The sequence below is a fragment of the Chiloscyllium punctatum genome, chromosome 26 (assembly GCF_047496795.1).
Source record: "Chiloscyllium punctatum isolate Juve2018m chromosome 26, sChiPun1.3, whole genome shotgun sequence".
Classification (NCBI taxonomy): Eukaryota; Metazoa; Chordata; class Chondrichthyes; order Orectolobiformes; family Hemiscylliidae; genus Chiloscyllium; species Chiloscyllium punctatum.
In genome coordinates this window covers 40,379,226-40,667,583 of record NC_092764.1, presented here as the reverse complement: position 1 = coordinate 40,667,583, position 288,358 = coordinate 40,379,226, and the positions used below count along the sequence as shown (strand labels likewise).

The following is a 288,358-nucleotide window of genomic DNA, read 5'->3' as shown; positions in this document are numbered from 1 at the left end:
TTCACCCAAATGATGTGAATCTGTGGAATTCCCTCCCCAATAAAGCAGCTGAATCTACCTCATTGAATGTTTTTAAGGCAAATAGACAAATTTTTGAACAGTAAAGGAATTAAGGGTTATGTTGAGCAGGCAGGTAAATGAAGGTGTGATCTTATGGATTGGCAGATCTGCTCGAAGGGCCACACGGCCCTCCCTTATTCCTATTTCTTATGTTCTTGCCTGGTCAGTAATAATGAGTTTAATATTACATGCCCTGCCAGGTTAATTTTGGTGAAGAGGGCATGTACAGTAGGGAGGGTGCCCAACCCACAGCTTTCCCATCCACTCTCAAGATCAATCCCATAGTAAAGATGGCAAATGTGTTCCAAAATTTGGCAATCTGCCCACCACACATCAGTAAATAATTAAGGGCTAATTGAGCTTGTTAAAAGCTTAGCTAAGCCCAAAATAAAATCCTCACAGTGCAGCAAGAGGTATTTCAGCCCAACAAATCTGTACCTACCCGACAAAGAGCATCCCACCCAAACCACCCCCTTATCCACCATCGCTAATTCACTGAGCCTGCACATCATGAGGTAATTTAGCACGTCAATCCTACCTAGGCTCCACATGTCTGGACTGTGGGAGGAAACCAGAGCACCCAGAAGAAACCCACTCAGACACAGGGAGAACGTGCAAACTTCACACAGACAGTCGCCCAGGGCTGGTATTGAATCTGGGTCCCTGATACTGTGCAAGAGCAGAAGTAGCCATTGTGCCATCATGCCACATATTATACTGCGAAGGTCATGACACTGTCAGGGTGAACAAGCAACCAAGAAGATAATGTATACTTGGAGGATTTTTTTTTTAAATTGCAGGAACGAGGAGTGACTTTTTCACAGGGCGTCCTTTACACATGAAGAACACTCTCCCAGAAAATACCAAAACCCTACTCCCACTTCTCCAAACCCCTCATCTCTTTCCCTAAAATCCCCAAATGCTCCCCCGACATTGTCCTTTACTTACTTATGTCCGGGGATTCATTACGGGATTATTTACAGTCCCAGCAATGCTTACCACAGAGGTCTGGTACTACCAGGATTGGAGATTAACTATTTCAGATGGTGGAAAATGTTTCTCCCACTGAGGGGTGGAAGCCCCACTTACCATTCAATGAGCGAGTCCAGAGTGGGTGTTGGCTGTGGGCCAGGTTGCTCAGTCTGTCAGGGTGAGGAGTAAGCCATCCAGCTGCCTTAATTTTCTGTATTCATAATAGAATTGGCGTTGGGGTCGGCTGGAGTGATAAGACCCTCCAATTATAGTCAATGAGGCAGAGAGTTTGTTCAATTGTTAACAGCAGCCTCAAGTCATTTGATTCTCTCTGTCCTGGCACCAAATTGATCACATCGCCACAAAGAATCAACATGTTTCCATTCTTTTATGTAAAACAAGATAATTTGGAAACAATGCAAGGAATTTTAAACTACTCTACAAGGAAACTAAAACCAAAAGGAGATTTTATTCGAACCTAATAAAATTGTTGAATTCAACCTCAGTTTTCCTGAAGAATACAGATGAATAAACCATGAGGTGACTGTCTCATGACTTAGCAGATAGTGTTCTATTCTCAGCTAGAAGCTACGTACTCAGGTCTGATTCCAAGACTTATCAGCCAGAAAAAGAGGGTTCACGATGCAGTCAAGCAGCCTGATAATCAAACCACTAATTCTTCCAATAAGCCCATAGTCAGTCATTACTGACAATGTTCAGACATCCTTCACAAAACAAATAGGAAGCGCTACATGCTACAATGGATGAATCAAACTCAACAAGAAGATAGGAAGAGGTTGTATGAGAAAAGCATGAGGTGCTCATCCTAAGAAGTGGCAAGAAGACAGGCTTCTGCCTGACCGAGGAAGTCTGGATGAAGGCAGCTGTGGAAGGCAGCTGCTGTGGGTCCCTGTAAACAGCTGTGCAGTGCCAAAGTAGGTCAATAGCCTTCTCTGCTCAGCCAGTGTGAATCCTACTAACTGCTTAGTACATTGTAGCTTGAATTTGGCAAATCACGATGGCTTCCTTAGTGAGAAGCATTCACTGACTGACACCAATTCTGGATTTCTGTAGCTAACTGAGCATGTGTGGATTTCAGATGTTGATTTGAGGTGCAGTACAGTAATGATAGTGAACACTGACAGCTTTGTCATCATTACAATTGCATAGTCTCAGCCTTTGTTACATTGAAATCTGAGTCCAGAAATATGCAAAGTATCTTATTGGATTTCATGCAAGCTGACAGTCTGATCAATTAGGGAAACAGACTATACAGATAATCTGAAGATGTACAGTCATGCAAAAAGGAAAACCAGAAATCAGGAAAGAAGAACCACTGATATTACTGGAAAGGACAACAGACCACATCAAATATTGCTTCAGATTTATTCCTATGGCATAATACCTTTCTGTTATCTATAGACCATTAGAGTAGGATACATTCTGGACATAAAAATAGTCATCAGTGAGAAGTTATGATTCAGAGACAATGCATCACAATATACATCCTTCATGCTTAGAAATTTTGCAGGCCAGTGACAATTCACCTTAATTAAATCATACCACAGGTTACTGGCCTTGCAAACAGTATGTACAAATTGAAAAGAAAATGACAAAGCAGGGCTGGTTTAAATTGATTTCTACTTAGGCCTGTTAACTTACTGATCAATACAAACTGATAATTTATACAACTCAAGGCAATGACTGAAATAAAACCAATTATTCTGAATATTCCAAAAAACTAAACTCCAGGCAATGTGACCAACCTCCATTGGTACTCAAGTTCCTCCATAATACCTAGCTCATGCAATAAACATTCCTGTTCTTTAGCAGGAATATCTTTGAATGAAAGTAATGCAATAAGATTTCAGAAATATTGGATTTATGGAAATCTATAATTATTAATGGAAAAAAAACAGATAAATGAAGATCTTATTATACCAGCACTGATGAAGATTTTATAACACCAGGGTTGATGGCAGCTATATCATCATAACCAGAAATATATTCCCAAATCTAATTTGGACATACAGGACCATAGATTGCTTGTGGCCTGATTATTAAGATGCCAATCTCTGTGCTAACAACAGATGGTTCTCAAACACCTAGAAGAAATAGGAAACCAGAATATTCACAAGCGATGGGTTTTGGAGCATATAGTACGAGATGATGGAAATAAGATTCCAACAACAGTAATGCTGACACACAAAACAATCAAAAAGTCAAGTCAGAATCAAAGAAGATGAGAAGAGTAAGACATAAAAAATATGAGCATATGCTAAACTGCAAAGACAGACTTGACTGACACAAATTGAATATTGTACCATGAAAACAAGCCAACTCAAATAGCAACCAAGAGGATGACCCTGTGAAATTTAATTTGGTCAATATGATGGTGTATAAGATTATCAAATAGACAAGTTTCCACTAAATTAGATGTTCTGTTAGTCCTATTGGTGCTAGCAACTTACTCAAAAATGCCTTTGGACATCAGCGACTAATTTTAGCCAAAATTTGCTGCACAGTTGCTTTGTACGCAATTAGAAGAAAAGGCTGCAGGCATATTTCAAACACGGGCCACTCATTTTATTTCCAATGCGGTTTCATGAGCCTTATTCTTTTAGGATTGTTTGCCTGCATTCCACTTATTGTAATTCCTTTCAGGGATAGGTCAGTACAGATATACATTTCAGTGAGCAAGAAAGGCTTGAAGGGAAATTAAAGATGGTATCAAATTGAATGAAAAGGAATACAATCTTATAAATATTAGCAGCAGCTCAGAAGATTAAAAAGATTAAAGAAACAAAGAGGAAGTAGGAGATTAGGTATGAGGGAAAGCTGGCTAGAAATATAAAAATTGATAGTAAGTCTTTTTCAAGCATTAACAAAGGAAAGGAACAATTAAGGAAAGCATTGGACCTCTGGAGAGAGAGTTTGAGGAACTAATGATGGAAAATGAGGATAATCCAATGAATTAAACAAGTATTTTGCATCTGTCTTCAGTGTAGAGGATACAAATAACATCAGAAATAACAGCGAATCAAGAAGTGAAAGGTAAGAAGGAAATTAAAACAATTACACTAACTAGGGAATGGGTCATTTCCAAGTTGACAAAATATAATAAGTTGCGTGCCATAGGGATCAGTGATGGGGCCTCAACTATTTACAATTTATTTCAATGTGTAAGGACCTAATGTATGATCATCAAATTTGCTGATGGAATAATAATAGGTAATAAAGTAAGTTGTGAAGAGGATATATCAAGTCTGGTGAAGGATATAGCTAGATTAAGTGAATGAGCAAAATCAAATTGGCACGTGGAGAATAATGTGGGATAGTGTGATTTTGTCCACTTTGACAGGAAGAATAGAAAAGCATATAATTTAAATGGAGAGAGTTTGCAGAACTCTGAGATAAAGAACAATCTGTGACCTGGTACATGCATCACAAAAGATTACAGCAAATGATTAGGATAGAAAATAATTTGGTGTCATTTATTGCACAGAAAATTAAATATCAAAGTAGTGATGTTTTCCTATTGTTGTACATCCAGAACATTGTGTACAGTTTTGGTTTCCTTATTTGAGAAAGGATATAATTAATCAGCAACAGTTTAAAGATGGATCACTCAACACATTCCTCAGATGAGGGCATTACCTTATGAGGACAGGTTGGCCCTGTATCCATTGCATTTTAAAAGAATGAGAGGCAAACACTTTTAATATTATAAGGTCAAGAGGATGGGTGTTGAAAGGATGTTTTCCTTTGTGGGGGAGAGTCAAACTAGGGACACTGTTTAAAAATAAGAGTTTAAGTAAGATGGATATGAGGAGAATTTTTTTTCTCAGACAGTTGTAAGTTTGTGGAATTCACTTCCTCAGACAACAGTAAGTCATGTGACTGAATATGTTTTTAAGGCAAAGAAACACAGACTCTCAACTGAAAGGAGTCCAAGGATATGGTGGAGCAGATTCAAGAAGGCAAACTGTCTACTCCTGTTTCTAATTTGTATGTTTGCACACACAAATCATATGAACCTTCTTACATTTATCCTATAACTTTAGGAGAATCCCCTGAATCCCTTTTGGTTTGAAAAGATTTTAAGTTAAGTACCTGGACATTCGAGTTTGTTGAATTCAATCGAAGTAGGGAAAACACTTTAATTTAACATACATTTGAAGATCAGGGGCTGAATCTTATAATGCCCTGAATGACACGGGCTGTTAAGAGAAATCAAGTAGAATCATCAGAGAACTCAGTGAGGCCTTCTTCCATAACGGAGCAACTCATTGTATTATTTAACTAACTTCCAGGAGTTGAGAAATAATTGCTGATAGGTAGAGGAGAAGTGCCTATTAAGGATTATTGCTTGTTAACAATTTCATTAACTACACACCTTGCCTCTGCTTTATGTTCTACCATCCATCAGAAGCAAACATCAACAATTCACGACATGGAACTCAAAGAAACTCCAATCCACCATTTGCTCCAAAGGACCACCACATTGGACACAACACAGCAACATCTCAGGGCTCCTTCCATGGGCACTGGCTACATGTAGCCCATATTCACAGACATTGCTATCAGACATATGCCAGCCTCTAATAAATCTCATGGTACATTTCCAATCCATTTACAGAATGCGTCTGCACTTTCATGTTGCACTTGGGGAGCAAAAACAACTATGATTGACTTGCAGCTCAAGCTCGTGGATGGTTCCAGGCTGCATCACTGGGGTTTTTGCTTACTCCCTTAGTGCTCATGTTTAGCTTACCTAGATGCTCACAGCATAACTGCTTTATCTTGCCTTTATGTGGCATGGTCTTCGGCTAGAGGTTCCCAGATCACAGTATTACTATATGGCCATGCTATTTAGCCCAGAGACAAAGCAATGACATTTGTCATGGTTGTCATGAGTCCTCATTCAAGTCAACGGAGAAAACCTTCAGTGAGAGGGTCTCATCACGTTAACTCAAGGGCATAATCCAATTGCAGTTGAGTGACTTGGATGCAGTCAGTCATCCGCTCAGAGTAGTCATTGTCAAGATGCTCTCCTCTGTGCAATGAGGAGCTGAATATCAGGCAGAACACCACCAACATTCCCCCAATTATCTTTTCTGCTGCACTGAACTGGTGAGGTCAGTAAGCAACATTGGTTTTGATTAGATTAGATTAAATTAGATTAGATTCCATAAAGTATGGAAACAGGCCTGTCAGCCCAACAAGTCCACACTGACCCTCCAAAGAGCAACCCACTCAGACCCAATCCCACACATTTACCCCTGATTCAGACACCTTATACTATGGGCAATTTAGCATGGCCAATTCACCTGACCTGCATATCTTTGGACTGTGGGAAGAAACCGGAGCACCGGAGGAAACCCAGGCAGACACGGGAGAATGTGCAAACTCCACACAGACGGTTACCCAAGGCGGGAATCAAACCCTGGTCCCTGGCACTGTGAGGCAGCAGTGCTAACCACTGAGCCACCATGCCACCCCAAGCCTCAGCAGAAGCCAATGTGTTAACACAGTAATTAGAATGCATACAACCTCCCAGGAGTTGCAAAAGAGCATTTGCCAACATCCATTCTCAATCTGTCTACATTATTGTGGGCTATATTCCTTTTGAAAGAAGCAAAAGGCAGGTATTAGAGAGATGAACATAGGTGGCACAGATTTGATTGCTGGTGCAGATGGAAAGATTTCCTGAATGTGAGAGTGGTGTCAAGGTGTGCACGTGGGTCGAGAAGTGGTTGCAGTGGGTGACATGAGTAAACAAAGATGTCGTGATCGTCAGAATTGCAAAGCATGAGTTTTGGTGGGAAGTGGGACCACTATCCGAGATAGAGTAAGTGTGATTTACCGGAGAGAGAATGGTGGCCCATATGGTTGTCAGGGGAAGAGGGGTATTGACCTTCTTCCTGCAATGCTGGACTGGGTTTCCAGTGACCAGGCTGACATTGTCTGGTATTGGGGCTTCCTTTACTGGACCTGGGGGAAGAAGTTGCTCCATCTCTGCACCATCCCATCCACACGAGCCTCCATACCTACAAGATGAGATGTTATTTTTTTCTTCCTCTGGCATGTCAAGTGTAACTGCCAGAAATCATGCAGGACATTTCCAGACTAATATTGCTTCTCTTGGTGCCTTTTAAAGGTGGTATTAGCTCCAGGAATACTCATCCATTCAGGACATCCCAGCAGTGGCAAATTGTTCAGGTATAGCAAAGTGGCGGAACTGCACCAGAATTGGACACTAAGGGCATGATAGCAGTGGGATAGGTAGTTAATGAGGAGGGTTTGGTAAAGAACAGTGAGAAAATTTGCTGAGCCTCCATGAAACTGACACTTAGCCAAAAAAAAAGGATTCAGTCCCATGTCTGCTATGTGGAACTCTGTGCGTAAATGGGCATATATCAGATAGCTACGATTATATTGGAAGGATTTGTTTCAGACTTAAACAAAGCTTGCACAAGAGCAATGTTACAGCATACATTTATGTTTGAATTTGTCATGATTTCATCCTGAGATATGGATTTTGCGTACAAAAATTATGTACGAGATAAATGCTTTCTTTTGGCTTTTCCAATGTTACACAGTGTACTACAAGCGATCATCCATCATATCATTATACTTTTGGGAAGTCAGGAGGTTTTACAGGCAAATGCCCTCCTGCCCCTTACATTCTCTCTATTTGGGCTTGCAACTGGGATTGATATACTCTGGCTTAGCTGTTCAGTGGATGAATTATTACATGCAAAGTAACCATGTTGGAGTAAATATTATAAGGCATGGAACACCATCCATCAGAGGTCAGGAGCCTTTAGAATGAATATAGTCTTGCATTCAGCAATTCAGATGTTGCTTTATCTTAAATCACTTTAGTTCAATATTCACACCTACAGCATATATGTTTGCAATAAAGGATGGAGTTTAAGCCAGAGGCCCAAAAGGGAAATTTGTTAAATGATTTAGATAAATCAAACAAGTATTTAAAACACTGAGCAATGAAATTCTTTTGACTCAATCCAAGTTTGTTTCTTATTCATTCAATGGCAAAATGGATGAAGTTAAGAAATTTCCCCCCTATTAATTGTCCTTGAGCAGGTGGTAGGTGATGCTGAGTCACATTCTTGGAACGTTGCAGTAGATGTGACTGGGGGAAGGGGGGAATACTCTTGTAGTGTTTTGAGAGAGGCAATTCTCTATTCAGATTCTACAATGATGATGATATGATCATTTTGTTTCAAGTCAGAGTGGTGTGTAGCTTGGAGAAGAATATTCATGTTGTTTTCCCATAAATCTGCTGCCCTTGTTCTTTGAAATGATTGAGGTCATGGATTTGGGAGGTGTAGTTGAAGAAACTTTGCAGTGTCCCTTTAAGATGATACACACTGGTGAGAGGCAGTGGGTGCTTACTGTGGTTGAGGATGGGATGCTGATCAGATGGGCTGCTTTGTCATGGACAAAGTTGAGCTCTTGAGAGTTGTTGGAGCTGTAATCATCTGGAATCTGGACAAGTGCATGATTTTCCATCACATTTCTGACATGGGAAGGTTACTGGTCAGAAAATGCGAGGAGGTGGGTTACTCACTGCAGAATAGCCAGAATGTGACCTGGTCATGTGACAATTGTATTTAATTTGCTGATTAATGGTCACCCTAGAGTAGGCTTAATTGGTGATATCTGAACATTACTTAGTATTTATCAGTTCAAGCCTATATTTTGACCAGGTCATGCTGTCTGCAGGCATGGACTGCTTTATTACCTAAGGTTTTGCAATTCAAACTTAACACTATTTATTCTGAATTGCTTACCCATGCATATTTTGAGACTGTCATGCTGTGTATAGCTTGGAGTCTCAAAGGTCTGTCTGTTACTTACAGTAAACAATTGAAGCAGATGGAATAACACCATAATTCCCAAGAGATTCATTGCCTCAATGACCTTTAGAGACAATCTATTCAAAAGTTCCAGCAGAACATTTACTATATATGAGCATATTGTTGTCTTCTGGACAATTGTTGACATTGACTGGACATACTTCTCATAGATTTAACATTCAAGGTCACTCTTGTGTGATGTTGATACATTCAGTTACAACAGAGCCTGGTTTCAAACAAGCAACTTGAAACCAGTAATGCGATGAGGAAGAACTGCCACCTACAGAGATAGACATCATCTGTGTTATTTCTTCTGAATATTAATTTACATTATCTAGTGTGCTGCTTACAATAAGTGCCTCGGTTTGCTGATGTATGCCATGTAAAATGGACACATGGGAAATTTGAGCACTGTGAAGACATTTTCCCAGTTCTTTCTGAGATTTTTATTTCATGTTTTGATTGACAACCTTAAGTCATACTTTAATACTGATTTCTTGAAGGTTAAAATAACATCTTTTTTCTTGGCATTAACTGGTAACCATGCTTGATTTAATATATGCATTCCACAAATCAAATAGCCGCATATTTTACAATAATAAAAGTTACCTCCTGTAAAATAGGATTACAGACTCTCTGAACGCGCTTAAAATTAGATCAGAGTATAGAAGCAAGGTTAGAAGCTTCGTTAAAACTAGGTGCAATTATTTTTTTTGGAAATTATATTTAGAAAGAGGTTAATTCATTGCTCATTACACAGAGGCGAAGAGGAATGCTTAGCACAAATCCTTCTGTCTCAATCTAAATGTACATCATATACACAGAATAGATATGCAATGGAAATGAATTGGTGAAACAGAAGGTGAGAGCAAAATAGAATAATTCTACATCATCTTTTACTGGAGTATTCAAAGTTGCAAACAAAAGGATGAAAAAGTGTCTTCATTTTTCATTAATAATCATTTCATTAATTAGCGAAGTTTACAATTTCAAATATTTGTATAAGTAGGGAAATTATTAGCTAAAAAAGTATTATCCTTGTATTTTCCATTATGGTAAAATTTAGGACTACATTAAAGCATTATATGATGTTTGTAAGCCAGAAGATTAGTACGATGCACCAATCACTCACTCATCACTGCTGAATTATTTTGTCTTTTGAGCTGAAGTTTCGGGAAGAAAAGAATCATTTATATGTTGTCCTGAGGTAAAATCAGATGACTCTGTCAATTCTTGACTTCAGGATTTTACACATACTGTAAATTAAGTGCAACTGACGTTGTTGCTGTCTAGTTGCTTTTGACAGGAGCTCTTAGTTGATAGACATCAATATGCCGCTGGGAAATGAAAGCATTAATTGAAGCTGTGGTGACTAATCCATTACCTTGCCCTGCTTCATAGATCCTGACATAACAGTTGTTCCTCCAATCAGAAATTCATTCATGCAGATGTGGATGAAGCTCCCATCAAGATCTAATAATTGATTATATTCTTTGACCTATTGCTATGCCTTTCAGGCCCTGGATTAGAGCAAAACAATACACATCTGATTGAACTAGCAATATGGGTTGCTTTGTTGGCAAAATTCTTGCTTTTCTGAGAACTGCAGCCAGTTTTTTTCTTAATCCAGCTGCATATTTCTGAATCTGATAAAGATACCAAATGTAGTATTTAAGTTATGAGATGCCAGTTGATGAAAGGCTTTTATTTTTTAAAAAAATGCATGTTAATAAAAATTGAATAACAAGATGAATAAATGACTCCAATGCTAAGAGGTGCAGGATGGCATTCATTTTGGGACAAAAGTTAAAGCATTCCAAAATCTGCCAAAGATCTTCCTGGTTTGTGAACAATAAAAAATACCCCTCAGATGTAGTTAGAGAAGCACATGCTTTCTGAATTGCACAACTAAGCAATGCCAATTTTCAGATGAGATGATCTTCTAACGTTCCTGTAAAAATGATTGCTTGCACTGCGTCAACATAAATACAGTACTGGTTAGCAACTCCCAGCATTTTGTTAATTATAAACTTTCATTCCTTTCAGGACCAAGCTCGTGTATGATTACAAGTACACATTTTTTATATTAATACCAAGAATGGAGGGAGCTCTCATTACTTACATATCATAAAGACGCCTGCAATCTGCTATCTTTCAGAACGGGACTGAGTGAGCACTGCATTGTTGGAGATGCTATCTTTTGGATAAGATGTTAATGAGTGTGCTGTGGAAATTATTTTTATTTTACTTTCACATACAAGAGCGAGAAAGAGGATTGTAATTTAATGACAAAAATTACTTTGCTCAGAGGTACGTACATGGAAGAAGGAGAGACAGAATTAAGTTAGAGGCAGAAACACTAGAGACAGAAGAAATATTAGTCAGCTTCAAGTAAGAAGCTGTGAAGCATATTTAGTCCAGATACCTTCATCAATATGTGATCTGTCTTTTAAAATTCCACCTTAATTAACATTATAGTGATCGTAATTCTATTTCCATGACTGTTTCCTAATACTTCAACTTACATTATTTTCTAAATCAGTATTAGCAATTACACTTCCAATTTCTATTGATGATGCAAACCAAACATATTCTTAAAGTAGAAGTTAATGGAAATACTCAGCAAGTCATGCAACATTTTTGGAGATGATCTTTCATCAAAACTAAGAAAAGTTAGAGATATACAAGTTTTAAGAGAGGAAAAAGGGAATACTCAGGCAAAGAACAAAAGGAAAGGTCTGTGATAGGAGAAGGCAAAAGATTTGCTGATAGCTTAACACAAGCAATCTCAACCTTTTCTCTTCCCTTCCTCAACCTCTTTATCTCCATATTAATCCATCAATCAATATTCACTATATAACATTGGCTCCCATAGCCAGTTTGATTTCATTTCCTCCCACCCTGCTTCTTGGAAGAACACTATCCCATTCACTCAGTTTTCTCACTCTGTTTCACCTGTTTGGATGGCGCAACTTTTGCTTGATTTTCTTCTTCATCAAATTAGAATTATAGCATCATGCTTGAAAGTGCTCTTGACCATATCTGTCCCACATCATTCACACTTTTGCTCTCACCCATTTCTAGTTCTCCTACAGCATCTTGGCATTTGCTTTGTCCTTACCTTCCACCCCACCAGCCTCCATTAGGATCATCCTCTGCCATTGCTGACAATTCTTGTGTGAGACCACTTTAAATTGTATCTTTTCTGACTCTCCTCTAAAGCAGGTGGGACTTGAACCAAACCCTCCTGGTCCATGGACAAGGACACTACCACTGCACACAAGAGAGTCCCATCAATAGGGACTGTTTCCACTGCCAACTCTCATTCCACTGCCCAATCACGTAGCACACTCTCGTCTTCCCACACTCTCGTCTTTGGAAGTGCAAGAAATGTAAACATGCCTTTTTACAACTCATTTCACAACATTTAAGGCTCCAAATTCTCCTTCCAGGTGAGGTAACACTTAAAATGAAACAAATATGAAAGATGACTGATGAAGAGTCACTGCACTCGAAATGTAAACTCTGCTTTCTCCTCACAAATGCCATCAGACCTGCTGAGTTTTGCCAGCAATTTCTGTTATTGTTTCAGATCTCCAGCATGTGTGGTTCTATTTATTTTAGTGTTTAATTCACTATCATGTCTTCCAGCTTTACCTTGAAGATATTCTGCTCCTCTTTCCACCAGACTTTCCTTTCTAACCATGCTTCCTGTTCACCATTGTTACTCTCATTTTCTTTTCTAGTTGTTGACAAAGAATTTTCCAAAACTCACGTTCTCAACAACATCTCTTTCCTGCTTCCAGTTCAGACTCCCCATCCAGGGATTCTGACTGAAACTTCATTTTTTGTGTTTCAAATCCACCCAGGATCACAAGTATTATATTACAGGCTGTTCTCACCACATCCTGAGATGCGCACTCATTGCTAAATACCGTCATATCACCCTCTCGACATCTATCTCCATCACCACCGCTTCCCTTGGTTTCAGGGCAGTCTTGTCCCCAGTTCTGTTTCATTCCACAGTCTGTTCAATGTTAATCTGATGAAAAGTCACCAGACTCAAAACACTAACTTTGCCTTGTCCCCAGAGATGCTGCCATAGCTGCTGAGTTTTGCCAGCAATTTCTGTTTTTGAAGCAATGATTAGCTTGTGAAATATTACAAATGACTCTGGAAGTCCATGTTTCTGCGACAAGTATTGTTACATTTTGTAATGTGGATTGTGATGAATTTTCAACTTTCTCTCCATTGTATGGCTGACCATAATTCCCTCTCAATCTTGCCATCAATGTAATCAACTTCTTTATAATCATTCCTGTCATCCTCCTAATGCAGGGATAGTCTTATTTGTTTTTGTACCAACATTTGGCCCAAATCGTATCATCTCTCATCAAATGCGACACAATCTACTTAAGTCAATTGAATTATTGCTGATATCTAATCATATTTAGATTTTAGATTACGTACAGTGTGGAAACAGGCCCTTCAGCCCAACAACTCCACACCGACCCACCGAAGCGCAATCCACCCAGACCCATTCCCCTACATTTACTCCTTCACCTAACACTACGGGCAATTTAGCATGGCCAATTCACCTAACCTGCACATTTTTGGACTGTTGGAGGAAACCAGAGCACTCGGAGAAACCCAAGCAGACATGGGGAGAATGTGCAAACTCCACACAGTCAGTTGCCTGAGGCAGGAATTGAACCCAGGTCTGTGGCGCTGTGAGGCAGCAGTGCTAACCACTGTGCCACCGTGCCACCCACAAATCATGGACTTGTGTTTTTTTTTTAATTTCCAGGATCCAGCATATTATATCATTATATTAGGGTTTTCAAAAATGCAGAAATATTAACTTGGTATTGCCATTCTGCTTATCCCAGAGAATTTTTCATTCCACCTTTGGCCTAGTTTTTCAAATTTCTTCTAAGTATGACTTTGAAAGCTTGTAGCTTGTGATGTTAGACTCTCATGATGAAAGGAATTCCAGATAAAGCCAACCCTCCATTCAGGGCCACTGAGAACAAAGATGAATCCACAGTGGACTGCATCATCTGACTTAACTCTTTAACTCGCTGTTGCTTCAGACATGCCCCAAGCAGAAGAAATATGAGTAACTTATTCAGTGACATTGCTGCCCAGAAGGTGCTTACAATGTTTTTGATTGATTTAACTTGAAATGGTTGTCACCCATCTTCAGCAGTACAGATCTACTGATTCACTGAAATCCCAAAGTACAATTGCACCAAGGCTGCAAGCCATCAGTAAATACTAGGAATTGAAAGCACTCATTAGCTGTGATCAGTTACTCCTGGATCCACACTTAATGTTGTTAGGTAAAATAGAAGTACATGGAGCTGAAAACAAATTATTGACCTGGTTAGGAGATTGTTCAGTGGTTCAGGAGATGGGAGTAGGGTTAAATGAGTATGTACTAAATTGGAGAAAAATGAATAGCACTGAATGATAAAAGAGCTGCTCTTGGGCCTCAGCTATTCACTGGGCCCACAATTTTTCAGTCAGTGACAGATAATGGTATCCACTGCTGATCTTGAAAGAAGCTACCCAAAAGGATATAGCAGTCTTCAATGCATGGATTTCATCTTTCCTAACATTAATTTAATTTTTGACACAAAACTAGATCCAGTAACAGTGATGTCATTAAATAGGTGAACCAACCAATAGTACTGAAGAACTGTCATAGGCCAGAAGCCAAGAAGTTTTGTTTGTATCAAACCCTTGCACAATTCTTTTCTCTTGGTGTCAGAAAGGAAATTTTGGGGAACTTATTGGTTGACTGTCAAACCTGATGGATCATGGATGAGGGATCATTTCAAATGTCATTTCAAATGTATTACGTTTTTAAAAACGTATACATGTATAGAACCTTTGTCATAGTGCAGGAATGTGAATGATCCACAAATACAATTTTTTACCAAGGAAGAGAGAAATTGTTCAGCAAAAATTATGAATTTGCACATCATTAAAACCAAGTTATACCCCATTCATCCATGTGCTTATAGTTAGACCAATGGTTTAAAATGTGAAAGCATGGCACACAGGAATAATTTCTGGATGACTTCTGTCTGTGAGGAAATAACTAATGCATGCTGTGGAATAATAAAGAATCACTGACAGAAGTTTCTGGATTTTGTCATTTAACTGGCAATATACCGATACCAGTAATTGCTGTCATTTTCATACAGGAATGAGAGAAAACACTGGCAGTTGTACCTTATTGAAACTACAAAATCTAGTCTTACACATAGTAATGATTTAGATAACACAGTAAGAGCCATGTTTCCAAATTTGGCAATGACATATATATTGGTGGCAGAGTTAGTACCTGTAATGTGGACTGTGGCATAAAGTTACAGAGGTATTAATAGAATATTTGAGTGAACAATACCATGGCAGACAAGTTTCAATGTAAATAAGTGTAGTGAAATAACTCCACAGAGGCCACTATCCCATCACCAAGTTATCCCTTATTTACACGTGGAAAGTCCTTGACTCTGATCCAGCTTCCTCAGAGCTAGCTCTCAGAGTGTTAGGATGCCTGTTTATATCTGTCAGCCAGAGCTCCCTAACTGCACCAGACTATCAGCCCCAATCAGGGAACACATAATCTATGACGTCCATCTGGCTGACATTGTTACAATCACTACATGAAAGGCCATCTATTTGGTTTCCAAACATTTTTGAGAGAACGATTACTTAAATGGTAGACATCTAGGAACAGTGGAGGGTCATTGATACTTTGTGAACCATGAACACTGATCATAAAAGAAAGGAATGAGGTTTAAGCATTTATAACCAGGGAGCAAAAATATAAAAGGGAGGAAGTTTTGCTGCAACTATACAATGTCTGAAATGTATGGAGTTTGCAGAACAGTGCTTGTTTCATCAGAGAGCTAGGGAGCTGGATGAGTATACATGGCTGCAGCTCCAAGGCTGCCTGTGGCTCAGGCCATTTTGAGAGAGGAACCATGTTGGTTGTATTCCTCATCCAGTGGCACATTTATTTACCAAGGTGATCATGCTTCTAGATGCACATGTTACAAGTACCTGACCCCAGGAGGTGCAGATTGAAAACTGGGGCAAGCCTTCTTTAGAGGGAATAGCACTGTCAAAAATGAAAAATACAAAGACTAGATACAGCAACTGACAATAGACAAATATTGAAACTGGTCATACAATGCACAGGATTATCCCTGAGAGATCAGATAAAGGTAATCCTGGTGAATCCCTGCCAACAAGACCATTGCATGCAGGGCTGAGATGGTTCTGCAGATGTGCATCATTTTGGTTAAGGTCATAACCATGGAATTCAAGGAGGAGTGTTACTGTTTACTGCTGAAGGTTGGAAGCCACATCCTTTAAAACTGTTGGAAATCTAACAGAGTACATGTAGAACTTTGAAAGACTTAGAGGCTGAAATTAGTACTATATACATTTAATAGACTGCTGGTAAACCTGTGAAACTAAATTTAGCTCAGTTGGCTGGATGGCTGTTTATAATACAGCATAACACCAACAATGTGGGTTCAATGCCTGCACTGGCTGGGGTTGGAAGGACTCTCTTTCTCAACCATTCCCCTTATCTGAGGTATGGTCACCCTCATGTTAAACCACCATTAGCATATTTCTCAAACAGAAGAGCCGCCCTATGGTCTGGTAGGACTACTGCAAATTACCTCAATATGTAAATTAAATTCCATATTGACTGTCATTTATCTGTTAATGCATGCTAAATTTAAGTTGATTTTGCTTTGAGTGCTAAAGCAAAAGTCATAAAAAGTGAAATATTGTCTATTGATTTTCTCATTTGGTTTACTGGCCTCATTACACTGATCGAACCATATCTGGAATATTTTGTGCGAGGGTGGGTAATGTACTCAGAAATGATATACAGTATCAGCCCTGAAAAGTGTGGGCCATAGATTCATCAGAATGTCCCAAACATCCAAAGGTTAGATTTTGACAAGAGATTGCACAAACCAGAATTGTAATCCCAACAATATCAACATTTAAGAAGTGATTTCATTGGGACTGTTTAGAATCTTGAAAATCATTGGAAGTGTAGAGAGAAACATCTGTACTGCTATTGAACTCAGTAAGGAAGAAGCTTAAAAACTGTTAAACCTGCCCCTTAGTAAGTTGTTGAAATGGACCTTGATATGTGCCATAAAGTGAATGGGAAAATTGACAGCCTATTTATATCTGTCCTGATTTTCATATCCATAGATTACTTGTTCTTGTAATAAGATAAAATATACATGAGAAAAGGCGCTAACAACAATTCAATGTGTGCAGGTGCACCTCACAATCAAAGTTAAATAATTAATGTTGAACAGAAATTACATTATTTGTGTACATCCAAAACACTTCTCACATATCACTATCTAGTGATGCCCAGCTAAAACACAAGAGGTATTTCACAAAATATCACAATTCCTGTGAGCTCATTTACCATTCAAAAATCTCATCTTTTTATTGTAGAACAAAACAATGGATCTACTCAATAAAGTACTTCACTTCCTATTGCAAAATATGATTTCTATCACTGACAACTTATTAACATCTCATTCTGATGTTCTGTTTTGCATGAAGAACCATGCATCTTTTGGATGAAATAAAACATTCTTTTCTGGCTCCTAGCTCAAATGTTATTTGCTTTTTGTGCTAGTAGTCATTTGCATCATTGGTTAATTTGCTGCATTGGATTTTTGATTCTACCTTCTCTTACCACAGCAATCTAACCAATAAGACATTTAACTCTCCTAGACCAGTTTCTTTTTGCAAATTATAACTTTTGTGAAGTACATCCATTTCAAGCCATTTATCTTAAAAGCTCAAGTCACACATTTTGCAGAGATACATTACAGAGTTATAGAGAGTTATACAGCACAGAAACAGCCCTTTGGCCCACCTTGTCTATGCTAACCAACAAATAGTAATCGGCAGTATTAGCATTTACCTGCACTTGGCAATAGCCTCCTCTGCCTTATCATTTTAAGTACTCATCCAAATGCTTCTTAAATGTTGTGAGAGTATTCATCTCCACAACCCCCTCAGGCAACCTGGGCCTATTTTTACCAGCCTTTGGATGAAAAAAGTGCTTGCTCAAATTTCCTGCAAACCACTTGCTCTTCACCTTAAGTTTATAAGCTCTGGCGATGGACACATCTTCCATGGGGAAAAGGTTCTCACAATCCACTCTTGTTTATGCCTCTCATAATTTTGTATACCTCAATCAGTTCCCCCCTCAGCCTGCTTGGTTCAAAGGAAAATAAACCCAGCCTATCTAGTGTCCCCTTATAATTGAGACATTCTATCCCAGGCAACATCCTGGTGAATCTCTTCTGCGCACTCTCCAGTGCAATAACATCCTTCCAATAGTGTGGTGACTAGAACTGCACACTATATTCCATCTATGGCCTAACCAATGTCTATTCAAGTTGTAATGAGATGTCTTTGCTGTTGTCTTCTACATCCTGACTAATGAAGACAAGCATCCCATCTGTCTTCTTCACCACTCTGTCAACATGTGCTGACACCTTCAGGATCTATGGATTTCTACACCAAGGTCCTACCTTTCACTGCATATGTGCTCCCTTTACTGGCATCACTTCACAATGATCAGGATTAAATTCCATCTGCCACTGCTCTGCTCAATTTACCAACTGATTAATATCATACTGTAGCCTGAGAGTATCTTTCTCAAAATCAACAACCAATGTTCATACCATCTGCGATCTTACTAATTATACCTTCCACATTCACATCCAAGTCACTAATGTACATAACAAACAGCACCAAACCCTGAATGTCAGACTAATTAGTCGTAACTATCTGGCCATCCTGGCTGCCCTTCTTGAACAAAGGAACAACATTAGCTATTCTCCAGTCACCTGGCACTTCACCTCTGGCCAGCAAGGTATTAAATATCTTCACCAGGATCCAAGCAATCTCTTCCCTTGCCTTTGATTGCAGCTTGAAGTACATCTCATCAGGCCCTAGGGATTTGTGCACCTGCATTCCTGTTAAAACATCTAATACCTCCTCTTTATTAATCTTAATATTATCTATAACCTCATCATCCCAACCTGAAATCCCCATCTGCACTATGTTTCTTCTTTGTGAATACAGATCAGAGATATTCATTTAAGACCTCACCCATGTGCACTGGTTCCATGCACAGGTATCTCTTTGATCTCTAATAACCCTACTCTTTTCCTGATAAGCCCCTTACTGTTGATGTATTGGGGTTTTTCTTGATCCTATCTGCTGAAGATACTTTGTGGCACCTATTTGTTTCCTGATTTCCTTTTTAAGCAATCTCCAACAGTCTCTAAACTTTTGAAGGGCCTTCCCTGTTTTTAATGCACTGTATCTGATATATACATCTGATATATACAAAACTCTCAATCCCTTGATAGCCAGGGTTCCTTGAAAATGCTGCCCTTCTCCTCCACTCTTAGAAGGGCAGCATTTTCTAATGGCTGGCCCTGAATTTTCACTGTACTTCTTTTAAAATATGCCCACTTTCCAAACAAAAAGATAAATTGCTGGAAAAGCTCAGCCAGTCTGGCAATATCTGTGGAGAGAAATGGAGTGTGGAATGACTCTTCCTCAAAACTTTCCAAATGTAGACTTATCTGCAAGTAGTTGCTCCAAGTCTATGTTTGCCAGATCATGTCTACTTATATTGAAATTTGACTTCACCCAATTCAGACATTTCATTTCTGCACTACCCTTATCTCTTTCCAGAATGACTGTAAAGCTTACAGAGTTCTGGTCACTCCCAAAGACTTGACTGGTTTCATCGCCTGCGATTAGATCTAGCACTGCTTCATCTTTAGGAGGACTACGTACTGGCACAAAACACTCTTCTAGACAGACTTCAAAAACTCTAATTCATTTGATCCTTTCCCAGTAAGGTGTTCCCAGTTAATGTTAAGAAAGTTGAAGTCCCCAACAACTCACACCATTCCTCACACCTTTCTGTGATTTACTTATATATCTGCCCCTCCATCTCCCTCTGACTCTTGGGAGGGATGTAGTATAATTCCAGCAAACTTGCTGCCTTTTTCCAACTCTAACCAGGTGGCTTCATTGAAGGCCCTCCTATGACATCCTCTCTCATTACTGCAGAGATGGTCTTCATTATCAATAATACAATGGCACCAAATCTCCTACTTGCCCCCATCCTACCTGAAGCTTCTATACCTGGAGTGTTGAGATATCAGAGCCGTCCTTCCTTCAACCATGTCTCAGTGATTGCAACAATATCATATTCCCATATGCTGATCAATTCTTAAAGTTCATGCATCTTATTGGTACGATCTATCTAATTGTAATGAACTAAATACTGTGTTTTAAATGTACTAAAGTAAGTCAGAAATAAGCTTGTGACCAATCCCAACAGAAAAAAAGAAATGATTTGATCATTTGGCCTTGGAGTGAGTTGATCTTTGTCTGTTATAGCATTCTAATTTCACATCATGTTTAAAGACATTTTATGCAGTTTCCAAGCATTCAGTGCAAACAGTTACTATTGCTTCATAAATATTGCATATTCTATTTGAAGGTTACTTGTTGAAAGAACAAACAGAAAAATAGCACTCATGGAAATAATTCTGACAATAACATTCAGGGATTGACCACACACAGTTTCTGTCTCTATTTTATTTGTTGAAATAAATAAATTATAATTGACTGTTGGAAAACTCATGTTTAAAAACTTGCATGTTGTTCAGTTGGCTCATCAAACCTTTCTTTAATAACCTCTCAGATGGTTTTTCATATTTAAATCTTATCTGGGCAGTGTCATCAACCTTGGTTCCCAATGGGAAACCAGCAGATGAAGACTGGATGATCCTCCAGCAGCTTGTAGTGCTGTCCGTGTTTTGCGGAGAAGTCCTGCGACACACCTATTGAATTCCAATGGCTGGATCTGCAAATGTGGGTATTTGAAAGACTGAGAGTATAAGTAAGCACTTTTACTGGCTTCACAGCTCATCCAATGTGGCCCGATATTGCAAAGCCTGCCATCCCTGCTAGATGGTGGAAAACCCATATGCCAAAATTAAATCTGTCCCTCCCTTTGCCACATGACGATATATTGTGTAGGGCTGCTACCCAAAACCAAAACAGCTATCAATACATTCTCACCCTAATGCAGATGGCAATCTGGTTCCCTGAGATCATTCTTCTGAAGATGATCAGGTGCCAAATAGAAAGTCTAACCCTGTTCTCCACTCAGTACATTTTCACATTCCAGGAATAACTTGGCCTGTTCATGGCAAAAGAGCATTTAAAAGCCTCCCATAAAACTCTTCAAAAAGAAAACAAGCTGACAGATGGACCAAAGCCTGAACTGTTCAACGGTGAGTCCAGGTTCTTATTGCAACTGTCTCCAACATTGATTCACTCACTGCTGGGTATATTGGTCCAAACCAAGTGGCAAAGAATATCAGCAATGTTAGTTACCTGATTCACAGCCCTGATAAGAGGAAACGCATTGACTATGCTACATGTGGAAGAAATACTGCAGCCAAGATCCTATGCAACTGGTAAATGGTTGCCAAAAGGTAGAGAAACAGAAGGGCAGCAGGTGGAGTGTGGTGGGGCATTCTTCAGTCAAACCTCAGCTGTCAGGCTGGCAATCTGTGAACTGTTAAAGGTTTAGATGCTCAATTAATCCATCCTGTTCAAAACATGTAAATAATCCATCACAAAGCCAGATCCAGATGCTAAACAAGGCTATCAAGGGCCACATCCCATAGTGTGATAAAGAAAAATCAGGCAAACTGCACAACCTGTTCTCCTCAGCCTATCTGTGAAAGAAACTTCCAAACCCACAACTGCAGAAACCATCACAATGTGCTGAATTCTACCATAAAGTTTCAACCTCTTCACTTCAAAAACAAGATCTTCCATCCAATTACAGGCTTGCAATAATATTGAACTGAAGGAACTTCAAACTTTAGAAGCATCTTTTATTCAGATTTACCTTTAACCTATGTATCTATGTTATTAGTAATGATTATGCTTTAACTTAGCAACTTTAAGTAATGATTGTGCAATAAACTAACCTTTGATTTTTTTAAAAAATATAAAACTTTGCTGCTAGAAACTCTTAAATTTGAATATAGAAATTAGAAGGGAGCTACATTAATTCACAGTTCACTAATTATGCTATGGACTTGACTGGTGATTGTGACATTCCCTTTTTGGTTTTACAGTGGACGCATATTTTATTCAAGTTGATAACTATGATTGCTTTTTTTGGCTTCTGAAAACTGTTCCATTGGTACAACAGGACTAAATCGAAATGGCAGGTAGTCTGCAGTCTTTGTCAGTACAAGTAGGACAGTGAAAGCAAAGCCAATTACAACACTGTTGTAATACTGCTCCTTTCTCTTTTTGAAAGCAGCTAACTTGCAATTTAACAAATATAACTGATGAAAATGTCTGTACTCCAAGCTATGGACTGTGAAATGATTTCATGTTAAATTAACTTGTTAAATTTAATTGATTGCATGTTCTGTTAAATTGTAGAAATTGGCAGCTTATCCAGTCACTGTATAAAATAAAATACTTTAAAGAACTGTTAACCCTCAGGTTGTGGGGACACACTTGATTTCTCAAATGGTCCAGAGATACAAATTTTGATATTGTTGTTTAGTAACTTCAAATCTATGCAGCTGATTTCATAGCAATTGAAAACCCAGTTGTTCTGGCAGATTCCAGCTGAATTTAGGCATCAGCCCCAGTTTCCAGAATAATGTTATGGGATGAAGCCTCCAAGGGCAGCAGAGCTGAGAGAGAGGGTCAAACATTTTTGCTTGTAGCTCCATAAGCAGGAACCAGTTTTGTTAGCTGATACAGAGGAATATAAAGGTAACTTTGGGGTGTAGGTCAAGTGAGATAACTCCACAGAGGCCAGTATCTCACCACCAAGTCACCCTTTATTTACACACGGAGAGTCCTTGACACTTATCCAGCTCTCTCACAGCCAGCTCTCAGAGTGAACAGAACCTCTGACATGCGTTTATGTCTGTCAGCCAGGGCTCACTGATTGGACCAGATTAACAACCCCAATCAGGGAACTCATTCTATGATGTCTACCTGGCTGACCTTGTTGCAATCATTACATCAAGGTAAAGTATTAGATCACGAAGATTAGAAAGAACAATATTTTGAAGTTTTAACATTCATGTCATATTCAATATCCTCTAAGGGAGCAGGTGATTGACCACAAATCCATCAGTGATACCGGAACTGGGGATATATTCCAGGAATGTGTAACTTCTTGTTTTGGGAAGACTGCTTCTGTGGCTGAGTTCCAGGATTTCTCCCATTGTTCTCAGCAACTGCTAGAAAGCATTTCAGAATAGGGGAACTTGCTTGAAGCTTATTGTCCTCATTGCTGCTTCTCAACAGTTTACAGACAAACCACAGAAAAGAGAAAGTTATCTCGCTTTACAACATGAGGTTACAATTGTCTTGGAAACCTGTTTGTCAGATTAAATGATTACCAAAAGTGAATAAACATAATCCTAAAAGTTCCTTTTAGGAAAGACAATTCAAATTCACCTCCTTTCCTCCCACCATTTTCTTAACTGTGTTCCTTTCCATAGTGGCCAAGAATTCTTCAAGTTCAAAATAACCCCAAGATTTTAAACATTTTTCAACTTGCTTTGATCCCAGCTGATGGCAATACTGGACAAGTCAGATCCCAAAATGAAATTTGCCTTGTCATATCCAAAGTTTTGAATGTTATAACTTTGCTTACTGCCATGATCAATCATTGAATATACTTGCCAATGGCTGCTAATTTTAACAAGGGAAAGTCAAAATTCATCACTCAAAAGTAGAAATAAAAAACTATATTGTATGATACAAAAACTAGTTAAAATAATTTTATTATAAATATGAGAAATAAAGATTCAACTCTTTTACCCTCAGCAACATCCTAACAGATACTTAAGCCTCAGTGAAAGGTCACTTTGTTTTCATTTTAAAGCTCCTTGTTCAGCTGGAAGAGTTGTCATTTTTTTTGGCAATGTTCTATGTTTATTTGATGCAATTTCTTTATTTCTTGTCTCTTACCTGAAAGACTGAAACAAATTGATATTACTGCTTGCGTATTTCTTAATGTGGGTTACTTAGTCCTCCCCCATGCCTTCTGCTTCTCATGCTTTTCTCTCACTAATATTACTCAATACTGAACTTTTTAAAAAATCTGTTTTGGAGAATACTAAACTCGATAATTGATGTCACCTGGATTTTTCTCTAAAACAAAACCCACACATTCCTTAATCTTTTGGGTGGTTTTGACTTATTCAAAAAAATGTTTTTCTATCTTTCTCTCCCTCCTTCAGCCATAGAAGACCTTGTTGCTAGGCAACAGCCTAATCTTTCTCTCTTCTCTAATTTTCTCTCTAAACACTGATCTATCCACCTCCAGGGTTTTAAAAGCACCACTTAAGTGCATGCAAATAAATTTTATCAAAAAATACTCAAACTAAATAGGCATAAAGAAACCCTCATAATTTATTCGGTTTTAGACCTATATGTTGAGTTTCACATATCATTATGTTACCTATAATTACCAAGCATGGAAACAATAAAATCAGACATTAGAATCACAAAACAGCTATATTTCAGAGAACTGCTTTTGTCAGAGCAGGAGAGTTGGATTTCTGACTGGAATGAACTGGAGAAAGCTCTCTCTCTTCCTCATCGCCTTTCAAAAAGGAAAAGTAATTGGTGACAGACCTAATTAATAAGAAACATGAGAACACCTAGAACTAAAAGCACAATTGAAATATTTGCTACCACTAATGACACAAGACAGGAGAAAGTGAGGACTGCTGATGCTGGAGAGTCAGAGTTGAAAAGTGTAGCATTGGAAAAACACAGCAGGTCAGGCATCTGAGGAGCAGGAGAGTCAATGTTTCAGACATAACTCTGATGAAGGGCTTATGCCTGAAATGGCGACTCTCCTGCTCTTCAGATGCTGCCTGAGTGGCTGTGCTTTTCCAGACCTACACTTTTAGATTCAGCATTTAAACAGGATTGGTTTCAAGTTAATAGCATACACCTCAAAAGACAGCATTTGGATAAAATATTCTTTTATCTTCCTTTTATAATAGGCCCTATCTCTCTGTAAATTTGTACTTTGGCATATGTATCTTTCTTATTGTTCTCAGGGTTCACAAATAATAAAATAATAAAATGAATAATAACATAACTGTATTTTTTATTAAGGAGAGGTATAGCCTCAGGCTGAAAAGAACAGAAATCTTTGTTGTGGCCAGTCAAGCAACATGAAGTGAGGTGGGCTGATTCACCAGTCCATACCTGGTCATAGCAATATTACATCCAAACATAATTTAATTACAGTAAAAAAAGTGTTACTTTTGATCTGTTATTCTTAGAAAGCTTATTAAATCCTTGTTATCTACTCATGCTTTTCTTAACCATCTGGTGAAGAGAAGAAAATTAGAAACCTTTGGCTCAATTTCTTTTTAATTTTGCTTTGTTAACATTACCAATAAATATGTTTTAATGTTTGAATATATTTTGTTTGGCAAACCAAGCTGAACTACCAAAATGACTCATTCCTACAAAGTAAAAATTAAATTCTCTATGATTTAGCGCATGAAAGTTCATGTATAAGGGCACTAAATAGTCAGCTCCTATTTAGTTTTTCTTATGACAAGTGCTGGTTTCATGATATATCTGGTATTTTGTCTTTCCTTCTTTTACTTAACACAAAGGTGTATTTGATTTCATCACTCATTTTTATTTCTGATTCCTGCTGCACAGTTCCAATAGAATTTCTCAATTATTGACCTATAATAATCTTATCCATTTTTCATCATTGACTAAGTAGCAGCTGAAAAGTAGGAAATTCGGCTATTGCTCTTGTTCCCTTTTTAAGCGATTTAGACAATGAACCCACAGCAGAAAATATGTCCCTTACTGTTTGACTAAAATTCTTGTCAATAAAACAGTAATGAGTTCAAGAGAGATTACAGGAATCAATGCCAATAAGAATAAGAAAGTTTACTTTGATCATCTGTATATTGACTTGCTGCTGTCATTTGTCATGATGCAAGGTGTCAATTCCTGTCAATGATGCACCTTTGGTGCCTATACATCTAATTCATACAAGTAAGCTTGAAACCTGACCCACATGTACATTTGATCTTCGCTAACTGACTGAGACATCTTAATGAAAAAAAAACTTTACATCAACAAAGGCCTTTGGGAGGGAATGTTCATTTCATTCTACTCTATTTTTAACTATTTGGTGTGACTCTGTAATGATAAATAAATATTTCAAATATGATTACACTTCATGTTAGCCCGTCAGTCTAGTCATGCATATTGTATCCTATGGTAAATGTTTATTGGCAGTTGTATAATTTCATTATATCATTACAAAATAAAACAGACATTTGTTGAAAGCTAGATTGATAGTCAAAACTGTGTTACCAATATAACAATGATGTGATATTTATTGCTAAGAAAGTCATCTGCTATTGTTGGAGAACCTAGCAGCATCATGACTGCCTTGCCACAAAGGGAGCAGCATTGCAATATTGTCAGTATTGTAAAATCTCCAAACTGATCATAAAATAAAATCTCATTTTTCTTCTTTTTGTCCCATAAGAATATGAAATAAGTACTTAACTACAGAACTCATCTTCTTCATCTATGTTGAACTCTAGAAGTTAGAATGCAGTAACAAACAGCAGTCCTTGAAACATGACTCAGCAGTTAATTAACATTTTAAATTCATTTTGATATGGTTTTGACTATTCGGTGTTTTGGCATGGACTATGAAATGTTTCAGGTCTCTTCAGGTAAACCGTAAGACTGAAACATTGGTGTAAGACATGAATGATTCATTGTGCTGAAAGAGATAAGATGCTGTATGGATCTGAATTTCATGCTGGAGACAGGGTCCCCATAACATAATGTAAATGTCAGGATTGATCACGCTTCTATTTGGCTGGCTTTTCCCAGGGCCATTAAAAACTGACAGTCTTTCTTTAACTTGAGGTAGAAATCCCACACCTCCCCAACAGCAAGTTCCACTCCAGAAATCAAGCAGCCAGTAAGGGGTTGTCAGCTTTTATGTTCTGGCTGTGCCATTGGGAGAATTGGAGTGACCGCTAAAGCCAAAATATGAGGTAGGTTCAAGTGGCGCTAGACTCACAGGTCCCAGTGAATGTGGGTGGGGGGTGCAGGTAAGGACCTCTGGTGAGCCTTGGGATATGAGGTGACCAGTACACTGCAGGTTTTAAGAGGTGGCCTGACAAGCACCTCCCACCACGTGATTCCCCAGCAGTGGTGGGAGGAGGTTCATAAGTTTTCATTAGTTGGTCATTTATGGGTTTCAATTAGCTCATGAGAGAATGGACGTGTCTTGCACCTCCCTGATCAAAAGGGATAGGAGCACAAGGAAGGGTAGGTAGGCACCAAAGACTGGAACATTGACCATTGCAATCGATCCTATAGCCCTTCAGTTCTGATGAAGCAAGACTTATCCAAATTGCTGGCCCATCAGCCTACTCTCAATCATTGACTAGGTGATGGAAGATATAATTTATTCACTAATAACCTGCTAACTGATGGTCAGTTTGGCTTATGCCGGGACCACTCAGATTCAGATCTCATTTCAGCCTTGGCCCAAATGTGGAGAAGACAGCTGAATTCCAAAGCTGAGGTGACAGTGACTGCCCTCTAGCTCAAAGCTATATTTGACTGAGTGTGATATCAATGAACATTATTAAAATGAACTCAGTTAAATCGTAGTGAATAGTTCCATTGACACAAAATGGTTATTGGGGGCCAATAATCTAAGCCCAGAATGTCACTGTTGGAGTTCTACAGTACATTTTCATAAGTCCAACTGTCTTCAGCTGCCACATCACTGAAATTCCCTCAATCACTAGGTCAACTATGTGGATGATAGATGTGTTCAGTAACATTTGCTACTGTTCATTTAATGAATAGAACATACCCATAAGCAGAAAGATCTAGGTACCATTCAGGCTTGTGCTAAAAGATCATATTTATATAATGTAAGTGCTAATAATGACCATCTCTAACAAGAGACAATATTGTCCAGCTATTTGGTGGCATTAGCAGTTTTTAATCTCCCATCATCAATATTTTGGATGTTTCCATTGACCAGAAACTTAATTGTATGAACCACACAACCATTATAACTACAAGACCAGATCAGACACCAAGTATTCTGCAGTGTGTGACTTGCCTCCTGATTCTGAAAGCCTTTTCACTACCTGCAAAAATATAATTCTATAATCTCCACTTCCCTGGATAAGTGAAAGTCTAACAACACTCAAGAAGCCTGACATCATCCAATATGCATTGCAATAATTTGTCAAGGCATCATTGGAAGTGCCTTCCCAACATGGGATCTCTAACATCTAAAAGGTAAGGGGACCACAAGAGCATGGGATCAGTCCCACTTGCAGGTTCCCCTTCATCTTACATAAAGAATTGAAAATATATTGCCATTCATTTACTGCTGCTGGCTCAAAATTATGGAACTCCCCAACAACATTATGGGTGCACTTACGCTACATGGACAGCAGAGATTCAAGAGACAACTCAATATTGCCTTTAGAAAGGAAAGTGAGTTTAAGTAAAATTATTAGACTTGTTAGCAATGCCTCTGTCCCGTGAATGAATATATAAAAAATTAACATGCTATAACCTAATAAAGTATAGAAACATTACTGAATACAACAATAGTCTTCTGTATTAAAACATAAAAGATTTTGACCCTCCAAATTCCATGATACTTGCTTCTTGAAATCTACCTTTCATTGACATGTTTTATTATCTCTTGCAAGTGAAACAGTAGACAGAGTATAATATCACATGCTATTCTCTCATCTCAACAAAACAAATTATAGGCTTGGTGATGCATATGTGACACTGCGGATTTTCTTTACAGAGGCTTCATCCATGCTGTGATGGTTTTCTTTTCAATCTTAGCTCTTGTATTCCAACACAGTGGTTGAGTAGCAGAGGTCAAAATGTGATGAGTTGGTTTATTATTTCTCCTTTTCAATCACACTTCTATCACCTTTTGTGACCTAAAGAGAAACAACATGAAAAAAACATGCACACATTATATAGAAAAATATCATGAAAATTTAAAGAAAATATTATGAAACAGATTTATATTAAGCAGTTCTTTTATAGTAGAAAAAGCACTTGAATGTAGTGTGATCATTTCACAAGCTATGAAAAAATTTGCATGAATGTAAAGACTAGTTAAAACAGAAAATTTTAAATATGTTTTAATATGTTTTGCTGTAACTATAGCCTGTAGTGATGGAAGAATAAATTGATAATGGTAAGCATTATAGTGCAGAGTTGATTGGAATATGCAAATATAAAACATACAGTAAATTATACTAGAATGTTTATTCACAGTTTTAAGAAATATAAATGTGATGAAATGTATAATTCATGCATATTGTACCAGAGGGCATAGTATGCATAAATTAGGTTTAAAGCCTGCAGCGAGTATATTCTTTAAGATTGTAATGAGATATTTTTTCATAGTTGTGTTCAATAAATTCAAGCCTTCATTTTAAAATAGTATATAATGCATGCTGGCAAAATGAGTAGATTGTGAATGTATTGCCAGGGTGAAATTCATCCATTGCAGTATACTGGGTAGAGCTGCATTTTTTAATGTGCTGCCTTTTTGATGAAACATGACATTAAGGCCCCTCTACCCTCTCAGGTTGAGGTAGAAGAGCCTATCATGGCATTATTTCAAACAGCTGTGAAGTTGTCTCTGCTTCTTTGGCAAGTATTCATACTGCAACCAATTTCGCTTTATCGATTGTCATTTGTGAAATTTAGTGGTCATTCTTGGGATGTGCGCATTACTGACTGGGTCAACCTTTATTGCCCATCCCTACTTACCCTTGAAAAGATAGCGGTGAGCTGCCTTATTGTACCACTGCAGTCCATGTGCTGTAGGTAGACCCACAATAATATTAGGGAGGAAGTTCAAGGATTTTGACCGATCGCACTGTATGAGCAGTAGTATATTTCTAAGTCAGGATGGTGAGTGACATGAAGGGAGGTTTTCCCATGTATCTGCTGCCATTGACCAGCAAAGGGACTGAGGGTGATTTAGCAGCTTGGATCAGAAATTGGCTAGCTGAAAGAAGACACAGGGTAGTGGTTGATGGGAAATGTTCATCCTGGAGTTCAATTACTAGTGGTGTACTGCAAGGATCTGTTTTGGGACAACTGCTGTTTGTCATTTTTATAAATGACCTGGAAGAGGGCATAGAAGGATGGGTTAGTAAATTTGCGGATGATACTAAAGTTGGTGGAGTTGTTATAGTGTGGAAAGATGTTGCAGGTTACAGAGGGACATAGACAAGCTGCAGAACTGGGCTGAGAGGTGGCAAATGGAGTTTAATGCGGAAAAGTGTGAGGTGATTCACTTTGGAAGGAGTAACAGGAATACAGAGTGCTTGGTTAATGGTAAGATTCTTGATAGTGTGGATGAGCAGAGCGAGATCCCTGTGTCCATGTGCATTGATCCCTGAAAGTTGCCACCCAGGTTGATAGGGTTGTTAAGAAGGCGTATGGTGTGTTAGCTTTTATTGATAGAGAGATTGAGTTTCAGAGCCATGAGTTCATGTTGCAGCTGTACAAAACTCTGGTGTGACCGCTGCATACAGTTCTGGTCGCCGCATTGTAGGAGGGACAAGGAAGCATTGGAAAGAGTGCAAAGAAGATTTACCAGAATGTTGTCTGGTATGGAGGCAAGGTCTTATGAGGAAAGGCTGAGGGACTTGAGGTTGTTTTCATTAAAGAGAAGAAGGTTAAGAGGTGACTTAATAGACATACAAGATGGTCAGAGGATTTGATAGGGTGGACAGTGAGAGCCTTTTTCCTCGGATGGGGACAGCCAGCATAGCAGAATGTAGCTTTAAACTGAGGGTGATAGATATAGGAAAGATGTCAAGGGTAGGTTCTTTACTCAGAGAGTAGTAAGGGTGTGGAATGCCCTGCCTGCAACAGTAGTAGACTCACTCACTAACTTTAAGGACATTTATATGGTCATTGGATAAATATATGGATGATAATAGAATAGTGTCAGTTAGAGGGGCTTCAGATTGGTTTTACAGGTTGGCACAACATTGAGGGCCAAAGGGCCCATACTGCGCTATAATGTTCTGTGTTCCATGGCATATTCCTGTGCACAATTTGATAACACCACAGTGATATCTTCAATGGTACATCATTGAATGCAAAGCATGTTGGGATATACTTAGAACATGGAAAATGCAAGATTAATGCATTCATCTCCCAGAAAATGTCCACAACCCTTGCCTCCCCTCCCAAAAGTGTTCTTAAAGCTTACTAACCAGACCCCAGAGCACTCCTGCCTATCTCAGCAGTGCCTGCCTTTCCCAGGGTTTGCCATCTGATTGGGCTTGTAGCTTCAGGAGTCTGTCTTTAAGCCAGTGACAAATCTGCAAACAGCCTGTTGGGAGGTCACTTGAGACCTGCTGAACAGGTCCAACTGTCTACAAGTGTTGGCTCATGAAAGACTTGTTCTTTGCCATGATGTCATGGTTGAAAAATGTGTTGTTGGAAAAGCGCAGCAGGTCAGGCAGCATCCAAGGAGCAGGAGAATCGAAGTTTCGGGCAAGAGCCCTTCATGCCCGAAACGTCGATTCTCCTGCTCCTTTGATGCTGCCTGACCTGCCGCGCTTTTCCAGCAACACATTTTTCAGCTCTGATCTCCAGCATCTGCAGTCCTCACTTTCTCCTACGTGATGTCATGGTCCCAATTTCAAGGCATTGATTCAACAAGTAGATTCAAACGAATTTTTAAAGCAAACTGTTCAATATTCATTTTTAATGTCATCCGACTTATTTGAGAGTTCAAAACTAAGCTATCATTATTTAAGATGGGATTGATAAACAACCCACGAATCTTGATCAGAGAACAGTCTATAGCTCAAAAATCTTTATTAATTTTATGTCAATTCAATTAGAATCAACTGACTATAAATGTTAATCTGCAAAGGATTTATAAAGAACATTTTGAACTGTAATTTATTCCTGAATTTTATTCAGTTGAATCCATATGATTCCAATTCTTATTCGCAACAAGCATTGATTGTGGATTCACACTGTGGAGTCCTTCTTCAATAAGTGAGGTAAACATTTTCAGAAAAGGACATTGACTGAGGTTTTGCAGAAATACTGATGTCGAAACTGTCAGTTCACTCTATCATTACTCCTCTGAAACTGACTACAACGTTTCAGGAACAGAAGCAGAGATTTCTGAAAAAGATCTGCAGTTCTAGCAGCACTTGTGAAGAAAAGTGACACCTATTTGGGTCAATAGCCCCAAAACATTAACTAATTTCTCTTTGCAGTTGCTGCCAGACCTACTGAGTTTTTCCAGCAATCCCTGTTTACATTTCTGATTTCGAGTATCCACACCGCAAAAGGAAGTTATTTGAGCCACCATGTCTGTGCTGGCCCTCTGCAGATTTCCTACTCTCCTTGTGGCCCCGAGCATTTATCTTTTCAGATAACATTTCCGATTCCACTTGGAATTCCTTGATTGAATCCATCACCACCATCCCAGGCAGTGTATTTCAGACCCTAACCACTTGCTATGTAAAAAAAAGTCATTTCACCATTGCCTAAATTTTCTTATCAGATAAAATCTATGCCCTCTGGTTCTCAATATTTTCACTAATGCGAAGAGTTTCTCCCCATCTGTTTAATCAGAACCCCTCATCATTTTGAACACTTCTATCAAGTTTGCTCTTAATGTTCTCCACACTAAGAAAAACAACTCTAAACTTCTCCAATCTATCTGTGTTAACCGAAATCTCTCAACCCTGCAACTATTCACATGGATGCCTCCTGCACTATTTCAAATGCCTTCACATCACTCCTAAAGTGTGTATAACTGTGAACTGAATATAATACTTCAGTTGAGGTAAGACCATTGTTTCATACAGGTTTAACATAAGTTCCTTGCTTTTGTATTCTGTATCCCTGTTTCTGAAGTCTAGAATGTCACATGCCTTACTAATCATGCTCTTAACTTGTCCTGCCACCTTCAAGCACTTATGCACATCTCTATGCAGTAATTAGAATTTTGCAAAAAAAGCATGCTCTTTTACACAGCCTCATTGTAAAAACCTTCAACAACCTGACTCATTGTTGAAAGCTGTGTAACTGTTTTTTAACAGCATATTAATTTCATAATAACTGTCACATTGTCTTGTAACATTAACTTTATATTTGTGGAATGTTATATTTTCCATTAAAATAAAAAAGAAACCTTTTTTCAAATATTTTAATACCCAATCAGCTTTTACTTTATTCCAATGTGTAAATCTCACAATTATTGATGATGAGATTACTTACAGTGTGGAAACAGGCCCTTCAGCCCAACAAGTCCACACCGACCTTCCAAAGAGCAACCCACCCAGACCCATTCCCCTACATTTACCCCTTCACCTAACACTATGGGCAATTTAGCATGGCCAATTCACCTAACCTGCACATCTTTGGACTGTAGGAAGATACCGGACACCCGGAGGATACCCACGTAGACACGAGGAGAATGTGCAAACTCCACACAGACAGTGGCCCAAAGCAGGAATTGAACTTGGGTCTCTGGTGCTGTGAGGCAGCAGTGCTTGCCACTGTGCTACTGTGCTGCCCTGTTTTGCTGTTTATAATATTTTAATTTTTAAAATCTTAAAAATGTTCCAGTACCTTTAACTTCTTAACTTGCTGGCTGTAAGAGTACTTTAAAGTGATTGGGTGCTCCCTTTACTGATGACATCACTGTTGCTGGATACATGGGAATCCCCCTTGAGCACAGGCAAAGTTCATACACACATTAGCAAAAGGGAATTCATATCAGAGAGATCACTGGATTTTTTTTTGCGGTCAGTTTTCTTCAACATTGACCACAAAATCCAAAATATAAAATGGGTATTTCATCGTGTGTGAAATAAAGTGTCACTTGATCAAAGCCGTTAACAGAAAGAAATCTAATTTTATGCAAGGAGTTGTTGCAAAACTGGCTTGGCATGAAAAAAAAAGGCATAAATTCAAATCCTATGAATACAAGCTTTGAGAGCAAACAAGGCTTTTGAAAATGTGCCGAAGATTTTTTTCCCCTGAAATGCACACTAACGTATGAAAAGGACTTGCCAAACAAATAACAATTTACCCAAGAGTGGCTGCAAGATCATTTTTTTTTATTTATGTGCATTTTCCAAATTCCTCATATGATGGACACGGGGGCATTGAGCTTTAATCGTGCATTTTGGAGACTGTTTCACGCAATAGTTTATAAATACAAAGAAATATTTCAGTGCAATGTAATCACTAACACGGGAACCTAGTCACAGTAATAAGATAAAAATCATTGATTTATGGAAAAAAACATAGATTGAAAAGAGGTATGTAGATGAGCTCTCCTGGGACAAGATCCTGTCACTGTGCAAAATGTTTTCTGTTGGTTGGGAGTGGTAATGCTGACAGCTCAGTTCTCCAGAGTACTTGTTATGGTTGAGTAGACTTGTTTATCTCATATTTAAAGCCCCTTGGTATCTCTCTTTTCACTGACTGAAAATAAAAAGAAGTGCATCTTAAATTTACCAACATAATTTTAAAATAAAAAGCATCAAACTAGTTAAAATAATTTACACATTTTTTTGAAAAACACTTCTTTTTGCATTATGATGACAGTGAAAGAATAAAATCAGGTCATCAATTTTTACTTGAAAGCTGTTTGCAAATGCATTAATTGTACGACCTCTAGCACATCCTTAGCAGGTAAACATAAGCTGAACAATGTGAGAAATCATTGGCATAGTACAGCCATCATAAAGGCATTGAAATTATACATTTGTTAGCATTTTGGATCTTCTAAGAAGATTGCAAACCTTTCTAAAATGCCCAGGACTGAAATTTAATCTCTTTGCTCACATTACAATTTAATTAATTTCCAAAAGTAATAACAGATTCTCATTGAAAAATCTGCCCAAGTGATGCACTATCTCTGAAGTAGGATATCTGCTTCTTTTCAGCTTTATTCTATGGTTTCATATTTTGTCAAGTCACCTGAGTGTTTCAAAAACAAATTAGCATTCCTTAGGTGTAATAGTTCAATCTGTACACGATAACCTCGACAAAAGTTTTGACATTATCCAGTTGAAAATAATTGTTTTTGCCTTCAATCAGTTGGCCTGCTGTTCAACCATAAATGCCATTGCTCACAGTGGCTAATGCTCAGGCTGCAGCTTAGGCAACAGTGCCCTCAATACTAAGATGCCCTTGAGAATTGGTGGCTCTTATTGATATGCCAGGGTTCGACAGGCATGATGAGGTGTGGCAAAGAGGGTGGGACTGTCATGGTGTACTGGTGGCAAGTTAAGCATGGAGGCAGTCATCAAAAACTCACATTTTGTCACATTAAAAAGGCCATACTACTATTAAACAAGTTATTATTTTTAGCACTTAAACTAGCTATCACCATCTGGTCACTGTTATTTTAGGTTGTGTATTCTTCATAGCAGACAATTCACATGGGTAATAGATGCAAAATCTATTAAAGCATTAAAACTGGTATTGTCTAGTTCCAGTATAAAACTAACTTAGTTTTGTACAAATTAATAAGGGGGATTATCTTTTTGCTTGCACATTGACATAAATTTCAAAAGAGAATTGCTAGATTCAGCGATCCTCCACTATACATTAAAAAATGTAGTTAACGTATTTCATTTCAAATTTAGTGTGCAGGTTAAAGTTCGCAGAAATGACGCATTGATTTTAAGTATGTCAAAACTGACATGGCTCAACAAAGAATTATGATATTTACTCTCAATACTATCACTGTCAATATAGAGATGTGGCTGACTTATTGCTTTTTATATGAACATGTGATATCTAGAATGGACTGATGTCTGACCTAAAGTTTGAAATAAAGAACATTTGTCTTTGGCTGGAAGGTATTGTGAAGTCATTCATTCTTAATGGTGAACTCACAGATATTACTTCCTGATTTGTTTTTGCAGAACTCTATAAATTAATAATCAATATACTTTGTTGTAATGGTAGAAAGAATTGTTCCAAATATTGCCTTCCTAGAACCAGAGATTGAAATATAAAGTACACAAAACTCTGTTTTTCATTTTAAAGCAACTAAAGCAATAAGAAAATGTATCAACATGAAAGTAAAAACTTTGTGAAACAAAAGTGATATTGTATCATCATCAAATTTCAGTCCTTTGAAACAAAAAATGAAGTATGCAATGTCATGTCAAGCCTTTTGCCGGACAGATTCCCGGGGTAGCAGGACTGGCATTTGAAGATAGGCTGGATTGACTGGGCTTGAACTCACTGGAATTTAGATAATGGGGGGTTGCAGATCTCATAGAAATGTATAAAATTTTGATGGGACTGGACAGGCTAGATGCGTGAAGAATGTTCCCGATGTTGGGGAAGTCCAGAACTAGGGGTCAATGTCTAAAAATAAGGGGTTAGTCATTCAGGATTGAGATGAGGAAGAATTTCTTCACTCAGAGAGTTGTGAACCTGTGGAATTCTCTCCCACAGGAAGCTGGTGGAGCCAATTTGTTAGATATATTCAAGATAGAGCTGGATGTGGCCCTTGTGGCTAAAGGGATCAAGGGGTATGGGGAGAGGGCTAAAATGGGCTACTGAGATTGCATGATCAGCCATGATCACATTGAATGGTGGGGCAGGTGTGAAGGGCTGAATGGCCTACTCCAGTTCCTACTTTCTACATTTCTATGTTTGTCCTTCTGTGCAGATTCAACAATTATATGTATTTTCATTAGATAGTTAAGTCCTCCTATGATAGGTAATACCAGATGTGCATAATTCATTAACTACAAGTCCTTCACACTCACTCACAAATGTGGTTATCAGATCCCTACACAGACACAAGCTTGTTGGGGCTCTGTGTAGGACCTGGTTCACACATTTACAATTCTCAACATTTTTCTCAGAACCATCAAAATCCTTGAAAAATATGAAGCTTCATAAAATATTTAATCATTAAGGCCCAAAATAACACTGACCCTGAGTTTCAATTCATATGCTTCTTGGGTTAATCAGATATAACTTTAGGAATACGCCCACATTGTGATCACTTTAAGTCTTTCCAATTACATTGGAAGCATGAAGAATCAGACTGTTTGGTGAATTAAGACTGTACAAACACAAATATGAAGTGTATAGAGAGATGGAAAGAATAAAGGGGAACCTGAGTGTTTAAGGCAGGAATTACTGGATGAAGAAACACATGATGGACAAAGAATGATGGGAAATGAGACAAGGGATAAAAGTTGATAACAGATGGCATATACAGAGGAATCTTGATTATCCAAGTATCAATTATCCAAATTTTGGATTATCCAAAGAAGATCTCAAGATCCCGCAAAGACATTACGTCAAAGAGGTAAGTGAATTTGATTTACCTGTACTAAAGAACATCTGAAAATACTAGCAAAAACAAAGAAACACAAGCATCAGTGACTGGACTTTTTTTAGGTAAGGGTTAGTTACACAGTCCTTTGCAATGTTTTACAGTATTCCCGTCGCTTTGTCAGGCTGATAAACACATGCATAAGGCAGTGCTTCTGCCTTTCTATTGCAACATTGAGTTCCCGGACACTGACAAATGCTCTTGTGATCATAGAAGCTGTTTGGGTCCTTGTTTAATGTTGGGATTGCATATACAGTATTTATGATGGTTCTTCTCAGTTTAACCTGTAATTTGCAGAATGCAAAGACTAGATTGTTTAAATAGCAGAATCATTAAAATTATAGATTGAAACAAACTCTCTGGTAGAGCACAGTGTTAGATCAGTATGGCTTCCATTGTTTAAGGTCAAGTCGATTATTCAAATGATCAATTATCCAAATGAAACAGTGTCCACCCATCTCATTCGAATAATCAAGGTTCCTCTGTAAATGATCGCAGCAAGGAGGAAGAAAACAGAAAATATCATGTCAAAAAGGAAAAACCTCTTATGGCTTAGCAGCATGGTGTTAAAATGATACATAGATCTGAGGGGTGTAGACTAATCCTACCATTTGTGTACCATTACAAGGACTAATCCATTGGATTGACAATAGTGTGGTGGATTAGTATCCAATAGGAGGGATGAAACTTTCCACTCCTTAATACTGATATCCGTTAATTGTTCTAACCATCAATTGGGGATAGAGACCATTGGAATCTTGGGGCAATGACAAAAATGAGGAAAAAATAACAAAATACTGCTGCTGATCGATACCTGTGACAATGGAAGAAAATCACAGGAATTACACATCAGGTCAAGTAGCCCCCCGTGAAGCGAGGAAGGAAAGAATATTCCAGACCATCGACATTTTTTTAGCACTGTTAAAGGTTAAAAATTGAATAAATTTTAAGCAAGAAAAGGGTAGGGGAAGTGGCGAAAGAGAATGGCATTGTACGATGGAATTTACCCAAAGAAACTACTTGGCACGCTGCTCCACATGATCACATGGAAGACTGTGGATCCCATTTCCATCAATGGGTACACTGGCTCCATTAAGTCAATTGGGAATGGGGTTTAATTAAGTTCACAAGTGAATCTACCAGGAATCTGGGCAGGGGTTGGGGTGGGCAGGGATATGGGTGGCATTAAAAGGTGGAGATTGTCTGGGGATTCTCTCGAATTTGACAGGTTTCCAGTGCTTTCTGAAGGCTACCCATTAATTCTTGATGGATTTGTCAGAAGATCCCTCTTTCAGGCACTGAGGGCAGATCTGAGTGAAACAGGCTTTGGTGAGATTTGGGGCGGAATCGGATAAGACATCCAGTGAGGTCTACCTCAAACAGAAGGGCGGATTGCTGCACCTTGTACACATTTGCCAAATGAATGAGGTAGGTTTCTTGCTAGCCAGCAGTGAGTTGTCAATGAAAAGAGATTATTGCTTGCTAAATGTCTACTAAAGGCCACAACTTGCCTCATTAACATTCAACTTGTTTCACATCAACCAGCCTTCATTCCCGTTACCCCTTCCACTTCACCTCCAACCATTCCCACCCATCTCTCTGCCTGGATTCCACAATGATCACTAGTGAGGAGCTCAGTGTATGATTGGCAGCAGACAGCGCTCCCAGTGGCTCTGCCGGCAATCAAAAGCAGCCCATTGGCTATAAATGTAACAATGACACCTTATTGTACATCGGCTTCACAGTCTAGTCATTGGAAGAGCACAAAACAATCTCAAATGTCATGTCTTTTTTCAGCTGACATTTACAAGCACATCTCAGTCTGCAAAGTTCCCTTGTGAAATAACCATTAAATGCTGATTGATCTGAAAAGTTCATTGCTGGTGAAAACTCTGCATTAAAATAAAGAACTTGCAAAACTCTTCTTATTAAACCCAAGTAGTAAATTCAACATATGCAAAGAGTTTTATTTCTTTACATGCTTGGTTCCACATCGAATGAGGAAAATTCTGAGAGGAACAACAACCAGCCCAGAAGGAAATAGGAAATCTGCAGCTAAATAAATGTTAACTGGGAGGGGGACAGGGAGAAAGTATGGTGATGTTCGAGGAAGCTTCTGGGTCTTGGAGAGCTTTCCAATCTTACTGTGAGCCTGGGAGAAGGAGGGGATCAACAGTTCTGGAGAAGGGAAGCAAGTAGGCTTGATCAGCTGCAAGGAACTGTTCCTCCTTATTCACAAGCCATTCACCTATTGGACACAGCTTCCTCCCTGCCTTTTAATTTGAAGGTTTCCCAAGGCCCTGTGTTTAAAAAAAGTTAAAATCTGAGGCACACAGCCTCAACGTTCATTTACATGACCAGTGTGCCATATGAGATTGGGTTAGTTGGGTCCTCCATCCTCATTTATTAAATCAGACGGTCGACACTATTAAGGTGTTGAGTTTGAGATTCTTACAAGAGTGTGTTTCTCACACTTGACAGAAACCTATCCATTTTTGGGATTAGAATTCCCTTCAATAAGACTGAAACAGTAAGTGTAAATTAGAAGATTGAATTGAATGCAAAGTGTTCTGCAAAATAAGGACTGGGAAGGTTGGATGGAACCAAGATGATTAGCTTATTTCCCTGTGAATGTGTGTATGTTAGAAGTTGCTGTTCTGTTTCTCCATAATATGGTGAACAATGACAGCCTCCACTGTTATTCCTTCACAAGGTCATGGTCTTTGGGAATGCAGTGCAGAGAAGTTAAAACATTCCTATAAACAGAAGAAATGTTGGGTTGAATCTCTGTGTTTTATTTAAGTCCAAGTTTGGTCAGATTGTTTGAAGGGTTTTTTTTCTGCCACGAGACTGAGGTATGTCTCATGAAGGTAGAGAATCGTAGAGATTTTACAGCAACAGTCCTTTCAGCCCATCATGTTCATGCCAGCCGTTAAGCATTTATCTATTCTTCATTTGAATAGGTTTAAATAAAATGCTTGGTTTCTTGACTCATGTGACTAGTGACATCACTATAATAGGAAGCAAGTGCATTCAATGTTCTCAGCATACTTGGATGGTAATCCAAGATGGCGGTGGGGACAGCAGCATTCGGCCCCTGCGTGCAGAGTTCAGCCACTCATAGGTTAATGTGGCGGGCCCAGCTGCATCCACACAGCTTCATCGTTGGTAGCTCAGTCACATTTTCTTTGTTTTGATTGCCCTGGGGCCTCTGCCTGTGGGACACTGGGGTCCCTGTGTATCTCCATACCTGCTCCATCTTGTGTGGTGGCATCGGAAGATGAGCCAGGACCCCAACAGTCAACCTGGAGTGAGGATTCATCAGTCAATGTTTAGCATTGGAGGAAGTGCAGGACCTACACAGCATGGCCGTCTCCAGCTCAGAGGTGGCAGACATGGAAGCCAGCAACAGCAGAAAAGGAGCACATTACCAGGTCTCCAGGGATGACATTGGATAGTGGTGAATGGAGGCGCAGAGAGAGTGAAGTCTATGGAGAAGGAAAGATTAACTTTTGAAGCTGTTTCAGTTCTGGTAATATCAATTTAATATTAATTTATTTAGTATGTTACCATTTATACAATGTATTCAGTAATTTATTCTGTAATCCAAGATGACGTCAGAACGTGACGACATTATACACTTTTCACCGTAACTAGGTACAAGTGACAGTATTAAATCAATCTGAATCCAGCTTGGAGCATTTTCATGATCTGGATACAATCATGGCTGGAGTTCAAAAGGTACCCAGTTTTCCAATGGAATGACAGTTGTGGCATAAATTCAACTTTATCTTCCTCAGAATACAATTGCGAAGTGACATCTAAGGTATGCTATCATTTGAATTGAATTTATTGTCACGTGAAAAGCTTTGTCTTGCAAACATTTTCACATTGATGTACAAAGAAACCTTCTTTGTATTGATCAAATGCAGTATCATAACGGCCCAGGTATGTTTGGGCTCTCTGTATTTAAAGACAACAAACTTTAGCTTTGAGTACAGATGTAAAAAAGAAAAAGAAATTGTGTTGACTTGAAGCACCCCGGTTCCTGTTCCTAGCAAGAAATTCACAGTCAGTACACTTCGTTATATCTGTGAAGAGAAGGAGCATTTTATTGGTTTCCCGGTCTCAAGCATGCTGAAGCATGCTGAAGTTGTTATCATGCTCAGGAAGCAATATGTTATATATTAGATGAGATCAGAGTTTACCTGTGAAGTATTTTCCATTACTGTTATTACAAGCCTCTACCTCCTGCTACGTGCTCATCTAAAAAAGTAAAGTTATGACCAACCATGCTGAATTTCCCACCTGTGTGTATTTATTGAAGAACTCGAAGAACTTATCAAAGCTCTTCCTTGCAAAGGAGCAAGATGTTTATATTTTTGAATACTAGATCTGTTCAATTTTAGGAATCTCAGTTCTTTCCCTCAGGGTCAAAGGGATGGAATTTCCGTGTCATAATCTATGGCTTTGGATAACCAATGAAAGTAAATTGTTTGCATTTCATTCTAGAAGATATGAAAAAAGTACTGAAAATTTACAAATTGCTGTGCATACACTCTTTCCAAACAGTAAATTTTTTTAGCAGGCTGAATAGTTTCCATGATTTCATGCTAAGAACACAGGAATAGGAGGAGGCCATCCTGCGATTGAGCCTATTTTGCCATTTTTCTTAAGATTTTGGCTGATGGAACACTTTAATGCCTTTTAACTAATTATTCCCATAACTTTGCACACGCCTGGTAATCCAAAATGTACTAACCTCTATCTTAAACATACACATGTTCCACCACTCTCAGGAATACAGAATTCCAAAGATTCATAACCCTCTGAGGAAAATAAATTCCTTTCATCTCAGTCCTAGGTGCTATCCCTCCTTAGTTTTAAATCATGCTCCCTGGTTCTAGGCTTCACATTCAGGGGAAACATCATACCTGCATTCAATCTGTCTATTCGTTGAGTACTGTTTAGGTATCAATAAGATCTGCCACTCCTTCGTTGAAACCTTTGAGAATACAGGCCCAATTTGTCTAATCTTTCTTCATAGGACATTCCTGACATCCAAGGAACCAACCCAGTGAACCTTTGTTGCACTTACTCTATGGTAATAGTCTCCTTCCTATTGTGTAGAGACAAGAGCTGAGTGTAGCACTCCACAAGCTTTTACACAATGAAAGCAAGGGTTCATTATTTTTGTACTCAGCTCCTTTTACAGTAAAGACTAATATTCTAATAGCATGCTGCACGTTAGCCTTCAGTATCTTATTGACAAGGATACATTGTTCCCTTTGTACAGCGACACTTTCCAATCTCTTTCCATCTGAGAAACTCTCTGCACCTCTACTCCTTCTACAAAAGTGGATGTGTTCACATTTTTCCACATTACATTCCATCTCTCATATAGTTGACCCATCGCTAAGGCTGTCCAAATCCTCCTGAGGATACTTTATTATCTTCCTCATGACACATATTCCCACTTATCTTTGCATCATCCACAAATTTGGAAATAATGCATTTAGTCCCAATACCCAAATCTTTGATAAATATTGTGAATACTTGAAGCCTAAGAACTAATTGTTGTGGTACCTCCCCTGCCACCAACGCCCCCCCCCCCCCCCCCCCCCACCCCACCCCCCACCCAGCCACAGCCTGACAGCACAAGAATGATATATTTACTCTTTCTCTCTGTTTTTGGTCTGTTAAGCCAATCCTTAATCCATGCCCATTCATTACTGCCTATCCTGCAAGCTTGGATTTTTTTCAATAAACTCCGGTCTAAAGACATCCATCAACTCCTCGTTATCAATTTTGTTAAAAACATTCTCAAAATTCTTATCAAACATGGTTTCCCATTCACAAGTCCATGCTGACTATGCCCAGACAGACCATTACTATTCAAGAGGTTAATTATCACATCCATTACAACATACACGAGCATTTTTTGTACTTTTGATGTAAGGCTAACAGATCCGTAGTTCCCTATTTCCTTTCTCACTACCTTCTTAAGTATTTGGATGAAACTTGTTCGATTTCAATCTGCAGGAATAATTCCAGACTTTATTCATCAAGTATGCAACAACTAGGCAGGAACTGAGAATGTAGATTGGAGGCGGCTGTTTGAAGATAAATCCACATCTGTCGTGGGAAGCTTTTAAAGGCCAGTTGACTAGAATTCAGGACCAGAGTCGAGAGTGTAGCGCTGGAAAAGCACAGCAAGTCAGGCAGCAGCTGAGGAGCAGAGAATCGGCTAATCCCCGGAACTTCGATTCTCCTGCTCCTCGACTGCGGCCTGACCCGCTGTGCTTTTCCAGCATTACACTCTCGAGTCTGACCTCCAGCAACTGCAGTCCCCACTTTCTCCTAGAATTCAGGACCAGCATGTTGCAATGAAATGAAAGATAATGATAGCACAGCTCAGGAACCTTGGGTGACAAGAGAAACTGAGATTTTAGTCAAAAAGAAAAAGAGGAGTGATTCGTAACATTTAGAAAACAGAAGACAGACAGAGCCACCAGAGAATGCAAAGATAGCAGAAAAGAATCGAACAAGGAATTAGGAGGGCTTAAAGGGGCCATGAAATATCTTTGGCAAACATGATTAAGGAAAATCCCAAGGTGCTTTATATCTATATAAGGAGAAACAGGATAGCTAGAGAAACTGTAGGTCCAGTCAAGGACAAAGGAGCAAATGTTTTAAGGAATACGTTGTATCAATATTCACAACGGAGAAGGCTATGGTGAATCTAGGAAAGGTTACAGGTCATTCTGCTTGCCTTCTTCGATTGGGGCATAGAGTATAATGATTGACAAGTCATGCTGGAGCTGTTTAGAACTTTAGTTCGGCCACATTTGCAATATTATGCACAGTTTTGGCCACCATGATACCAGGAGGATATGGAGGCTTTGGAAAGGGTACAGAAACGGTTTACCACAATGTTACCTTGTTTGGAGGGTATTAGTTATGAGGAGAGATTGGGCTTATTTTCACTTGAACTTCAAAGGATGAGGGGGCAACCTGATAGAAGTTTACAAAATTGCGAGAGGCATGAATAGAATGGATAGTCAGAGTTGTTTTTGGGGGTTGGAAATGTCAATTACTAGGAAACAGAGGTTTAAGGTAAAAGGGGGTAAGTTTAAAGGAGATGTGAGACAAGTTCTTTTCCACAGAGGGTGGTAAGTTCCTTGAATGCATTGCCAGAGGAGGTAGTAGACGCTATTACTGCAGCAATGTTTAAGAGGCATCTTGACGGATACATGAATAGGCAGGGAATAGAATGATATAGATTGTGTAGTGGCAGGGTTTTCATTTCTGAAAGGCATAATGTATTGGTGCAGTTGTGGTGGCTGAAGGGCCTGTTCCTGTGTTGTACTGTTATTTGTTATGGCTCTTCATCTTTGTTATTACTTTAGCCATTGCCTCGACACTCTTGGGTTAGAATACCAGTTGTTGGGTACTTATCAACTTTCAGTCCATTAATTCCTCACATTCTTAAACCCACGAACACATGACACTTGAAATATTCTTGAGATTGGGAGAAAGCGAGGACTGCAGATGCTGGAGAATCAGAGTAGAAATATCCTAAGATTACTGATTGAGGTCTTGCTTTTTAATCTCCTTCAAAGTTCTCTGAAATCTGTTTTGAGAGGTAGGTTCGAAATTCCAGGTCAATGGATAGATCCATCCCCCGGAGGGGCCAGGGACAAGGGAAAAATCATACTATGTGGTGACTCCCTCCCTGGAGCAAATCACACTGTGTGGCTCTTCCCTTCCCCTGAGGCTCTCTTGCTTTGCCTTCCATTCTGGAATATAGATCTCTGAGTCTGCACATTAATCTTTACTGTGATTACCATTCACTCCTGCCTCCGATATATTCCCTTTTACTTCTTATGTATCGTCACAATGGAGCTAAATATAAAACTCAACAATGATGAACAGGAGCATGCCATGTGCATTCTGAAATCTGTCTTCCTGAAATTTGTCTGTCCTCTGGAGTTGGAGTTATTTGTTGGGGTTTGCAGTGGACTGGAATCCAAAGTAGACAAGCAGGAGGTTGAAAGAACACAGCAAACCAGGCAGCACCAGGAGGTGAAAAAATCAATGTTTTGGATATAACTCTTCTTTAGGAATGGAGATGGGAGTAGGGGCAGCTGCAGATAAAGAGAGATGGGGAACGGTTTTGGGTGGGGAGAGGGGCTGAATGGTGAGGTAGTGATAGGTGAACACAGGTGGCGGGTACTACCTGGTTGGTCAATGAAGGAATGAATCTGATTGGTAGCTGGAAGGAAGGGTCAGAAGGTGGAAGGGTGGCAGAGCGTGAATGGAGAAGGAGTCAGGGAATGGGTGGTAAGGTTATTTGAAATTGGAGAACTCCGTGTTGAGTCCATCAGTTTGTAGGCAGTCCAGATGGAAAATAAGGTATTGTTTCTCCACTGTGGTCTGATTCACTGAGGTAATGGGAGAAGCTGAAGTTGGACATGTCAGAGAAGGAATGGGAAGGGGAATAGAAATGGGCGGTAACTGGAAGGTCAGGCTTACCCTTACGGGCCCGGCTGAGATGTATGTCGGGGAGGGAGTAGTTCGCGCCCCCTACCCCTCCAACCCAAGTCCCCACTCCCGACCACCCCGGTACCTTCCCCTGCAATCGTAAAAGATGCAAACCCTGCCAGCACACCACCCCTCTCACATCCATCCAGGACCCCAAACAGTCCTTCCATGTGAAACAGAGGTTCACCTGTCTCTCCTCCAACCTTTATTGCATCCAGCGCTCACGATTTGATCTTCTCTGACATTGATAAGACCAAAAAAAAGTGTAGGGAATGTTTCAGGCCCATAAGGGCAAGCCTGACCACCCGGTCACCACACATTTCAATTCCCCTTCCTATTCTCTCTCCGACATGCCCATTCTTGGGTTCCTCCATCACCACAATCAATCAGAACGCAAATTTGAGGAACAACACCTTATCTTCTGCCTGGGCAGCCTACAGCCTCAACACTGGGCAGACTCAACACTGAGTTCTCCAATTTCAACTAAACTTCCCACCCATCTCCTGACTCCCTTTCAAGCCCCCGACTTCCTTCCATTCCACCCACTGACCCTTTCTTCCAGCGACCAACTGGATTCATTCATTCCTTCCATTGATGAACCAAATCTTTCCCACCACCTGTGTTCACCTATCACTACCTCACATTCTGCCCCTCTCACCCAAAACCTTCCCCAATCCCCCATCTCTCTTTAACTGCAGCTCCCCTTACCCCTTCTCCAGTCCTGAAGGAGGGTTATGCCTGAGAAGCTGACTTCTCCACCTCTTGATGCTGCCTGGCTTGCTGTGTTCTTCCAGCCATCTCCAGTAAGCACAATTCTTCATGTCACCTTTGCCTATGTGATGACAGCATTTAGGTTGTCTCTATCCCTTTCATCTGCTTTGGTCTCCGTGGTTTTACAGATTTTGTATGTGATTTTTCCGACTTTTACTAATGCTTTTCCCCCTCCATTTCTTACTAGAAAATGTCTCCTCCTTACAAAGTACAGTTCTTGTGAATTAAGACAATTTGTAAAAGAAAAATCTATTAATCCAAAGAGTTGAATGTGACTGACCTTTTAAATGGTTGTGCAACTTGATAAGTTAGATTTTTAGTAATTTCAAATGTTAGACTATTTCAAAGAAGTGATTATTTAAAGACAAACTCAGCTACATATTTATATAGCTTAGCAACAATGTACATCAAAGCAAGATTAGGAACTGATAGGACTACATGCTTATTCCATGTTGTCAAATTTCTCTGGTTCAGGTGAGAGGGGAGAGATTTTCAAAAGACATCAAGGGCAATTATTTTATATGGTTCATATGCAGAATGAACTTCCTGAGGAAGTGCTGGATGTGGGTACAATTACAATGTTTAAAAGAAATTTGGATAAGTACATGGATGGGAAAGGTTTGGAGGGATATGGGCCAGGGGCAGGCAGGTCGGACTAGTTTAGTTTGGGATTATGTTCAGCATGGACCAACAGGTCTGTTTTTGTGCTATATGACTTTATAAATCTATGAAAGCATACTGTCCTCTTACTATTTAATTTCAAGCATCGAATTACCTTGATTATTTTAAATTTTTTATGATATGACGTATGTTTTCATTCAGGTGGCAGTTTCAATAATTTCAAACTTTTTCTGCAATTATGGAATTAACATATATTTACATATAATTCTGATGTCAAAGTACTGAAAAACATTTGCACTTTCTGATAAGCATTTTCCTTGAATTTTGGTATTGAAGATATATTCTGGATTTTAAAAATATGGTTAGGAAAGAACACAAATCCATAAAAGGCATTTAAGCTGCTTATTAGAAACTTAAACAGTGATTTTTTTTTCTAACCACATGCGTTTAAGTGTTCAAAGTGCAGACAAGACAGGGATGGATGAAGGGCTTTTGCCCGAAACATCAATTTTGCTGCTCCTCAGATGCTGCCTGAACTGCTGTGCTCTTCCAGCACCACTAATCCAGAATCTGGTTTTCAGCATCTGCAGTCATTGTTTTTACCAACTTGTTAAGGCAGTTATTGATTAAATAAAAGCAACAAAAGGTAACAAAAATGATTCATTCCCTTCAAAGGAAATCAACTCTTTGAACAAATACTTTCCATTGCAGTTTATTGTTCTGAAGAAATTATCTTGGATGACACTGGACAATACAAATTGCTTATGAGGATTGGTTAAAATATCTTAACATAGCATTATAACAATGCCTTTGCCACTAAACTTGTTCGAAATGGCTGTAGAAATATGGGACTGAAGACTCTTAGTACAGCAAACTATAGATGAATGTTTAAGAAGATGCATTCCCTAGCAATTACCAAATAAATGATTGGAATATTTAAGTAGCTGCCACTTAACCATCATCATTAGTTGGGTGCCACTCATCAGTAAGATTTTGACCATCTGATTTCAGAACCATTCAGGGTGACAGGACTATTGTTACTGTCCTGTTGTGGAGGTTGGGTTCAACACCCTCCTGCCCAATCTCTTACAGATCAAACTTCAGCAGCTTGTCACAATACAAAACTCTTTTAAGAGTTGGCAAATTCAAAGGGATCCACTTTGATAGCTCATTTCAAACTGGGTTATTTGGTAGTACTAAATAAAATCTTGAGTTTCAGCAATTAGTTCTGAAAACCATCCAGATTAGATTAGGATTAGGGCTTCTCCACCCACAGGATACTCGTTTCTCCAATGAGCTTCCTCTTCGAGGTTTTGATGTTCACCAAAATAATAATTCAGGATTTTTCTCTATTTCATTCGAAAATATTTATGTGAATCTTCTGTGGATTTTTTTTAAGAATAAAATGCTTCATTTCAGATAATTTACTCTCTTTATGTAAAAGAGATTGCAGATGTTGGAAATCAGACTCAAAAAGTGTGGGACACTTTCCTGATGAAGGATTTATGCCCAAAACATCAACTGTCCTGCTTCTCAGATGCTGCCTGACCTGCTGTGCTTTTCTAGCACCACACTTTCCAACTCTTTCAATGCAAGCACAAGATTAGCATTTCACTTTACAGAACCATTTGCACCATGATGACCTTCAATATCAGATGCTCTTTCCAGGTATATTGTTACTATTATAGGTCATTCAGGAAGTAATTAAAATCTGGCTGAGTATCCCACTTGTATAACAAGTGGCCTGACTTGCTCTCACAATCTGTCATAAATGCAGTAATGTGTTTTTAATTTCAGCAAGTTATTTGTACCTCATAAGGCAATATATGTGTTAGCTCCAACAAAATAAGAACTAGATATGGCCAATCTAGTACTGAAATACTTAATTGACATTTAGTACAGTTTCTATATCTACATATGTTGCAAACATAGGCACAGCCATGCCTTGGTTGGTACTGCGTAATTTGATTACAAACTATTGTACGTTTCTTCAGCATGTCATGCTACAAGTGGAGTCAAGAGTGCGGTGCTGGAAAAGCACAGCCAGTCAGGCAACATCCAAGGAGCAGTTGAATCGACATTGCAGGCATAAGCCCTTCATCAGGAATGAGGCTTGCGGTCTGGGGGCTGAGTGATAAATGGGAGGGGGTTGGGGCTGGGGGGAAGATAGCTGAGGAAGTGATCGGTAGATGAAGGTCAGGGAGAAGGTGATAGGTCAGAGAAGGTGATAAAAAGATGACGTACAAGTCAAGAGGGCAGTGCCAAGTTAGAGGCTTGGAACTTGGATAAGGCAGAGGGAGTGTAAATGAGGAATCTGGTGAAATTCACATCTGGTGGAGTTGCAGGGTCCCAAAGCAGAGGAAGAAGGCCTCTTCTTCTACCTTGGGACCCTATACATCATCTTTCTCATCCATACACTCCACCGTCCTCTCTGACCTCTCACTTTCTCCCCCACCTTCACTTTCTCCTATGCTACAAGTGGAGCCAGCAGGTTGGAGGCTGAGATCTTCATACCGACAGGTCACATATCGTGAAGCAGGAATGATATCATAAGCATACCTCATCAATGCATATTCCATACTATACGTGAGACAGAGCACAAGGACAAACGTAAATTGTACTTTCGAGGTGGATCCTGCTAAGAATATAAGCTCCTCGGCACAAAAAAAAATTGAAATCTTCACATTCTCTGCTTCTTACTAACTCTTCCAGGCCTCTGTTAAGTGATCTCATCAACTCTTGCAAGTTTTCTATCTTTGCCTCCTTTCACTTCTGCCCATATCAATTTCTGCTTTCTGGAATGATTCTCTACTAATTAGAAACTAATATTCCCCATACCATTTCAAATTGTGAATCATTATGAGAATAAGCTCCCATCACATTCTTTTTGAAACTTGCATTGGAGTATGATGCTGACTGCTTTTATTTGCTATATTATTCAGTTTCTGGGCCTTACTGACTTTGGCTGGAACCACATTGAGATATCAAGAGTCTTCCTTTTGTTTGGAGAGCTGGTGACAACCCATACTGCGTCTTCCAGAGAAGGTCCACTCGGCCACATTTCACCAGGCAGTGGTGACATCTCCATGGGCCTTCTCCTAGAGTCAGTACCCTGACCCAGAGACTTGCCCAGTGAGCACTGCCACCTGATCCACCAGCATCTGTTGTCTCAGCAGTGCCACAGAAGGAACAGTGGATATTGCCTAAAGAACACCACTACTACATCAGATTCCTAGGTGCACGGACAGCCCAGAACAAGTCCAGGGGAAGTGGAGGAAGGGTTATTTCCTGGGCTGGGGTTGTAGGGTCACAGGGTGTCGTGGGGCAGATTTGCAGAAACCTCATGTCTGATTTCAGTCCTTTGATCAGGCACTGATTACTTCTGATCTAAGTGTTCCTTGAGGTAACAAGCTGCCTGTAAGTTAGAAACTATCATGAAGGCCCAAAGGCAACAGGTCCACCTACAGCTAGATTAATCCAAATGGCAATGGGTCCTCCCTCAGTCATTAATTGTTAAGACCTTCAATTAGCCACAAGAATAGAAAGCTGATCATGTACCTTCCCAACCAGAACTTAATTTTGATGGTGAAGGGAAGGCCCTGGGTCTGAAATAGCAGGATCCTGCATAATTCAATACCCTTCCTACCTCCAGTAGCGGAACATTCTGCCCCTTGTTGCCTTCAATAATAGAATTCAAATATACCAATAAATTTATTCTTTTAATAAAATGAAAATAAGTGTTAAACTGCTCATGCATCCTTAGACACTTGAACAGCAAACATCTGTGCAATCTCCTCCACCATCATCATGGTCAATCATCACAAGATATGGGAATTTAACCAAATGTGTACAAAATGTAGGACAAATGCACATAAATATTGTATTGTCCCTATCTGGAACACACATTTTCAGCAGTAGATTTCTATTCTGCAGCTCACAACAGCTTTGTAAAAAAGCTGAGATCATAAGCATTAATCAACTGAATCAAACAGAATTCTAAGATGAGCAAAACAAAGCATATGATACCACTGACTGTACTCCAGATCAAAAATCTAAAATGTGTAAACACAGTTACTGTGCCATATCCTACAGAATGTTTCGAATCAGATAAAATGCTTTGTCAGTAACTTGAACAGCATATTTAGGCTCATGATTGCATCTGTGATGTTCAATCCCATAATCTACAGAGTTACTACATGAATAGGAACAACTCTGCACAGGAACATTTCCTAGTTTTTTCTGTGCAGTGTACTAGTATTCAGTGAATGACATTTCTAGTTTTACCAGACATTGAGAAAGGGCAATAGTTGGATACAACTGGACAGAGACAATGAAAAATTGTTTATGACTTAGTACATTAATTGGACAGATTCCCAGTTTCACTCTCCATGAATGCCACCCAGGCAATTCAGAAGGGGAAATCCCTCAGAACAGATGAACGAATGTAAAGCATTTTCAGTTTGAACCTTTAATCCCACTCCTAAACCCTCTCTGATTTCTTCTTTCTCCATTCCTTTGGGGCCCTGGTGGTGAAAGCATGAGCCAAACACGATGGTTTTGGCACCACAGGGGCTTTCTGTTAGGCCCAGAATGGAAGCCATCACATTTAACTCTGTTTCTGATGTTTGACAGGGAAATTATGATGTCAGAGTATAAACATGATCAAACAAGCGTGCCGCCATTTCGGCTTCTACAAATAATTTGCTCTTTCAACTAGCCATGCAGTTAGTGCAGGAAAGACCTCACCCATTTACGCTATTTAAAGGGATCCCCAACCACTTTCATGTTAGTTCCTGACTGATTTCTATTGGCTGTTGTTGAGTTAGTAAATGTGATTGGAGGTTTGTACTGTTAATTAAAGTTGATGAGTCTACAGATGTGACATACGATCAAAGTCTAATTTCAACAGTTGTCTCATACTACTTCCTGCATTTTTCCCCAATAACAAATGTTAGATTAGCTGGCCTATAGGTTTCTGCTTTCTGTCTCCAGATGTAGTTTTCCAATCTCAGATTGATTGACAGGGGATGGTGGGTGGAGTTTATTATCATTTTATCTCATTGGGTCTTTGCTCAAAGTTATGAAGTATCTGCTTAAATCTCTGTCACTGCTTTTATACATCTTACCTTTATATTACATTTTCAATCCAGTTTTTCAATGTTGTAATTCTCTTTATTTAAGTTTAAGGCTTTAGTGTTGAGCCCATATCTCTCAATTACAAACTGTGAATGTGAATGTGAAATCCTATCATGTTATGATCACTCTTCCCAGTAGGATCTTTTATTATGAGGCACATAGTTAGATAATTCAGTCTCATTACACATTAACATATCTAAAATAGCTTGTTCCCTGGTTATTCCTAAATTGTTTTTTTCTAATAATCTATCCTAACTACTCTCTAAGAATTTAACCTCTGGTCTACTTCTGTTAATTCGATTAATTCAATCTAAGTGAAGGTTAAAGTCTCCCATGAGTGTTGCAGTACCTCTCTTACAAAGCTCAATTATTTCTGAATATTAACTCTGTGCCACAGTGTCATTACTGCAAGGGGGATAATAAACTATTTCAAAGTCACTTCTTCTTTTTGCCATTTCTTATGCCCACCCAAACTGATTCCACATTCTGCCCCTCCAAACCAAGATCATTCTCATTATTATGCTGATCTACTCTTTTATTAAAAGAGCTACCTCATCTCCTTGTCCTTTCTTCCCATCCTGCTATTCATCATTCAGGTCAAAGTTTCACTATCCTGTGGTAGTCATGGTACATTTATTCTGCACCTATGCACTACACAATCAGCATTTAAGCCAGCATGAAAAAGAAGAGGGTGACTATTGGGCAACCAGAGATATCTGCTGACTGTGAACACATGTCCTGTACGCATATAATGCAACATGAAATGTTAGAGATGAGACAATTGAAGTTTCATGTTTGAGCAATGCTTCCACTGCCTGAATTACTGTAGATGAGCCCTATAGTACATGAAAAGTTGTGCATCCTGATTCACCACAGTCAACTACATTCTATACAACCTTACCTTTTATGAGCCACAGTTCTTGTTACTAGCCTGGTGGTAGGCAGCTGAAGAGGAAGAGGAGGAAGGGATAAGATAACAACCACATTGTCTTTCTTGCACAAGCAACATGATTCAATGGTTGACAGTGAGATCTGGGTGGGAGACTTGTAGCAATGCTAAGTGTGCCAGTGTGAGAATAAACTATGACTGTGAAGTATGAGTTGTGATAAAAGATTGGTTGAGAAGTGAGTAAACTGGTGATGATAAATTGAATAGAACAGAATGCCCACAGTGTGGAAACAGGCCCTGTGGCCCAACAAGTCCACACCAACCCTCCAAAGATCATCCCAATCAGACCCATCCCCCTAGCTTTATCTGTAATTCGCATGGCTAACATACCTAACAACACATCCCTGAACACTATCAGTAATTTAGCACATCCAGTTGACCCGACCTGCACATCTTTGGACTATGGGAGGAAACTGGAGCACCTGGCAGAAATCCACACAGGCAGGAGGAGAATATGCAAACTCCACATAGACAGTCACCATTGGGTAGAATCAAGGCTGGGTCCCTAGCGCAGTGTGGTAGCAGTGCTGACCACTGAGCCACCTAGCCACATCAAATTGAGTGCTGTACTAGATTACCTACAGATAGTGTGCTCCTTTCCCATCGCCTCCTGTGTCAAGGCCTCCAATTCTGCTTTGAAAAACATTGGAGCATGCTCTCTGCTTTGTTACACCATTTTTCCATCTTCTCTCAACTCTCCCTCAGAAACTTCCAGTACCTACTTCTGTTAAATTTGACCTTGCTTTTAAATAGTGTATAGTAGCCTTAAGAGGTGCTTGCCTCTCACAGCTCTAAGCTTGTTGCTCAGGCATGAAACATTCAGCAGCAGGCTTAGCACAGGCTGCATATATACAATCATTATTATGAGTAGGCAACACAGAGTTAATCGAGTTAATCATGCCTTACGATCCCCGTGCCCATTTTCAGGCCTGATCACATTTTGTGGCAATTATTTGCTCCATTTATTTTGCAATTATAACTGTTTACTTCAAGAAAACTGTAAAGGCCTGCTTGAAAATGATTCTCTCTATTGTCCTTTTTTTAAAAAAAAAGTCATTAACCTCACCAATCCAAATCTCTTAACACTGCTGAAATTTAACAGAACAATTTCTGTCACAGATAAAAGATTGTTTCAATAATTGACTTTTATGTAACCATAATTTAATGAAGATCATGTTAGGCAGTGTAATAAAGAGAAAAATGATGCCTAGAAATGCATAAATGCAATATAAATGTTGTCACGTAAATAGCTAAAAGAACAATTTATTTAATACTGCTTTGTGACATAAATCAGTCAGATGTTTCAAAGACAATAACTTGTATTTATATAGCCTCATTAATGTAGAAATATATATATATAAACGCACTTCAGAAATAATTAATCATTGCTAATGAGGTGAGTTTATAAAAGCTCTGATTGAGGGTGAAAGAGCAAAGAGATGTACAGAGGGTGTTGTAGAGCAGGGTGACTGAAGGCACTGCACCAAGAATGGAGTGAAGTGAGCAAGCTAATGCAGTTAGTCAGATGTATGCAGGTGGAACCAGAGGAGATTACAGAGTTACAGAGATAACAGAGGTAGGACATGTGAGGCCATTGCAGAGAATTAAAGCACCAAGACCAGAATTTCAAATTGGATCTAATATAGGTCAACACGGAGTAAGGGTGATATGCAAGGGGATTATGACGAATAAGGGTGGGTCGAAGTTTGTAGATGATTAAAGCAGTAACCCCACCATCGAAAGCATTGACATAGTCAAGTCTAAAGATAACAAAGGTATGGCTAAGAGTTTTTAGATAATGAAATGAGAAGGAAGTGATAGGATATAAAGTTGGCATTTCATGTAATAAATTTGATATGAGACTAGAGCTAAGTTTGGACTGTTATAGAACACCAAGATTTGGAACAGTCTAGTTCATTGTAAGGAAACAACTAAGACGGGGGTCACAATAATGACATGGGTGCAAAGCCACTGGTGGGGACAGAAGATGATTACTAGAGTTTTCCAGTTTTTAACATATTAAAGACTTGTTGGAAAAGCAAGCTGACAACAAACATAGGGTACAAAAATGTAAATAACCGATTAAATTTAAACTAGAGTCAGAGTTGAGAGTTGGGGTGACATAGTGGCTCAGTGGTTAGCACTGCTGCCTCACAGCACCAGGGTCCCAGGTTCGATTCCAGCCTTGGGTGACTGCCTGTGTGGAGTTTGCGCATTCTCCCCATGTCTGCGTGGGTTTCCACCGGGTGCTCCGATTTCCTCCCACAATCCAAAGATGTGCAAGTTAGGTGAATTGGCCATGCTAAATTGCTCATAGTGTTAAGTGCATTAGTCAAAGGGAAATGGGTCTGCGTGGGTTACTCTTCGGAAGGTCGGTGTGGACTGGTTGGGTCGAAGGGCCTGTTTCCACACTGTAGGGAATCTAATCAAAAAAAGTAGTGTAAAGAGTTAATGTTGAATATTTAAATACTCAGTATACATTATCACCAATGTAAGATTGCATGACAGAAGACCCCAATGAGAGATAGCTCTGTGTTCCTTGTCTTGTATATATTAAACAGACAATGCTTAATAGAAAGATAAAAGTTTTCTAATAGGCTAGCCTCTACTGATCCTAATAAAGTATTCAAAGATCCACAGCTATGGTAACAGATATGGCACAAATGATGATTTGCATTACTTTCATTTGAATGTGCACCTAACAGAGTTTAAAGATAACACTGTCCACAATATTGAGAATTCACTCCACTGTTAAGCTTTTGAGCCCTTAAGCAGTATTGCTGCAGCAAGCAGGGTGCTGAACAGATTGATAGAAAGTGCACAACCTTGTTTAAGACCATTATAGCTGCAAATGTTCATGTCATGATACCTTTATCTATAACCCTGTCAAGAGACAAACATGCAAAAGCCAGACAATGCTCATAAATCTGCTCATGCATCTAAAATATAGAATGTTTCCAACAGTCAGTATTGATTCACAGGATCAATTATACTTGTCAAATTATTAAAACCACAGAGAATCTCTACTGCTCTTCTCTACACCTTTCATGGATTTAGCAAACTGAGAAAAACATGTCATTATTACCACCATCCTAACCTTAGGACATAATGATCACTATCCCCTGAATAACCTACATTGTCACTTGATGTAATTGGTCCATCTCATTCCCAAGAATTATATCTAGCAGTGTGTCCTTTATTGTTGGATTAGACACATTTTGCTGTAAGAAATTCTCATGAGCATAATTTAGAAATGTCTGCTGTTTGTTCCACCTTAAAGTATTGATACCCTAATTATTACTAGGCAATTCCCCTGTTATAACTATTCTATGGTTACATCCTCTATGACTTTCTCTATTTCTCCAGATTTTTTGTTCTATATTCTTCTCACTACTTGATGGTTTATATATATCCCAAGTAAGATAACTGCACACTTTTTGTTCCTTAACTTCAGGAGTAAGTTTGGTCACTAAGCTGGAAGGTTCATTTTCAGACATTGCGTCACCATGCTCGGTAACATCATCAATGAAGTGCTGGTGTTATGTCCTGCTTTCTATTTATGTGCTTAGGTTTCTTTGGGTGGGTGATGTCATTTCCAATTCTTTTTCTCAGAGCATGGTAGATGAGATCCAAATCAATGTTTTTATTGATATAGTTCTCATTGAAATGTCATGCTTCCAGGATTTAGAGGTGCCAGTGTTGGACTGGGGTGTACAAAGTTAAAAATCACACAACACCAGGTTATAGTCCAACTGGTTTATTTGGAAGCACTAGCTTTCGGAACACTGCTCCTTTATCAGGTCTTTCTGGAGTATAAGATTATAAGACCAGAATTTATAGCAAAAGTTTACAGTGTGATGCAACTGAAATTATATATTGAAAAAGACCTGGATTGTTTGAAAAGTCTCTCATCTTTTAGAATGACCATGTTGTTTTCAGTTCTTTCATATGTAAATCCCAGAACTTGATTTTAAAATTACATTCTCAAGTGAACTTTAAAAGTAGGTGCCATGTTGTCTCAGATAATGCATTGAATAATACAATGTGAGGTGCCCTGTGTGAGGCTGTCTGTGTCCTAGTGTTTAGACTGATTCTATTTCTAAAAAAGAGATTTACTTTCTAAAATTCCAAGGTTTTCTAAAGTCTGCACATTAATCCCAATTCTAATTGGCCATTCAGATAGATCCAAGAGCATTAATGATACTTCCAATTCTTTTTTATAAAATCAGATTGTATTCTATATGTTTTATGAACATTGTAATTTTTTTAACTAGCTCCCTAAATTCCAATTGCAGGACCACAAGGAGGAGCAGAAAAGTTGAGGGTTCAACCTGGAAAGATGAGAAGTCATGTGGAAAGAGTTCAGGGTTCTATGTGACTGGAAGGGACTCAGTTGTATACTTATGCAGGAGTTACAGCAGGATTCAAAGCTTGTGACATTTTTGGAGTGTTCTAAGGAGCATGAAATTTGCCTATTTTAAATTCAAACATCCCGAGTAATTCTTGAGTCAGTGAGCCTATGTTTCATAGAGTCTTGGTGTGGATTTTGGTACGTGCAAATAATTTTTGATTATCTAGACACCGGGAGCTTTGAATGTCATGAGTGTCACTGTGGTGCATAAGAACATAATCAATGTGATGCTACAAGCAGAGTGATGATCCTTTCTCCTGAGGGAAGCAAAGAGCTCTCAGATCGTGAAGCAGCCAGTCAGCTTCTTGGTTTTCATCACGAAGAAACAAGCATCTGCCCCCATGGGGAAATTCTCCCACTACACCTAACTCGCTAATATTCTGGTATGCTACATGACATGAGAGGCACATCAAGATCTAAGAAGAGTGTACTCTAGAGTAACATGGATGATCTGGATGTCAACAGCCAAACCTTCAAGTAAGGATAAAGATTTTAAATATTAACATCTTATTAATGTACCTTGCAAATATATTCTATTAGATTTTTCTTTCTACTTCATCCATTACTTTTTGTTTCATCCTCTGAAAAATGCCCTTGGATATTTTCCTATATTAATGGTGATTTATAAACAAAAGAAATTTTCTTTGATGGAAAGCTCATAAAATTAATAGAATACAATTTGTGACTTCATTAAAAAGTATTGGAATTATAAATAATGCTCTTGGATTCAACTAAATGGGCAGCTAGATTTGAAATCAGTGTGCAGATTTTGTCATGAAGGATTAAGTGACTTCAAATTTGCACACTCCGTATAGACTGCAGACATGTGTTATTCTAGGAATTTAGAAAAATTGTGATGTACTTAAACCATGTAAGTAAGCTGGAGGTGAATTTGCCTGGAGGTGAATTATTTACATACAAAATGGCATCCTGCATCCTTCTACCTCATTCATAATTGGCTATTATCAATATCTCAACAATATCAAGTTCACATGAAAATGTCAGAATGTGTATCTGAGAAAACTGAGCTTCCCAACAATTTCATTGCAGATCTGTACAAATAAATAGCATAGATACTTGTGCTCAGCACCAATGGCAAGGCAACAGGAGTTCAACACACGTTAACCTCACTCCAGGTACCCCTTTCTCACAAGAAGGCAGGGTGGTGCCAGTAGGCACCCAGCAGGAGAAGAAGCAACAAACAGTTCTCCCCAGAAATCTCCTCACAGGACATTGTAGAGGTTCCTGGCCCCTCCAGCTCCACTCTGTCTGCAATCGACTAGGAGAAAGTGAGGACTGCAGATAGTAGAGATCAGAGTCAAAATGTGTAGTGCTGGAAAGCACAGCCAGTCAGACAGCATACCTGATGAAGAGCTTATGCTCGAAACATCAACTCCTCAGATGCTGCCTGACCAGCTGTGCTTTTCCAGCATCACACTTTTTGACTCTGTCTGCAATCCCCAAACCTGTGGGAGTTCAAACCAAGGATTGTGAATCTGCATCTGGTCAGGATACTGTCAGCATGTCTGAGTCCTCTAGCAATAAACACCTCTCCAGGGCTGCCCATCAAAACTTTAAGGTCAATCAGTTTCAGTGTAGGACAGACTCCCTTCACCCTAGCTATGGATCCCAGGACTGCACCTAGGTAGAGTGGAAGGAAAAGAAAAAGAAAACCTCTGAGGGCACAATGTGAATATATTCTCACATTTGTAAATATGTGTTCGATTTTCCTTATCAACTGTGTGAACAAGTGTCATTTAGCTGCAACAAGAAGGTAACTAGAGGGTATAGCCATCCTTAGTACCATACACTGTCCTAACTTAGAAGTATAATCTGATACTAAGATATACCATTTTTGATTGTGAAGAACTAAAGTCTCATAGGATTTCATAAGTTGAATAGTATGTGAGGAGCTATGATCATCTCTTTCTGTGATGTATTTCTATGTTTTTGATATGTCAATGCCATTCTTCTGATAATTTTGTAGATGCTGATGTACACAGCTATTCTGGCTCTGAGCTTGCGTTTCTCCATCCCCTCATGGTCTTTATATATCTTCTGAAGAAGTTTCCTCAGTATTGTCTTAGATGATTCTGAATCCATCCAGCGAAGCTCTGTCATCTAGTAAGATTATATTTGATAGACCAATACCGCCATGCTGCTGGTTGTATTGGTTGTATCTTAACAGTCCATTCTTGGATCAACCTATGTAATTTTTTAACTTATTGATCTTAACTCTAATTGGACTCAGTTTCAGTAGTTTTCCATAAATTAGTTGTCAGATCTTAACTCCCAGATTTTATATTTCATGCTTCTTCCTTGACAACAGATGAGATATGAAATTTGCAAGCATAATTTCTCTTTCTGACTTCTATTTCAAAGTGAAATTGTAACTCTTAAGTTCCCTAACAGAAATATTTGACATCCTTTGCCCCACTTGTTTTCAAAAGCTTTGATTTGAACTCAAAAACTATCATTTAGGCTTCACTTGATATCATTTTATTCAGATACAATCATTTTTCATTTGACATCAGCTCCAATCAAGAACAGTCTCATAGCTAGAATTTGATATTCCAAGTGTGTATCAATGGGCATCATTGTCATCAGTAGACATCAAATAAAATGTCATGACACTCTAGTGTTGCTAGTTAGCATTACTTAATTCCTTTCACTGCTCAGAACAAAACCAAATTAACATGGAGTAATGTTCATGAGGAAGTCAGCAATCATGAATTACCAAGATAAAATTGGCATCAAAAATATTGTGCCATGGATTTTTCTTAGTCCTACTGTTATGTTATGTACTGTGCAGTCTGTTTAACAGTGTGAACACATTCACCACCAATTCATTTTTTTAGTTCCTGCATATGGGTTTGCATATATACTTTACCTTATAAAACATTATAAAACCTTATAAAAGCATATACTACCTACTCCAGTCCAACACCAGCACCTCCACATTATAAAATCTCATTCTCTTAATAGTTTGACTATCTTTACTCCTCTCCTAGTCCCTAAGAAAATTTTATTTCATCAAATATATTGCTAACCTAATCCTCAGCAAGGAGATATTTGAATCATCATTACAAAGTATACTTATGATTTGGGGATGCCAGTGTTGGACTGGGTGTACAAAGTTAAAAATCACACAACACCAGATTATAGTCCAACAGGTTGAATTGGAAGCACTAGCTTTCGGAGCACTGCTCCTTCATCAGATGGTTGTCACAACCACCTGATGAAGGAGCTGCACTCCTAAAGCTAGTGCTTCCAATTGAACCTGCTAAAGTATACTTAGTTCTAAAATTAAATGTCCTCTGTCCTGGATTGAACTCAATCTCCAGCTTCCCACCACTCGGCCTGAGTTGTCCCGTTACCTCTAAGTTCCCATCACCCAGATTGAACTTCCCACTATCCCTACATTTCCCGGATGTAGTGGCTCCACTGCTGCCAATTTGCCCCCATCTGGATGGAGGTCCCTCACCTCTCCCTAATTTCCCACCACCTGGATGCAGTTCCCCCAACATTTTCCCATCACCCAATTGACATCCATTTCCTGCCTGCCAGTTTGCTAATTCGTGGAAGGAATGTCCCCATCTCCGATCTCCCAGGGTGGATTATTTTAGGGCACAAAATGATGTGGGCTGTGGCAAAATGTGTGGCACAATTGGCAATAAGTGCATAAGGCCAGCCTCAATGTCGGGAGCAAATTGCACCATGTTTTATGCTTTTCACAAACTATGTGGAGAGATTCTCACTAGGCAGCTGAGAGATGCTGATTGACAGTCATTATTGATTGTTAAACATCTTGTTAACAGCCCAACTCACCTCATTAACATTTAGACTCCTATTGTATGAAACTTGTCAAAGAAACAATGTCAGAAAAACACAATAGGAGAATGAGAGCAAACAGTTAGCAGGTTAAGTTCACAGCTTCCTCCAAACAGCCTCCACACTAGAAATACTGATACCTCAGGACAAGCTCCAGAGCACTGGACACAGGCATACTCTATATCCATGGACGTTGGCATCTGCTAGCCTCTAACAACCCTCATCATGTATCTCTGATCCACTTACAGAATGCTTCTGCATTCAATGTTGTGCTTTGGGCTGCACTGGCAACGATCACTTTAATGCTGCTGCAAGGATACGGGGCACTCAAGGACATGCACCCAGCTCATGGACTGGACCTGGCTGCATTTCCATGCTCTTCACTAGTTGTAACTCACTCTGAGCTGATCTGTATGCTCCCTGCATCCTTGTCTTTTTGCATTTTGTCCCTCAACCAAAGATATCAGACTCATTTTCCTGCTGTCTTGCCTTGCTGTTTAGCACAGACACCAAGCCAAGAAGCTTGACAATCAATAATGACTGTCAATCAGCATCTCTCAGCTGCCTAGTAAGAATCTCTCCACATGGTTTGTGAAAAGCATAAAACATGGTGCAATCATGGAGGCTGGCCTTATTGTACTTATTGCCAATTGTGCCACACATTTTGCCACAGCCCACATCATTTTGTCAGTAGGCCTTAGTCAAGTCAAGGGACATAGCTTTTTCTCAGGAGTTTCCCATACAGTAAGTCAAGGATAGTACCTGATTCCAGTCCAGACCCTGTTCAGGGGGTGAAGACCCTAATGACAGGTAGCACACCACCTGTTGTGGCTCTATGTGCCCTACAGGAGCCTGTTTTCCTCCTGGAATGAGAGAGAAACAGAAAGACAGGAGATGAAAGTGGGTGGCACTGCTATTACTATTGATGCAGGCTGGGACATGTCCTGAGCAAGTGAGTAGGCAGTACAGGATTAGTGAATGAGGAAGATTTTGCAGGTAAAATTGAAATGGTGGAGCATGAGTCTTGTTGGGAGGTGGGGCACAGTAGTGGAGGTAGAGTCAATGTGAGTTAACAGAGAGAACATGATGGCGCTTATTCTTCAGATTAGAGAAGTATACCCCCAATGCTGTGCAGTCTGACAGATGGCTGAGACAAAGTGGACACACTTGGCTACCTGGGACCAGGCTGACATGGTCTGATGTCAAGGTCCCTACAGGTCCTGGGTGTGGTCTGCTGTCAAGGCCCATATCGTTCCTGGAAGAAGAGGAAGTCCAGCCTGTGCAACACCTCTTTGGCAGGAACTCCAAAGTTTGGGAGAAGATTTGTAGTTTGAACACCAACTAACCATGAAACGACACGACCAGCTATCCTTAGGAGCCACACACGCAGATGACAAGCAACATGAATTCGACTGGGACAACACTCCTATTATAGGGCAAGCCAAACAGAGAACAGTCAGGGAATTCCTAGAGGCATGGCACTCATCCACAGATTCTATCAACAAACACATCAACCTGGACCCAATATACCGGCCACTGCAGCGGACAGCTGGAACTGACAACCGGAAGCGGCAGAGACAGGCCACTATAAATGCCGGAGGAAACATCACAGAAGCGCTTCACAGGAGGCTGCCAAGCACTGAGGATGTCACCTAGACAGGGGACGAAACGTTTGCAACACAAATTCCTAGCTCGGCGAACAGAACCACAAGGAACTCCAAGCCACTGCCCACACATGTGTACCAATTTCCCCCCAACTGCTTTCAACAGGGTAAATGTCAGGAACTTTGTAGGGCTGCAGCAGACTGACATCACTTGTTCAGCCACACACTGGGCTTTAAAGATGGCACAAGCCCAATGGATGCTGGTAAAGTCCATGATAGCCACTGAATTGTTCTGGGAACAGCATGTGCGAAGATGGGATGGAAATCAGTCACAATGAATGCTATGGGGCGGGGGTGGGGGGGGGGGTGGGGGGTGGGGGGAGCCCGTGGTAATTACTGAGGCGATTTTGGTAAGATATGGTGAGAGAATCCACTATACCTCATCAAGAGAAACCCTCCAAAATACTCTACACAACTCAGCCTTAACCAAAAAGAATAAGATACAGCCCCTAGAGTGAGTTCCCCTGACCTCCTACCACCTGAAATGAACTCTTCTTGATCTCTTGCTCTAGAATTCAGCTAATCCCCATATCTCCTTCCCCAGCATTGTGCTCCCACTCCCAGCCAAGCAAGAAGTCCCTCGGACATTTCCCTTTATGTCTCTCCTCCTTCAGATTGTCTCCCCAGAACTCTTTTCCTCCCTTCCTCTGGTCTCCATCTCTTTTCCCCTATCTCAGTCTCTCCTTCTCTCTCCACTGAGTTTTTTCCTGTCAATTTCTCTTCACATATGTCTACCTGCAATTTTCCCAACATTGTCCTCCCCAACAATTCTGCCCTTGCTGCTCCCAAAATATGGCTCCAATTTGCTTTCAGATTCACTATGGAAACATTCTGTCTTGCACTAATTGAAAAGACTAACAAATTCAGTATTATTGGCCTTAAATTTCCTTTAGTTTTTTTTTAAATGTGTGTGTGACGGATTATGTTTAATAACAATTTGAAAGCTTTGTCACAATGCCTTTGAGAGCTTGATTCGATGAATTAATCTTTGACATTCATTGAAGAGCTCCATTTTGATACCTCAAAATGCCTTCCAGCACATTGATATCTTCAAAAACATCATTCATCCCAAACAAGAATTCATTGATGGACTGAATAGCCTCCTTCTGCACTTCTTTGATTCCATGAGAACATTTGATGTTCTTTGAAACAGTGCACTGTTTCTAAGAGAATCGAAGGGAAAGATAACATCAAAATGTTCTGGTAGGGAAGTCTCAAGAACAACCTTAGTCATCTTACCAGTGATCTGCTCAATATTTTCTTGAATAATAATCAATCTCCATGAAGAGCTTTCTCCCACAGAGATGTGCATGGACATTTTCACCTTACTGCCAAAAGCTCTCTTTCTGTGTGGTAACTTTAGGTGTGGATGTTTTTGGTTTCGTATCAGGGCCACTCCCAGTCTTCTTGCAGAAGAGTAAGTCTACTTTGACAGTATCAGCTTTATTGCTGTTCGTGTTTAATAGACTTTACTGGTTGCATGTTCCTCTTTTGAATTTGCTGGAACTCTTCACATGTGATTCTGACCATTGGTACTCAACATTCTCTCTCATTAGCTCTCGTAGATTTGTTATCTATTCTGGCACATAAGGTATGAGAGAATTCATGTACTAAATCAATTCAAGAAAACTTCTCAGCTATTTCCTGTCTCTTGGAGGTTCATCTCTGAGATAGTTGTAACATTTTCAGAATTCCGCTGAAAGCTATGTACACTTTCTAACAAAATGGAATTTTGTCACGTTCACAATGTATTTGCAATCCATAGTTCCTGGTTCTCCCTATGACTTCATACACATAGTAGTGGTGACAGTATCCATCTATACCATAGATCTGGATATCATCAGCTATGTCCATTCATTCTTTGCATTCACTGTATGTCTCATCAGCTTCCTTTTGGAACACATCCGGCTCACTTTAAGGTCAAGAGGTAGATGTAAGAACTAGATGGCACTTTTCAAAGGGTGTACTACAATCAACCATCTGTGACACCAAAATTGAACATCTAGTGGATAGCGAAGAAGGTTACCTCAGATTACAACGGGATCTTGGTCAGATGGGCCAATGGGCTGAGGAGTGGCAGATGGAGTTTAATTTAGATAAATGCGAGGTGTTGCATTTTGGGAAAGCAAATCTAAGCAGGACTTATACGCTTAATGGTAAGGTCCTGGGTAGTGTTGCTGAACAAAACGACCTTGGAGTGCAAGTTCATAGCTCCTTGAAAGTAGAGTCACAGGCAGATAGGATAGTGAAGAAGGTGTTTGATATCGCTTACCTTTATTGGTCAGAGCATTGAGTACAGGATTTGGGAGTCATATTGCAGCTTTACAGGACATTGGTTAGGCCACTTTTGGAATATTGCGTGCAATTCTGGTCTCCTTCCTATCAGAAGGATATTGTGAAACTTGAAAGGATTCAGAAAACATTTACAAGATGTTGCCAGAGTTGGAGGATTTGAGCTATAGGGAGAGGCTGAATAGATTTGGGCTGTTTTCCCTGGAGTGTCAGAGGCTGAGGGGTGACTTTGTAGAAGTTTATAAAATCATGAGAGATATGGATAAGGTGAATAGACAAGGTCTTTTCCCTGGGCTGGGGGAGTCCAGAACTAGACAGCATAGGTATAGCATGAGAGGGGAAAGATATAAAAGAGACCTAAGGGGCAACTTTTTCACGGAGAGTGTGCTGCATTTATGCGATGAGCTGCCAGAGGAAGTGGTGGAGGCATCTGGATGGATATATGAATAAGAAGGGTTTGGAGGGACATCGGCCGGGTGCTGGCAGGTGGGACTAGATTAGGTTAGGATATCTGCTTGGCATGGACGAAAGATCTGTTTCCGTGCTGTACATCTCTATGACTCTATTAGGTACAATAACTGTTGAATCCCAGGATAGTAGGATCTTCTGTTTCAATGATGTACAACATATGTTTACTATCTTTTCATTTTTGTGTTCCACTTATTTGGGTTGCTCGTGGTTTTCAAATTTCAGTTGCACCATATGCCATCAACATAAGGTTGCTCAGTTTCAGAGAATCTTTCTTTGCGTAACTGTGCTCGTTCACATTTTTTGGAAAAAAAGGTTTTTGGCATAGATTCAAGTGGAGTTTATGATTCTCTGTGCTACAGTATCAAGCTTCTGGTTCAGATTTATAGTTGTGGGCTGGTTTCTCTCTTTTTTCCTGATCTAAATGGTTTGTGTGAATTTATTTTCTCTGGGAGGTGTCACATCCAGCGATTTCATGTTTGTCTGTTATGTTCTGAAACACATCAACATTTTTAGGATACAGATATTTTGTTTTTCTTTCTTCTTATTCATCCTGTTATTCACTTCAGTTGATCTCATTTCTGTCTTTTCTCACTATTCTGCTTATCTTTTCCCAGGGCTTGGGCTTTCCACAAATCCTGCAGCTTGTTCTATATGTGGGAAACTTCCTTCTGTGTGTGAACTCATGAAGTCATCCACACGTTTTGTTGGCTGAATATTGTTATTTCACTGTAGTAATTATCCTGCCTTTCCTTGACTTAACTTAGCCTTTTGGGTATCCACCATTTCCATCTGACTGCTCGTGCTGTAGCTATCAAAAATCTGCAATTTCATGGGATTATCCTATCTACATTTTTTTGTATATTAGGGCATGTAACCACAAGGTTGTTGGTGACATAATGGCATTGTCACTGGCAACCAGACACCCAAGTTAATGTTCGGGGTATGGGTTCATAACCACTTACTGCAGAAAGTAAATTTTGAACTCAATTAATAATTCTGGAATTAGTTCTCATTGTGATCATGAGGCAATTGTCAATTGTTGTGAAGACCCATCTAGTTCACTAATGTCAATGACCATCCTTACCTGGTCTGGTCTACGTATATACAGCATGTGGTTTATTCTTAAAGAAGCAAGCTACTCTGTGACATTTGACATTCCTGTCAAGCTTGCAAAAACCTTCTTACTAACATATTTGGGGTTGTGCCAAAGTTGATATTGTTGTCCGAAGCAACAGCCTGACATAATCATCCTCATACCTTACAGACAATATCTCAGAGACAACAATCAGCATTCATGTTCAGTTACAGGGGAGCTGTCCTGGGTATCCTCAACATTGATTCTGGACCCCAAAAAAGTCTTGTGAAATCAAGTCAACATGGCCAAGGAAACTTCCCATTGATTATCGCCCACTGATCCCTTCAGTTGGTGAATCAGTAAACCTCCAGTTTAAACACCACTTGGAGGAAGCACTGTCAATGGCAGAAGGTTCTTTTTTTCACTTCACTCACGGGATGGCATTGTGTCACTGGCTAGGTCAGGATGGGTAACTTAAGTGCATATCAGCACCATTACTGGCTCAGCTGGCCAAATTAAAAGAGTATAGCTCCTTCACTGCAGACATTGAAAGGATCAACAAGAGGAAAAGCTATTTGAACTCATCCCATTAGTCTCTCTCTTTCCAACATAATTGCCCATAATAGCATTACAGTGAGGGAGAAATGCATGGTCCTGGTGGAGATGAAATCACAGCTTCAATTTGAGGACAGTCTCTAATGTGTTACATGGCACTAGCACTGTGCTGAATGGGATAGACTTGAATAGGTCTAGCAACTCAGGTGTTTGCATCAATGAGGTGCTATAGGCCATCAACTGCAATTGAATCATATTCAACTGCCATCTGTAACCTTATGGCCTGGAATATCTACCACGCTACCTTTATCACCAAGCCAGGCAATCACTCCTGGTTCAATGAAGATTGTAGGAGGGCATGCCAACTGTAGAATCAGGAATACTTAAACATGAGATGTTAACTTGGTGAAGCTGCAACATGGTTATATCCATGCCATGCAATGTAAGCAGAAATCAAGAGGCAGAGCTAAGTAATCTCATAAGCAACGGACAATTTAAGCTTTGTAGTTCTGCCACATCATGAATGAACAATTAAACAATTCACTGGAGGAGGAAGTTCCACGACTATCCTCATTTTCATTGCTGAAGGAGTCCAGTACATCAACTAGGGCTGAAACAGTGATAAACATCTTCTACTAGACGTACAAGTGGATATTCAATCATGTCTTCCTCATGAGATACAGATACCAATCTTCAGCCAATTCAATTCACTGCACATGACATCAAGAAACTGCTAAAATCACTGGGTATTGCAAATTCTATTCGCACTGGCAACAATCTGCCATTGTCTTAATGATTTGTGCTCCTGAAATAGCTACATGCCTAACCAAGCTGCTTCAGTGCAATTAGATCACAAGCAATTACCTAGCAACCTGGAAAATTGCCCACCTATCTGCTGTCCACAAAAAATACAGGACAAACCCAACACTGTAAATTATATCCATGAGTCTATTCTGAACCGTCAGCAAAATGATATCAAGTTTCAATACCTTTCTTACTGACGTTATGTTTGGGTTGTGCCAAGTTCAACCAGCTCCTGGCCTTATTTCAGCATTAGCCCTTATTATTATTGACCTTATTACAGCTGAATTCAAGAGAGAAGTGAAAATGACTGCCTTTAACATCAGTGCACTATTGACCAAGTGTGGCATCAAGCAAACCCAGCAGAATTGGAGTCCATGGAAATCGGGGGAATAATGAAGGTTAGAGTCAAACTGAGGACAAGGAAAATGGTCATGATTTTGATTAGATTAGATTCCCTACAGTGTGGAAACAGGCCCTTCGGCCTAACCAGTCCACACTGACCCTCCGAAGAGTAACTCACCCAGACCCGTTTCCCTCTGAGTAATGCACCTAACACTATGGGCAATTTAGCAGATCCAATTCACCTGATCTGCACATCTTTGGACTGTGGGTGGAAACCGGAGCATCCAGAGGAAAGCCACGCAGACACGGGGAGAATGTGCAAACTCCACACAGACAGTCACCCGAGACTGGAATCAAACAATAGACAATAGACAATAGACAATAGACAATAGATGCAGGAGTAGGCCATTCAGCCCTTCGAGCCTGCACCGCCATTCAATATGATCATGGCTGATCATTCCCAATCAGTATCCTGTTCCAGCCTTATCTCCATAACCCTTGACTCCACTATCTTTAAGAGCTCTATCCAATTCTTTCTTCAATGAATCCAGAGACTGAGCCTCCACTGCCCTCTGGGGCAGAGCATTCCACACAGCCACCACTCTCTGGGTGAAGTAGTTTCTCCTCATCTCTGTCCTAAATGGTCTACTCCGTATTTTTAAGTTGTGTCCTCTGGTTCGGCACTCCCCCATCAGCGGAAATATGTTCCCTCCTGCCAGAGTGTCCAATCCTTTCATAATCCTATACGTTTCAATCAGATCCCCTCTCAGTCTTCTAAACTCAAGGGTATACAAGCCCAGTCGCTTCAGTCTTCCCGTGTAAGGCAATCCTGCCATTCCAGGAATTGACCTCGTGAACCTACGCTGCACTCCCTCAATAGCCAGAATGTCTTTCCTCAAATTTGGAGACCAGAACTGTACACAGTACTCCAGGTGTGGTCTCACCAGGGCCCTGTACAGCTGCAGAAGCACCTCTTTGCTTCTATACTCAATCCCTCTTGTTATGAAGGCCAGCATGCTATTAGCCTTCTTCACGACCTGCTGTACCTGCATGCTTGCCTTCATTGACTGGTGGACAAGAACACTCAGATCTCTCTGAACAGCCCCTTTACCTAATTTGATACCATTGAGGTAGTAATCTGCCTTCCTGTTCTTGCCACCAAAGTGGATAACCAGACATTTATCCACATTAAACTGCATCTGCCATGCATCTGCCCACTCACCTAACTTGTCCGGGTCACCCTGTAATCTCCTAACATCCTCATCACATTTCACCCTACCACCCAGCTTTGTATCATCAGCAAATTTGCGAATGTTATTGCTGATACCATCTTCTATATCATTTACATATATTGTAAAAAGCTGCGGTCCCAGCACGGATCCCTGCGGTACCCCACTGGTCACTGCCTGCCATTCCGAAATGGAGCCGTTAATCACTACCCTTTGTTTCCTATTAGCCAACCAATTCTCTATCCAATCTAGTACTTTGCCCCCAATACCATGCGCCCTAATTTTACTCACTAACCTCTTGTGTGGGACTTTATCAAAAGCTTTCTGGAAGTCCAGGTACACTACATCCACTGGATCTCCCTCGTCCATCTTCCGAGTTACATCCTCAAAAAATTCAAGAAGATTAGTCAAGCATGATTTCCCCTTCATAAATCCATGCTGACTCTGTCCTATCCTGTTACTATTATCCAGATGTGCCGTAATTTCATCCTTTATAATAGACTCCAGCATCTTTCCCACCACTGAGGTCAGACTAACTGGTCTATAATTTCCTGCTTTCTCCCGCCCACCCTTCTTAAAAAGTGGCACAACATTAGCTGCCCTCCAATCCTCAGGAACCAACCCCGATTCTATTGAACTCTGGAAAATAATCACCAGCGCATCCACGATTTCCCGAGCCACCTCCTTCAGTACCCTGGGATGCAGGCCATCAGGTCCCGGAGACTTATCAACCTTCAGACCTAACAGTCTCTCCAACACCAAATCCTGGCAAATATAAATTCCCTTAAGTTCAGGTCCTTCAGCCACTGTTACCTCAGGGACCCTGGGACCCTGGTGCTGTGAGGCAACAGTGCTAACCACTGAGCCACTGTGCCACCCATCTCAATCATCGAACATAAGTCTTAGAGTTCCTCATGGTGATGTCTTCACCCCAAACATCTGCATTCACCTCATCAAAGACTTTACATCCATCATAAGTTCAGAAATGGGGATAATAAAAGTAAAAAACTGAATAAGCTGGAGATCTGAAGTTAAATGAGAACCCATTGAAGAAGCTCAACAGATCTGGCAGTTTCTGTGGAGAGAGGAACAGAATTAATATTGCAAATCCAATTACACTTCTTCAAAGCTGAGATGGGCATGTTCACAGAGGATTGCACATTGTTCAGCACATCATTCCAGTCTCCTTAGGGAGTGAAATATTGTGTATTAAAATACAGCAGGGCTTGGACAATATCCAGATTTTGGGCTGACAAGTGGCGAGTAGCAATTATGGAACGAGGCAATGCTCATCTCCCAAAAAGAGAATGTAACCATTATCCCTTGACATTAAATGATTTTGTCATCCCTGAATACCCCATTATAAATATCCTGGGGATTACCATTGACCAGAAACAGGAATGGACCAGCCATATAAGTATTGTGGCGGCAAGAGCAGATCAGAATCTAAGAATCCAATGACAATTAACTCATATTATGACTCCTGAAAGCCTGTCGAAGGTACAAGTCAAAAGTGTGATGAAACATTCTCCATTTGTCTGGGTGATTGTCGTTACAACAAGCAGCTCAACACTTTCCAGAACAAAGGAGCCCAGTTGGCTTGCACCCCATCGAACATCTTGAATATCCACTCCCACCATCACTAATGTACAGTGGCAGCAGTGTATGCCATTTTCAAATGGCAACTCATCAAGATCTTTTAGACAAAACTTTCCAAAGTTTTGATCCATACCAACTAGAAGTATAAGGACAACAGACACATGGAAACTCTAACACTTACAAATTCCCTGCACACAATTCCGATTTGGAATCATATCACATTCCCTTCAATCCTAGAAATCTCTCCCAAATAGCACTACACTACACTGACTGCAACTGTTTAAGGTGGAAGGTTAGCACCATCTTCTTCAAGGCTATTGGAAATGAGAGATAATGATGTGTGAGTTTGTGACAATCACATCCTATGAATAAATTTTAAAAAGCGGGCAGAGCTCCAAATAAATGGTCTACCAGGCTTTTATTTTCTCTTCCTTTGAAGTTACAATAGATGGCTATATTTCTCAACTTGGTTAAGATATTGTCATATGGCTCAGATGGTTCCTGCCTCAAAGGCTGGAGTTCATTTTGGTGGATCTAATCCTTTGTGTATAGCTGAAAATGACAATTTTGTTTTTCTCTCGTTCTGTCCGTAATTCAGGTTGATTTTTTTCACATTAATTCAGAATTTAATTTGTTTATTATGCTTGGGTTCTACGGAGAGACATCTGTTCCTACCACGTTATGTCTTGTAGTTCCAGAATTTTGAGAAGATTTATAGCTCAGATTGAGGTTTTGGATGTAGGTTTGCTCGCTGAGCTGGAAGGTTCATTTCCAGATGTTTTGTCACCCTACTTGGTAACATCTGCAGTGGGCCTCAGGCGAAGCACTGCTGATAATTCCTGCTTTCTATTTATATGTTTGGGTTCCAGAAGTTTGAAATAATCATACTTTCAGACTCAAATACTGGATCCTCACCACATGTATTTCTTTGATGACACCAAGTGGTGAGGACTGAAACATTGTGAGTCTGTGAGGCAGTAGTGAAGATGAGGAACTCTAGAAATGTATGTACACCTGCACATGAACATCGAGGGCTGAAACCTAGGATGGGTGCAGGGCCATCCTGGAGTGTGCCCTGAGATATTGATGCCATTTGTCCAAGATGGTGGCTCTGGGGAATGAGCAATGAGCTAGAATCATCAGATACCTATTCAGATTTTCATGTTGGGAATTCTCAGTGTCTAGTTTTCTTGAGGCAATAGTATGATAAGAAGCTGTATATTTTTGAGAGCGATAATAAGCAATAGCCCCTCTTAATAACTATCTGACCAGCGTTCAGTGAAAATTTCAACTCAGTGCCCAAAACATTTTTGGAAGATGCAGCTTGTTCCTCCCAAAATCCAAATAAGCCTCACACAACTTCTCATGCAATTCCTCGAGATTTCTTACCACATCTCACATCATTCAGGGAATGATAAGATTCCACTCATAATTTCCAAATCATTTTGAAATAATACAGCAATGCTGCAGAAATGGAAACAGACTGTCTTCATAATGACAGAAATGCAACAATAGGTCAATTAATGATTGGAGAGCAAAGAAGAGGCATTGAAACAAAATGGTGTAGTGGTCATATTAAAAATCATTGAAGAGCTAAGTAGGACGATGCCCTTTGGTCATATTTATAGGGAAGAAAGAAATTATTGATTCGGACCTGTTCTCATAGTAGGACAAAACTGAATTCTAATCCAGAAGATATACATTCTTCTATTGTCGAGTCCTTTTGCTCTTCTTTTTGTTACTGCTGTTGTGGTTCTGTTTGCCGAGCTGGGAATTTGTCTTGCAAACGTTTCGTCCCCTGTCTAGGTGACATCCTCAGTGCTTGGGAGCCTCCTGTGAAGCGCTTCTGTGCTGTTTCCTCCGGCATTTATAGTGGCCTGTCTCTGCCGCTTCCAGTTGTCAGTTCGAGCTGTCTGCTGTAGTGGCCGGTATATTGGGTCCAGGTCGATGTGTTTGTTGATAGAGTCTGTGGATGAGTGCCATGCCTCTAGGAATTCCCTGGCTGTTCTCTGTTTGGCTTGCCCTATAATGGTAGTGTTATCCCAGTTGAATTCATGTTGCTTGTCGTAACATGAAATATGAATTCGACTGGGACAACACTACCATTATAGGGCAAGCCAAACAGAGAACAGCCAGGGAATTCCTAGAGGCATGGCACTCATCCACAGACTCTATCAACAAACACATCGACCTGGACCCAATATACCGGCCACTACTGCAGACAGCTCGAACTGACAACTGGAAGCGGCAGAGACAGGCCACTATAAATGCCGGAGGAAACAGCACAGAAGCGCTTCACAGGAGGCTCCCAAGCACTGAGGATGTCACCTAGACAGGGGACGAAACGTTTGCAAGACAAATTCCCAGCTCGGCAAACAGAAACACAACAACGAGCACCCGAGCTACAAATCTTCTCCCAAACTTTGTTACTGCTATTACCACCATTGTTCACATTTGTAAGTTAGGTATTTTTGAAGGAGAGAATACGCATGACATTGACTGCTTAAACTTTTTGCACAGTTTTCTTTGAGGTCATTACTGAGTAGAAAAGGCCCTTAAAGAATTTCTCTTGAGATGTTCCACCCAATTTGCTCTGCAGAAGATGTTAATATTGACAGCTAGTTAGTCAATCCATTTAAAACCACATCTGCAATTAGCTGTGTTTTTAACTGGTTCTGGCCAGTTATTGATTCCCTATCCTTAGGTTTCTCTTTCGTAATTAAAAAGAATCACATTTTTAGATGCTATTTAATTTTTTCCATGTTTTACAGTTCACAATCTAAATATATTCATTGTTTACATTTACTTTCTTAGCACAAGTTATGAGACTATTTAATATGAGAAAAAGCTTGGACTACTTTGCTCCGTTTTCATCAAGTTTGTACATAAGAAATACCATCAAGTCATCATTATAATAATACAATTAACTCTAACAAATTTCAGTAAAGCTTTTAAAGAAATTAATCATATGATGACCAGCTGATTATTGCCTCCTTTGAATGTTTATGTACATGTGCTGATGATGGTGTTTCATGATTACAGATATGAACTATTTTTGGAACTGGCCACCAATTAATCTTTCAATTCAAGTCAAGAGAGTTAATCAAATGTTTTGAAAGATATGTGATATTCATGCCTGTTAATACATCACTTGCAATAATTATTGTACAACTTCTTTCTGAACATGTTCTGAATTTGAATTATTTTGATTGACTCGTTTGTAAATTATCCTGTTCTCACTAGCATCAATAAGATATTCCCTTGACTGATTTAATTTTCACCTTAATCACCCAAATTTCACAGTCAGTAGTAAACAATGGCCTTTGTCACTGACCTCAAAGAAATCTGCCCACAAATATTGAATAATCTGTGTAAGCATTTATTTTCTCCCCATTTCAATTTGCATTGAGCATGAAGCCAAAAGGATTTCCAACAAGCCAGAAACTTGATTTTCTCAAGCAGGGTAGATAGCCATCACATCGAAGCATTCCCACAGACAGCAGATCAGGAATTAAAAAACATTGAATCTCTTTGATACTAATTTGTATTTTATAAGGAGTAAAATAAACGATTGGGACAAAGTGCATCAGGGTAGCAGAACAGAGTGTTGAATAGTATTACAGCCATAGAAAGAGAGATCAACATTAACATTTGAGAGGTCTGTTCAAAAGTATCATACCAGAGGGCCAGAAGCTATTTCTTGAATCTATTCATATGTATATTCAACCTTTTGTATCTTCTACCTGACTAAAGAGGGTGGAAGAGAGTATATCCAGGGTAGGAGATATCTTTGATTACATTGGTTGCTTTCCCAAGGCAGCAGGAAGTATAGATTGAGTCAATGGATGAAAGGTTGGTTTGCATGTTGGACTGGGCTGTGTTCATGACTCTCCGTAGTTTTGTGCGGTCTTGGGAAGAGCAGTTGGCATACAATGCTGTTATGTATCCGGATGGAATGCTTTCTGCAGTGTATCTATAAAGAGTCTTTGTGGACATGCTGAATTTCCTTAGCCACCTGAGGAAAATAAGACTGTAAGAAATAGGAACACGAGTCGGCTTTCAGCCCCTCGCACCTGCTCTGCCATTCAATAGGATCATGGTTGATCTGACACTCCCCACGTATACTTTCCCCATGACCCTTGATTTCTCTACTGATAAGGAATCTATCTATTTATTTCAACCTTAAAAAGACCCAAGGATTCTGCCTCCCACTGCTTTCTGTAGCCGGGGGTTCCAAAGACTCATAACCAATTAAGAGAAGAAATTCCTTCTCATCCCAGACTTAAATCTGTGCCCCTTAATTCTGAGACTATGCCCTATTTGGCTTTCCCATCAGACATATTCTCTCAGCATTTACCCTGTCAAATCCCTTATGTTTCTAATAATCTACATCTTTTTAAAACTGAATAGTGATTTATCCTGTACCATTGCTAATTACACTGGCCATTAGATTTAGCACAGAGCAGTTGGATATTAAGCAGTCTGAGGCCTGGTTAGTACTTGGATGGGAGAAAGTGAGGACTGTGATGCTGGAGATCCGAGATGAAGAGTGAAGTGCTGGAAAAGCACAGCCGGTCAGGCAGCAGCCGAGGAGCAAGAGAATCGACGTTCGGGCATAAGCCCTTCGTCCCTTTGTGGGAGACCACCTCAGAAAACCTGGTGCAGCAGGCTTAAAAGCACTGTGTGGTGCCATGGTAATGCCCCTTCCTCTGAACAAGAAGGCCTGGTTTAAGTGGCAAGTGCTCCAGACGTGTGTTATAACACACCTGAGAATGAATGGTGGGCAGCATTCTATCCCAACCATGAGCCATCAGTACTGTGAAATTTGACCACTGACTTACCTCAGTGACTGATGGAGGGCCTGCTGAGTTTACTAGCATTTAGCCAGCAGTCCAAACATGGGAAGAGTCTGCCAGCCAAACCCTGATGACTTCCTGACAAGCTCCAGGGCTGGTGGAGCCTACATGTCAGATCCTCCCAAGCAGCAATAACCACCCCGGCTGCACTTTTTGTCCTCACACGCATCATTCTTTCACTGGGTTCTTCCTAACTAGCCCTGATGTACACAAATCCCGTATTCCAGTTCATCAGAATGCAGCTTCATCCCTACATGCTCCTTCTCCAGGTGCATCTCCAGAAGTAGCCACTACTCCTGTTGACACTGCTGGGCTACTAGTACTGCAGTTGACTAGCAGCCCTTCCTATTAGAGATGGCATTCCCACAGGCAGCTTATTAGCTACCTTCTATTGACAACATGTAAATGGACAGATGAATGTGGGACTAAATACAGTGCAGTGAAAAACAAGGGGAGGTTTTCTTTAAAACTATGGGGATGATTTTCAACATTAATCACCTGATGGAAAGCAAGCAGATGAGCACTTAAAAGCACACATAACTTACTTACTTGCATAGTATCTGGCAAACACTGAGTGTTCCTAAATTTAACAAGCTCTACTTAGTCGATAGCAACCACTCAAAGCCAACAGGATCCAAAGCCTTGAAGATGTGTGCTGGGTTTCAATGACAATATTTTGAATAAAGTTGCAATGTCTTTTCTGAGAAGTAAAGACAGTGGAGTTGGCAATCAGAGTCAAAGTAATCCAAATAAGTATTGGACACCACAATAAAACTTGAGCTTTCTCCATAATTCACTTCCTCCTGTTATGAGTAGTCAGAACGCACTTTACTAAAAAACAGAAATATGATTTACCGATGCAGTTATGGACCAGAAATCTAGAGGCAATTAAAATAAAGGATTTTTTTGTGGATAAGGGAACCATATAGTTTCCCAAATCAAAATTGATAAAAAGTTAGGTGATAAAAAAGACCCAAGTAATTAAACATTAAAGTTTGTGGGGAAATTATCACATTAATATTTTATTTGAACATTTGGCCAAGGAAGTCCTCATCAAATTAACATTAATTGAATCAGAAATAAAGCACCTTATTGATTGGAGTTATTTCTTTTACAAAACAAAGTGCTGAAAGTCAATCCGCTCAACCACAAACCATCCCTGCAGGAGTTTTTTAGATGCTTCCTCAATAAACTTGTCCATTTTAAGGTCAGAGGTGGGATGTTTGTTGATGACAGTATAGTGTTCAGTTCCATTTGTAATTCTTCAGATAATTAAACAATTTGTATCCAAATGCAGCATGACCTGAACTGCACTTCGGTTTGCCTGAGGAGTAGGAAGTGACATCTGCAATGCACAAGTGGTGCCATACAATGACCATCTCAAAAATTGTTGTTATTTAACCTAATTTTCTAATCAACTTATTCAGAGATATTTTTTGCCGTTGATTCTTGACAGGATGTCTGACCCTCCTGTTTTTTTTCATACCCCCACACTACCACCTAACTGCAGGAGAGCTTATATTTAACCCAGCACCCATGTTTTTTGTGTGCCAGTGTGAGACACAGTGAATGACACAAGGTCTACAAATCTTTATTCAATGTCAGAGATGTTATTATGCACCTCTGGAGCAGGTGGATGACCATCTCAAACAAAAGAAAAACTAAACATTTTCACCTGACATTCAACAGCATTATCATCACTTAATTATTCATTAAAATCCTGAGGTTCCCATTGACCAGAAACCTAATTGAATCAGCCACATGAATACTGCAGCTACATGAATGCTGGGAAGAAATAAACACTACTGCTGTTTAGTTGTTTAAAATTTTATAGATAATTATTGCAGCTAAAAAAAAGAGAAAAAAGTATAGGAGATGAGAATCTCCTCAGTCTAGGGGACCGACTCTAAGCTGGCTGGCTACAGCCAGTGTACTGTGGGGAAGAATTCCCTGGACTGGAAGATATTATCTTTCTTATTTATAAAAAAGCACTGTAGCTACAAGGAGGTGTCAGAGACTGGGTTTTTTTTAGTATTGAGTGAGACTAATGCCTTCAAGCTTATTCAGCATCTACAAAGCATAGTTCAGAAGTGTGATGGAATGTTTTCCATTTGCTTGGAATGGGTGTAGCTCCAACAACCCTCAAGAGGCTTCACAGAAATTGTGGTAAATCAGCCTATTCATTTGTTACCCTATCCACTACATTTAACACCATTTCCTCCAATACTACTTCGTGTACAATGGCAATAGTGCATACCATCTACAGCATGCACTGTAGCAGTATACCAAGGTTTCTTTAACAACATCTTCCAAACTTGCAACCTCTATCTAGAAGAGCAAAGTAAACATGCGTGGAAATGCTGAATTTATGTATCACCTTGACTTGAAATTTACTGTCATTCCCTCACTGTTGCTTGATCATAATCATTGCATTACCCCTTTAAGTAGCACTATATATTGACAGCCCAAGGCCTGAAGCAGTTCAAGAAGGCAGTTCTCTATCATCATCTTCCCAAAAGACAACAGGGGATGGTGATAAATGGCCTTGTCAGCAATGTCTATTTCCTAAACATTAATTTTAAAAATTGAATCAATAACAACAGTGTAGAGGCAGATATGAAGTATAGTTGGGGATGATTTAAGCCACTATTGATGAGAAAGGTGATGAGGTGAACACGTGTTTACAGAATGCTGCTATTATGAGGTCTTTATACCTCTTTCTAGTTTTAAGGCCAGGTGCTGGAATTCAGGCTCTTGGTTTTGGTCCTTTGAACCACCTCTGTCCGACATCACTTGACAGCAGAATAGAAGATTACCTTTGGATAGGGTGGGGGAGCAGTGAGGAAGCATTCCCGGTCTTAATTTCTTCATTTACACATCCATTGAGATATGGTAATATCAGCAATTACCAATGTCCCTGCCAGCTATATGTCTTCTAAGTTGTTCAGTGTGAAATGGAAGCGAAAGATGAAACTTTATTTTAAAATCAGCCTTAGATATCTCTTAAGAAGATATATGTTGCAAATACCATACACAAGGCAAGTGGACAATTAGTTCTTCAGGCAATTGATGGGACATCCATGTGTTTTGAAGCTCAGGAGTTAAAATGGTTTAGAATTCCCACCAACAACCGGGCTTGCTGGCTGTCCCTCATTCAAGTCAAAAATTCCCATACCCAAATCAAGCAGCTCAACTCCTTGAATATCCACAAAAGAATAATCGAGGGATCTGTGGACTTGACTATCTCATTCACATTCAAAGACAATAATTGACTGTCATACATTTAATAAAAATGTCACAAAGTCTACCCTCAGATTCCAATTTCTATCTCTAAAGTTACTTCATTGTTTTGTTTTGATAATTTACTTTGCTTATTACAGCCTCGGAAAATATTGCAGGAAACATTTGAAGCATTTCTAGCTTCTGGACTGCAGACTGAAAGAATTGGCTGCAACGTTAAGTCGTTACATGTACTTAAACATTGAATGAACTTTTTTGCAAATCAAAGATTGTACAATTTCTTGCTATTTAGTTGTGCTGCAAACAGTGCATGCAGCCTGGGTAAAGTGAGTTCTCACACACCCTGTAAGTGTTAATGGGAAATCTAAAAAAAAATATGAACCTGTATGAACTCTAGTTACCCTGCATGATGACTGCATTATTTCAGTGGTGATATTAGCATGAATGTTATAGTTACACGCAATGTGCAGTGACAAACCGTGTTCACAACAACGATCTTTAAATTCATCGAAATAATTTGCATCCTTCATTATACCATGCATTATCTTAAACTATGATGCCACAGCTTTCAGCACTTTCAATATTTCTATCCCTCCATTTGCATGCAAAATAGTATTCAATGATTGAAATCAGACATAAATATGATACCCTAAAACAATTCCAATATTGAATACTTTTGTGGAGCATTTCATGGTGTGGACGGGTTGGACCATGCCGTATGTATTCATGAGAGAAGCAGGTATTGTGATTGTAGCATTAAAGGATGAAGCAGTGGTAATATCATATTGGATAAAAACAGATATAGGGGAAGCACTTAACAGAGCAGCAGTAATGAAAGGAAAAAAAAGCCACCCAGTTCAAAAAGGATTTATCCTAATGTACTGAGGGTGGAAATTGCAGATTCCAGACATAATTTTGAAACCCTGCTTAGATATGGGGAGCTTGCCCAGAACACAAGGGATAGTAAATTTTTTGCTGTTATTTAAAAGATTTGAGAGGGCAAACACGGCAACAAAAGGGCAATCAAACCTAATGTAAAAGTGGGAATTTTTTAATGAACATAATCCAAGACTAAATTAATTACTCATTTGGAAATGTGTGGGCAAATAAATGAGAAGCATTGTGTTTGCTAAAGGCAAATCATTAGCTTGATTAAATTCTTTGATCAAGTAACTGAAAGTGATGACTTAAATTCTTCAGACCAGGATCTGTTTAAAGAAGCTCCAACTTTAATTGTGTTTATTCACTGTGAAATAGTTTTAGTATAAATGCACATGTTTGAAAGTGCATGCATGTTTAGGGTATCAAATACAGCCCAATATTAGGGGACATGCTTATTTGGTTGATTTTTTTTGTTTGAGAATAGTAATTTAATACCTTTCAAATACTTCAAACATAAAAAGTTAAAAATCACACAACACCAGGTTATAGTCCAACAGGTTTAATTGGAGGTACTAGCTTTCAGAGCGCTGGTCCTTCATCAGGTGGAATTCAGGTTGAATAGAAATCTTCTCAAGACAATTACATAACGAATCTACTTTATTGTTATATTATCATGTTGACCATTAATCTAAATTTTTACCATTTTGCAATGTGGCAGGAATCTCCAAAGAAAGCTATATCAACAGAGGGCTTGTTCATCACTGAAAATGTGATTTTAATTTGTACTTACCCTCTTGTGTCATACAGAGAGGTGAAACCATAATTGAGAGTACATCCTGGTAACATCATCCATATATTTACATACATTTCTGTAAATAACTGACAAGGTAAAAGTGAGGCATACAATCAGTTTTCCACTTTCTGCAAGATTATGGCAAATCTCTTGCAGTTAGCAAGTTGCTTTTTGCTTTTGTGATTTACCATAAATAGTGCATTGGAAGCTGGATTCTGAAGGAATCTGAATTTGCATGTTGTAAGAAATGTTGTAAGACAGCTGTGAACTTGCCACACAATATTGACTATTGAACTATGTGATGATGCTGCTCCTTTAACAGATTATGTTGCCCTTAGCTTTTATTTTCTCAAGAGTCTGTCAAAACACAGGTTCCAAAAAGTCTGAGCTTGAATAGGTTTTAGGGCCAAGTTGATTCCAGCTAACAGCTAAAAGCCTTTTGCCTGAGGCAGTATTTTTTTTTAAAAAAGCACTTATACAATGAAAGGGAAGTTGCCAGTTCTCCCAGCTCAGCTTTTCTCTAGTTTGATCTGGCTATTCACTGAAAGCAGACTTAACTCAAAGTCTCTCTCTCCTGTAAAACCCTGTGTAAACAAATTTCTGTTTGTTTAATACAGCTGCATCCCTTCTGGAATAGTCATGTTACACCTGCTTAAAACAAGTAGCAATGTTAGTGTCTGGGCTACTTCCTTGAAATGTTTTGAGGGGGTCTGGCCTGGTCCATAACAACTAGGTCACAATGTAATTTGATAATTGCAGTTTTCAACAAGTTTAGAACTCTTACAGACAAAAATCAAATCAAACTATTTAAATCTCTACTTTGCTGGTGTTTTTGTATTTATTTATAGTACAGGGAATAATGGAGGAGGATTTATATTCAATATATGACTTCAGTCCAAAGGCCTATATTATTGGAATCTCTTCTGATATGCATATCAGTTAATTGTGATTAGATAAAACCCCAACAACAACTACACTGAGCTCACCTTCATTTCCCCATCAGCATGATGTACACGAAATGAATGGGCGCTATAGCCATTAAGAATAGTTCTCAATGGGAGCTCACCAATTAGCAGGTGGGAAATCGCAATGCACTGAAGGGCCATTGCTGTTCTCAATTATAAACAAAGAACAAAATAGGCATCAAGGTTTAAAAATAATCATGTTAGCAGCAGTTGGCTCAGGTACATCAGAGATGGGATTGGTTTTTGAATTGCCACTCTGTAAACAACACATACACACTCACACTCTCTCATTCTCACTCTCACTCTCACTCACTCTCTCTCTGTAAGCCAATTACTATGCGCTGCATTTGTCATGGTGGTGAGATGGACATAAAAGAAGAACTGCACCACACATATGACAACAAGATGGGAAGATCCACAGATTTTTGCCAAATGTTCAAAGTAATTTGAAAAACTGTGCTGGAGCTCTAAGAAATCTGTGCCTTATTGTTTCTGTGACCATAAAGAAAGAGGAGTTAGAAGCAACTGCCCAGACAGCTGCTTGTGTTTTTTCAAAAATAGCCTTGAAGACAGGCCAAAGAGTATATATTGGAGATGGCTTCAAACAGGACAATGATATAATTGAAAACCAAATAAATGGGCCAAAAAAAAGGTCTTACCTTATATGACACATTCATATCAAGAGAAGGGATTTAACAAAAAAAGGACATTGTAAATAATGTGATGCTGCAGCTAGAGAGAACATTTTGAAATGCACCAGGAGCTCTGATGATGGATTGACCACCTGAGACAAATATTGGGACTTCTAAGCATTGTGTTATTTGTGAGTATGTGTTATTGTTTATTAATGTAATAAAGATATACAAATAAAGTAGAAGTCTACTTAACTTGTCTGCCGTTGACATCTGGGCCTGTACCTTTACTCCAAAAAAAGAGTTTATACAACCTATACATTCTAACTCTGCATTGGAAATAACTCAATCAGCCCCTTCAAATTGCTTGACCACTAAATTTCATAACTATTCACTCTGCAGGAAAAGAACCTTAATAATCAACGTTAATATCAATGTAGAAATAATATAGCCTCAACAGAAATTTAATGATCATCAAATCTGCTGAAGTGCTATCATACAACTAAAGATTCATGGAAACTTCTAATGAAATAGGAGGCAATTTTACTCACTTGCCTGCACTGACTCTTTGAAAGAGCAATGATGCATGCCCTTGTATTCATTCCACAATCCTACAAGTTTGTCATCCTCAGACAGTTGTCCAATATCTTTTTTAGAATTGTTTGTGGAGCAAATTTCCACTACCTTTTCATGCAAAATACCCCAAACCTTGACAACTCATTGAGTGAAAAAAACCTCACTTTTCCTCTTTTGTCAATGATACAAAATCTATAACTTACCTAATCATCAAAAGAAGCTTTTTTGTTGTTACCTACTGTTTCAAAACCTCTCATCAGTTTGAAAAATTGTTTTTATTAAGCACATATGATATACAATTACCTCCAACCCACACAAGTATTTTGAAGCTTGCTTTAAAGACAGATTATGTAAGAAGGTACACTTCAGGTTAAGATGTTCCTTCCCTGTATTCTCCCCTGCTAAGACTTCCATTTACTATCCCTGTGAGATATAAGGTCATTAATTCACTGTAACATTACTCTTGGCCATTTCAAATGTTCAGCTACTGTACCACATTTACAGGAATAGAAGCTCTTTGAAGAATTACTGTTAAATTTGCCCATTCTGCAAATGTCGTATGGAGAGTATTTGGTTCATTATGATATATATGCTTTTTGTATATTCCATTTCTTGGCAACAATAAAACAATGATTCCCACATTTGTGCCCTAACACAACTTATCCAGACCCAGTCTAGCAATGCTATATCACCAATATGTCCCCCATGGAGGAAATGAAGAATCAGTTTATATTTGTCATGAAGGCCATTAAATACTAATAATGTGTTAATGGTCTTACTTGAGCCACATTAATACATTGAAATAGTGTTCCTCCTTGTGTCAGAAGCCAGGTGTTTGCAACAGGTGTGCATAACTGTCAAGAAATATGTGTCATATATTGTAGATGGACATTCAATATACATGAACCCTGTCTAAATTTCTGGTCAGTTTTGGGTTAATTATGTAAGTGTATATCTGATCTAAACAGCACCATAATAAATCAAAAATAAAGCAGTTGTGAATTAATTATGGTTTTCTGCTACAAGCTTGTTACATACTGTATGCATACCTCAAATTATCCCGTTTGCCAATATTAATTTTAAACATGAGTTATGATCAAGCTGAACTGCTGACTGGTTCCAGTGTTGTCACTGTGAATTATAGATGCGGTAATTTTTATTTGTGACTTCCTCGCTATGAAGTATATTGAGTCTTTGTTGCAAGTGAGGGTATTGCACATGCAAGAAATATACTGTACCTGTTTAGACCTTGAGAATTTAATACAGAGGGTATTTTCAACATTCTATTGCTTTTTACAGACAATGATTTCTTTGCTGGTCATAAAATTCTTGGGATGCCAGTCTGTTTGTTGCACCTCCTTTAAGGTGGCAAAAAGAAACTTTACTTTTACACAGGGAATTCTGAAACCTGTCTCCAGAAATGGCAGTGGAAGCAGATCTCATAATAACTTACAAAAAATCAAATAAACATCCAAAAGGAAAATATCTGAAGGAAAGAGCCAAGAATTGGGAATGAAGGAACATACAATTAACAAGTCAGCAAAGCCAATTAGTGTTTTTTGCTATGAGTCTGTACATTAAAATATTGATGCCTCTATTATCATAGAAGAAAATGCAAAATATAAATCATCAAAAATGACTATGAAGGTTTTTGTGAAGATTTGTAGCTGAGGTTATGGATGCCGTTGTTAGTTTGCTAGCTGAGCTGGTGGGTTGTCATGCAAACATTTCATCACCATGCTAGATAACATCATCAGTGCGACTTCTGTCAAGTGTTGTTGTTGTACTCCACTTGGTATTGATATGATCCGGCCTGTTAACGTGGGGGGTGTCATTTCAGGTTTTGCTCTGCAGTGGTTTGAATATCGGGTCTATTTCTACGTGCTTTTTGGCATTCCGGGTTAAAAGCCAGGCCTCCAAGGAATTCCTGTAGATGTCTCTGGTCAGCTTCTTCTCGCATGGTTACATTGTCTGAGGGAAATTGATGGGTCCTCCTTGTCCGCATGTATTGAGATGAGGGAGAATTGGTTGTGCCGTTTTGCTAGTGGTTGGTGTTTGTGTATCTGGATTGCTAGTTATCTTCTGCTCTGTCCAGTGTAGTGTTTATGGCAGTCATTACATGAGATTTTGTATATTATGTTGGTCCTGCATGTTATGGATATGGGGCCTTTTTTCCTTGTGAGTAGTTGGCGTAGTGCGGCTGTGGGTTGGTATGCTACCATGATTTCCAGTGGTCATAGGAGTCTGGTTGTCATTTCTGATATCTCTTAATATAGACTAGGGTCACCAGTGTATTAGGGTGCACAGTGTCCTTTTGGCATTGTCTGTCCAACGGTGGTCGAAGCTGTTAGCATATCTGTTGTTTGTTTGTTAAAACTTTGTGTAGTTGTTCTTCCTCATTTTTGCGCAGTACGTTATAGCTCATTTAAGTAGTGTCCTGACACGGCTCTTTTTGTGAACATTGGGAGGATTTGCTGCTGTAATTAAGCATTTGATCAATGTGGGTTACCTTCCTATATCCTTTAGGAATTCGCCATTGGTCACTCTTTCCACTATGACATCTCTGGTAAATTTGATGCCAATGAATATTTGTTGACAAGGTGGTGTGTTTCCTCTAACTTTGTGTGTTTGATGACAAATGTGTCGTCCACGTATTGGATCCATAGCTTTTGTTGGATCAGGGAAGGACTCTGCATTCCAGTCTTTGCTTCCACTATAAATTTTGAGATGGTAATCCCATGGGTGTGCCATTAATTTGAGAAAATATTATTATACTTGTGCCCTTAGAAGATCAAATGTTGTAACTTCTAACTGATGTCTAAACTAACCAAACATCTTTCAATGTGCTACAGCTGAAGATTACAGAGATTTTTCTTAAGAAATGTAATGATACAGAAATACAAGAATGAAATATTTATTTCTAAGTACACTTGAATAGAGTTACATTCACATTATGACCAAAAGGCATATAGGAAGCTGTCACTGTCAGAATCAATTGTCAGCATTTCTCTAGTCCAATAAAACAACTGAGTATTTTTGTATTAAAAGCTTTACTCTATACAATACAAAAGGTATATTCCTCAGAATGTTTTTCTCAACAGTGCACACAGAAGAACACATTCAAACCAAGAATATAATTATCAACACTTTTTACTACAGCCAGGATTTTATGATGTTGTTATTAAAATGTAATTTATAAATGGGCCTAAAATAATTCAACAGATCTGAAAAGATGACATGCGCAGCATATGGAAGCATAATGGAAGGTTTGTTACACATCAATACCCATTTCAGACCAATTCCTTTGAAAGGGCCTGATGAGTAAGAGGAGAGAATGATATTGTGATTATAGCAATACATCATAAATCATGTCTGTTATTGAGAGAATTTTAGTTTATTATTTAGACATTAACATGAAAACAATATGAAAGTGAAAACTGTCTTACAGAATCTCATGTTGGTAATGGATGCAACATACTAGACAGTAAGTTGAAGCAGAGGAGTGAATTTGAACCTAGTGGAGAATGTGTATTTAAGTATACCTTGGGGTCAAAAATATTGAAATTGACAACACGTTGGAAAGCTGGCTCTAAACTGTCAGGTTTCACTGGAGCATTTGCAACCTCTTTTGGCATAGGTGAGTTACTAAATAACAAATATTAATCACTCAATTAGGCTAATACTGATATGTGCTTTTGACTTTAACATTGGATCCATGGTTTTTCAGACATCCTGAAATTCGCCAGTGAAATCAAAACTAGTCCCGTGTGCCAATGTTGAGTACGAATGCAATTTCAGACAGCAATACCAATAAATGCTTTCTATTCACAGTTGTTTTCATACCTACTTTTGGTAAAGAGCTATTTTTAACAATATATTTTCTGTGAGCTCACTTACCACATTTTGGCAGTTTTGTCAATAATTCAGCTGCGTGTTCGAATAGGTTCCATCAGAATAGGTTCCACTTACACAGCCTTATATTGAACTTTAGATGAGAAGCAACTTGATTTCAATACCAGAACCCTGATTGCAGTAGGCCTAAGCTGACATTTTTTTATAATTTTCTACTTTGGAAATAGACCAATCTAACTCAAGGTTGGAATACAGACAGACTCTAATCTCACACCCAAAATGCATTGTCTGAACTAAGATGTCACCTTTTTTTTATGAAACCTTAAGTTACCTTGAAAATGTCACTTAAAAGCATTTCTGGGATTTACATATTAACGAATCAAAATCTGCAACCCATTCAAAGTGATTAAAGACTTAACAGCAATCTAGGTTTGTTCAATATATCATATCAGTTGTATGATACTTTGATCTTACTATAAATTCTGTGTCCTATGATCCTGCCCCACTACCTACCCGATGAAGGAACAGCACTCTGAAAGCTTGTTCTTCCAAATACACTTGTTAGACTATAACCTGGTGTTGTGTGATTTTTAGCTTGAGGGATAGAAAGCAGGCCCACAATCCTGTGACCTGAAAAGTTGATGGTGAGCAGGAGAAGATCTGAGTTGGACTAAAGCAAAGAATGTTTCACATAACCCAAACATAGCTAAGACCCATTAGGATATGCAAAGCAAGGCTAAAGACAGAAATCCCAGGCTCTAGTGTTCTTCACCTGAGCCCCAGGCCCTGCCTCTTAGTTGAATACTTCTAAAGTGGCTCCTTCATTATAACTCTGCACATAATTTAAATAATCGTCTAACACCCTCTCAAATGTTTTGATTGAATCTGCTTCCATCATGCTTCTATGTAATGGTATTTAGGATCTGAACCACTTACTTTGAGAAGAATGTTTTTAAAAATTTCATTTATGTCCTTTATAAATCACTTTAAAATCTGTGCCCTTGTGTCCTTAATTATTTTAGGTCTTGTCTGCTCTGACCAGACCCCTCATGATTTTGAAAACTTCCATCAAATCTTCACTGAACCTTCTCATCTCCGAGGAAAACAGCCCTAGCATTTCCCCTCCACCTTAATAACTGAAGTTTCTCATCCCTGGAACCACTCTTATAAACCTCTTCTCCAATCTCTTTATGTTCTTCCTAAAGTGTGGCATCCAGATTGTGACAACGTTGCTCCTTTGATAAGGTCCTTGGCTTTTTTTTTCAAGGGGTTGTAAAATCAGTGATTCTGAAAAGTTCGGGTTTAATTACTTGAGAATGCTGTTCAAATTTTCTTAAGAAAAAACACTTGTACAATAAAAGGGGTGTAGCCAGTTCTCCCAGCTCAGCTTTTCTCTGGTTTGGTTTGGTTTTAGCAGTCCGGCTGTTCACTGAAAACAGGAAGCTGCTGGACCCAGAGAGGCAGGTCCACGCTGACCCTCCCAGTCTCTGACATCTCTCCTGTAAGAACACATGTGTTGGATTTTTCATTTTTTTTGCAAAGGGGTTTTTATGGGGATTGTTGAAACAGCATCATTAAGTTGGGATAACCTGTTTGGTTTTCTGACAGGCTAAGTTATTCTTTATGCTGTTCTCAAATGTTTGTGTTTCATTTAGTAATCTTGCAAATAAATTCTGTTTTATTTAAAACTAAGTGGTTGGGCCAGCTGCATCCCTCCTGGAATATAATTTATACCTGCTTAAAATAGCTATCAAATTTAGGGTCCAGGCTACTTCCGTAAAATGTTTTGAGGGGGTCTGGCGTGGTCCATAACAGAATTGTAACCAATACTCCAGCTGAGATCTAATTTGGATTTTATACAGGTTCAGCATAACTCTATGTCCCTATTAACAAAGCTGACAATTCTATGTGCTTGATGAACAATGGTTCCCACTTGTCCTGTCACCTTTAATGACTTATGCACATATAAAGCCAGGTATCTGTGCTCCTGCTCACCCTTTCATATGTTTCCATGTTCTTATAATCAATTTGCGTAATTTCACATCTCCCCACATTGGACTTCAATTGCTACCTATCTGCCTATTCTACCAACTGGTCAATATCTTTTTGAAGTTCTACACTGGCCTCTTGACAGTTTACCATGCTTCAAACTGTAGTGCCAGTTTCTTGCACGCATAAAAGGGTGATATTGATAGCTGCATCAGTGTCAATCTTTGCATACAGTGCATTTTGTCCATACTAATTAGTATATGCCACATAGACAGAGGTAAATGGTTCAAGTTTTATGATGGCATACATGTGGTTTGTTTATCAATCTAACCATAAAGTCATAGAGTTGTAGAGGTATGCAGCACAAATAAAGGCCCTTTAGCCAATCAAGTCTGTGCCAGTCAAAAATAAGTGTCTAACTATTCTCATTCCATTTTTTAGGACTTGGTCTGTAGCTTTGTGTGCCTTGGCATTGCAAGTGTACATCTAAATATTTAAATGTTATGAGGGTTTCAGGCTCTACCATCATGAAAGCAGTGAAGTCCAGATTCACACCACTCTGAGCAAAAGCATTTTTCCTCACATTCCTTCTAAACGTCTTGCCCCGGTCATTGATATATCTGTAAGAGTAAAGTTCCTCCATGTCTACCTTATCAATGCCCCACACAATTTAATACCTCCCAATCATGTCCCCTTTCAGTCCCCTCTGCTCCAAGGAAAACAACACCAGTCTGTCCAACCTCTTCACCCGCTCCAATGCAATCACATCCCTCCTCTAATAAGAATTCCAGAACTGCACGAACTATTCTAGCTGTGGAAAATCTTGGCTGGATCTTTTGCAGTCATCACTCAAAATGCTGAAGGATTTAATCCTTCTCATTGATTTACTCCCCAAATTGATAAGAATTTTGCCTCCTGTCACTCTTTGTCCATGATCTGTTGATCTATAAAGTAAAGATTCATCCTTCTTCTTTGAAAAATTGGAATTTGGACAGAATACAAAATAATGTTTAGACATTTGTTTTCCAATCTTGTTGTAACTATTTGTACTTTTAAATTGTCAAAAGGAAAAAGAATGAGCTCTGTAATGTAAAGCTTCTCTATTCTTTGTTTCTTCTGGCTTCCCCCTTTTTGTTTCCTTTACATATTGCTGCTTTGGAAGTTGTTGTGGTATTTCCTTTTCTTAATTATTTACAATAAATCAGAAAGCAGGGTCTGTATGTGTTGTTCATGCCTTTATAATATATTAAAACAATGTCACATATGCATTTGTTCTGGTTTTGTGCCATTTCAAAAGCAAATAAATTGACAGAATCAGTTGATGACTGGACAGATACATTGTTAGCAATATTGAAAGCTTTTTTACAAATGTATTAAGGGAATCTTTGTTTCAAATCAAACTTGTAAAGAGCTTGACTGCAATGACAATGAACTGTTTGCAATTGCCACTCTCACCATCATTTCTCAATCTTTAGTAGAGGTGTGCTGAGACTAGCTTTCAGTATGAATGTACTGCCATCTGGTCTTCCAATGCTACTTACTGCCTTTATGATGTAATATCCACTTAGTGTAATAATAGTGTACTTTGTGGATTTCTCTATTTTAATTTGCATGATAAATGCTACAGCGCGTGTCTGCTTCTTGTTGAGTCAGATATCTTGAAGTTTATTAGCAACTAACCATGTACACTAATATAACATCTCAGACATATATATAGCCTTGTGTATGCTGACTGTATGACTACTGTATATACACATGTAATGACTGACTAGCTGTCTAGGAAGACTGAGTCATACAGACAGGTTAACTGACAAGCTGTTGACTGCCTGCTGAACAGTTGTGTTGACTACACAGAGTAAAATGGAGATCTCTCAGCTGACAGCATCAAAGGTCATGATGCTATCTAGCTGATTTAAAGATCAAATGTCTTTCTGACATTTATACTATAGTATGACGGTAGGAAACCTAATTTGAGGTAGAGCAAAGAATGTTCTACATATCCCACAAAGGTGTATACATAGCTAGGACACATGTGGGAACACAACGCAAGGGCCAAGGACAGAAACAACAAGATCCAATGCTCCACATTCACGTCCCAAGCACAGCAGCCCCATTCTTGACCTGACCACAGTTGGCCTCCACTCCCATCCCCAACTCAATGGGCAATGCATCCAATACATCTCCTTCCTCTATCTTTCACTTGCTCAATACACATTACATTTGAACTTTCTGCAATTCTGATAAGGGGTAACAGACTTGAAACATTTTCTATTTCTCCTTCCTCAGATGGTATCAGACTTGCTGAGTACTTCCAGCTTTTACTGTTTTTATTTCAGGTTTCCAGTGTCTGCTGTATTTTGCATGTATGTTAAGATTTATTTAAAAAGCCCGATTTAAGTGTACATTGTTGAAAGGATTAGAAAGTACCAGACATTGCACATGCTGGTTCAGGGGGGCAGGGCTGTTAAAAACATTCCATGATCGATGTATTTTTCATCTAAATGCTAATTTTTAACCCACTGGTCTGCAACAACAAGTACAGTGCAAACAAAGCTGTTTTGCCGTTTCACATATAGAATTGCTTAGGATGCTTAGGTTTGCAGCAACAATGATGTTCGTCAGTCAGCAATAACACTGCAACACAGAGCTCCTGGTTCCTAACACAAGCTTGTCAGCGTCTTTTCTTAACTTCTTTGTCTTATTTAGCTCCTTCAGGCCCTTACCATGACAACAGCAGATAGGAATAAAAAGGAAATTATGCTTTATGTCAGGTTAATGTGGAAGGCCAGGTAATGTGAAACAAAAAAATAAGAGGCTCACCATCAGGAAGAGTTAAGGAGAAATTGTGTCTAATAGTCATGCTCTAGATGTTCACCACTGGTCATGTTTTGGATGTGACATACTGGGTCTAATTTTAAAAGATAATTAACGAGGCCTCCAGATTACATATATAATTAGTATGGCTACCACTTTCAGCAGTAAGATATAACAGTTTGTAATCCATCTCTTTGCCTTTCCAAAACTTTTTTATATTGTTTTGTTTTTCATGTACTTATCAAGATACTTCTTCAAAGCATTCTGCTTCTACTACTATTTCTGGTGTAACATGCTAATAATTATCCCATTAAAAATGTCTGATCTTGTATTTCATTCTTGACAAGATTACCTTCAATTTCAGTTTCTAGTCACTAACATTGAGCATTACTGTAATCACAATTCTCCTCATTAAATTCCCTCATGATTTTGACCAACTAGAACAAATTTCCTTTCAATCACCTTTTGCCGTGAGAAGAGTCACTTTCTCTTCTGTCTTTTGGCAAATAAAGTACCTCACTTGATAAACGTTTACAGCACAGGAAGCTATTCAGGCCATTGTCCACACCAGTCAACAGAGGTTTTTTTACACTAATCTCATTTTCCAGTATGGAAGTATAAATTAATATCTACATATTGCTCAAATGTAATGAGGGTTTCTGAGTCAACCACTTTCAAACAGTTCATTCCAGGCTCCCACCACCCTCTGGGTGAAAAGCTTTCTCCTCAAATTTCCTCTTATCCTTCTATGTCTTACCATAAATCAATGTCCCTGGTTATTGATCCCTGTACTCATGGAAAAAGTCTCTTCCGATCAATCCTGTCTATGCACTTTATAATCTTGTACACCTCTATCAGAGCTCCTGTCAACTTCGCTGTTTCAAGGAAAACAACCACAGCTTACCCAATCATCCCTCATTGCTCCGATCCTCCAGCCCAAACAGCAACCAGAGATTGCTGGAAAAGATCAGCAGGTCTGGCAGCATCTGTAGAGAGAAATCAGTGTTAACATTTCAGGTCCAGTGACTCTTCCCCAGAACAAACTGGTAGATCTTAGCTGCTGCAATCCCTCAAATGCAGTTACATCCTTCCTGTAATATGATGACAAGGTTTGCAGGTAGTACTCCAGTTGTGGGCTGACCAGTGTTATATGCAGTTCCAGAATAAAATTCCTGCTCTTGTACTCTATGCCTTGGCTAATTGAGGCAGGTATTTTCTAAGCCTAATTAACCACCTTTTATACCTGCCTTGCGACCCTCAAGAATCTGTGGAAATGCACATACAGGTGCACCTGATCTTCAGTACTTCCCAGGGTCCTGCTATTCATAGTGTAATCTCTTGCTTTGTTAACCTTCACAAATGCATTATCTCACTTGTTTCTGATTGAATTCACTTTTTGACTGCTCTGCCCAACTGACGAGTTTTTTCTTTTATTTCAAAAACATACTTTATTCATAAAATATTTTGATGATCTGTACAATTGGTCATGCCATACACACGTAAACATTCCATTTCTTTGCATACAGAGACAGAGTAATCATTCATATATACAGGTCTGTATGTTTACTATCCATATATTTAGTTGAGGCGTCAGTGGAACCCACTTAATGCGTGGGCTCACTGTTCTTTGTCAGGGAGACATTACACGGTGGCCTTGCCCCACCGCGCCTTGACGGCAGCTGCCCCAAGCTTCAGCGCATCCCTCAACACGTAGTCGTGGACCTTGGAATGTGCCAGTCTGCAACACTCAGTCAGGATCAGCTCCTTCAGCTGGAAGACCAACAGGTTTCGGATACACCAAAGAGCGTCTTTCACCAAGTTGATGATCCTCCAGGTACAGTTGATGTTCGCCTTGGTGTGTGCATCCCGGGAAACAGGCCGTAGGCATGGAGTCCCGCGTCACGAAGCTGCTCGGGACGAACTTTGGCAAATACCACTGCATTTGTCTCCAGACTTACTTTGTGCAGGCACAGTCCGGAAGGAGGTGTGTGACCATCTCATCCCCTCCACAGCCACTTCGAGGGCAGCGTGCAGTGCGGCAGAGAGTCCGGGCGTGCATAAAGGATCTCACAGGCAGAGCCCTTCTCACCTCCAGCCAAGCCATGTCTTGGTGCTTGTTGGAAAGTTCTGGTGATGAGGCATTCTGCCAAATGACTTTGAGGTCTGCTCAGGGAACCGCTCGACAGGATCCACCCTCTCCTTTTCCCGAAGGGTCTCAAGGACACTATGTGCTGACCACTTCCTGATGGACTTGTGGTCAAAGGTGTTTTTCTTCATAAATTTCTCCACGAAGGACACGTGATACGGAACGGTCCAATGACTTGAAGCGTTCCAAGGCAGCGAGGCCAGGCCCATCCTTCGCAACACCAAGGACAGTTAGAACCTTAGTACGGGGTACTATATTAGAGTGGTGCTGGAAAAACACAGCAGTTCAGGCAGCATCCTGTGAGGCTCCTGAACTGCTGTGCTTTTCCAGCACCACTCTAATTTAGAATCTGGTTCCTAGCATCTGCAGTCCTTGTTTTTAACTAGAGCCTCAGTACGTAGTGACACTTTGTGTTTGCGTACAGGGGATCCACGCGCAGTTTGATGCAGCCACACACAAAGGTGGCCATCAGGGTGAGGGTGACATTTGGTGTGTTTTATCGCCCATTGCCCAGAGCTTTGTACATCGAGTCCTTTTGGATCCTGGCCATCTTTGATCTCCATATAAAATGGAAGATGGCCCAGGTGACTGTGATGGCACAGGCTCTGGGAATAGGCCAGATCTGTGCCACATATAACACTGACAGTGGATTGCTTTTCCTCCTGCACTTTACAGCTACTATGTACTACCCTAACGATTTTCATCCTCAAATCCCTCGTTCATACCACCCACATTTAAGTCCAAATCATTTATGTACACCATAAATAGTAAGGGTCCCAGCACTGAGCTCTGTGGAACCCCTACCTATTGGAAACTGACATCCAATCACAAAACATCCTTTGACATTACCCTCCGCTTCCTGCCTCTCAGGATTTGCTGTGTCACTCTGCCTTGGATTTCATTGTATCTTATTTTCTTAACTAGTCTGCTGTCAATGACCTTATCCAAAGGCCATATAGACTACATCCGAGACATTACTTCATAAATATACCTGGTTACCATCTTGACAAATTCTCAGATTTGTCAAGCACAAGCTTCCCTTGCTGATTATCCCTGATTAATCCAAGTTTCTGATATATAAGTGCACATATACAAATATTCTAATTATTTCCCTGCCACTCAGACTCAACTGACTTGTCTGCTTTTCCTGGTCTACCTCTTCCCTTTTTTTAATAATAGGATCACATTAACCCCCTTTCGAGTCCTTCAGCATCTCAACTGTGGAGAGGAATTGAAAGTTACTACCAGGACCCTGATATTGGCTCCTTTTGTCTCTCATGTAAATGGCCATCATCAGCTTCTCAACACAATTAGGGAAGTTATAAATGCAGTCTACTCAGTGTTGACCTCGTCTCATAAACATTTAAAAAAAATAAAAGCTCTTTGTCTCCACTGTCCAATATTTCCTGAAACAATTATTCAATTTTTCAGGCAGGACACGTCTTTCAGGAATCAATGTTAGTCTCCTTAATTAACTCATGTTTTCTATGTGCATATTAATCTTATCACACATTATCATTCCAAAAACCTTAATCACAATTAATGTTTGACTAATCTGGCTTCTGGTGGACATAAGTAAAATGCAGAATTAATGATTCATTCTTCCACAGAACTTTATTTCTTGAGCAATTATTGAAGAGAGTAGGAGAATTAGTTCTTTTTTTTTGAGTTACTAAATGAAAACTAAAAATGTTGTCCAAATAACTCAGTAACAAATGGATGTGCAGGATTACATTAGTTTAAACTTAGCTAGTCTGTTCTGCATCAATAAAAGTAGAAAGAGCATCTTTGAAAATCAATCTCCATTTCCTGTGCAATAATAATACATTAATTTAAACTATCATAATCTCTATGCCAAATCAAAAGACTCACCTAGAACAAAAACATATTTGAAGTGATGTTTTACATTTACATGTCTGACAAGATTTTTAAGAATTCCATTAAGATTACACACCCTTGTTCATTAATAGTTAGCTTTTGGTGGAAAAATTGTTGAATCCAAATGAATTTTGTACTGAGAAAATCACATCTGTTTCCCAATGCATTCCCAGCTCCGAGTAATTTTGGCATCTTCTTGGAGATCCTGGCAACCACTCAAAAGTGATAGACAGTCAATTCAACTTGTTAATAAGAAACCTGAGAGCGCATTACAGGACTTATTGAAAGTTTTGAGAAGATGCATGGGAAACATGCTGGATCTGCAGAAATTGCAAGGAAATTAGACAAGTGCATAGCAGGGAGTTTTCAAAGAAGCAGGGGCGGGGGGAGGGGGAGGGGGGGGAGGTTGGGGCCGGATGTGTTATGCCTGATGCAGAATAATTGTTGCGTAAAGCAAAGAGGAGTTTGTGCATTTATATATAATAAACATTGATGGGTATTCACTGTTGAGTGATATTCCTTTTAAGAACTCAACATATAGGTGAGCCAGTCAATAAAAATGTGTATCAGGAACACAGGCTTTAGATTCTCAGAACTGTAGCACTCACGGCACAGGCTATGTCTGGAGATTACTCTATACTGCACAGAGTAGTACAGCTGTAAATAAACACCAGTGATCTTCAAGTCAACAGAGACCACATACCTCACCTGTATTACATTCAAGAACACAAGAATAATGCACACAGTGTGTACTTCAGAATAAGTGTCATACTTGACTCAAATTATTACATTCAAATATGCTGCCAGATCTGCAAAGAGCTAAGACAGCCTAAAGTAGAAAAGGAAATTATAAAAAAAAGACAATGGAACTTCAAGTATTTCATTTTGATTAAAAAAAAACACAAGAAATACAATTTCAGTTCAGAATTCTGGAAGTTGCATTGGAAACCCATGCAAATTATTCAGGTTTATAAGAGCCAAGTAGAGAAAGAAACTCACAAAACATCATCATGAATCAAATTGTAGCATGACAACTGAGAGACCAAAGATAAACACTGCTATGAGTGTAAGATAGGCGAGTTAGGTGGACGAGAGATATAAAGGATTTTTGTCAAATGATACTCATAACCTTAAAACTATATTGAGCAACAGAGGAGCTACTTAAACACAAGAGAAAATCATAAATTTTCCTCGAGAGTGCATTGGAAACCAAAGTGTTAATAAATGAGATAAGTGGAGAGTTTATACCTATTCTATGTACAAAGTGCACTTAGGACGTAATTTAATGTCTAGAACAGTAGTTGTAGGAGTTGTTCAGAAAGTGCTGATCAGAGGAGCTGAACTTATTCTGGGGTGATAACTTGCCCAAAGTGGATGTTATGGATTTGTCTGTAATCCAGTTGAGGCTAAAGAAATGGAACAGTTACGGATTTATTTCTTCATTGGTTAAGTCAGAATTTAATACTGTACCCATCACTAGTTGCTGTTGAGAACATGTTAGTGAGTCCTCTTCTTGAACCACTGTGTCTGTTTGATGTCGGTGTACAAATGGTGATGTATGTGCTGATATGTTTGTGTTCCAAAATCAATATTCATATCGAACCCAATAACCTTTTATTCCATTGCCTAAGAAGAAGCTAACTCTGCCTTAAAAGTGATCTCAACTTAACTGCTATCTGCGGCAGAGTCCCAAAGTCACACCTTAATCTGAGTGAAAAAAATCCTCCTAATCTCAGTGGCCCCAAATTTTTAAACTGACCCTCCAGGTTCTGGACTCATCCACAAGAGGAAATATCAGTTTCATATTGTGAAGACTGTTCAAGATTTTATACACTTTTTAAAAATCAAATCACCCTTACTCTTCGAAGGTCCAATATCTTCAATTTAGCCTGTCCAATCTTTCCTCATTAGGCAAGCCATTTCTTCTAGATATCAATCTAGTCAAGGTCAGAAAAAGGTCAGTTGAGTAAGGTCTGAGACTAAAGTCTGAAAGCAGCTCATCTCCTGTCTCCTCAGTACCTGTCCACCATTTTCAAAGCACAAATCAGGAGTGTGATGAAATATCTCCATTGATAATTACAGGTCAAACAACACTCCTTGCCAGAAGCTTGCCATCATTCAGGTCAAACCAGTCAACTTGATTGTCACTCCATTCACTAACTTGATCATCCGCACTCTCTATCCCAAACACAGGCAAGCGCAGACAATGCAAATTACACTCTACCTTTCATTGGACCAATGTCATTGTTTCTTCATGTAGCTGGGTCGAAATCCTGGAATTCCTATCTTAACAGCACTATGGAGCCAAGGCAATGCACCACCACCTTCTTCAGGGTAATTATGGATAGGCAATCAATGTTGATCTAGCTAGACATGCCCATATCCATTGAACAAATAAAATAAATCCACTGAACTGCCTCCTTTGCATTTACATCCTTCTTTAAATATGGAGACCAAATCAAAAGATTGTTCAGTGCAGATGACAGAGGTAATTCTAAATAAACAGCAAAACTATAGTACCATGACTGAGGATGTGAAAATGTTAAACTCACCAGGAAGGAGTCTACAGGGGGTAAATGAAAACATCTCACCAACTCGTCAGTTGAATTAAAGATGTTACATACCTTAACTCAGAATGTAAGAGCAAACTGAGAATAAAGATTTGCTTGAATAAAATGGAAAGGAGCTGCCTGTGACTCCATGGAAGCCAGATCAACATCTTGAAAATCTAGGTGAAAGCATTTGTTTAAACAGAGCAGCCATTTTCCATGACAAATATTCAGGACATCATTAAAGGTCCCACAGATGATGACAAAGGGCATTGTATGAGCTTGCATGGGAAGTTTCCTCTGCGCAGACAATTCAGCAGCATAAGAGGCATCCAAGTAAGGTAATGCCAGAACAACATTCACCAAGGATGATCTTCAAGAGTTTAAAAAATGACCCTCCTTTGGAGGAACAAATTACAATTGATCGGAATCAATGTCAACAATGCTCAAGCCAAAGACCTAACCAACCTTCCAATTCCAGAGAGAATGCAAACTACAAGAATTGTGATTTCCAGACTCTTGGAATTTGTGAAGTCAGAGACTCAGGAAGATGTGGAAGTGGTAAAAGCAAAAGTAGATAAATGTTAACTATGGACAACATGCTTGGGAGTAAATGTTGTAAAGGTTTGAAAGGGTTAATACTGGATACTGATGATATCATATAGTCTTAGCTGAATAATCAAGGAATCTCTGAATCATGTTGATTAAGAAGTAGCACTAAATGAAGATTTAGTTGCTTTGAACAAAATAAATGTGCACAGCTTTTTAAAAAGCCAGTCACTGCAGGCATTGAAATATGTATGTTTCTTCTCAGAAAAATGACAGATAACATTAAAAGTGTTGTCATATTGCCAAGCTGCAAATTTCAACTACTGTACAAAAAATGCACAAAGCAACAATATTTCTGACCTAAAATCAAATGTCGGGGTCCTGCACAAGATGGTCTGTGGTTGGAATGTTGGAAGTTCAGATCCCACACTCGTCACTCCCAAAGCCTATTTTGTCATGATCAACTTGCAAATGCTTCATGTTAAGAGAAAGAATTGAACTGATTATTCTTTACCAACTCTCTGTCATAGTCTCTGTATTTTTTAATGTCCTCCATGATATCTCCTGTTAGCTTTCTTTGTTCCTGAACAAATTGTCCCTGGGGCTCAAGTCATGTTTTATCGCCATGTTTTCACAGAAAGAGATTGTCAGAACAGATGCAGAATGGCCTCATCTTCTTCCGATGAAGAGTCATTTATTTATTTTCCATAAAGCAGAAAGAACGTGTCTGATTATTGATTGAAATGTGGATATAAAAAAAAGGGATTCGTGTGAAGTAAAAATTGCTTCAATTGATTAGAAATGGGCAGCATAGACAATACAAGAGCAAAATAGCTAAGGAGTTGTTCAGATGTGTAAGCAGTGAAGTTTGGAACATGTAATTTGTTTTTTCTAAGAGAATAACATTTAATTATTTATTTTGCATTCAGATAGCCAGATGCATTAAGGTCAATCTAAGTTGCAGACATTGGTTGTACATGAAATAAGTTAGGAGGAGATACCTGTAGCTTTGGTCTCTAGGGATTGAACTGGGAAAGGAAACAGCCAACCTCTGGGAGATCGTAGCAATGGAGAGAGAAAATGCAATAGTACCACTAATGGAGCAATTACATACAGTAGATAATATTATTGAAAGCGCAAATTAATGCAAACAGGAGGGAATGAATTACCACAAGCCACTACATTTAAAATTTTTTACAAAGATTGCAAATTGAATTCATATGCACATTTGAATATTAAAATTTACCTGCTTAATGCACCATTATTTGTTGCAATGCAAGGCTTCAAAATGAGTATTATTGTTAACTGAAAGAAAAGTGATCCTGAGTGTGAGGTATTTGAATTGTAAACTGTGAAGTTTTACAGGAAGCCAATCAGGATTGTTTACCATACCTCTGGGAAACGTTTTCTAATCTTTACCCCACAACTCACTCATTACAAATCTGAAAAATAAATCTTCCACCACTTGCCTCAGTGATTTAAATTATTCACATAAGATTATGACTAAGAATGTAGAATATGTGTTTTATAATAACATGATTGAACTTATCTAATGACCTTGCTTTTGTGTATTTTAATAGCTTAATTAAAGTTTTGTCTAGATAGTCTCCAAACCATGGTCATGGAATGAATATCATTACCCAAAACTGGACTCTGTGTTAGTTGGATGGATATTGCACAACGTGAATAAGTGCAGGGTATTCAATTTCCAGGATGTATCAGTCCCTGTTAGATAGGTAAAATTTGGGATTGTTTGGTTTGACAGCAGCATCCTTTTAGTAGTGAACACCATGTATGTCACTGCAGCATAGCAGTAGCGTGAGTCAAAAAGTGCAGCGCTGGAAAGTCAAGGAGAAGTCCAGTTATAGAGGATGGCAGGTGTAAAAGATCTTGACTCATGTAATGTGCATTGAAATCATTGAATCGTTTTGAAAGTGGGGATGAGAATTCTAACATTAATTCACAAAAGTAAAGAACAAACAGATGTTTGAGAGTTTTAAGAAAACACTGATTATATTTTCAAAGTTATTAATTGGTTGCAAAGTGCTTAGTGACATTGAGGCTTTCATAAAGTACTACTGTGATAAATGTGATGTATTTTTATCCATGTTTTATCCAATTTGTCGACTGGAAATTGATACTAACTCCCATACACATGCTGCAGGTTAGGCAGCATTCAAGGAGCAGGAGAGTCGATGTTTCGGCCAGGCTCACTTTCTCCTAGTAGTAGTGTGAAACAGCTAGCTTCACATTTTGCTCAAAACTTTGAATGAAAATATTCCTCTGCCTAGCCCTGAAGTGAATAACGTGGTTTATGAACTTCAACGCTGCTAGGTATGTAGAGCGTGCATCCCAAAAGCTGGTCGATTGTATCACACATGTCCTTATGGTTGTCTGTAACAAGCGCGGTCCTGACTGTAACTAACCAGGTCAAGTTTGCAAAACTCACAAAATAGTGTCCATCATTAAATGTGATTCAGTGAATGGACAACATTGACAACATAATACTGACAATGTGCAAAAAATCATGCGGGTAACCCATTTAGAATTGACAGTCAAAATCGTACTATGGCATACCTGAATTTACTGGAAGGATGTATATTAATGCACAGGTATTTTGGGTGTTTTTTGCAGACGGAAGAATATTTACATGCACTGCATCTGTGTCAATGTGACAAAATTGATGACAGCCATTCTATGGTTCATTTCTCAGGGCAATGTTTTTACTAATTGGATTCAACCCATCTGGTTTAAAACTTAAACAAAGTATGGGAGTTGACTGTCGGTTGGCATTAATTGATGCATCCTCAATCTTCTAACAGAGTCCACTTGCCAGCAGTTAGTATTTGCCTCTCATTAATGTTGTTTTCCCTTTACTTTGGTATTTCTTACAAGTTATCTTGCTGAGTGCAAGATAAAAAGCTTCAACAAAATGCGGATTTATCTTTTTCAGCAATACACAAATATAAGACTTTTATTTGAATATATCACTGAGGATAAGCCACAATCAAATGAGCAGATGGTGTACTTCAGTCTGGAATGAGTGTGTGCACATCCTCTTGGATGTTTTAAAGAGGCCAACGAAGAGAATAGGAGTTGAAGGACAGAGACAGAAAAAGAAATATGATGACAGCCGGAAAGTGAAAGAGAGAAGGATCATATTTTCCAGATTACTGTATACGGAGGAACCTCAATTGTCTGGCAGGCAGTATTTCATTTGGTTAATCAAATTCCAGATAATCGAATGCCAGATAGCATTGTTTAGCCAAGCGTCAGGACCTTGTGGTTTGCCAGATAATAAAGATTCAGATAATCGATTGCCAGATAATCAATGTTCCTTGATACACTGCAAGAGATGAACTAATAATAGATATAAAGAGTATCTAATCTCATGCTAGCAACCATGAGGTGCAGGATATAATAGGACTGGGGAGTGGAAGGAAATATTGAGGTTATGCAGTAAGGACACGAAGAACTCAAGGTATTGTTTACAAGTCAGATGTGAAGGGTAGGCGTGGAAATTTTCCAACTATGAGATGAGAGAAGTTCTTGGAAGCCAAGCAAAGCTAGAATGACTGAAAGTTTTAAGATATGGCAGCAGCACTGAGTAGAGGGAAAATTGTGGAGTTTAGAAACCACGTGGAACAATTAATAATTTGGTAACAGTGGCAAGTGGTAAGATATTACAGTCTGAGATTGTGAAATTATAAGCAAAAATTCAGAATTAAAACTTTATGGAATCATTTTTTAGAATTGTAAATGTAAACAATGAAATCATGAACTCAGTTGTCTCCCTCTAAGATGAAATCAATAATGACAAACAAGAAGTCAAAAAATAGTTTGACAAACATTTTTCAAAAAAAGCTTTTCAAATTTGTATGGAAGTTAGTATCAATTTCCAGTTGACAAATTGATAGCCTTTAAATTAAAACATGGATAAGAATACATCGCATTCATCACATGAGTACTTTATCAAAGCCTCAATGTCACTAAACACTTTGCAACCAATTAATTACTTTGAAAATGTAATCACTGTCCTCTTAACTTTCAAACCTCTGTTTGTTTTTACCCTCGTGAATTAACATTAGAATTCTCATGCCCACTTTCAAAACAATTCAATGATTTCAACCCACATTCCATGAGTTGAGCCCTTTTACGCCTACCATCCTCTATAACTGGACTTCTCCTTGCCTCCGTCTTTTCATATTATAATCAGTCCATATTCACATCCTTGTATGTAAAATCGCATATATGACCTGTTTACATCTTGGTTATATTGTGTTATTTCACTGAACAATTTTTATTAACTCCTTATTCACCAGATAACACTGTTAACATGAGCTAAAGAGGAAAATTAAAACTGAAGATAAAGGAATGACATGATCTTAAATGAGTATTTTTCTTGATTTACATGACAGAGGTAATGAAAGGATAAAATAAGAGGCATCAAGGCAATTAGATGTAATACCTGTAATTAGATAAGGAAACAATACTGAGAAAGCAATGCAATTTCACGTTGGGGAAGAAAGCATTGACATCTCATAGATATCAGACAGGAAATATGAGCTGTTGATTGTATTCTTTTAAACACCCTCGGAGAACGAGTTTAAGGTAGCTTATTGAAAGAGTACTTCTGTTGGAAAGAGAGAAAAAAGTTCAACTGGCAAATATAGTCTGCTCAGCCTAATATTGGTCAAAGGAAAGTATCTCAAGAACATTATACTGGATAATAAGCAGCAAGGTGGCTCAGTGGTTAGCATGCTGCCTCAGCATCAGGGACACAGGTTTGATACCACCTTAAGGATACTGTCTGTGAGGTTTGCACATTGTCCCAGTGTCTGCATGGGTTTCCTCAGAGTGGTCTGCTTTCCTCCCACAGTCCAAAATGTGCAGGTTAGGGTGGATTAGCCATGAGAAGTGCAGGGTTACAGGGATAGAGTGGGGGAGGGAAGGTGTGGTCGGTGTGGAATGCTCTTTGGGGGGTCAGTGTGGACTTGATGGGCCGAATGACCTGTTGCTACACTGTGGGATGTCTATGATTCTAATACCCACCTATAAAAATATCAAAGATAAATTTAACATGATAAAACACAAGTAATTTCTAACATTCCATAGACATGTTTAAGAAAATAATTGAATTCATCAGTAAAGGATACATGATGAATGTTGTCGAAGTAAATTTTCACAAAGCTTTCGATAAAATGCAGCATAAGACTTTTGTTCCTGCGACCAAAATTAGATAAAGTCTGTTTTCAGGCACAGAGATCATGATGTATTATTAGCCCTTTCCTGAACAAGTGATGTGAGCAACACACAAACTTGATGCGCCAATCATCTCCGTTACAGGTGTGTGAAGGGCAGCAAGTTTATGCTCATACCAAACTAACAAAAGTTAAAACTAGTCTGGACATCACAACTTGCACCTGTTAAAAGGTTATACTGTGGCAGCTATTGGAACTGTTTCTGAAAGAGCTTTACACAACTAGGAAAGAGAAACAATGGAGCAACAGGCCAGAGAGAGAGTGCCCTGATTTTCTGGTGCAGTACTGGAGGCCTCAATAATGGAGGTGGAGAGGACGGCTGAGACCATGTTGCTGCAGGGGGCAGGAAGCCCTCCAACATATATTTTGAAAAGAATGGTGACAAATAGCATTTCAGCTCAATGAAGTGTCTGACCCTTTGAACTTGGCTTTAACGCTGGACAAAGTTCATTAACATCATTGGAATGTTCCAGATCAGTGTTTCAAATGCCACATTCTTCACACTGTGCCACCATTGTCACTCAATGCTCAATACACCACACCATTATCACTCATTCATCGGTGTCGTGAATGTATCTGAAAGAGCTTGGAAGGGTTAATACTGAGAAGTGTCATAAGCATATTCCACTGTGTTCATGTCATGTTGGCTTGAGGGGAGACTAACTTCACATTTCGAGAGGTCAGACTAACATAATTTTTAATCATGTCAGTACAAACTGTAATTAGTTGTTAAAATACTGTTACATGTTCAATATAAGACATCAGACCAGCAAATGGTTTTTACTATGGTAGGCCATGTAAATCCCCGCCATAAAAGATGATGGTGGCAACATGGTGAGGCTCGATAAGCTCAAGTTGTTTTGTTTGGAGCAGAGAATATTGAGGAGGGAACTGATAGAGGTGTATAAGATTGACAGGCATGGACAGGGTGAACAGAAAGTAGCTGTTTCCCTTACTCAATAACAAAAGGTCATAATTTTAAAGTGAAAGGCAGAAGGTTTAGAGTGGATTTAAGGAATAGCCTTTTTTCCCCAAAGGGTGTTGGGAGTCTGGAATGTCTGGGAGGATAATTGAGGTGGGAAACCTCACAACTTTTAAACGTACTTGGATGAGCTCTTGGAGTGGCATACGTTCAAGGGGCCAGTGTAAGCAGTTGGATATTTTTGGTGTTACAGATTTGATGGACCGAAGAGCTTCTTCTGTATTGCATGATTCTATAATGCAGACTTGCTGCATGTACAACATGCAGGCAGCAGTGGAAGTTGAAGATTTTTCAGCAACTTCGGTCTTAATTTTAAGTCATCTTCTCATGACGACAAGAGGAGAAGCAAACAGCTGATCATTAAAGAACTTTACAGAAGAAGCCTATTGTGGCAGGATTCAACAAAGAAGAATCTACGATCAATGAAAAGATCATTTCAGCCTTTTTAACAGGCATGCTGCAGCCCAAGAGTTAGAAACTCTATTGAGAAGAATAATTAGTTACTCCAAGACTGTAACACTTATCAGCGGTCCATAGGTGCAGTACCAAGAAGTTCAGCCAGTGAATAAAGTTAAAAATCACACAACACCAGGTTATAGTCCAACAGGTTTATTTGGAAGCATTAGCTTTCGGAGAACAACTCCTCACAACCACCTGATGAAGGAGCAGTGCTCTGAAAGCTAGTGCTTCCAAATAAACCTGTTGGACTATAACCTGATGTGTGATTTTTAACTTTGTCCACCTCAGTTCAACACCGGCACCTCCAAATCATGACAGCCAGAGAATAAACAGACATATTAGGAACCTTGAGTAAAGTTATACATTAATAATGGTGGGCAAGGGCAAGCTTTGAAAAAGAATCCAGTATTACAGCTGACAATGTGAAAAATAAGGAAAGAGTTTACAAGTCAGATTAAACATCGTCCCAGTAGTGTGCGAGCACTATGAAGCACAGCTATAGTAAAGGAAATCTAGGACCATAAAAGTAATTTAAAAGAGCTGGGAAGTTGTAAAGCCAGAATTAAAGCAACAAAGGTGCTGTTATAAACCTAAGAAATCTTCTAATGGAAGAAGAAAGTTAAGAGGCTTTATTATGACCACAAAAGTCAGGAGTTCCACCCTTGGAATCGTATTAAAGGTATTAAATTTAGTTAAATTGCAGAGACCAGAAATTATTCAGGAAAATTTGGAGATAATAATGAGAGCTGAGGTAGGAGTCATGCAGAAAGATCCCTTCAGAAAATGGAATACACTTTCTAAAATTTTAAAAAGCATTTTGTAAAACCATGATAAAAGCAAAACTGTTTATTAAAGGTGCAGGCAGCAGAATTCATTCAGAAAAAGCCACTAAAGAAATGGGAATAATTTATTCAGGCCACAAACAGTGTCATTCATCCAGTGAACCCATGAGAAAGGTGGGAGTCATTCAATTCGACTCAATATGAGGGAGAGCCCTTCAGTATAGCAGCACAAAGCAGTAACACAGCTAGTACACAAAATAAAAGCCCTTTTAAGTGAGGAAAATAAGCAATCATAATGAGAAGATTTGTCATCAGAAATAATAGTAACATCATGACATAAAATAATAAATAATATTTCCAGGCCGAGTTAAGTTTAGAGATAAGCCAATTAAAAAAAACAGAATTGGACAGCGTGAAAAAATGTTTCTGAAGATACAGAATAATTTCCGAAGTAGATAATAAAGCAGAAGCTGAACAGGTTAATATACAATAAGTAATTGTAGAGGTTGTTATTGCTCACCAGTAGTAGAAAAACCTAAATATATTTCAGAATTAGGAATAATCACTCTTGAGTAGGAGTACATAATGTTGCCTCCATATTCTTCACTACGATGACATCATATGGATCTGTGGGGAGAGCAGCTTAGAATCATGAATGAGTAAGACCTAACATCCATTATTCCACACTGTCTCTGTAACAAGGTTTATCCTATCAATGCAAACTTTAGCTTGTGGCTAACATGCAATAAACTACATTTTGTTCAATAGAAGAGCCATTTCTAGTTTGAGAGCTACACGCGCACTGACACTCTTGTCTCTCATGTAAGATAAGATGATGCATTACAGAAGGAAGCAGCATAGATCCTGTGATAGACAGCTACTGCTGTATCTCCTGAGCTCATTGGAGGGAATAGTTCTTCATGATTAGTGCTTTTATCACTCGAGACCTATGCAATCAACATTGCGGAAACCATGCTGACTGACAAATGCCCCCACCTTTTGCATCTTTTCAAATGCACTCTTAGCCTATATTTTGAGATGCAGTACGAGAAGCAGATGATACAGCCATTAACTTCTTGCTGCTCTTTCACTCTTTCCCTCAAACCAATCCACTCCTTTGTCATGCTTGCTTTCAGATAGTTGTCAACCTCCAACTTACCATCCAATGAATACTCAGAAGAGCATGAGCAAGATTATTCAATAGATGAAGAAATACCAGATCTACGCTTACAGACACCAACTCAAATATTAGTGCTTTATATATTGTAGAGCTACTATAGAGGTGAGATCAGCAAATGGTGAGTTACCAGGGGTGAGTAAGGGGAAAAGCAGAGGGCACATACATGCATGTATCAGCTGTCCAGAGTGCAAGATCACAGAGGAGTTCCGCTGTAGAGGGTGAAGAATGCAGACTTCCGTTGGATGATTTACCAAATAGAGAAAAAGACCATGTAGCGTTATTCATGACTTCAGGATAACCTAAACACCTCTACAATCAGTAAAGTACAGAGAAAGAAAGACTTCCACAAAGAATTGCTTGGTGCATTGGTAGATATGCAGTTAGTCTGAAAGTAGTTGATTAACCCTTCAAATAGCACAGTTCTAGTCCTTAATGCTGCAAAATGTATGCTCATCTCTCCATAGTTAAAGATTCTGTTTTCATGGTTAAACAAAAGCATTAGGTCGAGTTTTTTGATACTGCTGGTGTCAATCACAACTTTACCATCTACCGACTCTGCAATTCTCTGACAGAAGTTCCCAGTGCCTAAACGTTTCACCTATCCAAAATTGCAACAATCACGGCTCACACTCAAGGTGTACATATGTGGCACAGCTCTCAATTTGGAGCAAGATGATTCCTGTACAGGTGAAAGTTAGGACACCAAATGAACACATTTCAATGCAGTAAACATTTGTATCCACCAGGAAACAGTACTGCAATAATTGTTTCTTCCAGTAAATATATTTATTTTGGACTTAGCTATCAGGAGTACAAAATCAAAACATATAGAAGATCTGGCAAATGGTTAACTGTAAAGACAGTGTTCATTTCTTTTGAAGAATAAAGATAAATTGGATATATATATGTCAGGTGAAATTTTAAAGTCTAACAGCTAGTGTAACAGGTGGTTGAATGAGTCATTTACAATAAGTGATAAATCTTTTAAAAAGAATCAAAGGCCAGAGACACGTAGTGTTCAGATACACAAATATACAAAAATAAGTCAGTGGAATCGTTGCTTCTTTGAATATTTATGCCAAGTACAAATGATGCATTGTCAAACCTGCACAAATTATTGGTTTAACAGCAAATAGAATATTAATTCCAGTTTTGGATGGTTTATTTTAGAAAAAAATGTTGAATCCCTGTAGAGATTGCAGAAGAGTTGAACAACATAATTATCAGTTATAAGAGGGTCTATTTATGAGGAGAAATTATAGAAACATTGGTCTGTTTATTAGAATAAAGGAAACATAGGAGATTTCATAGTGGAATTTAACTTTATATATGATTATGGTAAGAAAAATTGGGCACACATTTCACTAGTTGGGAAATTGCCCATGAAAGTTCATTGAATGCAAGATTATCACAAGATAATCAGAAGAGAGTTTATTTATCATGCACAGAGGGTTGTTAGCACATTGAATGCATTAATAGTAGTGAAAACAGACTACATATCAGTATTTTTAAAAGCATGGCGGCATGGTGGCACAGTGGTTAGCACTGCTGCCTCACAGCGCCAGAGATCCGGGTTCAATTCCCGCCTCAGGCGACTAACTGTGTGGAGTTTGCACGTTCTCCCCGTGTCTGCGTGGGTTTCCTCCGGGTGCTCCGGTTTCCTCCCACAGTCCAAAGATGTGCAGGTCAGGTGAATTGGCCATGCTAAATTGCCCGTAGTGTTAGGAAGGGGTAAATGTAGGGGTATGGGTGGGTTGCGCTTCGGCGGGGCGGTGTGGACTTGTTGGGCCGAAGGGCCTGTTTCCACACTGTAAGTAATCTAATCTAATCTAAAAATTACAGAATAGTGGAGTTTGACTAAGTGGATAGCATTCAGAGAAAGCACAAGAATGCTGATCCAAAATGACCTACCTTTGTAGCATGAGTACCTGGATATCTACCCAATCATGACTTTGTCTCTCCCCCAGTTCTCTCCGTTTTCTCTTAACTGTACTACCATAGCATTCACTGCTTAATCCTCCTTAATATAAAGTACTTTGAGGTAACTTTCTGCAAATGAGAACTGTGGAAATATCAGTGGCTGTCACTGTTAGTGCTGTCAATGCTAGTTTCTATGGTGATTGCTACCATCTTTTAAAGCAGCCATATTAGGCATTAGCCTCAGAATCCTTTTTGATCACAATAGGCTTTGCATATCATACCTACCAAAGAGAATTCACGAGTTTGCTTCAATACATTATGTGTTACATTGTGCAATGGCTTGTGTTATATTGATCGCTTCGCTGTAAGAAATACCAAAGAAGATTCATTGGTAGTTAAAGTTAGAAATGTGTAAACAAAGAATGCACACACAACTTTCTCTCTCCCATATAAATAATTCAAAGTCTATGTTGTAGCTTTGTAACAAATATAATAATAACATATACAAAAGTGTTTCTTTAATTATAAATTTCCTGGGCTGGGGAAAATTTGTGGATTTTGTTTAAAGTAATTAACTCATTGATATAAAGCCATTACACTAAAATTACACCGTAATTTCTGCTACATGTTTGGAGGGGTGCTGGTAATTTCTCTTACCCAGCTGCTGTTGAGTTTCCAAGTAACTACTGAAATGGCAAAATTGCACTCTGCACTGCAAATGCATTTTTGAACCTTTTGCATGTAAATTTACAGAAATAATTCATAATATAAAGGCAGCAAAACAATAATTTTGTATGCAATTAATTTTGATGTTTCTGCTCACCTCATATGAATGCAGCCTCTTCTAAAGATGAAATGGAGATGACAAATGATGCAGAGAAAATTAACAGAATGTTTCATCATGGAACCACATACCAAAAGTAGCAAGTCTCAACTGTTATTCTACCAGCCTGAAGAGATTGTCAAAGTTATTGTGATTAGAATATATTGTGCCACTGTTAATCTTTGAGACAAGTTTAAATATTTTCAGCAATGCATCAAAATATTCAGAGGAATGTCTTCATGCTGCTAGAACATGGCATATACACCAACTCTGTGATATTTTTGCATTCATCGCAATGATAGGCTGCATTAACACTGTTTCTATGCTGTACACATTACATAGCCTGCTTTAATTCTAAATAGAAAAGGAAATAAATAAGTCTTTTTAAAGGACAGTGTGGATACTATCTTTAAAAATGTTGAATTGAAGTAGTTTACTTACAGATACAACTATCTACCTTTTAGTGTGCTGTATTTCATGTAGAAATTTAGTTAGGAACTGGATAGTTCCTATTAAATCTCACAGATAGCAGGACAGACCTCAGAATATTGTTTAAATCTACAATTCTTCATGAAATGCTTGCCAGTGAAGAATTCTTAAGTGAGGAACACTGTATAAGTTTCCTCAAGGTCACTGTTGAAATGTGGAAATATCTATCAAATACTTAAAAGAAAGACTTCCATTTATAGACTACCTTGCACAATCTCTGGATATCACAATGCACTTTATGTACAATCACATGGGCTTTCTTTTAAATGTAATCATTGTTCCATTATCAGAAACATAGTTGTCAATTTACACAAGATCCCATCAAGTAATATGATGTGCTCCAGGGTAATCTGTTGTGGTGATATCAGGACATTATGACAATTTTCCTGCTCTTTTTCATGCAGTGTCATGGATCCTTGCATCTACCTGAGAGATCATTTTGGGTTTTGTTTTAAGATCACATCTCAAAGATGTGTCAATGAAATACTGCCTCAGCACTGAACAGGTGAATCAGGCTAGATTTTATGCTAAAGTCTCTGGAGTGGGATTTGAGTTTTTTTCACTCAGTACTACTGACTGAAAAATAGCTAATAGGTACAAACACAAAAATCAGAAATTCTGCTGTGGCGCACTAGTGTACAAAACTTTAATGTATTCCTTAAAGGTCTTCTTTACTATCACATTGGTTCTGTTTATCTTACCTTCTGTGATATAATTTCAGGGACATCTATTTCTCTAGGGTTCAAACCAATGGGAAACTAATTTATTTTTTTCCTTGTGTTTCTGGCAGAATCCATATCTTTGGAGAATTTATCACATTTTCTGCAAGACAGAATGAAGCAGATGGGAAAATAGGCAAAAACATATTGGTGGCGGTATATTGAAATGGAAATTAAAACTTATAAACTAACATGTGGAATGAGACAAAGAGAATCGACCATCAAGTGACTTCCATGAACATTTTCTAATAAGGAGTGTGAGAAGAGGAGCACAACACGCTCTTGATGGAAGAGCAACTTTGTTTATTCTGTCCTATTTGGTTCTAGATCTGTTCATAATTTCTAATGGTAAAGAAGACAATACTGGTAGCACTATGTAACATGAATTTAAATTGTAAAAAGCAGACACAGTTGAATTATGTTTCATTCGTGTTTTTGTTATTAATCTAAGAATTTTTCCATAGAATCACTACAGTGTGGAAACAGGCCATTCAGCCCAATAAGTCCACACCAACTCTCTGAAGACCATTCCACCCAGACTCACCCCCCGACAACATCCCTGTAACCCTGCATTTCCCATAACTAATCCAGATATCACTGGACAGTAGGCAATTTAGTGTGGCCAAATGACTTACCCTGCACATCTTTGAGCTATGGGAGGAAACCCAAGCAAACACAAGGAGAATGTGCAAATTCCACACAGTTGCCTGAGTCCAGAATTGAATCCAGGTCCCTCGTGCTGTGAGGCAGCAGTGCTAACCACCAAGTCACCATGCATTTCTCTTCAAATTAAATTTTGAGACGTCACTGAAGGGCCAGCTTAGCTCAGTTGGCTGGACTGCTGGTTTGCAATGCAATATGAATTCAACCCCTACACCAGCTGAGATTGCAATGAAAGATTTTCCTTCTCAAACTCTCCCTTGCATGAAGTGTGGTGACCCTCAGGTCAAACTGCTACCATTTACCGACTCTAATGAGATAAGAGCCCTTTGGTCTAGTAAGACTATGGAGACTTTATACTAGCATGTAGATTTTCTCAGGTATTGAGATTTATGAAGGATCTCAAATTAAGCTTTTGATCAATTTATTATCCTTTTATAATGATAAATATCTACAGTATAAATTATGGCTTTAAGTACGTTGTATTCAAAATTGAACAAGGTCAAAGCTACTTCTATTGATTTACGAAAGTTGAAGTCACATTGCTTAAAATAGGATTGAACAGCTACATGATTTGACAACTAAAGATTACTTTGTAAATGAGAGCTGACAAGGGTAATTAAATGGACACACGGGTCTGTGTTTCCTTCTGAATGATTGCCTGTTTGAAGGAGGAAATTAAGTTTAGTGCTTGATGCTTCCTCAAACTCCCAACAAAAATAACTAAACTTTAACTGGGAGGTGTAACAGCCAATGGCATGGCTCAATGGTAAGCCATTTATTAAGGTTTAATAGAGATCAATGAATGTTTGATTCATTTTTCCCACTGTCATCTTCAACAACGGCGACCCCAAACCCTGTCCAAATTATTGCAATAAAATGTAAGTGGCAATACAAGTTGGGTGTGGTGGGCAATAGATGAATATAACTCTGAAGAAGCTATTTCCTTGTTGAAGATTTGCTTGTACATTTCTTTTCATTATTCACTGCTCAATAGAATCAATCAAATCATTTGCAGACAGTGGAACATTGCACAATGACAGTAGATTTTTCACTTTGACTTCCTTTGTCCCTTTTCTTAAATAAAAAACAAGAATAGGGAGGTGAAAGGCTGTTAGCATAATGCATCATAATTGGTATCTCTTCCCTATGTACAAATCCATACCAAAATCTTTCAATTTTTTAGAACATTTCAACCTCAAACCTAAATGAGTTGTTCTCTATGACACCTCACCACACCTGACATAATCATAGAAATGTGGCAATTGCTGGATGAAGGTCTGCAGTCCACTTCCACCTTGAAAACAGAATTGTTGGTACCAGTCAGAGTTACCATGACTACAAGTTTATTTACATCTGGATTATTCTAGGCACAACTGCCACACTCAGCAATTCAAAACTAAATTAAGATAATAACTAAAGCTCCATTCTGGGATGAACATATTTAACATCCTTTCCAACTAAACTAGAAACACACACATGCACATATACAAATGACAGAATATACATTCCATATAAAAGCAGCCTTGACGTTATAACTTTATGTAGTGAGTGTAATGCCTTTAAACAACTGCCAAACCTCGAACAGATCATTGTTCGTAGCAAGCTGCCTGGCTTTCAGGGCAACTCCATACAACCCTGTCATGGTGGGCGCTGCAAGACCTGTCAGAGTGTGGACATGGCGACACCTCCTACCATGTACATGGCAGGTACTCACGTGACTCAGCCAATGTTGTCTATCTTATACGTTGCAGGCAAGGATGCCCTGAGGCATGGTACATTGGCGAAACTGAGCAAAGACTATGGATGAATGGGCACTGCACAATAATCAACAGACAGGAGTGTTCCCTCCCAGTTGGGGAACACTTCAGCGGTACAGGACATTCAACCTCGATTGACCATCCTCCAAGGCAAACTTCACGACAGGCAGTGCTCCCGCGAGGAGGTTGAGAGCCACCTCGTGCTCCCGCGAGGAGGTTGAGCAATTCATCAACTTTACCAACACATACCACCCTGAACTTAAATTTACCTGGACCATCTCTGACACCTCCCTCCCCTTCCTGGACCTCTCCATCTCCATTAATGACGACCGACTTGACACTGACATTTTTTACAAACCCACCGACTCCCACAGCTACCTGGATTACACCTTTTCCCACCCTACCCCTTGCAAAAATGCCATCCCGTATTCCCAATTCCTCCGCCTCCGCCATATCTGCTCCCAGGAGGACCAGTTCCACCACAGAATACACCAGATGGCCTCCTTCTTTAGAGACCGCAATTTCCCTTCCACGTGGTTAAAGATGCCCTCCAACGCATCTCGTCCACATCACGCACCTCCGCCCTCAGACCCCACCCCTCCAACCGTAACAAGGACAGAACGCCCCTGGTGCTCACCTTCCACCCTACCAACCTTCACATAAACCAAATCATCCGTCGACATTTCCACCACTTCCAAACAGACCCCCACCACCAGGAATATATTTCCCTCCCCACCCTTTTCTGCCTTCTGCAAAGACCGTTCCCTCCGTGACTACCTGGTCAGGTCCACACCCCCCTACAACCCACCCTCCCATCCTGGCACTTTCCCCTGCCACCGCAGGAACTGTAAAACCTGTGCCCACACCTCCTCCCTCACCTCTATCCAAGGCCCTAAAGGAGCCTTCCACATCCATCAAAGTTTTACTTACACATCCACTAATATCATTTATTGTATCCGTTGCTCCTGATGTGGTCTCCTCTACATTAGGGAGACTGGACGCCTCCTAGCAGAGCGCTTTAGGGTACATCTCTGGGACACCCGCACCAATCAACCAAACTGCCCTGTGGCCCAACATTTCAACTCCCCCTCCCACTCTGCCGAGGACGTGAAGGTCCTGGGCCTCCTTCACCGCCGCTCCCTCACCACCAGACGCCTGGAGGAAGAATGCCTCATCTTCTGCCTTGGAACAGTTCAACCCCAGGGCATCAATGTGGACTTCAACAGTTTCCTCATTTCCCCTTCCGCCACCTCACCCTAGTTCCAAACTTCCAGCTCAGCACTGTCCCCATGACTTGTCCGGACTTGTCCTACCTGCCTATCTCCTTTTCAGCCTATCCACTCTACCCTCTCCTCCCTGACCTATCACCTTCATCTCCTCCCCCACTCACCCATTGTACTCTATGCTACTTTCTCCCCACCCCCACCCTCCTCTAGGCTTATCTCTCCACGCTTCAGCCTCACTGTCTTTATTCCTGGTGAAGGGCTTTTGCCCGAAATGTCGATTTTGCTGCTCCTTGAATGCTGCCTGAACTGCTGTGCTCTTCCAGCACCACTAATCCAGAAGCAGCAAAAAGTGGCCGAGCAGAGGCTGATAGATAAGTTCCGTACCCATAGGGAAGGTCCCGACTGGGACCTTGGGTTCATGTCACATTACAGGTGACCACCATTGCACTACACACACACACACACACACACACACACACACACACACACACACACACACACTCCTATACACACACATACACACGGACGCACGTCTACACAGACATGTACACGGGCACTCACACATGCATCCTCTCACAGATTTAGACCACTCTACACTCACACACACATATATACACTCTCTCTCACAGACACTCTCCACCCCCCCCACCCCAGACACACGCACACACATTCCTACAGACACACACACTCCCACACTCTCACATGCACCCCCTCACAGACGTAGACACTCCATGCTGACATACACATACATATACACTCTCTCTCACACTCACAACACCCCCCCCCCCACCCCAGACAGACAGACAGACACACACACGCCCACATGCACACATATTTGTGGGGTGAATTTGTACTTGCAGAGTTACATTGTACTTTGCTCAAAAACTGCATGAATTCATGTAAGACTCTGTTAACTCACTTTTTAGATTAGAATCAGTCTAAACGTTATGGCACAGACAGGGAACACATGGGGCTAATATCTTCAACGTATTACCTGGCTAATACCAGCTGTTACAGTTAACCTAAGAATGCAACTTTTAAAAACAAGTTTTGTGATTTACACATGAAAGAAGCAAAACTATCATGGTATTCGAACAGATAGATGAAAGACTCAACAAACAATCAAGGTATTTTTCAATGTATAATTTCAGTCACATCACACTGTAAACTTTTGCTATAAATTCTGTGTCTTACAATTGTGTCCTCCGCTGATGTGCTGAGGAAGCTGATGTGCTGAAGATTTTGTCAAATATTAAGATTGACAAGTCGCCAGGCCCAGACCAGATTTGTCCTCGGCTGCTTTGGGAAACGAGAAATGCAATTGCTTCGCCACTTGCAAAGATCTTTGCATCATCGCTCTCCACTGGAGACGTACCTGAGGACATGAGAGAGGCAAATGTAATTCCTCTCTTCAAGAAAGGAAATAGGGAAATCCCCAACAATTACAGACCAGCAAGTTTAACATCTGTCATCTGCAAGGTGTTAGAAAGGATTCTGAGGGATAGGATTTATGACCATCTCGAAGAGCATGGCTTGATTAAATGCAGTCAACATGCCTTTGTGAGGGGCAGGTCATGCCTCACAAACATTATTGAGTTCTTTGAGGATGTGACTAGAAAAGTTGATGAGGGTCAGGCTGTGGATGTGGTGTATATGGACTTCAGCGAGGCATTTGATAAGGTTCCCCATGGTAGGCTCATTCAGAAGGTCAGGAGGAATGGGATACAGGGGAACTTAGCTGTCTAGATACAGAATTGGCTGGCCAACAGAAGACAACAAGTGGTAGTAGAAGGAAAATATACTGCCTGGAAGTCTGTGGTGAGTGGTGTTCCACAGGGCTCTATCCTTGGGCCTCTACTGTTTGTAATTTTTATTAATGACTTGGATGAGAGGATTGAAGGGTGGGTCAGCAAGTTTGCAGATGACACAAAGTTTGGAGGTGTCGTTGGCAGTATAGAGGGCTGTTGTAGGCTGCAGCAGGACATTGACAGGATGCAGAGATGGGCTGAGAGGTGGAAGATGGAGTTCAACCTGGATAAATGCGAGGTGATGCATTTTGGAAGGTCAAATTTGAAAGATGAGTACAGGATTAAGGATAGGATTGTTGGCAGTGTGGAGAAACAGAGGGATCTTGGTGTGCAGGTACATAGATCCCTTAAAATGGCCACCCAAGTGGACAGGGTTGTGAAGAAAGCATATGGTGTTTTGGCTTTCATTAACTTGGGGATTGAGTTTAAGAGTCGTGAGATCTTGTTGCAGCTCTATAAAGCTTTGGTTAGACCGCACTTGGAATACTGCGTCCAATTCTGGTTGCCCTATTATAGGAAAGATGTGGATGCTTTGGAGAGGGTTCAGAGGAGGTTTACTAGGGTGCTGCCTGGACTGGAGGGCTTATCTTATGAAGAGAGGTTGACTGAGCTCGGACTTTCTTAATTGGAGAAAAGGAGGAGGAGAGGGGGCCTAATTGAGGTATACAAAATAATGAGAGGCATAGATAGAGTCGATAGCCAGAGACTATTTCCCAGGGCAGAAATGACTAACACGAGGGGCCATAGTTTTAAACTGGTTGGAGGAAAGTATAGAGAGGATGTCAGAGGCGGGTTCTTTACACAGAGAGTTGTGAGAGCATGGAATGCGTTGCCAGCAGCAGTTGTGGAAGCAAGGTCATTGGGGACATTTAAGAGACGACTGGACATGCATATGGTCACAGAAATATGAGGGTGCATACATGAGGATCAATGGTCGGCACAACATCGTGGGCTGAAGGGCCTGTTCAGTGCTGTGCTGTTCTATGTTCTATGTTCTACGTAACCACCTGATGAAGGAGTGGTGCTCCGAAAGCTAGTGCTTCCAATTAAACCTGTTGGACTATAACCTGGTGTTGTGTGCTTTTTATCTTTCTCAAATACTGCTCTATGAGGCAGACTGCAAATCAGGTATACCCTAATTTTATTACATACTAATCCAGGGCTGCATAAAATCCACACAACACTCAAACTACCCTACTGCAGGCAAGGAGATTGAATTATTAATATAATAGACTAAATCAATGAACCCTGCAGTGAATGTGCAGTGATCTCTGGTAACATTACAATAGCAAGTCTGATGTCAAACCATACACTAGTTGAAAAAATCACACGTTACCAGATTCTGGGTTCAGTCATTGCAATGATATACTTGGCGATGTTTCACTGTGATTCAATGTGTGAATCGAAGACTGAGTTGCAATTTTGCTGATTCATGGTACTGAATGTTAAAGATTTACCTTTGGCATTGTTACTTCTGACTCTATCTATTATCAGTTTAACACAGCTCTGCACTGCGAGCTATGTTTACATATATCAAGATGGGATTAAAATATTACAGGTGCAATCTTCAGCATCACTGATTATGATTTATGATTTCAAGACGGAGCCATATTTTGGGGCTTCTGAGAGGATAACCATGTGTTATAGCCCCATGCACAAACTGGGTGGATGGAGAGGAAAAAGCCAATCTAGTCTAACTTTAGTTGTTTGTTTTCTATAAGCTTGTTATTTCATTTGATAAAGTAACATTTGAGACTATTTGTGGTCAGATGTACAAACTGTACGCAGATAGATCTCATGATTTGATCCTGGACAAAATTTATTGCAGAAAAAAAGTTGGAGCTTTTTTTTGACGCAAGACTGTAAGTTGATCTTCTGCACAAAAAAGCAGGGCATGATTATAAAACACATGGCAAGAGATATTTATCTGAATAAAATTGCACATTTTTTTTTAGAAAGATACTAACAAACAGTCAGATTGCATTGGTTTCTTTAAAGGCATCTTTTCAGAATTGGTATATACTTTGAATGTTTTCAGTTCTTGAACTTTTGTTATTGTAAGTTACATTTATACATAAAATTGTGAATAAAACAACATGAGTAGATTGTACATCTGAGTTTTGATTCCATTTCCTTCCATTAATATAGGTTCAATACCTTGTACCTTCTGAGGGATTTTGTTTTTTTGACAGATTCTAGGACAAGGATGATTCCTGAAAATGTTATTTATTTTACAATTAAAAATAAGATCATGGAGAAGTAGTTTTAGGATTTCATAAGAAGACACTTGAAGCTTTCTCTCAGCATATATGATGGCACATGAAATATTAAGTTCAAGGACCATCAACAATCTTTCCAGTGGTCCATTAGAATGAAAACTAGGAGAGGAGTTTATTGAACACTGAAACCAGTACTATCCATTTCATGATATTGTCCAAGTTCAAAATAATCATATTTAAGTGTTTTCAGGAGAAGGATCAATGTATTTTTCAATTTTATTTTCTGTAACTGATGAAGTTGAAATTAAAAGGTACAAGTAAAAGGTACAAGTTGTGGGCGGCACGGTGGCACAGTGGTTAGCACTGCTGCCTCACAGCGCCAGAGACCTGGGTTCAATTCCCGTCTCAGGCGACTGACTGTGTAGAGTTTGCACGTTCTCCCCGTGTCTGCGTGGGTTTCCTCCGGGTGCTCCGGTTTCCTCCCACAGTCCAAAAATGTGCAGGTCAGGTAAATTGGCCATGCTAAATTGCCCCTAGTGTTAGGTAAGGGGTAAATGTAGGGGTATGGGTGGGTTGCGCTTCGGCGGGGCGGTGTGGACTTGTTGGACTGAAGGGCCTGTTTCCACACTGTAAGTAATCTAATCTAATCTAATCTAAAATCAAACGAGATTGAAGGGAATAAAAACTGGCAACTCTAACCTATCAACAAATTTTTCACGATAAAAATACTTTATAAAGAAATCATCAAAAGAGACTAAGTGAATGTGTCTATTTATTTAACTTTTCGAAGAAACAGTTACATATAATACAGAAATAATCCTTCTGCTTCACACCGAGAACCAGTCAGACAATGCCACAACTTGATAACACTTGCATTCTTCCACATGTTGCCAGACTATCCTCTGACTGTGCTATAAATAAATGCCTGCAAAGTAACAACATCAGTGTGAATACATTGGGAATGCCAGTGGGAACATAAAATGTCCTACTTTGTGAAAGATACTAGCAATGTCAAATTCAAGGTATGAATTATAGGGCTGCTTCCATTAATGATACTTGGGTGTAACTTGATTACTTTTCGAAAAAGTGTGATTTTTTTTTAAAGTTCTTAAGTAATAAGACTATTAACTAACCTTTAAAAAAAATGTTTTTCATGTGTACAACACTTTTTTTCATGATGGCATAGAGTCAGAGAGATGTACAGCATGGAAACAGACCCTTCCGTTCAACCCGTCCATGCTGACCAGTATCCCAACACAATCTAGTCCCACGTGCCAGCACCCTGCCCATATCCCTCCAAACCCTTCCTATTTATATATCCATCCAGAGGCCTTTTAAATGTTGCAATTTTACTAGCCTCCACCACGTCCTCTGGCAGTTCATTCCATACACATACCATCCTCTGAGTGAAAATGTTGCCTTTTATATCTTTTTATGTATTTTTATCTTTATAAAAGTCTCTTTTATATCTTTTCCCTCTCACCCTAAACTTATGCCCTCTAGTTCTGGACTCCCCCACCCGAGGGATAAGACTTTGTCAATTGATCCTATCCATGCCCTCATAATTTTGCAAACCTCTATAAGGTCACCCCTCGGCGCTCCAGGGAAAACAGCCCCAGCCTATTCAACCTCACCTTATAGCTCAAATCCTTCAACCCTGGCAACATCCTTGTAAATCTTTTCTGAACCCTTTCAAGTTTCACAATATCTTTCCGATAGGAAGGAGACCAGAATTGAACGCAATATTCCAACAGTGGCCTAACCAATGTCCTGTACAGCCGCAACACGACTTCCCAACTCCTGTACTCAGTACTCTGACCAATAAAGGAAGTGCATACTTTCAGCACTACACAGAAGAGGTTATTGTGTAAAATCAATGTGCATGGGATTGGTGTTAATATGCTTTTTTAAAAATTCATTCATGGGATGTGGGCATCACTGGCTGGCCAGCATTTCTTGCCTGTTCCTAGTTACCCTTCTAAGCTACCTTCTTGAACCGCCGCATTCCGTGTGCCATAGGTTGACTGACATGTTCTTTAGGGATATGATTCTAGGATTTTAACACAGCAACAGTGAAGGAATGGCAATGCATTTCCAAATTAAGATTGTAAGTGGATTAGAGGTGAACTTACTCGTGGTGATGCTTCCATGTATCTACTGTCCTTGTCTTTCCATATGAAGGTGGTTATGGATTTAGAAGTTTGTCTAAGGACCTTTGCTGAATTTCTGCATCGTTTTTCATAGATAGTATACATTGCTGCTACTAAGCATTGGCAGTGGTGGGAATGGATGCTTGTGGACGTGGTGCCTATCAAGTAGTTAAGGTTTTGGCCTGGATTGTGTCTAGTTTCTTGTGTTGTTACAGATGCACCTGTCCAGGCAAATGGGGAGAAATCTATCAAATTCCTGACTTGTGCCTTGTAGATGGTAGACAGGCTTTGAGGAGTCAGGAGGTGAGTTACTTGCTGCAGTATTCCTAGTCTCTGACTTGCTCTTATAGCCATCATATTAATACGGAGAGTCCACATTTCTAGTCAATGGTAACCCTTGGATGTTGATTGTGGGGGATTAGGTGATGAAAGTCAAGGGGCAGTGGTTAAATTATATCCAATTAGAAACAATCATTGTCTACTATTTGTATGGTACCCTTTTATTTGCCACATGTGAGGTCAAGCCTGGAAAATTTCCAGGTGTTGCTGTATTCGAAGATAGACTGCTTCCAGTATCTGAGCAGTCACAAATTGTGCTGAACATTGTGCAAACATTGGCGAACATCCCTTTTCATTATGATGGAGGGAAGGTCATCGATGTAGCAGCTGAAGATGGTTGGGTCCAGGACACTACGCTAAGGAACTCCTGCAGAGATATCCTGACACTGAGATGACTGACGTCCAAACACAGCGTGCATCTTCCTATGTGCTAGGTATGACTTCAACCAGTGGAGAGTTTTCCCTCATTCCTATTGATTCCAAATTTTGCTTGGGCTTCTTGTTGTTACAACTGGTTAAATGTAGCCTTGATGTCAAGGGTTGTGAGTCTCACTTCACTCTAACATTCAACATTTTGTCAAAGTTTGAACCAAGGCTGTAATGGGTTCAGGAGCTGAGCCCTAGTGGAACTCAAACTGGGTGTCACTGAGCAGGTTATGGCTAAGCAGATGGTGCTTAATTGCACTGTTGATGACACCTTCCATTACTGAGTAGATTCATGGGTGGTAATTGGCCGGATTGGATTTGTCTTGCTTTTCTGTACAGGACATACTTAGGAAACTTTCCACATCATCAGGTAGAAACTAGCATTGCAGTTGTACTGGAACAGTTTCACTAGGGGAGCAGCACGTTATGGTGAACAAGTCTTCAGTACTGTTGGCAGAATGTTGTCAGGATCCATAGCTTTTGCATGAATTGAGTTTTGGTTAGCAGACAGGAAACAGAACAGTAATAAGTGGGTCTTTTTCAGAGTGGAAGACAGTAATATTTGGGCTACCGTAAAGATCAGAGCTGGACTTCAGTTATTTACAATGTCGATCATTGATTTGGATGAGGGAATGAAACGTAATATTTCCAAATTTGTTGATGACACAAGACTAAGTGAATTGTGAGCAATAAGGAGAAAGTAAAGTAGTTGGAATGTGATTTAGATATGTTGAATGATGGGTAAATGTAATATAATGTGAATAAGAGTGAAGTTATCCACTTTGGTAGGAAAAATAGAATGGCAGAGTATTACTTTAATGGTGATAGCTTGGGAAATGTCGATATACAAAGGGACTTTATGTTATAAAAAGTTGGATTTGATGTCCTTGGGTGTCCTTGAAATCTAGTCATTGAAAGCAGGCATGCAAATACAGCAAGCTGTTAAGAAGGCAAATGATATTTTGGCATTCATTGCAAAAGGAGCAAGAATATCTTATTTCAATTGTACAGAGCCTTGTGATCAAACCTGGAGTACTTTGTGCAGTCTTTGTCTCTTTTATTAAGAAAAGTATTTTTGCCATATACAGAGTGTGGTGAAGGTATACCAGACTGACTCCTGGGATAGCAGTTTGTCATAGGATGAAAGATCAGCTAGACTAGACCTGTGTTAATTGGGGTTTTGGAGAAATGAAGGGAATCCCATTGAAACAAATAAAATTCTGACAGGGCTGAACAGACTGGTTATAAAGTTGATCTCTCCACAGGCTAGGGGATCCCGAACGAGGGATCACAATGTCAGGATGCAAGGTGGATCATATCAGACCGAGGTAAGAAATTTCTCCCTTCAATAGATGGTGACTTTAGAGAGAAGGCTACTAGTGTTGCAATTGGTGTTGGGCCTGGCTCTTCTAGAGCTATCATTTTTTCAGCGTTTTGTGTTACTGCTTCTCTTTGTCCTCATTGCTGATATGAGGAAAAGCTGCAGAAAATTATCCAATTCTTCAGTGAAACCTGACAACACAGAAGTGCAGATTAAGCATCGTAAGATCCAGTTGCTACAGCTTGTAGCTACTCCTAGTCAAAGACCTGATCTCATGGTGTGTTGAATTTGATCATTGTAGGCCTCTTTAATCTTCACGCCATTGGCAAGAATGCTCTCCAGGCTGAGTTTGTAGAATGGTTTTATGTCAGTTTCTTGGAGCAATATGTTGTGGCGCTGACTAAGAATTAAGCTAGCTTAAATTTAGTATTTTGAATGAAGCCAAGTTAATTCGTAATGTTGCAGTAAATGATACTCTGGGAATTAGTGATCACAACACTACTGAATTCAATGTTAAGATTGAAAGTGACATTCTCCAAACACTGACAAGCAGCTTAAACAAAAATAGCTTTTAGAGGAGGACTGATAAGTTCATTTTTCAGTAAATGGACTAAAAGGTGATTGAACAGTTGGAAACATTTTAAGAAACAAAACAAAACACGTAACAAATGCACACTCCATTCACGGCTCCAAGGGACTGTGGAACCTCTATTGGTGATTCCATGTAAGCCTGGGATAGACAGGTTTGTGGTTTTTCAGGGAGTCATGGGATATGGAAAGCAGGCAGCAAAGAGGAGTAGAGGTGCAAAATCAGCCATAAGCCATGTTGAACTGCCTTGATGGACATATATTCTACTCCTGCTCTTTATTCTTGTGTTCTTGTGTTTTGACTCAACATGGCATTTTAGGGCTTTAACCTTAGGCTGAATCAAAACCTGAATCTGACTTTGCAGTTCAGACTCTGCCCAATGTTTTCAAAAACATTTCAACAGAATTTTTGAGCACCAGAAATATAGGCACTAAGATATTTCCTCTGTTTGGAAGAGTGTGTGTGTGGAGGATTATGCTAAGTGTGAATTAGCTGCACTATGACCTTCACTATTATCAGTCAACTGCCGTATATGCATCGGAGTGAAAGAATCTCACCTCTGGAAGCAGCAATTGCTGTTGAACAGCACTGCTGCATATATATCATTCTAATTTTCTTCTGATGTTCCTAGGTGCATATTTAACAGCATTTAATGATTTACTGACAGAGGAACATGCATATTAAAAATTTCAATGGTAATTTGCTGACATGAATATAATTGTATGTTTAGCTACATTTGTGCATGGAAGAATTTCCAGGATCAATGGAGGATTTATCAACTACAATTTGAGACTATAATCATTGTTGTCATAATCCAATCTTGAAGTCTTTCAACTGTCAAAAACGTTTTGGTCACAGATGATTGAACTATAAAAAGAGCTTATGCATGACACCAGGATAATTGGTCTAAGTATATGTCCTTAGTGTTTTGCCGTTATTCACTAATTATGTAATTACACAATAAAGATCCTTCTAATTTAAGAACTGGTTCCGAGGAAGGGCCACTCGACCTGAATTGTTAATTCTGATTCCCCTCCGCAGGTGCTGCCCCTCCTGCTGAGCTTTTCCAGCAATTTCTATTTTTCTGTCTAATTTACAGTATCCGCAGTTCTTTCAGTTTTTATTTAAGACTTTTGCAGAATTTTTTGAAATACACTTTGCTTTATTAAAGAACATTGGGCATATTCAATATGACTTGGATTATTGATATCAGAGTAAATGTGATGGACCAGGGAAAATGGGAACAAAAGCGTCCACCTCATTTTGTTACAAATCACACAACACCAGGTTGTAGTCCAACAGGTTTAATTGGAAGCACTAGCTTTCGGAGCGACGCTCCTTCATCAGGTGGTTGAAGGACCGGTGCTCCGAAAGCTAGTGCTTCCAATTAAACTTGTTGGACTATAACATGTTGTTGTGTGATTTGTAACTGTGTACACCCCAGTCCAACACTAGCATCTCCAAATCATGACCTCATTTTGTCTTACTCATTTATGTATGATTTGCAGATTTCAGAAAAGCTGACATAGCTGATATAAAATGCAACATGATTGAAACATTAATTCCTTCAAATTCGCAGAAAGTGTATTGGGAAGACCCAATGGCATAAACATTGACATCTGTTATGATCATTTTGGCTATGAAATTACAAAGAAAGTTAGAGAATGAGAGGAAAAAGATACAGTTAAGTCAATTCATTTCTGCTTTTTATGCAATGATTTTCTGAAGTACCCAGATAATATTGTCAACTGGGAATTTCTGAAATGAAAGAAAATTCTCCTCCTAATATTTTTGAGTTGTTTTTGTTTTTGCATTCTCGTTTCTGCCTTCCACAATTTTGTTGCTGGTATTCCTATGGGCACTGCTTCAAGGACAGCATTAGCTGTGCTTTACAGAATGAACTGTGAGCTTGCCAGTATTAAACATACCTCGAAATTAAGGTTTAATGCGCAGGTGAAAAATGCAATGTTGTTTCACCCATTGTTTGAACAAGCAGTTACAAAAGCATTCCAAGTTTCAGATTACAAATTTCCACATCCAATGTACCCTGGAAGTATGCTGGGTGGCAAATTGAAAGCGACTGTTTTCGAAGTGCACAATGCATTGAGGCCATCTGCTTGAAATAGGTATCGCCCATGTATAAATCACAATTCCAATCACATTGATTGCAATTGGTCAACAAATTGGCCCTCTTCCTCCCATCCTTGGGAAACATCAACTCATTTTAGTCGCTCAGATCCCACAGAAGAATCACTGGGGGTTAATTTTCCCATGGCTTCTTTCCTGGGAAGTCTCAGTAATCAACATATTGATCAGTTATACTTACCTCTACTAGGATTCCTTTAATTGAAATCATGAGGGGCTTGAAAATTGAAAATTTGTCCTTTCATGGATTCAGTAGTTCACCAAACCCACCCTTTCTCAATCATCCGCAAGTTAAAAAGTTTGGTGCTAATACAGGTTTCGTCCAATGATTTTGATTTGGACACCTTTACATATATAGTGTATAATCAAGGCAGCAAATATAAGTAGACTATGTCGCCTCATTTGGCTATATATTGTTTATGCTTTAACAACTACCAATTTGAGGTGACACATTTTAGGAGGACTAAGAAAGTAAGGGAGTACACAGTGAATGGTGGGACCCGAGGAAGTACAGAGAATTGAAAATACTTTGTTGTGCATGTCCATAGATACTTGAAGGCCACAGAACAGTTGGATAAGGTGTTTAAGAAGGTATATGTTATACTTGCCTTTACCGTTTGAGTCATTGAATACAAGAGCAGAGAACTTAAGAATGGAACTGCACAAGATGTTAATTAGACCACACCTGGAAGGCTGTATGCAAGTCTGATCACCACACTATAGGAGCATGTGTTTGCTGTAGAGCAGATGCAGAGGAGATTCACCAGGATGGTGTCTGGGCTGGAGCAATTCAGCAATGAAGAGACACTAGATAGACTCAAACAGTTCTCCGTAGACCAGAGAAGGGAGAGGCCGAACAAAATTATGTAGGACATAGATAGGGAAAATAAAAAGGAGCTTTTCCCCTTAGTAGAGGTGTCAATAACTATGGTGTATAGATTTAAGGTGGTAGATGTTTAGCAGATTTAGGAAATATTTTTCATCCAGAGTGTCACAGGGAATAGAATTCACTGCCTGGAAGGTAGAGTAGAAGCAAAAATGTTCATACCATTGAAGGAGTGTTTAGATGAACAGTTGAAATGCCATGACATGCAACAAACATACATTCCATGGGATGAGAGTAGACCAGTGCTTGATGACTAGCATGGACATGATAGGCTGAAGGGCCTCTTTCTGTACTGTGAACCTCTATAACTCTGATTTTGCATTATTGCCAACAGCTCCAATGTCATTGAAATGATACAACAAATGACTTGGAAATTCTACCAGTTTTGGCATTAGAAGTATTTGGCTACTCAGGCATACCTGTCAGCTTTTATAGTTTAGCTATCCCATTTCTAAGAGAATGTCCAACAGCCAATAATCTTGGTGCAATGGGTGTCTAGTTAAGAGAGGTTTCATAAGAAACAATTTATTTCATGCCAAATTGTTCAGATGTCTGAGAAATTTTCTAAGTTACTAACCCTGTGCTATTTTGCCATTGCAGTAAGGCACACAACTCAAGCTAAGTTCAGTAGAATAGCAAGCCTTATTTTTTTATTCATGCTGTGAAGACACATCATGTACTTGCAACCTTCTTCCACTCCAGCCTGTTTCAATTGATTTTCCACACTTAAATAGTATTCCACTCAATGGGCTGAATTTTTTTTTTGGCTAAGTTCAATTTTTGTTGAGTGTTTTAATAGTTTGTCGAAGGTCTAGAGAGAGTTCTCTCGCCTGGTATTACCAAACCTTGAGAGTTTAGTCCCTGGTTTCCAACATAGAGGCTATGGTCTCTCCTTCTCCTGTTGCATACCAGAACCCCTTTCCCAACTACCTAACCTAAACAAGCCCCAGTGCATCTGGACTCGATCCAAAACCCACCCTCCCCAATAGATCCAATTTCTCTCAACCACCCAGACCAACGATAAACACTGCATTTCTTATCTGGCCTCTTACCACTTTGCACCCTGGCACCGTTTTCATTTCCACATCCTTCAGGCAACCTACTTACCTGACACTCTACCCCCTGCCCATCTAGCATCCACCCCAGCACTCTATCCATTAATCAGCTGGAAAGCTAGCCATTTGGCATCCTACTAACTTGGCACTGTACCCTATCAAGTGCCCGAAATCACACTTACCTTATGTCGTTACTGGTTGACAGCAGTTGTTAAAGTGACAGTCATGACCTTTACGTTTCAACATATAGTAGCTAACTGTTGTGAAAAGAATTCCTCTGGCATTTTCTGCACTACAAAAGAACTGTCAGAATGCAAGTGTGGCTCTACATTTCTTAGGAAAACCTGATCAGAATCTCCTCTCACAAATATGGAAGATTCCCTTTCATGGAGAAGAAAGGACAGATTGACAATCTGTATGAGATTGCCATACCTCAGAATATCCAGCCCACTGTCTTTTCCAAATCAAATTCTCCACAAGCACCTTTTCATCTCCAGTATGTGATGTTATCACGGAAGAGTGTAAAGCAAGAGATGCAAATGTCTTGCCTCACTGAGTTTCTTGATTAAAATAGGTAACACTGACAGCCAGGTTTATATCATCCACTCAGTACCTGGGTCTTGTCAAGGGATCACAGCAATCATTATCTATTAGTTTTGTAAAGGATACTGCTATTTTTAATCCATTCAAGTCTCAGGCATTGCATTCAAATGACGAAATTAAAATATTAATCATTCATTTTCATTCCGATCATAACATTGATCACTACTCGTAACATTGTTCACCATGGAGTATTCTATTATTGTTCTTTGTGTTGACTGTATGTAGCTAAAGTAATATATAAATTCTACACCTTTCATCACAGTCAAGATCTTTCTATATGAGGTTTTTCTTTTGTTTGCCTAATAAACTCGGATTCATTTTAAAAGAACATTAATAGCCTCATATGAATATATTAAGTGCAGAGAGTTTAGAGATCGTAAAGAGACATTGTATTCAGACTGATCAACGTGGCAACCAAACTGTAAAAGTATGCTCTCTCAAATCATGTTTCACTCTGAGATTTGACCAACATAATACAAAATTCAAGAAAGAAAATACTTATTATAACAGAATAGAAATTTATTACAAAAGTATTATATTTTATCATTTGAAGACACAACCTGCTATCAGACCTGTATATAGAGAAATATGTTCATTTGTTCTTCTCTGTGCCTCCCCTGTAATCCTGAAGCAATGCTAGAGAAGTCGTCATTAATACGATTGAATTGATTGTACTACATAAAAGACTGTACAGTTAAAACAGCTACATCTACAAAACAGTAAATGATTCCTGGAACAGCTTTCAAGCAAATTATTTAAATAGGAGAGACAACAACAGTTAAATATAATACCAATGGTGAAGCAGCATATATTTCCATGCAGATGCAAAATCATAAACCCTTGAGTCAGGGAATTAAACTGGACTTTATGGAAGACACGATTCTTCTGACGTAGAATTGCTTCAGGATTACAGGGGAGGCACAGAGAAGAACAAATGAACATATTTCTCTATTTACAGGTCTGATAGCAGGTTGTGTCTTCAAATGATAAAATATAATACTTTTGTAATAAATTTCTGTTCTGTTATAAAAGAAAATCTGCAGAAAATAGACAATATAGGTTTGAGGAGTTTTTTAAAATCATTTTTCCCCAATTAAGCAAGACATAGAATCATCGAGATGTGAAAGATTAAATATTTTCTGTTGAATTGCGAATAGTTTTAGAATACTTTCTGGAATGACAAGTAGATATCTGGGCCAGGTCAAAAGTAAAATCATAAATGTATGGCTTTGCTGCTGTTGTTACGGCCAATGTAGGCTAAATAATGTGAAAATGCTTTGAGGTAAAAGGACTCAGAATGGTTTAGTTTTGAACATAAGGTATGTTAAAAATTTATGTATTCTGAAGAAGGGTCTCTGGCTATGAAACATTACCTTTGTTTCTCCCTTCACAGATGCTGCCAAACCTGCTGAATTTTTCCAGCAATTTGTCTTTGTTACAAAATTCTGTATATTAATTCTGTAGTTGAGTATTTTGAGACTTACATTACACCAAAATATGTGTATATTTTGCTGTTTCGTGCAAAGTAGTTATTTTGTTCCTTCAGTACAGTGATGAAATGTGATTCTTGTTCATGGGTCTCCTATTTCTTTAGGAGAACAAACAGAGTTGGTATGCTTTTTTTCTGAAAATGTTTTTGGGCATCAACAATGCCTGAAAGTGGAGTCACCAAAGTTTCTTTTTGTTAAAAGATTTTGATAGGATTTGAGACTTCCAGAATATTTAGCTGTATCAGTTAAGACATTTGGGGCAATACTAAATCATTAGCTATGGCTCCCACTATATCTTGGGAGAGATCTGAAATAACTACCTAAGAGGGACAAGTTGGCATAAAAGAAATGACAGTTGATAGTTCAAACAACAAATCAGGAGAAAGTAACAAGTGATACCAAGAAGATTGCTAGCACTTAGACAGTTATGCAACCATAGACATGTAAAGCATGGAAACAGACCCTTCAGTCCAATTTATCCATGCCAACCAGATATCCGAATTTAATCTAGCCCCATTTGTCAGCATTTAGCCTATATCTCTCTAAACCCTTCCTATTCATGTAGGTAAAAACAATGACTGCAGATGCTGGAAACCAGAGTCTAGATTAGAATGATGCTGGAAAAGCACAGCAGTTCAGGCAGCATCTGAGGAGCAGTAAAATCGACATTTCGGGCAAAAGCCCTTTATTAGGAATACAGGTGGAGAGCCTGTAGGGTGGAGAGATAAATGAGAGGAGGGTGGGGGTGGGGAGAAGGTAGCATAGAGTACAATAGGTGAGTGGGGGAGGAGATGAAGGTGATAGGTCGGGGGGAGTGGAGTGGATAGGTGGAAAAGAAGATAGGCAGGTAGGACAAGTCATGGGGACAGTGCTGAGCTGGAAGTTTGGAACTGGGGTGAGGTGGGGGGAAGGGAAAATGAGGAAACTGTTGAAGTTCACATTGATGCCCTGGGGTTGAAGTGTTCCGAGGTGGAAGATGAGGCGTTCTTCCTCCAGGCGTCTGGTGGTGAGGGAGCGGCGGTGGAGGAGGCCCAGGACCTCCATGTGCTCGGCAGAGTGGGAGGGGAAATTGAAATGTTGGGCTACAGGGCGGTGTGGTTGATTGGTGCGGGTGTCTCTGAGAAGTTCCCTAAAGCGCTCTGCTAGGAGGCGTCCAGTCTCCCCAATGTAGAGGAGACCGCATCGGGAGCAACGGATACAATAAATAATATTGGTGGATGTGCAGGTAAAACTTTGATGGATGTCGAAGGTTCCTTTAGTGCCTTGGATAGAGGTGAGGGAGGAGGTGTGGGCACAGGTTTTGCAATTCCTGCAGTGGCAGGGGAAAGTGCCAGAATGGGAGGGTGTGTTGTAGGGACCTGACCAGGTAGTCACGGAGGGAACGGTCTTTGCAGAAGGCAGAAAGGGGTGGGGAGGGGAAGTGGTTTGGAGGTGGCGGAAATGTCGGCGGATGATTAGGTTTATGCGAAGGTTGGTATGGTGGAAGGTGAGCACCAGGGGCGTTCTGTCCTTGGGATGGGTATTCATATATCCATCCAGCTGCCTTTTTGAATGTTGTAATTGTACCCACCTCCACCACTTGCTTTGGCAGCTTGTTCCGCACACGTATCACCCACTGAATGTAAATGTTGCCCTTTAGGTCCCTTTTAAATCTTTCCCCTCTCATCTTTAAGCCTATGCCCTCTAGTTTTGGATTTCCCCACACTGGGAAAAATACCTTGGCTATTCATCATATCCAAGCCCCTCATGATTTTATAAACCTCGATAAAGTCATCACTCAGCCTCTGACACTCCAGGGAAATCAGCCCCAGCTTATTAGCCTCTCCCTATAGCTCAAATGCTCCAACTCCAGCAACATCCTGTAAATCTTTTCTGAGCCCTTTCAAAGTTAACAACATCCTTCCTATAGCAGGGAGATCAGAATGAAAGCAATATCCCAAAAATGGCCTAACCAATGTCCTATAGAGTCACAATATGGTATCCCAACTCCTATACTCAATGCACTGACCAATAAAGGCAAGTGAACTAAATGCCTTCTTCACTTACCCTGACTACCTCTGACTGCACACTCAAGGAATTATGAAGCTCCATCCCAAGGTCTTTTTGTTTGGCAAAACTCCCCAGGACCCTGTCATTTAGTGTATAAATTCTGCCCTCATTTGTCTTACCAAAGTTTAAAAAACACACCTCGTACTTCTAAAGAAACCAATCAGGAATTGAGCACACATTGCCTAGCTAATCTGAGATTGATAATGTGCTGTTTTTATGCATTATCAAGCCAATTAGAAATCAGGATGCCCCTGATAGGGCATGGGGTGGATGTGGAAGGAGTGGAGGTAGCAGAGACCAAGTACTCATAAGCAGAGAATCTTTAGTCCAGTGCACACAAGGATGACTGAAGACAGAAGGAAAACCTCCGCCAACAGAAGAAAAGATTTGATATCCTTGACACATCAACCATTAAGAGATACTGATAAACTCTCGTTACAGTCGATTCACACACACATTCTCACTCACTCACCACACACACACACACACACACACACACACATACACACACACACATATGCTCTGTCACTCACACACTCACTCGCACACACACACAAGCACTCACTCACATGCACAAACATATACTCTATCACACACACATACTCTGTCTCACACATGCACTCACACACACACAGATTCTCTCTCTCTCTCATACACACACACTCTCATACACACACTCAGTCACATTCTCTCTCACACACACACTCACAATCACACACACTGACACTCACAATCACACTCACATACTGTCTCTCACACACACAATCACTCTCTCACTCTCTCACACATACTCTATCACACACACGCACACACACAAACTCTGTCTCACACACGCACTCACACACACACTCACTCACTCTCTCACACACACACACTCACACATACACTCTCTCTGTCACACACACACACACACATACTCTCTCTCATACACACACACTCAGACACATTCTCTCTCACACACACTCTCACACACACCCACACAGACACTCACGATCACACACACATACTCTCTCTCTCACACACACACACAAACACACACACACACACACACACTCACTCACTCTCTCACACACACACACTCACACATACACTCTCTCTGTCACACACACATACATACTCTCTCTCATACACACACACTCAGACACATTCTCTCTCACACACACTCTCACACACACCCACACAGATCACACACACATACTCTCTCTCTCACACACACACACACACACACACACACACAACTGGAATGAAGAAGAGCCCTTGTTGCTTGTAAACTCAAGCACTTCAACATTAACATCTTTGCCCTGCAGGAGACTCAAAGAACAGGAAAAGGGCAACTGAGAGAAAAAGGTAGTGGTTACATCTTCTGGAGAGGAAATTCTGAGGATCAACTGAGAATATATGGAATTGGATTCAGTATCAAGAGCAAACTCACCAACCAACTCTCGAAGCTCCTGGTTGGCATCAATAATCACCCCATGTCTCTCCATTTATAATTTACCAAGAAGCAACAGGCAATGTTCATAAGTACCAATGCTTCAAATCTTCATGCCACACATGAGTCCAAAGAAGACTTCAACTCCATCCTGGACATCATGCTTAACAACTTCCCTGAGAAAGGTAAAATGTTCCTGCTTAGAAACTTCAATGTTAGCATCGGAAATGATACCCAGCTCTGGAAAGGAACCGTTGGAAAGGAAGAAGCCAGGACTTAGAATACTAATGGGATTCTCCTGCTCACCATATATGCAGTATACCAGCTAGTAATCACCAATAGTCTGTTCCACCAAAAAGGCTAGGTCTAGACTTCATGGCTGCACCGGTGTTCAAGGCACTGACATATGATCAATGATATCATTGTCCAATTCTGAGATGTAAGCAATGTCCTCATTATCAAAGCAATGACCAGTGCAGATGATCGCTGGACAGACGACCAATGCATCCACTCCTTAATGTCTATGAAGTGCCACCAGATGTAGCAGAAGATGAAGATATGGTTCAGAGAACAGCTCAACATTTGAGCGGAATCAAAAACCAAGCAGACTAATGAACTTCCAACAATGTCTTCACCAAAATCTCCAAAGAGTTCATTTTAATGGAGTGGAGGAAATCTGGAAAGTGCTGAAGATAGCCATCATCTCATGCTGTGATCTAATTGTTGGCTACTAGACCACAAAACACCAAGGCTGGCTAACAAGAATGACTGCAAAGGAGAAAAAATGGACTATGGTATCTACCGAGGAATCACCCTTTTCTCCATTGCTGGGTATATCATCGCTTGAATATTTGATAGGATCGTTCTCCCAGTCGCTGAGGAACTCTTTTCTGAAAGTTAGTGTGACTTCTAACCAAACCGCGGAATGGTGGACATGATTTTCAGTGCTCCACAATACAAAGGGAGGTGCCAGAAACAAAACCAACCACATTACATGGACTTCTTTGACCTGAACAAGGTATTTGACTCAGTCAGTCAGGAAGAGCTACGGATTTTGCTGTCAAAGGCCAGCAGATCCCAATGAATTTCATCAGCATCCTCCATCTCCTCCATAACAAGATGTCAGCAATGGTTCTCACCAATGGTAATGTGACAGAATCCTTCCAGGTCAAGTCAAGTGAGGTGTTATCATGCCAATCATTTACTACATCTTCATCACCACCATTCTTCACCTTGTCGAGAACAAGCTTCCTCCACTGGTTGAAATCCAAAAAGGAAATGACTGACCTTGCTTGTGAATTTCAGTATGAGGAAGACAGTGTCATCTCTGCTCTCTTGGAAGAGAACCTTCAAGCCTCTTACAATGCCTTCACGGATGCATACCAAAGAATTGGTCTCAGCATCAACCTCAAATCCTTTTCCAAGCCATCTCAGATCAAGTTCAGGTCCATTTCCCGTTCTTAAGATCAGAGATTCCCTATAGTGTGAAAACAGACCACTTGGCCCAAAAAGATAACACCATCTCTCCAAAGAGTATCCCACCCAGACCCATTTCCCTACCCTATTCCTGTACACTTGCCCTGACTAATGCACCTAACCTATACATCCCTGAACACTATATGGGCAATTTGGCATGGTTCATTCATGCAATCTGCACATCTTTGGACTGTGGGAAGAAAGCAGAGCACCCTGAGGAAACATATGCAGACATGGGGAGAGCGTGCAAACTCCACACACAGTCACCGAGGCTTGAATCAAACCTGGGTCCCTGGCACTGTGAGGCAGCAATGCTAACCACTGAGCCACCATGCTGCCCTTAATCACTGAGCCACCATACCACCCATGAACAGAGAAATCCTCCCAAACATGGAATGTTTTCTTTAATTAGGAAACATCTCTCACCTAAAGCTGACATTGATGTGGACATCCAACATTGCATCCAATCTGCGAGCGCCACATTCAGATACCTAAAGATGAGAGTCTTTAATGACCATAACATCTGTGATGATACTAACATCTTTGTGTATAAGGCAGTCATCCTTCCAACTTTTTTGTGTGGCATCAAAACTTGGACTACACATAGACGCCACCTCATGACCTTTGAGAATACCATCAATGCTGATTGAGAAGGATTTTCTGCATCAGCTGGAAGAACTGATGTACTAACATCAGCATCTTGAAGCAGCTAATAGCACCCGCATCAAGGCCATAATCATCAAAGTCCAACTCTTCAGGGCCAGCCACGTGGTTAAGATGCCTGAGTTTCGACTGCCAAAGCATATCTTCTCCCAGCTAAGTGAAGGCATTCAAATGAGAGAAGGACAAAGGAAGCATTTCGACAACTGCCTTAAAGCCTCCTTCAAGAAATGCAACATTGATGCCAATGCATACGAGACTCTCATTCAAAAGAAACTGATTTGGAGGAAACTCCTGTTACGAAGGGACACAATTCTTCGAGAACAGCCATCGGCAAAAGGAAATATGTAAAAGAATGTGAAGAAAGGAATGCCAATGATCTCAAAGCCAAGGACCAATTTCACCTCCCAGGAACACCTGCCAAATGTGTGGTGGAATCAGACTCCTCAGTCACACAAGGATCCACGGAGTCGCTAACCAGTGACACAGACTTTCCTAGGTGAACAATCCGACTTGTTAGTGCGTGATTGCCCATGATGGCAATAGCCCAATATGTGCCTCCAATTTTCAACCCCCTCACAGCTGTTCCTTTGGAATTTTAAAAGTGATTTTAAAGACCATACTAAGTTAAAAAGTGGTATACAATTAGTTCAATCCTTTCAGAATCATTCTATTCCCATGGCTTTCATATTGACTGCCATTTTAGTCACCATGGATACATGTCAAACACGGGTAGGAAATTCATCTGTTGGGATCCCACAATATGAGGAAAATGCAATTTCCTACAAATATCTGAGAGGCGGTCACGATGCTCTTGAGCAGTGATAATCTACTCCTACTTTTCCTGTCTTTTTCAGGATTTTGTTTTCAGTTTTTGCAACAAACCCACTATTGTAAGAACTAGAAGAAGACAAATCTACTAGCCTATATTGAATGATTGCTGCATTGAATGCTGGAGTGAAAGATTATTCTATAATATGCTTGTCCTGAAACCTAAATTTAGTGAAAATGTTCATCAGTACCTAATGGATGCTGAAAACTTGATGTGAATAATTATGAAACAAGGTGATGAACTATTAAAATAAGAAAAACTGCAGGTTCCCTTTCCATAGTGTCCAACCTGCCTCTGATTATTTTAACTGATTGATTGTTCACCCACTAAATGATTTATCTGCTTGACTTGGTTGAATGAAGTGTACATTAACAACATGTTCATCTCTACTATAATTTTCAGGTGCAGCTTTTTTTAATATTCTTTTTAAATCGGCCAGAATAATAAGCCATTACAAACCACCTCCAGTCTTCATTCTCTTCTGCTTCCAGCAACTTCAGATTTTCTTAGCCTACCAATTGCACCATCTGTTTTTCTGAAACCTGTTGATTTGCAATTATCAGAATATACTTCCTAAGGTACAGAATGACAGTCAAGATGCTCAAAGCTCCACGCAAATATTTTAATAATCAAGTAAAAGATTAAACAGCAAAAGAAGTGATGAAGAAAAAAATATTTCATTCCACTTGAACTGAGTTACAGTTCAAAAGAATGTTATGTTCTAAAGCATCAAAGTGATGTGTACAAATGACATAAAGAGACCCTTACATAAAGAACCTTCCAAACTTCTGCAGGGCAGACTCTCTTTCTTGGGGAAAAAAAATCTAAATCTGACTGGTCTCGTAAATACAAGCAATGGATACAAGCAATACAAATACAATGGATCAGCATGTTTCAAGGAACATCTATGTCAAACTTACAACATCCAAAATGTCCAGAGGAAGGCCAGAGGTATTTCAACTGCAGGTGGCTCCCCCAGCAGCAACTACATAAATTGCCAGTTCTGTGGAGATCCATACTAATCTCACATTAGACATTTTCATCCTGAGAGGACTCTGAGAAGATGGTGGTCACTAACAGCTTGGACATATTCAAATAAAAATGTGGCTACCTCCACTTTCCTTTTTCCCATACACTGTGTAGATATTTGATATGAAGGCAATATGTAATCAGAGTTGTCTATTTTGAGGGGTGAGCTGCTTATTAAGGAATATTCCCCCATTAATTGGTAATGTTATGTAAATGTGATCGCCAGTATTGTGAAAGACCGTCACCAAAAAGAATTCCTCACCCTAAAATTAATAATGTTAAGAATGTTAATTATTTTTGATGTGCCATTTGCCTCAGGTATAAAATACACTTAAAAGGCAATGATATGGATAAAAAGAATATTAATTTTGAAGGAGTGATGAACTTTTGGTACTAGTGATATTGCAGATAAATGTCAAATCCAGTGGATGTATTATCATGGGAAAATGAAACCTTTGTAATTAGAAGTTCTTCAATTTGTGTAAAATCATCTTCTCTAACATTTATTTAGGTTACATCCATTACCATTCTGATGTTTAAATACATCATTCATATGCAAGAGAAAGATTCTTAGAGTATGAATCTTTTGTGATTAGCCCACATTATTCCTTTCAAACAGAAATTATTTATTGAATCAACATATGTTGAAATAAATGCTGGAAATTTGTTCTGGATACATCTCAATCAACCACGATAGTTATGGAATAAGACTGGCAGGAACCATAGTTACATGACTAAGTGAGGTTTGCATTAAACACACAAATGTCTGAAATAACAGTATTCGAATGAGATGAGTGTAAAAATAGAACAGATAAAAATTCTGTTAGGGTTGACGTTTGTTTGTGTTACTGAGGTGAATTGCTGTTTGCTTCAGGGCCAGATGAGAATGTTTATGAGGTTCTTTGATGCTAACCTCAAATATTATAGTTGAAACCACTCAGCCAGGCAATCCTGGACTAAAAGAAATGATCACTCAATCAGTTCCTGACTATTGGAATCTTAACAGTAGGGGAAATGTCCCTTGACAATGCTAAACCAACTACAGCTTTGAATGCAGCAGGAACAATACCTTGGGAATGAGGGAGCCGTGGCTTTCTTTATTAAATAACTGAGATGGTAAAGGTTTGGAAACAGAAAGGAAGAATAAACAGGAAGATAAATTCTTGCTTCAAGAGCAGACATTGAAAATCTATTTAGTGACAAATCAAAGTTATTTATATCTTCCATAAGAAGTTATGAAATAGGTGCACAAATGATCCCTGAAGCCTGTTTCACCATTTCAATAAGATCATGATTGATCTGACGTTGACCTCAACTCCACTTTCCTGATGTTCCCCATGGCCTCAAATCCCCTTTCCATCTCAGCTTTGAATGTACTCATGTATTCAATGACTCAGTTACAAACACAAATACCATAAACCATAAGATGTAGGAGCAGAAATTAGGCCATTTGGCCCATCGAGTCTGCTCTGCTATTTGATCATGGTTGACAGGTTTCTCAATCTCACTTTCCCACTTTCTCCCTGTAAACTGTAAGACCATAAGCTATAGGAATCAGGAATAATAGATTTTGGGAAGGAAACAAAAATGATATTTATATCTAAGTGGAGTTTTGTTCAATGATGATAGAGTATTTGTTAAACTTATTTATTTCATTTCTACTAAGTCATGGTGGACTTCAATTTATTATACACACTGGAAATATCAGGCGGGCAAAGACAACCTAGGTGAGGAGTTAACAAAATGCTTTTTTGGAATAATTTCTCAAAACAGCATGTTCTGGAGCCAACTGAGAAGAGACTGGTATTCTGCAGTGAGATAAGATTAAGTAATGAGCTCATAGTGAAGCTACCCCTAAGTAGCAATGATCATAATATGAGTGACTAATATTTAAAATTAAATAAAGGACATTTATAAGGGCATGAAAATGGAGCTGGACAAAGTGAGGTGATGAATTACAGTGATGAATAGATACATTCCAACAAAAACTCCAAGTCAAAGGAGTAGACTCACTACCAATGGTTAACTATTAAAAAAAAGAAAGATGATAAGAAAATTAAAAACAAACTGTAAAAGTGAGCAAACATGTGTGGCAGGTCAGTAATTTTTTTTAAGAAGTGAGGAATCACTAAAAGATTAAGAAAGAGAAAAAATAGAGCACAAGAAGAAATATAAAAAGATAGTAAAAGTTTCTAGGTATATTTTATGAAAAAGAGTTGACAAACTGTTGGCCTTATATAAACTAAGTTGAGGAAATTAATAATGGAGAATAAAGAGATGGCAGATAAAGCAAACATGTATTTTGCATTGATTTTCACACCAGATGATACACAGCATCCCAGAAATAGCACTCATGTCATTTAGGCTTCTAATTGTCATAACATTGTACACCTATAGGGCTGGTAGGGAGGGAGTTTCAGGATTTTGACAGAGTGAAAGGACAGCAATATATCAAATGGTGAGTCACTTGAAGGGGAACTTGCAGGTGGTAGTGTTCCGTTGCCTTTGTGATTCTAGATGGTAGTGGTTGTGGGTTTGAAGATTCTGTGTTGTGTGGTGGGACCAATAAATACTTTGCATGCGCAAGGTCTTTTTCTTAACTGCCCATCACAAAGTGTCCTTGAGAAGATGTCAGTGAGCTGCCTGCTTGAACCATTGCAGTTCATATGTATAATGCTGGTATGGAGGCAGTTCCAGGACTTTGACCAATTGACAATGAAGGAACACCAAGTGGTTTGGAGGGCAACTTGCAGGTAGTGGTGTTCCCATGTACCTGCTGCTCTTGTCATTCTAGATGGTCATTGTCTTATGTTTGGAAAGTCCTGTCTCTTGAGTTGGGAGGAATAACCCAGTCCAAATGGTCAAGGTATCTTTTTTTCAGTCTCCTTTATTCAAGTATTATGCATGGAAGACAAAGGATTTAGCAACATCTCTCTCCTGACGCCCAGAAAATGGTTACTGTGAACTTTATACTATAAAAGTATGACACAATACAGTGATTACATGATCAACCAATTGCACAACAGGTTACATCCAAGTTTATGCAACATGATTAATACAATAGCCTTTTATTGCTCATAGTCCATACAGTCCCTGATCTTGGCTGCATATCTAGCCTGTAGGCCATGGTTCATCAACTTCTTGTACATGTCCAAAAATGTATGTGGTATGGCAAGCCCTTTAGGTCAGTGTTCTCCAACTCCCTGTTTGAGCAACATTAATACTTTCATGTCTAAATGTGTCCTGGTAAATTTCTGCAATATATTTGTAGATGGTGCCCACAGATGTTACAGTGTATTGGTGATAGAAGGGTTGAATGGTTATGGATGTGTTGTCACTCAAGTGAGCTACTTTGTCCTGTTTGTGTCACGCTTTTGAGTGTTGTTAGACCTGTACACATCCAGGCAAATGGTCAATATTCCATCACACTTCTGATGTCCTTTGTATAAGGTGGAGAGGCCTTGGAATTGGGAAGTGAATTATTCACTACATGATTGATATGTCCAGCCAATACTCACCAGAAGGTAATATCAAAATGAGACCTTGTGCCAGCATATTACCATTATGCATTTTGAAAGACACATAACTCAGCTAGTGATGCTCCACAGTATGGTCTTCAAGCCAGACCACCTCACAATATATAATTCCTTGGATTAGCAGAATCAAACTGCAATGTAAGTATCTTTGCACAATCCATGGAAAGTAACTGACCCACATGCCATCCCTAGCCGTGCACTCAAACCCTGCTCGGACTAGCTGATGGGAGTATTTGCGGACATAGATTCATACAGTCATAAAGCACAGAAACAGACCCTTAAGCACAACCAGTCCATACCAAACATAATCCCAAATTAAACTAGTTCCACCTGCCTGCTCCTGGCCCCTATCCCTCCAAACCATTCCCATTCATGTACTTATTCAAATGACTTTTAAACATTGTAATTGTACCAACATTAAAAACTCCCTATGGAAGTTCATTCCATACATGAACCATCCTCTGTGTCAAGACCTTTTCTGTCTTATTTTTTTTTTAATCTTTCTCCGCTTACTTTAAACATGTGCCCCCTAGTCTTGAAATTTCCCCGTCCTTGGGAAAAGACAACTACCATTAAGCTTATCTATACCCCTCATTGTTTCGCAAACATCTATAAAGTCGCCTCTCAACCTCTTACACTCTAATGAAAAAAGTCTCAGTCTCTCCAGACCATCATTATAACTCAAACCTTCCATACCCAGCAACATCCTGGTAAATCTCTCTGAACCCTCCCCAGCTTAATAGCATCATTCCTACAACCAGAGTGACCAGAATTCCTACAGTATTCCAGAAGAGGCCTCACCAATATTTGTACAACATCAACGTGACTTCCTAACTCCTGTACTCAAGAACTGAGCAATGATGGCAAGTGTGCTAAATACCTTTTTAACTGCCCAGTCTATTTGTGATGCCACCTTCAAAGAATTATGTACCTGAACACCTATATCCTTCTGTTCTTCAAACTACCCAAGACCCTACTATTAATTGTATAAGTCCTGGGTGCCCTTGTATGTGAATCATAAAAGATTGGTGTATACGTACAGCAAGAAGTTAAGAACAAACATAAACATTGCTGGAGGAGTTAGAGTAACAACATGGGTGGCACGGTGGCACAGTGGTTAGCACTGCTGCCTCACAGCACCAGAGACCTGGGTTCAATTCCTGCCTCAGGTGACTCTCTGTGCGAATTTTGCACATTTGCCCCATGTCTGCGTGGGTTTCCTCTGGTTGCTCCGGTTTCCTCCCACAATCCAAAAATGTGCAGGTTAGGTGAATTGGCCAGGCTAAATTGCCCATAGTGTTAGGTGAAGGGGTAAATGTAAGGGAATGGGTCTGGGTGGGTTGCGCTTCGGCGGGTCAGTGTGGACTTGTTGGGCCAAAGGTCCTGTTTCCACACTGTAAGTAATCTAAAAAAAAACTGTGGAGAAAGAAAAAAGTCAACATTTTGAGTTTGGCATGACCCTTCTTCAGGACTTAATAAGTAACTCAAAGTAATTAAGACAGTTAATAGAATGTTATTGTTTGTTGTGAAGGGAGTTGAGTACTAAAGTAGGAGATTATGCTTGAGGTTATACAGGACATTAGTGGGACCACATCTGGAGTCAGATGTCTCACTGTAGGTCTGCGCATTTCTCATGTCTTGGTCCTCAGGCTAGAGACTTCCTCTGCCTCCCTTAACTCTGCCTTCAGTTCTTTGACTTTCCTATCCAGTACCTGGACCTTTTGCTGAAGGCAGATGAACCAGATTACCTTCTCTTTGGGGCACTTATGTTCCTTGCTGTCAATCCACTGGGCTGCTACTTCCCCTGGACGCTCAGCTTACAAGAGATCAAGGACACATTTCTTTGGTCCATTTATCTTTTTAAACACACAGAGGGAGATCCTCTCCTCCATCAGAGACATTTGTTCCAAAAACACCTTCTTCCACATTTGCACTCAGTAATTTTCCTCATTTTTAAGTGGTTCGAATCACCTCCAGATCACTGGTCCTGGACACAAGCCTTATTTAGGGAATGTGAAATGAAGAAGGCAGGAGACGGGTGTTTCAGGGCAAAAGAATCTCTACATTTATTTACAATACAAAAGGTAAGTATAACACAAGAAATATATGTAATGCAATAAGCAGGGAAATTAACAGAATCAATTACAGAGAGGACAGTAGCACTATGAAATACACTATTAGTTAGATTAAGCACAATTAGAACCTAAAAACAATAGTTTTAATCACAGAAACTTTAAACAGGCTTCCTACCCTCAGGGTCTCCATGCACTGTCACCACCCGCCTTCCCCTCTATTGGGCAGAACCTTTGGGGTCTCGGGAGTTTCAGCTCAACACTGAGGAAAGCGCAGTGTTGAAGTACGGCTGGCTATTGAGGCTCTTGCCGTTGATTTTCTTGGTTCATAACAGGCCCTGTGTCGGGAAGCTCTGACTCGGATAGTGCTTGGTCAGCTTCATCCTCTCACATGTCCTTTGTTGCGATGATGCTCTTGGTTTGGTTTCCTGACTTAGATCTCTGTTCGGCCTCTGTGGGTCTTCATTCTGAAGCTGCTTGTTGGGGCTGGGAGCCTGTGGGGAAGCTGTTTGTTGGAGCTGGGAGTCTGTGGGGAAGCTGTTTGTTGGGGCTGGGAGCCCTTTGGAAGCCTGTAGGAACGATAATTAGTTGGGGTTGGGAACCTGTGGGAAAGCTATTTGCTGTGGTTGGGAGGCTGTGAGAAAGGTGTTTATTGGGGCTGGGAGCCTGTGGGGAAGCTGTTTGTTGGGGTTGGGAGCCTGTGGGGAAACTGTTTGTTGGGGCTGGAAGCCTGCGGGGAATCTGTTTATTGGGGTTGGGAGCCTGTGGAGAAGCTGTTTGTTGGGGTTGGGAGCCTGTGGGGAAGCTGTTTGTTGGGGTTGGGAGCCTGTGGGGAAACTGTTTGTTGGGGTTGGGAGCCTGTGGAGAAGCTGTTTGTTGGAGTTGGGATCCTGTGGGAAATCTGTTTGTTGGGGCTGGAAGCCTGTGGGGAAGCTGTTTGTTGGGGTTGGGAGCCTGTGGGGAAGCTGTTTATTGGGGCTGGAAGCCTGTGGGGAAGCTGTTCGTTGGAGCTGGGAGCCTGTGGGGAAGCTGTTTGTTGGGGTTGGGGGCCTGTGGGGAAGGCATTTATTGGGGCTGGAAGCCTGTGGGGAAACTGTTTATTGGGGCTGGAAGCCTGTGGGGAAGCTGTTTGTTGGGGTTGGGAGCCTGTGGGGAAGCTGTTTGTTGGGGTTAGGAGCCTGTGGGGAAGCTGTTTGTTGGAGCTAGGAGCCTGTGGGGAAGCTGTTTATTGGGGCTGGAAGCCTGTGGGGAAGCTGTTTGGTTGGAGCTGGGAGCCTGTGGGGAAGCTGTTTATTGGGGCTGGAAGCCTGTGGGGAAGCTGTTTGGTTGGAGCTGGGAGCCTGTGGGGAAGCTGTTTATTGGGGCTGGGAGCCTGTGGGGAAGCTGTTTATTGGAGCTGGGAGCCTGTGGGGAAGTTGTTTGTTGGGTTTGGGAGTCTGTGCGGATGCTGTTTATTGGGGCTGGAAGCCTGTGGGGATGCTGTTTATTGGGGCTGGAAGCATGTATGGAAGCTGTTTGTTGGGGCTGGGAGCCTGTGTGGAAGCTGTTCCTTGGAGCTGGAAGCCTGTGGGGAAGCTGATTGTTGGGACTGGGAGCCTGTGTGGAAGCTGTTCCTTGGAGCTGGGAGCCTGTGGGGAGGCTGAAAAGTCCAGGGTTTATCCCACAACTTTGGTGATGGGGATTTTTGCTCGATCCTACAGTTTACCACATTAGCCGAGTGATGTATTATTTTTCCTGTTAATTTGCTATATTGCAACTATGGATAAACAGCTGCATAGTTAAACGGCAACAAAACTATACCAGACATTAGACATTCCATGTCAGGTCCTAGAATGCACATCGACGTTTCTCTGGGTGCACGAAACGTGCACCAATAAGATGGTGAATGTTTAAAGTAATTTTTGCAACTAATGCTTGATTTTTCAATTAATGAGAAGTTATTCAGGAGTAGAAAGAGATTAGAGAACACTTTAACACAAATGATCCATGTGTTTGAATAACCTGCAGATGTCTTGATCAGTAGAGAACATTAGCAAGTGCTATCATTGCATACAAAGAGAAGAATAGACTTGATTATAGGTAGAACTACACCATATTGATTACTTCCCTCAGTGAGATGATTTTGTGTAAAGGGTGAAACATTATATCACTTTGACATCTTCAACTGCAGATTAGTTTATTGTGGAGGTTTTGTTGTTTCAGCTTATTCTTTTGGTTCCATTATTTTCCATTGGGTGTGAGTAATGAGGGAATATGTGCATTTTTAACGATTTCTTGTAACAATGTCTCTGCCGTCCTTCTTACTTCATTATGATTTTGTAAATTTAATGTGCTAGATCTAGCTCCAATTATCATACAGCCAGTCTCTGAACTGAAATGCAACATAAAAACAGCATAGTGACTGCTAAGGAGTGGAGCACTGGCTTCTAGGACCCATACTCCTATTTATTATTTTATTTCAAAAATAAACTTTATTCATAAAATATTTTGATGATCTGTACATACAGAAATCAGAATTTATTATTTATATATACAGGTCTGTACTTTTATCAATCACATATCCATATATTTAGCTGAGGTGCCAGCAGACCCCAAATGACTGCGTGGGCCCCCTGTTCTTCTTAGGCAGGCACATGTTACATGGTGGTCTTTCCCCACCACGCCTTGGCAGCAGCTGCCCCAAGCTTCAGCGCGTCCCTCAACACGTAGTCCTGGACCCTGGAATGTGCCAGACTGCAACACTCAGTCAGGGTCAACTCCTTCAGCTGGAAGATCAACAGGTTTTGGACCGCCCAGAGAGCGTCCTTCACCAAGTTGATGATCCTCCATGCACAGTTGATGTTCATCTTGGTGTGCGTCCCGGGGAACAGACCTTAGAGCACTGAGTGTCGCGTCACGGCGCTGCTCGGGATGAACCTCAACAAACACCACTGCATTCCTCTCCAGACTTCTGCATAGGCACATTCCAGAAGAAGGTGTGTGACAGTCTCATCCTCCCCGCAGCCATCTTGAGGGCAGCGTGAGGTGCGGCTGAGAGTCTGGGCATGCATAAAGGATCTCACAGGCTGAACCCTTCTCACCACCAGCCAAGCCACGTCTTGGTGCTTGTTGGAAAGTTCTGGCGATGAGGTATTCCACCAAATGGCTTTGACGGTCTGCTCAGGGAACCGCTCGATAGGATCCGCCCTCTCCTTTTCCCATACTCCTATTGATCACATACCAGCTGAACATTAATGGGAGTGGATACTTATGAATCTCAAAGGCAGGAAGGCATGTGGTGGAGTCCATGGCATTAGTCTTATGCTCATTGTGAGCGTGAATTGCAGATTCAAGATGATGTGTAATTATCAAATAATAATTTTGAATTTAATCAACCAGTTGCCCATATGACTTTTAAAAAGGCAGTTTCCACTAAAAAGGGACATTTCACTGAAGCAAAAGCACACAGAGTCACATTAAAGTGGTTACTAATTTGCATTACTATGTAAGTCGAATTCCATTTGACTGAGATGTGGGTTCTTGAAGACCACTGAAAACAATAAACCCCAACAGAGATGTAAATGCCTTCCTTCCTAACTTAACATTGAGATTCAAAATATGCAACAGGACATTAATACTACCTGAGGCTTTGAGACCATGGTTTGAATGGATTGATCATGAAGCTAACTCAAGCTAACTTTTTGGATATGCAACCAATTGCTGAAAGTCAGTTAAAAAGATGACATGTGACCAAACAAGTGGATGTGTGTGCTTGGACTTGTTTCAGAGAAGGTACAGCGAGGCTTGAGCAAAAGCTGTTCTCTTTCTCTATCTTTCTCTCTCTTTCTCTCTCTCTCTCTCTATCTTTCCATTCAATCAAACAGCTCAGGTTGAGCCCTGACTGTTGAGCAGTGTTTTGAGACATTTATTTGTTATTTAATGTTTTAACACAAGTTGGTTTTAGAGGAATAAATTAAATCTCAGTCAAAATCTCCAGGGTGGAAATCTTGCAGGGATGTGAGTGAAGTATTTGTGAGATTTGTGGTGCAAATGCAACTTGCCACTTGTCAGCTGGAGCTGGTTGTCCGGGTTTTGCTGTATTTGGACATGGACTGCTTCAAATGGTGCTGAACATTGTGCAATCATCAGTGAACATCCCTACTTCTGACCTTATAATGGAGGGAAGATCATTAATGAAGTAACTGAAGAAGATGGTTGGGCCTAGAATGCTGCCCTGACAAATGAGCTGATAAAAGTTTATTCCAATGCTGAGATAGGCCTCAGACTAATCATCTGATTCTGCCCCATTTTCCTTTATTGAACAACAGCAAATGCAAAGAAAAAGCAAACAGAAAAACCTGCATTTGCTTTTAGAAACAAACATGGATCACTTGCCTTTCAAGCAACAACAAACTAGCTGCCAATAAATAACTATACCCATCTCATACGTATTGGAACTGGGTATCAATTCAACCCTATGTGGCTTGTTCACCAACACTGTTGTATCACTTGCTCACTCAAACTAAAGCAATGTTCCACTTGCTCAATGGCCGCACCATCCTCCTTAGAAGACAGCTGCTGCTCACCCAGTTCCTCAGCATCCACACTATTGCTCCCTTTGCTTGCTCCAATTGTGCAGAGAACAGTATGCTAGGATTATGCAGCACATCACTGTGTTAGGACTATACTACAAGGCACTACATGACCAATCCAAGCATCAGAATTTCATCTTCAGGAGCCTAATGTATTTTCCATGACAGCACTATATCTCCACTCAACCTCATTCAGGGGGGCACGCAATGAAGTCATCAGCCAAGTTATCAAGGGTAACCCTCATCTCCCATCTTTGCAGGTATGGAGTCTGCGTAGGTTTCCTCCCACAGTCCAAAGATGTGCAGGTCAGCTGAATTGGCCATGCTAAATTGCCCATAGTGTTCAGGGATGTGTAGGTTAGGGGCATTAGTCAGGGGAAATGTAGAGTAACAAGTTAGGGGTGCAGGTCTGGGTGGGATACTGTTCAGAGGGTCAGTGTGGACTTGATGGGCTGAATAGCCTGTTTCCACACTGTAGGGATTTGATGAAGTAGATGTAGTATGGCATCCATGAAATGCAGCAGGAACATGAGAGTTCTCAAAGATGTCCATATTTGAGATGTGTGAGGTGTTCAAAGATAGGTTAATGGTAGTGCAGGATAGGCATGTTCCATTGAAGGCAAAGGATAGGAAGGGCAAGATTCGTGAACCGTGGATGACAGGAGAAATTGTACAACTAGCCAAGAGGAAAAGGGAAGTATACATAAAGTCTAGGCAGCTGAGAACAGAATGGGCCTTGGAGGAATATCAGAAGAGTAGGACAAGTCTTAAGCAAGGAATCAAGCGAGCTAAAAGGGGTCATGAAATAGCTTTAGCGAGCAGAAGTAAGGAAAATCCCAAAGCATTTTATTTTTATATAAGAAGCAAGCAGATAACTAGAGAAAGGATTGGTCCACTAAAGGATAATGAAGGAAGGCTATGGGTGAGATTCTGAATGATTACTTTGCATCAGTGTTCACTGAGGTAGAGGAACATGATGAATCTTGAGATTAGAGATAGAAGTTTCGTTAGTCTGGATCACGTTGGCATAAGTAGGGACGATGTGTTGGGTATGCTAGAGGTTATTAAGGTGGACAAATCCCCAGGACCGGATGAGATCTATCCCAGATTGCTGAGGGAGGCAAGGGAGGAAATAGTGGGCTCTGACAGATATTTTTGTGGCATCCTTAAATACAGGTGAGGTGCCGGAGGACTGGAAGGTTGCTCATGTTGTCCCCCTGAACAAGAAGGGTAGTAGGGATATTCCAGGTAACTACAGACCAGTGAGCCTGTCGTTGGTAGTAGAGAAATTGCTGGAAAGGGTACTGAGAGATAGGATCTATTTATATTTGGAAAGGAATGAGCTTATCGGTGATGGGCAACATGGTTTTGTGTGGGGGAGATCGTGTCTTACCAACGTGATAGAGTTCTTCGAGGAAGTGACCAAGTTATTAGATGGAAGGGCTGTTGATGTCATATACATGGACTTTAGTAAGGCGTTTGATAAGGTTCCCCATTGTTGACTAATGGAGAAAGTGAATTTACATGGTGTGCAGGGTGTTCTAGCTAGGTGAATAAAGAACTGGTTGAGCAACAGGAGACAGAGAGTAGTAGTTGAAGGGAGTTTCTCGAAATGGAGAAAGGTGACCAGTGGTGTTCCACATGGGTCAATATTGGGGCCACTGTCATTTGTAATGTACATAAATGATCTAGAAGAGGGCACTGTTGGTATGATCAGCAAGTTTGCAGATGACACGAAAATTGGTGGAGTGGCAGAAGGCATAAGGTACTGTCAGAGAATACAGGAGGATATAGATGGACTGGAGAGTTGGGCGGAAAAGTGGCAGATGGCTTTCAATCCAGAAAAATGTGAGGTGATGTATTTAGGCAAGACTAATTCTAGAGAAAATTATACAATGAATGGAAGAGCCTTGGGAAAAGTTAATGGGCAGAGAGATCTGGGAGTGCAGGTCTATTGTACCCTGAAGGTTGCCGTACAGGTGGATAGAGTGGTCAAGAAGGCATATAGTCTGCTTGCCTTCATCGGACAGGGTATTGAAAATAAAAGCTAGCAGTCGGCACGGTGGGCGGACACGGTGGCACAGTGGTTAGCACAGCTGCCTCACAGCGCCAGAGACCCGGGTTCAATTCCTGCCTCAGGCGACTGACTGTGTGGAGTTTGCACATTCTCCCCGTGTCTGTGTGGGTTTCCTCCGGGTGCTCCGGTTTCCTCCCACAGTCCAAAGATGTGCAGGTCAGGTGAATTGGCCATGCTAAATTGCCCGTAGTGTTAGGTAAGGGGTAGATGTAGGGGTATGGGTGGGTTGCGCTTCGGCGGGGCAGTGTGGACTTGTTGGGCCGAAGAGCCTGTTTCCACACTGTAAGTAATCTAATCTAATCAGTCATGTTAAAATTGTACAAGACATTGGTTCGGCAGCATTTAGAATACTGTGTACAGTTCTGGTCGCCACATTACCAAAAGGATGTGGACGCTCTGGTATGGAAGGTGCTAGCTATGAAGAGAGGTTGAGTAGGTTAGGTTTATTTTCACTAGAAAAAAGGAGATTGAGGGGGACCTGATTGAGGTTTACAAAATCATGAAGGGTATAGACAGGGTTGATAGAGAAGCTTTTTTTTTATTTCAAAAATATACTTTTCCCAGGGTGAAGGATTCAATAACGAGAGGTCATGCTTTCAAAGTGAGAGGTGAAATGTTTAAGGGGGATATACATAGCAAGTACTTCACACTGAAGATGGTGGGCATTTGGAACATGTTGCCAGCAGAGGTGGTAGAGGCAGGCATGGTAGATTCATTAAAGATGCGTCTGGATAGATGCATGAGGAGGTGGGGAGCAGAGGGATACAGGGTCTTAGGAATTGACCGACAGGTTTAGACAGTACATTTGGATTGTCAGGCTTGGAAGGCCGAAGGGCCTGTTCCTGGGTTGTAAATTTTCTTTGTTCTTTTATGTTGGTATCATGGCAACTCCCAGGGTACCTGCCACAAATTTTGAAGATGTGGTAGCAATGATCACAGATAACTTGTATGAAGTGGAATATTTTTCTGTTCCTGCACTCAGCTGCGTTCGGTATAGTGCTCTCAGTATGGGCATGGATACAGTCTATAGTGCCCTGCACCTGGGATAAAGCCTAGTGCCCAGTCTACAGCACTGACCCTGTCACAGGGAAATTAAATGGCATAGTGTGAGCTATTTAATTGGAAACAGCCTAAATACATTTGGGGTTAAGAATTGTGAGGTCCCACACAGGTCTCCAGTGGCTCTTTGGAAGCAGCCAGCCATTAAGGTTGCCAGTCCCATAGCAGCAGATGGCATCATTGTGTCACTGTGTCTTGGGACACCCACAGGCTGTGGTAGCAAAATGTTTCATAAATCTCAAAGAAATTACATTGAGCCCAGGAACCTCTGGGCCTCTCATACCTCCTCCACATCCCAAGGTGACCTTCAGCTGCCACTTCTACATGAGGAGGCCTTCCAGCAGGCACTGGACATTACTATTGGCTTGGAATTGTTGGTATATCTGTTCCTGCTTAGTTTCTCTGTGCCTTTGTAGTGCTGCAGTCACAGCAATAGTGAGCCCTGCTGTGGCTGACTCCATTGATCACCAGTGTGTGGAATATTAGAAACAGAACAGATTTGAAGTAATATCAACACTTAGCTTTCACATCTTATGCAAATGATGGTCCTAGATACCGTGGGGAGCATAGGGTTCTTACAAGGAATACATGAACCTTTGTCATAGGGACTTTACTGCAATGTATGCAGCATAAGCCATAGCACACAAATACAGCAGGAGATTGTTAATATGAAATGATTACTGAAACCTTATCACTCCCCCACCACACCCCACATCATCCAAGAAAGGCAGCATTACATTTAAGACCATGTTGGCAAATACTTACAGTGCAAGGTGAGGGGAAATCAGCTCCATGCCTTTGTGCAGTCTTTGAAATCTTGTATCGTGAGATCTGCAAGCACTAATTTAAAGGTTACCTGTGATAACTTCTGCTTCACTGAAATGACTCACTGCAATCTGCAATGATGTGGTCAAATTTGATTATGACCAGGAATTGTGTCCAATACAGTTTGACACAACAAACATTTCACAAACAGGGTGCTCTGATTACAGATGACTTCAATCTATACCACTAAAGTACCTGATTCATGAAATCCCCCCAAATCTCTCACAGTAGAGCCCACATGCTCAGACATTTAAAAGACTACTGTTTTACTGTGGGTATGGTTGGAGCCATCTAACAATTCCACTTGTACATTTGTGATCTGGATGAAGGTGGAAGGCAATGTGGGTCGCATTAGGTAGGGTGGGTCACATGCTCAGCCTGATAATCGAAGCCTTTGCCCCCACCCCAAACGTTTATGTTTCTTTTTTCCATGGACTTCCCTTGACTTGATTGGGGGTGCTGGAGACAGCTGTTTAAGGTGGAGACCTAAAGAAGGAACAAGTGGTGAGCTGTGACTCGTGTTGGAAATTGTCACCATCTAGTTCCTCTCCAGCATGGGCGAGAAGAGAAATTACAAGAAAATAAGGGAGGTTTGGATGTTAATGAAATATCATACATGCAAACAGACCTCTTACCAGGTACTAGCGAGATTCTCAGCTCATCATTCAAATCTTGGGTGCAAAGTCACACTTGCTTTCTGAACAACAGGAATTTCATTTTTCCGTCCTTGTTATTTTTCCCCAACTGATTTGCCATGGACCATGTCCTTTTGGGGAGTGTTGGGTGTCTTCAACCCCAAGTTGTTTCTAAAGAGATTTTATAATTCCTATCTTCATAAAAGTAAAACCATAGAACATGGGCGACTGACTGTGTGGAGTTTGCACATTCTCCCCGTGTCTGTGTGGGTTTCCTCCGGGTGCTCCGGTTTCCTCCCACAGTCCAAAGATGTGCTGGTCAGGTGAATTGGCCATGCTAAATTGCCCGTAGTGTTAGGTAAGGGGTAGATGTAGGGGTATGGGTGGGTTGCGCTTCGGCGGGGCGGTGTGGACTTGTTGGGCCAAAGGGCCTGTTTCCACACTGTAAGTAATCTAATCTAATCTAATTACGCCATTTAGCCAAATTCATCTGCTCCACCATTTGATTATTTAATCCCATTCTCCTGCCTTCTCCCCATAATCCTTGATCTCCTTCACAAATGAGAACCTTTCTATCACTGTCTTAAATATAATCAATGGCTTAGCCTCACCACAGCCCTCTGAAGCAATGAATTCCACAGAAGAACATAAAATTACCTTGTTATATCATGGGGTAAACCCTCTGCTTAATTTAACCCTGCAGCACACAAAAGATTTATCCCATGCAGGAATTTGTGAAATTTGAAAAGGCCAAGAACGAGTTAAAATAAAAGTAACAGCTTTATTTCGTAAAGTATACCTCAATTATCCGAACGTGATGGGCGGGCACTATTTCATTCAGATAATCGATTATTCAGTTAATCGAGTAAATGCCTACCCTCTGGGGCTCAGAGTTTTTAAAGTCTGCTCCCCGTTCAGGAGACTGCAGCAGCACACAGCGCACGAGACCCCACCCCCCAACACCGCCCCCTGCTCCCAACCCTGTCCAATACCACCCCCCCACCTCCAATACCGTACCCGCCCCCTAACACCAGTCAACGCCTCACCTGCCCAATACCGCCTCCCCATCCCCAACCCCATCCAACACCACCCTCAACCCCAACCCCGTCCAACACTGCCCCCCACCCCCCACCCCAACCCCATCCCAACACTGCCTCCCTGCCCCCAACCCCATGCAACACCGTCCCCCCCCATGCCCCTGCCCCCAACTCTGTCCAACACTGCCCCCTGCCCAACACCACCCCCCACCTCCAATACTGCCCCCCTCCCCCCAACCCAATCCAAAACCACACCCCGCTCAACACCACCCCCACCTCCAATACCGTCCCCCCGCCCCCTAACCCCATCCAACACCCCCCGCCCAACATCGCCCCCACTCCCAATACCGCCCCCCACCCTCTAAACCCATGCAACATCACCCCCTGCCCAGCCACCGTCCCCAACCCCTTCCAACACTACTTCCCTGCCCCCCAACCCCGTTCAACACCACCCCTGCCCCCACACTGGCCCCAAGCCTGTCCAACACCGCCCCCCGCCCCCAAACATATACATATCCACCCCCTCTCTGGAGCAGCTGGACTAGACACCAATGACAAGACTGCTGCAGTTGCCTTTGTGGGCTTAGTCTCCAAATAGCATGCGCACGCGCGCGCACACACACACACACAACTCTTTACTGCAACTTTTGACAGGTTCCACCTTTGCCTTATACAGGACAATGTTGGAGAGATTATGTGGGGAAAGGGGGTTTAGGGTACACCCCTCTGTGAAACTCCAGGGAAAGTGTGGGGAGAGAGAGAGGGCGGCAGACAGTCATTTGGTGATAGTACCTGTTTAATCACTGTAAACATAAGATGTAATCAGTGTTGGAAACATGTCTTTGATGTAATGTTTCCATCGGGACCTGGAGGTCTCCTTCAGATAATCCGATTTTCGGATAATTGGTATTCGGCTAATCGAGGTTCACCTGTATAACTCCTTCTTATAACCTATCTTTTACATTCCATTCGATAATACTAGTCCAATAAAACCCTTGATTAAGATTTATCAAAATTCAAATTTCAAAACCAGCCAGCTGTCAAATCTTCTCTTCATATCTTGCTCTATCTTCTTTTCTTCTTCTTCGGGATTTCTGTTTCACAGGTTACTGATCAATAAAGGTACCTTTAAGAGAGCTTTTTAGGGCAGTCTATACATGCTGGTGGCTTGGCAGTTCTCCCTCAACTGTTCAATTTCCCGGTCTTATACCCAAAAGCATCGGATTGTTTCATTGAGTTGTAATATTGTTAATATACAAAATTCAAACTTGATTGGAGGTTGGTATTTTGGGGTATAACTTATACTGATTGGCCAAATTTGAATTTGTTTTGTTGTCTCCAGGCAACCAAGCTAATCTAGCTGTTTGACCAAATGTTACATTGTTACCTTGTTCAGAACACTTGGTACTGTATCAGGTCGTTCTGCTAGCTTTTATCTCTCTTAAAGTATAGTACCCCATACACCTTCATAACAACGTTCTGATAAGAAAGGCAAGCTCAACCCAAAAGTAATGCAATTTGTAGATGACAACAATTCAAAGACAGAATTCCATTGGGTATAAGAGGGTGATTTGAAGGAAGATGCATATGTCATTTACAGGATTCATAGGTATACTCAGGAATTTGCTCAAAATATTTTTCAAAGATTCACAATTTAAGTTGAACAAATAAAGAAATTAGTTATGATCTCTGTCTTTGATCATTGTCAAAAATGTCAAGCTTTTAAAAAAAATGTCTTAATGAGTTTACAAGAAACACTGGAAGCTGGAAAAGGTCACGGTGTTCCTTACACAATGAACTAATCAGGTAATCGTGAAGAGTAAAGTACATATACCATTATTAAGTAAATCCTAAATTACATTTAGCAAATGGATTGACATGAATCTGGTGCAATGTAATGCAAACAACACGATGTTAGTGAAAGACAGTTTATTTAGTTCAATATCAATCACATATCATGTTTGAAAAAAATGCAAATTGGATGATGAAGGACAGCTTACAGGCTATTTACATGCAGCAATAGATTCACCTGTCTTCTTACATTTCATATTTTCACTCAAAATGTCAATAGTAAGCTGAATGAGTACTTCTTACCATAGGGTGGCTAAATCGAGCCAACTCTTTGGATTGTTCAGTTTCTGGTTTTAACTAGAATAGTACTGAGATTGAAAAATGTCATTGCTGTTCACTCACTGGCACTGAGACCTAGCAAGAGTGTCTAACATTAATCAGTTTTGGCGCGTGATTTTGACCCTTTACTGATCTTTCAATTGTAGGAAGTCCAAACTGTAGTTGGTTCAAATCTGTACTAGTAAATCTAAAAGACTTAAATCACAAATCCTGTCAAAGAGTCCAATTGCACTTTTAATCCTGAACAAGGAGAAGTTTTGGTCCAGATCTTGTTATTACAAGAATGCAACCATAGAATACATTTTTATTCAATAGACAGAAAAGATTTAATGTTATAAGCATTTAGTAATTCCCTTGAGAAGCTTTCCATTAGAAATTGTTACTGAAGATATCCTAACTGTTTTCTCTAATAAAATCGAAGGCAATAGTGACTATGAATGTTAACATCATTTCAAGGCTAAGAAAATTCTCACTGGAGGAGTAATACAACTAATAAAAGTGAGGTTTCTCCTCTCAGTTTGGATGCTGAGATCAATGCTCAAGCAGAAAAGAAAGGCAAAAGAGGAGGTATAATTGAGAATCAAAAACAGGCATCTCTCAAATGACTGGTCTATCTATTTTGTTACTATGGTTAATGCGTTTTGTGGAATTTTATTTTGAGGTGTAGTAAACATGACACAGACAATAATTCCATGAAATTTGAAGTAATCACTATATATTCTAATATTAGTCACAATTGCTTTTTGACAATGAAAAGTTTATTTTTGGATTGTATGACCACATTTGATAATCAGAATGCAATTTCTAATATTAGTATTTTTTTAATGTAAAATCCTGAAGAATGATTAAATATAAAACATGCCCCTTGTAAAGATCCAAAATAACTTCATCACTTGAAATTATATTACACCAAGCAAGTGAACTGAAACCTTTTAAAAGCATTATTAGCTTTCTTTTTAGCATTTTAACCCAATGTTGTCCAATACAGTATGAAATAACTGCATTTCATTAGAAATTCAAAGGTTACCTATTATATAATAAATACCAAATGAAGAATGCGGTTTTGATATATATATATGCAGTTTGAACATATTTTGTGATTTTTGGTAAAATGATAACACAGAAAGCAGAATCAGTCATGATTTAACACTGAAGAAGTGTCATGTTGGAACAATTTATTTATTATATATGTTATTGACTTGGAGGAAGGAAGTGAAGGCACTTGAACTAAATTGACAGACAACACAAAAATAGATAGAAAGGTAGGTTGCAGATCACAGTGAGATATTGATAGGTTGAGTAAGTGGGCAAAACATTGACAAATGGAGTATAACGTAGGAAAATATGAAATTGTTCATTTTGGAAGGGGGAACAAAAGAACTGATTATTATTTAAGTATTGAAAAGCTGCATCACAAAGGGACTTGGGTATACTTTTGAGTGCACAAAACTCAAAAGGCTAGCACACAGCCTCAGTACGTAAGCAGGAAGGCTAATGGAATGTTAACCCTTATTTCAAGGGGATTCAAGTGTATGAGCAGCGAAGTCTTACTGCAACTGTACAAGGTGTTGGTGAGACGACATCTGTAGTACTGTGTGCAATTTTGGTCCCCTTACCTAATGAAAGACATTATTTCATTAGAGGCAGTTCAGAGAAGATTCACTAGGATGTAGGTATGCATGGATTGTCTTATGAACAAAGTCTGAAGAAGTTGATGCTTAGAAGAATGAGACGTGATCTCATTGGAATTTATAGGATTCATAAGGGGCTTGATAAGGTAAATGCTAAGAGGATGTTTCCCTTCATACAGAGTCTAACACCAGTTGGAATGGTCTCAGAATGAAGTGGTGCCAATGTAATACTGAGATGAGGAGTAATTTCTTCACTCAGAGGGTTTGGTGTCTTTGAAACTCTTTGCCACAGAGAGCTGTGGAGTCAGATTTCTTGTGTATATTTAGGGCTGAAATATAGATTCTTGATCAGTAGGAGAATCAAGGATTGTGGAAAAAGGCAGAATGTGAACTTAAGAAATATTGTATCAGCCACGACCCCATTAAATGGTCAAGGGGCCGAATGGCTGAGTCGTGTTCCTATTGCTTATGGAAGCAATAACACTTTTTCTCCTTCCACAAATAGTGTCAGTCCTGCTGAGATTTTCCAGAATATTCTGATTTATTTCAGATTTCCAGCATCCACAGTACTTACTTTTATTTGAATGGTTTCAATTGCTGTGCATGTTTTACTGACTTGGTTTGAGCCTATGAATTATCTGCTAAATTGTGTAGAGCCACTAGTGAAAATGCTGAATGTGAGCATGTGGAAGACTATCAACATTGTAAGGGAGCAAGGAGCTGTGACTGTGGTGAACTGAGCAATCAGAATAGCTGTTCTGGGCTGGTGAACAGTTTCATGAAGGCATGGCATAGCGAAGGCCAAATAGCATCCACGATTGTTGTGGGCGAAACCGTTTTGGGGCATGTTGATGCATAAACCAAAGTTCTCAACAATTTCCTATATAAAGTTAAAGAGCTGCTCAATCCTGGCCATAACATTCAGATGTCTTGTTTTCGGTAAATTTATACGAGAGTTCTGGTATTTGATGTAAAAATTTAGATTGAATGCTTTTAAATGTCCTTTGAGTAAATAGACATGATACAATTCTATGTAAGCTCCTTTCTTCTAAAATTTGTGCCTATGACTAAATCAGAATTGTCAAAACTTGACCTATTGTTGGTTGATGAGTTTTCTTGCTCAGTGCTGTTTTAACAAATAATTCCTAAAAATATTTGTTGTTGAATTGGGCAATCGTTAAAATTAATTCAAGGAATGTGGACATTGCTAGCTTTACTGCTTTACTGTCCATCACTACATTACCACCTTATTGCCCATCCCTTGTTGCTCTTGAGAAAGTGGCTTTCTTGAACTGCTGCAATCTATTTCCTGTAGGGAGACCCAAAATACCATTGAGGTTCTCCTCATTCAATCCTCTACCGGTCAATCCCTATGCACTTACATGGTTACTACAGCCAGATTACATTTGGTGATGCCAACTCATCACTGAGGCAATGCTTACAATTACAGCAATTTTAAAAGAAACCGAAGAGAAAGGGAAAAGTGCTGACAGCACTATGTTCTTATCTTGTAATAGGTTTCAAAGCAGATGTGTAAGAAATCAGAATAGAAGGAAATTGCAGTTGTTAAACAAAAGGAGGATTTGGTTTCAATTATATCAGTTAATGTTTCTGTAGCAGCTAAAATTATTCCATCTGTTACTTGCACTGCAATTATTTTTAGATGTGTTCAATCTGTATACACTTTCAATGAACAATAATAATGCTTGTCAGGTTATTGACAATTTGTTTTAGCTTATTAAAATCGCAGTATTTGATTCTTATGCTATTGTTCAAAATAATGAATATCATCCACAAACAAAAAAAAGAGGATGAATGCATTTTATAAACGATCTATAAATGAGATTGATTACGCATGAAAATATACTGAAAATGCATGCAAGAACATAAAATAAGAGTTATGTACCAACTTAGCATCATTTAATGTCATGCAATATATTCTCAAACTAGATGATAAGTTGACACTTACATATTCCATGCTGTCAGAATACATTTTAAATGAATTGAGGAATGGACTAATAAAATCTGGGAAAACAAACAGCAGCAGCCAACATGATAGCATCAGTGGCTTAAATAGGCAAAATAGTTAAATAATTCTACATCTTCTGAAAGCTCTAACAAGTGTGCTATACCTAACATTGTTTATAAATAATATGAGGAGAAAATAAAATTAGGGGACCACATTTTCTGCTTTAGTTTTCCCACAGCTCCTCAGGATAAATTAGGTGGGATTTGGTAAATATCCACTCTTAGTGATGGAAAATATGGCTTTGATTCCCAGCTAGAAGAAAGACCTCTGGGTACCTTGGTGGTATCATCCTATCAGGGAGGAACATCGACTGGAGTATGAAAACCACCGAAACCCGTTAACCAAGTTGACTCTTTCTAAGATATAAATACTATACAATTTTACATAATCTCTTCTTACTATTTCTCCTGGAGCAGAGAAGTTTATGTCAAATGTCTGTTTATAACAATAATTTATTTTCCTGAAAAATCTAGACACTATGGTTTCTATCCAAGATGAATTTATTCAATCTAAATAAAAGTTGTGTTATGATTAAGATGGGTTACCTAGGATTTTCTACAGGTCCCATCACAAAACTCTGTTCCATAGTGAATAGACTCCCAGGTTCTTGCTGAAAATTGCCTAAATTGGAAGCAGATTATTTGTAACCTTGGAATTATGATTGATCCAATGTTGTCATGATCACCAAACTTCTTCCTCCTGCCTGAACCCATGTGATCCTGGAAATACGTGACCCAGACACTTGGCTATTCCAACACGGCAGAATTTTCAGTTATCAAAGCCCTATGTCTACAATTGCCACTTAAACCTCTGTTGCTTCTCTACCTTCCATTTTTTCCTTTACTATTTAACAAATTGTTTGCTAAACCGCCACAAAATCTCCTCAGGTAGCTTTCTGTTCGGTTTTGTTTGATGACATTTGTGTGAAGTACACTTGAGAGGCTGAGCTATAGTAAAGACACAACATAAATGCAAGTAGTGATTGTTTTTCAGTTTGACAAAAATTATCGAAAGAAAACTGTAGCTTCTAAAAATGCTAATGTGATCTTATGTCTTTGGTAATTGGTTTGAATTCTTTGTGAGAGTCTACTGCACCTCTTCCTTATTGTGTCAATCTTTCACCAGACCTGCAGAGTCAGCTTTCATTACAAATTACAAAGAAATTATCATTACAAAGGAATTATATTTGCCATGTCAGCAGTTTACAACAAGTCACAAATGTCTACATTTTCCCATTTAGCCGATGGGATTAATAAGTTGCTTAAGCAATGCCACAGGAAATCCAATGGTACCAATTAATTTTTAACCACGATTTCAGAAAGATAGTGGAAACAGTCATTTTCCATTTAGCTATGTTAGTGTCAAATAAACATAAGGTGGAATGGCTCAAATCATGAAATTGATTTAAACCATGATTTTAGTTCAAAATATGGAGTAGGAGGCTATCTGATAGAATGGACAATATGCCGATTGCAGAACCATTCTGTCACATTAGCACCAAGTGGCAACATTAAAAAATAAAGCTATGATATAATAATGTTGATAATTGGATGATGCATTTAAGCACATCAAAGTCAATTGCTTGAAGCCGTAGGTATTAGTAAGTTTTATTAAATTACGCAAGACATAATATATATTGTTAATTTCCAGAAAAAAAATCACTATCTACAATCAGAGCAACTTTCTATTCTAAATTTCATCAGTAGAAATTTTAATGTGGAGTTGATCACTGCACTGACTCTCAGTTGAGTTGCATTTGAAATCAAAATAAAGAAATTGAATATTCTGTGAAAGTTATTTTGGTCAAGTAAGCACAGGATGGAATGATTCAAATGATGAATGATTGGTTTCAACACCGCTTTCACTTCAACATCTAATTAATGAGTAGAGAATATGTTTTATTCCTTTTCTCTTCTAAGTCACCAGTTTTCTTTTATACTTTCATCAAAGCCTTCACTCATTGGATATGTTCAATTGTTTGATACAGTTCAATTGTTATTGCTCATACCTGATGGAAAGCTTTGTCGAAGAAAGTGCAGGCAACTATTACCTATAACGCTCATCAGTGTTTAGCCTGATCTGTCATTACCTGAAGTCCACACACATTCATTTCCAATATGGAGTACTGGATCACAATCAGAAACTCTGATCAACTGTTTCTTCTATAAAGCATTTACGGAGCCTCTGCCACGCCCTTGCTAAGATGAAATATATAATTAACTGACTGGTGATCCAACTCAGCAATCTTAGTCTGTAAGGCTCAATTATAAATTTGGTAATCTGGATGATCCATTAAAACAATCTCCATAAGGACTTTTACACTTTCACTCATGAGTTTTGAGATCTTCCCTATTCATGCCATTTCCCCAAACTCCTCACTGAGCTTAATCAATTAATAATTATATTGAGAAACATTCAAAAGGACGAAGACAAAAAGGCTGTTTATCAAACTTTAAATCACTGGAAAGATAATGAGAAATATATATACTCTATGTAACTGTTAACATTATGAAAATAATGAACAAAACACCCCCCCCCCCCCATTATAGTTCATTTCGAAACCATTAAATATTGTTATCTTCTGTGTTTGTAAACATTGGAGATGGATTGAGATTTTTTTTTCTGAGAACACTGTGCCTTTAAGTTATTAGTTGATGTGATATTCAGCATGTCTAATTAATATGTAAATAAAAGTTAATAATGGGAAGCAAAGAATACAAAAAAATGTGTAAGAGGCAGCTAAAAGCTTTCAACAGCTTGTATGAGTCAGCAGCTCTGGATCTTTCATTCACTGTGACTGCAAAAGAGAAACCTCACACCACAATGCAAAAGGAAACTACCAGAATTACAACACATTCATACCTTGTATTTACTGTCATAGGTACAGTGAATGGTAAACATGGCTTAAAGTTCCTGAAATGTACATGAGCTACAAAGCACGTTGCTTTCACTGCTATTAACAACGAGCTATCAAAATTCCAGAAGGATTTAGAAATGGAGTGTGCATCCATAAAACCTCATGTTTCCTTATAATTTTCTGATATGAAGCTTGTTCATAAGAACAGGATGAGTACCTTAATTTGGAGAAATATGCACCGTAACTCCCACAGTGATGGCAGTGATATATCGACTGATGAGGAGCCTCTCTTTCGGCAAAGCTCCAATGAAGAAAGCAGAGTAAATGTAAGTATATATTATAGTAGGAGTTGGAAAACAGCTTTTGTAATGCATTTTTCAAGCATGAAAAAAATGTAATAGTTTATGAAGTAGAAAAAAAATGAAAGTTTCATTCCAGAGAATGACAGTATCAAAATCATTGTACACGACATTGTGATGGATGTTGATAAAGTACAGCTAGAAATCCGAGTCAGTTATGCATGAATATAAGTACACATGGATGCATTTTTACATTGTTGCATATCACCAGTAAACCCTCCAGAATAAAATATCTGATTTCTGTTCCCTCTATAAGTTTGAGAAGCTACCTAAGGACAAGTACAGACTGAACATCATAAATACACAGCTCCTAAATTTCAGCAGGTCACAGAGTTAATTCACTCTGCTCCTTTTGCAAAGTTCTGACATTGCCAATCATCTATTTTTGTATTTCACTGGTAGGGGCTCCTAATCTTTTGTTGTGCATTTCTGTGTTAAAACCTGATGCAGATTACTGTGTCAATTTAATTCTATCATTGTTCCTGAATGACTGTTGTACATGTATGCTTATACTGGTCATAATTTACACTGTCAATGAAAGGAGAATAAGTGGTCTTCTTTGATAGAGGAGTTGATTTTGATTAACTGGTTTCTAACAGTACAATTTCCACCAAATGGTGTACATTTCTGATATGTTCTGCATATTTCACAGATGCAGAAATATGTATAAAGTATGTATAACTGTATTTTGTTTTAAAAGCTGTGTTCTGTTTGTGCAATCATTGCTCTCGAACTATGAAATCAATTCAACATGCAAAATAGAGAAAAATATAGAGAAATGAATGAGATCATAAGCACACTGGGTACATTTGATATAGATATTCATAGCTGCCATTAGGAAAAGATGACAAACACAGAACTACAGTGGTCATGTTCTACTCAACGGAACTGCAGACTCCCATGTAGCAAAAACAGCAGAAATGCCTACTGTAGACACATCATTGTGATATTTTCCACCAATATATCATTCTATTATTTAATATTGCCCATTGCCCAAAACTAAATTACATGTAAAATCCTGATGGCAGTCTTGGAATTGGGGGATGGTGGATATGAGGTAATAGGGATAAGACACATTGAAACAGTAGTTTCCTTTGGGGACATTTTCTAGTGGAGTTAAGAGTTTTGCTTGGAGTATAAATTCCATTTCGCTCATACAGAGGAATTTATTTTTATTCCTGAAAATGGAATCAATAATTTACAAACCTCCTTCAACAGAATGATTATAAGAATACTTTTTGTGATTATGCAGCTGTAGCTCATTGCTTGTCTTTGAATAGAGTTAAGCAAATAAACCTCTGTTGCTCACATCCACAAGGGTCGAGAAAGCATTGGTAATACTGTTTAGTAGATTTAATAGGTTGGATTTGCCCACAGGCTTCAGCACTTTGAACTAAAGATCACTGGGTTCTTGAGTCCATGCTTACCAGCAGCAAGACTGGCTGAGCAAATATCAGGGAGTTGCCTCCTAAGCGGTCACCTCTGCATTCACTGTACTCCTCAGGACTGTGTGTGGATTCCTAACGCTACATCTCAAACAGAAGTACTGGAGTCTTGGAAGACCCATGTAGAGAGGTAGGAGTTGCTGAGGTCAGGGACTTCATGAGTGGTTCAAACTTATAGTGAAACCCATTAGGACTTTCGTAATAGAGGGGAAACCCTTCAAACAGAATTATTTAGACTACAGGTACAGCGTCTCCTGACCACAGCCCCATTATTGGAGAATCAAGCTTTCTGTTCAGAATGGCAGTTGTCCTGCTGCAGGCAGGCAGTCTCCACTGAGCTGGCAACTTCCCCATGTGGTGATGGGCAACTCCACCCATGGCCAACTGCTTGGAAAATGGCAGCTGGTCCCTAATTAGGGTCTCATCAATGCTTAGTAGCTGCCCACCTCTGTGAAGTGCACATGTGACTCACTTTCAACTTTCCACTCAAAAATGTCCCCAAAGGAAACCACTGTTTCAATGTGTCTTATCCCTATTACCTCATATCCACCATCCCCCAATTCCAAGACTGCCACCAGGATTTTACATGTAATTTAGTTTTGGGCAATGTTGTAAATGGGCAATATTAAATAATAGAATGATATATTGGTGGAAAATATCACAATGATGTGTCTACAGTAGGCATTTCTGCTGTTTTTGCTACATGGGAGTCTGCAGTTCCGTTGAGTAGAACATGACAACTGTAGTTCCGTGTTTATTGTCATCTTTTCCTAATGGCAGCTATGAATATCTATATCAAATGTACCCAGTGTGCTTATGATCTCATTCATTGAGGCAATTCACTGGCTGGAATTTGATATATTTTGGCTGTCAGGCTGGAGAAAACCATTGGATCTAGATAAGAAAAAGCTAACGCAGAGGGGTTCGACAAGCACCACTTTGATGTCATATGAACCTCTGGGCAAAACAGATTAGGATCTCAGAGGAGTAAGACATATTATCTACGCTCTGCAACAATCTGTCTATAGTATAAATCTAACCAATAACTAGTTTTCACATGCAAAAATAAATTCTTCAATAGGACAATCTCTTCTAGTTAGACTAAGAATTGGTTTTCTTCAGCCATCCTAAACCAAGCAGACCCCACACCTAAAAAGGATGGCGGCAGCAACTTATACATAGTAAGGTGCATATATCAGAAAGATCTCCAAGGACACTTTATCCTTTTATAGTGTCATAGAATCATACAGCACAGAAACAGCCCCTTTCAGTCCAACTCATCCATGCCAATCAGGTTTCTCAAACTAATCCAGTCTCATTTGCCTGTATTTGGTCCAGATCCCTCTAAACCTTTCCCATTCATTCACCTTTCAAAATGGCTTCCAAATGTTATAACTGTACCTGCATCTACCACTTCCTCTGGCAATTGATTCCATATACACACTACCCTGTACATGAAAAGGTTGCCCCTCAGGTCTCTTTAAATTTTTTTCTCTCTCATCTTAAATGTATGCCTTCTAGTTTTCAATTCCCCTCTGCTGCTCACCTTATCTATGCCTTTAATGATTTTATAAACCCTCTATAAGGTCACCCCTCAATCTCATTTGCTCCAGGGAAAGAAGTCCCAGCTTAAACAGCTCCCCATATAACATGAACACTCCATTTGGAGTCAGACTCATTCACAACTGTCAATGTCTTGCCGTACAGAGATTCTTTTTCAATAAAGTTAAACTAAGGCAGATGCAAAATACAGTTGGCCCATTTTCTACTTGACAGGAGAAGTGTACATCTGCATATACTTCTGGGGATGAATTAGAATGGTCGTCAAGAAAATTATCATGATAGCAGATCTTCAGGGAAAAGATGGAACTTTCTCTTTGGTGAAATGTACCCTTGTTTGACCTTTATGTCCCTCATTAAAACCTTCAAAAGATTTGCAAAGCTTGCAAAATCTTTGACGTTGAGTAAAAATGGTCAAAAGTGCTGAGTAATCAATCCACCTGTTCCTTCTAATACAATGGGAAACAAAATTAAGAACCTCACAAGTTTAGTTTAGAGTACTTACATTGTAGATCTTAAATATTTTTCTCTCAGGTTGTCAAAGGTGGAAAGCAAAAAAGCAAAAGCAAACTACAAAACGTCTTTTGGAAACTTGAAAGTTTTTTTTAAGAGATTCATGAGATGTGAATTTATTGCTTTCCCTAGTTGCCCTTAAGAAGTTAGTGGTGAGCTGCCTTCTTGAATCATTGTAGTCCATTTGATTTAGGAAGACCCACAGTTTGTGAGACAGTTTTGTACCAATGACACTGAAGGAATGGAGCGGCACGGTGGCTCAGTGGTTAGCACTGCTGCCTCACAATGCCAGGGACCTGGGTTCAATTCCTGCTCTCAATTGTCTGTGTGGAGTTTGCACATTCTCCCCGTGTCTGCGTGGGTTTCCACTGAGTACTCCAGTTTCCTCCCACAGTCCAAAGATATGCACGTCAGGTGAATTGGCCATGCTAAATTGCCTGTAGTGTTAGGTACATTAGTCAGGGGAATGGGTCTGGGTGGGTTGCTCTTTGGAGGGTCGGTGTGGACTTGTTGGGCCGAAGGGCCTGTTTCCACACTGTTGGGAATCTAATCTAATCTAATCTAATCTAATATATTTCCAAATCAAGATAGTGAATCCCTTGGAGGGGAACTTGCAAATGGTTCCCAGATATCTGCTACCCTTGTCCTTCTGGATGGTAATAGTCCTGTATGTTTCTCAGTACAGCATATTCACCAGCACCAGCTGATCCAAATAACACTCAGTTTAAGTCAGTGATTGTCATACCCTTTATACAATAAGCCTTAACATTGCTGGCAATTCTCATTGAGAATAAGTTGTCAGTACCACAATCATTGTTACAAAACAAGTGTTGTATAGATTTCTCCACAGAGACAATCCAAGGCAGATACAGAATACAGTTGGCCCATTTTCTACATGATAGTTTCAGAGAATTTGGCATAATTGGGGTTAGTTTGGAATGCTGTTCAAGTAGATGATCTTTTTAGCTAGTCTTCATGATGGAGGTGACACAAACTCTTGGATGAAATGTATGTTTTGCTGCATTGTGCCCTTCTTAATATTTTAAAGCATGCTGCTTATGCTATTTAGCATGCAAGTAGTCCTGCATTGTAGCTTCACTAGGTTGACACCTCATGAGTAGAATTGTCTTGTCTGCTCCAGCTATACCCTCCTGCACTCTCCATTAAACAAGGGGGTTGATACCCCAGCCTGATGGCACTGAGAGAGCAGAAAATATACTGAGCTACTATGTTACAGACTGTGGTTGGATATACTTCTGCTGCTGGTGATTGCACACAACAGCTCATGGATGTTCAGTTTGGAGTGACTAGGCCTATTCAGAGTCTGTTTCATTTAGTACAGGAGTACTACCACACAACATGATGGTTAATATTCACAATGTGAATGTGAACTTTGTTTCCATAAGGACTTTTAAGTGGTCACTCCTACCTATAATGCCATGTTTGGACATGTCTCGGACAGATGTATTGGTAAGGGCAAGTTCAAATATATTTTTCTCTCTTGTAGGTTTCCTCACCAACTGCTGCAGGCCCAGTCTGGTAGTTGCACCCTTTAAAGATTCCACCAACTCAGTCAGTACTGGTGCTACTGAGCCATTTTGGAGACTGACATTGAAGTCTCTCACCCATAGTACATCCAATGCCCTTGCTACATTTAGTACATCGCCAAATGGTGTTCAACATTCAGGTCTACTAATTCATCATCTGATGGTGAGAGTTGGTGCTAATCAGCAGTTTTCCTTGCCCAGGTTTGTCCTGATGCAGTAAGATTTTATGAGATATTGAGTTAATGTTGAGGACACCCAGGACAACTGTTTCCCCAACACTACACCACGATGCCACACCTCTGGTGGCTCTGTTCTGTCTGTCGGCCATGACATACCAGGGACAGTTATGGTCATGACTAGGACATTGTCTTTTAAGGTATAATTCCACAAGTATGACTAGGAGGCAGCTCATTCAATTTTGGCACAAGTTCCCAGATGTTGGTAAGGAGTCTTTGTCATTGCTTTCAATGCTGAGGTAATTCCAGATATCCTATCCCATTCCATTCCTTTCTTTAAGCCTGTAATAGTTTAATGCAACTGAGGGGCTTGGTAGGCAACTTTAGAGGATTGTTAAGAATTAACCCCATTGCTGTACATCTGGAGTCACATGTAGGACAGACTTAATTAAATGTTTAGCCTTTACACTGACAGAATTCTGAAAAAAAAATTGCACTTTCAACAGAACAAAGAACGTATCTTCCACTTAGAACTTGGTGCCCATTTAGCAACTGCCTACTACATTTATCTATCTAAGTAAGGACAGCAATTTTCCTTCTCAAAAGGATATTAGTGATCCAAAAATCAATTAGCAGAGGGTATATGGTTGCCATAAGTTTGGTTTTTAATTTCAGATTTTATTGAATTCAAATTTCAACACCTGCAATGCTAGGATTCAATTTATGTCCCCAGATCATGAGCCTGAGTTTCTGAATCATTAATCTACTAATATTACTACTATACCAGTACTTCCTCTGTTCTCCACATGCTCTGAGAATGTGCTGAGAATGTGTATCCATGAGATCTTTCAGCATCCACACTGGTAGTTTCTTAAACACTCATTCCATCCTTAATATTACCTACTCCAACATACCTATTGTGACTATTTGCCTTCTCAACACAAAACAAAAAACAAACACCATCATACACAATAGATCAATGCTTACATAGGTATAAACATTATAACTGCAAGGACCACAAACTTCCACCTGCCTAAAAGCAAAGCTTTTAATCCTCCCCATGACTTATCTCTTCCAATTATGAGAAATGTACCTCAAAGAATATTTGTTGACATGTGGGGTTGGAGAGCTTAGCCAGGGAGATGTCTTGTTTTTTGTGTTAATGGAAATAATGAACCTTGGATTCACATTAGAAAAATTAGAAGCTAATTAAAGGCTAAGATAAAGATACTGGGATGTATTTCAGGTTTCAATGTCAAAGAGATACTATGGATTTTGAATTAGAGAAACAGATTAGCGAGATATTTCTGGCAACAATTACAACTGGGAAATTTCAACAAGGGTTCTGAATGTGAGCAGGAATAAAAATATTCATTTCTTCCCTATTGTCATGCCTACTGTCTCACAGATGTTTCAGAACCACATGATCAGTGAGGTGATTCTTGGTCTGATTTGGCATTGAACTTAATGTTAGGAAAGATTTTGGAAACTGCATCATATCACAACTGAGTTTACTTTAGGAATCACATCATATAATTCAACAGAGACCCAATATTAAACCTCGTCAAGCTGCATGCAATACTAAAAAGCCAGTCTGCACCTTTTCAAAGTGAGGTGCATTCTAGCTGGAACAGGAGCCATAAGCGACTGAAGATGATATTCTGAGCAGATAGAACACTGTTTAATAATGAAACATTGTGCAGACCATACTGGAAGGTTATCAGTAACAGCTCTGGGGGCCTTGGTAGATTGGATGGAGAAGAGATGAGGGCTCCTTTATAGACGTGGAGCCAGACAGCTCACCAGACCAACTGTGAAGGTAATGACAACAGATACCCATTTCAATGTAAACTCTAAGAACCAAGATATCGTGCCTGATACAACTGAATGAGTTTACATGTATGGTCAAGGTGAGCAAATTCATCTTCAATGCTTTTTCTTACACAGACATTACTAGCTTCATAAGCTGCTCCATTCACCACCCACTAACCTCAATCAGCTACTATCATTCTCAGTGCCAATTTATACCTTGCTTCAGAATTAAGCTAGGATGCTGCAAATACCAAACCTACAGCTCACAGCCTGTACACACTGTTAGCTATTCAAGCATATCAGGTAGGTGACCCAAAGCACATTCACTGATACACTTCCTTCTCAGAACATGGTGCATAACAGGCCACAGCATCTAACTGACAGGGGGTGACAATAAATATATATCCTTACTCCATTTAACAGTCACACTAAAGCAGTGGTCAAAGGGAAGCTGAAACAACCATCCTTGCTTACTCCTTTTTCTGTTAAATACCAGACGAGTTGCAGCCTGATGAGACAATTGTGCAGGAACAAGATGTAGTAGAGGAAGAACTTCCTTTGCTTGATTTCATACATGCTCAAATATTGACAATTCCACACACTTTAGAGGGTAGTTTAGAAGTAAAAGTTTCACACAGTTTGACACTAGGTGCAAGTGATCTGGAACATAATATTATGGAAAGGAAATGGCAGATCATGTGAGGTCGCAACATGAGCTCAGTTGTGAAGACTCAAATGAGGACCTCTATTAGACAACATACAGAAAGTCACTGATGAGCACTCATAGGAGTGATGTGAACATTGACAGGCTTGCCAAAAGGTTCCCAGTCACTGTTAAGGAGCACAAGGGAAAACAGCTGCAGCATTTATGAAGTCTTTGTGCAGAGACATCGTGTATATTGTTCTTAGCTAATGGTGAGGTTGGCGATTTATTCCTAAAGACCCTGGGTGGATATGAATGTCCTTCTCTCACACCTCCCTGCTTTCTCTCTTCTTCTAGTTTGAACTACACTGTGTTGCCTTAGCTCATTATCCTTGTCATGTTTCATAACAATGGAACCTGCAGCACCCTTGACTGGGAGCAAGTGTGAGCAGAATGTATGATTTGAAAACTAAAACCTTCATCACATGTGACATCACTCACTGCAGATTTCACGAAATAGCAGGACAAACCACTAAACTGAACAACCCACCCACCAACTCAACAATAGCCAGTGGTAATCAATTAAAGTGGTTGATGATCCTTTTAATTAGCATTGATGGGAGTTCACCATGTGGCTGAATGCATGTTCAACTCTGTGACTCTAATAAAAAGCATTAGTTGAATCATTCAAGTGAAAAATTGCATCAATGGAGTTTAATCAACGTTCCACATTGATGGACATTCTGCCTACTCTGTACTCTACAACACACACTCTTAGCATCCATACTAACAAGCTTAACAAGTTGCTGTACAATAAGATCCATATCAGAAGAGTATGTGCAATACTTTTTGTGCTGCAAGCCAAATTGTGCCTTGATAGGAGGTTCCTCAATTACACGTCATTAGATTTTGTTGTCATTAGCCATCCTTCGGTTCAAGAATGACATCTAATCAGAGTCATGAGTTTCAACCGAGGGTCTTCATGTAACTGAACAGTCTATTTAACAACTAGGTTTAATGGCTGACAGGCAGGTATGTAAGGCTGTTACAAAGCTGGTTAGACAGACACAAATAAACAATGAGAACAATATTACAATATTATATAATAAAACAATACAAAAGAATTGTATAAGTAAATAAGAAGTTTCAGTGTTTGTAGTAGCTTTAAAAGTTATCTAATACCTTGGAGACAGTAAATATCCCTAACAATTCCTCTGGATTGATATTTTTTCACAGAAGTTGCTGACTCTTTGTCATAAGCAAAGGGATTTTTTTTGTTCAGCAAATTTTAAGAACAATATTCATTTTACAAAGAAATCTGGTGAATTAATAGAAGGATATTCACAACACCCATTTACTCTTGTCCGTAACCCTCAAAATTATTGCCTCAACTTTATTTAAGAAAATAGCTAATGGAATTGATTACATATTGAAAAGAATTTTTGGGCAATCATGAGAGTAGACAATTGGACAAAAGTATTGAAGAAAGTCAGTCATGTATTAGAATGTTTATTTAAAGAAAAGATAGGGTACAACATCTCTTATGTCAAGATTTGTTAACCCTGACATTTGTTGTAACTAAATTGTTAACTGCAGTTAAGTGTGAAGTATGCAGAGTAAAATCAGGAAGAACATTTTTCATGTAAAGGGCAATAGGAATCTGGGACTGTCTTTACCCAAAACCTGTAAATGTTTGGACCATTTTCAAAACTCAAGAAGATGCTTTGTTCGGTGAGGATGTCATGAAAGATAGATCTAAAATAGGTAAATTGGGTTTGAGGTGTGCAGGTTAAACATGATCTAATTTAATGATACAACAGGTTTAAAGGCTATGCCTTCTACACATGTTTGTATGTGTAGTGAAAGAATTACAAAGTCATCATGTAAATCCTGGTTTGAAGACAGGGATCACGTTTGACAAACATTGGTCAACACCATTGACTGAGCATTTTCAAGTGGAAGCAGTGTTTCTTACTGCTTACTCTTTTGTCTATAACTATCGTAGAAAACATCAAAATCTGTTCTAAGAAAATCTAAAAAAAATCAACCAATTTTGTGCTGACAATCTTCTTTTTACAGGTTCTGCTGATATACTCAGACCAGGCTATGTTTCCCATTTATTTCAATGAAAGAAGTACAATTGCAGTTTTAATGGATTTGCTGCTTGTCACCACAGTTTCAGTGCTTATTTTTCTTGATCTGATCTCATAGAATGCATATTCCCAAAATCAAATCGGAATATTACCCTGTAAAATTTCAATACTTCTGTTGCAGTCAATGATATTTTATATAGCACTTTTAATGTGGCATTAATTACATCATCAATATTCCATAATATTATTTCTGGACAGCCTCTAACAGATGTCAGGGCAGTTTTACTTCACCTCATGTCAAAGAGCACTTATGCAGAAAATATGCTGAACAGCTTTCAGACATTTTCCCAGGTTCTTTGATCTGTGTAACCAATTGCATTTACGTTGATACAAAAGAAATTGACAAGTAGACAAAAATGCCATTAAGATTCAGAACCATCTGGAACAAATATTGCCAGGCAAACAAAAAGAATACAAGAACTATTCCTGCTTAATTTTAACCACTGAGCCACTACAAATGTTATGTTTGTAAAGTTCCCCATTTGACAGGTTAGATTTGGAAAATAGTTCGATGGTAGCACTCTGACTGCTAAATCTGATCTACACCTGTTACAGAATTTGAACACATGATTTAGGTTGACATTTCAGTGCAGTGATGAGAATGTGCTCCATATTTAATGGGGCTCTCTTAAAGGCATCCCCAATCTCCACATGTCCATACTTGGAGAAGAGCTTGGGGAGTTCTTTGAGTATCTTGGTGAAAAAAATGTTTCCTTTAAACAACTGGGGTGGCTCAGTGGTTAGCACTGCTGCCTCACTGCACCAGGGTCCCAGGTTCGACTCCAGCCTTGGGTGACTGTCTGTGTGGAGTTTGCACATTCTCCCCACGTGCTCTGGTTTCCTCCCATAGTCCAAAGACGTGCAGGTCAGGTGAATTGGCCATGCTAAATTGCCCATAGCGATAGGTGCATTAGTCGGAGGGAAATGGGACTGGGTGGGTTACTCTTCGGAGGGTCGGTGTGGACTTGTTGGGGCAAAGGGCCACACTGTAGGGAATCTAATCTAATCTAAAAAGAACGAGCATGGAGGGATCTGGGAGTCCATGTGCACTAAAGTTAGCATGTGGGTCAAGCAAGTAATTGAGATGAAATTCTGGGCAGCATGGTGGCACAGTGGTCAGCACTGCTGCCTCACAGCACCAGAGACCCAGGTTCAAATCCCACCTCAGGCAACTGTCTGTGTGGAGTTTGCACACTCTCCCCGTGTCTGCGTGGGTTTCCTCCGGGTGCTCCGGTTTCCTCCCACAGTCTAAAGACGTTTCCTCCCACAGGTTAGGTGAATTGGCTATGCTAAATTGCCTATAATTTTAGGTGTGTGTGGGGGGGGGGGGGTGGGTTGCTCTTTGGAGGGTCAGTGTGGACTTGTTGGGCTGAAGGGCCTGTTTCCACACTGTAAGTAATCGAATCTTTCGATCCATACAATAAAAATCAGGCTATCTGGTCATTAATGTCACTGCTTTTGTGAAATGTGTCAGTGTCCACCTTGGTTGCCATGTTTATTACATTACAGTGACTGCACTTTTAAATTATTTATCGTGCCCTGAAAATATGAAAGAATAAAGCAAGTTCTTTCTTTGACTACTAGACTTTTTTGACATTTTAAAATAAGTGCAAAGCCAAAATACAAAACATTATACAAATGAGATAGAAGTCCTAGACAACTAAAAAGGCTTCAAACAAATAAATCCCAGTGATGGATTATATTTATCCCAGAGTGTTGTGGAAGAATATGAGGACAATTTGTAAGACATTGACAACAATTGCCATGGTAGTCTCTTGTGAGTCTTCGGGCTAGGCTTTAAGAGTAAGTACACATTAGTATTTAGCTGCATGAAACTTAGCACTACAATAGAAAGTGGTTAACTTCTCCCAGGAACAATCTTTTATATCTTGTTTAGTATAGGCTTATCTTGTGATGTCATGTACTAGCTGTCTCATTCAACACCTTCCCACAAGTTCTTTAGCTGGTTGTTAAATTCTTTATGCAATTGTTTCTAATAAGTAAAACAGGTTTGCCAGATAGGATTACCACTACCCCGTCTCTCCCTCAGTCTCTGACTTTATAAATTCTTTTGCTTCCAGTGTTTTACTATCCTTTCTGGTCGAGCAGTGCTTTGAAATGGGAGAATTTGTTTTTCGATCATTTGAAGATAGCTGATGTAGTTGTTGACCTCCTGTTGACATTGATTGCAGCTGATCAGGCTCTTGATATCACTCATTAAGTTCATTGCATTTATTCCTAGTGGGTCATGATGCTTTAGTAAGGTAAGATGTCTGCAAATTCAACACACTATTCCTTCTGATCTGTTAATGAGATACAATCATTGTTAATTTGGAGCATGTTTTATAACAGTACCATTCCTATTGATTTATTTGATCCACACCATTTGACCTTGTTCCTGTCATGGCAATGGACTGATACAAAACCATCTGGTGTCATTAGCTAGTTATTCATGACATAATTTATGCTCTTTGTGACAGCATTTTTTAAAATCAATGGGGCCCATTTGTGGCATTGACCACTTTGAAACAATAGTAAGGATTTTTTTTCTCATCTGTTGTCCCACTGATGAAAAGTTACTTTGGAGTGCAATGAGATGTTAGTTTAGTGAAGCTGTGATGGAGTCAAAGCTCTCCTTTACGTGGCTTTTGACTGGGGTCCACATTTAGTTTTGTTATCTCACTGAAGATATCACTGTGAACAAGTGTTTTGAAACTCTAAAATTGTCACGAAGTTCTTGAAAATTTCTTTGGCAAATTGTGGTCCATTATTGGATAACAACAACTAGGACTCCATGAATTGCATTATTCCATGTCGGTATAATCTCTTTACTTGGATCCATTGAGAGAGATTGTCGGCCATTAGAAGATAAGAACCTTCAAACACAAATAGGTCAGTCCCTGCACATTCCCAGGATCTAGTAGGAACGGTAGTAAAAAAAAATCAATGGTTCTCTTCTTTCACGTCTGTTATAAAATGTCCTATCTGTTTCATGATTTGTGGCTATCATTTTGAGATGTCAGCTGTGGCTCAACATTTGGTGAAACCCAAGTGTCCTGGATGTCTGTTGTCAAGGAGGGATAACTAGTCTATCATTGAAAAACAGTTTTCAACCGTTGTGAAAGATTTCCTATGTTCGAAATAAAGTTTCATAATTCTGCCATCAGATTTCTTTACCGACCAGCCTTCAATACAGTAGCAATGTATGGTGAGACATTAGGACCCTTTTCCTGTTAGCCTTTAATGAGATTAAGCCTTATTTGTATTGCTGGCCATTATATTTGTGTTGCTTTAATCTATGAACTGAGTTTGACCAGCTGATAAAGAATTCGCTGGCAAGTGACTCTCTCAAGGGGATACCTACTGATATCTATAAATATCCTTAAATATATTTGGTCTTAAATGCAAATCTCATCAGATGAATATGAAACCAGTGTATCTATGTTGTATTCTTGTCATTGCTTTTTTATCTTACTGTGAGACCAATATTTTAGGATCAGTCTCTGTAAGAACTATAGAACCAAGTATGCAATCTGGAAGTCTCTCATAGGTCCATGTAACTGAGAGCTTCCTTTTCAACATTATATTTTTTATAATTTCAGGATAACGAACTTGAACTGTTAATAATTCTTGATCATGAAAAAGCTTTGTCGTTTTAAAGAACATTTTTTTACTTCTATCTTATTTTCCTTTTCAGAAACATTTTTTTAATTTCTGCAAGTTAATGTTAAAAAAGTCTAATTGTTCCAGAATTAGCCTCTTACTTTGGCTCAAAAAAAATTTCAAATTGAAGTACTTTAAATAAAAAAAATGCTGTATTTTTAATTTTCCCATGACAGAGGACAAAACTGTAAATTGCCATCATTTTCCCTTCTTTTGACTGGGTTTTACACTCTTTTTAAAAGCATTGAGAATTTGTGTTTTTTGCTTCTTTTCTGTGACATTGGTGTCTTTTAATGTTGAAAAGAATGGTATCGCGCTATTTTTGCATCTCCAAGACAATTTGTGTTGTACAATTAATCTTTACTTCAAAAGCATGATTTTTTGTAAATTCTTCTTCTGCCTTGGACTTTTTCACCTTGACTAATTGAACTGCATTCTCAGTTAAATGACCTTCTTAAAGAATTTTCTTTTCGAAGTCTATTTTCCCTTTTTTTTCCTGACATGGTCAAATATTTATAACAATACTCATTTCCTAAATATACAAATTTAAGCCTTCTTTTAGTTTCTCAGCCTAGAATTCATCCTTTAACGTAAGAATTTTAACTCTTTGTTGAAGAGGCAAATACTTTTGCTGAATTGACCAATTTGGCCTGGATTTATGATTTGGAGTTTTCTCTTTCTAACTTTGACAAGACTTTGTGTACTCTTCACAGGTTTTTCAGCAGTTTTCACTTTCCAGCTGCTTTGAGCTTTTAATAGCAGGCTTGGTCCTGATATTGCTTCAATACCCTTCTTAGTTATTGGGTAGGGCCTTCAGGAATACAGACTGGTTCTATGTGCTTCTCAGCTGGTGAATATTTAAAGATATACTCACAATTTTCTTACTCGAAATGTTATCTCTTTTCTTCGCCTTAGATGGCTGTGGCTTTTGTAGAAGATCCCAACTACTTGCATATTATATGAGACAGTGATGCCCACTTGCTGCCACAATGGCGGCTTTTCTTATTTATTTATTCACGAGATGTGGACATCACTGGCTGGGCCAAAATTTATTCCCCATTCCAAGTTGCCCTTGAGATGGTGCTGATGAGCTATCCTCTTAAACCACTGCAGTCCACTTGTGTAGGTAGACCCAAAATGCAATTCATGAGGGAGTTCCGGGACTTTGGCCTGTCAGCACAGAAAGGCTGTGCATATATTTCTAAGTCAAGTGATCTGTTATTATCACATCCAATGGTACTATCAGAAATGCTTTGAATTGATCACCTGCCACCAATCCTTCTTATTGGTCTTAGTCTAAGTTACTGATACCAAGTGGAAAGAATGTTGATACAAATTCAGAAAAGAGACTCAGTCTTATTGAACAGAATAGCTTTATAGCACCATACTTAATTGTTAATCATTAATTACATTGTATTTAGTTACATTGCATTTGAATTAATGTGGTATCTACTGAGATCTCAGACTAGATTTAAGAGTAACTATATATTATTTGTTTAGCTACATAGAACTTCACTCTTAGAACAATAACATTGAAACCTGCTAGCTCCATCCAAGTACAATCCTTTTTTAGCCAAATGGCCAAAGCTTATCTTGCAGTGTCACTTCATCCTTTTCGGTACTAAGTCTCTTACAGAGCACAGGCAAATTGAGAGTACTGCATGTAGGGAAGACAAATAAGTTATGCTTTAAATAGTCAAGAATGAGATTGAAAGTAATCTGGAAATCATATCAGAATTAAAACTCTGTGTCCAACCAATGCAGGAAAGAAACAAGAATGTTAATAGAGTATTAAATTACCAAGCCAAAACATTGAATACAAATCAGAAGGAGTTGTGATCAGACTGTACAATGCTGTGGATCATCAGCAGTGTATTAAAGTCTGTTTGCTGAGAAACAAAGGAGACATTCAAGCGCTGAAAATATGGTATATAGACAAAAGCTAGAAGCTTAGTTTTTAGCATTTGGGATCTGTATTTAAAGAAAAGATGAAAAAGGACTTGAGTTTCTCAACCTGAAAGAAGTGATATCTGAGACATGGTCTTACATATATATGAGAGGTAATAATTTGGAATATTTAAACTAAACGGCAGGCAGAAGAACAAAGGGGAAATAATTGAAAATGGATAAAGTAATTTTGGGAATGGTGTCAGGAGATCTTTCATATATAGAAAGCTTAACACTTGAAAAGGACATCATTCTTAAGAAACAATTTAACATCACAATATGGATATCTGAAAGAACAATTTACTCCCCTACCTTCTCCATTACTGGACCAGAAGTATATGCACATTCTTCCTCTCCAACCGACAAACCAATTCCATCTTGAATTCCTTTACCAAACTAACCTCCACCATACTCACAAGTCTTGCATTCTAGGCCCTAACCATTCACCATATGAAAAGGTATTTCATCATGTCACTGTGGCTTCATTTGCCAGTTACCTCAAATCTATTTTGGTCGCACCTGTGGTGAATTTTAACACCTTTTTGAAATCTCTTCTTAACCTTCTCTTCTCCAAACTGAACTTTCCCAACTTCTTTCATCTATCTAAATTACACAGTAATTTCTCATCCCTAAAACATTTTCATAATGTTCTCTGCACCTTATCTAATGCTTCCACAACTTTCCATATGAAGACCATATGCCACTGGAAGTCAAACCAGTGTTTTCTACATGTTACATTACTTCCTTGCTTTGGCACTGTCTAACCCTATTGATAAAACAATGGACAGTGAAATTATAATCTTGTTCATTCAGAATGTGAAGTCTGCTATGAAAGAAATTAGCAATTCTGAATGTGAGAGAATCGGGACTGCAGACTATAAGCTTTGCAACATTGTAAATAGACACTCAAACCTGTCAGGATTAAATCTTTGTTATCAGAGATGCAGCTCTGACTAAATCCATTCAGGCAATGGAAATAAGCAGGATTTGTCACAGGTAAGCAATTATTTGATCTCTTACAATTATTTCATTAGGGCATCCTTTACACAAAGTTCTTGCAATTGGTGTTGCCTGGAAGAAGTGCAGATTATTGGTTAGTTATGCGTACAGCAGGGCTCATGACAGCATCTATATCATGTAAAGTATCAACTCCATTTGCTGCTTAAGAATTTACTGAGTAAGTAACTGTTTTGATATTAAATATACTGTGACAGCTAGGAAATGAATAAACTAAGGATATTTTACTTTGATAAGGACAGTTCCTGAAGTTCTCAAAATGATGAGTGTTTCTGGACATAACCTGACAAGTCATTTCAGAAATGTGACATTGTGATTTAATCACAACAAAAGGAAGTCATGTGCAGAAATGCTACAGTCACTTGTTAATCTTTCAACAGTTACTAATTGAGAGAAAAAGATTGACACAAATGTTACAGAAATGAAGAGCTAGTTGAAATGCTGAAAACCTATTCCCCATTTCTAAAAAAAAACACTACATCCTCTTGTTCCCCTTTCCCACTGCTGATAGCTTTCCAAAAGTATTGATAAGTCTTTAGGACATCCAGATTAAAGACAATGAACACATTGCACAAAGCTTGATCCTAGTTTTGGGTTATCCAAGAAGAGAGTGGGGTTGCATCATTTGAAACTAAATGTGAAAATTGTTTTTTCTTTAAATATTATGGGGGGGGAGGGTACAGATTTAAGATGGTGGCAATCTAACAGGTCTGCATTGCTGAGCTCCGCTCCACAATCCAGGCAAAGTGGTGCTTTCACCCTTTCTTAACTAGTCATTGTCCTAATAAACGGCAGTATAAAGACCCCAGGATTTTTAAATATCACATTTAACATTCAGAGAAGATCGCAACATGCAGGGTACCCCCCTCCAGTAACGGGCGCATCCGTGGCCTAAATGCCAATTCCCGCTGAGATGCCTTTGAACTTACCTGAGCAGCAGAGTTTGGTATCGCAGTTTGTCAAACTCTGAGAGAAGATTGAATGAGCACTAGAGGAGTCCTGGCCCAGACTGGAGCCAATCTCAGCCATGCTACAAAAGCATGAGCAGGAGATCCAACATCTTGGGCAGCTTGTGGAGGAGGTGGAGCAGTGAACCGCAGTGTTGGCAACTGAGGTGGAATCCTCGACGGGGCAGATTTAGGCCCTTGGGAAACAGGTGCGGGCCTTAATCAAGCAGGTTGACAACCTCAAAAATCGAGATTAGAGAAAGAATATCTGCATTATCAGGTTGCCAGAACAAGAGGAAGATGATCAGCTAGTCAGCTTCCTGGAGAAATGGCTCCCGCAGCTCCTGTGACTCGGAGCCGAATTGGGTAGGATGTGAGTGGAGCAGGCTCACCAGGTCACGGTGCGCAGGCCCGGATCAGACCAGCAACCCCACTTGGTCATAGCTCAATTTCAATGTTACAGAGACAAACAAATGGATATGGAAGCTTCCAGAACACTGCGGAAAGATCCTCAGGCCCTGATCTACAAGGAGTTGAAAATCATGTTTTTGCAAGACTTTTCTGGGGTTGTGATCTGAAAGAGGAAATCTAATGATGAAGTAAAGAAGAGACTGAGAGACTTGAACATTCAATATTCTGTAACGTACCCGGCAATGTTGAGCTTCAGCCATGGAGGGTCCGTGCATAATTTTGATTCAGCAGGCAGGACAAAGGATTTCCTACATGCTATAAAATAGACTGGTTGGGTCAAGTGCAATGTAGTTGGATCAAATACTATGTGTTACAATAACTAAGTTCTCTCTGTTGTTTACTTTGTGCGCCTGGCTTTGCTCCTGTTATGTGTGGGGTTGTTTCTTCTTTCCCTTTCTTGTTATTTTTGCTAGTCCTTGGTTTTTTTTCAGTTGGGGTGGTCATTTACTTTATTGACGACAATGTATGGGTAGGATGGATTGGATGCCCACTTTTAATTTCCATGTGCATGAGATATATGTTTTCTTTGTTTCTGTTTTGCCTGGGTTTGGAGCGCAGCTTCAGTCGGAAGGAGCCATGGAGGTGTTAGTGAGTAGGGCATGTGCCCCTTGTGGGCAAGGGGGTAAGTCTCCAGTTATTTGTCTTTTGGATTATTTTAGGATTATTTATTATAATTTTTGCTTTGGTAGTGTTTGTAGTTATATTTTTTAGATTTTATGAATCTTTTCTTGTCTTCACTGAGTGCATTATAAGTAAAGTTCTTCCTCTTGAGGAGTCATGGGCCACTTTGGTTGGTTATGATGAGTTGTTCATTTAGATGGTACATCTGGAACATAAAGGGGAGTCACTCACCGGTTAAAAGAAAGAAAGTGCTGTTGAATCTCAGAAAGGAGAGGGTCAATATTGCTCTGCTACAAGAAACTCACTTAGATGATAAAGAGCATCTAACGATACAGCAAGGAGGGCTCAGCTGGGTATTCTTCTCATCTTTTAGTTCCAAAGGCAGAGGAGTGGCTATACTAATACAGAAGAATCTACCATTTCAGTTGATAGACAAAATTAAGGACAAGCATGGACGATTTGCGATCCTCAAGGCCCTAATACATAGGGAGGAGTGTGGCATTTTGAATATCTACTGATCCCTGGCACACCTCCTCAAATTTTTAACTGATGCACTTTACAGGCTGATGGCCCTTGGAGTGTGCCACATGATTGTAGGGGGAGACTTCAACCATCTTATGGATCCCAAGGTGGATAGGATGCAAAGGGGTCTTTTGGGCATCTCCCCACAATCGAAATGGTTGGTGGATGTTTGGAGATGCCTTCACCCTAAAAGAAGGGATTTTACCTTCTTCTCCAATCTCCACAAGTGCCACACAAGAATCAATATGTTTTTTGCCCTGCTGGCATATTTTGGATTCGGTACTAACCTGTAAGATTGGGAATATAGCCATTTTGGACCATACAGCAATGTATTTGGAGGTTAAGATCAGAGGTAACAGGACAGGTACACAGCATTGGCACATGGATCCTTTTCTCTTGAAAGACAGTAAGTTCATTGAGTATTTCACAAGGGAGTTTAAGACCTTCTGGAAATTAATTCGCTTATGACTAGTAACCCTTTGGTGCTCTGGGAGACTGCCAAAGCTTACTCAAGGGGTATAATTATCTCGCACTCAGAGATCCGGAAGAGACAGAGGGGAGAGCAACAATGTATACTTGAGACCTGGTTGCAGGCAGCCGAGATGGCATATTTTGACAGACCATCTGTAACCAAGTTACAGTGGATTACAGCTCTTCGGGCTGCTCTGAACTCTGTGCTCACCCAGGCAATGAACAGAGAGGTCTTCTTTGTGAAGCAAAGACTATTTGAACACGGGGATAAACCAGGTATATCTGGTCAGGAAGAAAAGCGCTCCTCAATCTATCATCTCTGTTAGAGAGGGTGCTGGTACTCCCATTCATGAGTCCAAAAAGATCAATGCAGCATTTAGGAATTTATATGCAGAATTATACAGGTCAGAGGGCTGTGAGGATAGGTTGGCGAGGATGAAATCTTTTTTTGAGAACATGAATCTTCCAGGTATAACTTTGGAGCAGGCCTCCCTTTTGAATGCCCCTCTGACAACACAAATGGCGGCAAGACAGCTCCAAAGTGGCAAAGTGCCTGGCCCAGATGGATTCCTGAGTGAGTTTTATAAGGAGTTTAAAAAACATGTTGGCCGAGCTAATGTTGGGCATATATAACCATTCGTACAGTCAGGATTGCCTCCCACCCTCTCTCAGGGAAGCTAATATTTTCCTTATTCTTGAGAGGGAAAGATCCCGAGGACTGCGCCTTGTGCAAACCCATCTCGCTCCTAAATGTGGATTTTAAAATTTTGTCTAAACTGTGAGTGTTGAGGCTGGAGAAGGTTTTGCCCTCTATGGTTAAGGAGGACCAGACAGGTTTTATTAAGGGTCACAGCTCCTCCAACAACATCAGAGGAGTGTTGAATATGGTCCAGGCGTGCCAGCAAAGGTCAATCCATGGCTTGGTAGTCTCTTTAGATGCAGAAAAAGTGTTGATCTGGTGGAATGGCCATATCGTTTTTATGTCTTGGAACAGTTTGGTCTTGGGATAGTCTTCGCTAAGTGGGTTGTTTAGCAAACCCATGGCAGTGGTTCTCACGAATGGTATAAAATCAGACAATTTTAGTATTGGTAGAGGCAGCCGACAAGGGTGCCCCCTTTCTTCACTGCTGTTTACTTAAGAGTTGGCAGAGACTATTTGGAAGGACCCCTAAATAGTTATCCCAGAAGTGGGTATAGGAGAGCATAAAATCACTCTCTATGCAGATGATGTCCTCCTCTTTCTGGCTGACCCGACAATGTCTGTGCCCCACTTAATATAAAATACAAATTTATTTGGCTCTTTTTTGGAGTATAAAATTATTTTTTTGAAATTGGAGACCATGTCCATGGGGGTTCTTATGAGTGTACCTGATCTTGAAGATGGAACTTGATTTCCGTTTAGGTGGTCATAGGGACATTTCCTATATTTAGGTATTTTCATTCACTCTGCCTTTCAAAGCTAAGAAGATAAGACAAGGCCTTTAAGTGTCAGGAGGTGCTACCAATATCCTGGTTGGCTCGAATAGCTCTGATCAAAATGAATGTTCTTCCTCCCCCATGCGAATGTGCCCTCTGGTGCTACCTAGGCAAGCGCTGCAGAGACTTGATTGTGGGCTTGGGTCTTTCATTTGGTACCACAGATGCCTTCTTATTAAGTTTGCTAAGCTGCAGCTTCCATAGGGGATGTAGGGGGCAAGACCTCCCAGACTTCAAGAGATATTCAAATAAGCTCTTTATTGTCTTATGTGTATGATTGATTGGGCTTGTCCGGATCCGAGGTCAATATGGCTTGATATCGAGGCCTCCCAGGCAAAATGTCCCCTTATTAATTTGTTATTTATGGACTGAATGGGAACTGTCACAGAGTATTGTAAAAATCCAATCATCATTAACACGGTCAAAGTGTGGACAATGATGCAATAGATCAAGGGTAATTTACATAAGACCTCCCTGCTCATCCACATGGTAGGAATTCCAGGATTTAGCCCAGGATCAATCGATTATGGCTTTAAGTTTTTGGAGTCAATGGAGTGTCCTATTTGGGAGACTTTTTGAGGGGGAGGTCATGATATTTTGTGATCAGCTGAGTCATAAACATTGGTTATCCAGAAGGGACCTCTTTCACTATACTCAGATCAAGAACTTTATACAGAAAAGAACTATGCTATTGGTTCATCCCTATAAGTCTGATGTGGAGAGAAGAGTGTTTCTGTCCACAGGCACTCTCTCGATTCGTACCCTCTATCATTTACAGGGAAGGAGTGCCTCAGAAGATATTGAAAGGCTTTACAGATTCTGGAATCAAGAATTGGGAGCAGATGTTTTGTCAGAGGATGGGAGGATATCTAGGAGACTGTGAAAAAGAATTTGATTTGTAGAAGACCATACAACTAAAGGTTTTCCGCAGGACCCATCTGACCCCAGAGTGGCTAGCAAAATTCAAAAAAGGAGCATCTCCAAAGTGCCCTAAATGTAAAACAGACGTTGGTACTCACACACTGCTTGTGGTTGTGCCATAAGATTCGTAGATATTGGGGCACATAGCAAATGTGTTGGAGGAGGTCTTGGGGACTGAGGTTAAGGCAAATCTAGTATCCCTCCTTCTGGGATTGCCAAACCTGCCTTCTCTGTAAGAACATGGGAAGAAACTATTTAATGTTCTTACATATTGTACGAGGAAGAACATTCTGATGAGCTGGGTCTCAGAAAACCCCCCGGGCCTTTCAGGATGGCACAGGTTAGTGATGGAGCATGTTCCCCTAGACTTCCTTACAAGTATGGTGCACCAGAAAACGAAACTTCTTTATAAGACGTGGCAGCCCTTTCTGAATCACGTCGACACAGACTTGTCAGCCAGACTTATTAAGGCCTTTGTATAGCCATGAGGACTGTATCTGGCAGGCCGGGGACCCTGCAAGGAAGAATCCCGAATAAATACGGGTATGTTAACTGATGCTCCTGATGATGGGAGCTTTGATGGGGTGGCACTGTGTGTTGTAAGTTAAGTTAGTTTGGCTCAATTCAACCTAATTTCATTTAACTTATTATATCTAATTACTTATTGAATTGTAGTATAGGAAGGTTTTTTTTCTTTTGGCATTTTTTATTTGTTTTGTAGAGTAGTAGTTAATGTATAGTTGTTATTGTTGTACCATAAGATTGTTATACTATCTCTTTTGTAATTTTATAATTCTGTAAAAAAAAAATTTCTTTCAATAAAGAATAAAATTATTGAACGATGGAATGGTTTCTTACTTGCAGTGGAAAAGCACTCAATGTAAGACTGGTCATATTTAACAAGTTGATTGGAATCACCGTTCTGTAGAAATGTTTTTGATTTGATTTACTATTGTCATATACACTTAGGTACAGTAAAAAGTTTTGTTTTGTATGCAGTCATATAGGCACATCATACACACAAAGTGCATTAAGATAATAAAACAGAGTGGAAAATACAATGTTACAGCTGCAGAGAAGGTGCTTAGAGTTCAAGATCAACATTAAATTTAAAACTTGTGAGGTCCCTTCAGAAGTCTGATAACAGCAGATAAGAAGCTGTTCTTGAATTTATTCATACATGTATGCATACTTTTATATCTTCAATCTGATGGAAGTGGATTGAAGAGAGTTGAACTGGGGTAGGAGGGGTCTTTGATTATGTTGGTTGCTTTCCCGAAGCAGTGGGAAATATGGATGGAGTCAATGAATGGAAGGCTGGTTTGCATGATGGGCTGGCTGTGTTCGTAACCCTCTGTGGTTATCAGTGGACTCAGGGTGTGTACATCTGATGGAATCTTGAGTGGCATAGGATGCATGCATATTGTTAAATAAGGTGATAATAGCATTAAAATCATGGATCATTTATCCAATCCCTAGACTTTCAGTAATCCTGGGTGCAACCTTCACTTATATGGAATGTGTGTCTAGTGCTGTTTGGTAATCAGAAAGTTCTGCAGAGTTTAATTGACAAATCAAAACCTTAAGATGTAATATTAAACTTCCACTTATTTAGTGGAGGAACAACACATACATGGTTGGAGAGACTGCCTGGTGATTTAAGCTACAAATCTTATCATAACACCAATTAATATCCACTCCATTTGCCTTTCCTCCCACCTCCTCAAGTGGTGACTACCCTAGAATAGATCAGGAGATATCACATATGTCATATTTGTCTGACCCAGAAAGTTCATCAAGAGCAGTTCTAAATTTTCCAGGTACACGAAAAGTAATGCCCTGGTGTTATATTACACCAACAAATAAGCTCTAGGGATACATCTGCTATCCTCAGAATTCATACTGCCTGTCACTTACTGATGTGCTTCTCAATTATCTTCAAAGGCTTTTCATTCAGAGCCTCAAATAGTATTCCCATTTTTGTGATCTATCTTCTGCACATCCACATTCAGCAATCCATAGAAATATTGCCAAACCTTCCATTCTTACACCAGGTTCATAACTCATTAGCTGCTTAAGAAGTATCAGTACGTGAGTGTTATACATGCATCATGATTGGCTGTTCTTTCATTCATGCTAATGAAATGGCATTCACCCAAAGCTACACACTATTACCATCTCATTAGTGGACCATAAACAAAATAGAGGATGAGCTATCTTTCAATAAAATAAGAAATGTAGTCAAAGGTATGGATTGCATTCCTTTTTAGTTCCTGGCTTATTCAGGTACCTGGTATTCTGTTAAATTCTAGCGTTTTATCTTGTATTTATGGCCTTTTTTGTTCCAGGTAATAAGGAATATCAACACATATGCCAGAACAAAGACCATTGCTCAGGGCTTTCTGGACATAGCCCTATTTACTGCAAATGCATCACAGATGAAGCACCTTCTGCAACAAGGCCCAGAAATACAGTTTTACTATTTCCTATTTGTTCTGCTGGTATGTATGTGAAATGCTGATTTCTATACAATGCTATCAGTGTGAGTTCAAGCCTCACCATTTAGGATCCATTCCAATTGATAGTACAACTACTAAAAACAGTACTTCATTTGCACGTTATTGAATTCAACATTACATAATAAGAAACCATATTTGTGACAATACTTTAGATTTGAGTAACCAAATTCATTTTAATTTCAAATCCTTCGCAGCAACTTGTTAAAATGAATTCATTTGTAGGATAGATTCAGAAAAATAATTATCAAGCTTCTGCATTACTGTAAAAACAGAAGTATTTGACTTATGCTCTTCACAGAAAGGAAATTAGCACCCTGAGCTTTTCAGATCTACACATGACTTCAGACCTCATACTGAACATCTAATCCTATCTGGATTGCTAGAAAATTTCATTCAATTACTATAGCACCAATGAACGGGGAATTAATTCAGCCAAATCAATATTAACACTCACAAACAAAGTTTTAAATAAATTTAATTTGGTTCTATTTACAAAGACTCAGTTAAAACAACCTGTCAGTGAGCACTCTTAGTAGATTCAGAAGTTTGGAGTCTTAAGGGTGGTTATTCAGTATTTGTTGAAAAACCTCTTTAAAATGAATTAACTTGTCAAATAAGACAACACATCTCCCCTTAAACTGTTTACTTGTAAGAAATATATGGGTAGAAAAGCAAGATTAACTCTAAACTATAATAGTGATATATTTTAAATGCAACAAGAATATGTAACAAAGATAAGTGCAGGTACATATCAATGATAAATCATTTCATATTTAGAGTAATTCATGTTAAATAATACGTCAGGATTTTGTATATTGCCATATTTACAGATTGTGTCAAATGTTAACATTTGTTGTTTTACAGTGCATCTCTATCATACTTCAGTTGATTGTTGCAGCCCTATTAATTTATAAAGGATCAAAGAACATAGAATGTGATGATCCCGAGCGCAGGCTCAGTGACAGGTATATTTGTTCTTATCATATATATGCAGCTTGGTCTTTGAAGATTTATTTTGTCTTTCATTTGGTAGTTTGTGTATTAAGAGTTAAGTTAATGCAGACAAAACAATTCTTGAGTAAGTGTAGGGGCATGGAATAGCTAAACAAGAACAGGGGAATAAAATTGTGTTACAAAAGTGCCATTCTTCCAAAATTGACCTAATGCTAAAGATCATTGAATCTGTTTGCCGAGTAATGATCAGAGCAAATCAGTTACCTGCATCTTTCACACTGGTTTAAGAAAATTCATAATGTAAGTTGGTCCTGCCCACAGTACTAGCCATGCGCACAAAACTAACCATACCTACAAATCAAATTAATGAATGTGACAACTTTTGCTAATTGTGCCAATCTGTAGGCTTCAAAGGAGACTCATCATGTCAAGTTATATTTTAGACAGGAGATTAATCATAAAGTATTTTTAACCTAAATAATGAAACAACTTAATTTGTAAATCAGCTGGCTATTGCACACCACAGGAAAAAAATGGTTTATCATGTTTTTTTAAAAAGTCACTGTCATTTATTTAATATATAGTTACTCACACTCGCCAGTGAATTGGATTGTTCACAATCTTGTTATTTCAGTGTCAAACTCCTTTTCAGCTGCATTAATCAAACTGAAGCAGGTTACCATGCTGTAGTGAATACTGTATTTCTAATTTGAAATAGCTGTCCAATTGCACTGAACTTTATGACACTGTCTTGCTTTGGCTTATGCAAATAATTTTGCATAGAAACTTAAACTGTAATTTTGGAAACCAGTGCAGTTTTGACAAGATTGTCAATTGCACCCAAAGTGAAGACTTGGAATATCATTCTTATTGACAGGGTCAAACATACTCCTAATAGTTCCACTAGCTAAGTGATACAGGAATAACAATAACTAATGTATCTAAAATGTATAAAATAATGAAAATTTTCCAGTTTGGAAAGCAAGTTGCCAATATTTCATTATGATGCAGATTTTGTAAAAATGGAAACAGACTTTCAAATAACCATATAAAGATGATGCTCGTCTGTTTTCCGGTTTCCATAATTAACATTTTGATTCGAAGCAGTGATTTGCTGTGATTTCTATCAATCATTGTTCAAACGTTTTCTAAAATGGTCATGGTGCTTTCCACTAAATTTTATACAGCAATCAGTAACATTCTCTTAAGCAGAAATCATAATACTTAACAGAAAATGTGATCGCTAGCCAAAAAAAGTAAACAAAAAATACCATGATTTAATTCATTTTGTTTTCTTAGTTTGGCACAATGACAGTGTATAGACAGTTTATCAAATAGGGGCTCTTTAATCAAGGACAAACTGAACAAGAAATGTTTGCACTCGCAACCTTACTCATTACTCATAAGCAATCAAATTAAAAGTCTTAAACTTATTTTGATAAGACTTAGGCAATGCTGCATATTCCATGTGTTTTACTTTGCTTCAAAATATGTTAAAACTGTGATACAAGTATAAAAGTTAATACTTCAGAGAGATTGGAGCAAAGAGTGACATTGGTTATTTTGATCTCTCTTCAACATTCAATGACCTCCATTGAGGTCAAAACTGAATTTGTGAAAAAACGCTTACATTGTACAAAGCAGGACAAGACATTACATGCTAGTCAAGAATGACTGCTACTGACCTGGAAGGCAAATGGAAATCTGAAGTGTACTTGCCTAGGCTCAGAAATATTGTACGTAATCACAGTGAAAGACAATCTGGAGTAGAAAAATAACCTTTTTGATTCTACGGAATGAGGACATCTAGATCAGAAAGAAAACCTATCTGTAAAACAGTGAAAAGCTATATTTAACTGAGGAAGAGTTACGTGTGTGACAGTAAGCTAAGACTGCCAGGGATGGAGAAAAATGATGAATGTTGAACAGTATTTTGGTCTTATAAACAATAGGTTATTTTATTGCCTATCTTTTGTCAATGTTTTAACTTTGTTGTCTGTAAGAGTATGGCTGGTTTTAATGTACTTTATTGACTATTTAAATGAAAGACCACAGCATCTAGCTGTATAAGACAATAATTAGGCCATAGCTGTAGTAGTGTGTATAGTTCTGGTCACTCTATTATATAAGGGATGTGATTATACTGGAGAGGGAACAGAGGAGATTCACAAGGATGTTGCCTAAGGTGGAGCATTTCAGCTATGACATCACTAGACAGACACCTCAGAGTAGAGAAGGCCTGAGGAGACCAGCATCCACACATGGCAATCAATGCGCTGACATGGATTACATCATTGATTTCTGCATCCAAAAGTCATTGCATACAGAGGAATGAAAGATCAGGGAATCATGGGAGTCTGATGGAGGTGCATAAAATTGAGGGTTATAGCTAGGTAGATAAGAAAAAACATTTCCCTTTAGTAGAGAGATCAAATAACAGCTATTATAGATTTAATGTAAAAGTCGTAGATTAGAATGATTTTAAGCAAGAATCCTTTCACCGAGAGGGTAGTATGTGTCTGGAATTTAGTGTCTGAAAAGATGGTTGAGGCTGGGACCATCACAACATTTAAGAAGTCTAGTGATCATTATTCTATATGTTGTAAAATATTTGTAGAAAAGGATAAGCCTTCCATAAAAAAATAAAGTTTTTAATTGGAGTAAAGCAAGTTTTAATGGTTATGAGACAAGAACTTTCAAAAGTTGATTAGAGTAGGCCGTTCACAGGTAAAGGGACCTGTGATAAGTGAGAGGCTTTCAAAAGTGTAATAACAAAAGTTTAGAGTCATTTTCCTGTGAGAGTGAAAGATAAGGCTGGAAGGATTACAGAAAAATAGATGAATAAAGATAGAGGTTCTAGTCAAGATTAAAAAAGAACATACATTAGATATAAACAACTGGGTTCAAGTGAACAGTATAAAGAGGGAGATCAGAAAGACATAGAAAGAATATAAGGTAGCCTTGACAAATAAGGTTAAGGATAATCCAAAGAGCAGTACATTAAGAGCAAGAAAGCAACTAGAAAGAGAATAGAGCCCCTTAAAGATCAATGTGTTTGTGTAGAACCTCAGGAGATGGAGAGATATTAAAAGAATATTTCACATCAGTTTTAACTGTAGAGAAAGAAATGGAGGCTCGTCTGCTCAGAAATAAGTATTGATGCTTTAAAAACAGTTCACATTTCAGAAGAGGAAGTGCTGGAAGTCTTAGAAAATATAAAGGTAGTTAAATGTCTAGGATCTGATCTAGTTTCTCCTAGGACGTTTTGGGAATTTTGGGAGGAAATTGCAGAGATCCTTGCAGAAATCATCTATGAAGCATCAGGAATTGCTTATGCACAAAACATCGATTCTCGTGCGCCTCAGATGCTGCCTGACCGACTGTGCTTTTCCAGCACCACACTCTTGACTCTGATCTCCAGCATCTGCAGTTCTCACTTTCTCCTAGTTGTAGAACAGAGACCTGGGGACTCAATGCTAGCTTGTTTTCTCTCCATGGATGCTACCAGACTTGCTGTGATCTCCAGCACTTTTAGTTTTCAGTACAGATTCCAGCATGTGCAATAATTTGCTCCAAGAGAGGTTGAGGTGCATAATCCTTTGAAGTTTGCATCACATATAGATAGGATAGTTAAGAAGACATTAAGCATGCTTACCTTCATTGCTCAGACTTTGAGTACAGGAGTTCGGACCTTATATTAAGGCCTGTTCTGGAGTACTCTGTCCACTTCTGGTCTCCCTATTATAGGAAGGGTATTGGTGGACACTTTGGAGAGGGTGCAGAGAAGGTTTAAGAGGATGTTGCCTGGTATGGAAGGTGCTAGCTATGAAGAGAGGTTGAGTAGGTTAGGTTTGTTTTCATTAGAAGAAAGGGGATTGAGGGGGGACCTGACTGAGGTTTACAAAATCATTAAGGGTATAGACAGGGTGGATAGAGACAATTTTTTTCCCAGGGTGAAGGTGAGAGGTGGAAAGTTGAAGGGGGATACACGCAGCAAGTACTTCACACAGAGGGTTGCCAGCAGAGGTGGTAGAGGCAGGCATGGTCGTTTCATTTAAGATGCATCTGGACAGATGCATGAGTAGGTGGGGAGCAGAGGGATACAGATGCTTATGAATTGGGTGACACATTTAAACAGTAGATTTGGATTGGCTCAGGCTTGGAGGGCTGAAGGGCCTGTTTCTGGGCTGTACATTTTCTTTGTTCTTTGTTCTTTGTTCTCTCATTATGCTGGACAGAGTTCAGAAGAGATTTATCAGGATGTTGCTGGGAATGGAAGGTTTGAGTTATAAGGAGAGGCTGGATAGGCTGGGACTTCTTTCACTGGGATGTAGGAGGTTGAGAGGTAAGCTTATAGAGGTTTATAAAATCATGAGGAGCATAGATGGGTTGAATGGCAGATGTCTTTTCCCTAGGTGGGGATTTCAAGACTTTGAGGGCATATTTTTAAGGTGAGAATAGAACTCCTATAGTGTGGAAACAGACCCTTTGGCCCAACATGTCCACACCGATCCTCTGAAGAGTAACCCACACAGACGCACTCCCCGCCCCCTATATTTACCCCTGACCAATGCACCTAACGTTCACATCCCTGAACACTGTGGGAGAAAAACGGAGCACCTGGAGGGAACCCAAGCAGACACAGGGAGAATGTGCCAACTCCACACAGACAGTCACCAGAGGCTGGATTCAAACCCGGGTCCCTGGTGCTGTGAGGCTGCAGTGCTAGCCACTGAGTTGCCATACTGCCCCAAAGGAGAATGGTTTAAAAAGGACATGAGAGGCATTTTTTTTACAAAGAGAATGGTTCATGTGTGCAATGAACTTCCAGAAGAAGAGGTGAATGCGGATACAGTTTACTATGTTTAAAAGATATTTGGAAAGGGTGCCAAGTGCAGGCAGGTGGGACTGGTTTAGTTTGGGATTATGGTTGGCATGGACTGGTTTCAATGCTGTATGACTCACAGTATTTAGATGATATCTTGAAGTGCTGTAGGATAAAGGCTACTGGCCAAGTATTGGAAAATGGGATGAGAGTAGAAAGTTTTGTGCTGACAGGCGTGAACATGATGGGATAAAAGGCATCTTCTTATGCTGTAAAACATTTTGACAATCTAGTATGCAAAGCTAAATGGAATGGCCCCAGTAGTTACAAGGGATTTCGAAGCTTTTAGTGTTAAGGGCATTTTAGGTGATCCAACTTTATTGCAGATCTTGACACCACACTTTAGGAAGGAATATATTGACCTTGCAGGGAGAACAATGTACTTTTACAAGATTGATATTTGGACTTTATGGTCTAAGTTAGATGGAGAGATTACACAAATTGGGCCTGTTTACTCTGAAATTAAAAAGGTTAAGGGGTGATATGATCAAAGTCTTCAAGATATTAACATGAAAAGATAAGGTAGATAAAGATAAATTATTTCCACCGGTTGGGAATTCTGAAACAAGGAATCACAGACTGAGAATTAGGACCAGGCCGTTCAAGTGAGATGTTAGGGAGCACTTCTGCACACAAAGTGTGGTAGATGTTTGGAACTCTTCTACAAACAGCAGTGAACGTTTGATCAGTTAATTTAAATCTGAGATAGATAATCTTTTGTTAAGCAAAGCATTAAGGGATATGGGCCAAATGCAGGTATATGGAGATAGGTCACAGATCAGCCACAATCACATTGAATGGTGGAGCAGGCTTGAGATACTGAATGACCTAATACTATTCTGATGTTCCCATGCATGGATTGGCTTCTTTGACAAGAGTCCCTGCATAAAAAACAGCCTGATTTACATGATTAGATGTCTATCAGGTGGGGAATACTCCAGAAAAAGCCATGTTTAGATGTTGTTGAACTGTACCCATAGGAGAGTGAAGTAAGGAGTGCGGTAGAATAAAATGGGTGAGACATCTGGTGTGATCAGCACAAACTCAGAAAGAAGGTGGAGGTCAGTGGGAAGCCAAGAACTTGGAAGATGATGTGAGGGAGGGTTGGAGGGTGGTAGTGGAAGGGTGCTTTCATGCCGACTGGTTGGATTAGCTCCTCCTGGTCTAGATGTAGTGCACTTACCTGATGGATCCAAGCTTTTCACCTACTTTGGTCTAGCAACTTTCTCAAGGCACAGGAAACCTGACCAAAGTAAGTTAAACATCGAAATCCTGTTTAAAGGAATGCAATGTCACTTCTTTAAAAGTTTTCAGTGATTGACCTATCTCCTGAGAGTAAATTGATGTGGCCTCTGTTAAATCTGCACGAGTTCAAAGCGGTTATTTTCCTTTTTCAGATTTTTACTACTTTACCTGCCCATCCAACCCAAACCAGCCATTATTTTTCCAAATTTTGCAATAACATTTGATTTCACTGAATGACTTTGTTAGGTAGGACAGTTAAGTTGAGCTAGGATAGCTTACAACAACTCCCACTGAAAATTCAGTGACAAATGCGATACAATACAAATAAGTTCCCAAATTTGGTCTAGTAATATCAGCCTGAGTCAAAAATATTAACTTAGTGTACTTTTTCATTTTATTAATTTTGTAACCTCTTTATGCTCTAAAATAAATGTCTTTTGAACAATTAATTATGTTTCTGCATGTTACATACTCATAAGGCCAAATAATCACGTCTCCAGATCTTTGGAGACCAGACGTGTGACTGAAGATTCATGTCAATATCCTGTGGAAAACCTGATATACAAATCTCTATGAGAATAGTTCATAATTTTCAACTTCTGATTAACAATTCTCCTGGCCTCCAAGACTCCAAGTTGCAAAGCAACAAGTGGTATATGACCATTAGAAAAGTAGTAATTGCCCCTTTCAATGAATTTCCATTTTCCAGACACCTTCTCCATACAGGCATCATTTATTTTCAGCAGAAGTATCAAATAGGAACATTAAAATAGGATTAGGCCAATGAACCCATCAAGCCTCCATTCAATGTGATCATGGCTGGTTGAACACTTAATGGCTTTTTTAAACACCCAGTCTTCAAAGCCTTGTATTCACCAGTATTTTTCAAATTGTGCCCCCTGGTTCTAGGCTCCCTAATGAGGGATCCATCTTGCCTGCATCTATCCTCTCTATCCATTTAAGTATGTTGTATATTTCAATGAGATCAACTTCGTTTTTCAAAACTCCAGAGAATATAGTAATGATGGAAAGTGGTGAATATCATATCATGACATCCTTACCATATCATACAACATGCCCATCTATTTTAAGGTCGATTTTTCAGGTATTGGACAAAAATAATGTAAAACTATTAATTAGTTAGAATATGAACAATTATAGATCTCTCATATCCTGTCTGCAGTACATCTTGGATACTGGACATTAAAAGGTGCAATATAGTTAATTTTTGCACTAAGTTCAATTATAAACCTTTTCTAAAGGATATTGATGTATATTATCTCAAGAAGAAAATTACTTCCAGCCACCAGCATATTATTTCACACCAGAAGGTTCTTGGATTCCATTCAAATATCAAAGAGAAGTACAGAGAGAGAACAAGGGAGTTCAATTGATTCAGAGCAGCCCTTTTATATTGGCCAAATCTCAGTAAGACATTTGGTATTAATGTATTCACACAGTAATTATTTTATCATCATGTTGGAATTTTCCTGCAATTTTCAGCGAAGTAGGCAGCCAGCTAAATCTCCTGAATTTTTACTGCTTTGTATTTAGACATGCACATGTTTTAACTGTGGTCTCAGCATAAAGCTACTGTTTCACTCCAGGGTGTTTGTAAAACAATTGCTTTGTTAATGGAGCCTAGAATACAAAATCTTGCGAGTGACTGCACCAGATATCCTTTGAATTGTGTCGGAAATTAAATTATTTACTAAATGAAGCTGATAGAGGTTCTGCCAATTTAAGTTAGATGCAGAGATAGACCTGATTTAATATTTTTAGTGATGCCACTAAACTGTTTCAGAGCCTCAATGCATGAACAAATATAACAGTGTGTGCTTAATCACATTAAGTAATGACATTATTTATTGATTTATTTATTGTTGCAACATTACTATGATTTTACAGCTTTTGTGGGTTGAGAAAGTTTTAAGTGGACATATTAGGGAAAAATCTCTGTTGTTAATAGTAAAACCAGGAATATATGAAAATATATTCTGAAATTTCACTGAATGACTTACCCTTGCAAACATAGCCTGTTCTCTGCTTATAATCATTATCACCATAGTGTTTAAACCATCTGCCACTAATAGTAGGCAATTTCTAATGTTGAATGCAGCAAGAAACTGATGAACAATTAATATGTGGTTTTCTTGCCCTCTCTCTGATTCTATTCTGTGTATAAGCAAAATAGTGTAAGAGGCTTGTCCTTGGATCTCCAAGGATCTTTTGAGCTGGCATTGGTTCATTGACACACAACAGTGCCATGTTTTCTGGTACTGCTTGTCCTCAAATGCAACAAATCAGTACTCCGGAAAGTTAGGTGGGAAACAGCCTTCTCTCACATCTTACCTACATGTCTCAGAAGGGCTTACAGCTGTTCTAAGCATAGACCAAGCTCAAGCCTTGTAAACCCTGAGGTGACATCAAAGGATAGAGATCCAGTAATAACAGTTTCCACTCTTTTTTAACTGCTCTGTGTCTATAATGTTGAGCATTCCCGAACAACATGAATTAGAAAAACCAATCTTATAATCCCTTAGATACTCTCTCCCAACAATGCCCCCAAACTTCAAAAAACACTTTCATTTAACAGCAGAGCTGAGTTTTCCAACTATGTATCCCCAGGGGCCCTCTGCGTGAGACTAGTAGTTTTATATTTTTGTTGGTAAAATGGTTTGAGTTGTACATCCAAAATTTACAGAAATTGGGTTGAGACTGATGACAGGTTACCAGGCACGCCTGGTAACAGGTTCCTGAGAGCAAAGTTGGAGGCAGTTAGCTAAAGCTTCATTGACCAACCTCCATATGACTGGTTGGCATTGGCACTGCCAGTGGGTATATCTGCAACACATGCAAATCTTAAATTTAAATGTTCCAATGCTGGTTCTCATCACAGTCGATCATCACTCAATATTTAAAAATAGCAGATTTGGGCTTAAAGCACCAAGCTGAGTGTCAGTGTGAAAAAAGTCATATCTTCCACCATGACCTTGATGTATTTGATTCCTAGCTCTTTCCTCTTTATTTTCAGAGTACATCTACTGAATAATATTGTGACCGGCTTGATCCTGGTGATCACAGCTGTCAATGTTTTCATCACTTCATTCTGGTTCAGTCCTCCCCAGGCCACGCTGGAGGACCAACGCCTCAGTCAAGTTGTTACCTGTACCAACTGTTAACCATCCTCTGCACACACAGTAAAACCGGCTGCAGAGAAAAAAAATAAAGTACAACTGATCAAGTAACCGGCTCTAACACCCCGTTCTTCAGTTTGGCATCTTCCCATCGGCAGTGAGCGGATCTCTGTCTCTGTTGGTCACACACACTGACGGTGCTGACCAGCGCGATGGCAATATCGCTGTTAGTCACTAACACTACACTCTAAAGCAATTAAAAATGTCGACCAACGGCTGCCGTCTCCTTCGGGATAAGAATTCCGCGGGACTTTTGCATTGACTAAAGTTCTGGGAACATAAAACGATGTCCACGTGAACCATCAAACTGAACCACTTTTAAAGGTCACCGTTAAAAGGACGCGGATTTCAACTGCTTTATTCTAAAACTGCACCTTGCGAATTAGTTTACCACCGCCCTTGGGAAAGAGTTGATTACAGCAGCACAAGCCTCCCGAAGTCTGAAATAAAAACCCAGATGCTGGAAGTCTGAAATAAAACCAGAAATAGCTGGAGAAACTCAGCAAACTTGGCAGCTTCTATACAGCGAATGCAGCATTCAACTTCCTGGGCATTCAACTGATGAAAAGTCACTGGACCCAAAAGCTTGACTCTGCTCACAGATGCCAAACCTGCCGTGTGTCGCCAGCTATTTTTGTCTTTGCATCCCGAATTTTTTGTTTTTTTTTATGGGGTTGGGGTAGAATGTACTGAGAGATTACATTTGGCAGTAAAGTTCATGTATTGCAGACTCTGTTTAGTTTAATCCGCTCGTGAATGCATTCGGTTGGCCAGATGTGCGGAGAACATGCGTCCAAAAAGCGAATTTATAGTCAAAAACACTATGCTGGAAATATTGGAGACTGAAATTAAATGCTTGCAGACAGCGAATCCGGCTCATCAGCCTCCCGACACCTTTCCGTTCAACATCTTTGCCCAACAGAAGTTCTCTCTCCTCCCATGCTGTCTGACCTGCTGAGCACAACCGAACAGTTTCTATTCCGATTTTATTGTCAAGTTTTATTGGTTCCTGTGATTTCAAATGGGAGCGCATCTCACGTGAAATTAACCCAAAGTCCTCCAAAACCGCGCATGCTGGTGGTTTGAAATAAAAGCAGAAAATACTGGAGAAACTCAGCAGGTTAGGCAGTATCTGACGAGAGAGAGACCGTTAATATTTCGAGCTTTGGTCGGAATTTCGGAACTGAAGAAGAACTTTGAAGAAAAGTCATGATAAATTCCAAACATTAAATCTCTTTCTGTCTCTACCTGGCTTTACCGAGTTTCTCCAGCATTTTCTGTCTTTGTTCGTCGAACTGCTGCCAGGGATTATTATGTCTGACGTCGGTGTAAATTTTACAACGAATTTTAAAAAGAAACCAAAAAGGCTTTTTTTTAAGGATATTTAGTTGCAGAATTCTCTTTGCATTGATCAGTAGCAGCAATCCCCGGATTAACACTAAAATAACAGGCCTCTCCCGTGCAGCATCCTCTCAGTGCTTTCCACGCATTGCTTGAGAGCCACATTTAAACTGAGTTGAAACAAAAGCTGAAAATGTTCGAAATACGCAGCAGCTCTGACAGCATCTGTGGAGAGAGATGAGGATCGTCTGATATTCTCCCTGTTCAAAGAGTGCTCCCCGATCAGCAATGCATCAACACAGAGAAAGTGTAGGCACATCAGAAAGTCATTGATGCAAGCTTGTCGCAAGATGAGGTGGAACTGGAGCTCTTTCCAATTGAACATACCCTCGATTTTAGACCCAGAAAGTGGTCGGTGATGTTCCGCATGATGATAGGACTGACATTATTCGACCCATATGAGAAGTTTGAGCCAGATATCTGACTCACTGAAAATTAATTGTGTTTTGTTTTACTTTTGCTTGCAGATTTTTATTTTAAGACCTTTGATACAAATAAGAAAGGGGCCCTACAAATAAAGTTTTGTCCAAACTGGAGGTTAATGAAGGCGCACACTGCATTACTGAAACTGCTAGAAGATGATTAACAGGCGTCAAGTTTTACATTATGTATTCTAAAGGACTGGGATATGGGTAGCTGTTAGTATTGCTGTTTGAGGAGTGTCTAGGCCATAAACAACTGACATTATGGAACATGGTCGCGGGCAAGTTTAAGAAGGTAAGTATTTTAAAAATAAATGAGTATCACAGCCCCAGTCGTTGGCCATTTGGCCCATCGTGTCTGCGTCTGCTTTCCCAATGATTGCATCAAGATGGTGTGGTTTGTATTCGACCAGGTCATCCACACAGAGCAGCACATGAACAGCTTCCAGTTTGAAGCAACATCTTTACAGGATCAGCTAACTGGGAAAGAATCATTCTGTCACTGGGGGGGTATATATCCAGAGTCCGTTCAGGCAAGCTCCACACAGGGGAGTGGGGGGTGGGGGGGGAGGGGGGGGGGGAGGCTAGAGTGCTCTGCTCTGTTTTCAAATAGTCGTCCCTTCACAGTACTCGGGAAAACCAAAGTCTGATTGAAATTCCGCTCTCTTAATCCTCGCAACAAAATTCACTTCGGATTAAAATAAAATCCACGGATTTTAGTTATGATCCCCAAGGGGCTATCTGATTACAGGATTCCCAAAAGCGTCATAATTTCAAGATGTACCTCTCCTGGTTGCTGTGTGTGATCCCCCTCCCTCCCCCACTGACTGGGAGGTGTGCATGCCCGCTCGGGACACATGGCGCTAGCGACTGAATTGGCAACTCGGGTTTTTTTGGGGGTTGCTCGCTGCTCGATCCATCACGTTAGACGTCAGCTGTATCCATCGTGCCGACAGGTTGTGGAGGCTGTTGATGTGGGAGCCGGTGGAGCACGTCTCTGTTGTTTCCCTCTTGCTGCCTGTTGGCTGAGATTTCCGTGCCCCTGTGTTTGATGTTGGCACAGTGCTCTGCTGCTACCCTGCTCGAGATGCCCGAGAGCCTCTCCTGCCGCTAATCCAGCCAGTCCCCCAAGACCCGAGTGCTGTGCACCCCCACAGAAGCCTGGAGGAGACGCGGCTGTCTCACTGAGTTCTGCCCCAGGGGAGAGGTGGGGGGGAGGGGGGATCAGAGACTGTGTCTCACACGGGAATGGGTGCGGGGCAGTCCGGCTCGGTATCACTGCCCTACCCCGTCCGTTCAGCCGCACTGTCAGCGTGCGGGAATAACCGGAGCTGCTGATCACCCGCAAGTCCGAGCATGTATTCAAGCAAGACGTGTTTGTGAGACGGGGCATCTCGGTCATACACCAGAGACTGTGCCCTCCAGTCCCGGAGGAAAGAACAGGATCAAGTGGTCGATCCCGTTTCCCCCCGCCGTCAGTCAGCACCGAGCCAGCTGTTGTTACAGTGATAACCTTGGACAGGGAGGTCTGAGGCGCTGGAACTGGGATGGGATCGCAGCACTCCAGAGAGCTCGACATCTAACATTGCCTGGCGTCTGTTCCGTCCATTCAAAGTCTCTATGAAATGGAAAATCGCGGGATCGCCAATATTCTCTATTACTTGATGCTGAACGCACCGCTTTTGCTCTGTGTTAACGGTGAGTAAACTCAGGCAGTATCTCCTTCGCTGGAGAGATGGGTGAGTATCAGTTGCTTTGCTCGGGATGAGATCACGGGGACCTACAGGCTGGGCAAAAAGCTAGTGGAAGCCACATCTGACTAACCGGCCCCGATGACCGGCAAAGTGCTGACTGCACGTTGTGTAGAATTATGTATTTCCAGTCCAGTTGAACTGGGAGCTGAAAATCCTGGCGACAGCCTCAAAACACGCAGGCATTCAGCATTCTCGACTTTGAAGAGTTGCTGTTCTGTTTGCTCGGAAGTAATTGAATGGCAAAATTAAAATATTCCGGCCGTGCAACACCCAGATTACAGACACTCCATTGTAAATTAGAGTTGCATTTGGGGACGAAATTGGAGCGAGCGGAGGGTTTGGCATGGGGGGGGGCGGTGGAATTTTCATTCGTAATGATATAATGTGGGTGATTTTATAATGTAGTTCGTGTGAGACAGAAACGAAAGACACTTGGTGTCTAATGGGGATTGGCTGAAATATTTCATACCTGTTGTGGACAAAGTTAAATTATGACTTAGATAAGAATTGAAACCATGTAGGCTAGCCTCCAAATCCGCCCCGCGCACTGATTGAGGGGAAACCACCAGACTTCGTTTTAATTTTGTTAACCATCGCATTATAATCTTCCCTGATTTTTTTTTTCCTCTCTGACAGCAAAATTTCTTGAAGTACCCCAGGATGTGATTGCTAAAGAAGGCGATGACATTGAGATGTCTTGCGCGTTCCGAGCCAGTGGGACCACCTCGTATTCGCTGGAGATCCAGTGGTGGTACCTGAAGCAGTCCCCCCGGGAGATGGCACGCGGTGCCCAGGGAGCCAGGCCCAAGGTAAGGGGGCAAGAGTGGCGAACCTGGGTGAGGCAAAGACACTCAACTCCGAGGCATTTACCGAACCACTCACAACAGCATTAAGCTGAAGAAATCCCATTATAACAACGTGGCATTGACCGTTAATGATTGTGGGGTGGAGGGGGCGGGGGGGAGAGAGGTGAGAGGAAGAGAGCTAAGCTTATTTCCAGTTATTTTACCACAGCTCACAATAGTTAAAGAGAAAGGATCCCGGAAAGCCAGTGGTAGAAATCTTTCTGTCAACATGAAATAGTACATTTCAAAGTCAGAGCAATATTTAAGGCCAACCGCTGCTGATAAAGATGCAACGAACTGCAGACTCCGCGGAGGCTCACTGTGGCTTAAGGCTTGAGATGGAAACGCATAGAGTTGCCCCAGAGTGAAAATGCACCATCGCGCCAGATTGTTAATGTAGTAATAGAGCAGCAGTGTCAGGTTGAGGGTTCCTTGAAGAAAATCCAGCTAGCTGAAAATGTTCTCGGTTTCAACAACAGCGAGGGATGCGTTAGGATTTCAAACCCAATGCGGGCACAAGCTTATGATGCCACCTGCCACACGCGGCTAACCCGTGAAGTCGAGTGCAGAAGAACCTCTCGTGTGGGTGAGCGAGGCAATTAAGAGCCCGGAAAACAGAAAGTCTGGGGTAAAAAGCAGCCCAGTCCCTTGGATTGAACCTAGTGTTCTCACAAGGGCAGACTTGTCACCGGCCCCACGGTGAAGGTGTGGGGAGAGCCGGAGAATATCAGCGCAACAACTTCAAGCGCGAGAACCACAGTGGGATTGTCTCTGAATGGGAGTCTTAAGATTTTTACTCCGTTCCGTATCCAAGTGGTGTAAAGGCATTCTAAAGCTGTCTCCAAATCAGACAAGCTTCCCCTATGAGAACGTCCCAGCCAAGATATCCGGAACAAAATAGGTATAGATTGGGAATCGGAGTCTCCCCTTCATTCCAGGGTTGGTCCAAATCCATCTCCCTCCTTCGGGCAATGAGACAGGGCTCTGGGTTAGTGGTGCTGGAAGAGGACAGCAGTTCAGGCAGCATCCAAGGAGCAGGGAAATCGACGTTTCGGGCAAAATCCGATTTCGCTGCTCCTCGGATGCTGCCTGAACTGCTGTGCTCTTCCAGCACCACTAATCCAGAATCTGGTTTCCAGCATCTGCAGTCATTGTTTTTACCTCAATGAGACAGGGCATCAATCTTGTGGGTAGTTTGGGGGCAGAGGAGAGTTCAACTGAAAGGCCCAGGTTTCTGTGACAGGGCGAGTTCAGTTTGATCCCTTTCAGTAATTTCTCACTGATGGAGAACCTGTCACACTCGCTCCCTCAGACGTGCATTAATCATTTGCAAATCGAGAAAATGGCAACACTGAAATATATCAATTACACGTTTGTAATTGCATCAGTACATTATTATGTATAATACAATTGAAAAATTCCAATGTGCTGGCAATCAGCGGCGTTAATCACATTACAATTGCTGCTGCTACACAAGCCTAACTCCAGAAGTGATAAAAACGGGCTGGAATCGGAACACTGGTTAAATGCATAATTTATGGCACATGGCAATCTAAATTATCGGGGGGGGGGGGGCGGAGATCAAGATCAAGAAATGACATTCCACTCTTGTTTCTAATAACCTTTCCCTCCTGCTCATGTCTGTCAGAAAGATTTAAGTTTCAGTTTTGATTCCTTAGCCTGGGGGATTTGATACAATTTCTTTACTTGTTCCAGGTACCAGTCAACAAAGATGCCACCAAAATCAGCGTAAGTGCTACTTTCCAGTTCGTGCTATTAATTAACATGCCCCTGTTAGTAATCCTAAAAAAGCATTGCTCGCCACAGAATATTGTGGGGACGAACGAGCCACATTGGCGACGCTCATTCGCTGCTCAGTGCTTACAATAACTGGGAACACGCTGGATTCGCCTATCTGCAGAATCCCTGCGTAAAAACTAGCCGCTAGTAACCGCAGCGGTATAAAGAGAAAGCTCATATCCTCACTTCTCATACACGTTACCATTTCATTCAGTTAAATAATTTTTAAAATGGCATAATTCAACCCAGTCAGTAATTATTTTGCACTATTATTAAAACTATTAGTTTTGTAAAAAACAAATGAAAAGTATATCCTATATTTAGTTTCTTTTCCCTAGACTGGATCATTAATAGTGTTGCATTACAGGTTTAATTGTTAATTTACTTTTTTTGCTCTTCTCATTGTTCATGTTGATCGCTGCCTAGTTTATACTGTGTTTCAGTTCTGTTTCTTGTGTTGAGGCTGATCTTATGCTCGTGTGTTTGGAGCCCCTTGTTCTGATCCAGGCTTTTGTTGCCTACAGACTGTCCGGGTGATGGGCAATGACATTTCGCACAAGCTGCGGCTCTCTGGTGTGAAGAAGGAGGATGAGGGTGTTTATGAATGCAGAGTAACCGACTTTATCGACGACGAAACTCAGGAACACAAAGCCCAGGCCACCTTACGGGTCTTAGCCCGCTACAGCCCGGAGATGCAAGCGGCCGAAGCTGTCTCCCACATTCAGAGTAACGGACCCCGGAGGGGAAGCGTGCATTCCACCTCGGTACCGGGCTCAGACAAGAGGCGAGGGGCAGAAGCAGGTCCTGGCAACGATACCGTCTCCTCAGCCAGTCCCGCCTCTGTCTCCCCGCCCCCAGGCAACGCAGCCATGATCGGACAGCACACCTCCGGTAAGTTATCTTACATTGCCACCGTGTGGGCACTCGCCCTGTACAAGCAACAAAGGTCGAATGAAAGCTATTCTGTTATGTATTTCAGCAAAGCAGCAACAAAGTAACTTTTTCTGCGGCAAAAAAAGACCTAAAGCATGCATTGTTCACGTGTGTGTGTGTGTGTGTGTGTGCGCTAATCAAATTAATGCAGACAATTGACAAAACACTGTGCTCGAGATTTGAAATGTGAATGGACAGGCTCAACAGGTCTGGGAGCACCTACGGAGAACGTATCAACTCGGCGATTTTTCGTCACAAATCAACTAAGCCGGGTTTCTAAATGAGTTCGCACATGCAGCTTATATTATATATTATCATAACTACAGAATGAATCGGTAAATGCTGCTACCACGTCCGCAATTGCCGAGATTAACCAGAGTGTGTCTGAGCACATTGCCACCGGTTTACTTAAGGAGGAAGCACTTGGTGTTTTCAATTTTATCTTTCACAACTCCAGGGCCTCACAGAATACCGCATTTCATGAAGTACTTCGGAAATGTAGCCATAGAGTAGTATGTCAAAGGTGTATAGGAAGAACTCTCTGTAATCTAATCTAATCTAATCTCCCAAAAAGCAATGAGTTGTTAGTCTGTTCTAGTTGTGTTGGGCAGAGCGTGAGGGAATTCCCCTCGAGTGCCATGGGATCTTCGACATCCAGCTGGGGGGAGGGGGGGTGCATATGTGGTCTCAGTTTTAGAATTCAACTGAAAAATGGCAGCTCTGTCAGTGCAACACTCCCTCAACACTGAAAGCGCCAGCCAGATTATATACTGAAGTTTCCGGAGTGTGACTTGAACGCAGAAGTGTTTGATGTAAAATTGCTACCATTGGGCAAAGAATGGCACTTATTCGCGTGTTTGGAATTTTGCCTTTGAAAATTTCGTCAATGACTTTCAAATAACGATTTCACCAATAAATTGACTTTTTTGTTTTTGCAATTTAAGTGGTAATAATATTGATTACTGAATATTTCGAAACTTGCAGAAATGATGTATTAAAAATTAATCAAAGGTATTCGTAGAAAACATCAGCATATGTTGAAATTCCTTAAGGAAACAAGGCAGGTGGATTTCTTCTCCCCAGGGACACAAATGAGCCACATGGGTTTTTACAGGAATTCAGTAATTTCATGGTTGCCATTACTGGCTTTTTAATTCCTGACAGATTTCATTCAATTTAGTTTCTGCAGTTGTGGTAGTAAGGTTTGAACTTGAATCCAGCAACATAGCCACTGTGCTACACTTTAAGTAGGGTGGGGGGGGGACCCTTTTATGATTGTGACCAGTTATCATAGAGGAGGGGCAGCACAGTTTGGAGCTGTAGAGAGGCACTACATCAGGAAGATGCAGCACACCAAGTCCACCCATTTTCCCTATAGAATAATGTACTGTTTATGAGCAACAAAGATCTAATGAAAGCTATTCTGTTATGTATTTCAGCAAAGCAGCAACAAAATAACTTTTTTTCTGCAGCAAAAAGACCCAAAGCTATGCTAAAGTGTGTGCATTGAATTGTCAATGGTTATGAAAGTGACTATCATCCTTCAGTGTCTATAGCACAGGATCATTGCAGGCAGCCACAAAGGATTTACATGATATCAACTTGTGTGCATTACAGGCATGCATTGATCAGCTTACTGAGATTCTGTGAAGGAGAGCAAGCCAATTGATTACCTTTGGCAATACAGCAAGACACATTGAGACTGAGACACCAGTTTTATTAAAACATTGGATTAAATCAATGGCACCCACGTCGCTTTGAGGGTGTCTACAGAACATAAAATCAATCATATCAAGAGGACTAGTTTCAACTCTGTCAATGTGCAAGCGATGTTTGGCAACAATCAGAAAATCTCGAACATTAAATCTTAATATGCAGAAAGTTGGTACAGTGTTTTTCTCCTTCATCAGCCACCTTTGGCCTCATTAGGGGATATAATCAAAATAATGGATGGTTTCTGGATGACAACATCAACCCTCTGTTCTCTTGCTAACAATCCCTGTGAGTGTACACAACAGAAGCAGTGGAGTTCCACAGCAAGGCATAGGGAGAAGGGCATTAACATTCACAAAGCATGGTGTTTGCTGCCTGATCATGTTATGAAGGATAATGTAATATTGTCTAGACCAGATGTCAAAAACAGGTGTATCATGATGTGACATTTGAAACTTTACATTTTAGGAAGGGTAGGACTTTGACACATGTGATGACAAGAGCCTTGTGTTCAGATGGAACAAGAAAAGCATAGATCAGATGATCAATGTTGGCAGCACCTAGAGGAATTCTCAGTCATTGCTGCAATGATAATGGGAAGACAGATCACTTTTGAAGTCTTTGACGTAATACATGCAGCTTTAAAACTGTAGCCTGAATTCCTTTTCCCATAGATATAGAAAGAGACATTCATAAAATTGTAGAATCATATAGTATAAAGGAGACCTTTTTGCCCATGAAGTTAGCACCAACAAAACTCCTCTACATCTACATTAGTCCTATTTCCTGCACTTGGCCCATAGCCTTGAACATTATGACATTTCAGGTGCTCATCCAAGTACCTTTTAAAGCTTGTGATGCCACCACCTCAACTACCCTACATCTCTCTGTTTGAAAATAAATTTCCTCAAGTTCCATTTAAACTTCTGTCTTTCATTTTAAAATTATGCCCCCTTGTTTTTGGCCCCTCAACTAAGGGGACCAGATGTTTTTTTTTAATCCACCTGGTCCTTGTACTCTTATACAAAGCCATCAGGTCCCCTCTCAGCCTTCTCTGCTCTAAAGAAAACAACCCAAACTTATCCAGTATCTCTTCATAGCTAAAATGCTCCATCCTAGGCAACATCCTGATAAATCTCTTCTGCACCCCTTCCAGTGCAATCATATGCATCCTATATAGTGGTATCCAGAACTGCACACAGTACTCCAGCTATGGCCTAATCAACATTGTGTATAGCTGGTACATAACCTCGCTGCACTTAGAATTCAATCCATGACTGATTAAAGCAAGAGTCCTATATGCTTTCTTAACTACTCTATTAATCTACTCTGCCACCTTTGGGCATTTCTGGACAAGCACCCAAGATCCTTGTGTCCCTTTGAGATTCCTCGTGTCATACCATTCATTGAGTACTTCCTTGTCTCTCAATTAATTCTCTCAGTCCATTATCCATCCCACCATATCAACCCTCTTTGCCTTTACTATGCTAGTAGGTCAGCACTAAATGTATGCATCCTTCCCTGTATGACTAGTCTCTTTGAATGTCAAAGTACCATTTCAGCATTTGGTTTGTCTTCAGATAATAGTTGCAAAGAATCACAATTGTGTAAATCTTTCCTACTTGAGCTTTTCCTCAATTCTAGTATTCTTGTTCAGTGCCACCTAAGTGATCTTGCTCCCAATGTTGTACAAGCAACTGAGGTGGCCCTTGCCTCATGTTGATTTCTTCTTGTTCGGTTTGTGTTGTCTCCCTCCTACTAGCACTGTTGTTCAGTAAGGAAGATAGTTTACACTCCTGGCAATATCCTGTAATTGTGACTCAGGTGATCCTCTTTACTTTCTTCTTCATTAGCTTCATCCTCTATGCCATTGGTTTCTGTGATAACTCTGCAGGAAAGGAGAATAGACTTAAAATTGAGTGGGCATTACCCCTATGAGATAAAGTTGTTCCAAGATACTGTCAAATTTGCTACCTTCCACGGTCAAATCTGAATGCTCCCTGACTTCCTGCTTCCTTTTAAATACTTTCCCTGTAAGGGAATTCTCTGTCAATTTTTGAATATAATGCCCCAATTAGTCCTACAAGAATATAGAGTAAATGAGGTTAACACTCAGCAGTAAAAATAATTTGATAAGTGACACAGAAGAGCTTGCATAAGGACTTTGAGAAATATTAAGCTGGTAGACTTAAGAAAAAACAGAGCCATTTTAAATGAAGAAGCATTGTAAATGGCTAGTTATGCACACATTGATTCAAAGTGGTAGAATGCATTAGTGTCTGAGTAGGACCCTGAAGGAAAGTAATGTCTGAAATGTTATATTGGAAAATGGTCTAGGGCATTGTCTACTGTCTCAGTGATGAGAGGTTTGCCATTTATTGTCAGTGTCATCTAGTCCTGGGTTACCTGGTGATATTCATACCCGGGTCTGCTTCTTTTGCCTTAAAGTCACCTTTTGGAGAGATGGAGACTTCAATTAAGTTATGGTGCTAGAATCAGCTGTTGTTTGGCCCATTTGTTGATGTTGTCATACTTCTTGAAATATATAATAAAAATATTGTTAAAACTGGTAGTGAAGTCAAGTGACAGTGAAATACTTATCCAGCTGTCCTACAGACTGCTGCTGAAGTATGGACATTGTACAGCGTCTTTAAATAACTCATATGAGTTCCTGTGCATTTCAGTTGGGAGGCAAAACAGTAAACACTTCCCCAAAGCTGAAATGCCATATAAAAATCAAGATTTTGGATGCATTTCTTTCTATGCAGATATGAGCTCCATTGGTCAACTATGGCAAAAAGAAGTCATAAGGTTGATCGTTTACTTTCAAAATTTACTTCAGTTCAAGATAGTGTACTGAAATCTATGGAACTATTTACAGCCTATCAGCAGATGAAGATGTATGTTATTTACTGTTGTTTGTTAAAAGAAGGAAGTTAGAGTCATCAGAGCTAAGAGCTGAACCTAGCTATTAGATTTATGACAGATGTGAATAAACTGCCTTTGAGAAATTGCTGTGCATCACAGCTGAGCCCAGTTTCTTTCTCACCTGATATGCAGAACTGATTTTTTTGACAAGTGTATCTCAATATTGACCCCTGTTGATTTTTCTCCTTTCTATCCCAAATGTGTTGAAGCCGGTTGTAGTAGCTGGCTGCAATCAGTGAACACCAAAAATCAAATCTAGACTGTCCCCAGGCTGTTTGACTCCATTCCACATTGGCCATATAGTCCAAGTGAATCCACCAGGAAGCTAAAGTGATGCATTTACTATTTAGAATAACATCTTATCTGCAAATGTTGGAGATAACTAACAACAAGGACTCTGATACAGAAGGGTTTTTCTTTCCAAATAACAGCAAGAATACAAGACATATACAAGAAATAGAGGTGCTTTATATTTATTCTAGTTTAATTTGGATCTTGTGAGACCACTGTATATGCTCTGGTTCCACTTGTTCATTGATTCTCAAAGTGTGGTCACAAAAGTTCTCCAGGTAATCCGCGGGTTGATACAAACTCACTGAAGACACAATGGCCAAAAGTGAGTTGAGGTTTTTAACACTTCACGGGCTGAAAACAAACAGAAGAACTTGATGAATGTGGAGCTTATCACAACGCTGAATCTCTTCAGCTTCAACTCAAAAATCTTTCGTTTCTTGGCAAAAACAGTGCCATTTTTCCATTGACACTGATTTTTTTCGTGTGGTGGGAAGTGAAGTGCTTGGAGTAGGTCTGGCTGTCCGAGGTGTCCTTGAACTCATTTAAGTGATTTACAGATTAAAACATTTGCAATGTCAAACTGTTTCACTTCTCTGTGCAACAGAATCACAAACTTCATTTTTTGTGAATCTACCATTTTGCCCTTGGCATTAGGAAGCTGATTTATCAATGTAAATGCATTGTCATGCAAACTAAACAAGCATGCATCCATGCAAGCACAAATGCAGGAACATTTCTGCAATGTGTAATTTGCTGTCGGTTTTCAAATAATAGTTTGGTATTAAGACAATATTTATTCTAATCCTTTCAAGGCTGAGATAGTTCCAGAGCAACTTTTCTTCCAAAGTTAATCATTTTCACTGGAAATATGTAGTGATTGTGAGCGATTTTTAAAAGATGCTTCAGTTGATTAGTGCATTGGCATTTCTCTTTAAATCTTGATTTGAATCCAGCCCAAGCTGCTGGCATGATTGTTTTCTTTCAACCGACTAAGGGCCCCGGTTGTGTATGTTTTTGAGGGTAATAGGCATTCGACACAAATCTGGCCAAAGTTGAGTATTAATTGGCACTAATTTGGCAATCAAAACTCAAAAAGGTTACACCGATGATTAGTGTGAGAAATCAAACTTTGATACAGTAAGAATTCTCTTCTGACTTGCATTAAAGAAAAATAATCAAACTAATGTAAATGGAGCTTTATTCTGTGTCTGACATTATTCTAACTTACGTTTCTGTGCTTGATACTAAATTGTTTCCATGGAAAGTACAACAAAATTCCAAGAAAATCCCTCCTGCTTCTCACTCAACCTCAGTATGACATTCATCACCTCATTAAGGTGGAACTAGCCAATAAGGCAAGGACCACCAGTCCTACTCCAAACACTTCACTTGCCACGACACAAAAAAAAATCAGACTGAATGAAAAAAATGGCACTGTTTTTGCCAAGAAACTAATGTTTTTTTTGTCTGAGTTGAAGCTGAAGAGTTTCAGCCTCGTGCCAAGCTCTACAGTCATCAGGTTCCTCTTCTTTGTTTTCAAAGGCATTTACCCTTTTCAATATTGCTGTACAGTACTCAAAATGGATGATGTTGAATATGGAAATCTCAAGAGGAATAGAAACAATGCATTTATGAGACAGACTGAGAACTCAACAGCTTCTTAAATATTGTCATGCATTTGCTTTCTTTCAGATGGGAAACCAACGCAGACGCTAACTTCAGGTAAGGCAAATCATACAAGGTTGTTTGACTTCTTTGAAAATAACATTGTATGAGTTAAAATCTTTATATTTAGTTCAGCTAAATACGTCAATGCGTATTTTCTCTTCATTTCTATATTGTGATATTTGTGTAGCCAAGCATTATTACTTGAATCTCACATTTTCAGTAAAGAAAATTTAGTTCTTTGGGATATCTGTATATAGGCATGTTCTTTTGCCTGTTTCCATTTGTTTATAGGAATGTTACAGATTTTCTTATAAAATATATTTATGTATTTATTCCAATTGAGGTACTTCATGTTTTAATCTGTCTTCCACTGTCACAACATTGCTATATTTTCAACTGCAAGACAGTGAGGACATTCTAGATAAGAGGACCCTCATAGCCAGATCTCTTCCACATAAGATGATGTAATATTTCCATTTTGTGATACATCTTAGAACTGTCAAAATTTCAAAAAATAAAAAATGGCTCAATCAAGGCAAGTAAATTAACCATATTATGTCTCTGTGCTGTGATTAGCATACATGATGCTTAGGTGACCAAGTTCCTTTCAGTTCTTCCTAACTGCCTATAAGGGCATTTTATATATCCAGGATATATTATTATTAAGGCTGTTAATTTACAAAGACTAAATATAAAATTCTGTTGTATGCAGATTGGGATTCTTGGATCTTTTAACTGTTGAGTTTCTCATTGTGTATTTCCGTTTGGTTTGAGGCTGCATGCTTATAATTAATAAGTCACATGCCATTTTCTTATTATTTATAATTTAGGGATCTTGGGGATTGTTACTAGTATTTGGGAATCATGTACCATAATTCCAACCATTCTTCTACAAAAGAAAAATAAAATATTTTGAGAAAATTATATTTATTTGGTTGCTTTCATGGCTTCAGAATATCCCGATCCACATTACAGTCAACAAAGTATTTTAGATTTGTAGTCACTGTTGTAATATAAGAAAATATCACCAAACTTAGTCATGATGAAGTGCAAAAGACTTCTTTATATTTTGAAGCTGACCCAATATCTCAAAATAAATTACTATAAAAGTGAGTTATTATGATCTGTCTCACAAATGGAAATAAAATGTTGATTCACTTCTGTCTATGCCATTGTTTTTGGACAAATCTTTGGAAATTTTTAGGGATATATTTTCATTCACTATCTCAGTCACAGAAATTTCCACTTTTAGAACACAAAAGAGAATTTAAACCTGAGATTGTATTTCCTCTCCAGATGCATTCTAACACATTTGCTTTTTGTTTTATATTGCTTCTTAATAACTTCTATACTGTTGTCAAAGCTGTCTAAACCTTTGCAGAAGTTGCCTCAGCTGGTTCGATGGGGGATTGATTTTTTTTACAAGAGAATAGATATCGCTGGCTTGGACCTTGGTGGAGGAGTTTATGAATTCAGAAAAATGTGCAGTGTTACATTTTGTTATGAAAAATGGGGACAGATAACACACACATTTTTAAAGGGCGTGCAAGGATAGAGAGACTTGGGAGTTTTGACCATTAATCTAAAGATGGCAGGGCAAGTTAATACAGCAGTTAATAAAGTGAATGGTATCATCCATATATTTTGAATTCCAATACTGGAAGTAATGTTAAACTTTATAAAACATAGTTGAGATTTTATATCCATTTCCAGAAGCTACACCATATAAAAGGCATGAAGGCTTTAGAAAGGGTACAGAACAGATTTATTTATGAGAATGTTGCCAGGGAGAATGGATCATGGTAGATAAATGGGGGAAAGTATGTTATTCTTCTTAGGTAGACAAGCAGGAGGCTGGATGAACACAGCAAGTCAGACATCATCAGGAGGTAGAGATGTCAACGTTTCAGGTACAAATCTTATTCTGCTTAGAGCAGAGGAGATTGAGAGGAAGTTGAGAAGGGTATTTAAAATCATACAAGCATATATATTAGGAGCAAGAGTAGACCAATCAGTTCTTCGAGTACATCCACTAATCAATAAGATTGTGGCTGATCTTACTGTGATCTCAACGCACTTTCATGTTTACCCCCAATACTCTTGATTTCTTGTCAATCACCAAAATCTAACTCAGCCTTAAAAGCATTCAATTACTTAACTTTCACTGTTCTCTAAGGAAAATAATACCAAAGCGCAGTGACTTCATGAGAGAAACACATTCTCCTCTTAAAAGAGAGACCTCATATTTTTAAATTCTTTCCAATAATTCTGGTTTCTGCCACAAGAGGAAATGATATTCCAGTATCTAGCCTGTCAATTCCCTCATGATCATTGTTTCAGTAAGCTCTACTCTCAATTCTTCGAATTTCAAAGTGGCACAGTCACAACCTGTGGAACCTTTCCTTTTCAGATGACCCCATCAGCAGTCAGTTGAATGAGCCTTCTTTAGACCCATCCATGAAATGTGGGCATTACTGGCTAGACCTACATTTCTTACCCACTCCTAATTGCCCTTGTGAAGCTGGTGGTGAGGTATCTTCTTGGATCTCTGAATTCTGCATAGTGTACAAACATCCACAGGAAGGTAGCTACAAAGTCAGAGTCACAGAGATATACAGCACAAAAACAGACTCTTTGGTCCAATTCGTCCATGCTGACCAGATATTCTAAATTAATCTAGTTCCATTTGCCAGCACTTGGCCCATATCCCTCTAAACCCTTCCTATTCATATACCCATGCAGATGCTTCTTAAATGTTGTAATTGTACCAGCTCCACCACTTCCTCGGGCAGCTCAGTCCATACATGTACCACCTTCTGCATGAAAATGTTGCCCCTTGGGTCTCTTTCATATCTTTTCCCTCTCACCCTGAACCTACTCCCTCTAGTTCTGTATCTCCCATTCCAGGGAAAAGACCGTGTTTATTTACGCTATCCATGCCCCTCATGATTTTATAAACATCTATAAGGTCACCCCTCAGTGTTCAACGCTCAGGGAAAACTGCCCCAGCCTATTCAGCCTCTGCCTTTAGCTCAAATCTTTCAACCCTGGCAACATCATTGTAGATCTTTTCTGAACCCTTTCAAGTTTCACAGTATCCTTCCTATAGGAGGGAGATCAGAATTGCACACAATATTCCAAAAATGGCCTAACCAATGTCCTGTACAGCCACAACATGGCCTCCCAACTCCTATATTAAATGCTCTGACCAATAAAGGAAAGCATACTAAACGCCTTCTTCACTATCCTATCTACCTGTGACTCCACTTTCAAGGAGCATGAACCTGCATTCCAAGGTCTTTTCAAATTTAATTCAGTGAAGAGAAAGGACTGTAATTATATCCTTGCCTAAATAAAGAGGCAAAGCCCCATATATCATCCCAACAATCCCCTGTACAATTACATTTTTTCTACTTCTTTATTTCATTCCCCTTGCAATAATATAATAACATAAGAACTAGGAGCAGGAGTAGGCCATCTGGCCCATTGAGCCTGCTCTGCCATTCCATATGATCATGACTGATCTTTTCATGGATTCAGTTCCACTTTCCCACTACTCACCATAACCCTTAATTCCTTTGCTGTTCAAGATTCTATCTATCTTTGCCTTAAAAACATCCAACGAGGTACCCTCAACTGCCTCCCTTCAGGGAATTCCACAGATTCGCAACTCTCACGGTGAAGAAGTTCCTCCTCAATTTGGTCATAAATCTGCTCCCCCTTATTTTGAGGCTATGCCCCCGAGTTCTAGTTTCACCCGCCAGTGGAAACAACTTCCCTGCTGCTATCTTATCTATTGCTTTCATAATTTTATATGTTTTTATAAGATCCCCAATCATTCTTCTAAATTCCAGTGAGTATAGTCCCAGTCTACGCAATCTCCTCTCATAAGCTAACTCTCTCAACTCCAGAATCAACCTAATGAACTTTCTCTGCACTCCCTTTGGTGTCAGTACATCATTTCTCAAATAAGGAGACCAAAACAGTTCACAAACAATGTGGCCTCACCAGCACCCCAAACAGCTGCAGCATAACCTCCTTAATTCTAAGCTCCATTCTTCAAGCAATAAAATACAATATTCCATTTGTCCTCTCAATTACCTGTTGCAAACTGTGAATGAATGTTTTGTGATTAATGTACAAGAACACCCAGGTCCCTCTGCACTGTAGCATGCTGCAATTTTTCACCATTTAAATAATAGTCCATTTTGCTATTATTCCTACCAAAATGGATGACCTCACATTTACTAACATTTTACACCATCTGTCACACCATGGCCTACTCACTTAACCTATCTGTATTCCCACCGCAGACTTTCAGTGTCCTCTGCACACTCTGCTCTACCATTCATGTTAGTATCATCTGTGAACTTTGGCACACTACACTTGATCCCCAACTCCAAATCACCTTCATAAATTGTAAACAAATGAACAGGAACATTTTAATTACCTTCCTCATCACTTGCTTTTTTTTTTAACAAGTTATGTTTGGTATTCCAGGATTCCTAGATCCATCTGTACTGCAGAGCTTTGCATTATCCAATTTAAATAACAAGCTGCTTTTCTGTTATTGCTGCCAAAGTGGACATGTTCATAATTTCCTACATTATAGTCTACCTGCCAAATCTTTGCCCATTCACTTACATTATCTAAATTCCTTTGTAGATTCATATCCTCCTCACAATATACCTCCTTATCTATCATGAGTTCTTCTCATGGATCCCTGTGGCACTCTGCTGGTCAAAACAAAATACCTGAAAAGGACCCATTTATCCCTATCCTCTGTTTTCTGTTAGCCAACCAATCATCTACCCATGATAATTTGTTAACATCTACACCATGAACTTTTATTTTATGCAGTTACCTTTGATTTAGAACTTCCAAATACCATTTGGAAATCTTTGTATACATTCCCCTTTAACCAAGTTTCTTATTATTTTCCCAAAGAACTTTAATAAACTAGTCAAACTCAATTTCTCTTTCACAAAACTGTCTTGACTCTGTCTAATTGCGTCAAGATTTTCCAATTTCTTTGCTCTAATCTCCAAAATAATACATGTTAGCCTTTTGTCTGTGACAAGTGTTAAGCTAATTGGTGTGCAGTTATCTTCTTACTTGAATTGAGGAATAACATTTGTTATATTTTAAACTAATTGAACCTTTGCATAATCAAGGAAATTTTAGAAAAATAAAGTCAATGCATCTACCTTCTCCTAAATTAATTAATCCATTAATATTAGAACCATTGGATGAAGTCCATTATGTTCTGATGAGTTGTGAGCCTTTATTTTATTCAGATTTCTCATTACTCTTTCTTTTGTGATTGTAATTGTTTTGTTATTCTGTCTCTTTTACCTCTTGATGTATAAGTATTTCTATGATGTTATTTGTGTCTTCTATGAAGAAGGCAGATATAAAACAACTATGCAATAATATCCACCTTCCATTGTTTCCAGTTATTAGTTTGCAGATGCACTCAGCAGCTACTGAAGACCAATGCTCACGTTCGTTGCTATTTTCCTTTTTAAGTACTTTCCAGAAATTCTGACTATCTGTTTTTATATTTCTAACCAGCTTTCTCTTACTTTCCTTTCTCTCTATTATATGTTTTTAGTTATTCATTGCTGTGTTTTAAATTTTGTCCTGTCTTTTGACGTAAAACTAATCTTCACAAATTACAGATTTTTTCTTTCTCATAAGACAACCCCTTTATCCTGGAACGAGGCCAATATATTTTGTCTCAGTGCATCTAGTATAAGAATATCCCCCTGAAAGAAAAAAAATAAATAATTTTCAGTTTAGAAGAATGAGAGGAGATTTAATTGAAGTATATATGATGCTAAAGGTGTTGACAAAGCTGACCGAGTTTTGAAAAGATTTGTAGCTCAGGCTGAGGTTCTGGATGTAGGTTTGCTTGCTGAGCTGGAAGGTTCATTTCCAGACATTTTGTCACCCTACTAGATAACATCTGCAGTGGGCCTCAGGCAAAGCACTGCTGATAATTCCTGCTTTCTATTTATATGTTTGGGGTTCTATGGGTTGGTGATGTCATTTCCTATAGTGATGTCGTTTCCTGTGTTGAAGTCACTTCCTGTTCTTTCTCTCAAAGGGTGGTAGTTGGGGTTTAACTCGATGTGTTCATTGACAGAATTCTCGTTGGAATGCCATGCTTCTAGGAATTCTTGTGCATGACTCTGTTTGGCTTGTCCTAGATTGGATGTGTTGTCCCAGTCGAAGTGGTGTCCTTCCTTATCTGTATGTAAGGATACTAGGGAGAGAGGGTCTTATTGTTTTGTGGCTAGTTGGTGTTCATGTATCCTGATGCCTAGTATTCTGCCTGTTTGTCCAATGTAGTATTTGTTACAGTCCTTGCACGGTATTTTATAAATGACATTAGTTTTGCTTGTTGTCTGTTGTCTGTTGTCTTTCAAGTTCATTAGCTGCTGTTTTAGTGTGTTGGTGGGTTTGTGGGCTATCATGATGCCATGGGGTCTGTGTAGTCTGGCAGTCATTTCCAAGATGTCTTTGATGTAGGGGAGAGTGGCTAGGGTTTTTGGACGTGTTTTGTCTGCTTGTTTGAGTTTGTTGCTGAGAAATTGGTGGTCTGTGTTCATTGGGTACTTATTCTTTTTGAATACATGGTATAAGTGATTTTCCTCTGCTCTGCATAGTGCTTATGCAGAACTACGCAGAGCAGAGGAAAATCACCTGGACCATGTATTCAAAAAGATTGGGTACCCAATGAATACAGTCCACCGATTTCTCAGCAACAAACCCAAACAAGCAGACAAAACCTATATCAAGGGACATAGGAAACTCTCCTTTCACTATATTTGTAATAACTGAGGTACTAAACACATGCCTTTGAAATGATTATATTTACAGTGTGTTGAGGAAATTATTTCTCTTAAATTGTTCTAGCTGTGTAAATAGTATGATTGGTGGTATGATTGGTGGTATAAGTGCAACAAAATATAATGGAAAAGCCTACATAGTCCTCTCCCAAATATAGTACATTCTTTGCTGCAGGTTAAACTAAAACTGCCATGAGTGCTGTCAATGGTATAGCTGAGCTAACTCTCTTCAGGGATATACTTAAATTATATGGGCAAGTGGCTTAGATTGTAAGCTCTCCATTTGTTCTGTTTTAAAATGTCAGAAGTATTGACCTAGCCCCACGCAAAGTCAGTTTAATCTAGGTATGTAGGAAAGTGTCTGTTTTGCTGTACACTTTCACTTACATTAAAATCAAACATAAGAAATTAGATGTATCCTGTGAGCTTTCTTTGGACCAGTCCAAAATATTAGAAGACAGACAAAAAGCAAATGCTTTCTCAGATTTAAATGCTTGATAATCGCTGTGTAATTCTGGGTGTGGTTCAAGCCAGTGGTCATGCGATAAGCTCAGAGGGGAGAGTTGGAGAATTAGATGTTATGAAGAAAAGGCGAGAAAGTAGAGTGGAGCGTTATCAGATCAGCCATGAATTTATCGAATGACAGGGCAGACTCGATAGACTGAATGCCCTACTTCTGCTCCTGTGTCTTATGGTCTTACATAAGGCTTGTGGAGGGTGATAGGCAAGGGAGTACTAATAGGAGGACAGGAATGGTCATATTTGGTGGGTTGAGGGTAATTGGGTGAAAACGTTGGGTCAGCTAGAAAGGGTACAAGGTTGCTGGTGTGTGTTTCAAAAGTGATTCATACCTTTTTTTGCAGCTGGTTCTGAAAATGCAGTTCCTGAAAGTTGGAGAAACATTGTTTGGGTTGGGTGGAATTAATGGGTGAATAATGGTTAGTTGGCCAACTAAAGGGACACCCTATTAACCACAAATTAAATAGATGGGGACTTTGGTGAGGTATATTGTCAACTCTGCGGTCACCCTCTGACTATTGTCATATTGCTTCCTGACCCACCACAGCTTGTTCAGCCGAGATACCAGTAATATCAGCAGGAAGAGAGGATGCATTAAAGGAGAGAAAAATAAAGTAGTGCTGCAATCTCTTGCAGGAGTCAGAAGGAAGATATTTGATTACACAGGAAGCTTCAATGTCAGAAAATTGATGACAAGTCCTGAATGATTATGAAGAATAGAAGTGTCACAATATACAAAGGTTACTCCCGATGTCTTGCGACTCGTGGGTTGTGGTCAGTTAGTTCAGTTGGCTGACTTGTGGTGCAGAGTGACATCAACAGCCTGGGTCCAATTGCTACGCTGGCTGAGGTTAGCATGAAGGACATTCCTTCTCAACCTCTCCCCTCAGCTGAGATCTGGTCATCCTCAGACTAAAACCACCACCAGTCATCTCTTTCTAATAAGAGAGCAACCCTGTGATCTGATAGGACTATGGTGACTTTACCTCTACTGTGAGAAACTTAAGAATGATAGAGGAAATAACAAGGCTGAAGGGCAACAGGTTATCCTATGCAGGTGCAGGTGCATCCTCCTTGGTCTGACCTGCTGGAGTGAGGAGTGATTAGGCTGGGGCAGGGCCCCCTGGATTATCCTGAGATAAATGCCAGAGGATCCCTGGTTACAGCATCTCTTCCATTTCATAAAGTCATAGAGCTGTACAGCATGGAAACAAACCCTTTGCTCCAATTCATACATGTCAACAAGATTTCCTAAATTAATCTAGTCTCGTTTGTTAACATTTGGCCCATATTCCTCTAAACCCTTCCTATTCATATACTCATCAGATGCCTTTTAAATGTTATAATTGTACCAGTCTCCACCACTTCCTCTAAAAGCTCATTGCATACATGCACCATCCTCTGCATGATAAAGTTACCCTTAGGTCCCTCCCAAATCTTTCCCCTCCTACTTTGTGAAAATGGAAAACACCTTCTGTAAAGCACAGTAATACCTGCACCCCATGAAAGAACAAAAGAGAAGAGTTTTGGAGTACGTATCATGAAAATGGATAAAGAAGTGGGGAAGTAAGCAAATTATTAAGAAGGTGTGAGTTACACAAAGGTGAAGTATAAATTAAGTTTTCGCCTTTGAGATGACAGCTGAAAATAGATTTAATGCTTAAAAGTATTCTAAATAGTAAAAACAGCAAAAGGAACTCAGTATGTAAGAGGAAACAAAGAGAAGGTGACAAAATGATTTTGTCCAATAACTGTTTTAATCCACAAGGAATATAGAGGAAGGTTGCTGAAGTGTAGTACCCACCACAGTGGCAGAACAACTGCTTATGTTGCTATCCTCTAGCTCACAGTTCAGTGTGGACTGAGGATGATAAACCTTCTTGATGATGCTGCCAACATGAAACATTCCATAGGGAATTCAATAAGTGCAGTTCTCTGAAGTCTGGACTAATCAGTCTTTTACTTTTCATATTTTTTGTTCTGTTGATTCCAGCTGAGCAATTACGTTAAGCAAAACCAACAATATTTAGGGAGATTATTTTGATTATTTGGGTATACATGCATATATCAGTAGATTCATGACTTTGGACTCATTGGGAAATGCACAAAGTCATGCTGGTTACGTTACAATTCAAGTTGCTGATGAAACTCATTTGCTCAATCACAAACATAATCAAGAATGTAAAATCTTGCGATAACCAGAGTAACCAGACAGGGCAATAAAATATAATTATTCATCTCCTATTATCAAAGAGTATTCATTCATACATTTAAGAATGCTTAAGGTACACTCCAGTGCCTCAGCAAATGAGGCAATTTGAGTAACTTCCCTGAACCACAGCAAATAGTGAAATCACACAATTTCAACCTGGGCAAACAGGTTTGTAGACTGTGTCTGATCCAGGTGAAATAAATCTTAAATCAACATGAAATATAATGGAAAACAAAAAAAAAGTGTAATCCACTTGCACTTAATATTCATTGTTCCATTGTGCCAGTTTGGCCAACTTTGCCCAAATTATGCTGATATTGCTGGTGGAAACAAAGGTAAACTATGCATCACTGTATTTAACTAGGGAAGACTCATCAAAGGATGTCTTAACACCATTAACCCCTGACTTCATTCTAACTTTCATGGAGGCTGGACAGGAAAGTAGATGAGCAAATCACTCTCAGGACTTGTTGGCATGTTACAAGTTACTCTTGGACCCCTTGTTGCTGTGACAACTTGCACTTATACATATATTGTTGTTAGAGCTATGGACAGTAATACCAGAGGCTCTAACATGTTTTCCATAAGATGTCTGACCAGCAATGTCTTCACCTCTTATTATTTACTTTTTATGTGTGCTGGAATGTGCAGATTCAATCTCAATTTGTTCACGTAATGGATGCATTTGGTCATGAGTACAAGAGTGGGTTTTGACCCTGAAGATTCTGGCTTTGATGCTACGCTGCTACCCACTGAACCACAAGATCTGCTGCTTTCAAGAAACTGGCTTCTGTCACTCCATCTACCGCAGTGTTCTGGTAACCTCTTGATTTCCTCTGCAGCATTAGAAAATCCTCTTGTGACGGTCTCAGTCCCAGTCCCGTTGAGTTGTAAGCAGTCCTGCTTGTAGAAGTCCCACCTGCTCTAGAACCAGTCCCAACTCCTCTGAAATCTGCAATCCTCCCTCCTACACTAGTTCACCAGCCAAGTCTCCAATCAATCAATCAATCCTGTTCCTATGCTCACTGGCATATGGCACTGGGTGTAATCCTAGGATGAATGCTCTTGAGGTCCTACTTTCTAATTTCCTTCCTAACTTCCTGAAAGGTGTCTTCAGCAATTCATTTCTCTTCTTATCTGTGTCACTGGTACCAATATGGACCATAAGTGATCCTCTCTGCTCCAGAGGGATGTCCTGCAGCTGACCCTGGTACCAAGAAAGCAAAACATCACCCTAATTTCATGTGTAATGCTACAGAAATTCCTTTCTGATCTCCTGACTTATGGAATTTTCATATTCATTGCTCATCCATTCTACTTCCTTCTGCTGTGTGCAGTTGAGTCACCCATGGCTCCATGGGCTTGGCTGTGGCTGCATTCCCATGAGGAAGCATCACTTTCAACATTTTCCAAAAGAGAATTCTGAGTGGGAAGCACAATAGTCTCAAACGACGTCTGCATTACTTGCCTGCTTTTCTTAATCCACCTGGTAGTCACCTATTCCCTTAATGCCTGTATGCTTTTAATCTGCAGTGTGTGATCACCTCCCGATACATGCTATCTGATTTACGCATGCGTGACTGTGACCTCAGACACTGCTCATGTTCTGAAACCCAGAGCCCACACTTGTGCAGTTGGTGACAGTTCTTGCAGATATGTTTGTTGTGGATACATTGTATGTCCATGACATCACACAGGATGTATACTTCACTTGGCCTTTCTTACCTGTCGTTCTATAATTCAAAAAACAAGCTTGTCCAGTTAAAAACATTGAATCATAGAATTCCTCCAATGTGGAAACAGGTCATTGAGCCCATTGAGTCCACACCAACCCCCTGAAGAACACCCTACCCAGACGCAGCACCTACCCCCCCCCCCCCCCCCCCCCCCCCCCCCCGCCAAACCCTGCCATTTCCCATGGCTATTATACCTATCCTACTCATCCCTGGATGAAATGGGCAATTTAGCATAACTAATCCAAATAACATCTTTGGAATTTGGGAGAAAACCAGAGCACCTGACAGAAACCAACATAGACACAGGGAGAACCTAAAAAATCTAAACAGATAGTCACCAAGAATTGAACCCAGTCTCTAGTGTTGTGAGGCAACAGTGCTAACTACTGAACTACTGAAATTTTATTTGCTCTCACGTTTACCTCTGGCTCGGGATACTCTATTTCCTGCAATAAACCTTAACTAAAGAACCTCTTTCTCCTTCTACCACACATTCCCAATATCATCATGCCTCTGATGTTTCTGTCTCACTCAGGCAAAGTCTTCCTCAATAGGGCAATGTGGCTTACTCTTAGCTTAAAACAGCAGTTTAAAATTACAACCCCAATGGAATTGAAGGTGCTATCTCATTGTGGCCACTTGTTGTGTCTAACCACCTGACTTCCACTGAACCAACAGGATTAGATTTGACAAAACGTCCATTCCATTAATTCCAAATTAAAACACAAACTAGTCTACAGAATAAGGTTGATTCTTGTGACAAAGTTAGTCTGGTTGTTTCCTTAAAAAAAATTCTTAGAGCAAATTGGTTTGTACAGCATTCTCTGCATTTGAGAGAAAGACACATACAGGAAAATGCCTTTATCATGCAAAACCATGAAATTTAACTTTGGTTGTGTGGAAATGTCATAAATGGAAAATGGAACTTGGTGATTCTTCTGTTTTTCTTTAATGTACAGCACTTTATACTAAATGTTCTTTCTATAGTGCATGATATCTGTTTTTAATCAACAGGTCCTATATATTAGTATATGAGTTCTCTCCACCCTTCAGGCTCTCTGCCTATATTCCTGATGAAGGGTTTTTGCCCGAAACATCGATTTTACTGCTCCTAGGATGCTGCCTGAACTGCTGTGCTTTTCCAGTACCACTATAATCAAGACCCTGGTTTCCAGCATCTGCAGTCATTGTTTTTACCTATTGCTATATGAGCCACTGAGAGATTAAAGATTTAAGTTATTATATTTTCATTTTGATGAAGTGCTTCTGTGGCTAAAAATAACACAAAATGCAGCTAGGGTTGGACCACACATTGCACCACCTAATATTCAATTTCACTGAAATTAATGGGTTTAATTATTGAACAATGCTCAGATATAGTGATGCAATGGGATATCACTTAATTCACATCTCCTTCCAAACTGAATTTATCCTCAAGATCACTAAGCTTGTGATTTCGAGTTTCTATTAATGGTCCAATATATAATCGTTTCTTCAGAAGTGGACACTTACATTTCTATGGCATTTTCAGGACATCCCAAAATGATTCAAAGCGAACAAATTATTTCCCTGTTTGAATCTTGGAGGATTCTGACCAATACAGAGCAAAGTAGTACCAAGTTTCATTTCATATCCATGATGTGTTCATCTGTTTTCAGTTTGAGCAGCAGTGAGTTATTACATTTGACCACAATATCACCAAAGTAGGAAGAACAATTATACATAAGTTCCCCATCGTCTTTCCTACAAGCTGCATTCTTGTGAGTATTGGTGATGGAAGCAAAAGATTTTGTTGTCATATCCTCCATGGTAAAGCAAACACTTGCTATTTTACTGGTTTCCTACTGAATGGCAAATAGGGGCTAAGAAGTGGAGAAATTCTGTCATCCCTTGAATCATGTTGCAATATAAGGCATCACGCTGAGGGGACAAAGAGGGAAAGAGTATAGATGTGGAAAAAAATGTGAGTGCACACAGTCACTGAGTTGTATTTTCCAAGAAGTTGCAATCTCACATGGATTTCCACTCCATCCCTTTTTTTTAACAAAAGGAGAGATTTCTGAATTTCTAACAGGAGTTTCTGGCAAGGGTTCCTTCAGACATTTGGAGCTGTAATTCCAGCCTGACAGATCTTTCACAGCACCGAACCTTTGGAAGACTGTGTCCCTGTCCACAGCAGTCAGCTGCCATATTTTGCAATTTTAAAAAAAGCTTTCAGAACTGGTATAAATGGATAAGTACATAAGTGTAAGGTTCTGGTGCTGGGAGGTAACAGGTAAGGTGACAGGTAAGTAGGGTCCAGTTGGATGGGGACCCAGATTAAGCAAGGTGCCAACTGGGTAAGGTGCCAGGAAGTAAGCTGCATTTGGATAGGGTGCTTGGAAAGTAGGATGCCAGTTGTCTAGGGTGCCAGGATGCAAGCTGGTTTGGATTGCAGTGTTAACAGTAAGTCAGAGTGGGTGGGAGAAAACAGGTCCTTTGGGACGGGCAAGAGTAGATATCAGGTCAGGGGGCATTGGGTCCAGTGAGTGGGAATCGGGAGGGAGAGGTCAGGTCCCAGGAGCTGAAGGGGGTGTATTGGGTCCCAGAAGCTGACAGGGATGAGGAGGGGATTCACAGGAGGTGAAGATGAGTAAGAGGGGATAGGTGATAGGTATTGGTGCTGAAGCAGATTTTGAGTTTTCATGCCCGGAGCAGAGGGAAGGGAGGCTGGGTCCAGAGGGGGTCAGAACATGCTTTGGGAGGGGGTGAGTGGTCTATGGAGGTGTAGTTGGGGGTGTGCGCAGTTAAGTATCGATTCAGTCGAATAGTTACTCAGGAGCTTTGTTTTTAAGCATCTAACTACTGTTGAGTAATCATTCACTGAGTTTCTTCAAAACCCTCTGAATTCTCTGATTTAAATGGAAACGTTTGGAGTATTATTCGTGTAGAAATCTTCAATTTCCTCGAAAATTCCTTCAAAGTGTGGCCTCCATGTGCAACTCCCACCTATGCTGAAATAATAAGAGTCTGGTCATCACAAAATCTGGGCCATTGTGTTTTAGGAACCAAAGAAAGTCATCAGTCAGCCGTACATCTCTCAGATCATTTACAGTTCTTAACAGAAAAGCAACTGAGTTCAAAAGTAGCATGCCTCAATGAAAAGAAAAGCAGCCATCCAATATGTCATTTTAAAAACAGTAACACTGTTTCATCATCACCAAGACCCTCTTCCCATGAGACTCATATAGTTGAATGGATTTATTTGGACATATATGTAGTCTCAATGAAAAGAAAAGCAGCCTACTGACAGTGATTTCTTGAAACTGGTGCATAGCAATTAATCTCTGAGGAGTGACCCTCCTGTGAAATCTCAAGAATCCACTTGCTTTCTAATGAACTCCATCAATATCTCTTGATACTTCTCTTGAATAAATTTGTGCATTCAAGTCACCCATCTAGTTTGTCATTTTAAAAACATTAGTATATAAATTTTTATCTATATATTAGCACACAGAAATTAGTGTGCTCATCCAACGTTCTTCATTATTTTAAAATAGCTGTAAAGAAAAATAAGAAAGGAAACATATATATATAAATAGCAATTTATCACATATTGCAGCTTTTAATGATTCTGTGAAGTACCTAACAATAGTTTACTATGTCAAAAGTGTTATATAAAGGCAACAATTATTTGGGATTTCAACTATTATCACCAAAGCATTTGCCTGGACCTCTGGATTACCAGACCAGTCAAACTAACACTGCTTCATCATCTCCAATACCCTCTTCCCGTGAGATTCATACAGTTGAAAGGATTTATTTGGACATATATGTAGTCTGTGTTTCATTACAGATGCACAGCAAAACCCCATTCATGGCACTGAGATAAGTAGCCAGTTAATTGATTTGTTCCAGTGTTGATTGAAGAAAGAATATTGTCAATATCACTGAATGAATTTCCTGTTCCTGTTCAGATAGGAAGAATAACCATTCCAGTCCAAATGTTTTTGACTTAAGAGGTCAGAAGTGACAATGTCACCAATTCAGCCAAACTTCCATGAGTTGAGGTCATGTTCATTATTCATACTCCCACAGACAGCCATTTCTAGACTAATGCATTGATTTGAACAGTCTTCCTTGCTATTACATTGTTACCCATCAACAAATCTCTGTTGCACATTTTCCAGCAAATTTGATTCTTCAAAATTGAATATAAAATTTGCCTGATGACCAAATTTCTCTTTCCCTTTGTACGTCTTTGGTTCTGTTCAACATTTCAATATTGAAATTGTTGGAAATGGCAATAAAAGCAACATTAATCAAATACACAGACCCCTTGTAAATCATTAGTTTTACCCCATATTTTCTGAATAGTCTTACATTATTTTCATATGAAGTGCTGGTTGTGTTCAGTCACAAGTTGTTGTGAATGAGAATTTTTTTCAGTATCATATCTATTGCTTTTTATAAATGTCAAACATGATGTCCTATGAATATACTGTGTTGTTTCTTCATGTTGAGTAATACTGAGAAACACATATTTTAATTGGACAGATGTAAATTCAATACTATCCAGATTTGTTCATTACAACAAAACTGCCTGTCATATTTTGGACACATCCTGTCATACGCAGATTGATGATAATGATGTATTTTTTCTTAATTCAATGCTAATTCAATAAAAGAAAGCCATTGCACCATTTAATTTTATAAAAATCATTAACTGTAACCTCTTCTATCTGCAATTTTAGACAATAGTTCGAAAGAATGCTGCACACACTATTAGTTACAATTCTGACTAAACACATGGGCTATCATCATTTCATAGAACATCATGCGATAAATGTAAGGAAATAGAAATCTGTTTTGGTGCTACTGCTTTGATAATAAATGGCTGCAAGTGAATTTAAAAGTAGTTACATGGGTGAGAGATTCTGATAACATCATGAATCACAAGAGCATATTTCAAGTAATTGATGCTATGAACCTGGGATTTGTGTAGCACCTTTGAACTTGCTCACTGCCATTTGTTGTTTTACATACAATTTGATATTGATCAGTGATTTGTTTGTTTACTGAAATGGCTTACAACCATTCATTGGAGTTGCTTCTGTCTTAGTGCATGCAAGATCCTGCCATGTGGAAAAATAAATGTAGTTCCTAACGTGGCTTGCTATATCACTTAATATGATTATAGGTTTAAGTATTTAAATTTACCCCTTTGCAGGAATTAACTTTGGTTCCCAATTCTGTAAAGGTAAATGGGAAAAAAACTTCAATAGGCTTCTAGAGCACTGATGCACCAGGAGATCGGTGCTTGATATCCAGCGTGATAGTCATTATCATTTATTTCTGGGTTTCCCATCCAGTTGTTGTGGTTCTGTTCACCGAGCTGGGAATTTCTGTTGCAGACGTTTCGTCCCCTGTCTAGGTGACATCCTCAATGTTTGGGAGCCTCCTGTGAAGCACTTCTGTGATGTTTCCTCTGGCATTTATAGTGATTTGTATCTGCCGCTTCCGGTTGTCAGTCCCAGCTGTCCGCTACAGTGGCCGGTATATTGGGTCCAGGTCGATGTGCTTATTGATTGAATCGGTGGATGAGTGCCATGCCTCTAGAGAACAGCCAGGGAATTCCTAGAATGTGAGTAACAGAGGAGAAAGACGATTCCCTAGCAGTGAATGGAAGAAGCCTGTTGACTGTTAGAAAATGCTGAGTTTTCATTATTTTTATTTATATTCTTTTATCAGTTTTGAATTGAGCTGGAAATGACTTGTGAACTTTGGGGGAGCTGCTGGTGAAAGGAAAAGAACAGGCCAGACAAGCTTTGTTTGTTTGTGAGGCCAGGTCTAGAGGTTAGTTAAGGCTGATTGTTGATTAAAGGGGTTCCAACAGACACAATGACATTAGGAAGAGCACTGTATTTAAACAGATAGCAAACGTTGGCTATTACGTAGTCAATATCTGTGAATTGGTTCTGGTAACTCTGGAAGAACCCCTATACTCAAGCAGATGGCAGTTTTTGTATGATATTTGAGGCCTTGGGTTGAGTCAATCAGTCTATAACGGCAGAACCACAATTAAAGTTGTTTTTAGAGCTCTGTGTTCTAAATATGGATTTGGCTGCTGTTGACAAGGCAACATGAAGATCTGAAAACGCTCTGTCTAATTCGCTACACCAGTTTCTAGAAGCTCAAAGAATCGAAATCTGAGTTAGAAGTAGCGCTGCTTTTACCTATTAAGATGAGCTGAGAAGCTGACCCTGAACGATGTTTCACAAAAAGCAGCTAAGGAATCCACAAATAGGCTGGCCAGTTTTAATATTTTCTTTCATTTATCCCTTGAAAGTGTCTGTCTACCTTTTGTTTGAATGGGGGCTAAAAATAAATGTTTTAGGTTTAAAGCATAGACATTAATCAGTTTGCCATGCTGTTTAGTTTTCTCTCTGTTAAAGTTATTGTGTATCTTATATATATTTAAGTCCTTTGTTTAAGATACATCTGGAAAATAATTATTCACAAAGCCTGGGATTGGTTATTCAAAAGTCTGGCTAGGAACCACTTGAAGAGAGTATGGGGGTGGGGTGGGGAGTGGGAGCTGATGGTCTTCGATAGTTCATTTTTACTGTGTTATGAATACAAAGGTAGAAAGGCTGATTTGGGTCATTTCCCTCTTCCCGTCTCAGAATATGGAAGAAACCAAGAATCTGTGGTTGGAGACAGTTGTGTGGCACTACCAACATGTTAAATGGATAATCATCAAACAGATCTAACAACTCAAGACTGGGCATAGAAGTGTTACATTGGGTCATTAGCAGCAGAAAACCTGTACTTAAACACATTCTCTAACCTCGTGATCCTGCATATCCCCCACTATATCCTTACCAAACAGCCAAGAAATCAACCCTGGCTCAATGAAGATTGCTGGATACCATGCCAGGAGCCGAAACAGACATACCTAAAATTAATATTTCAACTTCATGAAGCTACTTGTACACAAACAGTAAAAGCAGAATGGAATCAACAGAGCTAAGTGATTCCATAGCCAAAAGATTAGACCCGAGCGCTACAATCCTGCCACACTGTTGTGTTACCATAGTCTTCCCAGACCATAGGGGCTGCTCTCTTATTAGAGAGAAGCAAATGGTGGTCATTTAACCTGAGGGTCACCAGACTTCAGGCAAGGGAAGAGGTTGAGAAGGAGACTCCTTGAAGTAACCTCAAACCAGAGATGAGAATTGAACTCACGCTGTTGGCATCACGCTGCACTGTGAACCAACAGTCCAGCCGTGTCAAGTGGTTGATTTATGTCAGCCTCCTCTGCAATTTGCGAACATTTAAGTGCCCATTTTTAATCAATTCAATTCATTTCCACATAATATCAAGAAATGGCTGAAGACACTGAATGCTGCAAAGATTTTGGACCTTGACAACTTTCCAGCAAAGATGCTGAAAACTCCACACACAACTAAGCTGTTCAACACAGCAACAACATGGAAATTCACCCAACAAGGTGGAAAATGGATAATTGAGCAATGCAGACACATCAATCCTAGTTCCCTATTTTGTGCTGATAGCGACTGGATTGTTGTTTTATTTGTTCACAGGATGTGGGTATCGCCAGCTAGGCCATCATTTATTGCCCATCGGGCAGTTAAAATCAACCACATTGCTGTAGGTCTGGAGTCACATGTAGGTCATATCAAGTATGGATGGCAGTTTCCTTCCCTAAAGGACACTAATGAATCAGATGACTTTTTCCAACAATCAGCAATGGATTTGTAGAGATCACTAGGCTCTTAATTCCAGAACATTTCTTTTATTTTAATGAATTCAAATTCTACCATCTGCCATAGCAGGATTCAAACCCAGATCACCAGAACATTACTTTGTCTCTGGATTAACGGTCTAGTGATAATGCCATTAGGTTTCACCTCACCACCCCCATCACCTTGCAGGAATGGTGCGCAGCTGAGGGATGTCTTTTTCGACATTCACATAGGCATCAGTATCTGGGCCAGCATTTATTGCCTATCTTTGCCCTTAAGAAGGTGATGATGAAATGCTTCAGTCCATGTGCTGTAGGTAGACCCACAATGGAATTAGAGAGGGAATTCCAGGACTTTGACCTGGCAACTGTGAAGGAACGGTGATATATTTCCAAGTCAGGATGGTGAGTAGCTTGGTGGAGATTCACAGGTGGTAATGCTCCCATGTATCTGTCACCCTTGTCCTGATAGATGGAAGTGATTGTGGGTTTGGAAGGTTATTCTTAGGATCTTTGGTGAATTTCTGCAGTGCATGTGACAGATGGTATGGATGTTTGTGGATTTGTTGCCAGTCAAAGCAGGCTGCTTTGACCTGGATGGTGTTAAGCTTCTTGAATGTTGGTGGAGCTGCACTCATCGAGACAAGTGGGGAGTATTCCATCACACTCCTGTCTTGTAGACAGTGGACGGGCCTTGGAGAGATACGTTACTCACTGTAGGGTATTCCCAGCTCTTGTAGTCATTGTATTTATATGGCTAATCTAGTTCAGTTTCTGGTAAATGGTAATCCTCAGAATGGTGATAGTGGAGACTCAGTAGTTCATACAAGCTGAACAGATATCTTCTCATGGTTCCAATGCCACACTCCCTCCTGTGCAGGTGGATGTCGGTATCAAGCTAGAATCAGGCTACAATGCCATCCATGGTTGGATCACCTGCCAACAAGTCACTATCAATACTTATAGATAAATAGCTGACATTTGACAACATACTAGACAGAAACTACAATCAATTGCAATAGGAAACATGGGTAAAAAATGAAAAGCAATTAAAGTTCACCATAGGAAATCAGTACATAAAAGCAAATTACTGCGGACTCGAAACGTCAGCTCTTTTCTCTCCTTACAGATGCTGCCAGACCCGCTGAGATTTTCCAACATTTTCTCTTTTGGTTATAGGAAATCAGTAGTTTGAGGATTTTCATCAATCCACCTTCAACGCACAATAAAAAAAATTGTTAATCTCTATTGGCTTGTATAACAGGCAGGATATATACAGTGTCACCACCTGAGAGAGTAGTAATGGAGCAGAACAGATCATCCACTCACTTTTGAATTCACTAAATCTTTGATTTTAATGGGCTAAAAGTAGGGTAAATTTTATAACAAGCAGGCAATCAATTCTCACATTAATACCTAGGCACTGAAGTTGAAAATTACCTGTGATGCCTATAGTCAGTTAGCACAGCATAGCAGAAACTCACCTTCCTTTTAAAAATAGGCCATATCCTGGCACAAGCAAGATGAAAACATGCATTATCTGATGTGTTTTTGCATAAACAGGAATACATTGTTGACTTTTTAACTTGTAGGAGAATGCTACAAATTATTACTGAAATATAGTTATTATTCATTTTATTATATATAACTTCCCAATGAAATCAAGCAAGGAATAACTTGAAGTTGAAGTGTTAAATCCTGAGGATAAAAATAATGCAAGTTTTGCTTATTTGACTCTGCCTAAAATGTAAATTATTTAGAACATAAATAAAGCAATGTGTAATTCAATAATATCCTCCTGCAGAGCGACAGGCAAAGATAGAATGTATATGAGAAATTAAAGTACAATTCCTGAGTAGTAAATCAATATTTATTTGCCAGAACTATTAAACAGTAGAAAGAACAAATCAATATTTAATGCATTGTTGTCATTGAAAATTTACTTAAGATGGAAAGAAAATAAATTGTATATTTTGCCATGCAACATAATCAAGAAAAATATAACAGTTTACACAAGATATCTTTATCTGTGTTTTTTAAAGTATTTTTACAAGGATCATGTGAATTTTACAACTTTAATGTCTTTCTGCTGAAATATTTTGTGATAGGCTTTGTATATTTTGGATTTTTTTAAAAAATCTGTTTGTGAAATTTCAAAACAAAAATACTATATGCTGTTAATATTTCATTTCAATTCCATTCCATTGAACTCACCTCCATTTATTCGCCTCTCCTTTGTATCTCTTGCTGGGGAGGGATAGGGAAGCATATGGAAAGATCAAGGATGATACAACATAAGATTGAAATAAGGGGGAAATGCAAAGGAAGAAATGAATACCCAGCAGTAGGTACTTGAAGGATTTGCTGAAGAGATAAATGAGAATGTGGAACGATTCAGAAAATTTACAAAAGACCTCATAACCTGAGCTGAAGAAGCCCAGAGAGATCAAATTGGTTTGGAATGGAAGCCCAAGCTAAAACAATCATTGATAGGGAACAAGATGATACCAGAAAGGTTTGACAAAGACAACTGTGTCAGGCATATGGGCTATGGATGGTTGGTCAGGCAAGATATAACATTGACAAGATCCAAAGTGGGGAGGTACCTGACTGGATTAATTGCACACACCCAGAACAACTAAACAAGTTGAAGGGGACTCTGAACGAACAATAGCTTATATGGGATTTCCCTTATAGGATGTAAGTAAAATGGGAGTATCACTGTAAGATAACACCCAGTGGATGAGTGAGACCTCGCCTAAAAATCATCATGTCCCTCAAAACTTCATTCACTTAGGATGTGGTGGGGAAGGGACAATATTGTGTATCAACCACAGAAGCATCATACACATCTGGAAGATTACATTGCCAATCACACACCCAAACATCTGTTTCACCCCTTGCCTATCAGTTATTATAGGTCAGGCTTGGTTGATGCACATCTGACAAAAAAAAACTGGAATTGCTCAAGGTATCTGAAATGCTCCATGACCACCTTGTGGACTATGAGGAGGTAGAAACAGCCCCCTTCCCATAGTTAATTGAGTGAAATGACACAAAGGAAAAATTGGGAAGTCAAGTTCAACTACCAGTTGAGAAAGCAATTACACTTTCTTAAAGAGGATACAGAACAGAGACTTCAGGAACAGAAATAGTGAGAAAAGGTACGGGATTAGGGGATGAACATTAATATACACCACTAGATCAGGATACTGCATAGTAGTAGGAGTGTAATTAGAGTCATAGAGCCACAGAGTCATAGAGATGTACAGCATGGAAACAGACCCTTCAGTCCAACTCATCCATGCCGACCAGATATCCCAAACCAATCTAGTCCCACCTGCCAGCACCTGGCTCAAATCCCTCCAAACCCTTCCTATCCATATACCCATCCAGAGGCCTTTTAAATGTTGCAATTGTACCAGCCTCCACCACTTCCTCTGGCAGCTCATTCCATACATGCACCACCCGCTGCGTGAAAGCGTTGCCCCTTAGGTCTCTTTTATATCTTTCCCCTCTCACCCTAATCCTATGCCCTCTAGTTCTGGACTCCCCAAACCCAGGGGAAAGACTTTGTCTATTTATCCTATCTATGCCCCTCAATGATTTTGTAAACCTCTATAAGGTCACCCCTCAACCAGGTAAAACAGCCCCAACCTATTCAACCTTTCCCTATAACTCAAATCCTCCAATGCTGGCAACATCCTTGTAAACCTTTTCTGAACCCTTTCAAGATTCACAACATCTTTCCGATAGGAAGGAGACCAGAATTGCACACAATATTCCAACAGTGGCCGAACCAATGTTCTGTACAGCCGCAACATGACCTCCCAACTCCTGTACTCAATACTCTGACCAATAAAGGAAAGCATACCAAATGCCTTCTTCACTATCCTATCTACCTGCAACTCTACTTTCAAGGAGCTATGAACCTGCACTCCAAAGTCTCTTTGTTCAGCAACACTACCTAGGACCTTACCATTAAGTGTATAGGTTCTGCTAAGATTTGCTTTCCCAAAATGCAGCACCTTACATTTATCTAAATTAAACTCCATTTGCCACTTCTCAGCCCATTGGCCCATCTGATCAAGGTCCCATTGTAATCTAAGATAACCTTCTTCGTTGTCTACTACACCTCCAATTTTGGTGTCATCTGCAAACTTTCTAACTATATCTCTTATGCTCACATCCAAATCATTTCTATAAATGATGAAAAATAGTGGACCCAGCACCAATCCTTGTGGCACTCCATTGGTCACAGGCCTCCAGTCTGAAAAACAACCCACCACCAGCCTCTGCCTTCTACCTTTGAGCCAAATGACTCATTCTCCCCATTTTTCATGAGATCTAACCTTGCTAACCAGTCTCCCATTGGGAACCTTGTCAAATGCCTTACTGAAATCCATATAGGTCACATCGACCACTCTTCCCTCATCAATCTTCTTTGTTACTGCTTCAAAAAACTCAATCAAGTTTGTGAGACATGATTTCCCATGCAAAAAGCCATGTTGACTATCCCTAATCAGTCCTTGCCTTTCCAAGTACATGTATATCCTGTCCCTCAGGATTCCCTCCAACAACTTGCCCACCGCCAACGTAAGGCTCATTGGTCTATAGTTCCCTGGCTTGTCCTTACCACCTTTCTTCAACAGTGGCACCACATGAGTCAACCTCCAGTCTTCTGGTACCTCACCTGTGACTATTGATGATACAAACATCTTAGTAGGAGGTCAAGCAATCACTTCCCTAGCTTCCCATAAAGTTCTAGGGTGCACCTGATCAGGTCCTGGGGATTTATCCACTTTTTTGCTTTTCAAGATATCCAGTACTTCCTCCTCTGTAATATGGACATTGTACAAGACATCACCATATATTCCCTACATTCTATATCTTCCATGTCCTTTTCCACAGTAAATACTGATGCAAAATACTCGTTTAGTGTCTCCCCCATCTCCTACAGCTCCACACAAAGGCCGCCTTGCTGATCTTTGAGGGGCCCTATCCTCTCCCTAGTTACCCTTTTGTCCTTAATGTATTTGTAAAAACCCTTTCGATTCTCCTTAACTCTACTTGCCAAAGCTATGTCATATCCGCTTTTGCCCTCCTAATTTCTCTCTTAAGTGTACTCCTACTGCCTTTATACTCTTCTAAGGATTCACTCAATCTATTCTGTCTATACCTGACATATGCTTCCTTCTTTTTTTAACCAAAACCTCAATTTCTTTCGTCATCCAGCATTCTCTCTACCTACCAGCCTTTCCTTTTACTGTAACAGGAATATACTTTCTCTGGACTCTTGTTATCTCATTTCTGAAGGCTTCCAGTTTCAGCCGTCACTTTACCTGCGAGCGTCTGAGCCCAATCAGCTTTTTAAAGTTTTTGCCTAATACCGTCAAAATTGGCCTTCCTCCAATTTAGAACTTCAACTTTTAGATCTGGTCTATCCTTTTCCATCAGTGTTTCAAAACTAATAGAATTATAGTCGCTGGCCTTAAAGTGCTCCCCTACTGACACCTCAGTCATCTGTCCTGTCTTGTTTCCCAAGAGTAGGTCAAGTTTTGCACCTTCCTGGTGGGTGCATTCACATACTGAATCAGAAAATTTTCTTGTACACACTTAACAAATTCTTCTCCATCTAAACCCTTAACAGTATGGCAGTCCCAGTCTATGTTTGGAAAGTTAAAATTCCCTAGTATAACCACCCTATTATTCTTACAGATAACTGAGATTGCCTTACAAACTTGTTTTTCAATTTTCCTCTTACTATTAGGGGGTCTGTAATACAATCCCAATAAGGTGATAATCCCTTTCTTATTTCTTTATTCTCAACTGTACCAGTCTCAAATTGAAATCTTTCCTCACTATCTCCCTGGGTCCCACCCACTACCTTACTAGTTTAAATCCTCCCGAGCAGCTCTAGCAAATCTCCCTGCCAGTATATTAGACCCCTTCCAATTTAGGTGCAATCCGTCCTTCTTGTACAGGTCACTTCTATCCCAGAACAGTTTCCAATGATCCATAAAAATGAATTCTTCTCCCACATACCAGCTCCTCAGCCATGCATTCATCTGCTCTATCCTTCTATTCCTGCCCTCGTTCGCTCAAAGCTCTGGGAGTAATCCAGATATTACTGCCCTTGAGGACCTCCTTTTTAAATTCTGGCCTAACTCTCTGTAATCTCCTTTCAGAATCTCAATCTTTTCCCTTCCTATGTTGTTGGCTCCAATGTGTACAATAACCTCCTGCTGGCCCCTCTCCCCCTTGAGAATGTTCTGCACCCTCTCTGAAACATCCTTGATCCTGGCATCAGAGATGCAACACACCATTCTGATTTTTTGTTGCTGGTCACAGAAACATCTGTCTGTACCTTGGACTAGAGAGTTCCCTAACACAATCGAGCGCTTGGAACCCGAAGTACTTCTCATTATGTTAGAACCAGCCTCGGTACCAGAAACTTGGCTGTTCATGCTATGTTCCCCTGAGAATCCATCACCCCCTACATTTTCCAAAACAGCATACTTGTTTGAAATGGGGAAAGCCACAGAAGACTCCTGCACCACCTGCCTATCTCTCTTATCTTTCCTGGAGTTAACCCATCTATGTGACTGTATCTGAGACTTTCCCCCTTCCTATAACTGCCATCAGTCACATACCCTTGCTCTTATAAATTCCTCATTGCCTCTAACTGCCTCTCCAACTAATTCATTCGATCTGATAGGATTCGCAACCAACGGCATTTATTGTAGATATAATCCTCACTAACCCATAAACTCTCCCTGAACTCCCACATCCGACAAGAAGTGCATATCACTCTACTCAGGGCCATTTTTGCTTCTTTCAATCTACAGACCCAGAAAATAGCACTGTCTTATTCCTCTACAAAACACTGCTCCAGGTTAAATTTTTATGGCTTATATTTTAAGTTTAATCAAGAGACATAGCTCTATAAAACATATAATCAAGAAAGAACCCACTCTGCAGACATATTTTAAGGTCACACTTAAAATCTACTTATCTGTCTCTGTCCTGTGACCTCTCCCAAATAAGTTCCTTCAAGATCACTTGTGAATTTCACTGTTTTTTAATTTTCCAAGATGCACTCCGATGTCCAGTGATGACTCAGCTATAGATATAATGGTGGCGCAATTAAAACATAAATTATCCAGTCTTTTAGATTTTTTCAAAGAACAAACTCTTGAAATAAGTTTAATAACAAAATACATAATTTCAATATTTACTTATAATCTTTAAATCAATAGACAAGCAATTGAACCTGTATTGCTGTAAAGATTTTATCTGAATGAGCTGTATATTAATTCTACCATTTTCTTTCAAGTTTCTGGAAGACTGAGAGGAATCAGCCAGTGCAGGGACCCCCTGCGGCCGTTCCCCTCAAGAACAAGTATACCGTTTTGGATACTTGTGGGGGGGAATGACTTACCAGGGGTAAGCAATGGGGTTCAGGCCTCTGGCACGGAGCCTGTCCCCGTTGCTCAGAAGGGAAGGGTGGAGAAGAGCAGAGCAATAGTTATTGGGGACTCAATAGTTCGGGGCACAGATAGGCGGTTTTGTGAGGGCGAGAGAGACTCACGTTTGGTATGTTCCCTCCCAGGTGCAAGGGTACGTGATGTCTCTGATCGTGTTTTCTGGGTCCTTAAGGGGGAGGGGGAGCAGCCCGAAGTCGTGGTCCACATTGGCACCAACAACATAGGTAGGAGGAGGGCTGAAGATGTTAGACAGACTTTCAGGGAGCTAGGTTGGAAGCTCAGAGTTAGAACAAACAGAGTTGTTGTCTCTGGTTTGTTACCCGTGCCACGTGATAGAGAGTCGAGGAATAGGGAGAGAGAACAGTTAAATGCGTGGCTACAGGGATGGTGCAGGAGGGAGGGATTCCGGTATCTGGATAACTGGGGTTCTTTCTGGGGAAGGTGGGACCTCTATAAACAGGATGGTCTACACCTGAACCTGAGGGGCACCAGTATCCTTGGGGGGAGGCTTGCTAGTGCTCTTGGAGGGGATTTAAACTAACTCTGCAGGGGCATGGGAATCTAGACTGTAGCTTTAGGGTGCAGGACCTGGAGTATAGGGAGGTTAGGAACATGGCATCAATCTCAAAGGAGGGTGCCTCTAAACAGGAAAATGGCTTGAAGTGTGTATACTTCAATGCAAGCAGTATACGAAATAAGGTAGGTGAACTTGCAGCGTGGGTGGTACCTGGGATTTCGATGTTGTGGCTATTACGGACACATGGGTAGAACAGGGACAGGATTGGCTGTTGCAGGTTCCAGGGTTTAAATGTTTTGGTAGGGTCAGAGGTGGGGGTAAAAGAGGGGGAGGTGTGGCATTGCTTGTCAAAGATAAGGACGATGGATGAAGACTCGCCATCTGAGGTAGTTTGGGCTGAGGTTAGGAATAGGAAAGGAGAGGTCACCCTGTTAGGAGTTTTCTACAGGCCTCCTAATAGTCCTAGAGACGTAGAAGAAAGGATTGCGAGGATGATTCAGGAGAAAAGTGAAAGTAATAGGGTGGTTGTTATGGAGTCTTTAACTTACCTGATATTGACTGGGAAAGCTATAGCTTGAGTTCGTTAGATGGGTCGGTGTTTGCCAATGTGTGCAGGAGGGTTTCCTGACACAATATGTAGATTGGCCAACAAGAGGTGAGGCCATACTGGATTTGGTTCTGGGTAACGAACCAGGCCAGGTTTTAGAATTGGAGGTAGGTGAGCACTTTGGGGACAGTGACCACAATTCGGTGACTTTTACTCTAGTGATGGAGAAGGATAAGTGTGCACTGCAGGGCCGGAGTTGTAGCTGGGGGCAGGGAAATTATGATGCGGTGAGGCATGACTTAGGATGCATGGCTTGGAAAAGTAGGCTTCAAGGCAAGGGCGCAATTGATATGTGGAGCTTGTTCAAGGAGCAACTATTGAGTGTCCTTGATAAGTATGTACCTGTCAGGCAGGGAGGAAAGTGTCGTGTGAGGGAGCCGTGGTTTAGTAAGGAATTGGAATCCCTTGTTAAAGGGAAGAGGGCGGCCTATGTAAAGATGAGGCGTGAAGGTTCAATTGGGGCGATTGAGAGTTATAAGGTAGCCAGGAAGGATCTGAAGAGAGAGCTAAGAGCAGCAAGGAGGGGACATGAAAAGTCCTTAGTTGGTAGGATTAGGGAAAACCCAAAGGCTTTCTATAGGTATGTCAGGAATAAAAGAATGACTAGGGTAGGAATAGGTCCAGTCAAGGATAGTAGTGGGAAGTTGCGTGTGGAGGCTGAAGAGATTGGGGAGACACTGAATGAATACTTTTCATCAGTACTTACTCAGGAACAGGACATTGTTGCCAATGTGAATACTGAGTCGCAATTAATTAGAATGGACGGCTTTGAGGTATGTAGGGAAGAGGTGTTGGAAATTCTGGCAAGGGTGAAAATAGATAAGTCCCCTGGGCCTGATGGCATTTATCCTAGGATTCTCTGGGAAGCAAGGGAGGAGATTGCAGAGCCATTGGCCTTGATTTTTATGTCGTCATTGTCTACAGGAAAAGTGCCAGAAGACTGGAGGATAGCAAATGTGGTTCCCTTATTCAAGAAGGGGAGTAGGGATAACCCTAGTAACTATAGGCCGGTGAGCCTCACTTCTGTTGTGGGCAAAGTCTTAGAGAGAATTGTCAGGATTAGGATTTATGAACATCTGGATACGAATAATGTGATCAAGGATAGTCAGCATGATTTTGTGAAGGGCAGATCGTGCCTCACAAACCTTATTTAATTCTTTGAGAAGGTGACTAAGGAGGTGGACGAGGGTAAAGCGGTAGATGTGGTGTATATGGATTTTAGTAAGGCGTTTGATAAGGTTCCCCATGGTAGGCTACTGCAAAAAATATGGAGGTATGGCATTGAGGGTGAGTTGGAGGTTTGGATTAGGAATTGGCTGGCTGGAAGAAGACAGAGGGTAGTAGTTGATGGTAAAGGTTCATCTTGGAGTGCAGTTACTAGCGGTGTTCCGCAAGGATCTGTTTTGGGACCATTGCTGTTTGTCATTTTTATAAATAACCTGGAGGAGGGGCTAGAAGGTTGGGTGAGCAAGTTTGTGGATGATATGAAAGTTGGTGGAGTTGTTGACAGTGAGGAAGGATGTGGCAGGTTACAGCAGGATATAGATAAGCTGCAGAGCTGGGCAGAAAGGTGGCAAATGGAGTTCAATGGGGGCAACTGTGAGGTGATTCACATTGGTATGAGTCACAAAAAGATGGGGTACTGGGCTAATAGTCGGATACTTGGTAGTGTGGATGAGCAGAGGGATCTTGGTGTCCATGTACACAGATCTCTGAAAGTTGCCACCCAGGTAAATAGTGCGGTGAAGAAGGCATATGGCGTACTGGCTTTTATTGGTAGAGGACTTGAGTTCCAGAGTCCTGAGGTCATGTTGCAGTTGTATAAGACTCTGGTGCGGCCGCATCTGAAGTGTTGTGTGCAGTTTTGGTCGCCATACTATAGGAAGGATGTGGAGGCATTGGAACGAGTGCAGAGGAGGTTTACCAGGATGTTGCCTGGCATGGTAGGAAGATCGTATGAGGAAAGGCTGAGGCACTTGGGGCTGTTTTCATTGGAGAAAAGAAGGTGTAGGGGTGACTTGATCGAGGTGTACAAGATGATTAGGGTCTAGATAGGGTTGACCATGAGAACCTTTTTCCACGTATGGAGTCAGCTATTATGAGGGGGCATAGCTTTAAATTAAGGGGTGGTAGGAGTAGGACAGATGTTAGGGGTAGATTCTTTACTCAGCGAGTCGTGAGTTCATGGAATGCCCTGCCAGTAGCAGTGGTGGACTCTCCCTCTTTATGGGCATTTAAACAGGCATTGGATAGGCATATGGAGGATAGTGGGCTAGTGTAGGTTAGGTGGGCTTGGATCGGCACAACATCGAGGGCCAAAGGGCCTGTACTGTGCTGTATTGTTCTATGTTCTATGTTCTAAGTTGTATGATCATAGAATCCCAACAGTGTGAAAGCAGGCCATTCAGCCTATTGAAGAACATTCCACTCATTCTCCATAACCCTGTACTTCTCATGGCTAGTCTACATAGCCTACACACTCCTGCACACTATGGGTAATTTAGCACTGCCTATCCATCTAACCTGCACTTCTTTGGACTGGGGGAGAAAACCTGCACAGACATGGGGAGACTGAACAAACTAGACACAGACAGTCACCCAAGGATGTAATTGAACCCATAGCCCTGGTGTTGTGAGGCAGCAATGCTGACCACTGAGCCACCATACTGCCCCGAGCAGCATAGTGAATTTCACAGATTAACACCTGGTTGAAAAGTCTTACTTTAAGAATGCTATTTGATATTTATGTGAGGTTATGTACTAAATATTCTCAGTTCAGATAAAAATGTGATGGATTGGCACTGCAAGATATCAGTAACCATCGCACTAATCCTCTCACATTTAAATCTGTTTATCATTCTGAGCCATGAGGTTGCACCAAATAAGATAAAATTGTCCCAACACTGTGAGATTTCACAAACACGTCCTTAGATTTAAATCTGCAAATCTTTATAAATTAATCATAACGTCATTTGTGAGTTTCAGATAATCCTAAAAACTCAAATCAAACCAGTAACTTAGTCAGTTTAGAATAAGATCTGGATGTACCAAAATATTTTAACACTTCAGATTTCAGCATTAAACATTCCTTCGACATAACTTTCTTTTTTTTAAATCATATTTCTAATTATGCAAAGAACAGAAAAATAATTAATAGTCAAGGTCAAAGAGTTAACAGATTCTATTTTTTTATGCTGGAGTGGAGAAATGAGAGTACAATCATGTTCCAGCTGAGTTTTGGTCTACTCAAAGTTTAGTTATTTTAGCATTCTTTCAGATATACCAACAGCCATTAGAGAAATGTAATGAGCCATTTTAATGTATAGTTTATGTGAGCATTTTATTTCACTGTTCTAGAATTGGTTCAAGAAACGTTCTTTGAATGCTGTTTTTTTCTATTGCATTTTGTTAACATTAAAACATTTAGAATATGTTAATCAATTCTAATACATTTATTACAACTGATTGATCATTGACAATGCAATTACAATCCCAGACTTTTCATAAAAATGGATTCCTGTCTCAGTAACATGTAGATCAGGCTCAAGTAGAGAGAGCAAAGAGCTGATGGAGGCATAAGTACCTTAATCACCGGATGGACTGTATTAACGTAGAAGATCATTGCTTATTGCTACCGGATTGATGACTGGGTTAAAATACAACAATTTTATTATATAATTCAATTGACAAAACAGAAAACTATCCCAAAAGATGAGAAAATAAAAAGCTAGTTGCCAGTCTGTATTTTTTCAGACTGTTCAACAGAGGCACAACATGAATAGATTTATTATCCTCTACTTACCCCTTTTGACTATATAATGAAAACTATACATTCCTAAAGTGACATGGCAAAAACACAAAAACAAGTGTAGATTTTATCACGGCACATGCTGCCATACCCAACCTCGGGCAGAGTTCATCAATGGGTTAAATTATAAGGATAAATAAGAAGCTGCAAAATAGGATAAGAGCCAATGATGCTAAGGGCAAACTACTGGCATGGATAGAGAATTGGCTGACTGGCAGAAGGCAGAGAACAAGGTTAAAGGGTTAAAAATCACACAACACCAAATTATAGTCCAACAGGTTTAATTGGAAGCACTAGCTTTTGGAGCGCTGCTCCTTCATCAGGTGGTTGTGCTGTTGATATGTGCGATCTTCTTGGAGATCCTCTCCACTTTAAGCCGACAGTTAGTGGTGTCGACTTTGATTTTGTACACCCCAGTCCAACACCAGCATCTCCAAATCAAGGTTAAAGGGGTCTTTTTCAGGATGGCAGCTTGTGATTGGTAGTTTTCCGCAGGGGTCAGTGTTGGCACCATGTTGTATATTAACGATCTGGACAAAGGAACTGAGGGAATTGTTGCTAAGTTTGCAAATGACATAAAGATAGGTGAAGGGACAGGTAGTGTTGAGGAGGTGGGGGGGTGGGGTGCCTGCAGAAGGACTTGGATAGGTTAGGACAGTCGGCAAAGAAGTAGCAGATGGAATGTAATGTGGGAAAATGTGAGGTTATGCACTTCGGTAGGAAGAATAGAGAAATTGATGATTTTAAAAATGGGGAAAACCTTCAGAAATATGAAGCACAAAGGGACTTAGGAGTCCTAGTTCACGGTTCTTTAAGGTTAACATCATGTTTAGTTGGCAGTTCAGAAGGTAAATGCAAAGGTAGCATTTATTTTGAGAGAGCTAGAATACAAGAGCAGAGATGCACTGCTGAGGCTGTATCACACTCTGGTCAGATCACATTTGGAATATTGTATGCAATTTTGGGCTCCATGTCTAAGGAAAGATGTGCTAGCCTTGAAGGGCGTGCAGAGGAAGTTCACAAAAATGAACCCACAAATGAAGGAGTTTAGAAGGATGATGGGGATTCACATTGAAACTTACAGGATATTGTGAGGCTTGGAAAGTGTGGATGTGAAGAAGATGTTCTCACCAGTAGGAAAGACTAGGACCCAAGGGCACAGCCTCAGAGCCAAAGGGTGGTGAATCTGAGGAACCCATTGTGGAAGGCAAGTCACTGAGTGTACTTAAGACAGAGATAGATGCATTGTTGATAACTGAGGGGATCAAGAGTTATGGATAGAAGGTAGGAGAATGAGGTTGAGAAATATATCAGCCATGATCAAATGGCAGAGCAGACTTGATGGGCTAATTCTACTCCTATACCTTATAGTTTTATAAGGAGAAAGTGAGGACTGCAGATGTTGGAGCTCAGAGTCAAGAGTGTATGACTGGAAAGCACAGCAGGTCAGACAGCATCAGAGGAGCAGGAGAATCGACTTTTTGGGCATCCATCAGCAATGAGGCTTATGGGTCAGGGCTGAAAGATAAATAGGAGGGCGTGGGTGGATTGGAAGTTGAAGTTGTTGAGGATGAGAACCAGCTCAACCAGGCAGGTGAGGGTGTTGGTAGAAGGGTACTGGTTGGGACAGCGCCTGACTGAACTGGTCCTCACCCTCAACAACTTCTCCTTCCAATCCTCCCACTTCCTCCAAACCAAAGGGGTAGCCATTGGCACCAGCATGGCACCCAGCTCTGCCTGCCTGTGTGTCAGATATGTGGAACAGTCTATCTTCCGCAGTTACACCAGCACCATCCCCAACCTTTTCCTCCGCTATATTGCTGACTGTATCGGTGTCCCCTCGTGCTCCCATGAGGAGGTTGAACAGTTCAGCAACTTTACCAACATCTTCCACCCCGACCTCAAATTCACCTGGACCATCTCAGAGACCTCCCTCTCCTTCCACACTTCTCCATCACTGTCTCTGGTGACCGACTAACCACAGACATATATTACAAGCCCACCAACTCCTACAGCTACCGAGACTACATGTCCTCCCACCTTACCTCCTGTAAAAACACCATCCCTTATTCCCAATTCCTCCGCCTCTGCCACATCTGTTCCCAGGATGACCAATTCCACCTTAGAAAGTCCCAGATGGCCTCCTTTTTCCATGATCGCAACTTCCCTTCCCACGTGGTTGATGATGCCCTCCAGCGCATCTCCTCCACTTCATGCACTGCTGCTCTGAACCCCAACCCTCCCAAGGCAAAAAGGACAGAACCCCCCCAGTCCTCACATTCCACCCCACCAACCTCTGCATACAATGCATCATCCTCCGCCACCTCCAAACATGCAAACGTAAGGACTGCAGATGCTGGAAACCAGAGTTTAGATCAGAATGGTGCTAAAAAAGCACAGCAAGTCAGGCAGCATCCAAGGAGCAGGAAAATCGACGTTTCGGGCAAAAGCCCTTCATCAGGAATGGACACCCACCTCCAAATCCCACCTCCAAACAGACCCACCACCAAAGATATCTTTCCCTCCCTGCCCCTATCAGCGTTCCAAAAAGACCATTCCCTCCGCAACTCCCTCATCACATCCACATCCCCCACCAGCCCATACCCCATTCCTGGCACCTTTCCCTGCCACCGCAGGAAGTGCAAAACCTGTGCCCACACCACTCCCCTCACCTCCGTCCAAGACCCCAAGGGATCCTTCCACATCTGACAGAAATTTACCTGTACCGCCCCCAATGTCATCTACTGCATCCGTTGCACCCGGCGCAGTCTCCTCTACATCGGGGAGACAAGACGCCTTCTTGCGGATTGTATCAGAGAATATCTCTTTAACACCCACACTCACTAACCCCAACACCCTGTGGCTGAACACTCCAACTCCCATCCCACTCCATGAAGAACATGCAGGTCCTGGGCCTCCTCTACCGCCAAACCATTACCACCCAACACCTGGAGGAAGAATGCCTCATAGTCCGCCTTGAGACACTGCAACTGCACAGGATAAATGTGGATTTCAACCACTTCCTCATTTCCACCATGCCCCAACATTATCCCAGTCTCAAGCCTCTAACTTGGCACTGCCCTCCGGACCTGTCCATCATTCCCCCCACCGACCTATCAGCTTCTTCCTCACCTTCATCCACCTATTGCTTTCCCATATACCTTCCCCCTAACCCCACCCCTCTCCCATTTATTTCTCAGCCCCGGCCCACAAGTCTAATTTCTGTTGAAGGGTTTATGCCCAAAACGTTGATTCTCCTTCTCCTCAGAGGCTGCCTGACGTGATGTGCTTTTCTAGAACTACACTCCGACCTATAGTTTTATGAACAAGTTACATATACTGAGCTTGTATTCTTGAGTTTAGAAGGTTGGCAGGTGATCTCATTGAAGTCTTGAAAATGTTGAAGGGTAGATACAGAGGAAGCATGTACCACAGTGGGAAATTTGAGAGCAAGAGGGTGCAACTTTAAAATTTAAATTAGAATTAGAATTAGCTTTATTGTCACCTGCATTCAAATGAGTTCAGTGAAAAGGTTGCAATGTTGCCACTTGCGGCACTACCTTAGGTATGGCTCAACGACTTAGGAGTGTAATCAATAAAACCTTTGCTGTCGAAAATACAGAGAAATCTGGAGCTCTGCCCTCTGTGGACGGAGGGTTAATAACAATGTTTTTCAGACTAAATGACAGGCTTCTGTTCCAGAGAGGGACATGGAGCTGTTTTTTTCTTTCAGTTTGTCCTACTTTACTCGATGTCTCCACAATATTGGTTGATCACCCTTCTTTATCTCCTCCTGTCAGTCACCCATTTCTCCTCCACTCCTGTTTCATTTCAGTCTCTTTCCATTGCATCTTGCCTTGTGATCTTCACACTTCATTTTCATCTTTCTGGTGATCTCACTCTCCTCACCATATTTCTTCTTTCTCTCTCTCTGCAATAGGTAACTATGCTATTTCAATCTGTTCTTGACTACCTTCCTCAATGCTCCCCCAACCTTTACTGATCCCTTGATGTACTGACTCCAGATATCGCCCTCTATTGCCACTCCAGACATCCATCACAGCATCCACATTTCATTAGTATCCATTCATTTTTCCTCTCTTCTTCATGTTATATAGTGCTGAAACCTGGGTAGCAAGACCAGTCTAACAACTGCCTTGTTGTTTCCTCGCTTCAAATTGAGCAATGTTTTTCAGGCATGTAACACTTCACTGCACTTCTTCCAATTAATGCAATGTTTCATTTTCATTTCCAATTTAATCTTTGTTTTAATTTCCTGATACCATTTACCCCAGATACAAAAGCTGCTGATTTTCCCAATGATAATAATCTTTACACCTACACTCTGATCCTCATTACTCGACTCAAACTGACAGTACACGTATTGCATTCTTTGATCTCCTGATTTTCAGACCCTTGTCTTCCACACCCTTACTTCTGTTATACTCAGTCATATTCTTATTCACATGACATTGTTTAATGTCATCTGTAAACAGTATGAACCATGACACTTCCAGTCTCACTTGTTCAATTAGAACATCCAGAACAAGCCAGAAAAGGAAACAGCTTAGTGCCCATCTTTGGTGCTTCACTTTTGAAACTTTTGAACTATCCCATACTGCTTCTTCCTCTTGTCTAGAACTCCTTGTACATATTTCCCAATAGTCAAATGGAATTCTCAAGGACTCCACAAATCTAAGTACATATTTCCTCCCAAGGCACCCAGTCATGAGCCTTCTCTACTGATTGTATTGACACCCACTATTATACTTTCAGGAAGCCTTATATCTTAGTCCTAGCTTAATTTGTGAAGTTCCCATCAAATCAGAAACGTCCTAATCGGTAACAACTTGTTTTATTTTTGGTTTGATTCTGCTGTGTAGTTTATATTCCTTACAAATGTTCCTGCAAAAGATCAGAATGGATGTTAATTTCTGCCAATTGTTATAACATCTGTAAGATCACCTCTAACATAATGGTTATATCTCGTGTTATGATTTAAAGCTTGGGAACATTGTCTCTCTCATTTGACCTTGGAAGTTCTCAGTCTTGCAGCTGCAGTTTCTCCGATTTGCATGCTCGAAGTTGGTTTAGAACAGAAATTTGGTTCCCTGATCAGCCTTACTGTCTCTAAATTACCTGTTTGGTGGCTCTGATTCTGAGCTATCCCATGTGTTGTGTTTAATTAAAACTGGAGGAACTGATGCAGGTGGTTTTCTTCTGAGCCAACTGACACTACTTTAAATACTTTTCATCTTTGGATGACATTTTATAAAAGGTATTCCATGAATCACTCTGGATTTTTAAAAAATATATTACATTCAAAGATAATGTTTCATTTACTTCATCAAAAGACACTTAACAATTTTCCTTTATGAATTGAGACTGCACGGAAGGTTCATTTTCAGATGTTTTGTCACCATACTGCATAACATCTTCAGTGAGCCTCCAGAGGAAGCACTGCTGGTGTTTCCCGCTTTCTATTTACATGTTTGGGTTTCCTTGGGTTGGTGATGGGGTCGGAACGGAAACCCAAACATACAAATAGAAAGCAGGAAACTCCAGCAGTGCTTTGTCTGAAGACTCACTGAAGATGTTACCTAGTATGGTGACAAAACGTCTGAAAATGAACCTTCCAGCTCAGCGAGCATACTCCTTTAAATGTTTTAGAATACCAAGTCATGTTAGTTTTAATATAATTTCTGATTGTTATATGCTAAATTGTGTCCAGGCTTAGTGGTTTTGAAATGCCTGATACTCTATATATTTAATGTTTTCACATTAGTTTTTGATACAGTGATACATTGTTAAGAAATGACTTGATGGGTTAAGGACTACTTATCCATCACTAGATTGTGACACTGAAAGTCTACAGACAAATTCAGAAATTTGAAACTGTTGGGAAAACCTTCTGTGTCTGCAGTTATCTGAAAGACAAAACAATAGAATGGGTTAATTTGTCTAAGCATTTCTATCCATACAACATTGTAATACATCAAATACATAATCTCTCCAAGCTGTGAAGATAGTTTACTGCTGATTTGAAAGAGGAGGGGGCAAAAAATAAACTATACTCAAAATGTCCCCACATCTCAAGCTTTGAGGAAGGAATGTGCAGAGAAAGATCAACTCTAATATATGAGAGGCCAGTTCATAAGTCTGATAATAGCAGGAAGAAGCTGTTCTTAAATCTGTAAGTACATATTTTCAAACTTTTGTATCTTCTTCCCAATGGAAGAGGGGAGAAGAGAGCATAACCAGGAGAGTCTTTGATTATATTGGCTGCTTTCCTGAGGCAGTAGGAAGTGTAGACGGAGTCAATGGAAAGAAGGCTAGTTTCTTTGTTGGACTGGGCTGCATTCACAACTCTTGTAGTTTCTCACAGTCGTGGTCAGAGTAGTTGCCATACCAAGTTGTGATGCATTGAGATAGGATACTTTCTATGGTACATCTATAAAAATTGTGGACAGGTTGAATTTCCTTAGCCTTCTGAGGAAGTCTTTCTTGACTGTAGCTTCGACATGGATGAACCAGGATGGATCATTAGTGACCACCTTCAGAGGTCCTTCTATCCTCTCCTTAGACCATGAATTGGAAATTCTTCCACTTTACTTAACCTTCCCAAGAGGTTGCTCACCTTGCCTCTACATCAAGACATCTCAAAGTGGCCCATTACCGTCTTGAAATCGCAGCACTTCCTATTCTGCTACTAACCACCCTTCGATACTGAGTGGACCCCTTCTCTTTTTAATGGTTCACATATGACACCATGAATGGCCCAGGGTTACAGGCTACCACCAATACAGGATACTCGCATGTCTGGTTCCTTTGTCCATCAGTGGTCCATACTTCTCGTACTTTGCTCACAACAAGGGTAGGAATAACTAAATGAATCACTTAACACCCAGGTCCACTTCAACCATCAGAGTGATTACTGTTTTACATTGTTGGCAAGAAAGCCTCTCAGCAGTCTAGGGTGTTCTCCACTAAACAAAGGGAAACATATACTTTGTATACATTTGTTTTTAGCCCGTCTTTGACTGTTACAAACCAATCGTATTATTAGTTACTAAATGATTACTTACACATCCAGTCAGGTTAATCATGTGATTGCATGATCTGTTTATGGACAGCTTTAGGTCATCCCATGATCTCATGCTGTTTGTCAGACCACCATCCCCTCCTCCCCTCCCCCCCCCCCCCCCCCCCCCCCCCCCCAAATGCCTGTATACTCAAAACTCCATTTTGGGTCTGTAACCTGTGGCTATGATTACTTGGGAATCTTAAATGATGTGGCTCAAACTCTTCCCTTCGACTCAAATGATCAATACCAGACTTTGAACCAACCTGATATGGAGGCTTCTGTCAACACTTCTCAATAACATCCTTTATCACACTGTATCTGTGGAAACAGCACTTGTATCTTTGCTTCTTACTCAACATGACTATCTTGTATAGATTTCACACGACCCTTTGAGGGATTTCGGTACTTGGATAACTGGGGTTCTTTCTGGGGAAGGTGGGACCTCTATAAACAGGATGGTCTGCACCTGAACCTGAGGGGCACCAGTATCCTTGGGGGGAGGTTTGCTAGTGCTCTTGGGGGGGGTTTAAACTAACTCTGCAGGGGCATGGGAACCCAGACTGTAGCTTTAGGGTGCAGGACCTGGAGTGTAGGGAGGTTAGGAATATGGCATCAATCTTAAAGGAGGGTGCCTGTAAACAGAAGAGTGGCTTGAAGTGTGTATACTTTAATGCCAGAAGTATACGAAATAAGGTAGGTGAACTCGCAGCGTGGGTTGGTACCTGGGACTTCGATGTTGTGGCTATTACGGAGACATGGCTAGATCAGGGACAGGATTGGCTGTTGCAGGTTCCAGGGTTTAAATGTTTTAGTAGGGTCAGAGGTGGGGGCAAAAGAGGGGGGGGTGTGGCTTTGCTTGTCAAAGATAGTATTACAGCGGTGGAAAGGAAGATGGACGAAGATTTGCCATCTGAGGTAGTTTGGGTTGAGGTTAGGAATAGGAGAGGTGAGGTCACCCTGTTAGGAGTCTTTTACAGGCCTCCTAATAGTCCTAGAATCGTTGAAGAAAGGTTTGCGAAGATGATTCAGGAGAAGAGTGACAGTAATAGGGTGATTGTTATGGGAGACTTTAACTTTCCTGATATTGATTGGGAAAGCTATAGCTCAAGTTCGTTAGATGGGTCAGTGTTTGTGCAATGTGTGCAGGAGAGTTTCCTGACACAATATGTAGATAAGCCAACAAGAGGTGAGGCCATACTGAATTTGGTTCTGGGTAACGAACCAGGCCAGGTATTAGAACTAGAGGTAGGTGAGCACTTTGGGGACAGTGACCACAATTCGGTGATTTTTACTCTAGTGATGGAGAGGGATAAGTGTGTACTACAGGGCAAGAGTTATAGCTGGGGGCAGGGAAATTATGATGCATTGAGGCATGACTTAGGATGTGTGGATTGGAAAAGTAGATTCCAAGGCAAGAGCGTAATTGATATGTGGAACTTGTTCAAGGAGCAACTATTGAGTGTCGTTGATAAGTACGTACCTATCAGGTAGGGAGGAAAGGGTCGTGTGAGGGAGCCGTGGTTTAATAAGGAGTTGGAATCCCTTGTTAAATGGAAGAGGGCGGCCTTTGTAAAGATGAGGCGTGAAGGTTCAATAGGGGCAATTGAGAGTTATAAGGTAGCCCGGAAGGACCTGAAGAGAGAGCTAAGAGCAGCAAGGAGGGGACATGAAAGGTCCTTAGTTGGTAGGATTAGGGAAAACCCAAAGGCTTTCTATAGGTATGTTAGGAATAAAAGAATGACTAGGGAAGGAATAGGTCCAATCAAGGATAGTAATGGGAAGTTGCGTGTGGAGGCTGAAGAGATTGGGGAGGCGCTGAATGAATACTTTTCGTCAGTATTCACTCAGGAACAGGACATTGTTGTCAATATGAATACTGAGGCACGAATAAGTAGAATGGATGGCTTTGAGATATGTAGAGAAGAGGTGTTGGAAATTCTGGCAAGGGTGAAAATAGATAAGTCCCCTGGGCCTGATGGCATTTATCCTAGGATTCTCTGGGAAGCAAGGGAGGAGATTGCAGAGCCATTGGCCTTGATTTTTGTGTCCTCTTTGTCGACAGGAGTAGTGCCAGAGGACTGGAGGCTAGCAAACGTGGTTCCCTTGTTCAAGAAGGGGAGTAGGGATAATCCTAGTAACTATAGGCCAGTCAGTCTCACTTCTGTTGTGGGCAAAGTCTTAGAGAGAATTGTAAGGGATAGGATTTATGCACATCTGGATAAGAATGATGTGATCAAGGATAGTCAGCATGGTTTTGTGAAGGGCAGGTCGTGCCTCACAAACCTTATTGAATTCTTTGAGAAGGTGACTAAGGAGGTAGATGAGGGGAAAGTGGTAGATGTGGTATATATGGATTTTAGTAAGGCGTTTGATAAGGTCCCCCATGGTAGGCTACTGCAGAAAATACAGAGATATGGCATTGAGGGTGAGTTGGAGGTTTGGATTAGGAATTGGCTCTCTGGAAGAAGACAGAGGGTAGTAGTTGATGGCAAAGGTTCATCTTGGAGTGCCGTCACTAGCGGTGTTCCGCAAGGATCTGTTTTGGGACCATTGCTGTTTGTCATTTTTATAAATGACCTGGAGGAATGGTTAGAAGGTTGGGTGAGCAAGTTTGCGGATGATACGAAAGTCGGAGGAGTTGTAGACAGTGAGGAAGGATATGGCAGGTTACAGCGGGATATAGAGAAGCTGCAGAGCTGGGCAGAAAGGTGGCAAATGGAGTTCAATGTAGCTAAGTGTGAAGTGATTCACTTTGGTAAGAGTAATAAAAAGATGGATTACTGGTCTAATGGTAGACTACTTGGTAGTGTGGAAGAGCAGAGGGATCTTGGTGTCCATGTACACAGATCTCTGAAAGTTGCCACCCAGGTAAATAGTGCAGTGAAGAAGGCATATGGCGTACTGGCTTTTATTGGTAGAGGAATTGAGTTCCGGAGTCCTGAGGTCATGCTGCAGTTGTATAAGACTCTGGTGCGGCCGCATCTGGAATATTGTGTGCAGTTTTGGTTGCCATACTATAGGAAGGATGTGGAGGCACTGGAACGGGTGCAGAGGAAGTTTACCAGGATGTTGCCTGGTATGGTAGGAAAATCCTATGAGGAAAGGCTGAGGGCACTTGGGGTTGTTTTCATTGGAGAAAAGAAGGTTTAGGGGTGATTTGATAGAGGTGTACAAGATGATTAGGGGGTTAGATAGGGTTGACAGTGAGAACCTTTTTCCACGTATGGAGTCAGCTATTACAAGGGGGCATAGCTTTAAATTAAGGGGGGGTAGATATAGGACTGATGTTAGGGGTAGGTTCTTCACTCAGCGAGTCGTAAGTTCATGGAATGCCCTGCCAGTAGCAGTAGTGGACTCTCCCTCTTTATGGGTATTTAAGCGGGCATTGGATAGGTATATGGAGGATAGTGGGTTAGTGTAGTTTAGGTGGGCTTTGATCGGCGCAACATCGAGGGCTGAAGGGCCTGTACTGCGCTGTATTCTTCTATGTTCTATGTTCTATGTACATCCCAGTCTCATAACGTTAAACATCAGACAATAGAAACTGCTGTTTCAGCAAAAAATTATTCCCAGCCATTTTATGTCATCTGAGGATCACTTTCAGCCATGGGCAGCCCTAACACCATGGGTGAACACAGAAAATTTAATACATAATCTCATATAAATATCAAAGTGTATTATTAAAGTAAGGATTGACAACCAGGCCTTAATCTTTGAGTTTTACTGTGCTCGGTGATCATACAACTTGAAAGGAAATAATACGATTAATACACAGCTCATTCAGATTATATCTTTACAACAGTACAGACTCAATTGCTTGGATATCAATTTAAAGATTAAAAGTAAATATTGGAATTGCAATTTTGTTATTGAAATTATTTCAACAGTTTGCAAAAAAAATCTAAAGGACCAGATAATCTATATTTCAATTGCTCTGTCGTTATGGTCATGTCCTCTACCACTGAGGCATTACACTCTGGAATTCCCTCCCCACATCTGTCTGTCTCATTACTCCTCTCTCCTCCTTTAAGGTGTTGCTAACATTTACCTCTTTCACCAAGCTGTCCGAATATGTCTTGATGTGCTTCAGTATTGAATTTTGTTTATTCATGCTCCAGAGAATTTCAACTTGCTACTTGAGTACAAAACTGGCATTAATAGTTAACGCCAGTTCAATTGACATTTCTATAACGGATGTCCAGAACCAGTATTACACTGAAACAGCAACTTAACAAATCCACTTTCATATTTCACATCAGCAATAATGAAAACAACATTGTTTACCTGAAAATTCTACGTATAACTTGTGTGGTATTGACCTAGTGCAAGTTCTAAAGCCTTGAGATTAACAGATTATTGAATCCAAGAATAGATTTATCGGTCACCCAATCCAACCTATCTCCCTCTGAACTGATTGCATTCCATGTGCTTAGATCCAACCCTGATTTTCTTATTAAGCTTGTGGATAAGGGTGGTGCTGTTGTAGTCTGGTGGACTGACCTCTACACTGCAAAAGTTGAGAGCCAGCTCTCAGATACCTCCTCCTATCTTCCTCTGGACCATGATCCCACCATGGCAAATCAGGTCATTGTATCAACTACAGTAACTGACCTCATTTCATCGGGTGATCCTCCCCCCACTGCCTCCAAGCCCCAAATGGCTCACTTCTACCTCTTTCTGAAAATCCACAAACAGGACTGCCCGGTCACAGCTCTGCTTGGCCGAGCTCGTCCTCACCCTCAGCAGCTTCCCTTTTAACTCCTTTCATTTTCTTCCGGTAAGAGGAGTGGCCATGGATACTCACATGGGCCCCACTTATGCCTGTCTCTTCATGAGGTGGGGGGAATCATTCCTTATTCCAGTCCTATTCTGACCCCTACCCACAATTCTTTCTCTGATATATTGATATCAGTGCTGCTTCCCTCTTTCGACCAGAATTGGAAAAGGTCATCAATTTTGCTTCACTTTCACCTGGTCTACTTTTGACCTCTTGCCTCCCTTCCTCGACATCTGTTTCCATTTCTGGAGATACACTGGCCACTAATATCCATTATAAACCCACCAACTCCCACAGCTTTCTGGACTGTATATCCTTGGACCCTGTTTACTGTAAAGACTCCATTCCATTTTCCCAGTTCTTCTGTCTCTGTCGTATATGTTCTAATAAGGCCAACTTTGACAAGGGATCCTCTGAAATATCCACCTTTTTCCTCAATCGAGGATTCCCCAGCTCAGTTGTAGACAAGGCCCTCAACTGAGTCCAACCCACCTCCCACACTTCCACCCTCACCCCTTCTCCTCTCTCTTGCAACAGAGATAGAATTCCCCTTGTCCTTACCTACCATCCCACAGTATCCACATCCAGAAGATCATCAGCCACTATTTCCAACGGGATGCCAACACCAGACACATATTCCCCTCCCCTCCCTTATCCACCTTCCGCAGGGACTGTTCCCTCTGGGATGCACTGGTCCACTCTTCCTTCACTCCCATATCCCCGCGGCACCTTGCCCTGCAACCTTCAAAGGTGTAACACCTGTCCATTTACCTCCTCCCTCCTCAGTATCCAAGGGCCCAAACATACTTTCCAGATGAAGCAACAGTTTACCTACACTTCTCACAATCCAGTCTCCTGCATTCGCTGCTCACAATGTGGTCTCCTCTATATTGAGGAAATGAAGCATGGACTGGGTGAATGCTTCATGGAACATCTCCATTCTGCCTGCAAAAAAGACCCTGAGCTTCCAGTTGCCTGCCACTTTAACACACCACCCTGTTCCCTGGCCAACATCTCTGTTTCAGGCTTGCTGCAGTGCTCCAGCAAAGCCCAGTGTGAGCTGAAAGAACAGCACCTCATTTTCCGCTTGGGTACCCTGCACCCTTCCAGACTCAATATGAAGTTCAATAATTTTAGGGTCTGAACTCCCCCATGTCCTAGCCCCCTACCCCACACACCAGGCCTTGTAATCCCATAGTCTGCCATTACACACTACCTATTGTTAGCCACTAATAGTCTCCATTAGCAGCTATTCACCCCCCTTCACCACCACCCAACCCCCACCCACACCCCCCCCCCCAACACTGCCCCAGTGAGATCATTGTCAACTCCTTTCTCTGTCTAACTGTTCTCCTCTCACTTCAGGCTTTATCCCAACCTATCATTTACTCTTTATCCTCTTCCTCTACCTTAATATCTGCATATAAACCAACATTTTCCAAACTACCATCCGTTCTGAGGAAGGGTCACAAAACCTGAAATGTTAACTTCGACTTCTCTTCACAGTTGTTGCCAGATCTGCTGAGCTATTCCAGCAACTTCTGTTTATGAATCATGGTTTTCACCCATGCCCTCTCATGCTTCTCTAATCCTTTTCAAAATCAACCAAGAAATACTTGGTAAAAGACCAGGTACTAATTGTTAAACTGTTTTATTTCACAGCAAAAGAGAGTCCATGGTAATATATTTGATGAGTCACTTCGTACAATCAATTATTTACTTCCATGTGATAATGCAAAATAATGAAAAGCTATATGCCCCCAGTAGTCAGTAGGTCTTTTTGTTGGCTTAAATTGGGGTGCAAATTGGAGTTGGAATCTTGCCACCTCCAATACTGAGTTTGGTGGGGTACTTAATCCATCTGATTAAGTCTATAGTGAGTAGATAACTAATGCCCACTTAAGGGCTTCTCCTCTTCCCCAATGTTACCATCAGCACTGGTATGCACTGATGGGTGAATGAGAATGTTCACCGTGCAGGGGTCTTGTCAAGCAGCTGCTGGGAGGTTGTTCAGTCAGTGCCTGATTGAGGGTCCCAGCATTGGGGCAGTTGGTGGGTGGGGAAGGGGAGGAGGGATGCCTCCTGAGAGCCACCTTCCTGCTTTTGCTGCTGACCCCCATCTCAGACACCCAACATCCCACTTCGATTCCTAACCCGTGATAGCCAACCACGCACAAACATCCTCCCATCCATCCTTCAGCTCTGGCCTGAGATCCAATAATGATTTAAGGCTTTGCTGGGGCTGGGCATTGTGCCAGCAGCAGGCATCACCTCTTTAGTTCTCGATCCCTGGCAACACTAGCTTTCCAAGTGCCTGATTGAAGCAAAATGCAGTTGACTTTCCCAGAAACAGGCAATGTGGCACTCTCATCAGTTGGCAGCTGACACCTTCGTTGTTTCCTCAAAATTATGATCTGGGTCCCATTTGTCACTTTATTGACATAAAATAGGCACAAGGAGAGACAGTTTTGAGGTCCAATGTCTCATATCTAGTCCAAAGATATATAGTTCAGATGGATTGGCTAAGCTAAATTGCCCATAGTGTCCAGCGATAGGAAGGCTAGGTGGATTAGTCATGGTAAATGTGAGGTTACGGGCATGGGGGCGATTTGGGTTGGCTCTGGGTGGGATTCTCTTTGGATGATCGCTGTAGACTCGATGGGCCGAATGGCCTCTGTCTGCACTGTAGTGGTTTGGAATAGAATTTTAGATACCCTACAATGCGGAAGCAGGCTACTCGGCCTATCAAGTCCACACTGACCCTCCGAAGAGCATCCCACCCAGACCCACACCCCTACCCCTGTATTTCCCGTGGCTAATCAACCTAGTCTGCCATCCCTGAACAATTTAGCACGGCCAATCCACCTAATCTGCACATCTTTGGACTGTGGGAGGAAACCAGAGCACTCAGAGGAAACCCATGCAAACATGGTGAGGATGTGCAAATTCCACACAGTCGCCTGAGATTGTATTCAAATCTGGGCCCCTGGTGCTGAGAGGCAGCAGTGTTAACCACTGAATCACTATGTCGCTCTGTTCTGTGATTCTGTGATCCAAAGGATTTGACCATAAGAAAGTTGAACTGATATTCCGGAGTTGGGGGTTGTCTTATGAGGAGAGACTGTGTAGACTGAGATTATATTTATTGGAATTTAGAAGAATGAGAGGGGGGATTTTATAGAAATATATAAAGTTATGAAGGGAACAGAGAAGATAGGAGAAGAGATGGTGTTTCCACTGGTGGGTGAAACTAGGACAAGAGGGCACAGCCTCAAAATTAGGGGGAGCAGATTTTGGACTGAATTGAGAAGGAACTTCTTTATCCAGAGGGTTGTGAATCTATGGAATTCCCAGCCCAGTGAAATAGTTGAAGTTTCCTCAGTGAATGTTTTTAAAGCTACGATAGATTATTTTTTGAACGGTAAAGGAATTAAGGATTATGGTGAGAGAGTGGAGAAGTGGAGCTGTGGCTGTGAAAAGATTAGCCAAGATCCTATTGAATGGTGGAGTCTAGAATAGAATGGTGCTGGAAAAGCACAGCAGTTCAGGCAGCATCCGAGGAGCAGGAAAATCGACGTTTCGGGCAAAAGCCCTTCATCAGGAATACAGGCAGAGAGCCTAAAGGGTGGAGAGATAAGTGAGAGGAGGGTGGGGGTGGGGAGAAAGTAGCATAGAGTACAATGGGTGAGTGAGGGAGGGGATGAAGGTGATGGGTCGGGGGCGGGGGGTGGGTGGAGTGGATAGGTGGAAAAGAAGATAGGCAGGTAGGACAAGTCATGGGGACAGTGATGAGCTGGAAGTTTGGAACTGGGGTGAGGTGGGGGAAGGGGAAATGAGGAAACTGTTGAAGTCCACATTGATGCCCTGGGGTTGAAGTGTTCCGAGGCGGAAGATGAGGCGTTCTTCCTCCAGGCATCTGGTGGTGAGGGAGCGGCGGTGAAGGAGGCCCAGGACCTCCATGTCCTTGGCAGAGTGGGAGGGGGAGTTGAAATGTTGGGCCACAGGGCGGTGTGGTTGATTGGTGCGGTTGTCCCAGAGATATTCCCTAAAGCAGTCTGCTAGGAGGCATCCAGTCTCCCCATTGTAGAGGAGACTGCATCGGGAGCAACGGATACAGTAAATGATATTGGTAGATGTACAGGTAAAACTTTGATGGATGTGGAAGGCTCCTTTAGGGCCTTGGATGGAGGTGAGGGAGGAGGTGTGGGCGCAGGTTTTGCAATTCCTGCAGTGCCAGGGGAAGGTGCCAGGATGGGGGGATGGGTTGTAGGGGGGCGTGGACCTGACCAGGTAGACATGGAGGGAATGGTCTTTGCAGAAGGTGGAAAGTGGTGGGGAGGGAAATATATCCCTGGTGGTAGGGTCCGTTTGGACGTGACGGAAATGTCAGCGGATGATTTGGTTTGTGCGAAGGTTGGTAGAGTGAAAAGTGAGCACTGGAGGGTTTCTGTCCTTGTTACGGTTGGAGGGGTGGGGTCTGAGGGCGGAGGTGCAGGATGTGGACGAGATGCATTGGAGGGCATCTTTAACCACATGGGAAGGGAAATTGTGGTCTCTAAAGAAGGAGGCCATCTGGTGTGTTCTGTGGTGGAACGGGTCCTCCTGGGAACAGATACCACGGAGGCAGAGGAATTGGGAATACGGGATGGCATTTTTGCAGGAGGTAGGGTGGAAAGAGATGTAATCCAGGTAGCTGTGGGTGGTGGGTTTGTCAAAAATGTCGGTGTTAAGTCGGTCGTCATTAATGGAGATGGAGAGGTCCAGGAAGGGGAGGGAGGTGTCAGAGATGGTCCAGGTAAATTTAAGGTCAGGGAGGAATGTGTTGGTGAAGTTGATGAATTGCTCAACCTCCTCGCGGGAGCACGAGGTGGCGCCAATGAAGAGATGGGGAGTGGTGCCGGTGTAATTACAGAAGATGGATTGTTCTACGTAGCCAACAAAGAGATAGGCATAGCTGGGGCCCATGTGGGTGCCCATGGCTATCGAATGGTGGAGCAGGTTCAAAGGGTCAGATGGCCTACTCCTGCTCTTATTCCTTATGTACTTATGTTCTTACGTTGTGCTGTTTTTAGGCATCCTTGAACACCATCTAAAATAATTATGACACCCTTTTCGTTCAAACAAAATTCACCCAATTAACATTAAATTTATTTTAATAGCAAGAGTTAATAACATTTTTGAAAGAAATACTTTTCAAGAGTTCCTGAGTTCAATAATATGATGGAGATGAACTAATATTAATATACACACCTAAAATGGCGTCGTTAAAAACAATAGTCCTTCTGTCATGCACCCTGACTTCCCAGCAACAAGCAATTATCATTAACAGTCAGGAATGAAAAGATTGTTCAGATTAAACAGGATCCCTCCAACCAACTGAATTTTAATTATGGTGAAACTAATTTTGTTTCCCTTTCTACGATCCATTTATTCTCCCATTTCCTATTCTAACAGTATTGACTCCTCAGTTCAGGGTCACTTTGCAAATAATAGACATTCTTCGGCATTTTATTGAAGTTTTCACGTGAAGCTGTGTTTGGTGGATTAGTCAAATGTGGAGACATCACAGACTGGAATTTTTCTCCAATTTATATTAAAAAAAATTAAATGCAGCCTGTACAGATAAACACAGTGCAATACCATGAGGGAAAGTAATTCCGACAATTCGAAGGCGGATTCTTGATGAAGTCATTTTCATTCTGAGTAGCAGCTTATACCAATCCCTGACACAGTAGATTTCCTTGCACTCAGTGGTATTTAAGCAGGAACCGTTGGAAGCATCAGCATCAGAGAAAGCAACAGTTAAGAATTTCAGTTGTAAAAATAGAGCAGGAGCAGAACCCTGTGCTTATTAGGGAAGAGCTTTATTTTCAGTAATTTCCTGCAGTAGTAAGCCTGAAGGCAGTCTAGGCAATTTGGTTTAACAGATGAATAGGTACCTGAGGTAGTAAAGATTAAATAACCTTCTACCAACGATCTCTGTGAAGGTCAGGCTGAGGAGCTGTTGGTTTTGATAATAAGAACCTGAAGCAATTTCTCTAACAAAAAAAAACAAATAGGAAGACAGAAATCTTCAATTAGTGTGCATAACATATACCCTGTATACACGCGAATGCATCCAATCAAAATTACAACATCAGACAGAAGCTAAAATGTTTTCCAGCTCTCATCTTTTAATTTCACGTTGCAGAACATTCATGAAGATACTGCACCATTTCTCTTTTCTAATTGGATGTACTGTTACTGTTTAGAATGGAAAATATTGATAAGAAAGACGGTTGGCACATAGGAGCGCAAATTACTTGTTAAGGAAGAGTTTTCCTGTTTAGTATGTGCATTCAGTTAAAGGAAATTGTCATTCACCTCAATCTATTTATTCAAAGGTTATGTCTATCATACATTATTTATTATAGTGAAAAGAAACAAGCTTTGCAAAAAAAGGACACTTTTTATGGAAAATAATCCAAGTTACATAGTTCTGACCTATCGCACGTGATAAAAGAACCCACTGTAGTGATGGGTCACATCCATGGTATACTCAAGGAGTTTTGTGAAGACAGTCTCTAAAGCTGCAGCTGTCTCCATTTTGATACATATTTGACTTTCTACATTACAGCTGTGACTTGACTTCAAAAGTATGTGACTGTAAAGTGCCTTGGAATATCCTGAGGTTATGAAAGGTTCTATGTGAATTCATCTATTCTATCTGCTTTTGTTCTTTTTCTTTGCTTGTATCAAAATAGCATTGCAAGGGAAAACAAAGAAGGATTACTTTATATGATGCATAGGCCGGAAAGGACATCTAAAACCTATAAATATGTCAATGAATTTTAATTAATGTTCTGGTCACATGATCTTAAAATAGCGCTAGTATAATGACATTCCATAGTATAACTCTGGCCAAACAAAACCAGATCATTTCTTTGCCAAAATCCTTCTTTATAATCTAAGTTCACTCATATTAGTGTAAATTCTGTTAAAAGCCGAGCACTTTACATCTGAAATGATTTATTTAGAATATTTTAGCAATAAAAGCAACACATTTCATGTGTATTAGACACAGGGTGCATGTGGCATTATGGTTTCATAACTTCATTTTTGTACATTGATTGCAATGATTGTGAAATGTCATTAATGACTGTTCAAAGTGAAGTGCTGTACAAATGATATTTCATTTTGCCTGCAGGTTTTGAACCCCTTTCTGCAACTCACCCTTTCCTATTTATCTCGCTGCTGATCTTACAGAGGCTCTGCACATATTAGTAAACCTTGACTGATTCCTCCAAAGTAACCTTTCTCAATCAAACAAAGAAAATGTGCAATGGAGACAAAAAAAAGACTATGAAGAGTGAAGAATTTTTAAAAAACTGCTTAGATCAGACTGCGTTTCAAAAATTGCAAAGGAACCACCGGAAGACATGAGAGGGAAAAATGTTTATCTGAGAATGACCTTCAAAAATATTCAGCAGTCAAATATTGCACATTCTAAATGTTCTCAATGTGGTAAATTAATTTCCCAACAAACATAATGTAAAGCCTTGCTGTATGTAGCATGGCAATTGGATTATTTGTAACAAATTCCACCTTCTTGTTTCCTGCTCAACTCATTCCATCACCACCTTGACATTCTAAACTGACCATACAGGATCAGTAACCTAACAAAACTTTCGATTGATCTCTTTGTTCATTCATGTTTTATTTTATGGCATTTAGATTTTTGATTCGCTTTGAGAATTTTACGTAAATACAACACATCCCATCATAAATATATTTAGCATCAACAATATTTATTTTTAATAAAGATGGAAATTAAGGTAAGACATTCATTTATAAACTGTATTGATATATTGCTGAAAATAAGTTGGAATAAAGAATTTTCAAATAATGTCTTCAAATACCTGAATTGCTGAGCCTCTCAATCTTAGCACAAAAATAACCAATTCATTAAATTTGTTTTCTTTAAAGATATTGGTCCAGTGTCACAAATGCTTGCATCTGGTGATGTCTTTGTATTAAATTCACTTGGTAAATAGACATCCAGTTCAACAGAAATACAGGAAGTGCTGGAAAAACTGAACAGATCTGGCAGCATCTGTGGAGAGAGAAAAACAGTTAATGCCTTGAGACAAAAATGACACTCCTTTAGACAAAATAAAATGGAAATGTAATGGGATTTATACTATTGAACAAGGAGGAGGGCCTGGAAGAACAAAAACATCCGGAATATTTTACAAGATGGGAAAAATGAAACAACAAAGATATCATGAAAGGAAAGCAAACGGAGTTGTAACCTTGATAGTAAAGAAACTATCATTTAGGCATAAATTTTCAAAATCTCTGGTTTAGACAAAATGATGCTGGAACTCTGATGTAGGAGGCGTCACCCCAGAACCCAAACCGACCATTTTTAGTGGGAGTGGGTTAGAGACAAGGGACGGCTTGTACCTTGCAAATCTGTGGTAAATGGAAACTGCTGCAGATGTGAAAGTACAACTGTTTTCCAACAAATCAATTTTCATTTGTAGATTTTCCAAACTTGATACTTCACTATGATTTGGACAAGCGAAGTAGATAGGCAAAAACATGGCAGCTACTGTTTGATGTGGATAAATGTGACATTATCCATTTTGGTAGCAACATGAAGAAGGCAGACTATTATCTTAATGGCTATAATGGAGAGGGGAGAATGTGCAACACGACCTTGGGTGTCCTTGTACAGCAGCCGCTGAGGGTAAGCAGACAGGTGCAGCAGGCAGTAAAGAAGTTGGTTAGTTGGCCTTTGCAGCAAGAGGATTTGAGTGCAGTAGCAGGAATGCCTTGCTGCATTAGATGGCAAGTGAGTCCGCACCAGGAATATTGTGTGCAGTTTTGTTCTCCTTATCTGAAGAAGAATATTCCTGCTATGGAGTGAGAGAACAGCAAAGGGTTATCAAACTGATTACTGGGATAGTAGGACTGACGTATGAAGAGAAGTGAATCGATTAGGATTATTTGATGGAGTTTTGAAGATTTGGTGATGGGGTGGGGAGCGGATTCTCACAAGGGCAAAACATTGTATGATTTTCAGAAGGAGTTTGCTAATGCATTTGGGCTCAATGGATCAAAGGTCATGGAGGGAGCATGGGAACAAGGTATTGAGTTGAATGATCAGCCATGATGATAATGAATTGTGGAGCACCAAATGACATACACCTGCTCCTATGTTTCTCAAACATAACTTGTGAGTTTTACACTTTTCTGGAGAAGTGCTGAAAAGTTCATGAAAAAGACCAGAGACTCATTTAGAAAAGCAAAGGTGCCCTGTGAGAGAAGTAAGATGCACTTTCACAGAGGTTGTGTCCTTTGGGAGAGTTCAACTGCCTGTTGAAATTGTTAAATGTGAACATTAATGTACATGATAGGTTGATAAACTTATTTCAGCTGTCAAGTTCATTGGACCCATCAAGCTGTCAAGATACTTTATCCTCCTGCCATTTAGATTTTAAAATAAAGTTTTCATGTCAAAAAAGATTGTTTGCTAATTCACCATGCCTATTGACATAAACCTGAGGGATATCATTATAGGGTTGGTAATGCTTGAATGATTTCACAACCTGTCACTACGTTAGTTAGTCTACAGTTTCATTGACAGCTCTAACTTGTAATAAACTTTGTTGTGAGGCTATGAATATCATCTTTGTTTTTATAAGGGATTTAGTTGAAGAAATTTAAATGCAGTAAACAGATTTTTACTATTAAAAGATGTAAAAACAACATGGTTATTGTAGTGGATGATTTTAACTTCCCCAATATTGACTGAGACACCCTTACTGCCAGGGGCTTTGATGGGGCAGAATTTGTTAGGTGCATCTAGGATGGTTTCTTGAAACAATCGGTAAATATTCCAACTAGTGAAGGGCCTATATTTGGGGTGGCACAGTGGTTAGCACTACTACCTCACAGCACTAGGGTCCGAGGTTTGATTCCAGCCTTGGACGACTGTCTGTGTGGAGTTTGCACATTCTCCCTGTGTCTGCATGGGTTTCCTCCCACAATCCAAAGATGTGCAGGCCAGGTGAATTGGCCATACTAAATTGCCCATAGTGTTAGGTGCATCATTCAGAGGGAAATGGGTCTGGTTGGGTTACTCTTTGGAGGGTCGTGTGGACTGGTTGGGCTGAGCAGCCTGTTTCCACACCGGAGGGAATCTTAAAAAAAATTAGGCAGTGTATTAGGGAATGAGTCTAGTCAGCTGATCTAACTTTCAATGGGGGAGCATTTTAGGAACAGTGATCATAATTCTCTAAGTTTTAAGATCGTTATGGATAAGGATAAGACTGCTCGCCAATAAAAGTGCTAAATTTGGGGAAGGCTAATTACAACAGTATTAGGCAGGAACCTGAGAAATTAGATTGGGGCTAGCTGTTGAGGGTAAGTCCACTGTGGACATGTGGGAGTCTTTTAGAGGCCAGTTGATCAGAGTTCAGGACCAGCATGTTCCTGTGAGAATAAAAGGTGACGATAGGAAGATTCAGAAACCCCGGATGACAAAAGATATTGAAAGTTTAGTCAAAAAGGAAAAGGAAGATATGTAAAGTTTAGTAAATTAAATCCCTCATGAGGCATATTAAGGAAACAGGAAAGGAAGATGGACGAAGATTTGCCATCTGAGGTAGTTTGGGTTGAGGTTAGGAATAGGAGAGGTGAGGTCACCCTGTTAGGAGTCTTTTACAGGCCTCCTAATAGTCCTAGAATCGTTGAAGAAAGGATTGCGAAGATGATTCAGGAGAAGAGTGACAGTAATAGGATGATTGTTATGGGAGACTTTAACTTTCCTGATATTGATTGGGAAAGCTATAGCTCAAGTTCGTTAGATGGGTCAGTGTTTGTGCAATGTGTGCAGGAGAGTTTCCTGACACAATATGTAGATAAGCCAACAAGAGGTGAGGCCATACTGGATTTGGTTCTGGGTAACGAACCAGGCCAGGTATTAGAACTAGGGGTAGGTGAGCACTTTGGGGACAGTGACCACAATTCGGTGATTTTTACTCTAGTGATGGAGAGGGATAAGTGTGTACTACAGGGCAAGAGTTATAGCTGGGGGCAGGGAAATTATGATGCGTTGAGGCATGACTTAGGATGTGTGGATTGGAAAAGTAGATTCCAAGGCAAGAGCGTAATTGATATGTGGAACTTGTTCAAGGAGCAACTATTGAGTGTCGTTGATAAGTACGTACTATCAGGCAGGGAGGAAAGGGTCGTGTGAGGGAGCCGTGGTTTAATAAGGAGTTGGAATCCCTTGTTAAATGGAAGAGGGCGGCCTTTGTAAAGATGAGGCGTGAAGGTTCAATAGGGGCAATTGAGAGTTATAAGGTAGCCCGGAAGGACCTGAAGAGAGAGCTAAGAGCAGCAAGGAGGGGACATGAAAGGTGCTTAGTTGGTAGGATTAGGGAAAACCCTAAGGCTTTCTATAGGTATGTTAGGAATAAAAGAATGACTAGGGAAGGAATAGGTCCAATCAAGGATAGTAATGGGAAGTTGCGTGTGGAGGCTGAAGAGATTGGGGAGGCGCTGAATGAATACTTTTCGTCAGTATTCACTCAGGAACAGGACATTGTTGTCGATATGAATACTGAGGCACGAATAAGTAGAATGGATGGCTTTGAGATATGTAGAGAAGAGGTGTTGGAAATTCTGGCAAGGGTGAAAATAGATAAGTCCCCTGGGCCTGATGGCATTTATCCCAGGATTCTCTGGGAAGCAAGGGAGGAGATTGCAGAGCCATTGGCCTTGATTTTTGTGTCCTCTTTGTCGACAGGAGTAGTGCCAGAGGACTGGAGGCTAGCAAACGTGGTTCCCTTGTTCAAGAAGGGGAGTAGGGATAATCCTAGTAACTATAGGCCAGTGAGTCTCACTTCTGTTGTGGGCAAAGTCTTAGAGAGAATTGTAAGGGATAGGATTTATGCACATCTGGATAAGAATGATGTGATCAAGGATAGTCAGCATGGTTTTGTGAAGGGCAGGTCGTGCCTCACAAACCTTATTGAATTCTTTGAGAAGGTGACTAAGGAGGTAGATGAGGGGAAAGCGGTAGATGTGGTATATATGGATTTTAGTAAGGCGTTTGATAAGGTCCCCCATGGTAGGCTACTGCAGAAAATACAGAGATATGGCATTGAGGGTGAGTTGGAGGTTTGGATTAGGAATTGGCTCTCTGGAAGAAGACAGAGGGTAGTAGTTGATGGCAAAGGTTCATCTTGGAGTGCCGTCACTAGCGGTGTTCCGCAAGGATCTGTTTTGGGACCATTGCTGTTTGTCATTTTTATAAATGACCTGGAGGAAGGGTTAAAAGGTTGGGTGAGCAAGTTTGCGGATGATACGAAAGTCGGAGGAGTTGTAGACAGTGAGGAAGGATATGGCAGGTTACAGCGGGATATAGAGAAGCTGCAGAGCTGGGCAGAAAGGTGGCAAATGGAGTTCAATGTAGCTAAGTGTGAAGTGATTCACTTTGGTAAGAGTAATAAAAAGATGGATTACTGTGCTAATGGTAGACTACTTGGTAGTGTGGAAGAGCAGAGGGATCTTGGTGTCCATGTACACAGATCTCTGAAAGTTGCCACCCAGGTAAATAGTGCAGTGAAGAAGGCATATGGCGTACTGGCTTTTATTGGTAGAGGAATTGAGTTCCGGAGTCCTGAGGTCATGCTGCAGTTGTATAAGACTCTGGTGCGGCCGCATCTGGAATATTGTGTGCAGTTTTGGTCGCCATACTATAGGAAGGATGTGGAGGCACTGGAACGGGTGCAGAGGAAGTTTACCAGGATGTTGCCTGGTATGGTAGGAAAATCCTATGAGGAAAGGCTGAGGCACTTGGGGTTGTTTTCATTGGAGAAAAGAAGGTTTAGGGGTGATTTGATAGAGGTGTACAAGATGATTAGGGGGTTAGATAGGGTTGACAGTGAGAACCTTTTTCCACGTATGGAGTCAGCTATTACAAGGGGGCATAGCTTTAAATTAAGGGGGGGTAGATATAGGACTGATGTTAGGGGTAGGTTCTTCACTCAGCGAGTCGTAAGTTCATGGAATGCCCTGCCAGTAGCAGTAGTGGACTCTCCCTCTTTATGGGTATTTAAGCGGGCATTGGATAGGTATATGGAGGATAGTGGGTTAGTGTAGGTTAGGTGGGCTTTGATCGGCGCAACATCGAGGGCCGAAGGGCCTGTACTGCGCTGTATTCTTCTATGTTCTATGTTCTATGTTCTAAGTTAAACAAGGAACATGGAGGTCAAAAAGAGACCATGAAATGTCCTAGGCAAGTAGGATTAAGGAGAATCCCAAGGCATTTTATATGTATGTTAGGAGCGAGAGGGTGGCTATGGAAATGATATATCCACTCAAGGACAAAAATGAGGGAATTTATGTATGGAGCAAGAAGAAGTAACTGAGGTCTTTAATGAATACATAGCATCAGCTTTCACCAAGGACAAGGACATAGATGATGGTAAGATTATGGAGGGATATGTTAATATTCTAAGGCATAATGATATTAAGACGGAGGAGGCTGTGAGTGAGATGAAATAATAATGCCCCAGGGCCTGATGAGATCTATCCCAGGATACTGAGAGACGCAAGGGAGGAGATTGGGTCTCAACAGACATCTTTGTATCCTGTTTATGCATAAGCAAAGTCCCAGAAGACTAGAGAATAGCCAATGTTGTTCCTTGGCTTAAGAAGGTCAACAGTGATAATGCAGGAAATTATAGACCAATGAACTATTAGTGGTAAGGAAATTGTTGGAAAAGATCCTTAGGAACTGAATTTACTCACATTTGATAAGAATGGATGTATTAGTGATAGTCAGGATGACTTTGTGCAGGGAAAGTCTTGACTCACAAATTTGATTGAGGATTTTTGAGAAAGTAATGAAGATGATTGATGAGAATAGAATAGGGCAGTGGATGTAGTGTACATGGACTTTACTAAAGCATTTGACAAAGTCCCTCATGTTAGGCTGATCCTGAAGATTAATTCACATGGGATCCATAATGAGCTGATAAGTTGATCACAAAATTGGCTTGTCGTAGAATACAGAGGGTAGTTGTAGAGGTTGTTTTTTTAAAGGAGGTCTGTGATCAATGGCATTCCACAAGGATAATAGCTGGGATCACCATTGTTTGTAATATATATTATCACTGGTCATAGACCTCCAATAAAAAGAGCCTCCATAATTACCCTCTATGACAAGCCAATTTCATGTCCAACTGACTGTGGATCATATGTAAGTTAATCTTCCAGACCAGCCTAACATGAGGGACTTTGTCAAATGCTTTAGTTAAGTCCACATATATTGCAAACTGGTAGATGCCTAGATCAGGCTGCCAGCGGGTTGGTAGAAACAGATACAATAACAACTTTTAAGAGGCATTTGGACAGATACATGATCCGCCAGGGAATAGAGGGATATGAACCTTGTATTGGCAGATGGCATTAGTTTAGAATGGTGTCATTATCAGCACAGACATGGTGGGCTAAGTGGCCTGTTCCTGTCTAGTAAGTTCTTTGTTCTGTGTTCTATGTTATATGCGAGAGTTTATTTTTAAAAATAAAGTGAATTCATTGATTGACATTTTGAATTTTATTTTACTTCATCTCAGCATGTTTCCTGAGGTCTGCCCATGATGCATATTTATGAATTACCATGGTATAAGGGAAAAGAATGTTGAATGGTGGCAAAAAACAAAGAACAAAGAAAGTTGCAGCACAGGAACAGGCCCTTCAGCCCTCCAAGCCTGCACCGATTCAGATCATCTATCTAAACCTGTTGCTTATCTTCTAAGGATCTGTATCCATCTGCTCCATGCCCATTCATGTATCTGTCTGAACATATCTTAAATGATGCTTTCATGCCCACCTCTACCATCTCCATTGGCAATGCATTCCAGGCACCCACCATCTTCTGTGTAAAGACCTTCCCACGCATATCTCCCTTAAACTTTTCCCCTCTCGCCTTGAACTTGTGATCTCTAGTAATTGAGTCCCTCACTCTGGGAAAGACCTTCTTGCTCAAGAGTTGACATAAGTTGGTGCTATGTTGGTATGGGGCTGTAAAAGTCCATGTATATTTCAAACCTAAAGCTATTTATTGTTCTTATTCTTTAGAACTCGTTTTTCAAATAATAATGTTACAAATCTTCATCACAATACTAATCCTGCCCAAATCTAATTTTTGTAACTAAATGAACTATTTAAGGCTATTTTCCTTCCAAAATGAAAGATTAGAGCAATGACTACCTTTTTCTTAATAGTTATTTGTAATGTTTCTCATCAGCTAATTACATTTGTCATTTAATGTCATATTGAGGGAAGAGTTTTATTAATGTCACATCTCTATTTCATAGATGTATTGATAACTATACAAGCATTTTGAATTACTTAATACTTCTACTAGCAAAAGGTGTATTGTCAATTAATGTCAATCTACACATCTTTAATTAAAGCTTTATTCCAAGCTTCTTCAAATTCACCAGAGAGCCAAAGAAATTTGACAGCCAGGATAGAACCTGCATATCACATGGGAAATCATGAAACTATTGATCCAATACATAGGAAAAGATATATCATCAAATAAGGATCTGACTGAGTTATTGTTGTTGACTAGATATTCACTGTATGTTATGAACATAATTCTCCGCTTTTTGTATGAAAATGGAAGTTTTACACATCACTAGTTCTGAGAGATGAAGATGAACTAAACTGAAGACAAACTGTGTTTTAAATTTCATCCAGGTTTAAATGTCATTGCCAGTAGGCCAGAAGTATATTAGTAGAACTAAAGAAATGGGACCAGAAATATGCCATCCATGATTCATACTGTGTCTCTGACATTTATAAAAATCAAAGCCAAGGTATTAGCTAACTCAACGTTCCGGCATGATCCATTAAGCCTTGATTTGTTTCCGACATGATTTTCCTATTTTAGCCAAAGTGTAGTAATGGGAATGTTACGTGGTGACTAATACACCACCCCACTGTTGAAACAACTCAACCTATCACAAACTAATCAGCCTATTGAGAGCTAATCTGAATATGTTCCTCAGCCTACCACAGGACTTGACACTGGCATCCCAGGTTGCTGGAAGCTGCAGGACAATCAGAGGTCTCCTCACGTGATTCAGCAGCAAGAATTTAAGTAATTTGTATTTCAGGGTGGGATCACAAGGGAAGGGAGTTGGAGGCTTGGAGGCAAAAGCAGAAATTGGTTTCTACTAAACCTACTGCAATGAAGACTAATAAAGCATTTGTCTTCCTAATTGCTTGTTGTGCCCTTGAACAAATAATCTGCTTTTTTATTTTATGATCAACATGGATAATTTCACATTTTGCAACACTGTATATCACCTGTACCTATTTTGTCTAATCACTTAAAGATATCCTACAGAAATGGAGGCCAGTTATGTCCTCCCCATAGCTTATCTTCACTCCCAACAACATCATTAATCACAGACAGATTACACTCATTTTCCACACACAATGTATTGATGTAGACAATAAATATCACTGGCCCAAATACTGATTCTTGCAGAACATTAGAGCTGAAAATGTGTTGCTGGAAAAGCGCAGCAGGTCAGGCAGCATCCAAGGAACAGGAGAATCGACATTTCGGACATAAGCCCTTCTTCACGCTTATGCCCGAAACATCGATTCTCCTGTTCCTTGGATGCTGCCTGACCTGCTGCGCTTTTCCAGCAACACATTTTCAGCTCTGATCTCCAGCATCTGCAGTCCTCTCTTTCTCCTTCTTGCAGTACATTACCAGTTACACTCCACCAACCCCAAAAAAATTGGTGTTTTATTTGTTAACCAATCCTCAGTCCAGGCTAATACATTGCTCCCAACCCCAAGACGCAATTCTTGTGAATAGTCTCTTTTGTGATATCTCATTCAATGGCTTCAGGAAAAGTGAACAAAAATTACATTGATCCAGTCTTCCTCATCTTCCCTGCTGGTTACACCCTCAAAAACCTCTGATAGATTTCTCAAATATGACTGATTAGATTACTTACAGTGTGGAAACAGGCCCTTCGGCCCAACAAGTCCACACCGCCCCGCCGAAGCGTAACCCACCCTTACCCCTACATCTACATCTACCCCTTACCTAACACTATGGACAATTTAGCATGGCCAATTCACCTGACCTGCACATCTTTGGACTGTGGGAGGAAACCGGAGCACCCGGAGGAAACCCACGCAGACAACGTGCAAACTCCACACAGACAGTCGCCTGAGGCGGGAATAGAACCCGGGTCTCTGGCGCTATGAGGCAGCAGTGCTAACCACTGTGCCACCGTGCCGCCCTTTCACCAATCTATGTTGAGTCTACAAACTCGTATTGGCCCAACTTTTCCAGTTAGCAGTGAAGGGATAGTACTCACCAATGCCCTTAGCAATTGCTGCTACAGAAGATTTGTAGGCTCTTGAGGAAGCAGATCCTAATTTTGAAATCAGTATCATCTGTTCAATCTACCTGGGATCTGTGACATACAGGCACAGGGAACGATGTCAGAAGTGAGAGAAAAGTTAGAATACACACATAATGTTAATTGAGAAGCTTAAATTTCATAAAATAATCTTTAAGTATAATTAATATTAGTTTTAGAAGACTTTAAATGTTAAATGTTTCTCTGAGGGTGTGTGACTCCATGCTTGTGAAATTAGCTTTTCAGGACCAGCACTAATTATGACTAGTCTGTATTTGAAAGCTTATACACACAATTAAAGAAAGCTTAACATTTTTATTGTACTTACATCTGGAACAATCCATTAAATGTTAAAGCTCAATAAATCAATGATCCAATACAGATTACTCATGTGGAGACAGGAACATGCATCCTACGGAGGTACAGGAGGTCACCAACATCAATTTCTGCATTTCTACTATATTGGATTTCTAAGTGCACATGCACAAATGCATAGGCTGCTGTCACCATAATAACATCAAGCAGTGACAGTTTCTTCCTCATTACAACAGCAAATTCTGGGCTCTACTGCCATGCCGTTAATAACAGATATTAACAATTTTTCACAACTGTAATCAGGCCAACTGGTCTACAATTTCCTATTCTCTCTCCCCTTCATTTCCAAAACAACAGGGTTACATGAGCAACTTTCCAGGCTGTGGGAATATTTTAGAATTATTTAGGAGTATGTTATCAAGTAGGTCATATTACAGACTTAATAATCCATGTACAAAGAAGTCATATTGACCTCTAATTGACATTAACTCTGTTTTCTCTCCATAGATGCTGCCAGATCAACTGACATCTTCAGCACCTTTGGCTTTTGTTACATTACTGTAGAAAATTAAACTAATAATCAGAAACAAAAGTTAAAATCACACCACAGCATTTTAGAAATGTAAATGCACTTAATTAAATAAATTTGAATAAGAAAACACAGTAATAGTAACTATGAAACTACAAGATTGTCATAAAATTGTATTTGGTTCACCAACGTGCTTTCATGAAAGAAAACTCCCATTTTTACCTGGCTTATATGTAACTGGTCCTTGTGAATAATCTCATAAGACGTTCAGTTATCCTGCTTCCCTGCTCTTACTCTTTCAATTTTTCAGCCAGCTTTGTGAGCTGAGCAGAAGTATTCCCTAAAGCATTCACCATCCTAGAGCTGTTCTCTCAAGTTTGGGTTTCTCCTGAGCTAGTTCAGCCTTTTCCTCTTCAACATTCATCTTTCTCTCCAGAAAAGAGACTGGAGTTTTACTTCCACTATTTCAGAAGAAAGTGAAGTGTTCTGTTTTTTTTCACACGTTCAATTCTGCAAGTGCTTCTTCAATCATCTGATGTTGTTTTGGCTGTGACTCTGATGTTGGACTGAGTCCGTAGATTGTGACTACATGAGGTCAGGGCATGCTGGTTGGAAGAGACACAAGCATCTGGAAACATGTGACTGACAAGGAAGGCATAGGGAAGGTAAGCACAAATGGAAGTTTCCTTCAGAGAAATTTCTAGACCATGGCTTGGTCATAAAATAACATTCTATTTCACTTGCTTAACTATGTGAGCATTCATTGGGAGATCATAAGGATGCCCACATCATAATGTGGTCTATTATCTCCATAAGTATCAGACCAAAGCAGCAAAGAACTGCCAGACAAATTTCAGTGTTAGTGGGCTCAAGGATTCTACTCAGTCGGCGCCTCACCCTGGTGTGGGGTCCTCAGAATGTTCACAGTGCCTGGTCTGCCCTGATATCCATTATAAAGACTATGTATGAAAACACTTTGTTTCTCTACCCGAACATTCTCAGATAACCCCATCTGCAAAAGGTAAGAAGAAAGTGTGCTATGTCACCTTTTTAGACACTTCATAGGAGTTACCAGGAGAAAGGGAATGCTTGGTAACTGACTTCTTGCTAGGGGTTTGCAGGAGAAAGGAAGGGCATGAAGGCAGTCACAGCAACATGGTTTGCTCCTTAAAAGGGACAGAAGTTGAAGTCCTTACCCCTGTTTGATTCCTGTCCTCGAATTTCTGAAGTAGACTTCAGAATTCGCTGCTCACTGTGTCTTTGAATCCACTCCCAGACAAGTGCAAACCAGCACAAACAAAAATGCTCAGGATGAAATATCCTCAGACAATGAGCCAAGGAACTGCCTGAGTAGTTTGAAGTACTCCTCAAACTATTCTCCATTAGCACAGATAGAACAAAATTTGGAAGAAGGGGCCAGATGTGTGTGACACTTCACTACAATGGAAAAGAGATAATAAAAATCTTGTACATAATTCCTAATCATTGTGATTCTTTATTAAGCTTGATTATATTTATATGTTTTTTCAGTTAGCAGAGACTAAAGACACTTCAGTCCTAACATTACTAGAAAATGAGGCAGACCCTCCAATTCTCTCAAAATAGAATCTGTATATGGAGGTTAATGAAATAGCAAGGAAAATGATGAGCAGCTACCAGGGGATACTGCAGACAGTAGTTCGCTGTTTCAGAACATAACAACATGGAAGGAAATCAGCATAAAGTGTTCATTCACAAGAATCTGAAACATCAGACCTTCCTGTACTTGTAGATTCAGGTGATATCATTCCTAAACAATTGTCTCTTTCAAGGAGAATCGATCCTTTTTTGAAGGAGATAAAAAGTAAAATTGTCAACTTATTACCGAGAATATGCCTAGAAAATACAGCAGGAGCAGCTGCAGTCATGGTTAGATAGAGAAGTTCTTCCAAGAGTATTATCCAGCCCATTTCTGGGAAGCAAGTAGGTAACCTCCTATTAGAATAATCAATAATGAAAGCATGTTAAGATTTGGAAATTTCTAGTCAGCAAAGTGACCGCAAAATTTGAGATGAGAAGCATCATAGAGTTAGATAGTTTTCCAATCAGGCAAGGGAGAGCAATCAACATGAGTTTGACATGTTTAGGGAAAAAAACTTCAATCCTTAGCAAAGTCCCATGAAGAAGTAGTTAAACAATTTCGAATTGCGAATAAGAAGGTTTCCAGATAGAAAGAAATCTCTAAGTCTAAATTGGATCAAGTTAATATTTAACATGCAGAAACTGTTGATTGATATCTTTTGCAGTTGGAGATTGCAGGAGGAATTTATCAGCAAGTCAGGGAAGTACATGAGATGTTTTCAGCCAAAGCCTACTCAACCAGATCATTGGGTTTATGGACTCAATCAGAATACCTTCATGAAGTTTAAAGATGAACATAATAACAAGCTTGAACAACTCAGAACTCAACAAGAATTCCACAATCTGACTACCCCAATGATACTTTATTGGAGATACTACACAACTGTGCCTTACAAGGTGAAGACAAGAAGCCTGCAGATTTGCAGAAATCTTACCTTTAAACTTCTGCTCTCACTGAGGTGGCACAAGAGAGAGCTCTTTGATGGAGGGGAAAGCATTTTTTAAATTCATTTGTGGGACTTGAGCATCGCTGGCTGGCCAGCATTGAGAAGGTGGTGATGAGCTGCCTTCTTGAATTGCTGTAGTCCACTTGCTGTGGGTTGACCCACAATGCTAGTAGGAAAAGAATTCCAGGATTTTGATCCAACAACTGTGTAGGAACAGCAGGATATTTCCAAGTCAGCGTGGTGAGTGGCTTGGAGGGAACTTGCAGGTGGTGGTGTTCCCAAGTACCTGCTGTCCTTGTCCTTCTAGATGGAAGTGGTTGTGGGTTTGGAAGGTGCTGTCTAAGGATCTTTGGTGGGCTGATTGAATGTTTGTAGATGTGGTGCCAGTCAAATGGGTTGCTTTGTCCTGGATGCTGTCAAGCTTCTTGAGTATTGTTGGAGCTGCACCCATCCAGGCAAGTGGGGAGTATTCTATTACACTCCTAACTTGTGCCTTGTCGATGGTGGATAGACTTTGGGATGTCAGAAGGGGAGTTGCTCGCCATAGTATCCCTGATCTCTGACCTGCTCTTGTAGCCACTATGTTTATGTGGTAAGTCCAGAGCTGAAACTGTGTTGCTAGAAAAGCGCAGCAGGTCAGGCAGCATCCAAGGAGCAGGAGAATCGACGTTTCAGGCATGAGCCCTTCTTCAGGAATGAGGAAAGTGTGCCAAGCAGGCTAAGATAAAAGGTACTGAGCACCACCTTCCTAACCTACAATCTTCTTCCTGACCTCTCCGCCCCCACCCCACTCCGGCCTATCACCCTCACCTTATCACCCTCACATTAACCTCCTTCCACCTATCACATTTCCAACATCCCTCCCCCAAGTTCCTCCTCCCTACCTTTTATCTTAGCCTGCTTGGCACACTTTCCTCATTCCTGAAGAAGGGCTCATGCCCGAAACATCAATTCTCCTGCTCCTTGGATGCTGCCTGACCTGCTGCGCTTTTCCAGCAACACATTTTCAGCTCTGATCTCCAGCATCTGCAGTCCTCACTTTCTCCAATGTGGTAAGTCCAGTTGAGTTTCTGGTCAATGGTAACCCCAAGGATATTGACAGTGGAGGATTCAGTGATGGTAATACCATTGAATGTCAAGGGGCAGTGGTTAGAATGTCTCTTGTTAGTGATGGTCATTGCCTGGCATTTGTGTGGCACAAATGTCACTTGTTGGCCCAAGCCTGGATATTGTCTAGTTCTTGTTGCATTTAAGCACAGACTACTTTAGTATCTGAGGAGTCATGAATGATGCTGAACACTGTGCAATCATCAGCGAACATCCCCACTTCTGACCTTATGACTGAGGGAAGGTCATTGATGAAGCAGCTGAAGATGGTTCAGCCTAGGACACTACCCTGAGGGACTTCTGCAGGGATGTCCTGGAGCTGAGATGATTGACCCTGCACAACCACAACCATCTTCCTTTCTGGTTAGGTATGACTCTAACCAGGGGAGCATTTGCCCTCTGATACCCATTGATTCCAGTTTTTCCAGGGTTCCTTGATGCCATATTCAATCAAATGCAGCCTAGATGTCAAGGCTGTCACTCTCCCCTAACCTCTGAAATTCAGCCCTTTTTACCATTCCAAGGCTGTAATGTGGTCAGGAGCTGAGTGACCCTGGCAAACTCCAAACTGAGCATTACTGAGCAGGTTGTTGCTGAGCAGGTGCTACTTGATAGCACTGTTGATGACCCCTTCCATCACTTTGCTGATGATAGAGAGTAGACTGATTGGGCAGTAATTGGCCGGTTTGGATCTGTCCTGCTTTTTGTGTACAGGATATACTTGGCCATTTTCCACATTGTCAGGTAGATGCTAGTATTGTAACTATACTGGAAGAGCTGTGTTGGGGAGCAACAAGTTCTGGAGCACACATCTTCAATACTAATGCAGGAATATTATCAGAGCCCATTGCCTTTGCAGTATTCAGTGCCTCCAGCCATTTCTTGATATCATGTAGGGTAAATTGAATTGGTTGGAGACTGGTATCTGTGACGTTGGGAACCACTGGAGGAGCCGGAGATGGATCATCCGCTCGGCACTTCTAACTGAAGATTGTTGCGAATGCATCAGCTTTATCTTTTGGACTGCTGTGCTGGGCTCCTCCATCAATGAGGATGGGGATACTTGTGGAGCCTCCTCCTCCAGTGAGTTGTTTAGTTGTCCACCAACATTCACGACTGGATGTGGGAGGACTGCATAGCTTCGATCTTATCCATTGGTTGTAGGATCACTTAGCTCTGTCTATCACTTGCTGTTTATGCTGTTTGGCCTGCAAATCATCCTGTTTGGTAGCTTCAACAGGTTGACACCTCATTTTTAGGTATGCCTGATGCTGCTCCTGGCATGCCCTTCTGCATGCTGCATTGAACCAGGGTTGATCCCCTGGCTTGATGGTAATGGCTGATTGTGGGATATGTCAACATGAATAACTAACTAAAGAAAAAAATTCTACAGTTAATGAGCAATAGCCTGGTTCTTCAAAAATAGACATTCCAAAAAGAAAACAAGAACTTATCATCCCTCCTTGATGACAGGGATCACCAGCAGGAGAAAGTTGTACTTTCAAGTATCTCTGTAAATCAGAATAACACACAAAAATGACTAATTAGTCCTGTTTTGACAGTTTATGGTATTGTCTGTGATGCTGCTCTTCACAATCCCCAAGATGTCTTGCTTTGTATCAAAGCATCCTCACATTGCTGCAAATATTCCCCCTGTGTGAAGAGAAACTCCTGTAGTAGAAGTTGTAAAGGTCTTCATCACCTCAATTCTAGCAACATCCTTCATCCTTTTTTCTCATCCTGAGATCAGGAGCAAAGCAGATACAAAGAAGAGGGAGAATTCCACTTCCTTCACTTTCATTTTAAGAGGCTGTGATTATTTGAGTCCTGGTGTTTTTGCTGAAGAATCAGTTTTTCCTTGATTCGTCTTCACTGCTGCTACAGTCAAGTCTTTGTTTGGGTCATAACCCAAAAAGCAGTTGTCCATAGGAACGTTATTCCATTCCACCGAAAAGATGACAAGACAGCTTATAGATCCAAAACATCTTATAAGAGAACCTATTGGAAATTGGACATTAATCCCTTGAGCATGCAATACTTGTGTAGAGTATGGAGGTAGGAATAAGTGGAATATAAGTGCAAAATTCTTCAGTATTCAATGTTACTGGTAAAAATGGGTACCATAAAAGAACTTGGAGAGAGATGTAAAGAGAATTATACCTTTACTCTGCATATAATATGTATCTGACCAATAATATTTGTACAATGGGTAACATTACATATGTACAGTTACATCTGGCAAATTGGAGGTAAAAAGGAGTACAACTCCCATTGAAAATCTTGGCACGTCCAGTGAGAGAGAAGTACTTTTCAGCAATATACTAGATGTCAATGACATTCAACGATAATTCTTGACCATTTGAGAGTTTGTTAAGTAAGCCGCAGAGTTTTGATGGAGTTCACTGTTAAGAGTAAAGCCAGTGGAATGTGTTACAGCTTTAGTCAGAAGCATTTTATCTGTTTGTGAGGCCTGTTATTCGGTTGTTTCAATGTTCTGATCATGACTGCCATTCTTTCCTCATCGATCATTGCTGTTATGGTTGCTAGGCTTTGTTACATCATGTCAGAAAAAGAGAGACACTTCTAACAGATTTAGTGGAGAGGAAAATACTATTTTGCTGAAAAACAATACGCTTTTATCTCACACATGTACTGATCAATTTCCTAGTATTTTACAACTGTACTGACAGTGAAACCATTACCATTTTTCGCCATTGATCTGTGAAAGTGGCAACACTTGTGCCTGCATATACACAGATTAATACAGAAATCCAGTAGTTGCTGTCAATGATTCTCTGGTGATCCACTGTTGAGGTCTTGCTGTTTAAAAACAATGTGAAATCACCGTGGTGATGTGCATTTTCACCTTTCATGCTAGAGGCATGAAAATGGGCAATGCCCAAAAATGGGCAAAGAAATCACAAGGCAGACAGCATTCTGTTAATTTAAATCATTGCAGCAGGCAGCCAGCAATAACTGTGCTATTGATTAACTGCATGCCTAAGCAGTAGTCGCTAAATAGTGAGAAGCTAGTGCAAGTCAATGTTAGCTTGCACAGTTTAAAACCAACCTGTATCTATCTCTTAAAGGGAAGGTGTTTTGTCATTGGACTTGGAGGAGGTGACTTGGAGGAACTATGCAAATGTACTTTTTATCATTTATATTGATAGTTGAAGGGACCAAAGGCTTGGTTTCTAACATAGCTCACTAGATAAAGATTGATTGGAAAGTAAGACATGAAGAGGACATAAGGAGCCTACAAAGGTATATGAATCAGTTAAGTACATGGACAAACAGTTAGCAAGTAGAGTGTAATCCAGGGATTTCCTGATTTATGAATGTCTGACTGACAAACATTGTTATTCAGCAGCGCAATCCAACATATGAACATTTCCTGTAACTATTAATGGCTACTTTATATTGTCCTGCACTGAGATGTGACTGGTGTATAAATCAACTTATGAACGGACTCACGAAGGGAACTCGCTCGCAACCTGGGGACTGTATGGGAAAATGTAAACATTGTCCATTTTGGCAGGACGAATTTAAAAACAATGTAATCTAATTGGTGAGATGGCAGAGGGATCAGGTTTCCGAGTGTGTGAGTAAGGGAGTTACTCTGACAGGTTACAGCTGGGAAGCAGTGCATGTCCGGTTTTTAAAAAGTCAAAAGGAAGCAAGACAAAAGAATTTCAGTTAACCTGCAAATAAGCTAAAGGTCATTAACTTAACTGGTCAACTACCAGTGAACGCTACCAGGACCATCCAAGGTAAAGGTCATAAAGGTTTTACTATCTACTCTTCACAAAATGCTCAGAGACTGATCCATATACCATTTTTAAGCTTTTAATTTTTCTTGAACTCACTTCTCATTCTAAATTTGTGTGTTGTATTATTATTTCTTCCTATGTTCAATATCTAACAAACTCACTCCTTTGTCAACTCAAGTTATATGGCTAAATTAGTACTTTTAAAGACATAATCCACTTAGTCTATTAGAAAAGGGATCCTTTTTTTAAAATTAACATTGTTACGACCAACTAAGACACATAAAGGATCCTGTTCACCTCTCCTCACCCAAAAGCCTAACAGTTTCAGATATCCCATCTGAAACTGAAGAAATTGGAAACATCGCTTGGGGATTGTTATAACACATAAAGGGCACACATGACCAGTGTGCGTGCAAAAACAACTTAACACTAAATATTGAACAAAGGGTATAAATGCGGCACCAACTGATGGAATATGGAGCCAGCAGAAATCATTTGCACCTGTTCAGAACCACAATTGCATCAAGTACAAACCCCAACAGCATGAAAGGGAAGGACCTCAATAACAAACATCTACAAACCATCACAAATGGAACAGAGTCTAATAGATGATCAAAGCGGGGCGTTTTGTCCAAACAGCCAGAATTAGGAGGACGTACAGCAATCTCAAACCCACTTCACAGTAACCAAGTCTGGATCTATAAGCAAACAACTGTCATGCTTCAGAGACTTCTTAATTTATCACTTTGCATGATTATATTTAAATATGTTATCGTTCTATTTTGACATAATGTAAATAATCCTGATTATCCTGATTTCAGTGTATATTAAGTTAAAAATGGGAATATTGTGGTAAACCTTTAAGGGGCATATCTAAAACTGCTAGCATCAGCAGATATGATATTATGTACATATTCATGTAATTATAAAATGAGCAATCCTCGAGACCAGGCATTATAATTAACTTCATAAATATTTTTGAGCACAATTTCAGCTCTCCAACTAATTTAGCCCACCTACTTGTGTCGTTCTTTGTGTGGTTGGTGTTTGTGTATGGGAGAAAATACCACATAGCAAGTCTTGTTTTCTTATGCTGAAGAGGTTGTATAACACACAGCAGATTACTATAAATTTTGACATAATCTGCACATCTCCACCACAGCACTCCAAGCAGTGAAAGCATGGTTTGAGCACCCCAATAAGCTGCTTGGTCACATTTTGTGTGAAAAAAGGCAACACATTCATTGTGAGAATATTGCGCATCACAAGGCCCTTTTGAACAGTACATGATAAAATAACAGCTGTTGCAAATATTGTCTGATTCAGCTGTAAAGAAATACAATACTTAAATGCTCCAACCACTGACAGTGTCACCTGAAGATTGCTCTGAGGTTACAGTTGTAGCTGCAACAGTGGAAGATTTCAGTGCAGACATTCTCAATGCAGTGAAGAGGGCAGTGACAGTCTTTTGATCATCAGCAGGACACAGAACCACATTGTACAGGCTTCATGCAGCTAATTGGTTGCCATCAAGACAAGTATCTCCATTATTCATGGCCAACCATCTCAAGGAGCTGCAAGGCAGGGAGCGGTAGATGCTGCTGAACGTACACCCTAGAAGAAGAGCATATCATGGAGGCATGGGCCCTTCTAAACAGGTGAGTGCGGTCTGTGGTCAATGGGGTCAATTAGGCAGCCCTTGGCAGTGAAATGGGGTGGGGGTGGGTGGATAGTTGGGGGTTCTTTTACTCCAATTCTGTATTGGAGAGTATCTTCACCATCCCACAAACCCCAGTCTGCTTGGAGGCCACCAGGGTTTACTTGGTAATCTTCATAGCAAGTGGCTCACTGATAGCCAATAAAACACCAGTGGCAGATGGAAGAGATCCTTAATTGGCCAGTTAAGTGGTTCAATTGGCCTCTGCATAGGATAATTATTTACTAATCTCCCTGCTGCTACAATCTGACTTGACACTAGGGAAACACCAAGAATTCCATGACGTTATCCCTTGCTATTTTATGTCCCACCCTGCCCTCCCCCAGAATGTTAGTTAAGCTCAGCCCATTGTTTCTTCCTGAGGTTCAAGTAGAATTGCTTTTTGGATTCCACAGGTGAATATGGAATCCAACTGAGAGTCCTCACCACTTTTGCTACTTCTTGCAGCAGCCTGTCCTGCTTTGCGTGCTCTCTAATCCTTCTACCTGTTATCCTCTACTCCAAAGGCTGCTTAAACATTAAAATTCACATGGGGTTTATGTACCTAGGGGAGTGCAGAATCCTTGAAGTTAGAACACAAAACTTCTACATGATTCACTCACTCTAGGCTTTAGCAATGTTTAACAAAACACTAGAAACCATGAAGTACTTTTACTAATGGCAATCACCATTAGAAATTAATTAGCAACTAGCCTAAAAATAGTTGATGATCTCTTAAAAAATTAAGGGTGAATGGTTCTTCCTACTTCTGAAAGAACGTACAGTTATATAAGCTTAAAAGAGGGCATGAAATGAAACATTGAACTCCAAAACAGAAGCACAGATGGTATTTCAATGTCACTTGCGAACACAGTTCATACTGAGATCTGCACCAGATGTGTGCGTGTATATTGAGACACCATTTGGAAGCACAGAAGGATTGAAGCACCAAAAATCTCTTTGCTAAACAGGCAAATTTCACAGCATTTTTGTCTGGCCGTAAAAGCCCTTAAAATTGTAAGTTTTATTCAATGCAGCATATCGCTTTTTTAAAAGTGTATTAAATCATAATTTTTGTTGAACAACCTCTTTGGCCCTGAAAAAAACTAATTTTGTGTTTGTGCAATTTGTACAAACTACATAAAATAATTCTAAAAACCTTAATATTTATGTATTAAATTTCAGCTTCAAATCTAACCCCATGTGTATTATCAAACTTTCTGTAAAATAATACAAAACAAATGACAAAGCATGGTTGTTACTTTCTGGTTTGCTGTCTGAAAATTCCTCAAAGTGATTGACCCCTTAGCCTACAGATGAAATCACTGCTCTCTGACACTGGATAGCTGGCACAAGGGTGAAATTAATATTGAGAATTATAACATTCACTCCACAAGAATTCTTTGATCTTTGTGGACCTTTCTTTCAGGTCAATGACAAGATATATTACATCAACACTGACTGCAAATTCCAGGCAGCTGCCAGTATTCAGAATCCCTCTTCTGGGCATTTAAAATGTATGACGCTTTTCTTGGTTCAAGTGCTATGTGAGAAGGCAGTATCACCATGGTTAACAGTCATTATGCTGTCAGATGTGGACTTGTATGCCTAAAGGAAGCAGACCCCCTCTTCTTAACAGCAGGGTGTAGATTGACAACACTCCATTTCATGAATTAATAGCATGAACTCATGTCTTATCATTTGATACAAAGTTCACAGTTAATCTTTCACAATGCGTAGCATGGATCTCATAAGTCTTTTCATTTTCACCATCACTTCAAATTCAATTTAGATTCTCAATGTTAGAAGCTTATCAAGATACAGCTAAATGAGTATACTTTTATATTGAGCAACAACCACTCGAGTTTTATTAGAAAGATAAATCATTACTCCATTTTCTATTACACTCTCTTACTGTCAGTATCTGTTAGATCGTATTACTTTAATGTGAATAACAAAGCATGGATTTATACTTACAAAAGTGAAATGTCTGTCTGCTGGCAAATATTTTTGAGATCCTTGGGTCAATCTCAAACAAATCTGGGGGCATGATAGCTTGCACCAAGGAATGCATTGCACTGTATACAGAAGTTGACATTCAACTACACTAGGAAAAAGTGAGGACTGCAGATGCTAGAGATCAGAGCTGAAAATGTGTTGCTGGAAAAGCGCAGCAGGTCAGGCAGCATCCAAGGAGCAGGAGAATCGACGTTTCAGGCATGAGCCCGAAGAAGGACTCATGCCCGAAACATCGATTCTCCTGCTCCTTGGATGCTGCCTGACCTGCTGCACTTTTCCAGCAACACAGTTTCAGCTCATTCAACTATACTACTACCACACAGGCAGGGGGAGCTTTAAAGCTATAGCAGAAGATCCCAGAGCCCTACCTCCATTTCTTTCCTGTTGATACTTTAGCCCAGTCATCCCTACGCCAACCTTAATCATACATTCCAAGAAAGATTGTGATAAATTGACATCATAAATGCACAACTTTTTTCCATTTCTCATTTGTTTTTCTTTCATAATTATTTGAAACATGTAAGCTATGTTTTGAGGCACTATAAGTTATTACTTGGGAAGAGAAACCAACAGACATCATGCAAAGGAGGGAATATGAAGAGGCTAAAGCAGGAAGGCAAGAAGCTGAGAGGGAACAACAGATGCAAGAAGAGCCATTGCTGCAAGTAAGAATCTTGAAGGAAACTTTCATTTACTATTGTTACGAGTCAGACCAATATATGAAACAGGCATTAGATCAGAGATATCCAAATATTATAGTGCAACAATATGGAAAGAAGAACCATAATAAAAATTATAAGGTGAGGATCTGTAATGGAGCAAGGAGTGTCCTGGCCTCTAAGCCAGAAACTCTGGGTTCAAGCTCCAGTCCAGCATTTAATGACCAAGGCTAGGGCTTTTCTGGCCAAACGAGTTGAGTACTGACTTGTAAATCCTCCCTACACATGCTGATGGTAAAATTGGGAACAATTCTTGGTCAGCCATACGATAAAAGAAAATGGCAGCTTCTAGCATTAATATGTATAGTATACAGGTCAAAGTGTACACTGCCACCGCAGCTCAGATTCCTCCTGGCAAGAGCAGTTAGTTGGAAGCTGGTGGGCATTAACTCAGTGCAAACATCACAGGGCTTGATCCCCATTCTGGCTGGGATGGATTTTGGATCTGCCTCCTTGCCCTGCCCATGGTGGAGTTTGTGATGCTGTGGATTGGGCCTGTCTTTAGACTGAGAATTGAAGAGGAACAGTAAGGTATCATTGCCATCCTTAACTTGACCCCCTCCCCCACTCCCAAATCAATTATACAACTGAAAAGCAAAAGAAACAAACTATTTACATTCAAGTACTTTCTGTGGAGTCTCTATTATTTCTGAAAGGAAGTTTGGCAAAAAAAAGTACTCCTTATAGGAACAATAAAATCAAGTATAACAGCTGAGTTGGATCACCAAGAAATCTTATTTTGATTCAAGGAATAATTTTTAATGTGATTAATCTTAAATATTGCAGTAAATGTCTATATGGATATCAGCAAAGCATTCAACAAGGTTCTGCACAATAGATTGGTTCGTAAGGTTAGATCACATGAGATCCAGAAGAAGCTAATCAATTGGATACAGAATTGGTTTGATGACAGGAGACTTGTGGTAGGTCAGTCAGGTGGACCTCACAGAATATGAATTCCCTGATTGGGGTTGTTAACCCGGTCCAGACAGGGACCCCTTGTTGACAGATATAAACACTAGTGTCAGACATCCTGTTCACTCTGAGAGCTGGAACTGGATCAGTGTAAATAAAAAGTGACAGTGATGGGATACCGGCCTCTTGGAGTTATTTCAGAAAGTGGTAGTAGAGGATTGCTTATCATTCTTGCTTCGTTTGTGTGTGTTCCTCACTAGAGAGGAAGAAAAGGACAACCGACTCCCATTCCTAGACGTGATGGTACAGAGAACACCAAACGGACAATTCACCACAAAGGTTTACAGGAAAGCCACACACACAGACCAAGTCCTAAACTATGAAAGCAACCACCCCAACACACACAAACGAAGTTGCATCAGGACACTATTCAAAAGGGCCACAACACACTGCAGCACACCAGAACTGCAAAAAGAGGAAGAAGAACACCTATACAAGGTATTCGCCAAAAACGGATACCCTCGCAATTTCATCAACAGATGCCTAAGGGAGAGACAACGGAACGAGGACATGCTGCAACCCAAAGGACTATCCACACTACCATACATCAAGAGCATTTCTGAACTGACAGCCAGACTACTGCGACCACTAGGACTCATAACAGCACACAAACCAACAGCCACGCTCAGACAACAACTCACCAGAACGAAGGACCCGATACCCAACATGAGCAAAACTAATGTAGTGTACAAAATCCCATGCAAGGACTGCACAAAACACTACATCGGACAAACAGGAAGACAGTTAACGATCCGTATACACGAACACCGACTAGCCACGAAACGACACGACCAGCTATCCTTAGTAGCCACACACACAGACGACAAGCAACATGAATTCGACTGGGACAACACTACCATTATAGGGCAAGCCAAACAGAGAACAGCCAGGGAATTCCTAGAGGCATGGCACTCATCCACAGACTCTATCAACAAACACATTGACCTGGACCCAATATACCGGCCACTACAGCGGACAACTCAAGCTGACAACCAGAAGCGGCAGAGACAGGCCACTATAAATGCCGGAGGAAACAGCACAGAAGCGCTTCACAGGAGGCTCCTGAGCACTGAGGATGTCACCTAGACAGGGGACGAAACGTTTGCAAGACAAATTCCCACTTCGGCGAACAGAACCATAACAACGAGCACCCGAGCTACAAATCTTCTCCCAAACTTTGATTTGTCAAGATGTCACCATCTATTTCCCTACATTCTATATATTCCATGTCCTTTCCACAGTAAATACTGATGCAAAATACTTGTTTAGTATCTGCCCCATCTCCTGTGGCTCCACATAAAGGCCACCTTGCAGATCTTTGAGAGGCCCTATTCCCTCCCTCGTTATCCTTTTGTCCTTAATGTATTTGTAGAAATCCTTTGGATTCTCCTTAACGCTATTTGCCAAAGCTATCTCATGTCCCCTTTGTGCCCTCTTGATTTCCCTCTTATGTATGCTCCTAATGTCTTTATACTCTTCCATGGACTCACTTCATCTATCCTAGTGACAGGGATAGAAGCACCTGACATATGCTTCCTTCTTTTTCTTAACCAAACCCTCAATTCCCTTAATCAACCTGCATTCTCTATACCTACCAGCCTTTCCTTCCACCCTAACAGGAATATACTGTCTCTGGACTCTCGTTATCTCATTTCTGAAGGTGTCCCATTTTCCAGCCATCCCTTTACCTGCGAACATCTGCCCCAAAACAGCTTTTGAAAGTTCTTGCCTAATACCATCAAAATTGGCCTTTCTCCAATTTAGAACTTCAGCTTTTAGATCTAGTCTGTCTTTATCCATCACTATTTTAAAACTAATAGAATTATGATCGCTGGCCCCAACGTGCTCCCTCACTGACACCTCAGTCATCTGCCCTGCCTTATTTCCCAAGAGTAGGACAAGTTGTCCTGAGTTCATCTGCCTTCCCTGTTAGGCCCCTTGCATTGAAATAAATGCAGTTTAATTGATCAGCCCTACCTTGTTCTCTGTTTTGTCCCTGCCTGCCCTGACTGTTCGACTCGCCTTTGTTCTCAACTGTACTAGTCTCAGATTGATCTCTTTCCTCACTATCTCTCTGAGTCCCACCACCCGCCTGCCACCCCCACCCCACCTTACTAGTTTAAAAAATCATGAACAGCTTGAGCAAATCTCCCTGCTAGCATATTAGTCCCCTTCCAATTTAGGTGCAATCCATCCTTCTTATACAGGTCACTTTTATCTCAAAAGAGATTCCAATGATCCAAATATGTGAATCCTTCTCAGCCATGCTGGTG

General features: G+C 40.1%; 2 protein-coding genes across 3 annotated transcripts; both read left to right on the top strand.

Moving 5' to 3' along the window:
* The first annotated feature begins 162,803 nt into the window (after positions 1 to 162,803).
* On the top strand, positions 162,804 to 199,938 carry LOC140496164 (ninjurin-1-like). Its single transcript, XM_072595682.1, has 4 exons — positions 162,804 to 163,088; positions 187,375 to 187,527; positions 188,410 to 188,510; positions 197,664 to 199,938. Exons 1-4 carry the CDS (start codon positions 162,948 to 162,950, stop codon positions 197,809 to 197,811), a joined length of 543 nt encoding a protein of 180 aa, XP_072451783.1. The 5' UTR covers positions 162,804 to 162,947; the 3' UTR covers positions 197,812 to 199,938.
* A 382-nt stretch (positions 199,939 to 200,320) lies between these two features.
* On the top strand, positions 200,321 to 273,307 carry vstm2b (V-set and transmembrane domain containing 2B). Of its 2 annotated transcripts, none has more exons than XM_072596214.1 (6): positions 200,321 to 201,347; positions 202,040 to 202,212; positions 203,965 to 203,997; positions 204,573 to 204,939; positions 211,609 to 211,638; positions 273,211 to 273,307. In XM_072596214.1, the coding sequence occupies exons 1-6, from the start codon at positions 201,275 to 201,277 to the stop codon at positions 273,273 to 273,275; spliced, it is 741 nt and encodes a 246-aa protein (XP_072452315.1). In that variant the 5' UTR covers positions 200,321 to 201,274; the 3' UTR covers positions 273,276 to 273,307. The 2 variants fall into 2 exon arrangements, with proteins under 2 accessions (XP_072452315.1, XP_072452314.1); XM_072596213.1 differs by lacking the exon at positions 273,211 to 273,307 and adding an exon at positions 262,119 to 262,866 and having other exon boundaries at positions 200,336 to 201,347.
* Positions 273,308 to 288,358: the final 15,051 nt, after the last annotated feature.

Coding starts and splice junctions, on each gene's coding strand:
- LOC140496164 (XM_072595682.1), top strand. CDS start 162,948: ATGAAGCTTGTTCATAAGAACAGGATGAGTACCTTAATTTGGAGAAAT. Junction 163,089..187,374: donor ATGAAGAAAGCAGAGTAAAT/GTAAGTATATAT, acceptor TTTTTGTTCCAG/GTAATAAGGAATATCAACAC. Junction 187,528..188,409: donor ATTTCCTATTTGTTCTGCTG/GTATGTATGTGA, acceptor GTTGTTTTACAG/TGCATCTCTATCATACTTCA.
- vstm2b (XM_072596213.1), top strand. CDS start 201,275: ATGGAAAATCGCGGGATCGCCAATATTCTCTATTACTTGATGCTGAAC. Junction 203,998..204,572: donor AAGATGCCACCAAAATCAGC/GTAAGTGCTACT, acceptor TGTTGCCTACAG/ACTGTCCGGGTGATGGGCAA. Junction 204,940..211,608: donor GATCGGACAGCACACCTCCG/GTAAGTTATCTT, acceptor GCTTTCTTTCAG/ATGGGAAACCAACGCAGACG.